The sequence below is a fragment of the Saccoglossus kowalevskii genome, chromosome 5 (genome assembly GCF_978046115.1).
Source record: "Saccoglossus kowalevskii chromosome 5, keSacKowa6.1, whole genome shotgun sequence".
Classification (NCBI taxonomy): Eukaryota; Metazoa; Hemichordata; class Enteropneusta; family Harrimaniidae; genus Saccoglossus; species Saccoglossus kowalevskii.
In genome coordinates, this window is record NC_140645.1 from 21,546,346 (window position 1) to 21,775,370 (window position 229,025).

At 35.0% G+C, this 229,025-nt stretch overlaps 8 protein-coding genes across 12 annotated transcripts in view; 3 read left to right on the forward strand and 5 right to left on the reverse strand.

Annotated features, from left to right (window-relative positions):
• The window catches only part of LOC144356739 (uncharacterized), a 4,554-nt gene extending 889 nt beyond the window's left edge, over window positions 1–3,665 (forward strand). The window contains exons 2-4 of the mRNA XM_078011424.2: window positions 1,550–1,878; window positions 2,343–2,432; window positions 2,874–3,665. Coding sequence (XP_077867550.1) covers window positions 1,555–1,878; window positions 2,343–2,432; window positions 2,874–3,050 — 591 coding nt within the window. The 5' untranslated portion in view covers window positions 1,550–1,554 and the 3' untranslated portion in view covers window positions 3,051–3,665. The remainder of the gene's footprint in view (window positions 1–1,549; window positions 1,879–2,342; window positions 2,433–2,873) is intronic.
• Window positions 3,666–9,021: 5,356 nt separating this feature from the next.
• Window positions 9,022–15,129, reverse strand: LOC102803533 (uncharacterized). Its single transcript, XM_085498794.1, has 2 exons — window positions 10,756–15,129; window positions 9,022–10,605 (listed from the first exon to the last, which is right to left on the reverse strand). The coding sequence occupies exons 1-2, from the start codon at window positions 15,127–15,129 to the stop codon at window positions 9,022–9,024; spliced, it is 5,958 nt and encodes a 1,985-aa protein (XP_085354920.1).
• An 8,718-nt stretch (window positions 15,130–23,847) lies between these two features.
• LOC146745885 (uncharacterized) lies at window positions 23,848–30,758 on the reverse strand. Of its 2 annotated transcripts, none has more exons than XM_085499626.1 (10): window positions 30,684–30,758; window positions 30,086–30,202; window positions 29,796–29,945; window positions 28,650–28,835; window positions 27,673–27,990; window positions 27,451–27,566; window positions 27,167–27,305; window positions 26,733–26,822; window positions 25,175–25,308; window positions 23,848–25,017 (listed from the first exon to the last, which is right to left on the reverse strand). In XM_085499626.1, the coding sequence occupies exons 2-10, from the start codon at window positions 30,177–30,179 to the stop codon at window positions 24,982–24,984; spliced, it is 1,263 nt and encodes a 420-aa protein (XP_085355752.1). In that variant the 5' UTR covers window positions 30,180–30,202; window positions 30,684–30,758; the 3' UTR covers window positions 23,848–24,981. The 2 variants fall into 2 exon arrangements, with proteins under 2 accessions (XP_085355752.1, XP_085355753.1); XM_085499627.1 differs by having other exon boundaries at window positions 30,086–30,112; window positions 30,684–30,734.
• A 26,328-nt stretch (window positions 30,759–57,086) lies between these two features.
• LOC100370816 (sodium/potassium-transporting ATPase subunit alpha-3) lies at window positions 57,087–122,826 on the forward strand. 2 transcript variants are annotated; one of them, XM_006819663.3, is made up of 19 exons: window positions 57,087–57,215; window positions 104,189–104,308; window positions 104,710–104,769; window positions 104,887–105,090; window positions 105,841–105,954; window positions 106,780–106,914; window positions 108,363–108,480; window positions 109,483–109,751; window positions 110,224–110,446; window positions 115,062–115,173; window positions 115,889–116,021; window positions 116,169–116,537; window positions 116,889–117,025; window positions 117,366–117,583; window positions 118,264–118,365; window positions 119,306–119,460; window positions 119,921–120,190; window positions 120,956–121,188; window positions 121,837–122,826. In XM_006819663.3, the coding sequence occupies exons 1-19, from the start codon at window positions 57,183–57,185 to the stop codon at window positions 121,955–121,957; spliced, it is 3,126 nt and encodes a 1,041-aa protein (XP_006819726.2). In that variant the 5' UTR covers window positions 57,087–57,182; the 3' UTR covers window positions 121,958–122,826. The 2 variants fall into 2 exon arrangements, with proteins under 2 accessions (XP_006819726.2, XP_085355350.1); XM_085499224.1 differs by having other exon boundaries at window positions 110,224–110,422.
• Window positions 122,827–127,820: 4,994 nt separating this feature from the next.
• LOC100370968 (tubulin-specific chaperone cofactor E-like protein) lies at window positions 127,821–139,709 on the reverse strand. The gene is made up of 8 exons (XM_085499225.1): window positions 139,516–139,709; window positions 136,263–136,427; window positions 134,595–134,740; window positions 133,719–133,903; window positions 132,450–132,941; window positions 130,458–130,768; window positions 129,168–129,280; window positions 127,821–127,894 (listed from the first exon to the last, which is right to left on the reverse strand). The coding sequence occupies exons 2-7, from the start codon at window positions 136,396–136,398 to the stop codon at window positions 129,276–129,278; spliced, it is 1,275 nt and encodes a 424-aa protein (XP_085355351.1). The 5' UTR covers window positions 136,399–136,427; window positions 139,516–139,709; the 3' UTR covers window positions 127,821–127,894; window positions 129,168–129,275.
• Window positions 139,710–140,114: 405 nt separating this feature from the next.
• On the forward strand, window positions 140,115–174,281 carry LOC100371120 (prenylated Rab acceptor protein 1-like). 3 transcript variants are annotated; one of them, XM_085499226.1, is made up of 6 exons: window positions 140,117–140,201; window positions 149,562–149,825; window positions 154,114–154,323; window positions 163,077–163,180; window positions 167,661–167,762; window positions 171,579–174,281. In XM_085499226.1, the coding sequence occupies exons 1-6, from the start codon at window positions 140,134–140,136 to the stop codon at window positions 171,671–171,673; spliced, it is 843 nt and encodes a 280-aa protein (XP_085355352.1). In that variant the 5' UTR covers window positions 140,117–140,133; the 3' UTR covers window positions 171,674–174,281. The 3 variants fall into 3 exon arrangements, with proteins under 3 accessions (XP_077867554.1, XP_085355352.1, XP_085355353.1); XM_085499227.1 differs by having other exon boundaries at window positions 163,077–163,174; XM_078011428.2 differs by lacking the exon at window positions 149,562–149,825 and having other exon boundaries at window positions 140,115–140,201.
• Window positions 174,282–176,867: 2,586 nt separating this feature from the next.
• Window positions 176,868–186,519, reverse strand: LOC102800749 (TLC domain-containing protein 5-like). Its single transcript, XM_078011430.2, has 3 exons — window positions 186,436–186,519; window positions 184,965–185,186; window positions 176,868–178,344 (listed from the first exon to the last, which is right to left on the reverse strand). The coding sequence occupies exons 2-3, from the start codon at window positions 185,170–185,172 to the stop codon at window positions 177,791–177,793; spliced, it is 762 nt and encodes a 253-aa protein (XP_077867556.1). The 5' UTR covers window positions 185,173–185,186; window positions 186,436–186,519; the 3' UTR covers window positions 176,868–177,790.
• Window positions 186,520–187,238: 719 nt separating this feature from the next.
• On the reverse strand, window positions 187,239–219,841 carry LOC100371274 (glucose-6-phosphate exchanger SLC37A2-like). The gene is made up of 15 exons (XM_006819664.3): window positions 219,739–219,841; window positions 209,448–209,529; window positions 208,903–209,008; window positions 206,504–206,582; window positions 204,829–204,964; window positions 201,391–201,467; window positions 200,176–200,342; window positions 199,710–199,753; window positions 199,413–199,508; window positions 197,879–197,972; window positions 197,275–197,423; window positions 194,369–194,491; window positions 193,988–194,164; window positions 192,270–192,349; window positions 187,239–190,347 (listed from the first exon to the last, which is right to left on the reverse strand). The coding sequence occupies exons 1-15, from the start codon at window positions 219,816–219,818 to the stop codon at window positions 190,278–190,280; spliced, it is 1,560 nt and encodes a 519-aa protein (XP_006819727.1). The 5' UTR covers window positions 219,819–219,841; the 3' UTR covers window positions 187,239–190,277.
• Between the last annotated feature and the right edge of the window lie 9,184 nt (window positions 219,842–229,025).

Sequence of the window (229,025 nt, forward strand, 5' to 3'; positions counted from 1 at the left end):
TTCAATGTTTTGTTTTTTCAGTATTCAGACCTGTGCTATTAAAACAAATAGGGAGAAGATTTGGAACCATATACTCAATTTACCATATACCTGTCTTGCCCCTGTAGTCCACTATTAACAGAAGATGCACTAATAGTTGCCTGAACCTCATCAGCACACACAACTCTATAAATAGCAAAAGGCTCAACCTCTAATGTATAGACCTTTAAAAGGACTCAACAGTACATGCTTCCACCAAATGATCACTTACATATTCATTCAAAACTCTGGCAGGTATTTTACCACTGTAACGATATATAACAGCATTACAACACAAATGTAATTCTAAAATTTTACTTGCAACTTAGGTAAAAAAACTGCAGTAAAATCAGTTTTCACTATAAGCAGCCCTATCGGGCTTTGGGTCAATTAAAACTCTCAGTTTACTTGGACTTGGAAGTGACCCTTATACCCAGCTTCTTGGCGTACCCTGATAATGTGATAGTTGTATTGTACTTAAAACATGTTTATAGCACTTGAAGCAAACAATTGTCTTCTTCGTTCAAAAAAACCTCGACCATGACATCTTACTTAATTGTAATAGTCGCCAGTTCACCTTGCAACGTTTATATGCATTGCCTCAACTTGCCATTTAACAAAATTAGCCCTCACATGCCCACGCCAGTTTTCTCATTCTTGCCACAAGACAATAATGGCGTACTTCATATATTTAATGATTCGACCAACCAGCATAACAGAAAAGTAGATAGATAAAGAAGTGTTCAACTGGACGTTATACATAATTAATCGATACTGTAATCAGCCAACACCAGATTCGAGCAGTTCGCGGCATGGTGAGTATAGTCGCACGTGTTACGCTCGTGCGCGTGTGCAGTAACCAGCAGTTCGCACCTGAATATACAACAACAGAGTTATTCGCTGCTATGGTTACTGAATATACATGTTTGTGCCCGTGTTAATAAAAAAACTTAAACAAAATTATGTTACAACAGATCACGAGTTTGTGCCTACCAGTGAGTGAAATTCTATGACAGACAATCGCATACTGGTTGGCAAAAACGTAAACAATTGACGTCACAACGCGACAGCCTATACATCGCACAGTGTATTCAAATACATATACAGTCTGAAAAAAAACAGATCCCATCAACTTACTCAACAGTCAAATCAGACCACTTCGCACCACTGTAATGGAAATCTACTGTCAATATATGTCACCAGGATCTATAACCAAACCACGAGTGGGATTAGATGGGGTTTGTAACTAACGTGACGAGTTAACGCGCACAGAACCAATCAGCTTGATCCCGCTCATCTTTGTAATGCAAAGATGCAATTATATATTTACTACGTCTGTCATGAAAAGCATTCCGAGTAATCTTTTCTCTCGAGCTCCATTCTGTGCATCGCATTTGTTCGTTCGTCCGTTATATCTTTGTTCGTTCGTTATTTCTTTATTTTTTGTTTGTTTGTTTGTTTGTTATTTATCTTTTCGTTTGTTGTTTGTTCGTTATTTTATTTGTTTGTTTATTTATTCATTTATTTCCAGGAACTATGTTTGTATTATTTTCATTTTGGGCTCCCATCACCGTGGCACTCACATCAAATGCACAACATCACCCAGGAAACCCTGCTAATGGCACTTGCGTTGATTGTCATGATGCGCTGTTCGAAAATGGAGTATGGCACGATGTATGCACTGAGGATTTCACCTGTCCACTTCACATAGCAGACATTGAAAAGACAATTGAGGGAAAAGATATTTGGTTTCACGCATCTTATTATTATGGGAATACGGCATTCCTACCTGGTACACGGCACTATGAATTTGATGCAGTACTCGCATCACGAATTGGCTCAATTGAAAAGGGTGACATAGTATGTTATTTTGTTTTCCTTATCCATTTTTTTCATCTCGCAATCAGAGATATAATTTTTCTAATTCAACTTAAATTTTACTTATGTTTATATACAACAAACGAGTAGTATGTTTAGTGAAATATTAGTGTAAATAACCATATTTTCATATCAAATATGCGTGTTTGTGTGCAATAGAAAATTAGTGATTTCTCACGGAACGGGTTTGTTATTGTGAAATAAAGCAATGATTCCCACTCAGGAATTTTCCGGGCTCTGTTTGGGCAAGTTGGGTAATAAACCAGATCCTACGGTATTTGTTGAAGTGGTTTAAATAATGGCATAACTAACGAGGGAAATTCACTGGAAAAAAATCATACTGCATAACGAACAACATTTTCCAATATTGTGACCTAACAAAGTTGTTATTAATATTCTATTAACTAAAAATAATGTTGCATACATTGACATACATTACTTTACAGGGAACTGTAGCGGTACCAACTGACAATTGTCAACTATGTGAGGTCTATGTAATAGAAGATGCGTGGTGTCAATTTGTTTGTAAAATTGTGGTGAGTATGTTGCCATGGTTATATATATGTCAACATACACTTGCACATTTATTAACGTTGGAGGTAAATAAATGATATAATATTCAAACCAATACAACATCTAATATGCTATGATGGTGTGATTATTGTTTAATTTATTTACTTCATTTTTTAAATATATGATTCCATATTTCACACCAGAAACAAGAACCACTAAAAAAAATATTATCTGATCGTTTGAATTTGATATAATAATACTACCTGAAATAATGCAAAGGCATTTATTGTGCGATGATTATTTATATGTCACAGTTTCTAAAATTAGTCATTTACAAATTAAATTAACTGAATTGTGTGGTATGTAAGAAAAGTTTTTATGCAGAACATTGTATGTATTTGTTTGTTAATGTGTATCAACATTGTCTCTTCTGATTCAATACATCAATGTTTTTTCACATATAGGATTGCCCATCAGCCATCGCCGAGCAAATCGAGTTAAAAGCGTCAGTTCCTGAAAAAGAATCAACGCGCGATAGAATCTGTTTGACTCGCAGAAATGATGAGTATACCATCTATACCTGCGAATATTACTCTGATAATCCTAAGTTTGTTGATAATATGGTTCAAGTTAGTACATAGAAAAGGTTGAATCTGTTATCTCTGTGCCAGTTATCAATAGTTAAGTTATTTTAGTAGGGTAGTGTTGAATATTTCTTTACTGTCTTCCACGCGACCACGTGTTTCAACGTATATACATGATATCATATGTGTGTGTATTTGCATATAAGGCATTCATTTGACTTGTACACACAATTGTATATGAAATTAACAGTTTGAAGGACTTAAAATAATCTCGATGTTGTTCCACCCGACTGACTGTCGTTACAAGTCTCCACGCCGTACACTTCAACATAGTGAATATGTAAGGTGACGTAGAACATAGATTGGAAATTACTGGGAATAATTATCTGTATCTGTATAGTGATTAGGCAAGTGGAATTAAAATACCAATTCTCCAATATTAAATATAAACTCATAATCATTAATCAGAAATTTGAAATATGTTGTCAATAAAGTGTTTTATTGTCCTTAATCACATTTATTGTGATTAATTTAGATTTACATGTACACCACCATTTTTGATGGACATTTCTATAATAGCATGCACGTAATAATATAATTAAAATGTAATGTATTAGGGAGTTAATATCAAATGTCGGAAACTGTGCAATAAATGGTGTTATTATGACATTATACTTCATCTGTAGACGTTGTTAATTCTGACGTGAATTTAGATAATGTTGTACAAAATGTGTCAAATGAGCCATATTTTGAGTGATCTCGTTTAAATTCTGTCTGCCACCATATTGATATTTGACCCCAATGTGCGCTTGGCTAGTTCCCGCCTCAATTGTAATGGCACAGCAAGCTACAAGAATCGCAATGGGCGCCAGGAACCAGAGAAACTGTGAGCGAACTTTTAAAAGACATATATTTGAAACGCCATCACACGACGGAATAGAACGTCTGAGGGAAATTTGAAATAGCAAATTGACAATTTTCGATTTCCTGATTTATCTTAATAACTTTGCGTTTTGGTTTGAAAACTTCCAATTTCGCCTGGGGCGGAGGGTAGGTATGGTGTTTAATTTATATGGCTTAAACTTCACAGATAATATAAAGAATATTCCAAGTAACTTTTGACAAGTTGATTACACCGAAGATTCAAATCAGTAAGAGGCAGTGTTGACAGTGATCTCGAAAAAGTGAACACATTTCGCTCCAAACGTAGCACGCGTCATCTATCATTTCAAGTATAATCAAGTGGATTCCTTATAAGGCCTGATATCAGATAAGTGCGATTGGAGCAGCATGTATCATTTTGTAACAGTTTTATTGTATTTGATTACAAGCTAATCACCTCTCCCAAAGAAGCGTTTGTATGTTAACACATTCATTCTCCAAAAATCCGTTGTGTACTCAATAGATAGAAGAGAGTATGTTATTGCTATAGAAATGGGAAAGATTCATGGTTTTAAAATTAGGTGGCTTGCCCATAGAGTTAAATTCAAGGTCAATATTTAATTATGAAGCACACGGAGCAGATTTGGTAATATTCGTAAGTTCAATTGGATCATCTGCAAATATTTAAATCTCAAGGAAAATAGTTTTGCCACACTTTCACTCTTGTCGCAAGCGTCAGATTACATAGCTTGTGATGAAAAGTGTCATCGTTTCCGTATTGGGAGATTGTCGATCAAGAGTTTTCAACACTAGGAATATTTCTATGACGCAACAACTTTGACAGCTCTGCAATGTGAACTATGAAAGCACACCATCTTTGTTTGGATAATTGTGTTAAACACACAATTGTAATCTTCATTGCTTATATATGATGTTATTTAAAAAATAAAACACGTTGTTCTATTTAAATTGGAACTCCAGTGCCTCAAGCATTCTATACACCAAATATCATTATCACTACGAGTTTTCATTGAGCTATCAATAAAAGATTCGACTAGGATTTTGAAAGATATACCTGAAGATCAAACAAAAAAACGTTGTGAGGGTGGTCAAAATTGTGTGAAATGGAATTCTTCACCTGAGAGCCAAGTATCGATTGTTTGACAAAAAATTAGCTGAACTCAGTGAGATTGGTTGTTTCAATTAACTTCAACCAAGTGTATAATAATACGTATTTCTAAGAAGAAATTTGTTTAAATCAAAATAAAATATTAAATGGTGCCTCGGAGTAATGAACCACTACAATTCACTAACTTCAAAACTGGAAGAGACCTAAAACTTACACCCATTGAGCTACCAGTCTGGCCACAACAATAATGCAATTATTTCAGTGAATTATTTCAATATATTTTGTATTAATTTAGGCGCTGGATTTTACTTCCTAGCTGGAAAGTGCCACTTCAAAATAATCAACACAACATCACACCACACCGCACAACACCACACCACACCACACCTCACACGCACAACACCACGCCACACCTCACACGCACAACACCACGCCAAACCATACCACACTACACTACACCACCTCATCACACCACACACAACACAACATCACACCACACTACACCACACCACACCAAACACCACAGCACACTGCACCGCACCACAGCATACCACACACAACACAACAGCACACCACAGTATACTACGCACAACACACCACGCACAGCACAGCACACACCACCACATCACATTACAGCATAGCATACCACACTTTACCCACAACACAACACACCACAACACATCTCACCACAACACACCACCCACATTCAGCAAAACCCACACCACATTGCACTACATATTACAAGCAGTGAATCCTTAGAGCAATGAACTATTACAATTCACTAACGTCAAAACTAAATGAGAAAAAACGTATAACTTTGCACCCATAGCACAACATTTTTTTAAATAAATAATAAAAAAAATTAAAACTATTTATGGGAGGGGTATGTTTTTTGCTAATGTTTTGACTAGTACGATTTATGGTGTTTGTTCCGTTTAGATTTACAGCAAGTCTCAGAAGTATTGGGGCAGCTAATTTGCATACTGTAATACGCAAATTGGCTAACTGCTTTGGTTTTGTCTAAACTGTTGGCTTTCGAATATCGCTGGCGCCGTCTGTTGGTCACGCCCACTGTTGGAGAATCTATATAACAGTAGGAGACAGTCTTACTGTTGGATGGCGATGTCGCATTCAAATATAGCAGAGAAAGTGTTCCATGTTCTTCGTGTAATGAGGTGTTCGGACATAAGGAATTGCCCACACAAAAAATGACGAATGAGATAGATTTTTTTAGCCGTTGGCGTAATGTTACCCTGATTTTCTCCCGAATTTGTAGTTCCAAGCAGTATTCACGATGGCTACCCAATATAGTAAATATCGGTAGATTAGCCTTAATCTAATTATTGCTTGTACACCCGCTGACTGTGACCATTCTCAGGCTGACCAGGGAAACTACTTTTTACATTACCACGCCTCGCGTAACAAAATCATTCAGGGGAATCTAGAAATCTAACAGGCTACGTAAGAACATTCTATGTCCCCTAATATAGACAATATAGACTCGCCCAGAGTTGACGCGATCGCAAGTCGGCACCAGCGAGATACGAAAGCCAACTGTTTAGTCAAAACCAAAGCAGTTAGCCAATTCGCTAGCGAGTTTGCATATTGACTGCCTCAATACTTTTGAGACTTGCTGTAATAAAATTTCAAACTGATTATTCTTCCAAATAGTATATAATATAATGCATAATATATTTGTGTTTTGAAAATCCATGTGATGAATTTAGTTGTCGACAGCGAAATTAAAAATAACTAAAACATTTTACAGCTTACAAATTAAATAAGAAATACTAAATTTAAAAAAAAATACTGTCTTTCATGTTATTTATTCTTGAATTGAATTATTTTGTCTTAAGTGAATCCTGCAAATAATTCATAATATTGTGTTTCCAAGAAATAACTGCTGACACTCCTGTGACGAAAATGGTTTAGTTGTTGCCATCGCAAAATATAATCAATTATGTTTCAGCATTTTAATTTTACATATAAATTTAATTAATTATTTGTCTAAGGTAAGATAAACTTCTACCTTGTTGTTTACCTCGACTTTTCATGAACACTGTCAAACCAATTTAGCTGACATGTCTTGCCAAACAGAAAGATACAAGGATTAAAAGATTAAAAGGTAACAAAAATGCTAAAAATATGTGCACATTCCGTTTATGACAGAGCTCTGAAATTTTCACAGAATAATTGCTCCAGATTCTATTTTATTATTTTGAAATATAATTTCAAAAAAGCGTCCACTTTATCATTGGGCTGTGACGTTCTAAAGCAGGTTGGACGAAATTATTTGCCAGTGGAACAATTGAATCAATCTTACCTACTTTTACAAATTAAATTAAAGCAGCGCAGGTATATAACTCCACGTAAGAGTTTATTATGATTTTGGTGTTGAAGGTACAATTACAACGTAATGAACAGAAAATTTGCGAGCTCTTTTTTAAACAATTTCGTCACCAAATAACAGATCCAGACAGGGATAATCCGCAGTATTTTCGTGATAACCCCACCATATTAAAATTATCTCGACTTTTCGTGTACACTGACAAACCAATTTAGCTGACATGTCTTGCCAAACAGAAAGATACAAGCATTAACAGATTATAAGGTAACAAAAAATGCTAAAAATATGGATGATGACTTATAGTAGTCATATGTAGCACTGTGAAATAGACGTTAACTGGGCTTGCAATTTTTGACAGTCTCCACGACAACAATACAGGTTGGACATGTTTCAGGCTTTGTTAAGTATGTATATTGTTTCACTATTGGTAGCTATGTTTTGTATCCATCTGGTAGACAAATCCATCTACATTCGAACCACATAACATGAAGTATTTGTTGTGTCATGAGTGAGACTCCTGATGGAACACCTCTTACAAAGTGTTTCTTCAGCATTAAATTACTAAAAGTAAATAGTGGCAGTCAATGCTTTGCATGTCTGGTATTGTAGGCATCACAAGCTCCCACAAGTATTACAGTCTCTTACGCCACCAACTAGAAACGCGTACTCTGGTTATATCATATATTTATTCCATATGGTCAATCGTTACGGAATCAAAACAAGTTAGTACATCTCCAGAATATGGTTCTAAAATATACAAAACAAAATAGGGAAACTATAATATTCGAAGTAAATCAAACAATTCTCATCATAAAATGTACAGTAAATTAAATATACATTTCTCTTAATATGTGCAGAAAGTCGAGCGATACAACCAATAAATATACGGCAAATAAAATATGTAACAATAAGTAACAATGCTAACTAAAATATTTGTCAACCATTTTGACCAGCCAAAGCACACATTGCATACCATGTGCTTTATTAAACGTGCAGCTGACCACATGTACGCAATGTGTTTGGGCACAAAAAATGGGTGGCAAATAGTATAAATAACAAAACAATTTTCAAGAAATAAGTCTTACCGAATACTAACGAATACTAACATTTACAGACTTGCAATAATAACCCAAAGTAAGAGTGATAAAATCGAGTTCATACGAGTACTCAAACTTGTAACAAATCACTGCCAATAATTTCATGCTGATGAAGCCAACAATGAAAAGAAAACCTTCCTTACCTCATTTAGTGGCACCTTCCCGGACCGGTGTACAAATGTTAGCAAACCTAGCAAGTTTCAGAAAACCCAATGCGGCAGGGCAATTCAGAGCAGACACAGAGACGTCTTCACTCTTCAGAAGCACATGCTGAACTGAAGACAATAGCCTGCCTAGCCCAGAGTTCACCACAGGTCAAACAGGTGAAACAAAGGAATCTAACTATGTAATCAATAACCAATCAGAGGGGAGGTTTGCACAACTTACACACCGCCCCCGAAAGGCGCACGTCACGAGGAGCCTTTCTAAATTTAAAGTTGCAGAACCGACAACTAAATGAATCATGTACATGAAAAGAAAAATCATTGTTCTGTTCAACAAAAGTTCATTGTTTTATTTTCTTCTTGTGCTGTAGGCTTTTACTACGACGTGGCATCGAATGATCACATCCATCTACTTGTTCATGTATTTCCTTGGTGTCTTCTGCACCGATCTCTGCTGCTCTAGTAGAGTTGGCAAGTACTCACGTACCCACCGTTTCCAAAACTCAGTTGCAAAATGTTGAGTTTCGGTTCTTCTTCTGTGATGACCATTTTCTTCTATGATTTCACTCACCGACGTACAAGGATTTAGGCGTAGCAAAAGTAAATGGTTTGGTGTGAGTGGTTCAAGATCATCTGGATCATCAGATAAATGTGTCAGTGGTCGATTATTAAGAATCTTCTCCACTTCTGTTGTGAAAGTGAGTAGCGTTTCATCATCCACTAACCTGTTCCCTAATAAAGATCGAAGAATCTTTCTTATCGAACGAATCATTCGTTCCCAGACTCCACCTGCATGACTTGCTGCTGGTGGATTAAAATGCCATTGAATATTTCTTCTGCTAAGTTTACCGTTAATAAAAGCTTGGTTCCATTTAGCAAGCATCTGTTTCAGCTCAGTCTCGGCTCCCCGGAAATTGGTACCATTATCACTGTAGAGATGTGTAGGTGGTCCACGCCGACTAATAAATCTCCACACAGATTGTATAAAGGAATCTGTGGATAAATCATGGGCCACTTCGATATGAACAGCCCGAATGGCCAGGCAGGTGAACACGCATCCATATCGTTTAATGGTACCTCTTCTGTACTTAACATACAGTGGTCCAAAATAATCTATCCCGACATGGGAGAATGGTGGCTCACCTGGTGTCACTCTAGCTGCAGGAAGTGGAGCCATTTTTTGATTCCCGGGTTGTGCATTCCATCGACGACACTTAATACACCTACCAATCACACGCTTTACAGTAGCTAGTCCATGAACAATCCAGAACTTCTGTCGTATCTCTGACAACACTTGGTTTGGGCCAATATGTCCTTGTTGTTCATGGTAATGTTGAACGATCAACTCAGTTACATGATGATTGCGAGGTAATATAATTGGATGTCTAGCTTGCTGACTAATGGGTGCGTTCACTAGTCGTCCTCCGACGTGTAGGACTCCATTTTCTAATTTAGGGTTTAACTTTCGCAGTGGACTGACATAACCTTCAGCATCAGGTTTCTCACTCAGAATCTTTTGCGGTGAAGCAAACTCTCTTGGAAATGAACTTCGTTGGACAATTCTGCAAATGTCAGTGGTAGCAATGGAAAGTTCATGAACTGTTAACGGGCCTATTTTCAATAAGGCAGATCTTCTCAAGTACATCTTAAACCGGATGAGCCATGCAACACTCACTTGTAATTTATACCAAGAGGAGTATTGATGGAGCAAACGACTCCAAACATCTGTACCCATTGTATTGCACTGGGTAATGGTTGTTGCTTGGACCTTCCTTCTCAGCTCTTTGTCGTCACGATCAATTTCTGGTAGGTCAGTAGGTTGGCCTGGCCATTCTGATTCAGGTTGCCATAGAAATGCTGCACCATGGAACCATGTGGTTATTGCTGCCTCATTAGAACCATTCAATTTTATTCCTCGTGATGCATGGTCTGCTGGATTGAACTCTGAACTGACATGGTACCATTGTGATGGAGATGAAGCATCATGAATAATCTGGAGGCGGTTAGAGACAAAGGTTTAGAATCGTGTTGCCATGTTATATTGGATGTAAATGCGAATATATTGGATGACTATTGTTGAATCTGTCCAAAATAGGGTTCTCTGGATTGGGAGTTGAATTTCATCTTGAATTTGTCTGCTGACCTTAACTGCAACTGTAGCTGCTGTTAGTTCAAGCCTTGGTACTGTCATGGCTTTGAGCGGAGCGACCCTGGACTTTCCCATCAGCAAACTGCAATGAATTGTACCATTTGTATCTATCAGCCGCAGGTAAGATGCAACCCCATAACCTCCTAAGGAGGCATCAGAGAAATTATGGAGTTCCACTGTTTGTATTTGACTGAAACCAGTTGGTTTGTAGCATCTAGGTATAGCTAGTGTCATCAAAGTAGGTAGTTTTTTCCTCCATTCTCTCCAATTCGACAGTTGATCTTCTGGTACCTTTTCATCCCATCCATATCCAACACGACATAATTCTTGTAAGATTCGTTTTGCCGGTAAAACAAAGGGGGCAGCGAATCCAAGTGGGTCGTAGACTGAAGCTACGAATGATAACATCTCCCTGCGTGTCTCTTCTTTCAGTCTGTCGCCAATTCTGAAGTTAAAGGCATCCTTTTCAACATCCCATTGGATGCCAAGAGCTCTGTCAATCGGCAAGTTCTCCATATCTAGATTCATCACTGAAGAAGCACGCTCAGCTTCTGGGATCAGTGCTAAGATTTCCCGACAGTTGGATATCCATTTTGTTAGATGAAAACCTCCTTTAGCTAACATTTCAGGCAACAGTTTCACCAGTTCCTTGGCTTCTTCAACACTAGCAACAGACTTCAGACAATCATTGACGTAGAAGTTTCTATAAACAGTATCCACAATATGACTGTCATAATTACTTCTGTTGTCATCTGCAGTTCTCTTCAGAGCATATGCTGCACAGCTTGGTGAAGATGTGGCACCAAATGGATGCACCAACATTTGATGATCGGCTGGATCTTCAGATAAATCTCCTTCCGGCCACCATAAGAATCTTAGTGCATCGCAGTCCGCCTTCTTCACCTTAACTTGATGGAACATTTGCTTGATGTCAGCGACAATGGCAACTGGCTCTTTTCGAAATTGAAGAAGTACTCCCACAAGGGTATTATTAAGATCAGGACCTTGCAGAAGCTGATCATTAAGAGATGTGCCTTGGTATTTGGCAGCGCAGTCAAAAACAACTCTCACCTTCTCTGGTTTATTTGAGTGGATTACTGGATGATGAGGTAAATACCAAGTAGAGCCAGACTTCGTTGCTGATGAATCCACATTGGACATTCTTCTTGCATGACCCTGGGAGATGTAACCATCCAATGTGTCTTTATATTTCTTCATAAGTGCAGGATCTTTCAATAGACGCCTCTTCAGTAGCTTCAACCTCTTTAGAGCAGACCATTTGTTGTTGGGTAAGCAGGGATCATCATATCGCCAAGGAAGAGCCAGCTGGTAGTGACCCTCAATCAGACAAACTGAACTGTCCATGATCGCCTTTGCTCTTCTATCTTCCAGCGACATACATGCCTTGGTATCAAACAAGGACTCTGTGAAATCTGCATTGTACATGCGATGAAGCTGAGAAGTTATAGGTTCGAGACACTGAATTGGGGAATCAGAGTCCAAGACTTGGTCAACATTAATAAAATTGATGCTGTTACCTCCACGCTTCTTTCTGCCCATTGGTCCAATGAATGTCCAACCAAGTAGTGTTCGAATACCATATGGTTGCTTCCTTTCACCACGACGCTCCTCAAGAACCCAATGTGCCTCAGGGACATCATTCCCAATGAGGAGAGTAACGTCTTTAACTTCTATCTCTGGCAATTCTATATCATTCAGGTGAGACCATCCTTTTATATCCAACTTGGTTGGAATACTGTCAGCTGCTATCGGCAATCTATCCGTTGTCCAAACTTTATCGAGTCGCACACCATTGACCAAATTTAGACCTCTTACATCCATCTGTAATTCATGACCATTAATCTGCCTCTCTGCATTCAGTGTGGACAATGTGTAATTGACAGGTTTACCTGTAATGCCTAATTTATCAGCAAGGCTGTAAAGACAGATAGACGAATCAGAACCACTGTCAAGAAATGCATAGGTTTCAATCTCTTGGCCTCCATCTACCCCACTAACACGAACAGGAATCACCTGCAAACTTATGCGTGGTCGATTGGTTTGTGTAGCACTACATTGCGCTATGCTTCCAATGACATTACTATGTCTCTCATTTTGAGCTGTGGCGGGAGCTTTCAGATTACTATTGCTGAAAGTCTTGGGAGTTGCAGATGTTTGATATGCTGAATTCGATGTTGCAGGATGAAGCAAAGGATGATGTCTTTTACCACAGCCTATGATAGGGCAAATACGGCCACTTCTACAATTCCTAGCCAAGTGAGGAGGTCTCGCTTCTAGGCAACAGTCACAGAGCCTGTGTTTCCTGATGAAGTCTTTTCTCTCTTGGAACGGTTTGAACGTAAATTTTCGACAATGTTCAAATGCATGGCTACCACTGCAAAACAGACAACCTCTCCTGCCATTAACTTCGATCATGGAAGTATCATCAGCACCAACATCATTGGAGGCAAACTTGGAAGGAAGATTTATGGGAGGCGTGTCAGCTACATGTGTAGCCACTGTAGTAGCTTTACTTGGTTTTTGTCTTGATCTGGCATTCGAATCTTTTTCTCCATCAGGCTTAGATCCTACCAATTTACCAAATCTTGTATTTGCAATTGCTGATCTGTTCTCCAGAAAGTGGGTAAGGTGCAGGAATTCAGGTTCAGTGCCCACACTGATCAACTTGCCAGCTTGCTTGGCCCAATCTGATTGCAAGTATGATGGTAACCGCCTAACCACCTTTTCCAGGGTATCCATTGAATTGATGTCAGCATGGAAATTCATTTGCTCAGAACTGAGGTGGCAATTCTTCATATCACGAGCCAATTTCTGAAGCTTATCCACTTCATATGCCTTTATCTGAGGGCCTTTCACCACTTTGTCAATTGTAGCATGCACTATGACGTGTTTCTGACCAAAGCTTGTAGAAAGGATCTTCCGGGCTTCTGTATATCCTCGCTCTGGAGGGAGAATTACACAGCTTCTGATTGCTTCCTTAGCTGCACCAGTGCAGTGTTGGATAAGATATGATAGTTTGACAGTATCATCCTTGACTAATTGTTCTATGTTCACCTCAAAGTTTTTGATAAAGGTTGGATATGGGACTGGGTCACCATCGAAGGTATGAAACTCGTGTTTTGGTAGACTCAAGTTAATGGCTAATGCTTTGGTAGTCTCCAGCTGATTCTGCACAATGCATTCCATTGTCTTCTGTTGACTTTCTAACAGTTTCTGTAATTGGAATGTTTCAGAGAGAGCAGCACCATTACCTGACTTCTCAGTGGTCATCTGCTTCCCTATAGGCCCTCCTCTGTCATCACGATATTGTTCGCTGGTACCATGTGCATTATCAACAAAGCTTGTATGTTGTGGACTTGACGCCCCTGTAGTCCTGAATTGACTATTGGCTGGACTACACGACGGTATATACGATTGGAAATAATTGCTCATCATTTCTTGTTGGGTTTGCCTCTGCAAACCAGGGAGTATATCAGACTTCTGGTCAGATTCAATTTCTTCATCTATAAAGTCTACTTCTACCTTGGCTTGTCTAACCCGATTTTGAGCTTGCATAATTTCCATTTCTGCTTCCTGCTGCTCCCTCTCTTGACGCATCAGAAGCAGACGTTTTTCTGTTTCTTCTCGAAGCTGCAACTCTTTTATGCGTTGCTTTATCTGTTTTTCAACTTTGAGTTGGTCTAACTCACACCGGGCTAAAGCGAGTTTCCTCCTTGCTTCCCTAGACACACGATTTGTCATTGTATTGGAGTTAGAACCTATTCTACCATCCTCAATATCCACATCCAAAAATTCTTTCTTGCCAGTATCCCATGGATTTGTCTTGTTTTCTTGTGGGAGTTGAGGCCAAGATGAAGTGTGAGAATCTACCGATGCATTTGGCTCTGTGGTTAGAGTTGGCATGTGGACTTTCCTTTCCAAGAGAAATCCATGTTCCAATGCGTCTTCCATTTGGTCGTCAATCCTTTCCTTTGGGCCAGGAGACTCCATTGTTTGGAATACCCATTCTCTGTGTCTCTGATCAAAATACTCCTTTCTTTCAAGCTCAACCTCGTATTCACTTTCGACAGCACCTCTTGCCATTGGAGGTAGACACTGCATATATTCACGACAAGTTTTTTTATACGAGTTGAATATTTTCTCAAGAGCATATCTTTTCTTGCTTACTTCTTGGTATGCTGCTTTTGTGGACATCATACTGTCTATCTCAGTGTAGACTCTGGTAAGATGACCGCCATATGAAGCTGTTGATTTCTTCAAACGATGTATCTTATCAAGTTGCATACTGGCTCGGTCCAGGTCGAATAACGTGTCCCTATTTTGCGAATATCTTTGATTCAGACTCATTTCCCCGTCTTGCACGGGTTTATGATCTAGGATATGACATTCACAGCACGATATTCACTTGACTGACAGCAGTATTACCAGCATGTACAAGGTATGAAGGCAACACAAAATTATTATCTTCAGCGAAGGTTAAATGAGAACTATGTAGGCATCACAAGCTCCCACAGGTATTACAGTCTCTTACGCCACCAACTAGAAACGCGTACTCTGGTTATATCATATATTTATTCCATATGGTCAATCATTACGGAATCAAAACAAGTTAGTACATCTCCAGAATATGGTTCTAAAATATACAAAACAAAATAGGGAAACTATAATATTCGAAGTAAATCAAACAATTCTCATCATAAAATGTACAGTAAATTAAATATACATTTCTCTTAATATGTGCAGAAAGTCGAGCGATACAACCAATAAATATACGGCAAATAAAATATGTAACAATAAGTAACAATGCTAACTGAAATATTTGCCAACCATTTTGACCAGCCAAAGCACACATTGCATACCATGTGCTTTATTAAACGTGCAGCTGACCACATGTACGCAATGTGTTTGGGCACAAAAAATGGGTGGCAAATAGTATAAATAACAAAACAATTTTCAAGAAATAAGTCTTACCGAATACTAACGAATACTAACATTTACAGACTTGCAATAATAACCCAAAGTAAGAGTGATAAAATAGAGTTCATACGAGTACTCAAACTTGTAACAAATCACTGCCAATAATTTCATGCTGATGAAGCCAACAATGAAAAGAAAACCTTCCTTACCTCATTTAGTGGCACCTTCCCGGACCGGTGTACAAATGTTAGCAAACCTAGCAAGTTTCAGAAAACCCAATGCGGCAGGGCAATTCAGAGCAGACACAGAGACGTCTTCACTCTTCAGAAGCACATGCTGAACTGAAGACAATAGCCTGCCTAGCCCAGAGTTCACCACAGGTCAAACAGGTGAAACAAAGGAATCTAACTATGTAATCAATAACCAATCAGAGGGGAGGTTTGCACAACTTACAGGTATGATAGGATAAGTCACCTGTATTTTGACATGGGTTTGTATATATCTGTTAATCATTCTCTAAATCCTATAGTTATAAATAGTAAATAAGACAATAATGTTTGCCCCATGATACCTCTACTGGGAGAAACATTGATACAACGAAATGGGAATCAAAAATATTATTTTTAATATGACTCATGGTTATGTCTACTCCTATATTTCATGATCTACTTTAAAATATCGTATTTATATAAATAGTCATTCTATAATTCCATTGGGAAAATGGTTTTCTTTAAAGCAATAAAAGGTAGAGTTCCCTCGGGACAAATAATATATCGCGCACCAAACGACCTCAAAATTTTACAATTTCCAGCCAGTGAAAATGTGTTTGTCACAGTGTAGGGCCTGTTTATCGCAATTGAGAGGGCCACCCACAGAACTCACATTGGACAGGGGGTTCTTTCACTGCTAGATTGGGGTAGACAAGACAATAGTACTGGAAATGAAATACAGAAACACCAAAATATCGAGTTAAAGCTCCTGGCTTTAATACCTATCAAAATAATTACAAGAAATAAAGCACAGAAAATACAATTAATAAAGTCACTAAAATAGGGGATTGCTTAGAGAAGGGTGTATTGGTGATAACTCACAGTTCCAGGATGTATTAATGGACGACAGTCAATGGCTTCTGCAACACATCAACGAAGAAATACAGGAGTCTTGCTTGCAGGGGAACGCTTGTAGTCTGGAGGGCACCAATGAAAGCAGGAGATCGCAAAGCAGTTCATACAAGTCTCATAGAATGGTGGTTGAGGCCTGTATCTCTTGTCAAACAATATCGTAGCAGAACACACAGGAAAGCAAGTTGAAATGACGGACACCAAGTTGAAATTATGGACCCAAACTGTCCTGAGTCTGTCCAATTTATAGGCATGATTCAGTGACACCACATGGGTTTCCACATGAGCCAATCAAAATGTAATCTTGCTAGCAGCTGTGTCACGTAGGCAACTCAGTAGATCATAAACATCCTTTGTTATTCAAATAACAACACACCTGGTAGATTCCAACTCTCCTTCCAAAGTTATAAAACACCCTTTGTTATGTAAATCATAAGCACAACTGGTGAATTCCAACTGTCCTTCCAAAATTGAAAACAAGTATGACCTGTCAATCATCTTTATGACATTTATCACAATGCACACCGTTTCTTCTCATAATTTCATGCACACTTCCATTTGCAGGGTTTGAGGTAATATGACAAAAACATGAAATAATGGACAGTGCTGACAGTTTTGATAATTTTAACCTGTCGCTTGAATTAAAACAGTGTGGTCAAGCCCTATCTTATATTCGTTGCCATATTCTTGGTATAATGATCACAAACTAGACACAAATATATTTGACAAAAAAAACAGGTAAAACCCATGGATCCGTAGATCCTTCACTTAAATCTGTTACTTATCTATCTATCTCATCTTGTTTTCACATTAGACTGTGAAACGATACTAATTTACAGTGTAATGGCAGGATGCTATATCTATTAAGTAAGGTGTTTTATAACATCTACCATCCTGGTATCCCTGGGTAGTGCTTATCGTCAATAAGGCTACAACCAATTGAACTTAAACAATGTGGATCTTTTATTCAATCCTAATCTATATAACTCATCACATCAATAATTCAACATACAATTGGCAACGGCCCATTAGCCCATTAACTGTGAGAAACAAATACAGGATTTTTAATATAATGTCATGTTCGTTAAACAAAACTAAAGCAGGCAACTTCACAATGCTGTCTCTAAATATATGACAAATAACAAAATTCATTAAACATAACATGTTTCATGTACAATGAATCACTAACAATATTAATCTACTTCGTATCTATCTCAAAGTAGGGCCAGCATTAATGCTGTTTAATATGTTAACTCCCATATTATCCTTTGTCGATCATAGAAATGATGAAAAACTATCGTAAATTCATGTACAAAAATACGTGTCTCGTTGATTAGTGTTGCGTAGTATCTAACAATAGACTGCAAAAACACATTTTTTCTCACTGAAAAAGTGTCAATACAAACATAAAATATTTCTAATCTTACCAAACTGATCGGTTACTAACCCGGGGAATTACACTGATTCTTGGAACTCAGTTACTTCTATTTGTGTCACTTTAACGCTGAGATTCTATCTATTTGTGTCTAAAAAATAAATCAACTTTCGACAGCGTTATGTTTTCAATGATAACTCTTCAAATCTAAGACGGCCGATATAAACAAAAGTATTGCCATTAGATGGTGCAAGTCACAGAACTGGTTTTACGTGACCATCTCGCATTTGGCCACTACATACAGTTTCCCCAAAAGTCACTATCCCATGCTTTACCATACCCGTCTTTCTAATATCGGAATCACTACAACTGAACACACCATTCAATATTTTATTTGTTCAGTATTTAGACCTGCACTATTTTCCAAAACAAATCGGGAGAAGACTTGGGACCATATACTCATACCTATCTGGCCCCTGTAGTCCACTATGGACATTTTATTCTTCCCGGGAGATGCAAATATTTGCCTGGACTTCATCAGCACACACAACATCAAAAATAGCGAAGGGCTGAACAACCAATGTATTGACCTTTAATGGGACTCAAAAGTGCATGCTTTTACAAAATGATCAGTTACATACCCATTCAAAATTCAAGTATTCTACCACTACAATGATATAAAACAGCATTACGACATAAATGTAATTCTGAAAGTTTTACTTTCATATGAGGTAAAATCCCTGCAGTAAAATCGTTTCTATGCATTGGCTCAACTTGCCAGTTTGTTTTCATTAAATAGAATTAGCCCTCGCCTGCTCACGCCAGGTTTCTCAATCTTGCCACAAGATATGATGGCGTACTTCATATCTTTAACAAACCCCAAACTCATGCGTTTCGCGGCATGCTGAATATAGGCTGTGTGTGTGTGCAGTAACCAGCAGTTCGTACCTGAATATACAACAGAGTCATTCGCTGCTATGGTTACTGAATATACATGTTTGTGCCCGTGTTAATAAAACAACTTAAACACAATTCTGTTACAGCAGATCACGAGCTAGTGTCTATCAGTGAGTGACATTTGATGACAGACAGTCGCATGCTGGTTGGTAAAACCGTAAACAATTGACGCCATAACGCGACAGCCTAAATACCAAAAGATGCATTGATGGAGTCACACAGTGTATTCAACTTCTGTGACAATAAACGCCAATACATAGACAGTCTGAAAAAAACAGATCCCATCAAATTATTCAACAGTCCAATCAGAACACTGCGCACCACTTTCATGAAAATCTACTGTCAATGTATGTCACCACGGTCTATAACCAAGCCACGAGTGGGCTTAGATGGACTTATTTAACTCACATGAGGAGTTTAACCGACATAGAAGCTTGATCCCGCTCATCCTTGTAATAAAAAGATTCAATTATATATTTACTTCGTCTGTCATGAAAAGCATTCCCAGTAATCTTTTCTCTCTATTATTTGCATCGCATTTGTTCGTTCGTCCGTTATGTCTTTGTTCGTTCGTTATTTCTTTATTTTTTGTTTGTTCGTTATTTATCTGTTCGTTTGCTGTTATTTATTTATTTATTTATTTATTTATTTATTTATTTATTTATTACTTTCGTTGCATTTGACAATGATAAACTTATCGAAATACCGTGTTATTCTCGGTCGCTAACGTCGGTATAATCCGCCATTTTATTTGAGTATGTTTGCCACCCGACTCCGCCCGGTGACGTCATCATGATCGCTATGGAAGGAGGTCTGTGATTCTTTGACTAAAATCGTCGATAGTGGGTCTCGTTGAAATCTTGTTACATAGGCATCGGGTCAGATGTAGGTAGGGCGGAATTAAAAAAAAATCACAAAATAAAAATCCAAGTTAAATAATAAAATAAAATAAAAAGGCATTAATAACAAAAGTAATAAAAAAAATAAGTTTATAGCCAATATAATTAAAGCCCGTACACTACATCAGATTTTAATCAGATTGAAACAGACTAAACGTGAAACAATTATAGCTCATAAGTGCCATTTTGTACTGTAACGTTTTGACCCTTGTGTTGATAGGTGAGGGCAGGTAGCGTATTTCCCGTCAACAGGTAGGGGTTCTTTAGAGTGAAAATATATCACTCGGTGGGACTGGTGCAGGGTAAGGGAACTCTTTGATAATTCAATCATTTTAACACAGTATACGTTGTTGACCTCTTTTATTAATAATACAATAATGACATGAAGTACATGAAAGTAAAGTGGTGTCACACGGGTCACAGTCACATAGGCTTGCCAAGACAACAGCACATTGAAGCCACCCTCTGAAACCTTTAAGCCACCCTCTGAAACCTTTACAGAGGATGTCTCACAATACCTTTACTGAGAACTTAAAGCAATGCACAATTCTCTTGGTATAGAGCAAAAGTTATCTCTATATTCTTTGTCCAAGCTCTGTGGAGTGCAAGACCTTTAGTCCTTTAGGGGTCGGCTTGAACTTGAGGTTTTGTGGGTGAGTTGCAAGAACTGACCGAAGAGTGCTGGTTTGTGTGCTAATTTATAGCAGTTTGTATGGGTGTGACTGAAGCCAAAATGAGGCTAAATCAATCAAAAATATTCGGGGATTCCATTGGGTTGCGTATATATAAAACAATTTGATTGGTAATGGGGGGTCACATGATCCGCCCAAATAGAAAATATCTGTCAAGTGTAGTCAAATGACATCAGGCAATTAATCAAGACAGGAAGTTACAAAGATTTAATTTCACACTTCAGCACCCTTGATACCGGGCACAGAAAAACATCATGACCTGGTTACCATGAATATCAAACTACGGTAGCTAGTTCACTTGAGTAGATCACATTCAAGGGATGTGCCAACCAGCTTTCCGCGACAGTACAAAGCATTATAAGCATATAACGTCAACACATCAAACAGAAAATACAGCTACAAAAAATTACTAATCCTAATTACAGAAAAATATTATTACACATGGGTTTTAAATAACGAAAACAAAAGGTAAAATAAAAACATAGTTGAACTCTGGTGCCCTTTGTTATATAATATTATTCCCTTTATCATAGTTTGTTTCAATATGAATATGCATTGTCATAATTAATTTTGAATACAAACAAGTTTTGAGGTTGAAACAACAATGGGAGGGCAGTTTACCTAATGTCCTTTATAGTTGTAAATATCTTACAAAAACATGCTGCATTTAGACGTGAATAGATTCAGAAATCATGCAGAAAATCTTAGCTGGCTTTTGCCCAAGTATTTTGTACAGGTGTCTGTCAAAAATTTATGATTCACTGAAACAAATATAAACTGTCTTATTATATTCATTGTGTGTGTGACTACTGTATTATTTGAAAAGTAAAAAACGCCCTCCATCATGTTGCAAGCTCTGCTTTGTAATGCAAATCAACTTAAATAGATGGTGTCCAGTGAGAGAGAAGTCAAAAGTACTTTTGCCTCATGCCTCCTGAGAATCTACATCTTCAAACTTTGCAATCTTTGTTTTTTTAAAGTGCGTTTTTAAATTATTATCATAAAAGCTTTATTATTCTGTTATAATAGCTGAAACAAATTCCTGTGAATTTTCATTTGTCAAATGAACTGTTTGTCAAATACAAAATGTGAAAGCAACGTTTTGATTTTTATGTATTTTTTATGTGTTGTTTTTGATTTAATAACTTTGGACTAAACAGATTTTCTATTACCTTCAGATCTTGATCAAAGTTTGACACTCAATTCATAGGAGTGCTTATCTTGTTTTCTGATTTTAGGTTCGCAAATGTGTATCAGACTGTGCAAAAAATCTCTCCATGAGTTGGTTTTGAAACCCAGTATAGTATTCCCATGGGATTTGGGAGATACATTACCAACGATATTATTACAAGATAAATGATTTGCTTCATTGAACACAGACAACAATGCATATTTCCACTGAGATCTTTGAATGTCTATCACCAGTGATCAGTCAAGTAGAAACAGTCAAAATAGTTTATCAGATTTTCTCAATTTTTGCATGATATTTTCATAAAGGACATCTGTTGTTCATACTCAGGGAAGACTGATGAATAAAGTGACCACGCTTGATAAAGTTTGGAATAGAATTAGTAAAATTATGTGCACACAATAACAATTATTAACGACGATGACAGACAAATCTTTCCCTTCTATCTTTGATGTTACGGGCAAGGTAACAAAACTAATGAGCATTTTTTGTTCCGTATACCCTTAATACAGACGCTAAAATTCAGTCAAACTTGAACTACAAAAAGCAGAACACTCATCAACCTGGCGCGAATGTGTGAAGTGGTTATGTTAGGTATGCAAACATTAAATAGCATACATGTATGCTTTCATGCTTTAGGTAGATGAGGCTACAGTCTAAATTCTTGCAAGGATCAGTTTAATTTCATGCAGAATTATTGTATGTAAAAACCTCTCAAATATTTAGGCAATGGCTAGTCAGGGGCAAATCTAATTAAATGCAGGAGCAAGTTTACATACATGCAGGGACCAGTCTAATTACATGCAGTATAACTGTATGCAAGAACCAGTGTAATTGTATGCAAGAGCTACAGGGACGACTAGACTAAGTACATGCAGGTGCTAGGCTGAATGCATGCTAGAACTAGTCTAATTGCATGCAGGAAAGAACTAGTCTAATTGCATGCAGGAAAGAACCAGTCAAAAATCTACGCAGTTACTAATCTAATTTCATGCAAGAACCGGTCTAATGTCATACAAGGGCCGGTCAAATTTCATGCAGGAACCAGTATAATTGCATGAAAGAACCAGTCAAATATTAGCCTAATTACCTGCAGGGTCAAGTCGAATTTCTTGCAGGGACCAGTTTCATTGTATGCAAGGACCAGTCTATTTCATACAGGGACCAGATTAATTACTTACGTTAGACGTTAGTCTGACTGCATACAAGATCCAATCTAATTTCATGCAGGGGATAGTCTAAAAACAATCAGGGTGCTACTATTTCAAGCAGAAACCAGTTTGAATTCATGCAGGATCCAGTCTGATTGCATGCAAGGGCTAATTTATGTATACGTAGGCACCATCGTACTCATTTGTACACAAGGACGAACCTGGTTTATGCAGGGACCAGTCGAATGCCATGTTGGGGCCAGTCTAAATGCTTTCAGGTGCTCGTTCAATTGAAACCAAATGCCTCTTGTCCATCTGCTTCTACATTCTTAACTAAAGTAGTAAAGTTGTGTAAAGTAAAACCTTGGCAATGACACGTATTTAAATATGATATGCAAATGTGATAATGATATGCACATAGAAAGCATCATTGGGCTAACATAAGCAGAACATATTAATGCACATTCTGGCACCTTTACTGGTCTCACTCTACCATGAAATTCCATCGGGCGTAGAGGGTGCCTGATAGTATGGATGAATTCAAAATCCCCCTAACGTAATGCAAGTTTCTTCAATTTGTTTTGAGGATGAGTCACGAGAAGTACCAGGGTATATCTATTATGTAGCTGAACACTGATACAGGTATTCAAAAGTGTCAACAAAACGAGTCTCAGTGGTTTGCTTAGTTAATAGCACGAGGTCAAAGAGTTCATATTAGATAAATAACCGGCCTTGTTGTATAAATTCATAAATTCTTAAAACAGTTTGCGTTATTCATAAATGCATGTAGCACTGTATATTGTATCATATATAATCAGTTGCATTACAAATTTATTTTTCAGCATTTAGGACATTTTTAAGATCTGTCACTGAGGCATTCAGTAATGTTTATTGCCGATAAGGAATCAAGACCTGACCTTTTCAGACCTTTGTTTTAAGAAATGAAAGTATAAATGCTTGACTCCTTTCTTCTGTTCTACAGTTTGTTGAGTGTACATCATTTACTGATATACTTCAATTTAAATCTGCAAGATGTTTATGAGGTTTTTACAAATATGCCGTAAATTATGTGGAGTTTATTTTATATAGGTATTATCGTAATAACTTTGTTACTAAACATCGTTCAGATACAAACATCTCCCATATGAAACACAGATGACAGGAAATCGCCATCCACTTTGTTTCAAAGCGCACCCACCATCTTGAAAATACCGCTTGAGTGTTCATGTATTTCATTATAAAATAGCACATCATTATCAAATGTTGAGAAAACAGAATTACTGTAATTTGTAACCTATGATACAGTAACACTTGTAAAACAGTACAATCTGATTCTTCGTATAGATACAAGAATGTTATTGTATAAATAAATAAGTAAATACAATATTTGTCAACAAATAATGAATGTAAGCTATACAAAAGCTATACTATTAAAATTATTGAAAACAGTTAAAATATAATGTGTCATTATAAAATTGTATATAAAATGTAAAAAAAGACAGACATATTGATTAAATGTGGGTTAACGTAGTTCACCTGCAGCTTATATTATTGTGACATCATTGTTTCCAACATTACTGTCAAAAAACAAATTGCTCCAAGATTTTTACATATAGCAATTATTATGTAAATGATACATCATAAAATGGTAACTTGTAAATGAATTCGGGTGAAGGTTAATTTTAATTCAACAATGAATCGTAATGATAATTTTTTATGACCTTGGTAATTTGATTTGCATTTCTCTTCACATTGGGAACAATAGGTCAGTTATGTGTCATACTAATAAGATAAACAAACAAGTGATGACAAGGTATATTTGTAGTTCTGTAACGCAAATACATTCTGAGAGTCTATTTCACCTGGTATCAAAAGTCATCAAAAAGCAAGAGAGAATACTACACTACTGTGGCTTTCTTTATTGAATGACTGTGCTGTTGAAGTAAAATAGAAAAAAAAGCAGAAGTAATAATTTGCTTTTCTGTCAATTTCAAACATAATATGTAATATGGCAATTAGAGAAAGATTATTAGGAAATAACTTTTTTTCGCGAGAAATAAATTAATAATTACAAGAATTCGTATAGCGCACCTTTTTCTTCAACAAAATAATCAGGAATACAATGATTATAAAGGAAATGAATAAAAATACACACAATATTGCAACACCCACAGCCATGTGATCACCAGTTTTCCCTGGATCATATAAGTAGTATTCTGTATAACCTGTAAAAAATTATAGTAATATAGTATTGCATGCACATTTCCTCTTCTGCATTTAACGCCAAAGTCCATCACCAGCAAGGCGTATGTTTGTTCTTTTAACTATATAGTGATGTGATTTGGCCAGGAAAAAAAATTCTGTTTCTCGTTGTATTTTTTTGAATACTGAGCTAAACTGGGGGAAATTTGAGACAAGTGCGAGTACAAGCGCATTTTGGAATTGACACTTGTCAATATTTCATTTATAATCATAATCAAATCAAAATATCGGTTTACTGTAATTGTAACTAAGAAGAATTTTAAGTGACATTCAACTAAAATCAAACTTGGTCGAGATCGCAAACTTTTTATATATATCAAAGATTGAAAGAATGTCATGGGCATATCATCCAATATTATCGTTAAAAGTTTGATCAAAATTGCCTTGATCATCTCTGCGTCGGATATGTCAATTAACAGTTTAAAGCTTCCACATCTCAATTAAGTGATGGGTCATAATGAACTGGATAACCAAACAATGTAGGTGCTACTGCATCACTTGTTATACTACACATGTGAGACTAAACGGTCACCGCAATCCACAAAACCTGTCATTGACACCATCAAAACAAAATGGCTACTGCTCACACCAATTTGTTTGAACCACCAAAAAAAATTATTTGCACCTGTAACCAATAAATATGGTGACCATACAAAGGTTGATCAAAACCGCTTAGTAATCTCTAAGAAACAGTTTTAGTCAGGCTTTGACTTTATTGCTTTAGACAAAATAGCCATCAATCCAACAAATTTGATCAAATCACAGAATATAAAATGATATCTGAGTATGCACAGAGTGGCCACCAGTTGGACATTTGTTTCCGAATCTTGAATTATGCATGATCATGATACGAATTTTGAGTGTAACCACCATATTTATTTTCATCATGTACAAGTATCAGAATTTATCAAATTTTGCAATGGATGGCATCCCATCAGCCATATTTTATCAAATTGTAAAAAAAATCAATGACCATACGCAGTATGCAGTATTCATGATCGGTCAAAGCATGTCTTCTGAAAAATGGCTTCGGATAGACAAACGAATACTGTAAAATAAAAATAGTGTAAAATTTTCGCTTGGAATTAATTTTCGTTATTTTCGCTGAAGGAAAGATTCAGTGAAAATAAAATCCAGTGAATATGCATTTTTTCCTATATTTTACATTCAAATTGTCAAAAATCAGTGAAAATAAATTCCATAGAAAACACTCAAAAAGTTATTTCAGCGAAAAATTAATTTCAGCTAAAATAAAGTATTCTACAGTAGATAGAACAGAACCCACATTACAGTCCCCAATTTTGATCTTATTTGAAACAGGAACAGTAAATTACTTTGCAGTCAGTCAATGTAAAGTATGTCAGTCATCTGCCAAACATTTCCTTACCATTTGATGTAGGCTTCATTGGTAATACAGTATTATCCCCTGGTCCACAGTCACAGACACTAGTTGCACATTGATGCTGATCTGTTTGATCTGCAGCCCAAAAAACACATATTAAACACAGTGATGAATGGAGTAAATGTCTATATATTTGAGCAAACCCATCTAGTTTTATCATATACTATAAATTATTTTCTTAGTGAAATTTTATAAAAGGAGAGTTGAAATAGTGACCAATTCAATGATTACGAACAACGATTATATTTTTTGCCACTCACACTCACATTAGTCCATGAAACATATACAACTAACAGCAACCTATAGCTACCACGGCATGTCACGTTTATTTGATGACTATACTCTCAAGATATGGAAAATTGTGATTTTTCAATAAATATCAATTGAAATAAGATCTAGAGGTAACATATTTCACTCACCTTTTATACTCCAAATAACTGGATCACTTGTGAAAAAGCCACACCTTGTTTGCACTTTACATACGAATATATCTCCATCAGCTGTGTTCGTGGCATTTAGCAGCAATTCACCAAAACCAATGTTTCGTTGGTCAGAAGTCTGTGATAGAGAAACAAGATTATCAAAACTATCAGTGCTATTCACAAATATGGGTTATCATCAATTAGTTCAATAATGAATTCAAAAAATACTTGTAAGCAAAATATTGCTATTCTTGTACCATGTAAATTCAAAGAATACTTACATGAAATGTATTGTCATTCTTGAGCCATGTCATACTCATTATTGTGCCCCCACTCACCACACCACAGCTTAATTTTGTCTTATTTTTATCTTGATATAGCTTTAAAAAAACATCATCTTTGAGAAAATAAACCAAAAATATCAATAAATACCATTAACGATATGATTAAAACTCAGAAGACTTAATAAAAGTAATGTCTATCACAAACATTATTTCACTCACCTTTTATTTCAAGACTAATGTTTTTAAAATCAGTACGACTATTTTTTGCAGTACTTGTAAGCCCGTAATCACCACCTAGGTCACATGATGGCTTTATTGTTAATGTCATGCTATAGTCGTGTACTCCTATGACAATTTTCCCATCTGCTTCATCATATACATGTCTGTGTGCTTTGCCATTTGTTACCCAAGCGTTAGAAATTTGAATTTTGGATGTTGCAATGATTACTTCTTTAGTATCTGCATAATGTAGTGGGCATATTGCCGTTGTCTGTACCTTGTTTTGACACACGATATTCCACCTAGATGCATTACAATCTAGAAGAAATATATTTCATATATTATTCCAGACATTGGCACAAACACGTGTGTGCTTATATGAAAGAGACATCAAATATATAGATATACATCCCACTAGCTTTTATGGAAAAAAAGTATACAATAATTAGCTTTTATCACGTATCGCATATGTAGGTCGACGTCTCATCATTGACAGTGTAAACAAATGGTGTTATACCACATAACAACTAAACTTTCAAAGTATTATCTGTATAAAATGAAATTACCAAATTAAGTACATGTAATTCCAACTAAGACACCAACCAATTATCTCAGAATTGACATTGAGAAAAGTCAGCAGAAATAAGCAGTGACTGTATACAATAAAAAAACATTTACATTTCATTGAAACTCAGTCATAAACAAAACACAGGACTGATTTGAACACTACTAGCCCTAAACATTATAGAATGAGACCTGAATTAGAATTGCCTGCATGGCTTGGAAATCTTGTATAAGCTAGCACTCTTTCAGTGAAAACTAATTATCAGGAACAACAGTACGTCTCCTACAGAGTAGGTCCCTTAATAAACAATATCACAAACATGTGCATGTGCGGCACACATAGCTGTGAGAAGCACACACATTCTTATTTTATATTGGCGTTTTCATTAAGAAAGAATAAATAAATATCTTACCCAATAACTTAAGGACAGTTTCAGTCAGGATACCATGTGTTTCATTCCAGAGTGTATACTTTACCATGTCAAATATACTGAAATTAATTTTTGCCGAAAACAGTCTCGTGACAAATTGATATTGTTCTTTAGTTTCCTCAGGAAGAATTTCAAGTGGTGCAAAACATCCAACAACTTTCGAGTAATCTGCAATTGACAAAAAACTGATACTGAAATAATACTAGATTTGGTCAATGTGATATATAGACAATACAAGACTACTATTTTGATATTATTCAGTTCACATTAGGAAAGCGTCCTCTTGAGTTAATTATTGTTATTGTATACACTCTCGTTGTTGTTATTGTTACTTTTTCAGCTATGTTAATAATGAACAAGTCATTGTCAATGACACGTCCCCGTTCCGCTCATATTTGAGTGACATATACATTCAAAGCAGATCATGACCGAAATCTCAGACGACTTTTAGTGGTCTGATCCGAAATGCACCTGCATATGTACAACACATTGTACTAAATCTGAACAAAATCCATCCATGCATGACTGAGCTCCGGTTCCAGAATTGTGAAAATATGTGATTTTGATGCATTTTCGGCCTTAAAATGGCCATCATTCAGCTATTGCTAAGCGGATCATGAAACAAATGCACATATCTATTTGTGACATGATGTACCATGTGTGTGTGAAGTTTGAACTTGATCAATGTTCGAGATACAGGTGATCACGGACGCACAGACGCATGGACGCACACAGGGCAAACCATAAGTCCCCGTTTTCGAACTACGGGAACTAACCAGTAGTGGTCTTGTTATGCACATTTATTAGCTCTATCACCTGTCATGTAGTCAAATATAATCACCTCTGTATTTTAACCAAACCATGTTATACACTTTATACAGTTTCGTTGCATAATTTACATACACTATTTAATATCCAAATACTGATGTACTATAGATATCGGAAATCAATTGAATAAAGGCGAATACTGCTCTACTATATTTTGGTAAATAATAGCAACGACAAAACATTGTTTATGCTGAACAAAATAAACAAGTCTATTCACAGTGAAATGCTAGAAACATACAGATATAAGCACATTGTTAGGACAATTCTGTCATTCAAAACAATTAACATACATTAACTCACCTGAGTCGCTGTTCAATGTCTGGTTAATGCACAGGATCTCATCCAAATGCAAATAATCATCAGGCACACTGAACTGGAGCCAACTATTATTTTGAATGTAATACATTTGATCCCACTCAACAGAAGTACTATTGGCAGGAATCATGAGATCTGAATTGGAAATTAATCAAAATATATGCCATATAATTACTATTTTAATTCACCTATACATATACCGCATTACAACATAATATCATTAGAGTCGACCAAACAACATGAATTTAAATGTTAACTTTAAACAAGGCTCTTACCTCTAATTCCTTCATTTGGAGAGAAAGCTGACACCATACATAAAAGACACAATAAAAGTATATGTGTTGGTACATTCATTTTCAGATATAACATGCACAATGTATTCTGCTATGTTTCTGTAAAACAATATTGTAAAAGAAATATTTGAGTATCCCTCTCACAATTTACATCACCCTGTAACAAACTGGCGATGGTCACGCCTATGGATGGTCAATGACGTCAACTCTACTGGACAACACCAGGTCAACGTTAACAAAAACATCGCTTTCTGTTGAATCGGTAGTTTGATTCGTTCGTCTAGGCTTTTGCAATTACCAAAAGACGAACGAATCAGACTACCGGTGCAACAGAAAACGCCAAAAACAGACAATTCGTTCTCGCCTAGGGGATTTCGCGGTCAGTCGACATTGCAAACAGGAAGTCGTGTAGCCCTAGTGTAGTCTAAAACACACAACGTAACATTATGTCGCTCCCAAATAGTACAAATCAGCCTAAATCAGAAAATGTTGATGCATCATAAGTTCACGTACGAATTATTCAACGTTCGATTGCAATCATGAAGTTTTGGGCCACTTTCCGTAAAGAATAAGGACCTACCTGTTACACCAAAGGCTAATCGCTATGTAATTACTCATCATCCGATCACTCGTCGCAAACGTCATCTTCGGCTAAGTTCGGCAGGTACTCGGCAGCATTCCGAATAGTCTGATGGCGGTTAAGAAAATAATCGCCTTCAGCGTTGAAATTGGGGCAGGGAACCAGATTATTCATTGAATAGACCTGTGACGTCACCAAAAACGTCGTCTTCGGCAGATCTTGGAAGCAAGGTCCTTGTCCACTGTACCACAAGTGTCTTCACACAAGTGATAGGATTTAAATTTACTCCATTCAACTTTGGAAGTTGATCAAACACGAGTTCTTACACCTAAATATTTGTTCACACATTTATTTTCACAATTTAACAACTTGTAATGGTGGAAAATAATTAAATGAGAGCTGTATACATCAAAATAAGTTTCAAATATTTGTTGAGACATTTGTTCTCTCAATTTAACAACTTGTAATGGTGGACGTTAATTAAACGTGACTTATCTTCACCAAAATAATTATAAGTCTCAAATATTTGTCTATACTTTTATTCTCTCAATTTAACAACTTAATGAGCCTGAATTGTGTTCGTAATATAGGGAACGCCATCGACACTTTAACAAAACTTACCTTGACTTGGGTCTTGTTTATCTCTTGTCACGATCTGGAAACTGTTGAACAAATTACGCGTCGTCAAGTTTAAGACGCAAGTTATTTTATTATCTATTTTTTGCATGGTGGAGTTTCGTGAGGTTTATTATTTTTTTTTTCGCAACGTTCTTTGTTAATTTTGTTTTATCTCAATGGCACACTTGTGTACCATGCCACAAAGTTGGTCGTTGAGTGGTTTTCATTTTGCAAACTACTTCAATGTTCCGATGACTTGGACGGGAAATCCAATTGCTGGTTTCCGATCGCTTCGGTTCCGGTAAGTGTATATCTAGTAGGAGGGTAGTAGGATTCGTACCCATGGCGTTTGTATTGTGGGTTTTTTTTTATTTCCCATGTTGGCTACGCTGTAATATGCAACCACTTCCCCGTTTTATTGTGATTTTGTGAGTGTTTAATAATGTCTTCCACACCCGTCACGCCATGACCCAGTTTCAACCACACGGCCATTTTGCAACGAAGTGCGTGACCCTTGGCGTGACCCCACTGACTATATGATCTTCTGTTCAACTGTTAAAGGGTGGCAGTCGTCGCGCCGCGTCTTGTTCGATATGGGACTCACAGCGACATATACAACGCGTGTAAAATACATTGTTTATTTACATGAAATCCGAACACGCGCTGCGCGATGATCACCGCGCTTTAAGCTAGGATTTATTACCGTTATTATCATTATATTGTCACGTGATTTGTTCCACCTTATGTGTAATTCTTAAGTATCTTTATTGTAATTTGTATATACCAATTCGTATATACCGAGGAAACGACCCCGATTGAAGGTCATGTATTTTGTGACGTCACCAATTCGTGACTGACTGAGTGATAATAATAAATATCTTTATTGCGTTCGTATCCCTATTAGGATTTTGATTAAAATGCAATACAGATGTGAATAAAGATAAACAAACAATTAAAGTGAGAATAAAAATACATACAGGAAAATAAAAAAAAAAAATAAAAACAACTAGCAAATAAAAGTAGAAAAAAAATAATGGTAAAGTACCGGTAAATTGGATTGTTTTCCACATTTTGTGTTGGTGAATGTTTAGATTACTATTGCATGTACATGACCTTATCTTGAGATAGCTGACAATAACGTTTTCATTTTTTTTCCCTCTTGTTTTGAAACCGTTCTCTATGTATTTTGCTATTTGGATTATTGTTTTCTCATCTTTATTATTTAAAATATATTTTAATTTTTCTTTATTGTTTGCTAAGTGTTGGGGTGATAACAGTTTTTTTCTTTCTCCCGCGTAGAGATCACATGTTAAAAGAAAATGTTCTTCGTCCTCTATGGCGTTATTTTCACAACATATACATTTTCTGTCCGATATATCTGTGTTGTTATATCTCCCAGTCTCTATTTGTAGTCTGTGAGCACTATTCCTCAATTTTGTCATTGATAACCTGTGATGAGTATTTTTGACTACGTGTAAGTAGTTTTTAAAGCCAAAGTCTGTTTTCAGTTCTCTGTAAGTGCGCAATTTATTTTTGTGATTTTTCCCTTAGTTATCATTGTCTAAAATCTGTTTACAATTTTTTTCAAACTTTGTTTTTAGTTTTTCTAATATTATTTTATCTATATTTACATTGTTCGCATTTTGCTTTTTTTCTCCCTGCCACACATAGTCTATATCTAGATCTTTAAGTATAAGTTTTAACCCGGAAACCCAGTTGTAGGTGCCAGAGTTGTCTAGTTCTAAGCCGAGACTGTATGCTTCATATACCAGAGAATTTTCAGGCATTTTTTTTATTCGAGACCAGTATTTGATCATCTGTTTTATCCCTGTTGTAATTCATGTGCAAGTACGGCTTCTAGAACCGTGTCCAATTGAATCATTATTCGCTACGCAAAAATGTAAATTTGGAAAAATCATGGACTTGACCATGCAAAAGATTCTTCTACTGAAAAGAAATGTGTTTTGAAACTCGTGTCGTTACATTTTTAAGACACCATGGCGTCGTTAGCTCCGTATATTGAGCTTGTATACAGCGGTTGTAGGCCAAATTACACTATTTAAAAGGTGCAAGGTAGATAATATATGGTCCAGGAACATATCAGACTTAAAAGATCTTTGAAAGAAAACGAAGTACAAGTTTTGCTTACGAATCGGAATGGATCAGCTGTGTGAGGAGATTGAAATGGCGGGCGATATAAACAAAGAAGAACAAAAGAAAGCTCCGAAAAGTGGAAAGAAGTAAAAAAAAACAAGAAATTCTATGCTATTATAGTAGGACGAAAGACGAGAATCGTATCTGACAGATATGAAGTGTCACCAGTCAACAAACGGTTATCCAGGGAACTGTTCCAAAGGTTTTGACTCATTAGAAGAAGCAGAGCAATACATTGAGTGGTACGCATCCAATATAAGCAATGTCAACAAATCGAACTGCAGTGACGACGACGAACTCAACGCAGTAATCCCGATCTAGATGACTCAATAACATTGATTAAATCGATCATAAATCACGACGACAGTAATAACAACAACAATATCGAACTATCCATGACAAGCAATGAAGACGAAACGAAAAAGTCAGCTACCGGAAATGGATGCCATCTTGGAAAAGCCCGCACAGTAAACCAAGGTACAAGTACTTCACTGTTAGAACGTAGAAATCTGGCTATGTCCGAATTCGAAATCATAATAGAAAGTATTGAAGACAAATAAATCGACATTGCAAATAAGTACACAGCATTAGAAAATCGCCTGGGACAACAATCGATTGAAGAAGCAGAAAAAGAAAAGGAGAAAATGTTAGAGGACGAAATAAACACACTGAAGCATAAGAATATAGCCCTGTCAGTAGAAGAAATGCGTTCAAGCAACAGTTACATGGAATTAACGAGACTTGGCGTAATAACTTAATAGCAGCTCAGACAGGAATGGAAATCGAATCAAGAACAGGCAAGTAGCCCTATCCAAGGAATTCAAACGTGATCTGGATGAAATGAAAAACGGTTTCAAGAATTTGGTATCTAGTTCTATTGAAACATCTAATCGGTTTGTATGTCTTGAAAATCTTGAGAAGGAAGAACCATCTACTGTTAGTCTGGGAGCTGCAGCGGAATTACAAAGCCATGATTCCAGTAATGAAAACAACATTGACATTGAAGATAAATTGGATGAAACTGACATAATCATTAAAGTAATCCATATTAGTAACTCGGACAGTTCTAATTATGACCTTTCATAGGTAAATACATAGGTAAATACATAGGTAAAGCCAAAAATCACAGCCAATGCTGAACTAGTTAGTAAGCAGTTAATCCGGTTAGTCGATAACACTAAGAACAAGTTTACCAATGCATGTAATATCAAGCATGTTACCACGTCATGGCAGTGCATAAAATGTGAACACCATGATAAATGAAATTAACCATATGTATGACAGATAAATGTGAAACAGCTGACTGTACCTTTGTAGAACACATAAAACTAAGTCACACTAAAGACATGGGGTTTATCTTAACACTACTGGTAATAGACTATTTGTTGCTGATATCAAACGTACAGTGAGAAATATTCACTTGTATCAAGCAAGAAATAGTTCCACACATGGACAAAATATTAATAGACAACATGAACGCAGTAACTACTCAGGACAACACAGAAACAGCAATGATAGTCGTAGACACACCTGCAGATTCTCCAAGAATTCTGAACAACCACAAAGACAGCAAAACAGACATGGAAATAAAGTTTTCCAATCTTTCGTCAATACCCGATATCAAAATAATCAAAACCATCACTACAGTCAACGTAAATACCAAGGTGGACCTTATGACGAACCATACAAGCAATACCCTCATTGGATAAATCAGGAAGAAGCTGGACGATATCCTAGTAACATTACAATGACATGCAGTATTCAAATAGATATTATGATGACAGATACATTGACAATAAATATAACAAACATTCTTATTTGTATCAAGATAGCTAGTATAAATGGGAACCATATCATAGTCAACCACAGTATCAACAGGAATGGTAATGTGAAAAACCTAAATTATACATGTATCAGTAACATTCAAAGTACATACAACTGGTATTAGTAGTGATTATGTCTATGACATACATCTACAAAGAAAAAATATTATGCTCATTTATTTGTTTTGTGTTTCGGCCTACAACCCAATTAGCAGTTCCAATCTTACAGTTGGCAGTTGGAACATTCATGGGTTAGGTGACAAGACTGAGGAAGTCGAATTTTTATCAATTTTGAAAAGATTTGACATTTTATGTTTACAAGAAACTTGTTAGGTGTTAGTAGTAGTAGTAATGTATTAGATATCGATAGGTACAGTAATTTTAGATCTGATAGGAAAAGAAAATCACCAAAAAGTAGAAGGGATTCAGGGGGTGAGGCTTTAATATTTAAAAATGAATTGAAAGCCAGTTTAAGTAAAATTATTTCCGAAATTAATGATTTCTTATGGTGTAAGCTACACAAAGAGTTTTTTCCCTGCAATTTGATATTTATTTGGGATGTATTTATATTCCTCCTGAAAACTCTTACTTTGACATACTAGATAAAGAAATTATGGGGGATTTCAATAGCCGTGCAGGGAACCTAGTAGATTATGTTTCATTTGATGATAACTCTCATATACCGTTGCCAGATAATTATACACTAGATCCGATCAAAAATAGACACACACAGGATAAAGTTTCTAACAAATTTGAAAAACAATTAATAGAGATCTGCTTAAATAATAACCTCATAATTAATAATGGTTGAACAATAGGTGATTTAATTGGCAACTATACTTACCATCTCCCAATGGGTCCAAGTACGGTAGATTATTGTATCAACTCAGTAGAATACCACAAACAAATAAAATGTTTTAAAGTAAATGAGGTCAGTTATTTGTCGGATCATTGCCCTGTCAGCTTTTCACTATTAGTAAATCATGTAAAAAAATAAGCAAATGAACGACAAACTTACTCTTCTTCCTCCAAAATACATCTGGAATGAGGACTCAAAAGATAAATATCAGAAACAGTCACAAAACCAAAGTACCAAATTCCAACTATTGAATATTTTGTATTACAGTGAGAATAATATAGATATTAACTCAGCAACTGAACAATTAAAAAATATATTAAATAATACAGCTGAAAATTGTTTTTATAAAAAAAAATAACAAAGAAAACAAGAAAGTCAAAAAGACCCACACAGCAGTGGTTTGATAAGACGTGTTGTGAGGTTAAACAAGATCTAATTAATATTTCTAAATCTTTATCAAAAAATCCAAACAATCATTTTGCTAGACAGAACTATCAAAAAACCAAAAAAACACTAAATTAAATTAATTAGAGATAAGAAAAAAGAATTTAAAAAAAACTATGATCAATCATCTGGAACAGCTTGATGTTACAAACCAGAATGACTATTGGTCAGTACTTAAAAAGTTACGTTGTCCACAAAACAATAACACAACAGAACTTATTCTGACAAGTAGCGTTTTGACAGATCACTTCAGTAAACTTTATAATAACATAAATATCAAAAATATAGATTATGAGGAAACATTACTGCAAAAAGAAAAGGAAAAACATTATAACTCTACATTGAATTCAAAAATAACTAAAAGATAACAAATCAACAGCTGAAGACGGAATGGCAAATAAAATGCTTAAAGTGAACAATGAACTGCTAGTTCAATGTTTACTGAAGTTATTTAATTTCATTTTAATACAAGGTAAATTCCCAGAAAGCTGGAAATCAACAATACTTGTCCCTTTGCATAAATCTGGCAACAAATCCGATACAAATCATTATAGAGTGATTGCGTTATCAAGTTGCTTATCAAAATTATTTACTAGTATTATGAATAACAGACTGGCGGCCTATTTAGAAAGCAATAAATTATTAAATGAACTACAATTTGGATTTAGAAAACAGAGAAAAACAATTGACGCAATTTTTCTACTAAAATCAATAGTAGATAAAACAATATACACTAAAGAAAATGTCAGTAAACAAAAACGTACAGTTGTTTTATAGACTTCAGAAAGGCATTCGACCATGTTTGGAGAGATGCATTATTTCTTAAACTGCAAAACTTACGGGTCAATGGAAATTTTTATAATATTGTGAAGTTATTGTTTACAAGTTTAAACTGCAAAGTAAAATTACCTAATGGTGTATCAAATGAGTTTAAGTCTACTTGTGGTGTTAAGCAAGGTTGCAATATTTCACCAACACTTTTTAATATATTTCTGAATGACCTGCCTGATTTATTTGGTAAAAAGGATGATGACCCAGTCTCGATTGGGGAAAAACATATAAATTGTATCCAATATGCAGATGATTTAGTATTGGTGTCTAAGACTCCCGAAGGTCTACAAAATTGTTTAAATAAACTAGCCAACTATTGTGAAAAATGGAGCCTTGTAGTGAACATAACGAAAACAAAAGTGATGGTTTTTAATACTGGCAACAGAATTCTAAAACATCAAAATCTCTCAATTAATAACCAAAATATTATAGCAGCGGGTGAATTCTGTTATTTAGGCACTATATTCACACCAAATGGACAATTTAGATCAAATGTATTAATGTTAAAAAACAAAGCAACTAAAGCTCTATTCTCTATACGACAAACCATATTAAATCACAAAATGGTGTCCCCTTCACTGTGTTTTCACCAATTTTAATGTACGGGGCAGAAATCTGGGCTTGTGATTTAGTAAAAGATGGCAATAACCTTGAACAAACCTGTAATCAATTTTCATCGTTTCATACTTGGTGTAAGTAAAACTACATCAGTAATCGGTATTAAAGGAGAACTTGGCAAAACGCCATTAATAAGTCATCAACATTGGCAACTAAATATTGGTTCAGGCTAAATATCCTGCCTGATAACCATATACTTAAATGTGCTCTCGATAAAGCAGTTAAGAGTAATTCTAGCTAAAACATATAGAAAATATAATGGGCTACAATGAATTTGACACAATAAAATAAACTAATAAACCATAAAGTGAATAACATTGATCAAATCTCAAATGTTGTTAAAATAAAACTCACAAAAGATTATGAAAAATTATGGAAAGAAAGCTAAAAGATGGCAATAAAATGAGAACATATAAATTGTTTAAATCATTTTTGAAAATAGAAACTTACCTAACCGAAATAACAAACTTCATCCTTCGGAGAATTGTGAGTAAATTTAGGCTTAGTGATCACAATTTAGAAATTGAAAGAGGCAGACAACAACGATCAAAAATTCCTGCGGAAGAGTGATTTTGTAAGAAATGTCATACAAATTCAGTTGAAGACGAACAACATTTTATCCTTGAAAGAGGGGAGTTGTTTCAAGAAATAGGAATTAAAAATAAACTAAATAAAACAGACAATTTCATTAAAATAATGACGTGCTTCATACCCCTGGCAACGTTTCTAAATAAGGCAAAACAGAAATCAGGTATATGATAGCTATTACCTCTACATTGGGAGAATCCTGTAACTATCATTAATATCTTTTAATTTTATCTTATAGTTTAGCTGCTGTATTTTTTTTATGATTTGTATTTTATTTACTATACTGCACCCTCTGATGGCATAGTAGTGTAATAAAGTTATTATTGTCAATGTTGCTATAGGTGTACATCTCGAGTCGTGTGGTGACATTGTCAATGTTCCTATAGATGTACATCTCGTGCCAATTGTCTGCACGTGAGGAAATGTTGATTTGTAACTCAAGTATACTCAAATATCAGGAAATTTCGGGTGATTAATTTACACTATTAGTTTTCACCGTAATAGCGTCCCCACTAAAAATGGAAACGACGTAACCGAATTACACCAATCAGAAATCAAAATGTAGCATCATTAGAAGAACAGAACAGGGCACTCAATACATGCATTACAGCAATAAACACATTGCACAATAACCAACCTAGTACCCGCAATTAATTTGTACTTGTTGGTCCTCCTGGAGTAGGGAAAACGCACATTTTGCTCATTGCAAATACGTATGCCCTCTCCAAGAATATGCCGTCACTTTTGGCTGCCATAACCTCCGAACGAGCACGACGCCTTGGAGGCACCCACATCCATATGCTCTTTAACATTCCAGTCTTAAATGTCAAGGTCCAAACAGTACAAAACATTGTGTCCAAAGCTCTCTTGAGTTTCTCAAAGAAACCTGTACAACTGGCTATGCTGCAGCGACTAAAAGTGCTATTCATAGAAGAAATAGGCCAACTTTCAGCTCAACCTTTTGCTGCTCTTGACAACATCCTCCGATATGTTAGAGGCTCCAACCAGCCAATGGGATGCATTTTGGTCATAGCCACTGGAGGTCCATACCAGTTGGCTCCCGTTGATGGCACACCCTTTGGGCCAGTCACCATCGTATGACCTCTTTCCACATTATCACAATGAGCCACTATGTCAGAGCATGCCAAGATGCCGACCTACAGCAACTTATACAGATACAGCACAATGTCAACATCACGAATGAGGATGTTGAGAATTTCATCCACATCATTGCAACTCGATGCCTGTTTCATGCTGTACCATCATGGGCTCATCTACCACAACATGCCTTGAAAATCGCAGGTACTAAGGCTGCTTGCCAAGAAATAATTGGCACATACATTGCACAAAAACAATCTGACCCAACTGTACAATGCAACACACTCCTTGCTACTGATGAGAAAACTCAAGGGGTATGGGGCCAGGCCAATGCCAATGTTCAATTCCAGCTTGACAAAGCCTGTCTGGAGCCTAAGAAGTTGGTACTATTTAAGAGCCAGGTACTTCGACTGACATACAACAATACTGTTGCAACAAATGAAGTACCTCGTTTCTCTCAAGGGTAACTCTGTATTGTCATAGACTTGCCAAATGAAACTAAACTATTGTGTTTGATGCTTGTCCCACCGATGTAAGGCAAATTCAAGAACACATACACAATAAGCATCCCTGGCCGTTATTCTCCCTTTCACCTTGCACCCTTAGTCATTGTTGGGAAGGGTCATACTAAAGCGCACCGCATCCAATTCCGTGTAACCTACTATATTTGTAGCATGGTCCACAAGGCACTTCAGGAGACATGTCCATTGTCCCAAATTGCTACTCAGATTTCAAGTCAACAACGCAAGTACAGACTTTGGGAAAGAGACCAGTTATTGGTCCTCATCAGTCGAGTGACAAAATTAGAGAACATAATATTTGTGACGCATGATCGCAATGACACCATCGTGGGCATAAGGAAACTGCACCAAAATACTCCACAATGGTTACACCACATCAAAAACATTCTCTTGCCACTGGACAATACAACACCCCTACAATTCGAATGCAACAGTTACCTGACAGCAGCATTGGTTTGTTTACATGTTGCTGAGCAACAACCATCGCAACTTTGTATATGTTGGTGAAACAGCTTGTATCCAATGCAGACTCCAACAACACAACACTGGTCATGGTTCCAACTTTACGAACAACCCACAACTTCACCCTTGGATGTGATTTGTGCTAGTGTACCGATTCCCAGAAAATGGTGACCATCAGGTAAACATCACTGCCAGGAAGAGCTTTGAATATCAATGGCACACACTCAACGCTCAAGATCGCCTTCCAAACACTCGCACCATCTACACGAATGGCTTAATAGTCTTCAACTGCATGCGGCAACACTACCCAAATCTAATTTGGGAAGACTTCGGACACTTTCGAACCCATGAACATCTCCAGCAAATGGTAGTACAGACACTATCCCAACATTCACTTCCATCATGAAAATCAGTAGGTGAGAGGATGCATTTCCCATATGGGTAATGCTTCCTTTCACAACCAGAATCCTTCATCAACAACACTGGACATTAGACAGTGTATCTAATTCTTATCAGCCATATAATATCAGACCACCACCCTCTACACCCAAACTAAATTGGATAGAATGACAAAAATCAGAGCCATTAACAATCATCATGACTATTTACTTTACTTCATTATGTCATAACTTCTCAGTACATCAACTCATTCCCTAAAAAATCCTGTCTACTTAAAAATCAGGTCTCATTAAAAAAACATTCATAATGGGAGCATTCCTTGTTGATTTTTAACTGCTTCACTGAAAGTGGGTGCAATGATTTCTATAGGTTTTATTGAATTCTGAAATTAAACTACTTAAAAAGAACAGGTCCCACACAGAGTTATTGTGGTCAAGTAATGTTCCTTCCTGGGTCTAATCTAGGGCCACTCACTGAGCCAGAAATCCTGCGCGTTAGCTGGGCGAACGAGCACTTTCTAAATAAGAGCCCATATTCATATACCTCATGAATATTTAGGAAAACACTAAGTACAATTGCTAAGTTCAACCTGATGTGCGTGACAGTATTTTACAAACTTCCACCAAATGCGTGTCACGCCCTCACAAGGAAAAAAACTACCACACCCCTACTATCGCCCCACCGTAATCATATCACTTGGAAATTCATACGGTGATCCAGAACAATGCATATTTTCCAGTGATTTCTGGACGTGTTAACTACACAGTCACTGAAATATTTATGAGAGTATAGTAAAACAAAGACAACATGGTTTATTTCAGCAGGTATTTGATACGTGTGACTATTTCCTGCCGCTTGGCATTCAGAAGTTGTCACATGCATCCAACACCTCACAATCAGTGATTTCCAGTAATTTCCTGTATATCATGTTGTATTTGTGTAATACCTCATCTAGAAAACATTATTTGTCCTGACCAATGTTACTACCTTCATTTTGGAAAACGCACCCGTATTCAACGTAATTATATCTGATGTCGAACGACGAGTTTTACAAGCCGCCGTTCACAGGCCATGTCACCGTGTCCTGACTGCACACCAGCAAGGCCCACAACCAAATGCACTTGCCCAGCAGCAATGCCAGCAACCACAAGCGGCTCTGCAGCAGCAATGTCAACAATGAAATGCAGATGATGATCAGCAATGCCAGCAACCACAAGCCGCTCCACGCCATCAACGTCAACAAGAACATCAAGCTGCACAACAGCAACACCCACAACCCAATCCACATGCCCAGCAGCAACGCCAGCATTACAAGTGGATCCGCAGCAGCAACATCAACAACAAAATGCAGGTGCTCAGCAGCAACGCCAACAACCACAAGTGGCTTCACGCTATCAACGTCAGCAAGAAAATCAAGCTGCACAACAGCAACACCCACAACCCGATCCACATGCCCAGCAGCAGCACCAGCAGCCACAATGCGCTCCGCAGCAACAACAGCAGTAATGTCAGCAACCCAATTTATCAAAATTCACATTTTTACCTGGTAAGAATCCTTGATTGCTTTATATTACAATCCGCAAACTATTGTTTCAAATATGCTCCATTTGCCGAAGAACTGAGAAAATGTGTCATTTTCTAATTACTATCGAAGACCCTACAGTAATTACAACACAATAGTCTATGGAGACTTTGTCAATGCTAAAAATGGTGTAACTTGGAAACGAATGATCTGAATCAAGTGAAATTTTCCGACTACATTAATATTTTACTCTTATTTTCATTTAGGTAGAAAAGAAGTGAGGTTTTGGTCACAGCAGAATCATGAATTGCACTTTAATATACATCATTTCCTTGTGAAATTGTAGGTCATAAGTGAATAAAGATAGAAAAGCAATGTTCATTCATCCAATCACTTTCGTTTATTTATTAAGGCAATGCACTTTTATATCTAAAAAAAATCGGCTCCCTTATTATTAGCGCTGTGCGCTTAACTGCGCATATATATGATACAAGTCAATTTATCATAACTTCCATCCTATGTAAATGTGTATGTGTAATGTTTAATAAAGCATTATTTCTTCACGCAAATTTCTCAGCCATCCTTATATACATGAACATGCACTTTTCTTGCACTCTCTTCCCATAGTGATCTCGCCTTGTCCAATCTCCATCACCCTCACTCCGGTTTTTCACTTGCTCCCATAATCGCTTCACTGGTAAAGACATGTGGGAATGACGGAACAACTTTTTAGGGAGTGTTCCTATAAGGGCATTCCAATACTGCCATGACACTTCCCCCTATACTCCTATCTAGAGGTTGTGTAGTTGCTCATTTGTGAGTGATGACATGCATTATATCTGATTGAAGGAATCCCCATTGCGAGGTTAGTGTACTTCATCCTCATCTATACATCCTCATCTTCATCCTCATCTCTTCCACAAATGATTCACGTTTGCACCCTCATTAAAAACAAATATCTTAAATACTAAGGAGGTCAATAGACTTTTCATAAATATAAACTTTACTCTTATATCAGGTCACTCAACAAACTGTTCATAGTGTCATTGTCTTTCATTGGTCACGGACAGGGAGGGATATCTCATCAACATTCTTACCATCCTGCCTACCCCTCACCTCTAGAACACCATGTAAGCATTTGTCCAACACAATATCGCTCATCAAATAAGCACAATTCCAACACGTAAATAAAAAGGGCCCCAGGAAGTTATTTACAATTCTCATTACTGTTGAGATATCCATGTATAATAAGATTTACACATGTCTATATATTCATAATGCCCCCCCCCACAGATGCGCCACAACATCTATAAATGTACAGGTAGCCCTTTCCATCTGTCCGGATGCAACACATGGCATCTGTTTCTAGTTTCGAAAAACTCTGGATCCATCACTTGATAAGAGTGTCCTGTTATATTCTCTTCTTTGGGGGCGCTGATATTTACAAAACGTATGTTGGAGCATTAGATGCAAATGAACAACGAGATCTCGTTGAGAGCAAGGAAACTACAAGACTTGGTTTTGCTCTTCAAATAGTGTTTCATTTTATCTTGTCATTGCGTCCACTGTTCCCACCATCTACGTCATTGTACTAGGAACAGTGGATGGTGATAAGCGAGGTGAAATAAACACTATTCTCGGGGCGGACATCCAGGCATTTTCACCGCATGGCAACCATCACGGTAAAAACAAAGGCCGAAAACTCTCAGAAAGCAGTTCTTTGGGATGGTTGTTGAGAATCCCCTGAACAGTGTATCAATATCAATTTGAATATTTAGGATTATTTCAAAGTTGAGTTCAAGTTATTTTCTCGAATTTTCACCAACTTTTCGCTCGGCGTTTCACGTTCCTGAGCAGCACAAGCACAGCCCGTGGAATGTCTTGTGACATAGCTCCTGGAATAAACGCCCGGGTTATGGGCACTTGTATAGTATGAAGTATATGGATGTAACCCTGGATGTGACAAATACTCGAGAACCAAGAATTATTGATGTTGTGATAGTGCTCTCTTGTGGCGATATCTCCGGATCCTGACTTTCGAGGCGAAAGTATACGTAGTTTTCGTTGTGCATATTTGATGCAAGTTTGATGCCAATTTGGGTTTAATTTTGATTTCAGTTGACTTCATATTCCCAATTTATTCACTTTGAAGTAGCGGTCGCAACATTCTATATTAGAACACAAGATGTTTGATACCTCCTAAATAAAAGTGATGTACGGGAGCATGACTTAGTATACACAGAAAGACGTGAATACATTGAATCTTTCAAGTCTGCCATAGAGGAATTCTTCATGAAACCAACTGACAAAACAGAATGTTGTCCTGCGATTAATCCGTCTGATAGTGTGTCACAAATAAGTAAGAGATCCAGAAAGTCTAGGGGCTCCAGGACCAGTACACACTCAATTTGGACAAATGTCAGTATGATTAAACTACAACAAGAACAAAGACTAGTTGACTTTGCTGCACGAGCCCCAGCACTCGATGAGAAATACTGTATAGAGGTTAAAAAACAGCTAATTAAGAAAAAAACAATGCCTGGCAAATTATCTAGGTTTATCTAGAGCGCATGGAAGAAGATTTCAACATTGGAACAGAGATGGCTATTAGTGATGCTGAGACAAAAGTTCTAGATAAATATGAGTACGCCAGTGATGGAAGTGTGAGTACTACAAGACACTCTACACACATCAACCCAGCGAAAGAAACATTTTGTCTGATGGATGAAAGAGCTGCTAATAATAAACCCAAAGAACAGTTTGTATCAACTCCACAGTTTCCAGATATTGGAACTCCTCCATTGCCACACTGCCAGTTTAAAAACACTTTGATTTACAATGATCACCATAGCGATGTAACTCAACTGAGATCACATGACTCGAATGTGTGCCCTGATAATTCTCTTGATGTAATAAATAGACTAACGGATATACTATCTAACCAACGAGATGACCTTCCTAGAAAGGAACATGAGATATTCAGTGGAAATGTATATGATTATCCAGTTATCCAGCATGGATAATTTCGTTTGAGACACTAGTAGAAAGGAAGAAACCTTTGACTTCAGACAGACTATACTACTTTAGTAAAAACACCGCTGGTGAAGCCTAAGATGCCATTAAAGGGTTAATAACACTAAATAGCGAAGATGCGTACAGTAGAGCCAAGAAGATGCGTTAATTAGAGCCAAGGTATGATGGTTGCAGATGTATAAAAGAAAAGAAATAACGACTGGCCACAGATTAAATATGGTAAGGAACTTCTGAAATTTTCTGATTTTCTGTTCCACTGCGAAACTGCTATGACAACTATTGGTTATTTGAGAATCCATATGGCTTTTAACCCCTTTCAGTGTGATATGTAAATTTCTTAGTAAGGAGGCGCGTATTGCATGTAGCCCAACAAATTTCAAATCAGATGATAAAAAGAGAAAGGAAACAAGTTCAAGGCGAGAGAAAAGTGGTAAATATAATGCTGGAGTGAGAAGCTTTGCAATAGAAGCTGAAAAAATCAAAACAGCGCCCTCTAGAGAACATCATCTCTGCAATCGGTAATGCATCTATCAATAAACAAATTTGTGTTCTCTGTAAGTGAAACCTTTACTTGGAAACCTGTAAAGATTTTCTCAAAATGAAGCTGACCGATAAACGAGCTGTTGTGGGTTGTGTTATGGGTTGTCTAAAATGGGGACACATATTACGTAATTGTCGCAATAAGAAAGGAAGCAAGCAGATGCAAATACTTCTACTACCGAAGGTCCAGTTGAGAGTGCAGTATCACATAGAGTACAAGTTGATCAGACAGAAGAACAGTGACATTCAGATAATGTTCCCATTCTCTTATAATACATGTAATGCTGCTTCAACATGAATATCCAGATCACCAGACACCAGTCTAAGCACTATTAGATCAACAATCTGATTCATTCTTTGTATCTGAAACTACATTAAGCAAAATAAAAGCAACAGGACCCATGATTAACTTAAAGCTCTCAACTATGCTCGATGAGAATGGTAATTACAAGTCATAAAATTGATGGCCTGATTGTCAAAGATATGAATGGTATGATTGATATCAACCTACCAATTGTCATAGCCAGATCCCAAGATCAGTAAGACAGTGGCCACACTTGAAAGAGGTTGCTGATAAGTTACATCCATATCAACCAGATGTTGAAATTGGTTTGTTGATTGGTCTTAAATGTATACGTGCCCTGAAATCCAGAGATGCTGTACAAGGTAATGACGATGACTCTTATGCTGTTAAAACTGCTCTAAGATGGGGTGTAGTAGGAATGATGCATAATTCTGATGATAGTACTGGTACTCCTAACTGCAGATTTGTTAATTCTGTGTCACTTTGCCTTTAAAACGCAGACAAAAGAGATAAGTCCAGTTCAAGTGACAACAATTTTTGAACTTGACTTCAATGAAACAAGGTCAGAGAAGAAAATGTCAATTGAAGATAGACGATTCCTAACAAATGATGGAAATCATAAAAGAGACATTTTGAAATCCATCTGCCATACAAACGAGATGATGTCAAGCTTCCTATTAACAGACTGGCTGTAAAACGTTTAGCGAGGCTAAAGAGTAAACTGAGTGACACATAATATAAGAAAGATTGCATAACCTTCATGAGTTACATAATATAGAAAGGTTATGTTGAGAAGGTACCTATATTTTCTGATGATAATTCTCAATTATGATCATAAGTGAATGATCATAAGTGGTACATTCCCCATCATGGTGTATACCACTCAAAGAAACCAGGAACGATAAGTGTGGTTTTGACTGTAGTGCTGAATACCAAGCTGAAATGCTACTGCCAACAAAGGGCTGTGTTATAGATCTTGAGGCAAATGACCTTGACGTTAAGAAAGTGACTGTATTGACCACACAAGTCAAACCTTAATGCTTTGTATATATATTAACCAGATTGCAGTACTTCAGTAGCTGGCATAAAGCGAAGAGAGCCATAGCAGTATGTTGAGATTCAAGCAGAAACTACAGAACCGTAGTATAAAAGTTCCAAAGAAATACAATGATTTAAATTCATCAAAAGAAATTGTAAAGACAACATATGTACCAAAATGTTGAAGAATTGCAAAATGCTGAACGAAAAATCATTAAACTGGCACAAATTTCAAATTCTTAGTTCTGTAGGTCCAAAAAGTGACAAAACAGATAGAGATTTCCGAAAGAAACAAACCTTGAAGAAGACTATTACTTTTTTTTGACTAGATCTGGATGAAGCAAAAATAATTAGAGTTGGAGGAAGAATCAAGAGAGCTAATCTACCAAGAGACATCGCACACCTTGTACTGTTGCCAAAACATGGACATATTAGAAGTCTAATAGTCTCTCACCACCATGTGAAGAGTGGGCACTCAGAATGTGGGATGACTTTGAATGATATCCGTTCCTCTGATTACTGGATTGTTGCTTCCAGAGCTGCTGTTACATCATATGTATGAAAATGTGTAAAATGTCGTAAGTTACATGGAATTTCACTAGGTCAAAAGATGGCAGATCTACCAAAAGATAGATTGGAACCTGCTCCTCCTCTCACATATAGTGCCGTTGATTACTTTGGTCCATTCTACATAAAGAAAGGACGTCGTGAATTTAAAAGATACGGTGCACTGTTCACTTGCCTGAATTCACGAGCGATACATTGAGACAGCAAATTCATTAAGCACAGATTCGTTCCTGAATGCTTATCGCCACTTTGTATGTCGCCACTGACCTGTTCGACAACTTCGATCAGATCAGGGAACTAACTTCATTGGAGCCCAGGAAAAATTGATGAAAGCACTGTCCGAAATGGATCCAGATAAAGTAAGACAGGAATTGTTGAAAGACAAATGCGACTGGATTACTTTCAAGATGAATGTCCCACATTCAAGTAATATGTGTGGTGTATGAGAAAGAATGATCAGGTCAGCAAAAAATGCACTATTCGCACTTTTAACAACACATCAATTGGATGATGAGTTGCTGAGAACCTTGCTAGTGGAAGCAGAGGCCATAGTCAATATTCGTCCTCTCATCTACAATGATGTGAGCCATACTGACCCACTGAAACCACTTTCACCGAACCAGATTCTGACTCTAAAAACAAATATAGTTCTAACCCCTCATTGCGTTTTTCAGAGACTAGATATCTACTGTCATCGTCAATGGAGACGCGTATAGTATCTGGCAAATGAATTTTGGCAATGATGGAAGACAGAATTTCTACCAACACTACAAGAGAGACGAAATTGGGTAAAATCATAGCCAGACTTGCAAAAGGGTGATATAGTTTTAAATACGGGTGACACAGATCCAAGAATTCAGTGGCCACTTGCAAGAGTTGTTGAAACCTTTGCAGGAGAAGATGGACATGTCTGTAAAGTTAGATTAGTTGCTAAGCATTCTACATATGAGAGACCAGTACACAAACTTGTTTTGTTGTTGAACCGAGGTATCCCTGACGAGGAGCCTGAAAATGATTAGCAGATATTCATTAATAGCTATATTAATGTTTGTTATAATTAAAGTTGTTTGGTAGGAGTAAATTATTTTAATTAAGAGGAGCCATGTAACAAATACTCTACTCTAAATAAACTAAGAAGGACAATCAAACGTTCTAAATTATTGACGTTGTGATAGCGCCCTCTTGTGGCGATATTTACGGATCCTGACTTTCGAAGCGAATGTATACGTAGTTTTCGTTGTGCATATTCGATGCGAGTTTTCCAAAGTGGTTTTAGTCTGACCCTGGAATAGAGGTATGCATAAGCGAATAATCGTGTTTTTACATCATTCGATGCCAATTTGGGCTTAATTTTGATTTCAGTTGACTTCATATTTCCATTTATTCTGAGCCAGTTCGCGGTCGCAATATTCTATATTAGATATATTGTTGGACATATATTGTTTATATTGTTGGACATCAAATACTTGTAATAAGTCTACTTTTAAACTCTTATGTAACACAATTTGTTGAACTATGTGATGTATATTTATCGTCGCATTTGCCTAATGCAGCGAATTTTGAAACTTGAGTTTTTTACCAGCGAGATCTTACTTTTGACGTGTATGTATACCGAGGCGCCGTTATGTGATTGTAAAACGAAAATGCTTGTACTGCATGAACTGCGATTTATGTGTTTGTATTTTGAAATATTTGTATAGTTTATTTTGTGTTGTAATTCTGATTTATTACAGTTTTACGTGAATTAGAATGAATAAAACGATTATTGGCAATCTACCCGTGAACGATGTTGCTAATGTATACAGTTCGCCACAACGGATGTGCGTCGCTTTTTTGGCTCTAAATTTGTAATGATCCAGCCGATCTTTTTAACGAAACTTTTATACAGAAAGTGTCCTAAATATGCTCTCTTTCTGGTTCCATGTATCAACTGACTGCGGAGCACTCCCACCCCCGTCCGCGTTGTGGACTGAGGGTGTATTGATTACAGTCCTGTTCATACAATTGGTTTGCTTTTCAATTTATTGGAATCAAATAGTCAATTCGTACTACATGTATTAGAATTGCGGAAAAGTCAGGTCGTGAAATTGTAGCAAATAACGGAAAACACTTTATTTCGTTCATAAAATGCTCAGAGTGAGGCTCGCACCGGCGAGTAGACATGGTTTAGACATACGCCACACACTTGTATTGATTACACGGCGACTAATCCCCAGTTTTACTCTAATATTATGTGTACTAGCTAACAATAACTGACTTGAAGCTAGAAGAACAATTTGTCTGTAAGCAAAAATGCGATATAAGCTATGGTATAGATTGGAATAGAACATTTTTTGTTCACTACGAGTTCACGCGTTTTGAGTGAAATCGAACGGAAAATCACCTATTCAGGAAGTCTCATTGCCATTTGACAATGTTATCACTTCAAAACCTAATACAACTAATGCATCGAATGAAGTGTTGTTAAAACGTGCCTTAATACTATACCACCATTAACCAGTCCTCTTGTTTGAATAAGAGATCAAAACTGCAATAACTTAAAGAAACATTAAAATGAAAGACAGTGATCGTGATTGAAAGCAAAGATAATAAAGAAATAAGTTGATAAAAGATGTCAAAATCAAGAATTAGATCCACTAAAATACTATTAAAAGTGGAGATTGATGAAAATGATAACTTGTATCTGTAGTCCAAAATTTTGAAAGAAATGCGATAAAAATCTTAACTGGGAAGCGCCATTTTCTGACACAAAATATAATGTATTCGTAAAATATATATATCATATATCTTAGATTTCAGGAAACTCCGTGGCAGAATTTGGTTGCAGGTTTGTGGTAAGCTCTATGGTGAAATGGAATAATGAAGAAATGGTGGCGTGCCATAAAACTTACATATGATCATATTTAAAGTATGGTATTATTTGGTGATGTAAAGACTGACATCATTGACCAAAATAAAGGGCTCTGACAAAGTTGTGTTTTAACGCCATTACGTTTTGCAATGTTTATTTAAAAAAATAGAAGAAAACTGTGAACAAACACGATTGAGGTGCCGAATATTTAATATTTATAATGAATACAGAATTGTATTTTAATTAAAACAACACGGGGAATACAAATGTAAGGAAAGAAAAGAAATAATAATAAATAATAAATGTAATAATTATTGAATGTCAATTACAAAAACTTTGATTCAAAAGATGATTGTACATTAAAAGAAATCTGATTGTGAGTTACTACTGCATTGCGCTGAAACTACCTTATATGGATTTAGAAACTTTGTACTCATTATTACTTTGAATTTATTTTCTTGAAAGTTTACAAAATCGGTAAATAAATATAATTGGATGCTTTAACAAACAGAGGACATCTTTGTTGAGAGTTGAATTCAAAGTGCGTGATATAATGAAAAATAACTCATCTTCAATTTTATCTGCATTGCACAGATCGTAATTTCTGCACTCAACCCGTACTCTGGGGTATGTGTGACACCACACACTATTCTTCAGAGGTTGGTTACTTACCATAAATGTATTGTTTGCGCAAATTTCCAACTCAAATGTGTTTTCAGGTCCTATAAAGTTCTTAGTCTGTTTAATTCATGTTTGAGTGTTTTCGTTTTGTTATTATTTATTTAATTTTCCCAATCTTTCAAAAAATGACTGTTCACTGTTCTACTTTTAGGCAATAACTTATTTTGCATATTCGAAATTGCTTTGTCAATCTGATTGATTTATGTTCTACTTTTTAAACCATTTGATATTTAACATAAAAGTGTGTGTTTCTCGTTTATCATTTAGTTGTAGTATTCATCATTTGTTTTTAATGAATGAACCCCAATCAGTTATAGAATATTTTGAGCATTGTCAGATGACCTGCGCACTTGTTTTGTTTACACATCTCATAAGTCATTCTATAGTTTGGTAGATATAACATTGATAAGGGGTCGACGTTGCGCAAACAAATACACCCAAATAGACGTAATCACGTTTGTAGTATGTAATGCATGCGTTGTGCGACACGAAGGTGTCCATCCCATCCCCGCTGATACATATAAAACAATATATAACAATAAAATACAAACTGTAGACCATTACAAATAATTCAAGAAGAACTCAAAGCCTTGAAACATAAGCATTATATTATTTTTATTGATAATGCTTTGCCATTTATTCGACAAAATGATTATACCAATTGTGGTTTATGGGAGCAACGTTCGGGGCACTTTCTCATAAGATGTTTCAGGTAAACCCAATCGTATTACAAATAGTATTAAGAATGACAAATGTCCTTACGAACATGTAGGCTATATATGTCAGCTACTGGAAGAATTGCTTAAATAAAGATAAAATGCGAAAAAAGCTACAATTATTTAAAAAAAATATTTTAACAAAAATTAGAATTTCTTGATATTCCTTGTCAATTTAGAAATACTGATATGAAAATATGCCTCGTCTATAGAGAAACTGTAAATGATACAATAGTGCAGTTGGAGAGAACTACATAATATTATATATTGCCTATATTCCCAAAAATATTAGTTTAAAAGTAGTGGAAACAATAGCAAATATAAGCTAACACTCAATACACAAATCACGAAGTTTTTCCAATAAAATCTTATGGACTTATCTGACATTTTGCAATGCAAACTCTCATTCTGCAGGTGATCGTCAATATATGTATATGTATATATATTATATACATATGCATATATTCTATATATTATAGAAATTGCAGCTACCGGCGGCCGAGTCTTGATGGGATGTTGGCTCAGTCTTGCGCAACACCTAATGCATGTACTAGTTAGTTAGCTTTCGAACTTGTTTAAGGATGTAGTCGAGGATTTCAGGAAGTAACATTTTCACTAATTATTTTCAAACAAAAAATCGTTTTAAACCATATCATATGTGTTTTATGAAAATTCATATTTAAAATTCATTATTGCGTTAGATAAAAACCGCGTGGTCACGTAGTACTCATTTAACTGGTAATTTGAAGTCTAAATTCAAACACGTTGAGTTGCTGGATTATTTTTTTAAATGGATTGTCTGTTACCAATGTAGATGATTGATAATCATATAAAATTATTTTATACTCGACTGTGTGACTTATTAGTTATTTAAAATACATGCAAATTTAATCATATCGATGCGGGCTGTTAATTCCGATCACTATTTAATGTATGTTCCATTTATGATAGAGCTCTGAAATTGTCTTAGAATAATTAGATAGACCTATGTATTCTATAAAAATGAAGAAATTCATTTTGAATACCATGTGCCATTCTTAATAGTAATAGCAATGGCGATTAGGTTTATGGGATTATGTCGTTGATAATACCCGTACCGAATACAGGAAGTTTTGGCCACGAATCAAAGGCGACTCGTACCTGCACACGCTACGGCGTCCAATAGATTACAAGTCAGATAACCAATTGTATAGGTTGTATGAGATTACACATGACAAACACTAACATTATGTATACTAATTTTGACCAGGCAGTATAGGCATATCAAGTGTTGATAACAAAATGTGTGGTCGTTGTGATGAATGTGATCGAATTTCGTGTAAACAAACAATGTATTTTACACTCATCGCTTGTATGCGTTACGTGGGTGCATGACGATCAACGCATTTAAATGCACTCAAAGACAGAATTAGACCCAAAAAAAATGGACAGAAAAAAAATCATGAAAAATCGCATGCAAAAATCCTAGGGCCAAAATTACTCCAAAAGGTGGAGATGTATAACAAATATATAAGAAAAAAAAACAGCACAAAACTAAACGCCCTTTTGGGTTGGAAGAAATACCGTGCATGCACTTTTCAGTTCATCCATGGGTATACACATCGTTTATTGCGAAAGCCACGTGCATGCTTTATTTTATATATCATACTTAATATTGTAGATATTTAATTATTAAGTTCACACAAATATAAACTTGTAAATTTCTATTTTTTTTCGACCGACCTGCTGCGTAATTATTTTCTGGTTTGATGAGTAGCAGTCTTGTGACAGCGTCCTGTATCCGTCATGTGACCGCCGTTGCGTGTAGAGTTACAATCTGTGGGTGAGGGTGGGGCTTGAATTATATAACCTAGAACCAAGACAGTTGTATATGATCTTCTTACTTATTACTTACATATTCATAATCGTTTACCGATTATTGAAAGATTTAAAATTATTCTGAAGAAATGAAATTGATTATAAATAACAAGAAAAATAAAATGCAAACATGAAATCATGATACAGAAATGAACCACATTCAAAAGACAATAAATAATCTAAAATATGGCAAGAATAACAATGTAGAAAACACCACAACACTAGACACCCATATCTACTGACGCAAATAACATAAAAAAGTCAATTCACATATTAAATATATTCCAAGCCTTGAAAAAATAAATGAATAACAATTTCGAGCTGTGTATAGAATTTAGCCAGAAAACCAGTGTTATTGTTTTTCATTATTTTTAATTGATTGTGTAGACTAGCAAAAACTGTAATGTATCCCGTCCTTGATTTATATAAAGGGATATGATATTATAAAATGCTGTACATCTTCCACTTTTAGTTTATGTAGTACTACACGAATCAAATATACTTTCTTTTTCTGTTTTTTTTTTTAGTATTTTTGATTATTCAGTCGAAATTTACTAAGAAGAATATTTTTGTTATTTAGTGTTTTTAGTTTAGTTGATTTCGGTTGATATATACTACTGGGATTCTATTACACTGTACCATTTAGTTGTTTGTTTCATTTTTCTGCTTCATTTACCATCTTATTTGATGGATTTATAATACGATTGTAGGGTTTGGCCATCTGTTTTTTTTGTTTTTTTGTTTATATATATATATATATATATATATATTGGGAATCTACCCACTGTGGTTCTCCATAAATACCCATAATAATAGAATTCTCCGAGTATGAACCGCAAGGAACTTAATAGATTGACATCCTCCACAACTGATCTATATACATTTTCGTGTCCCCATATGTCACCCAAAAACGCAGGATTGACTTGACTATTTCACCACTAGCCCCCTCATCCCCCACTTTTTTTTATCAAATCACAAAATAGTTTATAGTCAACACTTTCCTTCAGAAGACAAAATTGCTAAATTTGTTTAATGAAAAAGTTACTAAAATGTTGTCTGTTATCTCCAAAATTAGGGTTCATTTCCAGAAATATTGAAGAATATAAGAAAAAAGTGCAAAAAAATTTTGGACAAGAAAGCCTGGTGGTGAAAAGGTTAATTTATCAAACTATGATTATAATGTTGTTTGGTATCTGTGTTGTCTCAGTGTTTTGTTTTTTTTTGAGAGTGAGGGAGAGATGGTCCAGGAATCTGACCTGATTTCAAATAACTAGATCATCAGCGTATGGGGCCAAACAAATCCAAGTTGCATTTTCGTGGGAGTATCATAATCAGAGTACCGAAGTCTCGCACAGATGAGAAACAAGGTTATACATGGAATAACATTTTATTTCATTTCTTCTCTCCGATCAATGATCTCACTTTAAATTCTTTGAGAATCACACAAATCTAATGGAAAGAAAGAATTAATTTTATTTTTTTTCCGCCCTCCTCAAAAAAATTGCTTTTTACAAACTAGAGAAACAAGGAATAAAAAAATTCTGGCCTTATGCTAGTTTTCGCGATCACAAAAACAAAAAACAAAAGACAAGTCCCGATTTTGCCAGTCTATAACATGTAGATCATTGATATTTTTTGTTTTCATGATAAGTAGATTGTCCGTTGTACGGAAAACGTTTCTGAAACCGATTTGCTGTTTGGATATAACATTGTCATTGTCCGAGAATGTTGCTATACATGTACTTTCGTTGGCCATGCTCTAACAGGTTGGTATAGCTATGCCTCTAGAATATGCACTTTTGTCCAATTTTTAAGTATTGAGATAAATAAACTTCAAGATTCAAGAAATGTGTTTGACCTTAATACTGTATTAACATGTTATAATAATAGGAATAATAACTTCATTGCGTCCTTAGAAATATAGTGTTTCTATCAGTTTATAGCAACAAAGATGCGTTCGTGAAAAGCATTTAGTAAATAATTCTTACCATATTTAAAGGGCGGTGGTCGTCGTGCAGCGCGTGTTCGAATTTCATGTAAATAAACAATGTATTTCACGCGTTGTGTACGTCGCTATGAGTCCAATATCGAACAGGACGCGGAGCGACGACCACGCGCAGACCACCAGCCTTTAACTTCTTTATTGATAATTAAAATTGTGAAAACTGCAACAAATAGTCAAATCAACGATAAACTCGTAAAAAATCGCATATTCCCTGCTTAATGTAATATTTATACAAGTAAAATTTATAATGGGAGTACCTGTTACACGGGATATATATTTTCACTATGTATTTTATTAATGGGAAAAAAGCGTAAAATTACAGCATAAACTTACAATAATAGCAGCAGGCAGTGAAGAGTCAGGCCACCTTGACCTATATTCAACCACACTCCCCACGGTGATTCGTTGCACGCCGTGGCATATGACCCAAATATATATTACTGTATAATGGTATTTTTATTTTGCGCTATTATTTATTGCTCTCGGCTGGGTCACCTGGTCAGAGGAACCGTACTATCGATTTTTCTCCTAAATCTTATCGTAGATGTGCAGCCAGATAAGCGTCCCAAGGACGGACAGGACTTGCCCTTTATCCCATAGCAAATGTGTGTACACAGTTTGCAACTTATCAATCGTTTTACGCACGGAATTCCAGTGCTACATGTGCGAAGCCCCTCCCACAAAAATAATTTAACCCTAAACGACCGAGCAAGGTTGATTATGCTTTGATTTGTAACACAAAATTATTGGTAAATATTTATAATCTGAATAGCACCTGTCGTTTTTGGTATTACGAAATGTCAGTACAGTGGGACCCAGTGCAACAGTGTGGAATTTTCCCGGCAAAGCCAGGCAAATGTCACGATAGCGTGAATCACTTAGATAATAAAATTTGCATAATGATTGACAGGCGTACCACGTGAACACTAGCGTCACAGCGCACACACATTCTCCTTCGCCCGTATTCAACATGGCGGCCAAACTAGAGATCAAGCAAGACCCGGTAAATCTTTATATTTAATCTATTATTCCTTTATATTTCTAAACAGTTTTATGCTAGAATGAGAGATGAATGTCTTAAGTACTGATGCAAGAATTTTCAGCGTCATTTCTACTTGATTTTTGGTGATTTTTCAAGTTCACCGGTTCAAATGTTCAGCGAGCGTGCCCGATCCTTCCCTTCGAGTGTCATTTCTTAGGCCGGCTTTCAGTTGAAGACGTTTGTTTAATTGAGTAGAATGTATGCTTCTTTTTATTTTGGAAGAATAAGTCATTATTTATCAAGTTTGCGGACGTGCACTGAGCATTTTTATCGGCTGTCTTTTAATTCTTGAACATTGGGGCCGTCCGGTGGGTACTCGCGTGCTCATTCACTGATTCAGTGCAGTACCTCGAAGTTCAATATGGCGGCCTCGGTGTATTTGAAAGAAAGTTGTTTGCTTGTTAACTTGTGCCTGACAGTGAACTGGCATTACATGAATTATTCGTTTCAATATATAGCAATTGTAATGCATCATCGCCCTATTTTTGAGTAGTGACACTTCTATACTGCCGCCATTAGGAAAATCTTTTGAACTCTGTAAAACCACTCTAACTTTCGAAAAATACATTTATCATTTGGGGTCCTTTACTCGCGCATTAACAAGTTGAAATTGTTGTCCACAGTATACCCCGAAAACAGACAGACCTGGTTGTATTATTGACCTTACTAGTATTTGTTTTCTGAAAGGCTTCTGAAAGAACATGGTAGATGCACAGCTGATCGCGAAATCATTGAGCTTCAAATAAAAAGGGGTCAATGGCCGAGGCGTGCGAGGGGTTTCTTGTTCCTTTTATTTTACCTTTGCTTTCAACTAAAACCGTTTTTCAATACTTTATTCATAAGTGGATCTATTTTCCCACAATGAGTGCAGTCAGTTTTCAGCATTATAATGCATCACAAGTTTTACCCTGATCTCTTGCAAAAAAATCCTATCAAATTTATTATCAGTAGCCATGGCAACTACATCAGGTACAATTAGAAAATTGTACAAATATTCAATGCTATCGCTTATCTTTAATACTTTAATGACAAAATATTTGTCAGTACCGTATTTGGTGGTTATGCCCCTGCCAGACCTTGTAGTGTTATCTCTACTTTAATAATGTATTTCTACTGAAATGTTATGCTATATTGAGAAATTTTATTAATAGGCTCATCAATTACTTGAAAAAAATATATAAAAAATAAGCGCATGATTGAATTCATTGTTTATTTAGTTCTATCTAGTCCCATGCCGGCTGATGAGACGGGACTATTGTATCAGTTATTAAAATAATTATTTTAATGTACATGAATCTTGTACTCTAGTATGCAACAAAGGCATTACCTTCATTTTTATGAATAATTATAAATTTCACATTTCAAGCAGTCTCTATTGGCTGATTAAATAGCATTTGATTGTTTTAAAATGACGTTTTTGCACACTGTTCTCGTTTTGCTGACTTGATTCAACTGCCATTGACATTTATAAATACTTATAAAGATGAAGGAATGCCTTTTGTTGTGCCAAGAATATGAAAATGGGTAAGCTGGCTGCTTTCCAAAAAAATTGAAAGTTTGCTTCATTTTTTTTATATCTGAATTTACTTTGGCTAAGAAATTTTATTATTTGTCGAAAAAAAACAGATTTTATTCATAGCCATAAATGAGTTATAAAAATTGCCAGACATTTGTTATGAATTCTGCCTGTAAATATATCGGTTTGCTCACTGACAAGACAACCTTTCTAATAAAAATAGGTCTGACTCAGCTCAGCAAGTGCACTAATCAATCTCTGGCTCGTGTATTTTAAAATCTGGAGTGTATTGTCTCTGTATAACACACCATATCATTGGAAACTCTTTCTATATTATCAGCTATCGCAGAATTCTAAACTTATGGCTCAAAGATAGACTTGGCTAAATTGGCATTTTGTGACTGATTAGGAAGATAACTAGGTGCATTTGTCCTAATTAATGTTTGCCGGAGACATTCTATTATTCTTTCAAACAGTTATTTGACTTATCATGAATTCAACAAAATGTTATCAGGGCTCAAAATTCAGAGGCAATTGCCTTGATGCCAAATCTGAATGTCTTAATGATGAAGAATATTTTTATTTGCAACATCAATCCTTATCAATTTTATAATTTTTGGACCTGGAATTTGATGCCCTCTTTCAATGTGAATACTAGAATCAAACCATGCTATTCCAGTGTTGGATAGTGAAACATTGTTTGGCTTTACACATGTGTGCAATAAATCAGTGACATGTTAATCTATTGGTGTTAAAAATGACAGCTTAGGCATCTTATGCTGAGCTTCAGCAATGTGACTACAAGTTTTCACATGTGTGAATGTTCTTGTCACTCTTAATATTTACATAACAAAACAAGCCTGGTAGATGTGAATTGACCCACCTCTGTACATTCAATGATGCTACAGGCATATCCACTGAGAACCTGGTTCCCATAAATTAAGAACATGCTAATTGCATTTATCTATGCTGACATGCATAGGGGTAGGAATTAAAAATTACAGTTTTAAGAATAAATGTTCTATCTCAATTATTTACCTGTCCTAGCAAGGTAAATTAAGACATTGTAGGGCTTGAACTTAATAGTTAAGGAGGTCACCCATTTTTTAGTCCAAAAATTATAAATTTGACTTATTATGATGCATTTTGGTTTGACAGCCAGCGTTTTCATTAAATTCTGATTCAAAATTCACTTCAAGGTGTCATTTGTAATTTAATTGATTATTGGACAAGTTTTCTTATTGTGGCATGTACAGGTATGTTTATGAAAGCAATAATTGGTTCTTGGTGTGGTCATCAAACAATAAGTTATTAATTTGGGTTTGAGCATGAATATTTATGCCCCAGCTTCCTCTCTGTTTCTCTGCTTCATTAGACCTCCAGTATATTTGCTAGATGATTCCTGTTCTCCCGAGACTGTATTTTGTTTACTTCTGGTATCTTATGCAAATAAGGGCATTTGAATGATTTGAATACATAATTTACTCGTTAAAAGTGTAGCCAATCAACACAGCCTTCTTCGATTTCAGAGTGCAGACAAATCCTGTAGCAAATAATCTATTCTCGGCGGCGAAACAGACGGAGGAATCTATTTAAAAAATGACACCCCCCCCCTCCACAGCATCATATTGTTTCTAGACCCTCCTTCGAATCAAATATGATGTTGCTACTATTATTAGAAATCACCATCAGAATTAAAAGCTAATTAAATTTTTGAGGCTTTTTGTTGAAATTAATTTTATTGCGAATCAAGGCTTATATTGTAATAATGTAAAGCTACCTGGTATGATGTCATAAAAAAATCCTAATCGTGATAGTGGCGATTTGTAACACCTGCTAAATTGCCAGCTCATCTACTGGAGTTTATATAATAGCAGTATTATTAAAGTACTGTGAACTGTTTCACATCACTGCTAGAATTCTTGGGATTTTATTGGCATTCATCAAGACAAAATTTTGAAAAATATTTTGACATTTACTGTCGTAGTACCCAAGAGAAAATACAAAATTTCATGATTTACATGTCACACATGCAAAAAAATAGTTTCTACCCCCAAATTAAAGCGATTCAGAATACCCGACACCAGAGTAATGAAAACCACTTCCAACAACTGTAGCTGGAATTAATTTTTGCTGAAAAGACTTTCTGGTGTTTTTGTATGAAATTTATTTTCACTGATTTTTGTTGAAGTTGAAGGTAAAATATGTGAAAAAAGGTATAATCGCTGGATTTTATTTTCCCTGAATCATTCCTTTAGCGAAAATTAATTCCAAACGAAAATAAAGTATTTTACAGTATTTTTTTTTAATTAGTTGTCTGTTACTAACACAAACTCATGAGTAGCATAAGTAAACCTGGCTGTTTTGTAAAGAAAATGTCTGAGTCAGCGATTAATGTAAACCTTATTATACCTAGTTTAAACCCAACACATGAAGTGATAGGAAATTTAGTTCAGTATTCATGAGTGGTTTGCCAAGAATGTTGCTATGTCAGTGTAATTATGCAACCTAATCAAGGATTTCAGGCACCCAAAGAATGTGTATATGTTTAGTTTAGATTTCGTAATGTAATCATTTTATTAATTTATCATGTGTCAGTGTGCCCTTTAAAAAGAACTGATTTTGTAGAAATCCCCAAATCAGATGGAGTCGTATTGTAGTGAGCTTTTTAAAGGAAATGGTAATATTGTATTTTTTTATGCACAAACAAAAATGCCGTGGCTCATCTTCTTCGTATTTATACTTATTTTGATAAAAAAAGAAATAAAAATCCCATATTGGCACAGGTGATGAGAGAATACATCCTGTAATGGTTATTTAAATATAGACTTGTTCAAATTTATTCAAGGATTTTTGACGTCATTGATCAGTGTAAAAATAAAGTAGGGTTGGTCAGATGTATTCTAATCTGTGTTTATTATGGAAACCATGTGCTTGTTGCATATCAATGGTTTCTCCTTTGTGGAAAGTTCATGCGCATATCAATTTGCAGTGTTATAAATGTTTAAAAGGGTGCAGGAATTCGTGTCAATTCTGTTATGCATCATTGCATGGCTTCATGAGATTGAAGCAGGGGGTTAGGTTTTCCTAACTACCTGTATGTATGGCTACTCGGGGTTGGTTTTCCAACTACCAGTATACATGGCTTAATAGAGTTTGGTTTCTCTCTGGTTGCAGTCGATTGCTTCCAACCACCTGTGTGCATGGCTTAATAGGGTTGTGGGTCTATGTGGTAGCAGGGGATTGCTTCAAACGACCTGTACATGGCTATTTGGGTTTGTTTTTCCAGCTGGCAGTAGAGGATTGCTTCCAACTACCTGTGTGCATGGCTACTTGGGTTTGTTCTCCAGCTGATATCAGTGGATTGCTTTCAACCACCTGTGTGCATGGCCATTTGGGTTGTTTTTTTTCCCACTGCCAGTAGGGGATTGCTTTCAACCACCTGTGTGCATGGCTATGTGGGCTTGGTTTTCCCAGCTGCCAGTAGGGATTGCTTTCAACCACCTGTGTGCATGGCTATGTGGGCTTGGTTTTCCCAGCTGCCAGTAGGGATTGCTTTCAACCACCTGTGTGCATGGCTATGTGGGCTTGGTTTTCCCAGCTGCCAGTAGGGATTGCTTTCAACCACCTGTGTGCATGGCTATGTGGGTTGTTTTTTTTCCCACTGGCAGTAGGTGATTGCTTTAAATTACTGCACTGTAATCAAAGATGTTGGAAATGCGTTCTAATAATATAATTTTATTATCAGCATTGCTGACATAACTAATTTTTGCAATTCTAAAATCCAAATGCCTATGAAATGGTGAAAGTATTATAATTTATTATTCATTTCAAGTATTCATTTGTATTCCACAAGTATGCATGGATACTTGGGTTGGTTTTCCAGCTGATAGTAGGGGATTGTTTCCAATCACCTGTATGCATTGATCATGATACATGGTGGAACGTCGCTTTTTGTCCAGAACTGTTACAAATCATTGAACTATACAACAATTCTGATGGCATAGTTTGATAGTGGGCGTCGCCGCGTGATAACTTTGGCCAATACTTGGGAATGAGTGGCAATACTGAGTTGCTTTTTGCAAGTATGGGAAAAATCATGAACTTTTATCTTGATGAACTCTTTAAATCATGAAAATTTATAGATGTGTTAAACTGTTTAGAGTACTTCTCTCAAGACTGCAATTTATTACAATGAAACTCAACTAAACGAGTCACATGGAGAATAAACAAAAATATATTGCAGCGTTATTTTCCTGTTGTCAAATCTTCAGGGTTTGTGCTAGTATCTCGGCAAGACGAGTCCCACTTACAAAATTTTAAGAAATAGAAATTTATCCTGGATAACCTTATTAGAGATTGGACCCCAGCTTGCCTGAAAAACTGGGTCCCTCTTCAAAAATATGAGTCAGGGAAGCAAAATATGGGGTTAATGCAATCCCTGCTTGAAGTCATTCCTACCGAAATCTGTATATATCTTGTATCTGTTCTTGAAAGTACAAGTGTTTCTTGTGGCTGAAATCATAGACTTCTATTGCTGTCTTTGTTTGATCAAACAGTTTGTATTGGCTGAAAGCCAGTGAAAAGAAGTGGATGTTGAACTCTGTACACCAAATAATAACTCATCAGTGGACAGTCCATCCATCCATCACGTTATATGCCATTAGATATGGAGGTTTTCAGTCAAAATGCTAAGGAGAAACATGCTTGCTAATGACAAATCAGACTTGAGCTGTAATCTGCTGTAGGATGGTAAATTGCCTAGGTTATCACGTCATGTGATCGGGGTAAAGTGTTCAGGTTATCATGCTTTTCGGGTCGATTACCTGCATAAAGGTTAACTGGTCAGCTAGTAAGGCCACAATCCAGTTTGCATACTGTGCTGACCTCGTTTCTGTCATGCTAGGTTTCTCTAGAACATAATTTATTGTCTCTGATTGTCTGATGTATGGATGTTCCATTCATGCTTTGTGATGCAGGTGTACTTTCCTAAAGTCTTGTGTAGTTTAGTATGCCTCTTAGTATAGTGTCAATTCTACTGATTCAGGCAGGGCCTCTGCAGATTTTACAATCAGGGCCTCTTCTCAATACAGTCAAACCTGTCTATAGCGGCCACCCAAGGGACTTTGAAATTTTGCCCTTTATATACAGGTGGCCTTTCTATACAGGTTCACTAATTTATTCATGAATATTAATTAGGCACTACATTTATTCAATGTATTAAAACAGATCTCGCAACCCCATTTGACACACACTATTACACTACTGTACACAGTATCCAAACACTTTATTACAAATAAAAAATGTTGGTTTTAAATTGTATTATGTAAACTAAAATCATTTTACAAAAATTGATCATTGCACAATAATGAGTAGTATGAAAATTAAATATTTGAAGATTTGTACAGTAAAGTTCATGTTCAGCAGCAGTTTTAGTCAAATATCCTACTAAAGAAATCACTCAGCTTGCTTTGCTTAACTATTCTGAATTTGTATGTTTCTTTTAATATCTATTGTGTCTGGTAACTGTTCTAATAAATCGGAATGTCTCTGGGCTATAGCAAATTCTTTCAAGGAGAAGGGAGAGGGACAGTTAGCAGTGCTTTATTGATCCCTACAACGTTACGTATACGAAAAGAACACTTATCTATTGTAGTGATGGATCTCCTTCCAGTTACGTGACAACTTGAAAGTTTCCTCCCCAATCACAATTCCCTTAACATTTTGTTCATTTTTTTTTCAAAAATCTTCTAGACCTACCTTACTTACGAAATGGTTAATCAAAACATTACTTTGCGCAATCGAAATCTGTGCGACTTCCATGTTATTGTACTGATGCAACAATAGAAACATGTAAAATGTGCCTGGCGACTTTGGCCAGTGAACTGAGGTCAATTTAACATTGTTAAAAGCATCTATTGTTAAATGTACCGAGGCAGTAGTGACCGAGAGAACAAAATAGTTGAATGAATTTAGTTGGACAACGAGACGATACTGCGCACACATTCCCTCACAGTGATCGATAGGCAGTAGCGGAAGCAACCCTACTTTTTGACCCGAGTTATCATAACCCCGGAAGAACAAGAACGCACATGCGCAAGGCTAATTAGCATAATTTATTTGGATGGATAAACAGGCATGGCCGTTGCGTTGATTTTTTTCGTATTTGCTATCAGTTCCAGTTACATGCGTATTTATCGAGATTTATAGGAGTTCAAAGTGAATAAATATAGATACTAAATAACAAGTGAGTTATGTTTTTTTTGTTGGTAATCAATTCGATCGAGATTTACTGTCGGCATTCCTATTCACCCCAGCCACATGCCAGATAGGGACCGTGACTGTGTCCTGGCGACTCACAAAACTTTTGCGGATCGTCATCGTTGTGGTTGCTCGATTCATTCATTGAACAAAATTGTAAGTTATTCCCATGGTATACATATTTCAACAAAACATTAATGACAGCATGTTTTTTTATCAAGACACTTTCAAATTCTTAATTATGTTTTTGGCGTTCCATAGCCATCGGTACGGTGTGCTTGCCGTGGTAAACTGAATTATAAACAAGAATAAAACATAATTGCCGAAGCCATCGGTTGAACGAAAGGTGTGAAACGTGCTAACTTTGTCCTTTGTGAGCTTATTAGTTGTCTGAGATGGAAGGCAGTAGTCTGCAAGACATCCGGGAACTATGTCCGTTATATGCAGTTCAACTGATCACTGCGGCCGCTGAAGCGTAGCCGTTGGCCGCGTTAGGCAGGTGGTCGCTATAAACAGGGTACTTTACATGTAAAATTCGTAGGGACTGTTCAGTTGTGACCACTATAGGCAGGTGGCCGCTGTATCCAGGTGGTCGTTAACACAGGTTTGACTGTATTGTCATTTTCCCTGTAAATAATTATCAAAGGCAGAATGTAGTTGAGGAATATTTAACACTTGAAGTGATTTTGGGTATATTTTTTTATTTTGTCACATGTGAAATGTACTGCAGAAATGAAAGTACAATGTGTTACTATAATCTCACTTTTCTTTTCCTGAATCCTAGATGTACCTAAGTTCAGCTAAATGTCAATAAAATTGTCAATTTCATTCATTAATAAAATTAAATGATTGACTGTATAAAAGTGTACATATAAAAGCATTGTAATTTGTGTAAGCAGCCATCTTGCAATTTAACTTGTAGTTAAAAGGTCATGAAGACCTTGTGCAACTCTTTACTAGTTGTACTGAGACTGACTCCCAAGAAAAATGAATTTCTATAGTTTACACCATTCATGCATGCCTGACCCTTTTGTCGGTTTGTTGCCAAAAATGTCACATTATTTTGTAAATTTTACGACAATAACGGTATTCAAAGGGATTTCGGGTTAAAGGGGAAAATGTTTTGGATCAGTAATCAGACCAGCGTGTCTCATCAGGGAGCTTATTTTGCAAGGATTGTGCTTCGAATTACTGCATTGGAATCAAAGATGTTGAAAATGCATTCTGATAATATAATCTGATTATCGGCATTGCTGACATAACTAATTCTTGCAATTCTATAATCCAAAAACCCATGAAATGGCAAAAGTATTTTTTAAATTATGTAAAGTATTCATGTGTATTCAGCAAGTCGGGGAACAGGGGTCGAAATACTCTGGTGCACACTGCACTATGCACATAGATTATTAGCTAGTGCAAGTAAACTCAAAATATAATGTGCACGCTGTGCATGTAGAAATTAACACATTTTCTCATTATATTCATTATATTCCTAAATTAAGTTCAACCAACATTGTAAGACAACTAAAAAATCAATCACCAATCGATAAACCGTAAATGTTATTTATACTTTAAAAGTGGTGCATTTCACAACCAGTTTGTGCAGGTAAATTTCAAATTCAACATGCACACTGTGCATGCAGGGAAAAAATTCTATTTCAATCCCTGGGGAAAGTAAAATTGTGTTGCTCATGTTTTGTTAATTATGGGTGTGTCACTGTGTGCGACTATCAGGAAAATTTGTAGCAGTGAACATTTCATTTGGATTTCCACTTGTAGCAGTGAACATTTCATTTGGATTTCCACTTGTAGCAGTGAACATTTCATTTGGATCTCCAAGCATGTGCCTGTGACTTGATTATGATCATTGATAGCAGTGAAGGTCAAACCTTGTTTCTGGCTAGTTCATCTTAGCTTGTGTGCTTGTAATGCAATAGTCATGGATTTGGTGTCCTGAAAACGAGCATTACAATGCATAGGGCTATATAATTACAGTTGTCAATTCAATAGTTGCAGCAAGAGATTGTCGTGGCTTCTGTACCACCTCACCTTGCCTACCAGTTTATTTGCTCTTCATTACTCTATGGTGGCTATTCGGTTGTCATAATAGGGTAGTGGATTTATTTTAATGCCAGCACCAGCATGCACTGTAGAGCACTGCTCAGAACTAGGTTCAAGATCACTTTTTACATCTTTCTGAGGTTTCTCAATAGTTTGATATAGTTGTAGATATTATTTAATAGGTTACTTATTGTTATACAAGGTCATGTGTAGAAAAACAATTTTAGGATCATTTTTGAAATTCATTACAAAGTTAATAATGCATGTTACAAGAAATTTTAATAATTATAATACAAGAAATTTGTTCTGCTTTTCAAGCTCAATAAATAATAAAAAAAAAAAATACTGAGTACTGACCTTATTGTTAAGATACCGAAGTTTCAGTATTTTGCCCTATGGCTAATAGGGTGATTGAAAGTGTTCTTGTGTGAAACCCCCTGCGCATCTATTTTGAGTGTTAATATGAACAAGATTTCGATTTCTAACTAGCACACTGATTCTATTAATAATTATTATGAAATATAAATGAGGTATTTATTTATGTGTTGATGGCACCCACATTTAAGTGTTACAGGAAATGCATTATTAATGGAAAGAATTGTGTGCTGTGATGAGGTTGGATTTCTTTATTATTCTTGAAGTGAACATCTAGCCATTTTCATGGCGTGCCAACTGTAACGATAAAAAACCCTCTAAAAAACTGTACTTTTGGATAGTTAATACTTACCCCTACATGTGCATATATATATATTTAGTGGTTCAATATTGTCACATAGTTGAGTTTGTGCTGTTTCTTGACTTAAGCCTTTTTCACCGGCTCTTTGACCAGCGTTCAAAAGCATCTCGGACAGAACCCATAAGAATGCATTGCACAATGGTATACGCATTAGCAACATAGAACTTCCGTTACATCCCAGAGAGTTGTTAAATTTTATTTCAGGATACCATATATCAGGGGCAATTAAAAAAACAAGTAGTTCAAAAATGCATCATATTTAAATACAAGAAAACAAACTCATATCTGAGTTAACTGATTTTACAATTTAAGTGATTATACAATCGCACATAAAATTTACACATTAAGTAGTATCAGTCTCAAAATGTGGACTATTAATATCCACATGTTTACCTCCAGCACTACCGTCTCTGGAAAAAAAAATTATTAGAATATGAAGAGCATTATTATACGCAACCCTAATTTATTATGGAGTATATTTACATATACATAAAATAAATTACAAATTTCAATGTGATATATTTTTGCATATATTTGGGTTATGCATAAATTATCTCATTTAATGCATTGTCAAGTTCATGAACATCTATTTTTACATTTTTGTTAATGCTAAGAGATGGAGGCCATTTTGAATTGCAACCAAGTGAGATAAATGATAGCACCAGCATTAATGGTTGAACTGTTCTATGTTCAGTCGCGTTAATTTGGTTCGTTTATTATACGCTGGATTATTAAAATATGACTCATTGCGACCAGAGGCATATCTGTATTCACTCCAAATGCTGTATCAAACAGTGTTAGTCTTTTTAGTTATTTTGCATCTGTGTAAATTTCATTATTATGCCATTAAAATTAGGTTTATTCAGAATATGCAAGTTCAAGGCCAATGGTTAACCTATTCAGTGCCTCGTATTATTACCATCCCAAATTTAGTGCAAATATTTTCAAATTTTGTAAAATTTTCTCTCAATTTCATTAACATCAACATATACAGCAGAGTTCTGATATTGCTTTTTAATCTTTGGTTTTAAAGTTTATTTTTATTAAAATTGGAGGTACAAACTATACAAAATCATTTTAGCATTAGCTACATTTTTTTTGTAGGATTGTCAGGCAAATCAATAATTTTAGTATTCAGTTGTGTAGGCCGGTGGGAAATACTTAGAAGTGTATAGCAAAAGTATGACTAGTATTAATAGGGTTATAGAATATATTGATTCTATATAATGGTGTCAATCATGATGAAATCCTTGAAGGTTCCTACCAAAATTATAGTCAACATCCAGGCCTGAACTGTAAATAAAACAATGAATGTGGATTAGAGGCACTGTCGCGCTTCCTTTGTGAATTGCAAGAAAGATTTGAATTCTGAAACCCACTTGACAATCACTAGTTTATACTGATGGTTGTCTGTGGCATATAGGAAATACAAGTCTATTGATGGCAACCAAGACAGTGCCTATCACCTGCATTCGTGTCTCAATTGTAAATTAATCGTTTGAAATTTATCGTAATTCATCCATTGAATGCTACATCTCTTCCTGCAACAATATCATGCATGTTTGTACTTTTGTATAATAAACATCGATCAAAATTGTCAACTTTTGGCAAATGTTGATTAAAATTGACAACCATTTTGATTAAAAACTGAAAGCAATACCTGGTTTGTCTGTATGGTCAAAAATTCCTTTACTAAAAATTTTACAAATTGTGAAAATATTTGCACTGAATTTTAGGCGTGATAAATATTTAGCACAGTTTACTATATAAATTAGGTCTTGATAAAATTTACCTAATCTCCCATATGATATTGAGGTTGATCAACTTGATCAACAAATATGTATACATGCAGGTTTATTTTGAAAATTCTTTTTGGCATTTGTTTAGCTAAGCAAGTCCTCGCTGATTTTTGCTTTCTGCTAAATATAGAAGTAAACATTATAAACTTAACTACATGAAAGTGAAATGATCTAATCTTGTGTCAAAACTACAACAAATGAAGCCATTTGTGTGTTGTGGGCTCCCCTGATGGCGCATACGTGAACAATAGAGGGATTCACTGTGACAAAAAGATGATTACATAACATTAGTCGATTATACATGTGTCAATAGAAGCAAGTCCTAATAAGTTTTGTAGTTCATGTGGACTTTGCTGTGGGCAAAATTATTGACTGTTCAAATACAAAAAATCTTATAAAATGTTTGTTTACAAGAGATTTATACAGACAGCCTTGTATTGATCCAGAAATTGCAGACATGCATCCTACCGTTTCACCTTTTCAGGTTTTTAATATATTGATAGGTTTAATTTTCCTAGATCACAACCCAGGAGAGCTTATTTTTACTTTCCCAATTCAGACTACTTTGAAGAGATTTCAATAGAATAGCTTCCCAACTCCACTCACTTTGTTTTCATTTAAAGGTGTTAATACTCTATTTGAATCATAACAATTTGCATATTCATAATTAGTCCATACTAATATGCAAAATAGGGAATTAAATTTTGCTGGGAAATTAGTTTGACTATTTTCTATTCAACTTGTCAAAAATCATTAAAAATAATTTCCAAACAAAACACCTAATAATTCTTTTCAGCGAAAATTAATTCCAGCTAAAATAAACTATTTTACTGTATTATTTGCAGTAATATTTAAGTCTATAATTTGATAATAGCCAGTGTTGACGTGAAATCTTGCCGAGTATTAGATTTACAATAACAGTCAGTACACAGAAAATGAATATCAATGTGGTAGCTGGCATTACATAGTACAATTTATTTATCCCCGCCCCTTTACTTTTCTAATGTGAGTCCATTTACTAGATTATATCTACCTGACCGCACACTATACTGTCACACGATCTTAATTTGCATTGATGCAATATAGCTGGAATTCCGTTGGATTTTTCATCTACTTACACGCGAGTTGCATACATAATTTTGTTTTGCCTAGTAGCAGTAAGACCCTTGATATTTCAGCAAATGTTTTTTTTACAAAAATAATTTTTTGTCCCTTGGTTGATTTGTACTGCATTTACTTTTGCAGTGTTTAATTGAAGAGCCAACTTTGAGTAGGAACAATAGAACAATAGAACATGAGACATCATTGATTATGAATGTTTTGGAATGAATGTAATGATGTAAAATGCAAATATATTTTTGTCTTAAAAAAAAAAACTGCAACTGTTTTTGCTCCATTAAATGTGCAGCTCGAATAGGGACCAATATAAACCCAAATTATGTTTAGTGTATACTGAATCATGAAAATAACGTGGCTTGAACTTTGCTACCATTTCGATATTACTTTTAATATTCTCTGATGCAGTCAATTTTATCATTTTTTACATTGAAAATCCTCTCATCTGCAAAGATCAAGGCTAGAAATATTTGTGATCATAAACAAATAACTATCTACAGTAGATAAAATTTTGAAAATGCAGAAAAAATTGTGAAGAAAATATAGCATCATATTGTTACTGGCAAAGATGGCTTCACTGACCCATATCTGTATGTCGGGTCATGACATGAAAGTGAGCTGTACACTTGTTGATTGGTTAAATAGCTCTTAATTACCTGTCACTCTTGTTCTGAAATTAACCTCCATAGTAAACTCTAAGGGATTGTCAGTATTTCATCCACTGTATTTGCTCTATTAGTAGCATATGAGCCCCTATGTACAGTACAGAGGTTCTTCTATGGTGACAATATTTGAATGAATCAGTATACAACAGTTTGCTCTATCCAGTCGTGTATGTGCTTATGTAAATTACAGAACTGCTTCCATGGTTCAAAATATTTGAATGAAAAATGCATTCTTTTGGTTTATATATGTTACTATTTATAGAAGCGCTTCTAATAGAGAGCAAATGCGGTACAGCGCATTTCTCTTGCAGTAAAAGAAACCAATCAATTTACTTCTTCGAGCAGACAATCTGTGCCCTCGTTCGAAAACAAACGCTGGTCATTTGCTTTCAAATCATAGTTCTTAAATACAGGTAATATTCGTGTACTGATTATGCCAAAGTATGTTTGTAGTGCAGCAGATTAATTTCCAGGACTCCACTCCATCAATGTACTAATTAGCTTCATCTTTGAAATCTTCAAAACAAGGAAAATTCTATCATTTCAGTTGAGTTGCACTTCATCACTGCTTTAGTGAAATAACAAAAATGTCCAGCTTTTCTCCATAGGAGTATTATTGCAGTAAAAAACCATTTCACCAATCAATCAGTAATAACTCATTCTGATCTCTGCTTGAGAGTTGGATTGATATTCTTTTATTTGAGGTATGCTTCTATTGAACAAATATAGTAGGTCTGTTTGATTCATTGGTGATTATGCAACTTTGAAATGAAAGGGTTGGCTTAATTGGTTTTCTACAAAACCAAATGAAAATTCAGAGAAGTCATATTAAACCATATCATGCATGTAGTTGTTTTTCTGTCAACTGAAAACCATTTATCTAAATATGCAAAAAATGTATTAATGTCTCTTTTGATGCGAATGTTATCAATCTTTCCTTATAATGTGATGCACAAAAAATTAAACATGTAAACGCCAAAGCCTGGTCGCTGACTTGCACATTCATTTCTTAAAAAATAATAATTTACTTTCGTGAAATATTTTAGTTGCCAATCATGGTAAATCTTTGCTTTGACCCCTTATCTGATCAAGTCATTGTAAAAGTACATGGATTACAAGACCTGGAACACTGCAAAGTACTGATTATAGGAAAATTAGTGTTAAATAATTGAATATTGTTAAATTTTCTTTAAATTAAAGATGGAAGAAATTAAAATTTCTTCTGTGAGAGTTCATTTTGTCTTATCCTGCACATGTAACTTGGCCTAGATTTGCATTCCAGCATCACAATCTAGCAATAAATCAAATATTTGTATCACTGTTGAAGATTGATAATGCATTTTTGTTCAATGGTCAGTGCTTTTAGGTCAATGCCATAATGTCAGTCCTTTTAAATGGTTTGTCAATGTCATAGTATATAAATAGAATTATTGCCAAGTATTGAAACTGTATTTCCACCGTGTGGGATCTTAGTAAGAATACAAGTTTATTTTATATACTGTAAAACATGTCTTTTTCGCGAGCACGTCTTTTTCGCGAATTTAGCGAGATGACCGATTTGCTAATTTAAGATGTCGCTAATGACTTTATTATTAGTTCAAAATGGCTGCCAAACAAAGAAATCAACAATGACAAGAGAGATTCGCTAAATCAACATTTCGCTATTACGTCATTTTACAACAATTCGCTAAAATTGCAGCCTCTTTTTCAACGTGTTTTACAGTACTAGATGTGAAAACTGAAAAACTTCTTGTTGTGTAGTACTCTACAGTAACATAAGATTATTCTTAATGCATATATCCTGTACATATCAGCAGGCATTAAAAATCAATATTAAAATTAAAGATAAGTTTGGTTTGCTGCAATGCCATGGCATCATTCGTCTCAATGTTTTTTGCTTTCCATGGCTTGTAATCCAGCAACTAAATTTGATTCAAGATTAGATTGGTGTGAACTTACTAATATAAAGGGGCATCTTATCTTCAGGTATTTTTGTTTATCAGTTCAGCGTAATAAAACGAGAAGCTAATAATCATTTCCTGTTTAATCATAAATTTTGGAGAGATGTTTGCTCAATATTTAGTCCCAATGGCCTAGAAAACTCATTTTGAAAAATTAAATCTTTTAAAATTGCTTTTCCATGAACTGTCTTGGCTTTAAACTAAATGCGTGAGGATGACAGAATTGAACAGTATCACTGGCACAAGAGTTCCTTTTGTACCTCCATCCCTAACTCTAACACTCGCTCCCAGTAACCCAATTTATTTGTATATGCCCCCTCTAGATAACTATAGATGTCCTTGGGGGAGGGGGGGCATGTACAATTAAATGGGGAGTGCTGGAGGGGAGGGTAAGGAGGTACACTTTCTATGAATGATACAATTGACAGGACCTTGGAACGCCTGATGTATTTTTCTCTACGTATGGCCTCCCCACAGTGTAATGCATTATTTTGAAAGCTTTTGAAGCCTTCTAGCTGTTTTCTTCATCGTTCCCATGTAATTGACATGGCAACTGATATGTGATAATGTGACATAATCAAATCACATTGGAAATGAGTACTTTAGGGAGCTGTAAAATCATTACTCTTTGAAATCCAGTAATTTTGTGCATCCCCCCTTCCCCTCTCATTAATTCAGGAGGCTGTAATGAGCTATTTTCGAATGCTGTGTACTTGAAAAAAGGTGCCAAATTTGGCTAATCATGTATTAATCAAAAGGTTAAAAAACCATGTAATGTTTTGGATTAAATGAGGTGAAAATAAGCGTTTGAGGTGTTAATTTCAAAGAGACAAATCCAGAATAATGACAATAGAGAATATTTTATGGGTGGGCTGCATGACTTGAGCTTTTTAATTTGAATAACGAACGACAAGCTGCTGTAATGCAGTTCTTTCACTTGGCAGCTTTAGTAATTCAATTGAAATTAGCTAAATATTAGTCAGTTATGTAGTAGACGTAATGTGGGCAAAATGTGTGTATAGACACTATGACACCCTCAATGTTCAAAAAATGTCACAATTATGAACTTTACTTGGGTGTCTTATATTTCCAATTATAGTGTTTAATCAGGTATATTGATATAGTGGTCTACCCACACAGTTACCAGTACTTGACGTCATTATGATGTAATGCACTATGTATAGTTCACATGTCTTTTGTCGATCCATTCCTACTAAGTTTCTAACTACTAGTTAAATGCTTAGATAAATGATTGATATATTGATCCCTGATTAATAAAAATTTATCAATATAAGGGCTGTGTATAAATTACCCACGATAAAAAAAAAGCAAGATTTCTCTCTGGACGCTTTCAGGGCCTGAAGGTTCATTAAATCAAATGATATAAATCTTGCGTTTCTGGTAACCCCGCCAATTACTTAATAAAAAGCCATTTCTGCAACTCAGGACAAAATCGTTTATTTCTATGCAAATTATCTGGTCATTCAACTAATGTTTTTTTTATTTATTTTACCTCTTTCTATGCAGTGAATGACAAGCACTAATATATTTCCCTTTCTTCATGCATGTTCTTAAATCATGATTATGCTTTAGCTATAATCAAAGTGTGCCCTTGGGACAAAATGAAAAAAACAAAAAACCCAGTATTTTTTTAAAAGACTAACTGGAAATAAAAAAAAAATTGATTAATTTGGCCTTCTGTCTCTCAAGAACGCTTTTTTTTAATCTTAGGGAATTTAGTGAATTTTACCAGCTTTGCGAAATTTTTCTTAAAATATTTATGTATATAGCGCTTTGTATTCTAACTGCATGCGACTGCTAACTAAAAGTAGGGGGAAAAGAACTAGGTACAAGATGTGGGGCAGCCTTGTCTGTTTCTATGGAAATGCCAATTATGTCAATCTATATCACTGGCGGCCATTTTTAATGTAGGCTTATAAGAACTTGTTCATGATTGGGTTGTTATTTTAAAATTAGTACTCGTGTAATCATAGAAAGTTGGCCAGTGTATGTAATGATCAAATGCAGGAAGCGTGCACTGACTATAAAGGTGTTTCAAACTGCAACTGCATTTCTTCGCTGTGGCTTCTCAGTTATTTGTTGTGAAATTTTAATGAGGTTTACTGTTTTAAAATGCCTTTGCAAAAATATTTAATCCTCCTTAATGTTATAAATAAGTCTGTTGCTATTATGTGCTTGTTTGTCTTAAATAACTAACTTTATGAATAATTAATCGCAATTGACGGCTTAGTGGATGCTGTTCATGATCACTATGGGCATACTGTATACTACTTAATTTTTGCTGCGATTTGATGATTTGACAGTATTCCTGTAGGCAAGATTTCGAAACAATTGCTAACACTCGTTGTTGGATTGTCTTGTATACTGAATCATTCAAATATACAACTTATGTTAATAGAAACGCCTGTAAATTATGCACACTCATAAGCTACTAGTACAGCAAATACAGTTGGTGTCATTATTATGGCCACCATGCTGTAACCACCAGTCAATGTAAACTTTTTTTTCTCTTTTACTTTTGTCACTTTTGGGTAATTACAAAATTCCTAAGGCACCTTGTATATAAAGTAAACACAGATGTCATAATTTTTGACAATGACAGAAAACTCACGATTTATGGTACTGAAAAGTAAACAAGTTAGTGGTGGTAGTGTGCCCTCAGGAGTAATGGTGTAAGAGTATTGAGTCAATTTGGGTTAGCTTGTTGGCTCACAAGTATTCATTATTAGTACATGTGGCTTTGGCTGTAAAGTTTTCAATACACAAATGAAACTGTTATGACACCTGATTTCCCCCCCCCCCCATTTATACTTGTTTTTTTTGGATAAAATGTGAATTTTGTATTACTAAACTACAAATTCTGACAGTTTTTGATGATTACTATACCAGTGTATAATTATCTGTTGTGATTTTTGGTTGGAATAAATGAGCATCATGAGTTGAGGGGGAGGGGATCTGCATCATTGCTGTCATATCGACTTAGAGTGTCAGTCATGTCATACCCAATGTCTAATCCAAAATGCTAAATTATCATTTCCTGGCGTAAAGTGTTATTGACTTAATAGATCATATTTAAAAAAAATATTTTTCTTTAAGGAATTTGCAGGTTGGTTAAAGAAAATTCACATTTTATAAACAAAATCTGTCATGAAATTACTTCGCAAAATTAAAAGCAGCTAATTTTCAACGTTCACAAGTCAGGATTTATAAATATTATGTGCAAATGATAATTCATACTTTCAACTACTCAAAAAAATTTTGTTCAGCCCTAAGAATTCAGATTTAACTGAAATATAATTATGTAAATGTAATCTATTGATATGCAAATCGCAGATAAAATAGTTCAGGTGTTGGTGTACTGCAAGGTCATATCATAAAGCTCACGTGTCTGTAGATTAAATTCTTTCCAAGTCTTTATCATGTGATTACATTCCTAGGCCAATGTGTGTAGATGATATTGATTTGAAGGTAGATTCATTCTGATTAAGCTGAGGTCAGGAATCTGTGGCAAAGGGAACTGATTAGCCCTCTTTTTTGAACAAAATCTGATAGCTGTGATTGATGGCTGTACCCTCTAAGCAGTGTGCCCTCTAACAGGACTGATTTCGAAGGGCCCTTCAGTCAAAATGGAATCCAAAATCAAGTTGTCAGCTCACAAGCTTGTCTAATTGGGGTTGTTCCCAAACCATACCATTTTGAAGAGACTTTTAGTGTCGCATTTCTAATTACTCATGTTAATGTATTCAGGAGACACATTTTTAACTCCCAGGTCATTTGCACGACCTGGATCCAGGATTTTCTCATGGGCCCATTAAATCATTGATACATAATACAATCACCATGACAATACAATACAATATAGATGTTTAAGACTATACCAGATTTGGTCTTAAAAACACATCTTACATTGAAGCACATGTAATTCAACATTAATTGTATACTGGATTATTAAAATATTACCAATTAACTCTCTATTTACACAAGTACATGTGCTACTAATAAAGTTCTATTTTTTGCAAATTGGCCATTAAATGCTTTTTTCCTGAGAACACTGGAAGAGCATTGATAATGATTCCATTTTGACTAAAGATCTCTACAAATTCAGTCTGATCAATGGATTTGTATTGATGAGGTGTAATTCCAAGTTACTGCAGGCTTGCAGTAATTCAGAACAAGGGTCAATCTAGATGAATCATCAAATTTGTCTCAGTACTTATTCAGGCCATCAAATATTACTTGTTATAGTCCTAAGACCATATGAAGCTTTAATGTACAAATATTTGCTATACTAGTAGTGCTCGTAAACCAAAATTATATTCAAAAACTTGATCTATCAGATATACTGTAAACTCTTTATGTATTCATTGGTTTTTGACTCCCATGTGCGAAGCACAAAATGGGAGTCTTTGCAGTTAGTGTGTCTGTATGTGTGTATGTGTGTATGTATGTGTGTGTGTATGTGTGTCCGACTGTTCCACTGCTATCTCAAGAACCATACATCGGTTTTTGATGAAACTTGGTGCATAGATGCTCTGGGCCAATGCGCAGATTTGATTAGGTTTTGGTAAAAATCCATCCTCGTTAATTACCTAATTTGCATGATAATTAGCTAATTTTTAGCTGTTCTATGACTTTTCCACTGATATCTAAAGAACCACTCATTGGATTTTGATGAAACTTGGTACATAGATTTTCTGAACTAATGCTAGGTTTTGATTAGTTTTTGGTAATAATCCGTGGATACTAATTACCTAATTTGCATAATGATTAGTCAATTTTCGGTTTTTCCACTGATATCTCAAGTACTAATCATCACATTTCAATGAAACTTGGTACATAGATGTCATACGACACTGCACAGACCTGATAGTTTTTATGGTAATATCAGTACATATTAATTACCTAATTTGCATAATTAATTAATTTTCAGCATTTGATATAAGTAGTTAGCATTACATTTCAATGAAACTTGGTACTTACATACTCAAGGACTATGCAGAGATTGATTGTTTTCGATAAATATTTGTGCATATTAATCACCTAATTTGCATAATTAGTTAATTTTCAGCTTTTCCACGGGTATCTCAAGTACTAATCATCGCATTTCAATGAAACTTGGTACATAGATCCTTTAGGACTATGCAGAGACCTGATTAGTTTTAGGGTAAATAATTGTGCATATTAATTACCTAATTTGCATAATTAATTTTCAGCTTTTCTACTGATATCTAAAGTACTAATCATCACATTTCAATGAATCTAGAATTATGCAGACCCAATTAGTTTCCGGTAAATATTTGTGCATATTAATCACCTAATTTGCATAATTAACCAACTTTCACACTGATATCTCAGGTACTATACATCACATATCAATGAATGTACATGGATGCTGTAGGACAATAGACAGACCTGAATAATTGTGGGTTAAAATCTGTACATATTAATTACCTAATTTGCATAATTAACCAATTTTAAGCTTTCACACTGATATCTAAAGTACCGTAAAAACTCCAAAATTTCGACCGGTTTTAAATAATTGGTGTTAGAAATGTGACGTGTTTTTAGAGTCAAAATTAAGGTGCATTTTCGGACGGTTGAATTTTTCAGAATAGAAATCAGCAAAAAAAAATGGGGATGATAGACAGTGTGCTTCATTAGTTTTTAAAAAATGCAATGTCCGTCAATTGACGTAAACTTCCTCATGTTTCACGGTAAAAGCAAAGGTCGTGGCCGAGTTGTAACTCAAAATCTAAACAAAGTCATCAATCAGTGAGTATTATGACAAGCAAAACAAAACATCAAGACGCGGAGAAGAGGTCAGCACAAAACTAATAGGTCAAAAGACAAAGCTGTCTCGCACTACCTAGGAAAACTTGCGAATGTTCGAAGTACAGGTACCCATTGGACAAAAGATACATGGAAGTTTAGCAAACGATCTCCCCGACCCAGTGCAATGTATCCGGTTAGAATCAAAGCTCACGTGTCCCTTATTTGAGCACCGTACCGGTGATTTGAGGGACCAAATTCTGCCGTAAATTCGCCCTTGGATTAAAAAATATAATGGGATTTAAGAAAATAAAATGGGACTTTTAAGGTGTATTTTGGCGTCATTTTTCGGACATTTCAATCAATCCTGCCGGCTAAAATAGAGTCTAAGTTTTACCGTAGTCATTGACGTCTGTCTATTCAAGAGTACACGTGTATGATTTTTATCGTGACTAGCGTGAGCGGGTAAGCTTCCTTTCGAGAATGAGCTGTTATCACTGTGAACAATGTTACATTATTCTTCAGATGACCAGTTTATTTTTTAAAAACAACTAAATTTTTTATTTAAAAAAAATCCTGCCGTTTTCGCATCAAAATCCAAGCCAAAATATCGTACTACAACATCAATCTCTTCCGCATTGCGTTCAATAACATTAACATATTTAAATAAGCTATGGTAATTTGAACACGTTGGCATCATCCAGCTTCTTGATTGGTTAATTAGCGATTTGACCTATTTGACCTAAGAGAACATGGCGGATATCCTACAGCATCAAACGTTTATACGAGACCGGAATCATTCGCTTACGATGAAACTAAGTTGACTTTTATTTGTATTTCATAACCATTCAACAAATTTATTTTGTGTACATTATTATAATCACTACTGAGTACAGTAATAATCAACAATTCAGAAACGCAGCATGCCGAGATTTTTGTGTTCGTTTTTATTTGAAACTTTGTTTATTTAGAATATATTTTCGTTACCAATAAAATAAAAATCTCTCAGTCAATCAGAAACCCGGATTCATGCCTTCGAGGAAGGTCCCGTTTGAACGCTCACATCGTTGTTTTTTTCGTTTGGGGGAAAACTAAAACTGGTCGCAATTTTCGAATAAGAATGAGTCGGCAATTTTTAGTGGAGTCGAAAATTTGTAGGTAAATAAAACACCGAAACCCGGCAAATAAATAGGCGGACGAATTTTTAGAGGGGTCGAAATTTTGGAGTTTTCACGGTACTAATTATTCCATTTCAATGAAACTTAGTACAAAGATGCTCTAGGACAATGTACAAACCTAATTAGTTTGGGGTAAAAATCTGTTCATATTAATTCCCTAATAAGCATAATAATTCATAATTTTTTGGTTCTAATCACATTTCAATTAAACTTGGAGACATAGATTTTCTGTTACATTGCGCAGACCTCATTAGTTTTACACTCAAATCTGGTCATATTAATTTTCTGATTTGCATAATTAGTTTTCAGCTAAGTAATTTCGAATTATATTTAATGTGTCTCCAATACTCTCAGCACATGGGAGTTCTTTCTAAGCTTTCTTTGATTAAGATCTCTATTTTCGCTGATAAATAGAATTAGCTAAATTAAATCCACGTGAACATGTAGAATAACAATATATCTCGTTGTTTCTATGCTGAGTTTGTGAAATTATAACCCGGTGAAGTTGCCCAAAACATCAAAATTAATAGTGAAATTAAATCCCAGTGAAAATGTATGGTTTTACAGTAATTTATTGACTTTCGAGACATTTGACAATTGCGCAAGTACATCTCATATAGAAGCATGTTTGAACCAAAAATCTCATTGGCTGTGTACTTGAATCGTTAAAATATTATGATTTTGACCATAAATAAATCTACGTTGAAATTACGTAAGCATACATGCGCTAATTAAGTGTGTGTGTTTGGGGGGGGGGGTGAATTTGTACAGATTTCTACACACAGACAGAATACTGCTTAAGATTATAAATTTCATGAGTTACAAATTACAATTTTGTTGCAGTAAACATTTTAATAAAAAATCTACATTCCAATCCAAGCGTAGCTTGGTGCCATAGTCCACCTAAATTGTCATATTTTGATGATTTTTATTGGCCAGAACATGTTACAGTAGCCTATTGGAACACTTCATTCACTGCTGTGCTTCATTCACTGCATTCTACTGGCTTTCCAAGTAGATTGTAATCCCATGTTTTTTTTCTTAGAAATCTATCGAATGTTTTTGTAAAAGGGCTTTTGTTATTTCAAAAATCAGATCGGCAAATTAAAACTTTGTCACGATAGCTGTAAAATTTGTCCAGGATTGTGTTTGATGGTGTTTTTAGATTTGATATACAAGGGAAGTTGTTTTGTGTTCATTATTAGCGAGTGAAGCTTCATTCGTGTCTAGCTCTTGTGTGTACATGCTTACGTCATGTTGTTCAGTGACCTTGGGTGTGATGTAAATGTCTAAAAGGATAATAACATTTTTCAATGCCAGCCTTGTATTGTCAGCTTTTAGCCAGTTTTCAATGCCAGCATCTTGTTTTCAGGACCTAGCGAGTTAATAAATTTAGTGTTAAATCAATTCATTAACTGGATTTACTTCAATGAAGCCCTATTTCTGGATTCTAGCAAGCTAATATGATTACCGTTTGATAAATTTATTAACTGAACAGTGTTCATCAGTGGCAACCTCCTGCCTGTTATTTTCAGAGCCTTGAAGGTTAATAAGATCATACTTTAATACTGAATCAATTTTTTCAATGGCATCATTAATGAAGTTTAAAGCGTATAGTATTACACTTGCAAATACTGTAGTATTTTGTTAAACCTTATACTGATTGTTAGAAAAACCTCATTTTCGTTTCACTCTCGATTGGTGCTTGATAACTGGCATTTTACACACTGATAGTGTAATCTGAACGATTTGGATTCGTTTTGGCTTATCAGTCTTTCCTACTTTAAACTCTTATCTACTAACTGCTACAAGTCTCTCTTGTCTCTTGATTTCTAATTTCCTTGCTTGCAGTTGAATATAGATGAGTGTTGCGCAATCCAGATTGTTTGCTCTATCAGGGTTCAACATGATATTCATGTAAAATGTGAATTTCCTTGATTTAAAAAAATAAAATAAAAATTAGATATGCCTGCATTCATTCATTCAACATCCTGCCTGTGCATCATAAATATCAGAAGAGGATTCTCTTCTTCGTATTATTTGTGATAAATATGCACTGAACAAATTGTCCTCTTCATGTTCTCGTGTGGATATGCTAACATTCTTTGACGTCATGTCTCGTTGTATGGCCTAATTACTTTCTATTCCTGGTCCATCATTAGGAAAGTACTTACATATTAACATCATTACCAGTGCGCTGTATTGTTTCCGGCATCTGAACTAATGGTGATTGTTGTCCATTCCATTTGAGCCATAATTCCCTCCAAAATGCATAATGCACTACCCCTAAATGTCGAACATCCTGGTACTTTGGGGTTGTTGTTGTTGTTGTTGTTGTTGTTGTTGTGTAATTCTAATATAGTGATTATCAATAATATGACGATCACTCACTTCTATCGTACGCCTAAATCAACATTCAGAAAGCTGATAATCACTTGCAACTCGGACCAATTTGTAGAGGTTTTCATGGCATAGCTCCCCCTATTCATTTATCACTGTGTTCAGGCATCAGGCTCATATTGCTCCTCCATGTAAACACAGCAACATTAAATGAGTAAACAGGAAAATTACATTCTTCAGATTTTTTTAGTACAATAAATGTGATTGAAAGAAAGCTACTGCAAAGGGAGCAATTTCCCCTTGCACATCATAACATCATAGTTTTGAGATTTTTTAGAAAATTTGGCGAAAACTCAATTTACTATTGACAGAAGGGACATAAACCTCAAAAGAACATAGTGTAGATCCTATCAAGCAATTATTGCATGAAAAATACATAAAATATTAATCTCTTCCCCTGAAGCAAATCGTAGATAATAGTTTTGGATTATTTTAGTAATTCATGATAATTTTTTGTGTAATCCACATGCTTTGGGCTTATATTGCTTATACGTCCTTTCACTTCATATGCATAATAGAATGACTTTCCGAATGGTTTATTGAGCTGAGCAATCCTTTTGCAGATTGCCTTGTATACGATTTGAATTGTCTTTATGTATATAGTTCGAGTCTACTAGTCATACATTCCACTCAGTACTTCATCTTGTGGCTTAAACATTTCCACTTCATATTATTTTTAGAATTAAGAGGTTTTAGCTCAAGGCATTAGAAAGTCTCTCTTCTCTCTGTTCTTGGTTTTGAGTATTAAAATATTTTAGTCACATGTGGTTCCATGGGACATGATTATCTTTTCAAATTTTGCAAAAGTCACTGACATTGTGTCGTAGAACCCCCAGAGAATTTTTCACTACTACAAAGTTCTATGTTTATCAACACAAATGTCGCACATGCCCAGTACGACAACCACTGCCCTTTAAGTAACCATGGTATTTGGAATGGTGGATAACTTTCACAGATTCACAAAATTTTCTTTTGCAAAATTCAATAGGTTTACAGTACAGATTTGAATTTGTCTTTGTTTGTACATCTAACCTAGATTGGATTTTAAAACCTGGGACAAGAACATAGAAATAAACAAGTTTCAGTAAAAATTAAAAAAATCATATTATATCACTCCCTAGACAACCATGAATTAAAGCCACGATTTTACTACATTTCGTGATAGTGAAACATGTACAGGAAAGCGGGGCTAACCACAGCAATATTGATTCAAAATCAATTTCCAGTATTTCTGAATTTCTTTCTTCAGGATAAGGTTATAGGGTCTTGTTGGCACCTGGGGAAAGTCTTTCCATTCATATTGATTTTCCACAGCGTCTCTTCTCGTTAGTCTTGAAACTGATCACAATTGAATGTCAGCTTTTTAACCAAGGATGAGTTATAATCCACTAGTATACCCTGGTTGCTCTATCTATGCTCTCTCTGTCAATAGTAAATTGAGAATTTTTCAAAAAATTTACTAAAAATATCAAAATGGTTTAGTAAAAATTACATTGTTTATATAGAAAATAATTGCTATTTTGTATTTTCTATTTTCAATTATCGTATGTACTGACACTAAAAAACATTCAGAGAGCAACCAGTCCATTTAGTAATGCATGCACTTACATATATTATTTGTTTCTATCGTTAAAATAAGTAGTATTTTAACAATTCAGTACGTAATACAGGGATTATTTTAAACAAGGGGACAGGAGCGCAGCGCCCTCTTGCCATGGCAATGCGCCCACTTACCCTGGGGGAGCAGATCATCTGGCAACCATAAAATTCTGATTGACCAGAGATCACATGTCTGATAGTAATTTTGGCCCTAAGGATTAATAAGGAATGTTATTCTGACTAATCAGCATTTCATGGGATGTCTGTACTTTCCTTTTTAAAGCCTAAATTCTCTCAACTAAGAAGACATTTCCAACAAAACAGTTGCAGTAATTATTCAGAGATTTTATTTAACAAAATTGTGGTTGAGAAAATATATAAGCTTGAGTGTGTCCCACAAAACACTTGATGGTTTCCCGAAATAGATAGGAAGCAGATCTATTGTCAATGGATCTTTATTCAGCGGTAAAACGTACACGTCAAAATACACTGCTTACTATGATGAGACAGAAAAAAAAAGTGCCGCACGCGACCGGCACGCGACCAACTAGACATTTTTAGTCCCCGTTCGGACGCAGTCCGAAAACGGGGACTTATGTTTTGCCCTGTGTGCGTCCGTCCGTCCGTGCGTCCGTGCGTCCGTGATCACCTGTATCTCGAACATGCATGGACCGATTAAGTTCAAACTTCACTCATACATCGCACATTATATGGGACATATGCACATGCATATTTTTCATGATCCGATTAACGATAGCCGAATAGCGGCCATTTTAAGGCCGAAAATGCATCAAAATCGCACATTTTCACCATTCCGGACCCGGATCTCAGTTATGCATGGACGGATTTTGTTCAAATTTGGTACATACATTAAACATAATAGGACCTTGATGCACGTCATTTTTTTTTTTGGATCGGGTTCGAAATGGCCGACTGGCGGCCATTTTGTTTTAAAGAATTCAGTTCTGGATCCGTATCTGAGACATGCTTGGATTGATCGAGTTCAAACTTCACACACACAAGGTACATCATGTCACAAATATGTATGTGCATTTGTTTCATGATCTCATTAACGATAGCCAAATAGCGGCCGCTTTAAGGCCGAAAATGCATTGAAATCGCACATTTTCACCATTCCGGACCCGGATCTCAGTTATGCATGGACAGATTTCATTCAAATTTGGTACATACATTAAACATAATAGGACCTTGATGCACGTCATTTTTTTTTTCGGATCAAGTTCGAAATGGCCGACTGGCGGCCATTTTGTTTTAAAGAATTCAGTTCTGGATCCGTATCCGAGACATGTCTGGATTGATCAAGTTCAAACTTCACACACACAAGGTACATCATGTCACAAATATGTATGTGCATTTGTTTCATGATCTCATTAACGATAGCCGAATAGCGGCCATTTTAAGGCCGAAAATGCATCAAAATCGCACATTTTCACCATTCCGGACCCGGATCTCAGTTATGCATGGACGGATTTTGTTCAAATTTGGTACATACATTAAACATAATAGGACCTTGATGCACGTCATTTTTTTTTTTGGATCGGGCTCGAAATGGCCGACTGGCGGCCATTTTGTTTTAAAGAATTCAGTTCTGGATCCGTATCTGAGACATGCTTGGATTGATTGAGTTCAAACTTCACACACACAAGGTACATCATGTCACAAATATGTATGTGCATTTGTTTCATGATCTCATTAACGATAGCCGAATAGCGGCCATTTTAAGGCCGAAAATGCATCAAAATCGCACATTTTCACCATTCCGGACCCGGATCTCAGTTATGCATGGACGGATTTTGTTCAAATTTGGTACATACATTAAACATAATAGGACCTTGATGCACGTCATTTTTTTTCCGGATCAAGTTCGAAATAGCCGACTGGCGGCCATTTTGTTTTAAAGAATTCAGTTCTGGATCCGTATCCGAGACATGTCTGGATTGATCAAGTTCAAACTTCACACACACAAGGTACATCATGTCACAAATATGTATGTGCATTTGTTTCATGATCTCATTAACGATAGCCGAATAGCGGCCATTTTAAGGCCGAAAATGCATCAAAATCGCACATTTTCACCATTCCGGACCCGGATCTCAGTTATGCATGGACGGATTTTGTTCAAATTTGGTACATACATTAAACATAATAGGACCTTGATGCACGTCATTTTTTTTTTGGATCGGGCTCGAAATGGCCGACTGGCGGCCATTTTGTTTTAAAGAATTCAGTTCTGGATCCGTATCTGAGACATGCTTGGATTGATCGAGTTCAAACTTCACACACACAAGGTACATCATGTCACAAATATGTATGTGCATTTGTTTCATGATCTCATTAACGATAGCCAAATGGCGGCCGCTTTAAGGCCGAAAATGCATTGAAATCGCACATTTTCACCATTCCGGACCCGGATCTCAGTTATGCATGGACGGATTTCATTCAAATTTGGTACATACATTAAACATAATAGGACCTTGATGCACGTCATTTTTTTTTCGGATCAAGTTCGAAATAGCCGACTGGCGGCCATTTTGTTTTAAAAAATTCAGTTCTGGATCCGTATCCGAGACATGTCTGGATTGATCAAGTTCAAACTTCACACACACAAGGTACATCATGTCACAAATATGTATGTGCATTTGTTTCATGATCTCATTAACGATAGCCAAATGGGGGCCGCTTTAAGGCCGAAAATGCATTGAAATCGCACATTTTCACCATTCCGGACCCGTATCTCAGTTATGCATGGATGGATTTTGTTCAAATTTGGTACATACATTAAACATAATAGGACCTTGATGCACGTCTTTTTTTTTTTCGGATCAAGTTCGAAATGGCCGACTGGCGGCCATTTTGTTAAAGAATTCAGTTCTGGATCCGTATCCAAGACATATCTGGATTGATCAAGTTCAAACTTCACACACACATGGTACATCATGTCACAAATAGATATGTGCATTTGTTTCATGATCTGCTTAACAATAGCGGAATGATGGCCATTTTAAGGCCGAAAATGCATCAAAATCACATATTTTCACAATTCCAGAACCGGATCTCAGTCATGCATGGATGGATTTTGTTCAGATTTAGCACAATGTGTTGTACATATGCAGGTGCATTTCGGTCATGATCTGCTTTGAATGTATATGTCACTCAAATATGAACGGAACGGGGACGTGTCATTGACAATGACTTGTAAACAATGTAACAACGCTCTGGCGCCAACATGGACGCATAAGCGAATAGTCGCGTAACACGCAATAAATGTAACTAAAGCAATATTGAATGGAAGTAAATGATCATTCGAGCCCATCCCCAACAAAAATTAACCCTTTGCACACCATAGATACTTTGTTGCAACAATGTTGCAGGGCCCATTACTAATTTGCATATTTGTACTCCCATTACCCAAAACTTCTTTACCAATTCAGTGTGAGCCAGGTAGGTTGACATGTACACAGGGAAAAGAAGACTAGGACACTGTAGTTTCATTTCATTTAAAAAAAAAACACATTTTATTTACAATTCACTTGGTTTCTAATTTATTATAAAAAATATTACTCAATGCTGTAGCATACAGGCATGGTACCTGATAAAGCAGTCATTTTTACACAGAAATACATTACAAAACTTGCACCCAAATGAAGCCTCCACAGAATAACCCTTAGGAGTTTTCTTACCAATTCTAGAACAATATTTACAAGAACGTTTCTTTCGCTTGGAATTTGGTTGCATCATTTCACACTTATGAGTAGGGAGGTTGGCGTAACTCAAGCTGTTTTCAACACCAAGTGACTGTGGTTGTGGCCCACGTTTTTTACGATTACAGTACCCAGCAATGAGCTGACTTGATAAATCAAGACGAAAATCTAGTTGCCTATACCTTCTTCTTGGATTAGGGGAGTGAGCAATTGAATATAAAATAAAAGAATTAACAATCATTCGTTGGATAAAGAAGAAAAAAAGATACTTCCAATATTTCATATACTTTTTACTAATGAAATAGTAAGATGCCAACTGGCCACTCAGATCCACACCACCCATGTACTGATTATATTGCAAAACAGAAAAAGGAGTAAAAAAAATGTTTTCCCACCCCTGGTGACATCTCTCCCACCTGGTGAACAATTTGTTGTCAGCATTCGAACTTCACGTTTATCATACCAGGTACAAGCAATTTATGATAACACCGAAATAGGCACTCATTTCATCTCTGTCCGTTTCAAACCAATGCCGGTCTACGTGCCCGGTAACTTCCAGTCTATGTCTAGCGTATTTACTTGTTTCCCCGACCAACAAATCCAAAAAATCGTCCGTAAAATATAATTTAAAAAAATCCAGTGGTTCCCCTTCGAAACCAACACCATGTCTTGGTCCTGAAAACTGATCGTCATGTGCTGGAATGTTCACGTCGGTCCTTTCATTTGACCAGATGTTTGGTGTATCGGCGATGTCATCGGCATCAGAGTCCGAGTCACTGTCGGCATCGGCATTCAGCAAGTCTAACAGTTCATTAGGATCGATGTCACTGCCACAGTTGGTATTTTGGCATAGCAATTCACATCTCAATCTCCCTTCGTCTATTTCTTCCACTGTAAAGCCTTCAAATTCAGTGTCTGAATCAGACTCATCGAAAAATCTCAGAATTGCGTCACGATCAGTTTGCGATGACAGCTCCGAGTCGGTTGTTGTGGCATCCCGGTACTGGGGCCCGCAGTCTGCTGTTCGCTCACAGTTTGGAAATTCATCACTGAGTTAAAACTTAAAACGTATCACACAAATAGTTGTGAATAATTGCATAAAAAATCCAAAAATACTCGACAGAAATTTAATTCGTTCGATTACAAGTCAGCTGTGTTTACAAACAAATGCAAATACGCAGTGGAGGTCAACTGAATGATCGTGTCTGACAACCACTGAAAAACCTTGCATATTCCCGCCACAGTCAAATTAGTGTGTAATTTATTCATATATTCGGAAGAAGTATTCCTTATTTGGCAGGATTCTTTATTAGGAATATACATATGGAACATTAGGGCGGGAATTACCGGGGCAACAACACAGTGATCGTGTTTAAATATTCAAACCAACGGTAATTGATGACAGTGTCGTTTGGCCTACAGAGGTCATTGGATATTCCCGTTTAAAACCCCCATTTTAAAGCGATATTTGAACACTGTGAATGAAAAAAATACATGGATATCCAGTGGAAATAAGGACTTGCAGTGAAAAATGGCAACGAAACTGGGATTGCCTTTTTTACAGAACCAGCAACTACGGCAATTTTCACGTGTTGACCTCTGCTGGCACGCAAGACTGATTGCGATGACAGTCTGATTTTTCGACATTAAAAACTCGCCAACAAGGAAAAACAACATTTTATATAGGTAATTTATTTAAATAATGTTTTCAGTTCAGATGAATATAAATTTTATATGTATTATGCGTTTATTTTGGATAAAAACTGCGGTAGAATAAATGAACTTTCACCAAACATGCCGCTGTGTTTGTTTATTTATGCAAATTTTCACAGCTCTTCACAGACACCATCCGAAAAACCCGTTGTACAAGAAAAGTACGAGGACAATTCGTATATAACTTTCAGTCTGGACGTACCTGTATTTCGAATTATTTTCATCAACAATGTATTTGTTCATGCAAAGATCAGGGGAGATCAGAATCAACTTCTGTTTCAATCTATGAAATACCGGCCGTTTACGGCCGCATTGGGATTTTGACAGTGCATTAACGGGTGGCCTTTTACGGCCGAATTGGGTTATCTTTGGTCAGAAATAAGCGGCCGTATATGGCCGCATTGGGGCGCAAAGGGTTAAGGCAATTTGAAAATGCATGCATGCATTGTTGAATTGATACTCTTATAAGTAGTTATTGAAATAATGGGAAGATACAAGCCTGTTTTAGGTTATAAATTAGAGGATTTAATGGTGCACCACTTTCAAATTACGAGACATTTCTAATTTAATTTGCAATAAAAATTATTAACCATTGTCTGAAATCTGGATATTTGTGAAAACATTGCTATGCTTTAAAACGTAGACTACACATACTAAGTCATTGCCTTGACAAAGGGGCTTCCTGGAGACTTTGTGAAATTTGAATCACTTCACTTTGAGTGATTTCATTTTTTCATTCATCACTATGCAGTAAAATTAAGGTAAAAGTAGGTCCAGTTCAGACATATGTTTTAGTATGTTCACCTGATGTAGTATTGTATAGATTTTTTAGATTTTGGCTTTCTAAGAAAAAAAGTTAGTGTATTTTTTTTTCTAAATTTTTTTTGCAGTGATGTATTTTCTACTAAGAAACAAATATAATTTTCCAGCTTGGGTTATTTTTAAAGGTCATTTATATAAGTCATTTCATAGACAAGGGACTGGAAAAGGTGTTTCGTTTTGGATTGCACTTTACCACTAGAATCAAAAAGCCATTGCCATACTTTTAAGCAAAATTGTTCTTGTTAAAATGAAGAATCTTGTCTTCTAATAATTTAATTCATGCTTTTAAAAGCACATCTCCAATGGAAGCGCATTTAAACAAAAAAAATGTGTTAAATTTAACAGTAAAATGCATATATTCAGGGTAGACATCCGGGCATTTTCACTGCCTGGCAACGGTGAACCATCACAGTGAAAACGAAAGCTCTCAGAAAGCTGAGCTTTGGAGATAGTTGAGACCCTCCTGAACAGTGTGACAAGATAACCCCTACATGTGCAACATGCATGATTTTGGTTGCTTAGTATTACTTCAAAGTTGAGTTTGTTTGTTTCAGAGATATTTTAATTGAGCGTACAATGACAAAATATCATGACTGTCACTAAGCCTTGTCATGATACAACAGTGAAATATTCGCAGATACATTTTGTATTTTTCACAGTTGCATATAATTTAGACGAAAAATGATTTCTGAATACAGTAAAATCACTCTCATAACTTGCCTCAATGTTTTAATAGAGCTACTGTAAAATGACTAAAATTTTCACTGGGTTTAAATTTCACTGATTTGCCATTACAGGCATATTCAGTAGGTTTTAAATTCACATTTTTATCATTAAGATAATGTGTTCTATGCTCAATTTTACATATTCACTGGGTTTTAATTTAGTGCAATTTCCAGTCAGCGAAATGAGCAAAATTAAAATCCAGTGAATAATTAACCCTTTTACATTATTTTCAATAATCAGACTTTTAAAAAAGGCAAGGCCTACTTATGTGTTATGACCACAGCTGTTGTCTGGTTCACAGATAAATAATTTGTAGTAAGAAAAATGGGGGTGGGTTATCATGCAGCCATCTGATTCTATATTGTTGAATTTACAGTGGTTATCGAGGCATCTGTAAACGAATGCAGGTCATGTGATTAAACTATAGATTGTTTCTGATCAAAGCCGAGAATTTGTTTCCTCTGCGGAGACATGTATGTACTTAGTAATAACCAGTGTTGAAATGCACTGGGTTATGCAGTATGCCATGCCGTAAAGTATTTGCTGATGGGACTTTATGTCTAATAAGATTAATTGGACATCAGTGTACTGACATGCTGTGTCAATTCTTAGTACAGTCAAACCTGTCTATAAAGGACAGTCAGTGGACTGAGCCAAACTGTCCTTTATAGACAGGTGGTCTTTATATGGAGGTGGCCTAATTTATTCATGTAATCATGAATATTAATTAGGGTGGAAATTTTAAGGGAGATCATCAGCAAAACAAACCTACAATGAATTGGTCTTTTTAATAAGTCACTCATTTTCATCTGGATAATTACACAGCTTTACTTTTTTACTACAAATTATATCATGTAAATTCACTGAAACCAAGTGATTCTGCCCATGGATTCATTGGTGTATTTAATGCATAAGAACGATTGTTAACGATCGGCCGCATTGGTGTTTCAGCTCGGACTTTCACACTCTCGCCATGCAGTCTTATTCCCCAGCCCATCACAGGCGGTAATCAGTCCCATCGTTAGTATTGTCGATTGTACACTGTGACAAAATGCACAGGCAAAGTTGTCGTGTTTGAAAAAACAAACAAACAAGCATTAAAAATGAAGAAGCATTGGTAATAAACAAAATTTACCAAACTCGTAACGATTGCTCCAACTCTCGGCGTTGAATCAGAAAGTCAAACGAACCGGAAATGAAACACGATGATCGTACACGCAATTTTACAGTTATTTGTTGCAAGCATCGACGCATCAAAACTGCCCAAACGAAATGATTTTTTCTCGAATTATTGATATTACCGTTTATAAAAAAAGAGGATCAAAATAGAAATCATTTTTCGTTGAGAATAACCCCGAGATGACCCCTCAGTTTTGCCCATGCGCTAGCTTCATTAGCATAATTTATAACGATCAACAACAAACAACATGGCGGCCAAAATAGGTCGGATTTTGCAATCCCGCGATGAGAACGAAATAGCGAATGTTTTATTATTTTGTTCGGGTATTTCATGTCGAAAGGGTAAATAAAACATCTCTCATTTAATTAAACTGGTTCAATTTTCTTGTTTTCGGGACGGGAGGAATGTGCTCTTCATGTGCGAGACAGTCCACAGAAGTGCCGCTGGCCGGCTGGGGATCGATAGTATACCGGGGTAGTACCGATCGGAAACAAGCTAGTTTTTCATTTCCAACTTTGAATGAAACTGTTTTAATTTGTTGTTAAAATCTTTCCAGTCTCCAGACGTTACATTCAGATGATATTCAACTGTTTTTTTTGTTTTTTTTTTTACTTTTTCGCAACTTCACAATCCAAGTTGCGATTGTCACCCCTGTCTACAGATTGCGTACTCGGTAATCTGAACGTAACATATGGCCACTTTCCTGTTAGCGATTCGCAAGTAGCTATTGTCTTTTTGCTGAGACCGTCTGATGGACATGTTGGTGGTCGTTATACAAAGGTTAAAGTGTGAATAGGTCTACAATAGGGTGGTCGCTGGTCGCGTTGGACAGGTGGTCGCTCTATCCAGTGTCTTTAACGTGTAAATTGTGAAGGGACTGTACTGAGGTGGTCGCTATGAGCAGGTGGCCGCTCTGCACAGGTGGTCGTTAACACAGGTTTGACTGTACCTCAAATACGAACGTATGCACATTTTGAATGTCACTGTTTAATGCATTGCATTGTGGGTAAAGGTAGTAGACATTTGCATATAATCCAAGAATTGATTGCTGTTCTAACAAGTGTTTTGTCAGGTATCAACTTGCTACAGGTTATTAAAAATAATTAAAAAGTGCAAGTGTTATTCTTATTAAGGCTTTGATAGGTTCCCCCATGCTTTAGCGACTAAGATGTGGAATTAAGTGGTCACTAACACAGGTTCGACTGTAATAACTAGACCCCATCATATTTGCTTGATGAGAAGATAATACAATGCACAAATGACCTGTTTTCATAAGCCTGACATGTAGGCATGAGTGGTGGCCATGCCTGTCGAATAGCATCAGACCTACTTCAGCCACATCAATGAGTTCAATGAATATTCATTTTTGTGGTCATGGTAACACTTTTAATCAGCAAATATCAGACTGTTTTCAACAAGATGATAAACATTGGGTGGAAATTTACCAGCACCTTATCTGACATTAAGTTGCTCTTTGTCGGCTGTCACTATCTGACTTTTCTGCAATTTGATTGGTACCATCAAAAAATCGTTATGGGAAGTGAAAAACTACATCGTTCTGGTAGGCGTGTATTAGGTTTGAAGCACCACTGAAGGTGCAGCTCGTGCGACCTTGTGGCTATGTTTCCATTTGCTGTCTTTAAAATCCTTTCTAATTAGACAGAGATCTCATTCACTTGTATTGGAGATGTTTTTAATTGTAAATACTGTAAAACTTGTAATATTCACTAACAAAATTGTTGTGTTTTCATAAATTTATGGCATTCAGGAGAATTGTTCACTGTACGAAGTATAATTTTCACATTCGTAAAATTTTTGAAAATGAAGTGGTTTACAGTAATAGTTTGCTGCCTCTACTTGACGTCTAAATCTAATGCTGTTTTTGTGAAATTGAATCAATTGATTTCAAGTGATTTCAGTTTTTATTCATCACTAGGTGAAAGTAGGTCCAGTTCAGACATTCGTTTCAGTATATTCATTCGATGTAGTGTTGTATAGATATTTTGTATGTGATGCTACTCGGCGTCATTAAGGTTAGGGTTATTGACTTTCTGAATGCGTCCTTTATAACATTGGCATCAGTAGATGGTAATAAACATTAGTCCGGACTTAAAATCCAGAAGCCATGGAGGCAATTGCCAAGATGCCCCACCAGAATGCACTGATACCCATCTGTATTTCCTCCAATTTCAATCAGTCAGGCATTTTATAAACACTTTTAAAATTTAAACTGGGTGTTCTCTGAAAACCAAAGTTGAAGCTCCTACCACATCCTAGGATATGCATTTATTAATCCACATATTGAAATGTGAACTGTACAACCGTGGCCTGCAGGGAAGGCAGAACTCTTATAAATCATTGACAAGATGCAAGACTCTGTGTAGCTATATAATAGAACTGTTAAAAATAGAATAGATTATCACTATTGAATCTTGTAGGTCTAAATTGATCAATGAGGTCACTCTGAGCTTCTGATTAAACATCATTAATAAATGTTTATCGTAGTTGTGTAACGGTAAACTGACGTTTGATCTCATTTACTGCTCCGCATATAGACTGTCGTAATTGTACTCCCACGTGCAAGAGATAAACATTGGTCAATTCACTCCCATAAGGGGGGGGGGGTACTTGAGGGAAATCGAACAAGTTTATTATTCATTATCTCAACATTATTTATTCATTCGTAAAAATTTCAGTAATGTCATTTTTTATTTCGTCTTTCAATGTAAATTATCAGTTATGTAAAATGACTAATTTTCATTACATTTATTAAACTATTTGAAGCATTTTGACCGTCAATTAAATTAATTCGCCGGTGAAATAAGGTCTATTATAATTGTAAATGTTGACATGGATTTAACTCGCTTGAATTCTTCAAATATTAAAATCAAGTGAATAATTTAAATTCAATGAAAGTAAAATCAAGTGCGTTTGTATCAGATTCTATTTTGTATGACTGTCACAGTGTACGTGCATACAGGCAGGTGTTGTTCCATTGGGTATGTTAATAACGAACTAAGCAGTGTCTAATCCTGTACTGTATTTGCTCTATTAGTAGCCCACATTCCTATATAAATTTCAGTGGTGTCTGTTGTATTTTATTAATCCAGTTTATTACAGAGTATTGCATACTAACCCCTTTGGTTAATGAAATTTTAATTTCATAAACAAATGGGATAATTGCCAATTATCATATAATACTGGTTAAATAAAATCAAAATAACAGTGGATAGCTCCCGTAGGGGGCGTCCTTCCCCTGTCATCTGATTTGCATACTTCCATTTTTAACCACGAGATTGATTCACGGTTGAAATTTGGGCTTGCCAAAATATCATTGTTTTTGCGGTGGAAATACATTGTTACCACCCATCAACACAGCCACCGAACTATTAGTGTGTCAGGAAGCTCTTGTGGACATCAAGAACTTCGTACTTAGTCACCTTGAGTAAAAAATTGTAGTTTTAGTAACGAAACTCAAAAGCCCGCCTTCAGTTTCAAGATGGCGGAAAATATGGATACCGGAGAGTTGAACACCGTTCATCCCAGCACTTCGGATTCAAACACTTTCGGACGAAAGTGTGAAGAGTGCCATATATCGATGCTCACTTACGATGATCACCGTATTTGCATTCCATGTGGCAGAAAATGTAATGGGCACATCAACTGCGGTGTTTGCCTCGCCTGGCCGATAGAAACTTGGAACTGAGATTCCCGCCTACGCAAGTCAACGGGAAAATCAGGAAAGAAGAAATCCAAAAAACGTCATTTGGAGGAGTCTTCGGTTTCATCGGTACCAACCAACGCTGAGGACGAACTATTGGCAGACGAACCCAGCCAAAAACGTCCAAAGGAGACTGACAATGAGCAAAGTGTTATAGCTCATTTACAGAACAAGGTGGATCTACTGACCAGAAAAATTAAAGTTTTGGAAAACCCAGTAGACGAAGAGGTACCACCAAAAGCATGGAGTCAGCGCTCTCCAGGCGGAAAAGAAAAAATCCTACACAACAGTGGTGCGAGAAAATGTTGAAGACGCACTGGCTGAGGCAGGCGTGATTTTTTCTACTGAAGATGCTACAAGCAACGCGGGGGAGGCCGGCTCGTCGAAAACCACAACAGCGAGTGGTACCGACAAGGAGGACCCCGAATTCAAAATCCGCTCCGATGCTATCACGAAAGGTGCGGTTATGGTCAAGAAAATCTTACCTCTACCGATTCCACCGATGGCGGACGCCCCACGTTTCTCGATCGGTTTGTCTACACTGCCGAAAAAGGACACTTTTACGACTTCAGCAATGCTACCATGGTCTCCCCGACTGACACAGGGCGCTGCTATAACACAACGCGTGATCGGAGGAGGCAAATGGGATCGTGAAGTTACCGAGAAAACCGCTACAGCCACCAAGGACGACTTCTTGGGGACTAACCGGGACGATTGGAGCAGACGCTACCAAAAAGTCATACCGCCCGCTGATGAGTGGAAAACACCGGTCGGTACCGACGCCAGCCTGCACGAACGACCTCTCGGCGTACAACCACCAGAACTGGAGCCATGCGTCCGGGAAATGGTCGCCGAAGGAAGTATAACGAAACATCCACTCGGCAAACCACAAGTTTACATCCCGTATTGCCTGTCCCAGTCAACGCTATGTAGATTGGAAAACAACGTTTGGGACACTTCTCTTGCATTAAGCCATAGAGAATTTTTCACTACTACTACACAAATTCAGTTAGCGAAATTCAAAACGGGCAACATCACCAAGGATGAACTGTTTAGCACATTAGAGCCGCTGTTGGTCGCGACTAACGTCGTCGACGCTGACATAATACAGAGTCACCTCCAGTTACGAGCGACTATTCAACACTCTCGCCGTGCAGCAGTTTGGTCCGCTATGCTAAAGACAGCCGCTAACGCTGAAATCAAGAACGAATTGGCGACGATCGATTTCAGAGGGACCAAATTATTCGACGGAAAACTCAGCGCTGTGAATTCTAAGTTGAATGAGAAAGCAGCGGCAAAAGTTAACCGTGTGATGATCGAAGGCGCCTTTAAAGCCAAGCAAGCCGCTAATAACAAACAGAGCATCGCGACCAAGGCGAAGCCAGTTAACCAAGCTACTACGGGTCAGCCCAAGGGAAACGCAAAGGCAAACCCGAATCAGGCAAAAGGAAAAAGTGAAAACCAGCAGCGACAGAATAAACAATTCTCGAAACAGACTGGTAACACTAAAAAGTCTTCCTGACTATACGTCAGCAAATATGGTAATGTATCAAAACAAGGTGCGATTAAACATGTCAAATATTACTCAAGTCTCCGAGTATTTTTGTCAAACAAATCAAACCACAGATCCCCTTACACATATACCACTTGCATTAAACGATTCGGTTCAGTGCCCAGGTCGGCGGGAACCAAGTCGTGCAAAACATCGTGCATTAAGCGATTTTGTTCAGTGCCCAGGATGGCGGGAACTCAATCGTGCACAACAAAAACACGGTCGGCCGCACCTCAGGTCGGTGGGCGATCGTATAAACAAACAACCGGCCGAATGCGTGGACCTAGGGAGAATGACGCATCGACCGGTGAAAAAACAGAAACCCGTAAGGCAGAGTCCCTACTCCCCTCCAGGTTGGAAAAAAAGGGGGGGAAGGACGTTAAACGGGGATATAACGCCGCATTCACTCCAGGGGGAAATGGAGAAATCGGCGATGTCAATGTATACCGCCACAAGCGACCGAGGGTTGGTGAGTCCCTCGACGCCGGTGGCACTGCGTCTGCAGAAATGTATTCCCCGGTGGAAAGAAACTATAAACGATCCGTATGTGATATCGATAATAACACACGGGTATCGAATACCGTTGATAAAAGAACCGAAATGCAAAAAAAGAACATGTATTTCGGGGAAACCGGGCTCTACTCAGTCAACAATACTGAAAGAAAGCGTGGAAATACTACTCGAAAAAAAGGTAATTCAGCCGGTACAAAACCCGAAAAATTCTTTCATCTCGAGGTTATTTCCCGTCAAGAAATCCAACGGTGGGTACAGGCTGGTGCTGGATTTAAAGGAGTTGAACAAATTTGTGAAGAAAGAAACGTTCAAAATGTTAACTCCGGCACTAGTGAGAGCGTCAATTCAAAAAGGGGACTGGATGACGTCCCTCGACTTGACCGACGCTTACCTGCACATACCAATACACACAGAAAGCAGGCGCTTGTTACGATTCGTGGTGAACGGTGTAACGTATCAGTACACCGTCCTACCTTTCGGCCTGACGTCAGCCCCACTTCTGTTTACAAAAGTTCTACGCACAGTGGTGGCGTTACTGCACAAGAACGCAGCAGACGTCAACCCCTACTTAGACGACTGGCTGATAAAAAGTCAAAATCGGAACCTGATTTGTCAATCAACCGAGCGGACTGTCAGTCTACTGTTAAAGCTAGGTTTTCTGATAAATATGGAAAAATCAGAATTAATACCGACGCAGAAAATAGTCTTTCTGGGCATGGAACTGGATGCGGAGAAAGGCATGATCCGACCAGCCCAGCACAGAATCGACAATGTACAAAAAATGATACAATCATTTCTAAAACAAAAACAAGCCACACTACGCCAGGTAATGCGACTAGTGGGGATGTTAACTTTGATGAGGGGCTTAGTACCGAGAGCGGCGCTACAGTCCAGACCGATCCAACGCCTAGTGTTAGACGCACAGTTAAAAATGCGACTATCAAAGGACGGGATAAAATACGAAAAACCGGTACTGTTCACACCGGCCTTTCTGGAATCACTTCCGTGGTGGGGCAACCTCAAGAACCTCACGGCGGGGATTCCCATGGACAAGGCGAAACCGACAGTAACGTTGGTGACGGACGCATCCATGACGGGCTGGAGAGGGCACTGCATGGACGGGATTGCACACGGTCAGTGGAACGAAAAACAAAGGAAATTTCACATAAACCGACTGGAAATGCTAGCGGTGCAGTTCTCCCTGCAATCCTTCAAAAAAGCGGTAAAAAACCGGGCCGTGTTAATAAGATCCGACAATCAGACTGTAGTAGCTTACCTCAACAAGGAAGGGGGAACGAAATCACAGTCGTTAAACGACCATGCTGTAGCAGTGCTAAAGTGGTGTGCACAAAACAAAGTCGAGCTGATGTGCAAACATATACCGGGAGTCCAAAACGGTGTAGCGGACTCGCTATCCCGGGGGAAACCCTACGACGACACAGAATGGGAGCTGTCACAGACGGCAGTAAACCTAGTGTTCGACATGTGGGGGGAACCCCAGGTAGATCTGTTTGCAACACCGGAAAACAAAAAACGTCCCGTTTTTGTGACGCGTTATCCGGACAAACAGTCACTGACGTGGGACGCACTTCAGATGGAGTGGGGCGGAATGTTCAGTTACGCATTCCCACCATTTCCATTGATCCACCGAACGTTACAAAAACTGGAACAATCGGAGAACTCGCACATGATTCTAGTGGCACCGAACTGGCCGTCTCAGACTTGGTTTCCGTTACTGCTGTCTCTGCTAACGGACCATCCGAGAAGCCTGCCACAAGAAATCACGTTGACACAACCCGGCGGTTATACACCAACCAACCCGGAGCTGTACCAACTTCACGTGTGGAAACTATCCAGCAATTTAGAATTGCGCAAGGGTTTTCAAGCCAAGTGTCGCAAACAACGACGGCCGGGCTTAGGGATTCCTCAAATGGATTGTATCAATACCACAGGGAAAAATTTCGTAATTGGTGTCTTGCAGGGGATATACATCCACTCTATCCCTCTTTGCCCCAAGTAGCGGAGTTTTTTTCTTATTTGATCAACGAAAAAAAGTTGAAACCGGGGACAGTAGAAAACTATAAATCGGCGATCAACTCTGTACTCAAACTAAGCCTAGACAAAAACATTTCGGATGACCCGACAATCTCCGATCTGTTCAAGGGCTTTATTACACAGGCGGGCCCCATTGAGAGGTACAAAGCACCTGCATGGAGCTTGTCAGTAGTCCTTGAAGCGCTACGACAATTCCCATACGAACCGAAGGAATTGGCGTCACTACAGGACTGGACGAAAAAGACTGTTTTTCTACTAGCACTCGCTTCAGGGAGGCGAGTTAGCGAAATACACGCTCTGTCATTTGAAGACAATTTTACGGTGTTTTATCCCGATAAAGCGATTTTAATGACATCAGTAAAATTCAGAGGAAAAAATCAGAAACTGCACGAGACGGCGACTCCGATCGTTATCCCGGCACTGAGCAATATTTCCAATGAAAAACAAGACAGAATTCTTTGTCCGGTACGTGCGCTAGCTTATTATAAGAAACGTACTTCCGGGGTCAGAAGGGGTCAAAGGTCGATGTTCGTTTGTTACCAAAAAGGTAAACAAAGCTCAGCGGCGTCGAAATTCACGTTAGCGAGATGGGTAAAAGAGACGGTTTACCACGCTTATAGTGATAAGTATTTGAGCACAGAGGCAGGCAAAGTCACTGCCAAGATGCATGACTTAAGAGGCATAGGTAATACACTGGCATTTGCTAGCGGAGCTTCTTTAGCCCAGGTGCTAGCAGCCGGGTCCTGGAAAACTAGCAACACTTTTCTCTCTTATTACCTGAAAGACCTAGCGGCCGAGTCACAGGGCCTACACTCGTTAGGCTACCTAGTGACAGGCCAAGTTGTAACGAAACAATAGGGCATGTAACTTTCCGCAACTGCAAGAATTATTCAGTTAGCGGGAGTTATACAGTTGGGGGGATGGAATTTTTTCAATTCCATAATCAGGTGGGGTAGTATTTATCTGCCAAGAGATATTCTCTGGTAATCTGTCCCATTTGTTTATGAAATTAAAATTTCATTAACCAAAGGGGTTAGTATGCAATACTCTGTAATAAACTTTTAAAACTAGCGCCGAAGGCGCATATTAGTTTTTATGTTTATATAAGAGATTGCATACTTACCTTCCCACCCAAAACCACCCCAGATAAATAGCTACAAATCAATATCGTGGTCAAAAAGATCTGGAAGTATGCAAATCAGATGACAGGGGAAGGACGCCCCCTACGGGAGCTATCCACTGTTATTTTGATTTTATTTAACCAGTATTATATGATAATTGGCAATTATCCCATTTGTTTATGAAATTAAAATTTCATTAACCAAAGGTAAGTATGCAATCTCTTATATAAACATAAAAACTAATATGCGCCTTCGGCGCTAGTTTTAAAAATTTGTCATTGTTGCATGTGCTTTTGTTGGAGATGTGCTACGATATCCTGTTGACAATTTTGAGACTATATCCTCTATATAAATTGGTTAGACTTGAGCATTGACAGTGAATATGATTCACTCAGACATGTGCAGTAGTAGTCTGTTATCTGAATAAACACCCCCAAGTCTGTGGAAATGTTCACGCGGGCCACCTAACTCTCTAGATATGTCATCAAAGAATGCAAATTTGTAATGTTAGATAATAATCAAAATGATTTTGCAGCATCAATGTGTGTTTGTTTATATCTGCTACCAAATACCTTGGCTTGCTGTTTATAACCCAGATATAAAATTATGTGAGGAAGGATATGGTACACAAGGGTTTTTCTAGAAAAAAACTGCAAGAGGGAGCACTGCAATTCAGCGGTGCCACCAGGGTGTGGAGTTTTTGATAATTCTAAGTTAAAATAGAACATTCTATGGCTTACTTGGGGCCAAAATTACTATCAGACAGGTCACAGTTGAAGACTGTGGCCACATGTGATCCCTGGTCATTCAGAATTTTATGGTTGCCAAAGGATCTGCTCCCCAGGGTAAGGGGGCACGTGGCCATGGTATGAGGGCCCCGTCCGTGCCCCTGTTCCCTTGTTTAAAAAAATCCCTGATATAAAAGGACTAGCGCACACACCACCTCAATCATTCATTCATACAGGAAATTTTCCTTACGATGAAACACTTAGTTGATACAATTCCCTTCTTCACATCAAAACACACAAGCTAATTAACATAGCAGAGAGTACCTACACTGACATGCGTGGAAGTTGCCATTAAAATAAAAACAACTTTTCTGTGATGGGGTTGTACTGGCTGTTTTTGTGTGGGTGTTTGAAATCAATTAGTTGATATCAGCAGGTAATCTGTTCAATGTGCCTTTCATACAACTCCTTCTTCAACCATTCATTGATGACTGACCTAGAGCTCCTCTTTTGTTGCTCTGTCTGTCAAAAATTCAAAGAATTCTAGGGGATGGCTAGATGCTCCCAATAGTATTAATTTAACAGTACACCCTGGGCAATGGTAATTTTTTTTTGACAAAAAGCTGGATTGTGCGTGCAGAGCATGTAGTAATAATAATAATAATAATACTAATTCTTTATTGTATGAATGAGCTGCTTGAAGGCAATGAGATGATCTAAATTTAAATAATATTTGCATATAACATCGCAAAAAATACATTAGTACTGAAAATCTGTATTAGAAACCATGGTTCCTATTAAAACAGTACAGTCAGGGGTTTCACAAATGCATTTAATAGCAGGCCATCATCCTGTAACAGGCCCAAAAAAAATAAGGCTCTCGGCAGTGCGAACTGCTGCAGAGAGACCGGCGTAGGTGGTCAGGGGACAGAGTAAACGGCCAATTTGGGCTTGTAGCAGGCCATATGGCCAGCAACCGACTCTGAAAATCCCTGACAATGCAAAAGAAAGCATGAGGCTTCTATTAGAACATCTACAAATATAAGAAATGGTGAAATTTTGGTTCTCATTTTTTCTAAAAGAATGGATACGGGTTGGTTCTATTAGGGTTGCGATTTCTAATACAGATTTCACAGTATTGTTACTAATCTGGTTGATTCAGCTTTATTTTTCTACTGCATATTTTTGTGTAGATTGACAGCAATGACTGCTGTCTGCTAATGACAACCTGCATAGTAGAGGTTATTTAATCTTTCCATTTCAATAATTACGTCTTGAAAAGAAAAACTTGTATTTTTTTTTTTGCATTATACTGATAATCAGATTAGAGCTTGCCCCCATGTCAATATATAATTGATATTTGAAATCTTTCAACATAAATATAGATTGGTATTAATCATGATTTCATCTTATAATCTAAGGTTATTTTTATGCTCAATTTCTACTCCAATTGTTCTATCCACACGCAGTTTCATAGAATTCAAGTAATGATTGATTTATCATGTCAGTCTACAATGCGCACTGATTTCATTGATTTGGAAAGGTGAATAATGCGTTTAAATTGTTTAGCTTGGCTTTTTTGATTTTGTGTTAGATGTCGAGATTAAATGAATTGCTCGGTTTTTAGGTTATTGTGATATATTAAACTTTGTTGTCCTCTACTCCCATGGACATGTTACTGTACACTACATTCCATTACACTCTTTCTTGAGAAACATTTTATTTCAAATGACTGTTGAAAGATTGAGAAGATTGAATTGGTATGGAATGGAATGCGATGTGATGCAATGTATTAGAATGGAATATTTTGTATTACATGTAATTATCAATTTTGAATAAACGATCTCGTCAGATAAATAACAATTGAGTACTTTTGATAGGATAATAGAATCTATTCACAATATAAGAATTTATATAAAATTAAAAAGCCTTTTTTTCTTCTAAGTTTCTAAAACTTTACCAGCAGCTTTTCTCAATTCTGTTATTTTTACCTTGATAGGATCGTGCTGATAGCTACCGTGTAGCTGTAACTCCAGATGCACCAAGTCAGCAAAAATCCCCAAAGAAGAAAAAGAAGGGTAAAAAAGACTTAGAGGAACTCAAACAAGAAATTGAAATTGTAAGTATTTTCTGAAAAATGTCGGACAGTGAAGTTTTTAATCTCATTGAAGGGCCCAGGTTATCATACGCATTGTTTAAAGTTGTCTATCAAAGTTGTCCATCATTGGGAATTATCAGTGGTGTACGAAATTTCCTTGTGATATCTTGCTCTCTGATCCTGTTTCTGTTAATGATAGATTCACTAACTTGTCTCATCTGTACATGTTCCATTAGTCACGAATGTGTTTAGGTAAATGATCAAAATGAGCCGCATTCTAATAGCTTTATATAATAAATTCAATTTCCTGTTTATTTGCACTTCTATTGGACCAAATTGAGATGTTGGACTTAGCAGTTTCATTTTAAGTTTGTGAATAAAATGAATTACCATGAATTAAATCTTCAATTTTTTTTTAATAGGATGATCACAAAATACCTTTTGATGAATTGTATGCAAGATACCAAACAAATCCCAATACGGTAAGTCTGTTATGATCGTTTTGTTTGAACAATTCATAATAACTATAGAAAGATTTACCAAATATGTATGCTACCCCCAAAGAAACCATGCTAATCAGTCATAACTTTCTATTACAGGGTCTTACAACAGCACAAGCAAAAGAGTTTTTAGCAAGAGATGGACCTAATGCATTGACACCCCCAAAGAAAACCCCCGAATGGGTAAAATTTTGTGCCAGCTTATTCGGTGGTTTCTCAACATTACTCTGGATTGGATCAATTCTTTGTTTTTTTGCATATAGTATTCAAGTTGGAACGGAGGAAGAACCGCCAAATGATAACGTGAGTGATTTTGTTTGGGGTGTTTAGATTATGTTAAATATTTAAGTCTGCATTGGCCTGAATTACTGAAATTTTTAAGAACTTTTTCATCTCAATAATTGTTAGCACTTTGGAGAATATTGTTCAATTTGCATTGTTTCGCTAAAGTCAACCATGCATCGTCATTATAAACCTGTGTGTAATAATGTTAGGGAAAACTGTATTTGATTAAATTAAATTGAAAGTTTTGAATTGGTGCGCCAAGTAGCTGGATCCACCAATCAGTGTTCTTGTAACAACACTTTGCAGGATTTCACATTTGAACCAATAGATTTTGCCGTCTTATATCACGCCATAGCTTAACTGACATAAACACCGGACTGTGTGTTTCATTAACCAACAAGAGTGAATAAATGTTTATAGTTGAAATTCTGCAAAGCTATAATGGTAAGACGACTACCAAATAGGTGAACTTTATCTGGCGTAAATGATTAAAGTATACCCAATCCAATCAAAATTCAATTTGTGAGAAATTAAATTGAAAAAAAATTGGGTACAGGACTCGTTTGTAAAGATGCAACCATTTCTCTCTACTAATACCTGGGTGACAGAATATGTTCTCACATAAAATCTATTCACCCACCTTGAATCTACTAACATTGTGAATGATCAACTTTCTACGATTGTCCTATCACATTTAACAATGAATGAATTTATAGCAATATCTTGTACTATTCTAGAATTATAGTTAGCTTTACATTTCATTTACAGCTCTATCTCGGTATTGTATTGGCCGCTGTGGTCATAATTACGGGATGTTTCTCGTACTACCAAGAGTCAAAGAGTTCTAGGATTATGGACAGTTTTAAAGACATGGTTCCTCAGGTAATGCAACTCAAAAATTTGCGATGGGATTTAGTGAGGAAATTTGTAATTGGGGTAAAAAAACAAAAACAAAAAAAAACATAGCATGATAAAGGTGGGAATGAATTCACTGAAAGGTGGGGTGACATACAAATTTATATATGGACTATTTTTTTGTAAGAAAGGTAAGGATGTAGTCTCTGCCAATCTTCCAGTTAGTTAGTGCAATAGTTAACATGCATACCAGTATCAGAAATCATGGAGCAGTGTACTAAATGTGTTTAAAGTTGAGTATTTTGTTTGTTTGTTACCTGTGCTGTACTGAAAGAGTATCTAATAATGGGTCTCATACATGACCTCTCTCTACCTACTTCCAAAGGCTACACACCCCCTGGTTCTTCAAAGAGTGGGTTTCAAATTCACTAAGTATTTTTCAATTATTCATCACAAACAACGCAAGCTAATGCATTGAATTTCAAAATAGTTGAAATTGACAAAAAATTTACTTTAAGAATTATTACCATATTCAACAGACTTGACCACCCTTGTGCGATAAAACTCGTCCACCCTTGTACTGTTTCTATTGAGGTAAAATATCAAACACCCCGATGTAGTTGCAGGTCAATCCATGCTTTCAATGTGTGTGTGTTATGTGTATACGTGTGTGTGCGTGTATATATATATGCGCATTATTATTGTACAAAGTTATCAGAGTAAAATGGTACATCATGCTGAAAGAATGCCCATTGACTTCTGCAGTGTAGTTATTATTGTCCATGGTCGAGATTAGATTAACTTGTCAATTTGCATATATCCTGATGAACAATGTGAATGGATAATCTGTAGGAAGCATTGGTGATCAGAAGCGGTGAATGGCTCACAATAAATGCAGAAAAAATTGTTGTTGGGGACATAGTTGAAGTAAAAGGTGGTGACACGATACCAGCTGATATTCGTATCATTGAATCTCGTAGTATGAAGGTAAGGGTTTCTTCAGTTGTATCTCCTGTATATTGCATGCTTTAACCAGTCTTGTCTTTTGTATTGAAACAGGAAGCACTTGTCTTGCGTAACAGTGCCTGGTCAACAATGAAGGCAGACTTCCTTGTGAAGGGTGACATTGTCGAAGTGCGAGGCGGTGACTGCATCCCAGCTGATATTAGAATTATTGATTGTCACGGTTTGAAGGTAGAGTGGCCTATCCCCACCACTCCATCCCAATCCATTCCATCCAGTGTAGTCAATCTGCAGCCAGTCACTAATTATGTCTTTCATTTCAGTGTTTAGTCACCGTTTGCCTATACTGTTGGCAATATGTGTAAAGCCAGCCGTCGTTTTCATTTTCAGCCACCATCCGTCTCGCCAAACTGATCGCATCAAACACATATCACAATGTCCAGAGATTTTGATTTCATTTCAGAGTCCACACCAATTTATCACTGTTTGCCATTTATTTTGACCAATACATGTTTGTTGTTCAGCCAGACATGGTTTTATTTTCAGCCACCATCGGTCTCACCAAACTGATCGCATCATACACATGTCAGAATGTACAGAGATTTTGATTTCATTTCAGAGTCCACACCAATTTATCACTGGTCGCCATTTATTTTGACCAATACATGTTTGTTGTTAAGCCGGACATAGTTTTCATTTTCAGCCAATACATTTGTTTTCACTGAGCTGATCACACCAAACACATGCACACATCAGAACATACCAATTAATGTTTTCATTTCAGTGTCTTCAGTAAATCAGTTTGTTGACATATTTGTTAGCATGGCTGACACACTGGGTTAATGCATTTTCAATGTTAAGTCCATCCAGGGTATCGCTGAATCTATCAACCATGCAGTACAACACAATAATTTGTCTTCATTTAAATATTGAGCATTTCAACGATTGGTTTCATCCTCTGTGTTCTTATTGTGGACTTCCTCAATTAAACTATAAACTGCCAAAGTAGATATATTTTGATGTCAATCGTTTAATTGCTGAATCACAGAATAAGGTGTGTTTGAACCGATTCAGGAAGACTCTCCCAACATAGGATTTATACAGTTGATACAACTAGAAAGCATGACAAAAAATAAATAAAAATAACTTTCTTACTGAAGTTCCAAATTTTACTGTGATACATCAAGTACTGGGTCACTGGGTTTAAATTTCGCTGATTTGCCATTACAGGCATATTCAGTAGGTTTTTATCATTAAGATAATGTGTTCTATGCTCAATTTTACATATTCACTGGGTTTTAATTTAGCGCATTTTCCAGTCAGCGCAATAAGGAAAATTAAAACCCACTGAATAGTACAACTGGCCAATACCATCTTCTGTGAGATCTTTCCCTAATTCTGGTTTCCTGTCCAATTTTTGTCTGATATACAAAGCCAAACTTGTTAATATGCACAACTACTTCCTTATTCAGGTTGATAACTCTTCGCTTACTGGAGAGTCTGAACCACAGTCAAGGTCGCCTGAGTTTACCAGTGACAATCCCTTGGAAACTAGAAATGTTTGCTTCTTCTCCACCAATGCAGTAGAAGGTAAGATATTGTCACATGACATAACCTTGTGTGTGTGCATCTGTATTAGAAGCTGCGGCTTCTATTAAAAAGGTACAATGCAACAGAAGGGATGCAGCTTCTATTAGAGCATCTACACATATGAGAAATTGTGAATGTTTCTCAATTGTTCAAAAAGCATGGGTGTGACTTTTAATACAGATTTTACAGTACTATTTAAGAAATTCCTCGCTTTGGCTCACGTGATAAAAACATGCTGATATATCGATATAGATATATATAATCAGCATATCTTCATACCACTGCATGCTGGTAATTTGCATGGAATATCTTCATCCAACCATATTAGGAAATGCAAATTCCAAATATGGATTGGGACAAAAAAATGACAATGTGATGAGGCTTTTGTAAATGTTTGCTGCATATTGATATCTTACTATGTTAAAGTAGGCATACTTCCATAATGATTTATGTATACCAATTCCTTATACCAATGTGCGTGTCTTACTGTTTGTACTAGTAAATGTTATTGCTGGAAAAGCTGGGAAAGGATTGACCAGCTTTGTTATTAGTCCAAGAAAATTGTTCAGCTTGGAATGTGTCTGAACTCTTCATTAGTGTGCAAGAATGTAGGAATGTACCAAGAAAATTGTTTTTCTGGAGTAAATTGTCGTGTATTACTTATGAATGGTCAAAAAGTGCATGTGGATGTTAACAGAATGATGTAGTTTGGTCACAGTTGCGCAATAAATGATGGACTATTTTGGGCGTAGCTATAAAATGTGTCACCAAAGTACTTGCACGTGTGCATGGATTCCAATAGTTTGTGCTGTGAAGAAACTCCATTAGAAAATAAGTATTGTGTAATTTGTAGTGAGAATTTATTCAAATAGATTTGTTTATGAATCTTGTTTCTTTTCAAAGTGCATTTTTTCAATATGCACCTGTATTTTCTGTTTTAATGCCACCTCTGATACTATAGAAACAGCTGTAACAATTCTCTTTTACTTTCTCTTGTTACAGGTACTGGTCGTGGTATTGTCATTCAAACTGGTGACAAAACTGTGATGGGACGTATTGCAAACTTGGCTAGTGGTTTGGAAGTTGGCGACACTCCAATTGCCAAAGAGATTGCTCATTTCATTCACATCATCACCTCAGTCGCTGTGTTCTTAGGTGTCACTTTCTTCATTCTGGCTAAGATTTTGGGCTATGGTTGGTTGCAAGCTGTTATTTTCCTCATTGGTATCATTGTTGCTAATGTACCTGAAGGTCTCTTGGCTACTGTGACAGTAAGTGTTCTACACTGATATTTTTGGGTCTACTCCTTGCATCAGAATAAATACTTTAAATATGTAATGAGAAAAATACATTTTTTTTGTATTCCTATACATCAAGGCAGTGTTATCAAATTGTGCATTAAAAATAAGTGCACTCTCAGTATGTAAAAACGTAGTGCTGTTTGGAGTCGCTGAAAAATTGTGGAATTAGCAATAAGTCGACAGTGGTTTCTTGTCTGTTTTGTGTTCCAAACAGACTATGCTTGAACTTTTTAATTTTTATGTACAGCATTCAGGATGCTAAAATTTTTGTGTAATGTTAAACATTGGCTAGGGTATCCCGTTGTTTTTAACAAAAAAATGCATAAATTTTGTTTCTCTCTCTTGGAGAAGTTGCAAAACCTTTTTTTTTTTGTATTAACTTATTTGATACATTTAAACTTGTTAGTGGAATATGTATATCTGACATTTCTTCTTCCCTCAGGTGTGTTTGACTCTGACAGCTAAACGTATGGCCAGTAAAAATTGCCTGGTGAAGAACTTAGAAGCTGTGGAAACTCTTGGAAGTACCTCAACCATCTGCTCTGATAAAACTGGTACCTTGACCCAGAACCGAATGACTGTCGCTCACATGTGGTATGATAACCAAATCGTTGAGGCTGACACAACAGAAGATCAGTCAGGTAATAACTCCGGGAATAATTCCGGTAAGAACTTTCCAGTTTTTCTCTGCATGAAATGCACTGTTATGTTAGCTGCTCAGTGCCTTCCCTAGCTCCTGTTCCGTCTGGTCCGGTCTATATGTTGCTTGTTAAAGTAGCATTGTTCTTCACGGTGAAATACTTCTGTAAGTTTAAATATTTACTTGTGTCAAAGTTTTATTAAATATCAGGATCCAGCACATTAAATATATGTCAATGTAGATAAAACACAGATAAAACAAAAAAATGTATTCCAAGCATTTTGGCAATCATTTTGCATCAATTTACATTTGATATAGTGTTGGGTTTACAAAAGAATTTAGTAACATTTTGACTTATCTGTTTATCACACGTACGACTGGAACAATCAAAACCAATTCTGTATTTCCTCCATTTATAAGTAAAATGCCAATTTACTAGCTTGACATCGTCTACACCTTGTACTGCAGAGCATTCCGTGCAGTCATTAGGAAATGAGTCAAGCTAATGTAAAATAAACTCTTACTGGTCCCTCCTAAGGCCAGACTTTTTTTATTCCTTGTTTCTCGAGTTTTTTAGGGCAATTTTTTCAAGGGCGAGAAAAAAATTAAAAATTTTTTTTTATCCATTAGATTTGTGTGATTCTCAAAGAATTGTAAGTGAGATCATTGATCGGAGAGAAGAAATGAAATAAAATTGTATTCCATGTATAACCTTGTTTCTCATCTGCGCGAGACTTCGGTACTTTGATCATGATACTCCCACAATTTTATTTTTATTTCATCTTCGGCTCCTGTTCATTCGGCCGGTTCGCGAAACAAGGGATAATAAAAGTCTGGCCTAATGGTGTAAAAAAAGATGTTCATGTTTCACTTAACTAGAATGATGATAGCACATTGAAATTTAGTTCATATTCATGACTTGTAAAAGTTACACATCCTGGTATTTTAAGTGCAGGCAAATTACATTTTTATTTTCCCAAATTTTCTCAACCTGGTTCACCAAGAGAAAGGGTCAGTTTTTGCTGTCCTAACAGTAGGCATCTTGAGTTATTAAAATCTTGGAAATCAAGCTTGGTTAGCTTGTTGGTCAGCTTGTTGGTCATCATGTAAAAAAGATTGAGCGACTCTAAAGGACTTGTGTCAGGGTTCATAGCGTTGGGGAAAATTCTTTAAAAGTCTTTTGATTTTTTGAGGTCTGGAAAGTCTGAGTTGTCTTTAAATTAAGGGAAAAATAAATCTTTGAAAAGTCTTTAAATTTCTTCATAGTTATTAATTCATTTTCGAAAAGGCCTGTTTTCTGCAGGGAACTACCATATCCTCAGAACTTTGAGCTTTGGTGATGATGCTGTCCTGAATTTAAGGGTCAAAATGTTTTGGAAAAATGCAAGAAAGTTTGGGAAAAGGTCTGGAAAAGTCTTGGAAATCATTTGGTTTTTGGTGTTATGGACCCTGTATATTGTCTTATTTTTCTACTGTGGGAACGAGCATCACTTGATGTCACTAAAAAATCTCTGCGTCAATGCGGTGTCGTTTTGGCTTGTAACGCTTACTGAATAGTGTATTATAATTACTGTCAGAAGTCCACGATACCCCCAAAAAATACCAGGATGAGTGACCCTTTGGGGTCGTGCATAAGGCCCATTACAATTGAACACAATTTAAGTCCACTATCATTAACTAAACAAATTGAGGAAATACATAAGCAGGCTTGAACTTCAGAGGCATCAAAACTAATCGACTTGACGCCCTATGAGTTTGCGTGGCTACATTTTGATATTCTCTATACTGTGGGATATGATTTTATAAAATTTTCCCTGAAAATGGGTTACCTCATGAATGCGAAGTTCAAGCCCCAGCAGTACTTTTGATAACAGTCGTCAATGTTTAACTGTAGTATTATAGGTCGGAGGTCATTGAATAGTGGTAGAAATCGATACCATGTAACAGATACTGTAAAATACTTTATTTTTAGCTGGAATTAATTTAATGTTTTGTATGGAATTTATTTTCACTGATTTCTTTCGAGTTGAATGTAAAATATAGTAAAAAGGGTATATTCAGCACATTTTATTTTCACCGATACATTCCTTCAGCGAAAATTAATTCCAAGTGAAAATAAAGTATTTTACAGTAGAATGTTTCACGAAATTTATGCTGCACCATGACCACCGCCCTCAGTGTTAAGAATTCAGTGTAAGCAAATCCTCAGTTCAACTTGTACAGCACAAGACCCGAAATTAAAAAAAAGTGAAGTGTGTTATTACTGCATCATTATAAATGAAAGTAAAAGGTCTTTCTACACAGAAAATAAATAATTGATTAGGAGTTTTATACATAATCTAAATTTTGCAATACTGAGCAATATGTACATTTCATTTATGAAAGAAATTCTGAATGAATATATTGAATACATTTTTTTTCTGTTGGCACAACTAAATATACTGAAAGTATGAAGAAAACCTCCTTAATTCACCTTTGAACAATCAAAGGTTAAAATATCTTTGCTGGTCTGACAATGTGCAATGTTTTTACTTTTTTTTACTTGCCAAAGGATATAAAATACTCACCAGCTTTCTTATAGTATATTTAACCAAAAACATGCATGTGAAATATTAAAATTGGCAACAGCAACATGTCGTCAGAATTTGTAGATGAGCTGCTTCCACGTTATTGGCCAGCATACTGTTCGAATGATTCATACCAAACTGTTGAAAGATTGAAGCACAATAGATATATGGGTCTCGTATAAACAAAGATGGCGACTTTGACTGGAACAAGGATCAACAAGATGTTTCCAAGCTTTAATTAGGCAATTTTCATGCGATTGGAAGGTATTGAAGGAGTCACCCGTCGGTAATCAGTGCAAGTCGCGCCCAGGTCAAACCTCATACTTGTGATTTCCATTTTAAGAACGCATTGGATCGTGGGAAAATCAATATTTATCAACACAAATGTCGCACATTAATGCGATTCCATAAACTCTTCCATAAGAATGTACTGTCGTAATTAATACTAGTTTTTAAATTTGAACCGTATTATCTGAATCATTTGAACATTAGGTATATGAACCACTTCCACTTCTTCTTGTGCTGTACAATGTTTCGCTGAAAGGAACGTGTAATAAATTAACACTGTAATCTTTTATGCATGTTTGTTGTACTGGTTTGTTTGCTCCTGTAGAGTTCTCCAATCAGAGGTTGAAAGTTGGAAGAAAACTTACTTGTTTGGCTTTTTCTAGCCTTTTTTCACTCAAGAATAGCAAGAACTGTCGAGTATAAATTTGAGATTTGGTGATTTTAATGGCATTTGTTCTGAACAAATTCTGTGAAATTCAGTGAAATTTTCCCTCGCAAAGTTTGCCTGAATCTCTCATGAAATGAATGTTTTACCATTTATTTTGAACCGTTCTAATTTAGCTGAGCATTGTAAGACAGTGAACAGCTCCCATATACACAAAATGTCCCAAGAGCATTAAGCTGCTGGTGCTATTTCTTAATAAAAGTAATTCAAATATGGAAAAAACCAAAACATTTTTTTTTAAACTTTCGGGGTAGGGCATGTGTGCTACTTGGCAGAGGTGACTTTCAACAAAGTGGTGGAGAACTTTTAGAACTTCTTTATATAGAAATTAACATCTACTAAATCAAGCTATAGTAGTTTTGCTTTATTTAGTTTTAGTTATTAATATGTACTGTAAATCGTTCAATTTTCACTGCTGGAAATTGTTAGGATTTCTGGATTTTATGGCATTCATGTTTGATTCCAGAGATATTTCCACTGCAAATAGATAATGTGATTTTCACTGAATTGTGAAAATAAAGTGGTTTAGGCGGAGTAAAAAATCTGTTTCTCATTTGCATGCGCATCATTTTGAAATATGCGCCTCAAACGTTTTTTTTTTTTTTTTCGTTCTAAAGCATTCCACAATGCGCTTGTACTCGCACTTGCTCAAATTTCTCCTGTTTTAGCTTGGTATTCAAAAAAACAAAAACACATCACTGCCTCATTTTAAAATTTCCATGAAACAAACAGAATTATTTTTTTTCCCCTGGCCTTACAGTACTGATTTGATTAAATGCGACAGTGTATTGCACGTTTCTGTACGGTGATGAATAAATGTCATGGTGCTGATGAATATGGCATAGTGTTTCAAGTAGTGTTCAAAAAAAATGAATGTATTGATCACTCGCTATACTTCTAGTTCGTGTTCTGTATATACTATGCTGGGTTTCTGCTATGGATAAAATCGTTTTAGCCACTGGATACTCAATTGTTTGTTTTTTTACCAGTTTACCAATTTCCAACTTGTTTAAAGCGGGAGGGTTGTCACCTACGCACACGTGAGAATAAAGTCATAGTTGTTTCTCATTGTAAAATCTGTTTTCGTCTGTTTTTCCCCAACAGTTTTTCAATCGGTATAAAATCAAAAATATTAAATTCATTTTTGATACTTAAAACAAATACGCCAAGTGAAATGCACATGACTGATGGATTATGGTGGCTGTTGTGATGTTACGACACCATCAGTCCAGTTGAGATGTATTGTTGATGCAGCAGCAATTTAATTTTAACTATTTTGCTTACAGTATACCCTGTGATGAGATGTGATATCTAACGATACCACTTATTTTGACTTTCAGGTACCTCCCATGACAGAAGCTCTGATACGTGGAGAGCACTAGGTCGCATAGCGGCACTCTGTAATAGAGCTGAATTCAAAGCTGGACAGGAAACTGTACCAATATTGAAAAGGTTATTATTTTTGACACTCAATGTAGTACTTCGTATGGGACCCATAACTGCTTGTTGACTTATTCATAGGCAAACGTGCAAACATCGCCTCCATGAAATGAAGAAAAACTTATGGCAGGCAATGTTAAAATGATTTACCTAACTCAACTCAGATGGTTCAGCCAATTATTTTGAACTTAAATGGATTGCTGATACTGTGAATTTATAGCTATACGTTGTGTGCAATTTTTGAAATAAACAATTTTTTCTCTCTGAGGGGAAAATATGAAGTCAGTTCAGTTCAATTATAAATATTTCTATTGTTTTGTGTTTTGGTGTGGGTGAACTCAAGATAATGAGACGTTTCAATTGGAACTACATTTTCAGAACAAAATAATTGGCTCTATGGTAACAGGCCATAGAAAGTGGTCTTGGATGAAAATCCTACAGTACATCCACTTCAAACCCATAGTCAATGCAAAGCTGCTTGTAAGATTGTACTTGATTGTCTTTCCCTCCTTAACAGCCTAATATTTAGATCAATAAGAAAGCAGCAAGTCTTTTCGTTGTACGCTTAGACTTGAATCCAATTTCTGAATTGCCCTTGTAGCCTTAAAAAAAAATCAAAAATGAGATATCCCTCCATTTTGATATGGCCCGACTCTGATAGTGGTAAAATGTATTATATGGCTGTGTGTATAAAAACTGTACTAACGATTTTGCTTTGTTTGTGCAGAGAAACAACTGGTGATGCTTCAGAGTCAGCATTGATGAAGTGTGTAGAGTTAACAGTCGGTAATGTCAAACAAATGAGAGAAGACTACAAAAAAGTTGCAGAAATTCCGTTCAATTCGACCAATAAATATCAGGTATTTTTACTAACATTTTTCTGATCCAATACCTAGGTTATGCAAATACGTGTTCGTCTGGACCACTATATTTTCTGGGTAGTTATCACCTGCACACATAATCTAAGTTGTGTAAAGCATTCTCTCACTCTCCACTCTGTGTTTCAGGTATCAGTACATGAACAGCCTGACCCAGAAGATAAACGTTATTTGCTTGTCATGAAGGGAGCACCAGAACGTATTCTAGATCGTTGTACCACCGTTCTCATGCATGGTAAAGAAATTCCCTTAGACGATGAAATCAAAGAAGCCTTCAACAATGCCTACCTTGAACTTGGAGGACTTGGTGAGAGAGTGCTTGGTTTCTGTCAGTATCTCCTGCCAGAAGATGAGTTTCCACTTGGTTTTGAGTTCAATGCTGATGACGTCAACTTTCCATTAGATGGTCTCTGCTTCGTAGGACTGATGTCTATGATTGATCCCCCACGTGCTGCTGTTCCCGACGCCGTTGGTAAATGCCGAAGTGCTGGAATTAAGGTTTGTTGTAGTAATCAAGATCTTGATAAAAACATGCCAAAAAGTGCCATTTCCTTGATAAAAACCTACTAAAAATATTGTATTACTTCTAGACATCAACATTTACCTTGAAAGACACTATCTTTTTATCACTATATACTGGTAGTTCACTGAGCAAAATTGAGATGTATCCATTCCATAGAAAACAATGATAAAACGTCCTAAAACAGATATGCTGTTTACATTTCATACAGAGATTTTCTCCGAACTGAGTACAATGACCCCATATTTTTATTCCATTTTCTTCATCCTTGTGACATGAAATATGTAATATTATGTGTAGCATTTATTTAATATTTTAATGCTCTGCAGGTCATCATGGTTACAGGGGATCATCCAATCACAGCCAAAGCTATTGCTAAAGGAGTAGGTATTATCTCTGAAGGTAACGAAACAGTAGAAGACATTGCAGCTCGTCTTAATATCCCGGTATCCGAAGTCAATCCTAGGTAAGAGTAATTTTAGTGAATATTTTTGTAAATTTTGGTAAAAGTGATATTTTTGAATTCTTGTTGAAAACATAAAGTCTGATTGCTTTAATACTATACATATTGTTCATTTTCTAATGATATCTTCTGTTCTTTAATTGAAATGTGTATTGCTAACAGCGGAGCTACCTCAGCCAACAGGCTGCTTGTTTCCCATTTAATTGAAACATGTTTACAAATTACAATCTTCAGAAATACAGATTGATCAATATTTTACGCAATGCCTAACCTTTATCTGTATTTCTGAATAAAACTAAAAAATATGTTCAACTTCATCTTCTATACTTACTTGTTATTTTAGAGATGCCAAGGCATGCGTTGTTCATGGTGCCGAACTGAAAGACTTGACCAGAGATCAGCTTGATGATGTTTTGCAATATCATACAGAGATCGTGTTTGCTCGTACTTCGCCACAGCAGAAGTTGATCATTGTTGAAGGATGCCAGCGACTTGGAGCCATTGTGGCTGTAACTGGTGATGGTGTCAATGATTCTCCAGCTTTGAAGAAGGCAGATATTGGTATGTTTATGATCTCAACTCATTTTAAAACAAACAACTGGTCAATGTTCTCGTGGCAGAGCTACGTTACAAAACGTGAAATATACATATCCTTGTTTATGAATATATGGCTACTACCGTAAAATCTGTATTAGAAGCTGCATCCCTAATGGAAGTCGCACCCATTCTTTTTGAATAATTGAGAACCAAAAATTCATCATTACTCGTATGTGTAGATGCTCTAATAGAAGTCACATCTCATCTGTTGCATTGTACCATTTTAATAGAAGCCGTGGTTTCTAATACAGATTTTACAGTAATGTTGAAATAGTGGTGCAAAACGTATATATTAGTGAAGTTTGTAGCAGCACTGGATAATTACCATTTGACCACCACTCTAGATTATTCCGCATTCAGTCTTGTTTTAACCTATGCGATTACCACTGTTGATAATTACCTCAAATAAACAATTATAGCATCTTTGTTGAATTATATCCCTTTTGCACTTGTAGAAGCCCATCCTGCAACAATTACTAGACATTACCTGTTTACATCACCAATGTTGTGCTTCTAAAGCGCAGTGTTTTTTTTTTGTTTGGCTTGTTCAAACAAGAACAATCCATGGTGCAATTCTGGGGGTTTGAGGAGCCCCGCTTTGAGTGAATAATAATTCACTGATCATACTGTCAATTTGTTTACAGGTGTTGCCATGGGAATAGCTGGTAGTGATGTGAGTAAACAAGCTGCTGACATGATTCTCTTAGATGATAACTTTGCCTCTATTGTAACTGGTGTTGAGGAAGGCAAGTATCAGATATTTTCTGCATTGATAACATAACTTACAAGTATTTTTCTTAGTGAAAACAAAGAATTGGTCATTGAGATTGCTCTAGATTTTGTAAAATCAGAACTGATTTCCTACATGTGCAGACTTTTGTCTAGAGTCTAGATGTACTGTAAAACGCGTCTTTAGCTAGCATGTTATTTTAGTTAATCCACAATTTTGCTAAATTAAGATGTCGCTAATTAAAATAAAGTATATTCTCACAATGAGATTATTGGCACTTTAGCTAAATTAAGATTCAGATAATCAAATTCGCTAAAATGGTATATAGCTATTTCAAAGTGTTTTACAGTATTTACATCATATCTATGTGTAAATATGTAAGGACTGTATACTGGTAATCAACAATATTTTGAAGCAAAATAGGTAATCTGTTCTAATTTTACACCCTCAATGACAAAATCTTACTGTTTTTACTGTAATAAACTAAAACTCGCTTAGTATTTGTGTCAAATTATTTATAAGAATACGAATATAAAGTAAAGAGAAAAGAAAAAAGGGTATGTCAACGTCACAGCATATTCTTTCAAAAATTGGTAGTGATGATTACTATTAAAACGGGTAACTGCACTATATAATAAACATTTCAGATATTCCTATCAGAAGCTTAACATCTAGGGAGGGATCAGTTTCTTCTGTGACAACCTCTCTCCCGCCAGTACAGTGTGTTGAAATTGTTCTGTAAAATATGTTTTATGTGTCTTATTTTTCTTGCAATTATTGTTCTTTATATTCTCCAAAATAAACTGATAAGCAGAACCACAACAATACCAGACAATTGTGGCCATGGTGCCGATGTTGTGCCTTTGTGGGGAAAAATGTATTTTCTAAATTTAAAGCTTGTGTACGTTATTTATTCCACATCCTCTTCTGTAACAATTGTTCTCCTCTCTCCACAGGTCGGTTGATTTTTGACAATTTGAAGAAATCCATCGCATACACACTGACAAGTAACATCCCCGAGATTACACCCTTCTTAATGTTCATTCTTTTGGACATACCACTTCCACTTGGTACTGTGACTATTCTGTGTATTGATTTAGGTACTGATCTGGTAAGTACATGTGCTCAAGATCTTTCAAAGCAGGTGTAGTTGGGGATTGGAAGTGTCATGGTTCTGTGCCTGTAATCTCGCGTCATCTGTTTGTATTTGAGCCATTTCACGCTCTGGATAGCAATCTGTGGTTTGTCTCGACTATTCAAGCTTTACATAAGAGTATTCAAGACGCATGTCATGCGTTTGTCAATGGTGGTGTTGAGTGGACGAAAAAAAATCATGCATTTTGCCCAATTATTTTCTCCTTTATTTGTAACTATACAGTACTTGACAAAACAAGGTGCATATCGTACAATTTCATAACCATACTCAGCAAAAACCAGGTGTATTTCGCCTTTTCAAAACCACATGTTGCTAAACAAGGTACATCTTGTACATTTTCAAAACCATACCTGGCAAAACCTTAACCCAGGAATTTTGAAAGTAAGACAAACAATTGAAATGTTATCTTTTCCAGGTTCCTGCCATCTCCCTTGCGTACGAAGAAGCTGAAAGTGACATCATGAAGCGTAAGCCTCGTGATCCTAAAGGAGACAAACTTGTAAACCAGCGTTTAATTAGTATGTCATATGGACAGATTGGTATGATTCAAGCTAGTGGTGGCTTCTTTACCTACTTTGTCATCATGACAGAAAATGGATTTCTGCCATCGCGTCTCTTTGGTATCCGTGCCGACTGGGATGATAGGGAGCAGAATAGTTTACATGATGCTTATGGCTCTGAATGGGTAAGTTACTTGATAGTTTTCTATCAGGGATGATGTACTGTAAGATGACTAATTTTCACTGGGTTTAAATTTCACTGATTTACCATTTCAGGTATATTCAATGGGTTTTAAATTCAAAGTTTCGTCATTTAGATAATGTGTTCTATGCTAAATTTTACATATTCGCTGGGTTTTAATTTAGCGCATTTTCCAGTCAGCGAAATAAGCTAAATTAAAACCCAGTGAATAATTACCCCCTTTCCAGTACTTGAATTTATTTCTATATTAAGTTTGTTAAAGTCGTGAGAAGAAGCCGTTTTCCAGTTCACTGTAATTTCTCATCCCTGCAACAGTTGACCTTCGCAAATCAGACAACCAATAAATACTGAATAGACCATTTTCCGTTCACTACGAGAATCGCGCGTTATGCATAAAATCGAACGTAAAAACAGGACAAACAAAGGTCGTAGTGGCGTCAAACATCGCGTGGGATTTGACAAACCCGAAAGTATTTTGGGGGACATTTCCATGCTTAATAATGTGCTGTCCACATTTGATGATAGGCAATTTCGATTAAGCCAGGGTATTCGGAAGCAATATTCCTCTGTCGAAGATCGGCCGGTCGATGTGAGCTACGAAATAAAGAAATTTGAGTTGAAAATCAAATCGTTCGATTTTTACAGCAGACGTTCGACGTGCGCGTCTTTCATGCGTCTCACGAGATCTCGCAATTGTACGGAAAATCGCCTATTTACTGAACATATTTTTTATCTGCTCTTGCTGTAGACTTATGATCAACGTAAAATATTGGAGTACACCTGCCATACTGCTTTCTTCACAAGTATTGTCATAGTGCAGTGGGCTGATGTGATCATTTGCAAGACCCGTAGGAATTCCATTATACATCAAGGCATGAAGAACCACATGTTGAATTTTGGATTGTTCTTTGAGACTGCTTTGGCAGTGTTCCTTTCCTACTGCCCTGGTATGGATGTAGCTCTACGTATGTACCCTCTGAAGTAAGTAATACACTAGTCATCTTTCTACTACTTTTGAGACATTGAAGGCAATACACTACTTTCTCGGAAGTCGATTTTATGGTGTTTTACTTGACTGCAATAGTACTGCGAAATCTGTATTACAAGCCGCATTTCTAATAATTGACTGTCAACAGCCCCTCTGACCTAATTGTTTTATTTCCAACTAAAATGATTTATTCAAATGAAATACCAAAGGCATGTCAAGCAGGCCTGAGGGACTAAGGGCCGTTACACGCCATCACTTGCCATTGTAGAGAAACTCTTATAGCTTGTGAGAGGGGTACAATATTTAATCACGACTTTAGTTTTATTGAGTGAAATGTTTGGAGAACCTTTTACAATTTTTTGTTGGTACATCCCAAGAATGGTCTGGCATTTGGCAAATGCATTATGGCGTTTGATTAAATCATTTATTTGGAAAAGAACCATTAAACCAGAGGGACTGTTGACGATCTACCCTAAGAGAAGCCACACGCACTCTTTTTAAACAATTGAGAACCAAAAATTTACCATTTCATGTTTGTGTAAATTTGCTAATCCATCTGTTGCATTGTGCCATACAGATTTTGAATATTTTATATATTTTTGTGTTCTATAATTGAAACAAATTTTACTTTCATTCAACAGATTCTTGTGGTGGCTGTGTCCCATTCCATTTAGTATTCTCATTTTTGTATATGACGAATGTCGTCGCTACATTCTTAGACGTAACCCTGGAGGCTTTGTAGAACGAGAAACATACTACTAATTCAAAAGACGTCCTGCAGAACATTCCAACGAAGCTCGCACTCAAATTACTCCGATCTTGTTACTAACATCTATCAGTTATCGCAGGAGGAATTTCAGTGTGATTGAAAGGCCGCAAACCATACAAAGATTTTGAGTGTCTGCAGGGCTCATTTCCCATTGTGCCCTCTTCGTCCTTCACTTTATGACTGCAATGGATTCATCCTAATAACGAAGAAATTTACATACCATCTTGAATCTTTCTGAGTGAAATGGGCATTGTAAGGGTTTTTTATTCATATGCAAATGTAGTTTACTTGTACAATGACGTTGACTGGGGGGGGGGGCATTTGGAAACTTGACCAGCTCCTTAAAAAATGTGAATGAAATGTTTTAATTTTTTTTTTCATACGGTCCATTGATTGACATTGGGTTATTTGAATTAGTTGCCATGGCAATGTTAATTTGTCGCCATGGCAGCAGAATATTTTGATTGCTAATTTGTAACTTATTACTGACCCATGTCTCTGTATATTTTTTTTTTTTTAAGTAGAGAAAAAAAAGTAAAGTTATAATAACAAATCTTAATTGCCTCCACATACACCCATCAGTTGTATGCTCTGATTATTAGGCTTTGTAGTTTTGCAAGAGTCTCTTCTTATTACTTGCTAGGACCCAACAAGCTGTTGAATTATGCACTAATTTCTTTGAAACAAATAAATGGTTTTACCAATTTGCTTCAGAACTGAAAATATTGTAAAAAATGAAGTATATATTACTCTCGGCATCTTGCAATGTGGTAAGCTTTGTGCACAGTGTCAAGACGTGTAACAGTACTCTATCGGAGTTTTTAACTTTACTTAGGTTGCAATTTATAATCATAATAACAAATGACATTAATTTAGTTTTTTTTAGCACAACCAGTTTGTAACAAATTAACAGATTTTATTGTTGCATAAGCATACATTGTAACTATTCTATTAATGGCTGAATGTATCCATGTCTGTGACGAATCTGAAACTACGCTTTCGAAAATACTTTCAGGGACTTTCTCATGGTAGATTTACCGCTTCCACTTACCCGATTTGACCCCTAGTTTGGCTTCCTGTTATATCACTGCTTTTCTACCAGTCGACTAAATATATATGGCGCTAAATTCTTTCATGCACCTTTGTTTGACTGATTGCAGCCTGTATACTGCGACAATGTTTTGTATATAGCATTTACTTAATTATGTAACAGCACAAAAACATCGTTGAGTTCATTTACTGCAAAATATACAGTTCTGCATTATTAGAACCAAGTTTTTCCCCCAGCTTTTGTGCATGGCTATGATGACGTAATACAGTTGCCCACCAACTGTATTATGCTGCTTGCATTGTTGTATAGTCGGCTTGGGAATGGTCCCCTTGCAGCGAGTTTGAGATACACATGGGTACATTCAGTCATTTTCACCAATGTAAATAAATGAGCTGACCTTGTCAAGTTGTACATCATTATTTTGCTTTTGAACTTTTTATTTTTTTTCCCAGCAGTTTTAGATGTCTGCTTTATGCAAATTATAGAAATCTGCTTTTTGAAATTAAAAAAGAAAATGAGAAAAAAAATATAAAGAAATAATTGAAGGTTTACTAAAGCAATATTAATCACAGTGACATTTTGTTTGTTAGAGCCAGTTAAGATTTCGTTTGTACATGTCTGTAAGCTGATAAAAACGTGCCATATTTTAAGGAAAGTATCTTTTCATTTTTGTGGTTCATAGATTGCCAACGAAGCTAAAAATGTTTTTCACATTTTCAGTAACTTAGGTGGTCCAGTCATGTGATCAGCAGCAATTCTGTTGACTTGAGTGGTTTGATAGTGTACTCCATCTTTTCTGGCTCTTGCAAATACTGATATTCAGGGGTTGACCATTCAAGATTATTGGGGGGTGGCTGAAAGATTTGTTAAAAAAAAAAATGCACTTGCGAGCTTGACGCAGAAAGAGATTGCATGCACAAAGTGTTGCAGGATTCAAAACAATTTAAATATTCGAACAAGAAACTGCAAAACAAATATTTCGCAAGTCGCTCTTTCAGTCCACCACCCATGATTTAAAATGTTTGACCCTTTAGTTCATTGTATGTATCATTTTCACCAGATGGACACGATTTCTCATGTATATTGTAAAATTAATAATCAAATTAAAGATATATAGGATGTTCACAAACTTTTTGATGATTTTAATGTTTTGCAGAGTTCCTTGGGTTTAGTCTGTTATGTTGGTATTCGCCATGGTGTGATTAAATAACTAGATCTTTCATGTGAGAAACAAATTATAGCAGATTTTAATAAAATGTAAACAAATTAAGTGATTTGGTGTACAAAGCCCGGTTTGAGTGAGTCTAGGTTGGAATATATTCAGTAAAATGGTGTCTGTGGCTGCCTTTTGTGTCCTGTTTTTAAAATAAGTTTTATTTCTGATATGCCCTTCGGCCAGTTACTGTACTTTTATTTTTAATTTCAATCAAAATTAATGTGCCGGTGTAGATTCGGGTATGTTGAGTGGCGTAGTCATGTGGGCAGTCTGCCACGAATTTTCTTTGGTAACTTAGGTGGCTTTATAGTAGAAATACTTGTTCGGCTATCCTTTATGTTTTGAGATTCTCTTTTTTATTTAGACTAACAAGAATATTGATCTCTGGTTTATTATTAGACATGTATTTTCATTGAGTGAACATCACATTTTTAATTTTAACTTTCCTTCAAATAAAATAGTTCATCCCAAACATTGAAGAAGCTCATGGACCATTCCATTTAGGGAATTGGGGGTATACAAGCTATATTTTAGGTAATTTGAGCTGATTTGGTGTACGTTGCACTGTTTCTTGACGTGTAACAGTGTGGCCTGCATGGTGCAAAATAAAATTATTTCAGGAAGGTATTTAATTATTTGTTTTTGTACAATTATTGGTATTGTTTTAAGTCTCATTTTTCTACCATGATTATACTTGTGAATTTCTGTGACTAGTAGGTACCGAATGTTTTATCTTGTGTTCCCAATTGTCAAATTTTTTCCTTGCAATTATACTGAATAAAAACCTAGTTCACAACCATTGTTCTCGCATGCAAGGTTTTTTTGTTTATTTTCAGGCATGTTGGTCAAAATAAGTCTCTTAATAAAGGCACATGTACTTTTTATAATAGACAAGGAAATTTCCTTTTTTGTCTGTTATCGGCATCTCTAATAAAAATTTCGGGAAGTATTTGTCCATATTCAGAGATATTTTCCTCTGCAACACCATTGATGAAATCAAAATGGTCACCGGTCTGCCATTTTGAGTCAGGTCGTTAAGCCAATACATCTGTACCGATATATCTATGACATGTATAATGAATATATAAAATTTGAACATAATCTGTCAAAGATGTGAGATATTGCACTAGAATTGCATTCATTGAAACAAAATTACCACTAGTCGGCCATTTTGAATCTGATCTGAAAAAACAAAGGTCCCATAATGTACAATATATGTACCAAGTTTGAACAAAATCCATCAGTAAACAGAAAAGATCTGGTCTGGAATGCCAGAAATACTTTATTTCAATGATTTTTTAGCACAAAAATGGTTAATATTTGGTCATCTTGATGCGCATATGTATAATATGTTTGAATGTAATCTGTCCAGGCATGTCTGACACGTGTGCAGATATCTATCCATAAGTTCCCGTTTTCGGACAGTGTCTGAAGACTAAAAATTAATAAGATAAAAAAAAATGTTTTTCTGGTCAATTTGAAACGTGCGAGTCGCACCTTGTTTTAGGGGCTTCTGCCCAAAATAGTAATGAAAGAACCAAAAACCAATTTTAAGCAGAAAAAAAGTAAGTTTAGAACTCCTGTGTTTTTTACTCCCGTGTGCGAAGCACAAAAGGGAGTCTTTGCAGTTACCCTGTCTGTATGTATGTATGTATGTATGTCACTTTTTTGTTCCACCGTTATCTCAAGAACCACTAATCAAATTTTGGTGAAACTTGGTACATAGATGCGCAGAGTTAATTAGGTTTTGGTAAAAATCTATGAATATTAAGTACCTAATTTGCATGATAATTAGCTGATTTTTAGCTGTTCCAAGACTGTTCCACTGATATCTGAAGAACCACTCATTGGATTTTGATGAAATTTGGCACATGAATGCTCTGAACTAGTGCGCAGATTTGATTAGTTTTGGGTAACTATCTATGAATATTATTTACCTAATTTGCATGATAATTAACTGATTTTAAGCTGTTCTATGACTGTTCCACTGATTTTTGAAGAACCACTCATTGGATTTCAATGAAACTTGGCACATGGATGCTCTGAACTAATGCGCAGATTTGATTAGTTTTGGGTAAAAATCTGTTAATATTATTAATTACCTAATTTACATAATGATTAATCAATTTTCGGCTTTTCCACTGATATCTCAACATTTCAATAAAACTTGGTACATAGGTACATATGACACTGCACATACCTGATAGTTTTTAGGGTAATATCAGTACATATTAATTACCTAATTTGCATAATTAATTAATTTTCAGCTTTTGATATTTCAAGTAGTAATCATCACGTTTCAATGAAACTTGGTACATAGTTACTTGAGGACTGTGCAGAGATCTAATTAGTTTTTGGGTAAATATTTGTGCATATTAATCACCTTATTAGCATAATTAGTTAATTTTCAGCTTTTCACCTGATATCTCAAGTACTAATCACATTTCAATGAGACTTGCGACATAGATATTCTCGGACTATGCAGAGACCTGATTAATTTTGGGATAAATAATTGTGCTTTTTAATTACCTAATTTGCATAATTAGTTAATTTTTTGCTGTTCTATAATGTCTAAAAACCACTCATTGGATTTCAATAGAACTTTTAAAAAGTACCCATCACATTTCAATGAACGTAAGACTATGCACCATATTAGTTTTTGGTAAATATTTATGCTTCTTAATCATCTAATTAACATAATTAATACTGATATCTCAAGTATTGATCATCACATTTGAATAAAACTTGATACATAAATGCTCTAGGACAATAGACAGTCTGATTAATTTTGGGTTAAAATCTGTTCATATTAATTCTCTAATTAGCATAATAATTAATATTTTTTTGGTTCTTATCACATTTCAATGAAACTTGGTACATTGTGCAGACATTATTAGTTTTACACTTAAATCTGTTCATATTAGTTACCTTATTTGCATAATTAGTTTTCAGCTATTCCATCAATATCTCAAGTACTGTATAAGTAATTTTGAATTAATTTTTAATGTCTCCAAAACTCTCAGCACACGGGAGTTCTTTCTAAGCTTTCTTTGATTTGTATTGTAGGCATGAAGTACAAATATGAATACTGTATTTACTATATTAAAACATGAAGCAAAAAGTGTATTTATTACATGCAAAATCATTGAAGTACTTCTCATTTTCCTTCCAATGAGGCCACATAACCGTGTATAGACTTGTCAAATGCCTTCAATATAATATGTCCATATCTGCAGATATTACTTTGGCAAATTAATGAGGTCATACAAACCCATGTTTATGGCTTATCCAAGTTTCATTGAAAACTGATGAGTGGTTGAGAAAAGCTAAATATTGGCTAATTAATATGCAAATAATGTAATTAATATGCAAGATTTCAACCAAAAAGTTATCTGGTCTGAGCATTATATGTACTAAGTTTTATTGAAATCTGATGATTGGTTCTTGAAATATCAGTAGAATAGATGCACTGTCACTCACACGTATTAACCGCAAAGTCTCTCTAACACGAGTCAATAATGCCCATATTCTGGCTTGCATGTACTGATCATATAGACTAGTCTAACACTAATGACACAAGACAAGTGGCTTTATTCTCATTTTTATTCACACCAACCAATCTAGCAGTAATCTGTAAATATTCCTAAAGTTCAAATATATCATCTGTAAAAAAAAAAAAAAAAAAAAATGAAATCATCTACAAGTGAAAAGTATGCCAAGGCAGGGATAAAACAAGACATCTGTATTTTTAAGTTTAACTGTAGAGGGCGCCATTTTGATAACAAGTCACATTACTATTACAATAAAATAAAACTTAATGGTAGTTTTAGACCGAACAATTGACAAAAGTTAACAGTAAAAATCAATAAATCTAGAAAGTAAATATCTCACTATTGATTTTATGTCATTTTTGGGAGGGAGGGGGGTCATAACAGAATTCATCTAAATAACTTTCTGACAAAATAAAACAAAACAGAGTATCACATACAACATAAAATTACATGAGGGGTCTGGGGCAAAAATATGACTTTCATAATTTTTCAAGCAAAGGCTGTGTCCAAAAAAATACAGCAGCTTGAATCTATGATTCAATTAAATTATTTAAAATTCTACACATTTTTTAGAATTTTTTTTCTTTCTTTATTATTTAAATATACTATATATTAAAATAGGTGTGATTGAATGAGGCAGCTATGAAATAAATACAATTGTAAGATTTAGAGACCGAAGCCTGTGACGAAGAGTTATCCACTATAAACTGATACAGTTTTGGAGAAACTTCATTTGCATGTAAGGCTGAGAAAAAAAATATCTGTTTCTCGTTTTTGCGCACATCATTTTGAACTACATGTATGCGCCTCGGACGTTTGTTTTTCTTGTAAAGCATTCCACAATGCGCTTGCACTTGCACTTGTCTCAAATTTCCCCCATTTTAGTTCAGTATTTAAAAAAATAAATAACTAATCATTTCCATGAAACGAGAAACAGAGATTTTTTTTTTTTTCCTGGTCTAAGAAGAATGGTATTTAACACTGGCCTATAAATCAGTCCTTCATGCATGAGCATAACAAAAATGAATGAATACAGACTTTCTAAAACTAAATTGCATGAATGTTCTAAATGTTTGTAGTTTCTCTTACAAAATCCTTGACACATTACCGATATATACCACAATTTTCTGGTATAAAGTATTATCTTAATATTAATGCTTTAATCTAATATTTTCCAAAAAAATGTTGATGCACCATTTTTCACACTATTATGTACTTTTCTATTATATCTTTGCAAATTTTGAACCAAATGGACAAATATTCTCATTGGCTACAGATCTTGATGAAAATATTTGAAAAAAATATGGAAATATTAATAGAGGTTTACTTAGTGAAATGTGACAAAAGTTTACTTTGACTACCGGTACTCTCACTTTCAGACCTACCATCTTTTTTCACCCCATCAATCTCGATCTATCACAAATTTACCATTTACACATTCAGGCAACTGGCTAAGATTGATAGAAAAAATGTTTGTAGATCTGGAAGAGAAATTAGACTGGGGAACAAAAGATCAAAATAGATGGTTATTATTACAAAGAAAATGGTGGAATTATTTATTTTGGGAAAGTTCATTTTAGTAGTTCTGTTCACTTTTTTTTGGGTATATTACTGTTTATATTGGCTGTAAAGGGACTGAATATTTAGATTTATTTAAATCCAAGAACTGACAAAACCAAAATAAATTATATTTATGCAAATAAATTTGATTTGCCTAATATGTAACAGAACAATACTAGCATACTGTGAAACCATTTATTTTCACTATTTTGATGTTTTGAGCATATTCACTGTGTTAATTTCACAAATTTGTCAAGGAGACAATGAGTTTTATTGTCCTTTTACATTTTCACGTAGATTTAATTTAGCAGATTTTACTCATCGAAATTAAAACACAGTGAATAATTAATGCATTTACAGTACTAGCAGGCCAATGACAGGTTAAAATACAGTATTTGCTTTGATAGAAGTGCATATGTTTACATAATTACTGCAGGAATGTCTATGGTCAGAATAAACAGAAAATAGTCAAAACGGGGAATTTACACAGGTTTGTATCATAAAATTTCGGTAGAAGACATGGGGTAAAAAAGTCATTATTATTAAAATGAATTCCAACATTTTGAAACATTTCAAAAAATTGACAAATTGAATTTCTCTCCCATGATGCATTGCAAATATGTGCAGTAACATGCTCAGTAGTGCAAATTTGGAATTTCTCTCCCATAATGCATTGAACATATGTGCAGTAACATGCTCAGTAGTGACAAATTTGGAATTCAGCTCAAACTGTTCTAAAACCTAAGACAAACATAATCCTTTTCATATGATTGAATGTATGAAACAGAGTGTACAAACCACACGTCTACGATAGGGTACAACATAGTAATGATGAATTGTAAAACCTTTCGTAACCTATTCACCACCAGACTTTCTCGCCTAAACTTTTCTGCACTTCTTTCTTATATTCTTTAATATTTCTGAAAATGAACTTTAATGTTGCAGTAAAAGAACTAAATTTTAGTCACTTTTCAGTTTCATTAAAAAAATTTGGCCATTTTTGTCCCAATCTTCTAAAGAAAAGTACAGACTATAAACAGGACTATTTTGTGAATTTGTGATGGAAATATGGAACTGGTGGTGAAAAAGTTTATGCTTCTATTCTAGAAAGAAACCTTTTTTAAAAATATGTATCTCGTCCCCATCCTTCATTTTATATGCATATAAACGTCTGTTGTTGGATTTCATCTCCGTCGACCCTTGTGGACATTCGGGATCCAAATAATCAAGCAGGAACTTAGACGGTGGAAGACCAACAAAGTCTCTTAAGTGTTTTTTCAACTCTGATACCGTTTGGGTGAGATTGATGTTCATTAGTTTTTGTTCATCCCTAAATTTGACCAAGCACTGAGCCACTTCTGGTGGGGAGAGGTCAACTTCAGCCAGAGGATCAAGTTTTCCATAGATGTCCACCAGCTCATGGTATCTGCAGGATTAAAAACGGTTTTACTGTGAAAGGTTGAGATTGCATCAAGAAATAGACACAAAAGTTCACATACAATGGTGGTAGTCCAGAGGTTGACTCTGGTGAGTAAGCATGGCAGTTCAGAGGTTGACTCGTGTCAGTAAGCATGGTAGTTCAGATGTTGACTCGTGTCAGTAAGCATGGTAGTTCAGATGTTGACTTGTGTCAGTAAGCATGGTAGTCAACCTCTGAACTACCATACTTAGTAAGTATGGTAGTTGAGGTTGACTCTGGTCAGTAAGCATGGTAGTTCAGAGGTTGACTCTGGTCAGTAAGCATGGTAGTTCAGAGGTTGACTCTGGTCAGTAAGCATGGTAGTTCAGAGGTTGACTCTGGTCAGTAAGCATGGTAGTTTAGAGGTTGACTCTGGTCAGTAAGCATGGTAGTTCAGTGGTTGACTCTGGTCAGTAAGCATGGTAGTTTAGAGGTGGACTCTGGTCAGTAAGCATGGTAGTTCAGAGGTTGACATTGGTCAGTAAGCATGGTATTTCAGAGGGTGACTGATCAGTAAGCATGGAAGTTCAGATGTTGACTCGTGTCAGTAAGCATGGAAGTTCAGAGGATGACTCTGGTCAGTAAGCATGGAAGTTCAGAGGATGACTCTGGTCAGTAAGCATGGAAGTTCAGAGGTTGACTCTGGTCAGTAAGTATGGTAGTTCAGAGGTTGACTCTGGTCAGTAAGCATGGTAGTTCAGAGGTTGACTCTGGTCAGTAAGCATGGTAGTTCAGAGGTTGACTCTGGTCAGTAAGCATGGTAGTTCGGAGGTTGACTCTGGTCAGTAAGCATGGTAGTTCGGAGGTTGACTCTGGTCAGTAAGCATGGTAGTTCAGAGGTTGACTCTGGTCAGTAAGCATGGTAGTTCAGAGGTTGACTCTGGTCAGTAAGCATGGTAGTTCAGAGGTTGACTCTGGTCAGTAAGCATGGTAGTTCGGAGGTAGAGTCTGGTCAGTAAGCATGGTAGTTCAGAGGGTGACTGATCAGTAAGCATGGTAGTTCAGGGGATGACTCTGGTCAGTACGCATGGCAGTTCAGAGGTTGACTCTGGTCAGTAAGCATGGTAGTTCAGAGGTTGACTCTGGTCAGTAAGCATGGTAGTTCAGAGGTTGACTCTGGTCAGTAAACATGGTAGTTCGGAGGTAGAGTCTGGTCAGTAAGCATGGTAGTTCAGAGGGTGACTGATCAGTAAGCATGGTAGTTCAGGGGATGACTCTGGTTAGTACGCATGGCAGTTCAGAGGTTGACTCTGGTCAGTAAGCATGGTAGTTCAGAGGTTGACTCTGGTCAGTAAGCATGGTAGTTCAGAGGTTGACTCTGGTCAGTAAGCATGGTAGTTCGGAGGTAGAGTCTGGTCAGTAAGCATGGTAGTTCAGAGGGTGACTAATCAGTAAGCATGGTAGTTCAGGGGATGACTCTGGTCAGTACGCATGGCAGTTCAGAGGTTGACTCTGGTCAGTAAGCATGGAAGTTCAGAGAATGACTCTGGTCAGTAAGCATGCTAGTGACTCTGGTCCCTATGGTCGTGCACTGACATTGACCATTGTATTTCTTTAATGAACTTTGCCAACCATAAACCATGGTCAGCCATTCATAAGGGCATTGTCTATCAAAATATCAAGCCTGATTGAGTATCACCTGACCTACCTTTTTGGCTGCTGGTCATGTGATTTATCCATGTAATATCTAATTAGCATTCTTTCAGCATCTTCTCTTTCCTCATCCAGAATAGGGCTGCCATTCAACCGAACAATCTTAGGCAGTCTAGCCACCAATAGAGGGCGCCTCTCATTTTCCAGAATGGTTTTTGCTAACGGCAACCCTTTCATCCGTACATCACACAAATGTGGAAATTCTTTTAATTTATCTATGCTTTCCCAACTGTCAATTGCGTTATCCCTTATGCTTAGTGATTTCAACTGCGGGAAGCATTCCGCAACCTCACCTGACAGGTCGGAAAATTTGTTCTCTGCCAAGTAAAGATTTTCCATCATGGGGAACATTTTCCCAAGTTTGCAAACTTCAGCGAAGTCTGTAACACCATTGCTGTTGAACTGGCACATTTTGATGCTGGTATATGGGTTATCAGGAGAAGAGACTGTCACAAAGTCATTCAGACTAAGCAACACCTCCTCTAGGCTGCAAAGAAGTAATACAGGTTGATGTAAATGGGGCATCATCAATAAAACTCACATGAAGCGTCATTTGTCATTTGATTTGAGAGGTAGGGATACATATGTAAAAGCAAATTTTGTATTGCGTGCATCAAAATCACAATAAAAAAATATGTGTAACATTGCCTAGAAACGAACATGGGTGAAGGTAAAACATTTTACAAGTGATACAAAAAACAGGCAACGCAAAGTGAAAATTTACATGATTTGAAGGTACTCAAATGCAAACTGAACTATTCTCGGGGGCAGACATCCTGGCTTTTTCACTGCATGGCAACCATTACGATGAAAACAAAGATCGAAAACTCTCAGAAAACGGTACTTTGGGATGGTTGTTGCGATTCCCCTGAACAGTGCAACAAGATTAGCCCTGGGTGTAACATATATAAATTTGGTTGTTAAGGATTACTTCAAAGTTAAGTTTGTGTTGTGGTACAGTGGTGCGCATCTTAGCAACGTGGAGGATAGGGGCTTGTACATTTTTGAAAAATATAATTTTGGAAGGCATTTTCCATGTAGTAGTTTAAATATTTGACAGTCTCTCGATTATTTTATAATTGTATAGGTTCAACTGCTTTACAATTAAATTACCCACAATGCAATCAGTCATCGAAATTCAAAAACTATATTGTGAAATTTTCATTATAATTTTAAAAATTATTGCTGCAAAAAAAAAACATGATTGAAAACAAAATTACAAAAAAATGGTTGAATATATGTGGTAACTAAACCATTTACCTACCTAGGCATGTTGCTTAGCAACTGATGAACTGCGTCCCATGGTGCATGTGTGTTGTTCAGAACTAATCTTTTGATGGTTGCTAAGGAAACAGAGTCCAGAAGATCAGAAGGAATGGAATGTGTTAGAGGATTGGAACTGAGGTTCAGGAATTCGAGATCGGGGAGTTGAGATATGATGGAAAAAACCTGAAAACGAATATAATGGATCTTTGTAAATATACAACCAAGGACATAATAGTGTGTTTCTTATGAGTACTGACTGTGTGAATATACTATAAAAACATGTTAAAATAGCAACATACCATTTTAGAGGAGTTAACACTACTCATTAATTTTAATTTATCACTTAAGTGTCAACAATCTCATTGTTATACTTGAATATACTCAATATACTAAATTATATACTAAATTAGCAAGATCTTAAATTAGCGGGATGACATATTAGCTAAATTGGCTTAAATAACATTCCAGCTAAAAAAGACATACAGTAATTGCTCTTACAACCAAGGACATAATAGCATGGCTGTTTCTCATCAGTGCTGACTGTGTAAATGCACACTAAAAATACTACATTCTGCTTTTTGTATGTATACTGTCACAAATTACTTCAAGCCATATATAATGGAAAACGAGAAACTCACTAAATGAAACAATATTATGATTCATATCAATATTAATATATTTCATCCTATGTCTCCAAGCAAAATTTGAAGATACTAAAAAATTTCCTCCTGAAAACCAGTGCAAAAATGCAAATCAAATAAAAACTTTTTTTTTCATTTTCGGTATCCTAATGGCATGAATCCACAATAATGAAAGCCAGATGACATATAATCTTTAATTTGACTCAAACCTCCATAAGTACTAGATGACGTACCTCTTTCCAGCAGTGCAGGTTGTTCAATGTCAGATCCAACTCTTTTACCCCGGTACATAACTGTTCTATTTCCCCAGCATTCCCTGCAGTGCTTATACCACAGTCATTGAGTGTCAGACATGTTGGAATGAAGAGAGAACCTGGAGCTGAAAATAAAGCTAATATTTTGAGCTTTAAGAAGCAAGAAATGATTAACAGGGAAATTCTCTGGAGTCCTGGTCATGGAGTGTCAGCATCTTCTGCAAATATTTTGTCGTCACAGAAGCCATAACAACATTAAGTCATGAAAATTACCAGCATTTAAGGTAGAAGCCTACTCATAAATTAAAAAACCCAGAATTTATTCATTTTGCAATAAACTGTACTCCAAGGCAATATAAGGATATTGACCTAAAAAAAAAGTTGGGGGTCACCACCCTTTTTTTCGAGAAAATTATGGTTTTATTATAACACTTTTACCATAGGTTCCTATGGCAGAGATATTATGCAATATCTCATAATCTAGCCTGGTGACATACATTGTAGGCTGAAAAATCATATATTGTTAATGATGGAGTACTTTTTGTTGTTCTGAATTATTTAAAAAATCTAGGTTTTAAAAAGTGTCATAAAATGCAATTTTTCTTTATGGAATTGTTCTAAAAATAGCAATTTTCAAGAAATATTAGGACACGTTTCTCAAAAAGCATAACTGTAACACACAAAATAATGCTATTTCATTGTACCATGAAACATTAACTTCATGAAAAATTCTGACTAGGTTTCTATCTTAAGTGAAACACAGTTTCTTAACTTTGTCTAATACTGTAAAACCATTTATTTTCACTTTGAACCTTGGAGAGAAACAATGAGTTCTATTGTTATTTTACATGTTCATGAGATTTTAATCTAGCGAATTTTACTTATCAGCAAATATAGTGAAATTAAAAACGAGCAAATAATTAATGCATTTTAACACTGTGTGCTGACTGCACTTTTCATTTCAAGTGAACACTTTATATTTTAGACATGTAGATAAAAATATCAAGCCTGATTGAAAATTTCCTGTAATTAACAAAATAACCATAAATAATATATCAGCTAAATGTTTGTTGATACAGGAAACCAACATTCTTTAAATTCAATATTGTTTTTGGACAGCCACTTTTCATTTTCTTTTTATGCTTTATTACTCTAAATACTTTATTTTAGCTGGAATTAATTTTTGCTGAAAATACTTCTTGGCTGTTTTGTATGACATTTATTGTCACTAATTTTTGCAGAGTTGAATATAAAATATAGGGGAACACATTATTTTCAGTAGATTTTATTTTCACTGATTCACCCTCCAGTGAAAATAAAGTACTTTAGAGTAGTAGCAAATGTGTTACAGGTACATGATGGAGGTTTGTCTAAAATAATAATAATGAACTTTATTGTTCCTCTGTTTCGTTAATAAGACAATAATTTGAAAATAACTAGGATGAACATATTGTACTAAAAATTATCAAATTAGGATCATAAAAAGTCATATTTCAATAATCTAGGATACAATAAATTTAACTGTTGGTTTATATGCACTTGTATTGGAGATACGTTTCTGTGAGAGCAAATATTTTACATTTACACACAATAACTTTGTGGATGTTATTACAGTTATTGAGAGAATTAGATGAATATTTAACTTACCAGCTTTTGTTCCTTGACCAGAAATAAAGATGTGTTCATATTGCTCCGCTGTGCTGTCTGTGTATTTAGCCCTTAGTGCTTCGGGTAACGAAATTCCCGCCGAAGAAGAGGAGGAAGAAGATGTGTTGGCTGCCATGGTTACCAGTTACGAAATTCAACACAGTTCTGAAGAAAAAGAAAATTATATATTTCTATTACCGTATACGGTATAATTCCATAGGTGGTCATTCTAAATACAATTACAAGGTCAGTGTCAATGTCAACTTAATTGTATTAAATTAGTCAAGTCCCTGTTATTGTATTACTGTGGCTCTACCTCGGGCACCCACAACATAACTTCAAACAAATACAGGTGAGGGCAGTATAACAAACTGAAATACAACAACTACTGGAGTACATGGAGGAACATAGACTGGAAATCAAGTCTTGCTTGACATGAGTAGTTGTTTTAAATTACATGCAAACTATTTAGGGACAAAAATAGTTTTACTTAATTTTTTAACACAAATAGTCTACAGTATTGAAAGGCCTGTGGTAAAACTTTTTTCAAAACAAAATACTGTAAATGGCTTAATTTTCACTGACAGGAATGTTCAAGATTTGATGATTGGCATTCGTCAAGACAACATTTTGTGAAAATCACTCACACTCCAGGATTGCAGAAAAATGTCCACTGCTAACAAAAATTTTAAACTCACAAATTTAATGAAAATATGTCCTTCTTGAAATTAAGTGGTTTACAGTATTCTACAGTTGTGTGAAGTCTGTGGTAACACTTGTTTTAAAATAACATTATCCATTGATTCATTGTTCAGTGTATGATTATTTAGTAACGATAACACTCATTAGAATACAATGAAGTCTCATGGTTGGTTGAACATTGCAGTATCAACAGATGCTCTTTTGTCTACTTATCCATGCAGATGCACCCTTCACTGGGAAATTGCAAGTTTATACTACTGGTATAACAATTTCACCACCAGTTCCCTCATTTCATCACAAAATAGTCTTATTTATAGTCTGCATTTTCCTTCAGAAGACTGGGAGAAAAAAAGCCAATTTTTTTTAATAAAAACTGAAAATTGACTCAAATTTTGTCTGTTGGCTCCAAAATTAGGATTCATTTCTAGAAATATTAAAGAACACAAGAAAAAAGTGCAGAACAATGTGGGTGAGAAAGTCTGGTGTTGAAAAGGTTAAACCACTTAATTTTCACTACTGAGGTAATTTGGCTATTAATTGATTTTATGGCATTTCTGAAGACAAAATTTCATGAAAGTTGAAAATATTCACAGCTACAAAATTTAATGATTTTCAATGACTCGTAAAACTTCCAAAAATTTGCCTCTCATGAAATCAGAGCAGTTTACAGTATATTTATCAGTGACCTAAATCTTATAAATTACCTTTTTCAAACAATGCTGTCATTTTTTTTTATAGAGGGCATACTGTAGAGTTAAAGTTAAAGCAGCATTCTGAGCTATGAGGTCATTCCTATAAATAGATATGATTTATCATGATCTTGAGACAAACGTCAAAAATTTGTCTGAAATTGCTTAGAATCTGGAAAATGTACAATATATTAAAATTTCATAATTTTCAGCACATCAAAATGTTTAAATTGTTTTCCTCTAATTTTTTTTTTCTAATGGTTTTTAATACTGTAAAATACTTCATTTTCGCTTGGAATTAACTTTCGCTATTTTCGCTGAAGGAGTGAAATCCAGTGAATATACCTTTTTTCCTATATTTTACATTCAACTCACCAAAAAGCAGTGAAAATAAATTTCATACAAAATACCCAAAAAGTCTTTTCAGCGAAAATTAATTCCAGTGAAAATAAGTTATTTCACAGTAGTTAAAATAGACATTAATAGTGAACCATGCTATTGAAAATAAACAAGACAACTCCAGTGCATAATACAGCTGTATTAGTGGAATTGTATATATCTCAAAACTGCTCTATTGTGTTCATATTGTTTATTATTAACAGTCATTTTAATCTTGGAGAATATAAGCTGTACCAGTATATTTTACAATTACAGTAGAATATTTTATTTTAAATAAATTATTAATTTATTTATCACTAAAAAGGGGAAGTTAACCTTGCACTGGTATTTGTGTGTATACCTTGAAAATACAAAGGAAGGAAAAAATGAAATGATTTCTATGGTTACTGTATTAGTGTGTTTAGTAGTGCATACACTTTCATAAATACATGTATCATAGGTGCATGTGTCTATGGTCTGAATAAGTTATATTTTATTTTAGCCACTTTAATACCATCTAGGGTACTGTAAAATACTTTATTTTAGCCTGAATTTATTTTCGCTGAAAAGACCTTTTGGGTGTTTTGTATGTAATTTATTGTCACTGATTGCTGATGAGTTGAATGTAAAATATAGGAAAAAGGAGATATTCATTGGATTTACTGAATTATTCCTTCAGCGAAAATAGAGAAAATTAATTCCAAGTGAAAATAAAGTATTTTTTTTTTATCATAATTAATTCTGTTTTATTATTTGTATTAAACTTACACAACCCAATTCTCATATACAGGTCATCAACAAATTGTTATTTATAAACTGCTTGTAATTTTTTGCAAGAAATAAATTTGTGTGAATTTCCATGAGAATGGTAAATTTTTGTAGCAGAGAAAATTTCTCCAGGGTCCAACAACACAGTGTGTCAATGACTTTCATGAAATTTTGTATTCATCAATATCATAACAATTTTAAATCAGGAATTTTGTTTTTCGGAGAACAAAAAAACATTATCATAGTATTTACTGTAAAACAAACTCAATATTGCGTTATGTAAACAACAGGAATTGTCAAGTATACTTAATCTATTACATTAATTGTTTTTAAGGACATAACTACCAAAGTGCATTGAAATTGATAATCATTCTGACCAAGTATAGACTTAGTGTTTCGACGTTTTGTTCGGAAATTGTAATGCACTTTAAACTCATATTTTTAATTTTACAGTACATCTGGACATTATTCAAATTATATTCTATAATTTGTTTATTTTTTTTTTTCGATGTGAGAACTCCACATTCCCCCTGTTTTCTTGGAATCTATCCAGTCACTGGAATCAATGAAAAAAAGCCCAAAGCCATGCTCAAAGAACAATGCCCAAATTTAAAAGGATTAGCCTCCCAGCTGCTTTGCGTCGCAGCGCGTCGGTCATTATTTGAGGCCGGCTGGATGATTTTCATTCAAGGAACATTTAAAAACTTCAACATTACCAATTTCTTGAGACTTCTGCGCTGATTCCACGAGAGTCAAAGCATCTACTTGTTAGTCCTCGCAACTTGCAATGAAAAATACTCCTCAGGTGATAGACGAGTTTATATTTAGAAGGATGAGATCACAATGTTGTGATCGTACAAAAGAAATACACACACAATGTAAACATGAACCGTGAACCTCAAACAATCAACAACCGTGGGTCAAAGGTCAACAGTCAAAGGTAATATTTTCGATATTTGTTTTTTAATATAAAGGTACTTTGAAGAACTATGTACATATAAATCAAAAGAAAATATATTTTTGTTATTTTATTTATAAACAAATATTTGCGTCGACGTTTAAATCCAGTATTCATTCTACAAAATTTCATCGGTCAAAGGTCAAATAAAGAAAAAGCTTATACTTTATTTTTCGAGAGTACGGCGACTAAAGAATACAAAAATTATATTGCATTGTCTTCTTTCAAGTAATCTACATATACTTGTTTTTTTTTAAGTTAAAGAAAAGCCGAAACTCGTGAAAAAACAAAAGACGTGTCAGCTTTCCGTGATGACGTCATCGTCCACGCTCACGATAATATGAGAAAACATATACCGAACAAACTAGCATTGCAAATGGAGACTGTTGACGTGAAAGTCGATTCGGGTGTTACTAACAACGACTCTGCTGACGACAAGGCGAGGTAAGTACTTCTCCAATTCAGATAGGTTGTAGAACCGTTGCTGTTCATATTATATCCGGAGTTTCAAGCGATCCGGATAATTGGTTAAAAAGAAAAGAAGTTGAAAAGTCTTCCTATCCGTATGTATAAATATTCATTCAGAAATTGATATTCGCAGACGATATTCTAAAAAAAATCACAACGTCAGAATGGTGGACACGGGCCAGCTGACGCATACACTTACGGTCACATAAAAACGCGTGTACATTTTGTTGGTACACGTTGCAGTAATTCTTCAAAATTCATAAACTCGTTAATCATAAATGTAAATCGTAATTTTAATGTGTTTTTGAAGCATAATCTGACACACAGGAGGGAGGAACTGTGTCTGACATTTAATTTATTGTAGTATTAAAAACCGGGTGATCTGGAATGTACCAAAGAAATATTGAATAATGTCCAAACAGAATTACAGAACTAAAACATATCAAAAATATATAAAAAATAAATTTAGCAAAAATGCTAAGAATGAATGCAACATGTATGTTTTTTTATCTAGCTAAGGAATGTAACACTCCATTCGTATTGATTAATTCATTATTGATTATGTTGACTCTTGCACTGATACACATTTTGCTTTTGGTATTTGTTAATTTTTAGGGGTGATACGAAAGTTGAAAGGGGTAGGGTGATGAATAAAATGTATTTATGCATGACAAATACATGGTATATTTGTAGAGACAACCATCCATCATTTAAGTTGGATGGTAGCACCACCCCACCCCCACCAAAATAAATGTTTAAACTTTAACATTTACACATGCAACACATTCACTGGAGCTATAATATAGATAACATTTCACTGTTTTATTGTATAATTTAATGTATGCGAGCTCATCTCAGTCATGGGTTGATGTGTAAAAACTTTATAATTTTGGCATTGGCACATGTATAGAATAACAATTTATAGTTTGTTTTCACAATTTGGAGAATAATTTTAACAATATTTCAAACCAAAATTGTTCTGAAACTTATATACCAAAATCCTTGTACTATACAGACCCTAACCCTAGATTCTTGTTCAGATTGGTACATGTACATGTATATTCCTAAAATATTAAGCTTGTGTCTTGCCCAGTTACAGTATAAATTCTGAGACTTCTACTCACCCTAAACTTGCAGACAGTATCGTTTATTTTTTTTTTAGTTTTTTTAATAAAATAAGATACAAAAATGTATCATGGGAGTGTATAAATAAAATTGTTCATTTTGCGATAACTCAGCTATCGCCATTTATAGAGAATGTATCCAAGTCTATATTTGAATTTGTATTTGTGGTAATTGAAAATTGTGATGTTTGTTCATGTGCAGTGTTCTCCCCAGAAAAATGTATCAGAGTGGCGGATAATTTGCATATAATTTACATATCATTAGCATATGTCTGGAGATAAAGAAAACAATAATGACAGGCTTGCATGGATGAAATTGTGTCTTTATTTTTTAACAAATTTATGTACAAGATTAAATGAATCTGCTGCTGTGTGATTTCTATGTAATGTTGATTCTTCGGACTTTCATGGAAGCCCAGTGATCTGCAGCTTTTGAGAACGCCGTGATTTCCCACTTCTAATGACATGGCCTTCTTGTGCATCTCCGAGTGTGCGTGTTTATCGATAACATATTTCGTGATATTTATACATGGCATAGAATTCCATTCCAAAGAACTATTTCTGGATGTTTTTAAGTTGAATTTTCCACATATGTGACACAGCATTCCTAAAAGATAAGAAATAGGAGCCAATCAATACTTGTATTTAAAAAATATCGTCACGGTCAACACGAAAATAAACAAATTGCCGCCATTTTGAAAAGTCGCTAAACTAAAAAATTTCCACGATAAAATTTACCCAACTATTTCAAAACACAATATTAGTATTAGTTATTTTGATAAATCGTAGCCAACAATTTTTGAACTTCCAGAAAGAAAGTCGTTTCCAAAAAAATGTTTCGACGATCGGCAAAAAATGAAGCCATACAAAAGTTTACTAAACTAGGTCAAAATACGCTTCCAAGTAAAACGCTACAAATAAATACTTTTTTTACCTTTGTCATTGAATGTTTCTCTCAGCCACGTATATTTTGTTGTCCATTGTGCATCAAATCCAGAGTTTATTTTTTTGCACCTTTCGTTGTAACATCATCTTGGAGACGTTTAGTACCACTGCCGACAGGGGTACCGGTGACCGCGTTGCTGGTGGGTTTATCGCTCGCAACCAGGGGTCCAGCAGGGCGTTCTACACGGAACCACGACGTAATATTTCTGCTGTTTGACATCATTGCTTCTTCCAGCCGAATATGCTACTGAGAAAATCTCGCTATTACCCCAATTAAATAGGGCGAAAGTGTTTATTGTCGAAGTACGAAGCTGTATTAGTCCATTGTCTTCGCTTAATCACTGACATGTTTCCATTCACACCTGATTTGGCTCACAATACCAGACGCTGATGACGCTGACTAACAGATTCGCACGTGTATTTACAAGCTAAAACAAAGAATAACAGGAAATGCCACAGAGTAGCAGGCAATCTCTCAGAGTAGTGGGCAATCTCTCAGAGTAGCGGCATAAATAATAAAGTAGCGGCCCCGCTACGCTAAAACGCTTTGGGGAGAACACTGGTTCATGTGTGATCATTTGCAATATTTCTAAAATTGATGTTATTTTAAAAAAAATGGTACATTTTTGTACATTTGATCATAGACAATGTAGTTTTATGATTTGATGCACTAGTCATTTAACTTGCAACAGTCGTATGTTCATAAAGTTCATTTTCACTGGCAAATTTTGCTAGTTGAGTTGCTAACTAGTTTGCTAAGATGATTACACAGTTTGAACAAGTTGGGCCAAACCAACAGGAGAAATCCAACTAATGCTGAAGGTCATTTTGAATATCAGTAGATGTCATCCAATCGTATAAATTGGCAAATGCCAAGATATCCAAACAATTAAGCGTAATGTATGTACTGTTGCAGTGTCACATGTTGCTGGCATGTTTAGTACTAGTATGTGGCTTACCGCATGTAAATTAGCATATTTAGCCGAATGACTCTTTCTCTGAAAACTGGTTTGATCTTATCAGTTCTACTTGTATATCGATCTTGGCACACACACGGTAAACCAGTCAGCAACTAAGCTAATAATTTCCCTGTTTGGCTATCTAAAACTACATAGCAGTGAGTTATTTTTTGTAACTGGAATTTGAGAAATATATTAAATTTGGAATAATTGAAGTCCATTCATGAGAATAAATGAGAATTTCACTGCATAATTTTTTTGAAAATGAAAATGTTTTCAATAAATTTTAAAATGTCCATAAATGGTGACTGGTGCTACACATATTTGCTAGGAAGCCCGACAAAAAAAAATCTTGTTCTTTACACCTGCACTTGCCAGATTGCATTGATTTTAACTTGCAACAACAAAAAATGTTTTGTCAATGCGTCTTCCTAACTGTATACATGTATGTAGCCATCATTCACTGCCAATGATGTATTTTCTTTGACGTTTCTGCATTTTGGATACCATTTATGGATGTCAAGATGAGTATGAAACGATTCTTCACTTCCAACTAATGAAATAGCTATTTAATTAGGATTAAGCATGAACTATACATGTACAGAATGTAATGTACCATGATTTATATTTTTTTTCCATCCATGCCAGCTTTTGTATTGGAAGACAAGTTGAGTCAGATGTGCACGACCCTTTGTTTATAGAACTGCATCAGCTGCAGTGTGTTCTCATTGTATTTGAAAGTTAAAACCTCAGTGAGCATGTTAAAGGCAAAGCTGTGTGTCACAGAAAACAAATGGCTATTCACAATAGTTGCTTTTTGTGGTGGTTGTTTGAGTAATTATTTTTACACATTGCATCCCATCCCTGTTACAGTAGAATCCTAATCGTATGTCATTGTACTTGGGTGCAAAACATGTTCTGATCTAAGAGCTCCATATTTGTGGTCCAAATAACTAAAATGCTTTGAGATTGTGAACAAAATATTTGAATATTTTAACCCTTTTTCTGCTTGCCCAATGTACTTTTACATTGACTAAACCAGATGCAATAAAGTGTTAAAAGGCAGGGGGACACCAACTGCAATGCTGAATGTTGGGCTCTACATCATCCTAGTACTTAACTATAATATATACTTATATAGGTTTTTAAGTTGAAAATTGATGTTCAAAATGCTAGCTTTTATATTAAATGACAGAAATGTGTCTATGGTCAAAATAAGGTATAATAAACTGTATTTTAATAATCAAGCATGCAAATAATTTTTTGATTCTTGTGTGCTTTTATTTGTGATGAATAGAGCAAACACAGAACTTCTTTTTCTCTGAAATGCATCAGTCAGCTAAATGCAAGTTTAATGCCACTATTTTTGTTTTTGTTGTGCAGGAAAGAACCTGCAGTGGAAACGCTTAGTGGTAGTTTCAGGTAATTTTGGCATGTATGCACGTCAACACTGGTGAATTTGGAACCAGGCAATGTTTATAATTTGTGAAATTTTTGTATTTGGATGCATGGGTACTGTGTTTAAATTCATGCTTTGCTGTTTGTAAAAAAAAAAAAAGAATTATAATTTAGTGTTTTTAAATTTGCTTGCCAATAATTCTGTAATTCAAGTCTTTTTTAAGTACTTTTACTGGCTTGATGAGATGTTTGTATTGAAGCCTTCAATTAGCAAAGTCCCTCACAAATTTTAATAGCTTGGGTTTTGACACTTCATTTATTTTTGAAAGATTTTTCAGCTTTTTTTTCTGTTATAGTTTGTCACTTTCAGTGCTTAAGCATTGCTTAACTGCTGTGTTTTTTTTTGGGGGGGGGGGGTCAATTTAATTTTTTTTTATAATTCCTTAGACTGTTTGATACAGCAAATGCACTACAATATTTACATATATGATATGAAGGTTGTTAGAGCATGCTAGTAACTTTTAAAAGCGTCTGAATCACTGATATATATTTATCTTGTTGCTAATTTAAGGGAAGTACCGGTACTGCATGTACTGGTATCTGTACAACAGTGATTCTCTTAAGTGAGTTTGATGGGTGTAATTGTTTTTTTCCCTTAATTGTAAAAATCTGTTCCATCAACCATCACGACTGAAATTAAATGGGTTATTCAACCATTAAACCTAGATAATACCCATTGTTCTATTTACCATAATACCCGGTAGGTGACATATATACCCATATGTTGCCAATTTGTCTGCGTCTACCATGTTAAATATGTTACTGTTTGCACCAAAACAAGTTAAAATTGCTGAGGTGTGTTCTGGCTGTCATGCAACAAAACTCCATCCCAGATTCATTATTGGTCTCTTATATGTGTAGGGTGTTATGCAACAATTTGAGCACTTTTATCTTTTCCATTTTGTGCATTATATGATAATAATTTTGTTTACAATCTTCCAATGTCCAAAAATATGGAAACTACCATGCAGTTATTTTTGAGAAAAATTACAAAAGTTGATTTGGTGTCCAAAGGGTTGTATCTCTCAAGACAAGTCCTGTTTAGTGAAAACAAGTTTGATGGATCTGGCTAACTAACCAAAAATGCTGATAATTGACACAATCTTGACATTTTCTTGATCTGAGTGCATGGTGCCATCAAATAAATGAAGAGGACATGTAAACTGGTTTTCATGGAACAATGTGGTTATCCTGTAATTTGAGTAATAATTGTAATTGTAAACATGTTACAGGTACATTCATAAATTACCTCATCTGTTTGATTATCAATATACCAATTTTCTTTTCATTGTAATGCAATTTTTCAAACCTCCAGGTTGGCAACACATAAAAACAGGCTATTCTATGGGTACCAAATTTCAAAAAAATTCCTCAAAACATTCTTTAGACTAAAAGGGTGCAGAAAATATTAGGGCATCAAGGCATCATGTGGAACATTGAGGCAATTGTCTTCATTGCCACCATGGTCCCCATGGCCTTGATGAATGAATTTCAAGCCAAGTTGTTACCAGAGGCTCTGAATGAAAGCAGTGCATTATGGGTAATATAAATATGTGTGGTTGTTGGTTGAATGTTTTCTCCTGAAATGATTGATATACTGTAAAATCTTTTATTTTCGCTATTTTCTGCTGAATGTCTATGGTGAAACCCAATCAAGGGAATATACCTTTTATTCTATATTTTACACTCAAGTCATCAAAATTGAGTGAAAATAAACTCCAGCAAGCAAAAAATTCCAGCTAAAATAAAGCATTCTACAGTATACCAATTGATGTCCATGTGGGTATAAAGTTGACTTGTTCACAGGGGACAACAGTTGATTGGATTGAAAAACTTTTGGAAGACTTACAGTCGTTTCCACCAAACCTCGAACGTCGACTTTGTATAAAATGTTACCGGTAATACACTACTAAAGTTGTTTTGTAACATTGCGAGTAAATGGTTTACAAGTTGCTTCAGATATTATCAAAGTTGCGGTAAAATCAAAGAGCTGTTTATATTGGGAACCAGACGTGAGTGAATGACATGCTGTCAAAAAATATAACTATAACCAATCAACACAAAGATCGCGATTTTACCCGGGATACTCTAAAACTGAATGCTGAGTTGTTTATATTGGAAACCAGACGTGAATGATGTCCTGTTAAAAATATAACAATAACCAATCAACGCAAAGACCGCAATTTTACCCCGGATATATCTACTCTCAAATTCAAATTTGCTGAGGAATAACAACTTGACCATGTTTCGAAGTCGACCCGATATGGCAACGCTTCATGCTGTACGTGAAAAAATAGTGGACATGTTTTTGAGTGGACGTTCTTACGGGGATATCTCAAGAATTGTTGGTGTTTCTAAATCCACAGCCTACTCCATATGTCAGAAATTTACATCCACTGCAAATTTTGATCGAGAAACTGGTGGTCCAACGGAATGTTCGAAACTCTCTCATAATGTATTACAGCACATTGAGTACTACAAAAAATCTCAGCCCAGTACTTATTTGAAAGAGATTCAAAACAAACTGGTGGCCGACCGAGTCTGCGCAGGGGAAAATGTTCCCAGCATTACGACTATACATCGTGGTATAATGCAGCATTTAGGTATGACACGAAAAAAATTACCAGTGTTGCTGCAGAGTCCACAACAGAGAGAAACCAGGAGTGGACGCTTGACTTTATGGAAGCTATTACAAATTACAATGTTAGACAACTGCACTGGTTTGACGAATCGTCAGTAATCCGTACAACTGGGAACCGTATCCTCGGGCACGCTGAAAGAAGGCAACCTGCAGTCCAAGTTCAAAGACATGCCAGTAATGCCAACTATACTATCAACTTGCTAACGAGTGCGTCGGGTATTGGCCATGCTGATATTATTACTGGGCCTTCCAACGGTTTAGAAATGTTGGATTTTTTTGATGACGCAACAAGAATCGTCGATGTATTTGGAAACCCCATTTTATCAGATGGAGATTGCGTTGTTCTGGACAATTGTGGGTTTCACTCACAGTCACTTGGGGGCTTAAAATCAATAAATACTAATTTTTTTTTAAAAATCCTCCGCTATACGTATATAAATAAACAAGTTGTGAAACATGGCACCTAGTAAATCAACACCCTGTCGGTTTCAAATTTCGATTTCTTACCTTAAAATGCGAAACAAAAATTTTAGAGGGGATCAGGTGTTAAGTTAATAACCATTGTTTATAATCTCTATTCAATAAACTTGGTTTTATTCGAAACTGCACAAATCCCGCGTTTACTGATGATATCCGACGATTTCATAAACGAAAATTCGCACAGAGTTCTGGGTAAATCAAGTGCGCATACTCATTTTCAGCCAATCAGGCGTGCCGTAACAGCGAGTATTTCCTTGATTTACCCAGAACTCTGTGCGAATCCCCCTTGATTCTGGCTGCTGGCCATTTTCGTTCATGAAATCGTGTAAGCAGTGTAATTTGGTCCGGGTTCTAGTATCACCGCTCGTTGTCGATACAACCGTCTCAGCAGTGTTTTTTTATCAAGCATAGGTGATGATCCATCTAGAATAAAAATCTTTGCTTTCACTGTAGAACCATTTGTATTTAAACGCATGTTCTCTAGTAATAATTGTCTGAAGCGATCGTTTGGAGGCAAGTCCATGCGCTGAACGTATTCGTCTACAATCTGTAATCTTAGTTCTGTCATTCGACGTAGAAAAGTCGTGTCACGGGTCAACCTGTTCGTAAAATCTTCGTAACTCATTTGATGGAAATCGTCTTCTCTAATAAATACAGGTACTCTTCTAGCTTCGGAGTAGTAAATAAACTCCACTTTAAACAGGTATTCTGCCATATTTTTAGATTGATACTGGCGAAACGAAATGCGTCTTTTAGCACTTACCAGCCACGTGTTCTAGTCGTCTCTTTTTTATTTGGTGTGGCGACAGTGAAGACCGCTGTCTGGTTTATAATATAAACAACTCTTTGATTTTACCGCAACTTTGATATTATCTGGAGCAACTTGTAAACATTTACTCGCAATGTTACAAAACAACTTTAGTAGTGTGTTAACATTTTATACAAAGTCAACGTTCGAGGTTTGGTGGAAACTACTGTAATTTAAGTTTGTCGGTTTGAAAACTATTCATTTTTAACCTGTAATCAGGCAATGTGATTGATAAAAAACTATTTTGTTACATATCTCCAGTAATTTAATGTGTTTTGTAAATACTGTATTGCTTTATTAGTGGCCTATGCGTTCACATAAATGATGGAGGTCTATGGTCTGAGTGCTGGTACACTGTACATGTACTTGTTATTGTTATGAATTCAGCTATTTATGCAGCCTAAAATCAAATATAGTTGTTTCTCATATAAAAGTTCTTAATCAAAATTGTACTCTGAATACACATGTATATGCAAATAACAATAAATATTTAGTGGGTCATCCCTGTTCCAAAGTAATTTGAGGTGTAGTATTTTAGAACAGAGGTGAACGCTATTCAAAATTTGAAATGAAATTCAAACAAAAATGATTGTGAACTTTCAGATGCTCCAAAGCTTGTGACAGTTTACCGATAGTACATATTTCTACAATTCTCACAAATTTCATATATTAGTCCTAGGAATGAGTTCAGAGTGCTCACTGTTCGTCATTGACTATGATTTGCTAATCTGAAAGGGAGGGGTGCATTGCAGAATAAGACTTTTTTTTTTTTTGCTTTTTGTTGTCTCCTAAAAGGTGTATTTACTTGTAGTATTTGTAAAACCGTGACTGAAATTCCATTTGACACATGTATGCTCTTTAAGTAATGAATTTCTTGCTTTTATATTTTTACTTTTTTTCTTTGCAATCAACATATCACAGTCAGAGAAGAAGAACGGTCCTGATCACTGACGACCCAAACCCATTACCAATATACACCGGATCCCATCGACCATACCAGTCTGATATAGGTTATAAAAAACCTGTTGCAGCCTACCCACCAAAACCACTCCAGCTTCCGAGTAATTTTGGGTTCCAACCCTATCCCCAGTATACCTATCCTCCTGGATTTGAATTCCCTGCTGCTCAAAACCAGGTACCATCATACCTTGGCCATCCTCCTTACCCTTACGCAACTAATCAAACGTGAGCTTTACTTTCTTCTTAGCATGACACTTGCATGAATTGAAACAGAAATGAATAGTCTGGTGATTTAATTATGCCCTTGAATGCCAAAGTCATCTTTTGTCAATGTTCACAAAATAAACCTGCAGCATTCCTCCAAGAAAGACATCAAAAGTGTTATGAAGCATGTCATGGTGAAGGTTAGCTTTTATTTTCCTGTAAATAAAAAAAATTGGGTGCCCGGTAATTAGTGAAAGCATGTATTTGTACCTAATCTAATGTGCACATATGCTTTAATGTATTATGATTTAAATTGGCATGTACCATATTTTTCTGATAGGTTTTGGCATGTTTGCAACATGTGACTAAATCATGTGACTAGGTCATGTGACTAAGTCGTTATTCGAAGGTGATCCCTGATGTATTGTAAAACTGATAAAACTTTTCTATTTGAAGTTTCAAACAACATATTGTTTCCAACCAAATTCATTTTATCTACATACATGTACTAGTAGACTGTAAACTGGTTCATTTTTACTGCTAGGAATTGTGGGATTGATGATTTTATGACATTCGTTAAGAAAATTCTGTGCAAAGGCACTAATGCTCAGTCTCATAAAATTCCAGAAAAATGTTCACTGCTACAAAAATTTCCTAATTTTCGCCAACTCATGAAATAAATGAAAATTTACTTATTGCGAAATTAAAGCAGTTTACAGTACTGTGTATATTAAATATGATACACAAATGTACATGAATAACAAACATTGCCCCCTATATAAATGTAGTTGTACTCGTTATCAATAGAGTATTAACTTTTTTCAAAACATGTCTTGGCTTGCAACTCGTATTCAAGTATAAATACCGGTATTTTATTTATTTATTTATTTATTTAGAGGACATATCATGCGCATATTCTCCTAAAATGAGCTCTATGTGCATAAAAAAGACTATCAATAAAAAACAAGTACCGGTATATAAAACAAGTCAGGGTTATGGTCTTGACAGAAATGGTTGAAGTATTGGTGGTCACAAGGTGTTAAGAAAGTGTTAAGGTTCTTTCCTAGTATTTCCTTCTTTAAAATTCTTTTTTTTTGAGAAATTATATCAAATGTCATGTATACTGAAAAATGTTTTGCAAAAATGTATGTAACCCGTCTTTAGTACTCCAATGTAATGTTTTCTGTTCCAAATTTTTAACTCAACATTATTAGTATATTGTAAGTAGTTCAAGTTTTTCTGCACCACAATATTGGCATCTATCTTGGACCAAAGGAACCAAAGTTTATACTGCTTACAAAATGTCGTCAAATATATTTAAAATGTTTAAACTGTCTGATTTCTTATTTTAAATTTTTAAGAGAACATTGGATACTGAGTTGTACTGTTCATAGTAGCTATGATTTCTCAACTGTTGAATTTCAGTCACTAGTTTTATAAAACTCAATTGCATGCTTTAATAACCTTAAAACAGATTACCTTGTATTTAATTTTTTTCCACCAAGGGACAAACTTAAATATCTCAAAACATAAACATGTATGTGAGAGAAATTTTTCTGAAAAATGTTGTTAAGAACATTACTAGCGATGCTAATTAAAAGATTTGCACTAACTTGCTCACCCCATTGTAAGAATGCCTAGTATAAATGAAGTACACATACATGTACACTGTACATAGAACTTGTGCTTTTCTAGAATTTAAGGATATCATCACTTGGCTTAGGAATATTGACTTGTTTGTGAGGAGAGGGGTAATAGGACTACAGTTTCAAATGCTGGTAGCCCAGGTCTTTACTTTTTAATTGTGTTTCCATCAAATAAATAATAAAAAGCAAAATAAAAGATGAGAGTATCTAAACACATTTCCATGGATAGTGATTAACTATGCACATACAACTGAAGTTATAATTCAAAACATAGTTTAAGTACCCATTTTGTTTTTTCTTCAGATATTCAAATAGCAAATCACAGAAAATAACTTTGCTAATTTTTAGAAAATTTCTGTGTCAAGTGTGTTGACCATCTCCAGCCTATGTACAGCATAACTTATCATCCAATCTGACTCTTGGCTGGCTTTGCTAAAGTAGACATCTTTGTCAATCAATTCTTTGTAGTGTTTACCTATGTTACTAAGGTGAGACATATTTAGACAAATCACTTTGTACAAATTAAATTTATGGTGTTGAAAGCAAGTTAAGTTAATTATATGTTAATTTACACTCTGGCTATACTACTACGTCTAAGTATATTAAAATATTTGTTATTTTAAAATAATTATATTATCATCTACATTATGCTGTTATGTGAGAAAACATGATTACCCGAGTAAGTTATTATAAAAATGCTAATTTGAGTTGTTTCAAAACAAAAATCCATCATAAAATAATTTTTTTTAGCCATAAAACCTACTTTTCAAATCCAAAGTCATCCACAGAACTGGCTCATAAATGAAGAGTTAAATTTGCTTAAAATGAGAAAATGGCCACAATCATTTGAAGTTGTTTGTTAATAATATTAAATAATTTACAACAATTTAACTATGGTAAATTTGTTGTACACTATTTTTTGCGGCATAACAAAGTTATACTTTATGTCAACAAATTTTCTTATTGGCATTTTTTGTTCAATGCTGAATCGATCTGTCCAACTAAACAATTAAAGTATTGGTAGCAGATGCTCTAGGAGGTTTCATGCTCGTACATGAAATTTTTACCTAATCTGACATTTGGGATTTTCAAGTGAAACTTAATCTATGAGCTATTTGTAATTTCTTATTAAAAATTATTAATCATTTGCACCCAGTCATTGTCGCTGTCATTGGCAGAAATTATTATTCATACTTTTGCTATATTTAATGCTTGATGAGTGTTTTGCAAAATTTTATATTTGGATTGATAAATTTTGACAAAATTTAGCAAAAGTACCTTAGTTTAAGTTGTAATTGAATTTTTTCATAATAATTTTATTTTTCAGTTCCATTCATACTTTTAATTGATTAATTAATTACTGGTATATTAAAAATGAATATAAGATAGTTATAAATTAATTTGTATTCTCGTCAGTTAAACCAAGTTAAACGGAGCGTTAAGACAATTTGGCTTATATTTTGTAAAAAATTTAAATAATTCCATTGCTATTGTTCGGTCTAGAAAAAAAAATCAATATTTCCATTAAACCCTAGTAATCTACATTTTGTCATAGTATAACTTTATGTACTGTGTAAATTATTCATGCTCACCCTCTCCCTTCCAAGCAATACTTTTGAAGGCTAGTTAAAACATACTTTTACAATTAACATTACCGTAACATCAACAACAAAACATCAGTAGAGATGGCACAAAGAATATAAAAATAAAATTTATTGCTCTTGTAACGTCGACTTCTTATATGTAGAAGGTTCAGTACATATTCAGAAATATAAAAAGAAAAAAAGAAATGTGTACATTTTTAGAAACATTTTTGTTGTCTTGTCTTAATTCAGGAACTTGAATTACCGGTACTGAAAAACATAGATAATGGCCACATGTATATCGTGTCAGATTCCTGTAAAAAATACTTAAACATTAAGTGGGCTTTTAACTAAATTATAAAAAACAACTGCGTCATGCAGTACAATGGATCTCGCAAAAAAATTCTGAACACCCACCCCAACTGACCTTAAATCACGCTACACCTGACTAATGTCCCTTGTGGTGGAAATAAACCAATACAAGTGGGGTAATCTGTTCAAGTTTTGTTCACACTCAACAAATGTTGGTAGTTTTATTGCGGGGTTGGTGAAGGGGATTGGAATTGGTCTTTTCATAGCATGTAACATCCTGTGGGCTAAACCATTATTATACTCAATGGGGGTGTTTGGTTGATTCATTTCACTGGATGTCCAATCAATGCCAATCCATGATCCATGTTCAATTTAATTTAATACTAAAAAAATTAAAATAATCATCTCTAGGTTCATTATTATATTTTCAACTTTATTCAGTGCTTGAATATAATGCGATCATCAACAACTTTGTGCAAAAAAAAAATATGTTAATTTTTGATATGTAAATTTCGAGTTTTTAATCCTTTTTGTGATGTTTTGATTCCGTGGCAATATGCAATGTGACACAGTTTGTACAGCACACTTAGTAAGGACTGACACGTGTTAGTGTGTGTATACGCAGTAGCAAACATCACAAATTTGGAATTTTCATTCAACCAGTTTTCACCCTCTTTTCCATGGATAGACATTTGTTTTGATATTCACCATGGGTCTGAAATACATTGTACCAAGTAAATTACGACAAACAATTTCATATCGTTACAGCATGGCGCTTAATACTCTGTCCAACGTCAACGCCAAGGATTTCGTCCAGAAGCAGCGAGAGAATCTCAAACCTTGGCAAGAGTTCTTGAACACCTCGAAAGTTTCCAAACCCAGGAGTGTTGCACATCTTACGTCCAGAGTTACAAAGAACCTTGAACGCTTCCAAAGTAATTATTTACTGGTATCCATTGTACTCTTCATATATTGCATGTAAGTATTTAATAGTATTTTTTTTTAAATCGAATAATCAGCTTTGTTTATCTGGGTCACAGCTTTTGGCGTAACAGTTCTACCCACGCCACATTAACCCTTTGAATGCCATCATTTTTTCTTCAAAATCTTTAGCGCACATTTTATAATTTTGTTGTTAATTTTTGACCAAATATACATAATTTTACAGTTAAGGTATTGATTAATTTTGTGAGTTATTATGTAGTTTGTAAAAAAGGACAAAAGTAGACTTTGAGTTTAGTAGTTGAGTTGAGTTTTGTAGTGTAAATACACTATAAACTGTTAAATTTTTGCTGCTAAATATTTTTAGGATTTCATGTTATGGCATTTGTGAAAAATAAATTTCTTGAAATTCACTGAAACTCCATGTTGTAAAATCCCAGAGAAATTTTCAATGCTACAAAATTTGGTAATTTTCACTGAAATTCGCAAAAATTTGTCTCTCCCAAAATTAAAACAGTGTACAATACTACTGCTATCTTTTTCATTAATGAATTTATGTAAAATCATGCAGTGTACTCCCCAAAACATTTTTATAGCATGTATTTCCTAAAATACCAATTCCTGCAGAAGATGAGAGCATGTAGCGACATAGCATGCTTTCAATTGTTTTTACCAGGATGTACCTCAATATTGTTTTTCCACAGGAGATTATAACTACCGTACCATAAAATATGTATTACTAGCCGCATCCCTAATAGAAGCCACACTCATTCATTTTGACCCAAAATTTCACCATTGCTCACATGTGTAGATAAGAGGATGCATAGACTCTGTTGCATTGTACCATTTTAATAGAAGCCGCAACTTCTAGTACAGATTTTACAGTAATGTTTGATCACATAACAATTCATAAAAGACCTTCATCACTGAGATTTGCACTTTCCGATTTTAATATATGGTTCATTGAATAATGTTGCGATGTTAAAAGGGCTGCAGAAGAATAATGATTACATAAAATACAAATACGTCAAGCAGAGGGTTTCACTAGCATTTTCAGAGTAGTAATTAAATGAATTGAACAGAATTCAAATTTTGCTACTACACATATGCAATGCATTATGGGAGTAATCTTCCCTTTGTATATTTGAAAACTTTCTATTTTGGTATTCTAATGGCATTAACTCGTGATAATATAAGGTTATTACGAAGATACTTCAAAGTATGCACGAAGACAGTAGAGCGGCAGTATCGACCGACGCGCAGCGGAGGTCGATGCGACAGCGTACTGTCTGAGTGCATACTTTGAGGTATCTTCGTAATAACCTTATTATTATACATCTTTTCCCTTCAAGGATACATCATAGAAATGCCCAAATTCAAAAAGTTTAGAACAGAATCAGCGAACTTCTTTGTATGGAGTCGGGTCAAATCCTGGTGGCAGCCATGTTTGTTTTTAATATTAGAGGACGCTTACCCGCGTAATCATTGGCGACAGACGTATAATAATGATAAAGATGACATTATTTTTTAATGTGGCTTGGGACTTGTGTGTAAAACCACAGCGAAAATAGAATATGATTCAATCCTGTCCAAAAATTAATATCTCTTATTATTATTTAGATTTCACACAATCCCCGGTCAAGGCCTTGTGCACAAAATCTATTTATATGTTACAATATATACGTTAGAGAATATGGTTGGTAGTTCATATCTGTTTGAAATACAAAAAATCATTGTTGTACAACTAGTGGTGTGTGTACCTATGGTGGCTATTTTGAGGCAAAGATTCATTATGTGCTATTGTATACTTCTGTTCAAAAACAAAATTCATACTTTTTACACATGCTTGCTATTTTGGGACAGTCAATTTAGGCAAAATACCGGTACTTTGAAAGGTGGTATTTGTAGTCTGTAGAGTTGTGTACTAGACAAGCTATTTGGGTACTCACAGGATTTTTTTTTAGTCTTGGTATATGTGATAATTGAAAACAGAAAACAAAAAATGGCATAATTTCCATATACATCATAATTTATTTTTACTAATCTATCTTGATATTTTATAGTAAATCTAGATAATCTTTTAGTTTGGAATTGTTATGCAAATGATATGCAAATGATATGCAAATTAGTATGCACATTATTACTGCCACAGTGGTTTAAATTTTTTGTAGAACACTGGCAGTACATTTAGTATACTGTGAAATACTTTATTTTCGCTGGAATTAATTTTCGCTGAAAAGTATTTTTGGGTGTTTTGTATGGAATTTATTTTCACTGATTTCTGACGAGTTGAATGTGAAATATAGGAAAAAAAAGGTATATTCGCTGGATTTTATTTTCACTGAACCATTCCTAAAGTGAAAATAGCGAAAATTAATTCCAAGCGAAAATAAAGTATTTCATAGTACTAGAAACACGGTACGGTCTGCTGCAATTGAAAACAACAGCATGTATTTAACTGTAATTTGAGAGAGTAAATAACGTCACAACTCTAAGACAATTCACTCACAGCTGTAATTTGATGGATACAATAATGAGGTGTAGTGTAGATAGGAGCATTAGAAACACCATAAAGATAGTGTTACCAATAGTGTCAGCAAGCATTAAAAATGTTATTAATTTAATAGAAACTGAATTTAACCAGAGTTTTTGGGGTTAATTTAGACCAAATTGAAGATTATGTCATTGTATTTATACAGCTTTAATTAAAATTTATTTTTTCAATGGGCGAATTCAGATGCGTGAAGTCTTGGTGCGGCTTTAATTAGAGCATTCACTTCGGTAACAGTGGGAAATTTTTCTCAGAAAACAAAGGCCAGAAGGGATAATGATATGCTAATGAGATGCACGACACTCGATTGCAACTTTGTTGCAATTCTATGAGCACTTTCTGATTTTTACACACAGACAAACTTGTACACAAACGAAATTTCACACTGTATAACATACTGTATAACATACTGCACAATAAATAATATCTACAAATAGATTTGTATGCATTTGCAGATTACGGTACTGTATACTATAATCTTTTCGTTAGCACTCACAACTGAGAATAGGCGTCAATGACTACAGAAAACCTAAATTAGACTCTAATCTAGGCATCAAGAACAATTGAAATGTTCGAAAAATTATGCCTTAATTTAAAATTAAATGGTATATCTTTTTCTGAAATATGTGGTGTCTGTTCGGTTTGTGAAAGTTTGGGGTGCGGCTTATATTGCAGACTTTTTCCTGGGATCAAAACTTGTCAATTTCACCATGAAACAATGTCTCAAGTTAGGGGTGCGGCTTCTATTAAAGCTGCGGCCTCAAATATGATTTTTACGGTAATGACCATACTGTCTATTGTACATGCACTGTGCTCTTCGCCACTCTCATCACAGGGCACACTTGTCTTCTTTGTCATTGGCAGTGAGATTTATAGTATAACTCTAGTACATGTATGTGTGTAAATGCACACGTCTCTCTATCATAATAGGTTTAGTGTTTTAAGTAAACCACCTGTTCAGTTGCAGACTCACCTGGGGTAGAGGTTGATCCATGTTTTGGTATGCAATTCCCCATTTGAACTCCAGACCTATCATAGTAGTCTGGTACGATAACAACATCTATGTCACTCTGCATTCAATCACTTGAGGCTATTCACTAAATCTAGATTTCACAAAGTACCTCACTGAAATCGTCAGTGCTATAATATCTTGAAATCTTTCTGGTGTCATTACTAACATGTTGCGAAAATTTGTCTCATAAAATTGTTTTTATGGATAAACAGTTGCTATTGACGATAAGACTAATTAAATTCTACTAAACTGCATTTGAATAATATCAATATATTTAATATATTTTTGTTACAATAATTTGAATGTCAGTTTTAATATTCCTATTAAAATAACTACTTTGTTCTAACTTTGAATTTATTCAAAAAATAAAATAAATCTCAGCTAAATATCTGTAGTGACAATAGCACTTAACTTGAAATTTCCCTTGAAATTTAGATGTAAATTTTGTTCTTAAATTTGTTTCATTGTGAACGAAATAGCCAGTTATTAGTTTTTCATCGTTATTATTAAAATATGCCAATATAGTAATGAAGGTCAATATTGCCCAAGGTTGACTGAAACTAACATTCTCAATTTTTACTTTGTTAAAAAGAGATTAACGATTACAGGGGAAAGAAATCATGTAAAAACACAATTTCAAATAAATTTTGATCCACATAGACGGTTTGCAATATTATAACAATGAGAATACCTTGTGTCAATTCAGCAATACAGGAAGTGATACTTGGTTTTATCATTCTCTCATATCGGTTTTACAGTAATCCGTGTAACAGATTGCAACAGCTATTGATGAAATATTCATATTTTGGGTCTTAACTTGCCGCATGATGAGGTGGCACCCTGTGTTTGCCATTTGGCTAGTCTTATATAATATGTGATATATTAAGTACAATACTATGAAATACATCGCATTATGCTGGCCAGCACGAACTACTCTTAGTTCACCAGACTGCCTGTAATTGTTATCATACTGTATTCCTCGCGTATTGAAAACCATGATGACTTCTGTGTATTTTTTTCCTGCTGGGAATTTTTGTAATTTGATAATTTTATGACATTCCTGAAGACGAAATTTCACGAAAGGCAGACACCCCAAGTTGTAGGACCTCAGAGAATTTTTTGTTTCAAAATGTCATGATTTTCTTTGGCTCATAGAATTGGTTTACAGTATATACGCCACTACATGTATGTCACTATATATGTACTGTAAAATACTTTATTTTCGCTTGAAATTTATTTTTGCTGTTTTTGATAGAGATGATTCAGTGAATATGAAATCCAGTGAATATACCTTTTTTCTTATGTTTTACATTCATCTCACCAAAAATCAGTGTAAATAAATTCCATATAAAACACCCAAAATGTTTCTACAGCGAAAATTAATTCTAGCTAAAGTAAAATATTTTACAATACACGTCTTGACAAATACATTCACAATGAAACTTCAAACTTTGATCAGAAGTTTGAAGTTTTGTTTCTTGTGATTTTGTGCCAGGTGTGAATATTATATTATATCACTAATCCTGACTTTTCATTGGTGCAAATTGCATGCGTTGAATGTGTATTTTGACAAAGAAAGCTGTGGACATTTGATATTACCTTGTATGTATATGTAACACTTGCAGTTTGTACAACAGTGATATTTGATCTTGTCTGGCACAACAAATATTTAAAAAAAAAGTTTGAAGGGGTGAGAGTTCAACACTTATGCACCTAAGAGTGGTGTAAACATATTCTTTGTGCTTTCTGTCTTTAGTAAATGTAGTATATGCAGATTTTTTCTTCTTCAAAATTTAACTAAATATCTTAATAATTTCATTTATGGAATCGTTGTCATTTATTGTTTTCTGTTCTTAATTATTACACATACTAACACTCAAAACAATCCAGAGAGCACCCAGATAGGGATGCCATCATGCATTTTAAGTTACTATTGAAATGCTGTTACAGTACTAGATAGCAAATAGAATAGAATAGCAAATTAGATGCACGTTTGTGATATACATTAACAGCTTGATGTCATCATTTCACTTTGAAAATTAATTTTTGCTGTGTAGATTTATAGATTTGCATGTGTTTAGTACTTTATGTGGGACATATGCACATGCAGTGGTTTAGTGATTTCTTCCGATATGGCCGACTGGCAGCCATCTTGTATTATGCAAGTTAGTAAATGTATACATGTTCATGACAATTAGTTTTACAATTGGCAGTGAAGTCATTCCGTTTTTTTGCCATATTACCCCAGTACTATATCTAATTCACCTATGCTTTCATTGATATTTAGAACATGTGTCATATAGGAATACGTATTAATTAATTTTGTGATTTGATTAAAGATGGCTGTCTGGTTTGTCCTGCTGATACATGTGCATGATGATTCATTTTATGATCAGATCAAAAATGGTCTACTGCCAATAATCTTCCTTTTTGGCTATACTACTGTACCTATGTTATAGTCTTGTATTTTAGTCACATTCATAATACATGCCTATGTTTATTTCTACATTTGTTGAAATATCTTCCAAAAGTTTAAATGCTCAAAAAAAAATTAATAAACATAAAAAAAATTGTGCGAAGATCATTTTGGGTAACATGAGTGAGTCAAATGAATGAATGAATTGCAAGATTTTCTCCTGAGATGCATAATAACTAATGCAACAGGTTTACAACTATATGTGTGTGAGTAAACTTTAACTGACACTCCAAGTTTGTAGACATTCATGTTTGACTTTTGCTTTGATCTCTTAAATTTTAGTGTCTTAATTTCCTTCCATGAAAATATTGTTAGTGTCATTGGGTAACACCATAACAAATAAGCTGGCACACATTTACGATACTGGATACATGAATGTACTTGAGTTTGGATACAAAAATTGCATGAATATATAGCAAATAGAAGTATACACTGTGTGACCATATATTAGATTGCAAGTTTAAAAGTCATTTAATAAATCAAATTTTTGTTGTTACTAGATACATGTACTTGGAATTATTTTTGCTCTTTCCGCTGAAGGGATAAATCAGTGAAAATAATTTTAGTTTGTGACCATTATTAGTCTCAAGATTGTATTCTTTCATTTCATGCTGTAACTGCTTATGCATGATTTAATAACAAAAGAAGAAAAAAGAATTAAAGCAAAAAAAATTAAGCATATTGCGAAACTTACATTTATTAAATTACATTCATCATCATAATTAGTGAAAAATCATATTTTCATAATCAGATTATTTCATCAGAAAGATACTTGGACAGTTACGACATGATTTGGTAAAGCTTACATCGGATTTGACGATTCACATCAGTAGATTTTGTGGCATGTTACTGAAACCTGTCATGAGTTGATGTTTTAACCTATGATTGAAAGGATATAACAAACACGAGTTCTAGTCTTGTATCCATTAACAGTAACAGCTTGTCTTCCACAGTGCAGCTGAATATATTGATATTATTTTTTTCATCCCCCATTAAATTTTTTTCTGGCAATTTTATGTACATTTTATTCACTCGTATTTTTTCGTATATTTGCCAGAATTTGGTCACTCATGGATAAATACAATTTGTTACAGTTCCTTTGAAATTACAATGTTTTATTTTTGTATATTTTTCCATAATTCATTTTCCGAATGGAACACATTTTTTTTTTTGGCAATAGGTCATGAATTACTAGTTTTAGATGACAAAAATTGACTTTTGTGCTCAAGGGTTAGAATTTATTGTAGCAGTACGATTGGAGATTTCATCTTGCATATTATATCATTATATCTGTGCGCGACCAATACTGTAAAATACTTTATTTTAGCTGGAATTAATTTTTGCTGAAAAGACTTTTTGGGTGTTTTGTGTGGAATTTATTTTCACTGATTTTTGACAAGTTTAATGTAAAATATAGGAAAAAATGTATATTCGCTGGATTTTATTTTCACTTGATCATTCCTTCCGCGAAAATAGCGAAAATAAATTCCAAGCGAAAATAAAGTATTTTACAGTATTCTGACAGTACTGATAATATACAGTTGTGTTGACCTCCGCTACATGTCGACCGATACTGTTACTGTGCTGTATTTGTGTATACGCAGCATCTTTGCAATAACCTTGTATTCTCTTGATAATTTTTCTATAATTTCATTCAAAATGCCTTAAAAACACAGTCTGAGTTGAAATGACTGATTTATTCTAACTTTGAATGTTGGTTACACATGTCTGCTTACATCAGTTACTTTTTTTGATGTACTAGTATTCCAAAATTGCCAAGTTGTTCAAATGTTTGTTTGTGCTTATATCGAGAATTATGATTGGTGGCCATTTTTGATGGTAACGTAAATTAGCTGAATTTGGTCAAACATGGAATATAATTCATGGTTAAAAATTATTTTCAGCTATTAAATTGCAACCAAAATTGACATACCATATTTGTACTATTAGTAGTGTGCATAACCAAAAATTACATGTATCATTAGTTGAGTATACACTTACTGTGGAATACTTTATTTTCGCTGGAATTAATTTTCGCTGAAAAGGCTTTTTGGGCGTTTTGTATGGAATTTATTTTCACTGATTTTTGATGAGTTTAATGTGAAATATAGGAAAAAAAGTATATTCGCTGGATTTTATTTTCACGGAATCATTCTTTCAGTGAAAATAGCGAAAATAAATTCCAAGCGAAAATAAAGTATTCTACAGTATGTGAATTACGGAAGATTTTTCTGTGTTCAAAATAAAATATATTTTAATTAATGTAGAATACTTTATTTTTGCTTGGAATTAATTTTTGCTATTTTCGCTGAAGGAGTGAAAATAAAATCCAGTGAATATACCTTGTTTTACATTCAACTCGTCAAAAATCAGTAAAAATAAATTCCATACAAAGCACTCAAAAAGTCTTTTCAGCACAAATTAATTCCAGCTAAAATAAAGTATTTTACAGTATTCAATTCTTGGTTCATTTGTGCTTCTATTTGAGAAGCGTTTTTAATGGAATGAATACAATAGTTGTTTCATCATTGATTGTTCTTGATGGCCTCCTCTCGTCCGAATCATATATCCTGGACAGATAAAATATTTTGACCATAGACTTACTCCATTTACATATTGCATACACTATAAATATGATAATTGTTTTAGCTAAATCTAAATGTATTTTAAATTCAGTATTCATGACGGTTGCTTTAGTAAAGTCCATTGATCCTTTTACTAATCCTTATTTTGTTTTTGTTTATTTCCAGTATAACATCGCCATTATTGTTAGTTGCTTGTATTTTCCTTGTTGGTGGATGTTACTTGATCAAAGCTCGACAAGCAGCAGGAAAAGTCATTCTGTTAGGTAGGGGTACGTATGGATATTAATTTTCCTTCACAGGATATGCCGCACCGTGACTATAAATCAGCATGGGTATTACAGGTGGTAATGTATGCTATATATCCACTATTTAATTCCTAACCGTAGTAGTGATGCACCCATCCTCTGAAGATTTAAACCCAAAGTCTGTACTTGTAGCTTTAGTTTGTGTGGACTCTCAAAACATGGTAGAAGGCAAAAATGAAAAATTGCTTTTAAATCTCAAGAAAATACTACTGACCTAATTTATTTTACATACCTTCAACGTAGTTTTTGGAGTCAAGTTACACATACAAAATAAAGCAGTTGCTATATTTGGTCTATTAGTAGTATCTGCACTCATGGCCAAACAAAGAGATGTACTTTAATGATCCAGTGTATGTCACTATGTGCACTTTTATTGAAGTAAATACAGTATCACCATTAAATTAAATGAGAATATACTGTAATTGCTAGATTAGAAGCACATTTTCAGTAAAATCCCTTGTTAGAATAACATTTTTGAAATGCTCACAACTCGCACTGTTCTAATGTGAGAAAAAGCACTTATGCATATAGTATAATTAAACTAGGACAAAACAATCAGAAAATGTAATATCGTTATATTAATATATATTATGACTCTATAGTAAAGATAAAGAATAGTTTAATTGGAAACATGTTAGTTATCAGAAACCAAACTTACATAATGCTAACACAATATTTTATGTCAATGTATACTCAAATACAAATACAGTATATAGGGTGAAAATAATGGAAAAATGTAATATCGTTTGGTTAATGCACAGTCCCTCTATAGTCTGTAGAGGAACTGTGGTTAATATGATGCCAAATTTTATCCAGATTTGTAATTAATGTTAGTTATCAGAAACCAAACTTAAATAATTATGCTAACACAATATTTTATGTTGATGTAAACTCTTCTAATAGAACAAATACAGTATATAGGGTCAAAACAATGGGGAAAATGTAATATTGTTTCAATGGTTAATGTTATGCTAAGTTTGATCCAGATTTAATTTTATGCTTAATAATTTTCTCATCTGCGGCTTGTACCTGTTCTCATCCAGTTGGTGTCATTTGAGTATTATATTTTTAACTTATCATTGCAGTCTACAGATGTAGCTGTCTTTCATTCATTTCAATATTTCATTCATCATCATTTCAATATTTCATTCATCATCATTTCAATATTTCATTCATCATCATTTCAATATTTCCCATAATAGTCTGAGATTGACAGCTGGTGTGAATTAACGTCTTTCCTGTTGATTCTATTTTCGCTGCTTCATTATTATTTATAGGAAACAATTACTATAATTAAAGACTTGGAGACCTGTAGGCACACAAAGGTGGAATTAAAAAGGCTAATTAAATAAACATAGCATTAAAGGCCATTGCAAAGCACTGTTGGTAGAAATCTGAAGGTGTGGCTATTAAAATTGAGGATGCTAACTGGCTGCATGTTAGTTATATTAAGTAAATACGGAAAGCCTGTAATTATTTGAAATTTTGCATATTCATAGTTGTCAACTGCTGAAAAATTAATGGATTTTCGATTTCCTAACAGTGAAATATGCAGGTTTACTGGATCTCTGTACAATTTCAGCTCCATTATTAAGTGAGAATGGGGTTTAATATTGCATGCCAATGGTCCAATAATGTATCAAGTTGATATTAAAATATTGAATGACAAATATCTGATTCTCTAAGGCATTTAGTGGCCTTCTGTCAAAATGCTTCTGCTAAAATGTGAACTGATATTTTCTTTGTTTTAATTCACACAAAATTGTAGTTACTCGAACATCAGGACAGACTCTGGATTATAATGATCTTAGAAATGGTAACCATACTCTTATAATGGCTTCTAGGCACACACTGGATGGGTCTGGGATATGCCATTTCCCAATTATCCAATTCTCTATTTATATACATGGCTGTGAGAATGAAATGACACTGTGTCTTTACTGCATTTCTTGTCAGTTTTCTACAAATCAAATTTTGTTATATACACCACATTAATAGGATACCATATTTACTCTATTAGAAATGCCTTTAGATGCACATATAAACAAACAATCTTATTTGTTGTATACTGAATCATTAATTAAAGCATAACTAATTTGACCAAAGAGAACATCTCTTTAATGTATGCAAATCTATGTGTTACTACAGTAATAGAGAAAATATGGTTTCTAATAATGTTTGAAGTGGCGTAATGGGTCAAAATTCAATATTACATTTCACATAATGATTTTTAGCCTTGCTAAGTTGCTAGCACACTCCAAATACAGCCACAAAACAAACACTTGGTAAATATATGGGAATACTGGCAAGTATCATACAATGTGTGCATAGTTTGCGGTATCCTCATATTTTTGTATTTGCACCATTAGTATGCATGCATGCACTTAAATAATAGAGGTGTGTCCATAGTCAAAATAAGTTGTATTTCAAAGATCCAGCATACAATGAATCCACTGAGAGGGTATGCAGTGAGTGATGCTGATTTGTTTGAGTTATAGACATCGAGACACAAAAAGGACCATGCCATATGTTAGAAACCACACCCACTTTTGTGAAACCATGTCCAAATTGTAACATGTTCAATTATCATTAACCTAAATTTCGAATTACATGCAACATTAAACCAAACAAAAAAAAATATGTTGCCTGTAACTCAAAGTTTGGTTAACTGTTAATTAAAACAGTTTTGGTTTTGTTGTTCGTAACTTAAACAATTCAGCATCTCATCCAATGAGTGACCGTGTAATATCATATTTATTATAGCATCTAGCATAGCATCCTTTGCATGTCTGGATATGTCATCTCCTTTAAAAGATATATTAATTTATTTACAATAGAAATACATGTAAAGGAAAATATCCCGTTTGCTTTCCTGTAATAGTGTTTATCATTCAAAGTTTTTTTGAGTCTTTTACCCAATGTTTTGCTCTAATAGTAGTTTATGCACTTATGTAGTGGTATGTCTATCATCAGAATAATTCGTATTTTAATTGAATTACAATTAATGCAACTGGTTGTTAATGTACACTAATATTGCAGATGTGCTTCTAATAGAGCAAAGGTTGTCTGAATTCAGCATTTTACAGCACCTCATCACTAGAGGGCGTCCTTTGACTTATTACAAAGGTGTATGCTGTACAGTCAGCGTTATTTGCATGAGATCTCTAAATAGTGAATGTTTCCTTTAAAGCGAGAGGGTCGTCACCTGCGTACATGCAGGAATTGAGTCCCAAGCGACCATGACAACACGCTTTAAACGCAAAGGTTCATGGGTAGACGCTTGTTTGTAAACAATGACACGCTATGGCCATCGGACGCATGCGCTGGTGACTACTCTCTCGCTTTAAACAAATGTAGCACTGACCAGCTTTGCTATTTACTGTAAAAGTAATCATAATGATTACAAAATATTTGACACTATTGGAAAAGTTGTGCAACTGATAAAGTTGCTGAACTTGTATATATTTTTGTTTCTATGAGAATTTTGGCTATGTGATGTCTTTCTCAGGTGAAGCTTTCTTACTGACTATATGTGAACTGCCTAATATAATAGGAGATTTTTCATTCATTGGGAGATTTTGCGTAATGTGTGAAAAAAGCTGACCGAACATTTGACGTAAAAACCAAATGATTTGATTTTTAACAGGAGATTCTTTTTTTAGCTCTGCTGTTGACTTTGCTTATATAATGATTGTCCGTTCACTTTTGACTTCTTCTTGAAAACTACAATTCTTATTGCTTTGATACCGGTACTTGGTGTATGTACCTTCAGTAGACCTCTCTCAGATTTGTTCATTTTGTGATAATATCTTCAATCCTCTAATTTTGATGAATACTTTTGTCCTTTTTTGTAAAAAAATAATTTTTTCAACTTCATGTTAAAAACCGCAAGTCCTATTTCTTTGATATTATACCAGTACTTACCTTAAGTAGACCTCTCAGATTTGTTAATTTTCCAATAATATTTTCAGTTCTTTAATTGAAATGTGCACTGCGAACAGCGGTGCTTTCTCAGCCGAGTGGCTTCTTGTTTATATTACAATGTTGAAATACTGATTTTTCAAAAAAAAAATATGTCATTGGTATATCATTACTTCATCAAAATTGACCATCGTGAAATGTGTCTAGCACATTATTAAGCGTAAAAATACCAGTACTCAAAACATGCTTTCACGATTTGATGTCACTAGAACATGACCTTTGTTTGTCCTGTTACATTTGATTTCACATATAACGGTGGATCTCACAGTTATATTAATGGAAAATGGTCTAATTTAGTTTTTCTTTTGATTTGTTCATCTTCTGATGTTACTGAGCTAGTTAACCACAAATACGCCAGACCAGGGTGGAGAAAACTTCACCTTGCTTGTAATACACCAACATTAGTCTTTCACAACTCGCAGTTAAATCTAATTAAATTTGCAATATTTTTTTTTTTTTCTAGGTCGTGAATTAACAGTTGGCCAGCAGTATTTAGCTATCACGCTATTTTCATGTCCCTTGTTTTTCCTTGCTGGTGCTGGATCTGCTGTGTTCTGGGTTATTGGTAAGTATTTTAGTATACACATTTAGTATACTAAAATGCACAACTTGCCTGCTGATGCAATAATTTCCTATTCATTCTGGTTACTACTTCAGCAAGCAGTGTGGGAATTAATTGCTGGATTTTAATCTTGTCTGCTTGTCTAGAAAACTGTGCATTCACTTTTCTGAGACAAATTATATTTTACCGGTAGTCTACATTGTTCGATATACAATACATCATGAAACTATTACCTTTGAAACTATTACCTTCCTAACCAACTCACTGTTGCTGTTAGTGTTGAAAAGCAATCACTTTATAGAGACCTGCATGAAAAGCAACATTTGTCTATTTTAACTGTTTATGTATTTAAAAAAAGTAAATTTATGTAAACTCTTTTTTTTTAAATTAGTTAAATTAATAGGAAACGAGCAGTAATGTACAAGCACATAACTTGTTCTATTTTTTGTGCCAGACAACTATTCCTGCCTGGGTTGTATGACCATCTTCCTAATATGGATAACAATCCTTATATGCAAAGCTGGGTAGTATGACCATCTTCCTAATATGGATAACAATCCTTATATGCAAAGCTGGGTTGTATGACCATCTTCCTAATATGGATAACAATCCTTGTATGCAAAGCTTGGTTGTATGACCATCTTCCTAATATGGATAACAATCCTTATATGCAAAGCTGGGTTGTATGACCATCTTCCTAATATGGATAACAATCCTTATATGCAAAGCTGGGTTGTATGACCATATTCTTAATATGGATAACAATCCTTATATGCAAAGCTGGGTTGTATGACCATCTTCCTAATATGGATAACAATCCTTATATGCAAAGCTGGGTTGTATGACCATCTTCCTAATATGGATAACAATCCTTATATGCAAAGCTGGGTTGTATGACCATCTTCCTAATATGGATAACAATCCTTATATGCAAAGCTTGGTTGTATAACCATCTTCCTAATATGGATAACAATCCTTATATGCAAAGCTTGGTTGTATGACCATCTTCCTAATATGGATAACAATCCTTATATGCAAAGCTTGGTTGTATGACCATCTTTCTAATATGGATAACAATCCTTATATGCAAAGCTGGGTTGTATGACCATCTTTCTAATATGGATAACAATCCTTATATGCAAAGCTTGGTTGTATGACCATCGTCCTAATATGGATAACAATCCTTATATGCAAAGCTGGGTTGTATGACCATCTTCCTAATATGGATAACAATCCTTATATGCAAAGCTGGGTTGTATGACGATCTTCCTAATATGGATAACAATCCTTATATGCAAAGCTGGGTTGTATGACCATCTTCCTAATATGGATAACAATCCTTATATGCAAAGCTTGGTTGTATGACGATCTTCCTAATATGGATAACAATCCTTATATGCAAAGCTTGGTTGTATGACCATCTTCCTAATATGGATAACAATCCTTATATGCAAAGCTGGGTAGTATGACCATCTTCCTAATATGGATAACAATCCTTATATGCAAAGCTGGGTTGTATGACCATCTTCCTAATATGGATAACAATCCTTGTATGCAAAGCTTGGTTGTATGACCATCTTCCTAATATGGATAACAATCCTTATATGCAAAGCTTGGTTGTATGACCATCTTCCTAATATGGATAACAATCCTTATATGCAAAGCTGGGTTGTATGACCATATTCTTAATATGGATAACAATCCTTATATGCAAAGCTGGGTTGTATGACCATCTTCCTAATATGGATAACAATCCTTATATGCAAAGCTGGGTTGTATGACCATCTTCCTAATATGGATAACAATCCTTATATGCAAAGCTGGGTTGTATGACCATCTTCCTAATATGGATAACAATCCTTATATGCAAAGCTTGGTTGTATAACCATCTTCCTAATATGGATAACAATCCTTATATGCAAAGCTTGGTTGTATGACCATCTTCCTAATATGGATAACAATCCTTATATGCAAAGCTTGGTTGTATGACCATCTTTCTAATATGGATAACAATCCTTATATGCAAAGCTGGGTTGTATGACCATCTTTCTAATATGGATAACAATCCTTATATGCAAAGCTTGGTTGTATGACCATCGTCCTAATATGGATAACAATCCTTATATGCAAAGCTGGGTTGTATGACCATCTTCCTAATATGGATAACAATCCTTATATGCAAAGCTGGGTTGTATGACGATCTTCCTAATATGGATAACAATCCTTATATGCAAAGCTGGGTTGTATGACCATCTTCCTAATATGGATAACAATCCTTATATGCAAAGCTTGGTTGTATGACGATCTTCCTAATATGGATAACAATCCTTATATGCAAAGCTTGGTTGTATGACCATCTTTCTAATATGGATAACAATCCTTATATGCAAAGCTGGGTTGTATGACCATCTTCCTAATATGGATAACAATCCTTATATGCAAAGCTGGGTTGTATGACCATCTTTCTAATATGGATAACAATCCTTATATGCAAAGCTGGGTTGTATGACCATCTTTCTAATATGGATAACAATCCTTATATGCAAAGCTTGGTTGTATGACCATCTTCCTAATATGGATAACAATCCTTATATGCAAAGCTGGGTTGTATGACCATCTTCCTAATATGGATAACAATCCTTATATGCAAAGCTGGGTTGTATGACGATCTTCCTAATATGGATAACAATCCTTATATGCAAAGCTGGGTTGTATGACCATCTTCCTAATATGGATAACAATCCTTATATGCAAAGCTGGGTTGTATGACGATCTTCCTAATATGGATAACAATCCTTATATGCAAAGCTTGGTTGTATGACCATCTTTCTAATATGGATAACAATCCTTATATGCAAAGCTGGGTTGTATGACCATCTTCCTAATATGGATAACAATCCTTATATGCAAAGCTGGGTTGTATGACCATCTTCCTAATATGGATAACAATCCTTATATGCAAAGCTTGGTTGTATGACCATCTTTCTAATATGGATAACAATCCTTATATGCAAAGCTGGGTTGTATGACCATCTTCCTAATATGGATAACAATCCTTATATGCAAAGCTGGGTTGTATGACCATCTTCCTAATATGGATAACAATCCTTATATGCAAAGCTGAGTTGTATGACCATCTTCCTAATATGGATAACAATCCTTATATGCAAAGCTGGGTTGTATGACCATCTTCCTAATATGGATAACAATCCTTATATGCAAAGCTTGGTTGTATGACCATCTTTCTAATATGGATAACAATCCTTATATGCAAAGCTGGGTTGTATGACCATCTTCCTAATATGGATAACAATCCTTATATGCAAAGCTGAGTTGTATGACCATCTTCCTAATATGGATAACAATCCTTATATGCAAAGCTGGGTTGTATGACCATCTTCCTAATATGGATAACAATCCTTATATGCAAAGCTGGGTTGTATGACCATCTTCCTAATATGGATAATCTTTATCAGCAAAAGCTCAAAATTACCATAATAGTAGCAAGGTCCACAGACTGCCAAATCTTGGGGCTGGGGCTACTATTTCTTAAAATTATTAACCCAACTCGACTGCTAAAAATTTACAAAAAATATTAGTACTTTGTTTTTGAAATAAAGCGATTAGTCTTCAAAATTATGGTTGTCCTACACAAATTGAGCTAAGTGACTTGTATTTTCTATTCAAATTTTTCTGCAAGGCTATAAGTACCTTAAAAACCAGATGGACTACCAATATTACTATGGGACATGTTCTTCTTTCTAATACGGATTAAGTGTAGTGTGAAACCTGTAATTAATTCTTTTTTTTTCTTGATAGGCGCCTCAGTGTTTCTCGTCATGCTCCATGCTTCATTACTGCAAATTGAAGTAGCAGAAGAACCGGACACTGATCTCACCATGGAAACCGTGTAAATTAACCAAACTTTGAAACAAAACTTGAATCAAACAGTACAACACAACATTTGTTCTACTTATTTATTTATTTTCATTTCAAAAAAATTAATATTCAGAGCTTACTTAATACATTTTTCCCCTGGGGACTACTGTCAGTACATGTCACTTTTACACTTACTTTAGTACAAATATTCTCTTAGCTATTTTGTTTTTCTGATGTAGTTTTTGTGCAATATCAGATGATTTTACAGCAAGTCTGTAACATTAATTTTAATACTATAGAAGTATAATTTTCAAATTTACCATTTTTGGAATTGTTTTAACAGTTTTATTTCGTCACTAGGATTGTTTGTGATAGGATGGTACTTTCACAGTCACTTGGGTGCTGAAAATCAATAAATACTAATTTAGTATTTATTGATTTTCAGCTCCCAAGTGACTGTGGGTGCTTTGCTACAAAATTTTCGTTTTAAATTCTCAAAAATTTGTTTCATGTGAGCTTGAAGTAAGTATTCATTCTAAGAAGAAAACACAAACAGTAATCTTTGCGTTTTCGCATTAGTGGTAAAATTCGAAATGAATAGACTGACTGAAATGAATATTCTTTACTGACAAATGAATACATAATTTACCAGATCATAATTTCGTTTTACTTAGAAATGACTTTCTAATTATTTTAATTTGAAATTGAACTTTGTTCGTCTGATCCCAACAATGATATTGTATATCATTTTAATTTCATGAAAAACAAATTTTTGCGAATTGATAAACATCAACAAATTCTGTAGCAGTGTCACAAATGCCATGAATGCCATATATCGTCAAATCTTGATACTCTGTAGTTCAGCAGCAAAAATTGAACTACAGCAGATAATTGATATGAAAACAATAATATGGCTAGCCTAAATTATAATGTAGCATAAATTATGTCTGTCATATTTATTAGACTTGGATCAATGGAAGTTGCAATTCAAATTCATCATTGATATCTGCATGTCTGTGGCACGATTCACCACTTTCATAGTCAAAAAATTGAAACTAAGTTTACTTCCATAAATGGCATAGCTCCATTATTGATTATTACTAAAATTATGAGAAAAAAATAAATAATAAGCTGTAACATTTTTTTTTATTACTGTTGCCTAAATTTGAAATGAAATTTTAGTTAAAAATACAATATGGATTTTGACATACTGGTAAAAAACATACAAATGAGCAATCTGTAACAATAAATAGGCCTGTGTGCTGATTGTTTTTGTGATAACAATATTGCACATTCGTGTTTCTTATCCATGTTGTATCTTTGGTGAGTTTTGACTAGTCTGAACAGAAAGTGTCGTTTTAAATTAAACTATATCACATTTATGAATGTCAAGCAGAACTGAATTTATTAGTTTCCCCATTTATGTTTTTTGAACATTGAGCATGTTTGTTGATAGAGGTGAAACAGTATTGAACACATGTTCCTACACACAATTCTGAGAAGTGACCTGCAAGCCTGCCTCTGATTGGCTATATAACTCTGACTACCAACTGACAAGCCAATCAGGGAACATCTTTATAAATCATACAGAAACAAATGATAGGTTTGCTAGGAGATGAGTGTGTTAGAAAAATTTAAACAAAATATTTACTTGAATCAGTTTTGGGTGCTATTTAGAGTCTTAAAACGTGCCATTTGTCTTTCCCAAGGTATTACATATTAGCTTTCATTGACTGCCAATTCCAGAACCTTTCAGCATTGAACCTCTCAAATAATTATCATTACCATGTATGTATTTCAATTAACACATTTTTAAATACCAGTCTTCAATTGTGGTTGATTACTTTTAGTGGTAACTGAAAAATGCATATACAGGTATTTGCTCTACAAGTAGTGCATGCACTGAGTAAGAGACCCCATGACACGTCTACCTTATTTTATGCATAGATTTCACGACTCCAGCTATGTGGGCGATGCCGCGACTGTGCATTGTAACCCCCACATCAATTTATATTTATTGTCAAGACCATGAATAGACGCAAAAACTTGGAAAATGAAACGGTGTACATCACTGTAGTCATAAGTAGCTATTTCTAATTATTCATTAGAGATGTGTTTATAATTGAGTAAATACAGTAGTGAAAAGAAAAGTTAAATTAGCTGAAATATCATGCTAGTGATTCATTTTACCATGTAATCATACAGACCTAAATTAGTTTACCCTGTACATGTATACCAGCACCCAGCAGTGTGTTTCAAACTTGATATGTAAATTTCCAATAATGAAAAGTCATAATGCTGCTTAATAAGTTTTAAGGGATATTCCAGAAATAAAATATTGGTTTTTCACGATCAGTTTATTTTGGCGCTCTAAGCTTAGTACCTGTGATCAAAATATGAAGTTGTAGGCAAAAAAGTTGTCGTGGAAATAATGTGCAGAATTGATTATTTTTACTAAATGAAAACAAGTGTTTTTACGGGTATAGTGGTTGCTGTCCTGCATTTTTACTAGTACAGATGCATGTTTACTTGTGTATCTATTGGGATTGGAATATTTTTATAGGTAATGCATCACCTTTCCATATTTATTACACAAATTGTAAGAATGTACTTCATGAAAATAAAATGGGTATTTCAAAAAAATGTATGCGTGGTTGCTTTTATTCTGGTAGACTCATAGATAAATTTTCAGACTCGAAAATTTGTCACCTTACAAAATTGGAGTGCTTAACAGTACATCTTCCATGTTCTGATGTGTTTAAATTTGCTATATTCAAGAAAATTGTCAATGAATGATATTTTGTTCACTCATCACCCAAGAGGGAGACTGCAAGGGTGCAGAAGTGACAAGATGTTCCAGTTAGTCCAATGTACTACAGTCTGATGTATTGTCCACTATACATGAATTTTGCACAGCAAGGTGACTGCTCGTCCTAAATTCCAATAATTGGGTAAAAAAAAAATAGATGTACCTCGAGATCCTTTGAGCCTGTATTACAAAAATGTATTTGGTTTACAAAATTGTAAACTTCATTCAAATAATTGGAATTCTGTACACCCTAATCATACAAAAGTTTTTGTTACCTACATACTCCCCTCTTAGAAGAAAATGGAGGAAAGTATTGATGAAATAAATAAACAATGCTGAATTATTCAGAAAAACATACTTTATACACAATGAGGGCGCTCTTATACTTGTACCAACTTTACATGTTGAGGGCGCCCTTGAACTTGTGCTACAATCAAGTTGGAACCAGAATATTCCTGTAACTATGGAAATATTAGTAGCATTATGGGTAAAAAAAATGAGAATGGAATCAGAAGTAAATTATTAAATGTACTTAGAATTCATTCTTTTTAGAATGCTACAATTATGTTCAGTGTACCTTCTAACAAGAGTCAAAATGAAATCCCAATTCTCGGGGCAGACATCCAGGCATTTTCATCGCATGGCAACCATCATGGTGAAAACAAAGGCCGAAAAGTCTTAGAAAACGGTACTTTGGGATGGTTTTTGAGACTCCCCTGAACAGTGCAACAAGATTAGCCCTATGTGTGTAACATATAAAAATTTGATTGTTCAGGATTACTTCAAAGTTGAGTTCCTGTTTTCTCAAATTCAAATTCACTCGGCATTCCACGTTCCTCAGCAGTGCGGGCAGAGCCCATAGAAATACGTGGTACAGTGGTGCGTGTCTTAGCAACGTGAAACGTCTTGTGACGTAGCTCTGCCCCAATAATCAAGGTTGGTCAGCTTGTTGATTGCTGGAACTTGAAAAAAAAATGATTGTATGTGGTTCTCAGTGCAAACAAAATTGTTGTGATCATTGATTTCATTTGTTTTCACACTTATTTATCGGTATTAAAATGTGATTTTTTTTAACCAAATTACGAGATATTTGTCAAGGTAAGATTTTCAATGTATGATTTTCTAATGAGTCAATGACATGCCAAGGAATATGCATAACTATGAAAATTCTCTGCGCAACGTTGACACCTCGTATTGGCTAAGAGGGCACACTGGACATGTTTGATGTGGTTCCTGTACAATGTACTCAACCATACATGTACACCTCTGACACAACTTATGTAAAATATAGCCTGTGCTACAATACAACCGAGGGAATGACCATTTATTATTCCCGAGGGGATGGGCAAAACAGGGGGGGGGGTCAGCATATTTTCCAAAGCCACAAAGGGGGGCAGTGACTTTTTATCAAGGCTGAAGGAGCAAATACTTTTCTCTTAAAGATTGAGATTTTTTTTACTTTACGCCTTTTTTATTGAACACAAAATAAAACTGTATATATTTAAAAATAATATAGTAAGATCAATACAAATTTTTAATTTTTTCTAAAGGGGGGTACACACTCTTTTACAAAATGAATAAAGGGGGGTTCCATTGATTTTGTTTTTCAAAAGCACTGAGAATCCCCCTCCCCCATTAGGAATAATAAATGGTCATTCCTTAAATGCTAAGGTTTATCAATACAGTTACACAAACTAGAGTGGGTTTGGTGGATGCGCAGGCATTTTTCACACAAGAATATGTTCTATCACTTATGTATGCGTTTCAACAGAAGTACATTACTGTAAAAGGATTAATTATTCACTGGGTTTTAATTTTGCTTATTTCGCCGACTGAAAAATGCCCAGTGAATATATAAAATTTAGCATAGATCACATTATCTAAATGATAAAACCATGAATTTAAAACCCACTGAATATGCCTGAAATGCTAAATCAGTCATTTTACAGTACTCTGGGTTTGCAACAACACGCATAGTTCTGTATGGTGACATCACGTCAAGATCCCATTCGAGTCTCATCTTTTAGATAGCGAGACTGAAGCTACGATCTACTGATATAACATATCAAGGTTTGTAATGAAATTTGTCTCACCACTATCATAGTGAAAAAACGTAATACTTCAAAAATGTACAGAAAATATAGTTCTCGTAATTCGTCATATCGTGAGCAGCTATTTTGATCCACTTGTACCTCTAAGTATCCTAGTTACCTTGAGCATGCGCATTGTTCTGAGTTGGGAACGCTTATGCGAGAACGAGATTGAAACAGGATCTTGGTATCATGTCACACTACTTGCAAACCCCAAGTAATGTACATCTGATTTCACCCATTATTGCATACATCCCCGTCTTTTCCCTGTCATCACTCAATAATGGACAGCAAATTGTCCATTATTACTGAAATAATGACTCGCAAAAGTTCACATAGTTATGACTTTTTTGAAAAAAAATTGGCACTTTTGAAAAATAGGAAACTTGTATTATTCTATCACTTTAAAATGCAGTAGTCGTTGCGCCACGCATGCACGAGATATATGGGTCTCATATAAACAAAGATGGCGACTTTCACCTTTGCGCAGATCAACGAGTGCAAACTGAGACGTTACCAAGCTTTAATAAGGTTATTTGAAGGTATCAAAGGTCACCGGCGGTAATCAATTGCAAGTCGCGCTAAGGTCAAACCTCATACTTGTAATTTCTATTAGAAGAGCGCATTGGATTATGGGAAAATCAATGTTTATCAACACAAATGTCACACATGCGCAGTGCAACGACCACCGCTCTTTAAGCTACAGTAAATTTTAAATCAAGCATAATGCAGCAAAAATAAAAAGAATTGCCTTTGATTACAATTTTCAAAATATGTCATTATTCACACTTATTCTTAATGCATGCATGCATTTCTGATATCTCCATTATCGCATACATCCCTGTACTTGCCCTTGAAATATAATTCACATAATTTATGACTTTTTTGAAAACAAATTGGCACTTTTGAAAAATATGCAACTTGTAATATCTCTTATCACCTTAAACCTTTGAGTGTCAGATATTTTTCCTGACAAAAATTTAGTGCGAATATTTTCATATTTTGTAAAATTTTCAGTAAATTACATCACCATTTTCGACCATACAGACAGTTTTAGATATTCGTTTTAGTTTTTGATTTGTCATTTTTTATCAACTTTTTATGTGAAGTGGAAGCAGACTGTATGAACAAATTTTGTAAATGGTGTCAAAATATGACATTAGCACTCAAAGGGCCAAGCTACATTAAATTTTAAATAAAACAAAATGCAAAAAAAAAATTACTTTTCTTGATCACAATTTTAAACTATTTCATTATTCAGACTTATGCTTCATGCATACATGCCCATTTCTGATATCTCCATTGGCAATTTTCCTTCTACTTTTCCATCTACGGAACATACGAGTGTATTTTTTGAAAGCAAATGAAGCAATGTTGATTGTAAATACTACACTAATTAGATAGATTGCAGTCCCACCGAGTTTAAACCGTAACCAGGGACGTGGGTGCGACCATTCAGTGTAAAGGAAATACGTTCCAATACAAGAGCGACAAATGAAAAACACCATCATAAAAACAAAATCATTAATTTCATACAACCACGTGTTGTCATATCCCGACTCTCGCATAAACCAGCGTATCTGCAGAAATGGGTTGGAAAGCTCAGTACCAAATATGGTAGCACTGAGTTCGGTGCCTGCCCTTCCACTGTGTAAGACAAGAAACATTCCAAATATTGTCAGTATGTGATGAAGAAGCATGAATTTCTCATTTGGATCATAGAACCATATACACCATCCGATGTCAAATATGAAATATCCAACACAGATCACCAGCACCAGCATTTCGTATACATTTATTTCTCCACCTGAAAAACATGATAATAATGTTTTATCACTTCTCCAGAAATAACATTTCAATCAGTGTAGAGTACAGCACAGTACAGTGTTAAGATATAAAATAATATAACAAGGAATTGGAATTCTGAGATGGATTTTAAATTGGGGATTTGGAACATTCCAAATGCACGGAAATTCCGTCTTGGTGGCAAAAGAACAATATCGGCCACAAAACAATATATTGTTCAAATCGTAGAAAACAAAAAAAAAACAAGTTTGTTGGCTTATAAAGGACTTAAAAGTAAATATCAAATTACATGTACCGGTATTCACTAAGTACTTACAAAATATTACAAAATGTAAAGTTTCACATTACAATGAGAAAAAATCAATTAAAATCACACATTAAAACAGGGGATGAATTTGTATGGTATGGTAATTGCTCTATTATCAAATTACTCAAAACAAAAACACAGTGAAAGCCTACTACGAAACTGGTCAAATCAGGTCAAATTTGAAATGGGCAGTAATACTGTAGATGTCATAGCAACAATACCAGTTGAAACATTTAAGGAAGAGAGCTTGAAAGATTTCTTCAGTTCCTTTGACCAGTTACAAGGAAACAATGTGGAGGTCAAGATAAACAAACAATCAGTAACTATACTGACATCTGGTTAAGCTGTTTGAAGAAAGCGTACCCAGAGAACCAACACCAATATGAAATTAAACTGAAGGAAAAAACTGAACAACTGCATTTAACAAATCAAGATGGCCATACTGTAACTATTAAGGTTTATAGAAATGGAACACTGCTGATACAAGGAAACTCCTACCACAAATGGATAATGAATGAAGGATTAATACTGATGAGACACATACAGAAACAACTACAACTGAAAGTAAAAATCAGCAATAAAGAAACAGATACAACAAGACAACGGCTAAGAAGAACGACCACAAAACCTATAAGATACAGAGATAGTAGTTCAAGTGACTCAGAATCTGAAGAGGTAACCACTGATCCTGACAACAAACATCAACTGAATGATGACATCACAACTAATCAGACTAGGATCGCTAACTCAATTACGACAAATATTGGAACAAGAACACCAAGCACCAGGCCCAGATATCAACACACACCAACATCGATGATAAGAGAAGAAACACCAAGTAAAATTCCTGTAAGCATAAACAAATCGATAACAAGTCATGATTACAACAAAGATGATACTAATATGCTACAAACAATTATAGAAATGATGGAAGAAAAACATGACAAATATATGATGATGATAACTGAACTGATGCAAATATCTCAACAAGTCATAACAACATTCTCAAGAAAATATCTAATGACACCAACAAAGGACAAATCGGAAGTGAAATATCAAAGAAAGATAAAGAAATACAGTCCCTAAAAGAACAGCTGCAAAATAAAGAAAAGATATTAGAAACTACAAAACAGTCATTAAATAAGGAATCAGAAGACAATGCCTGGAAATCTATCAAGATCACACGACTTAAAGATGATGTACAAAGGAAAACTGCAGAAATTGAAAGACTAAAAGAGGAACATACAAAACAACTACAACAATTCCAAAGTGACAAAATAAATGCACAAGAACAAACTAAGAAGGAAGTACAAGACATTAAATCATCCATAACAACTACAATTATGACAGAATTCCAACAACTTCACGAGAAGATAGATACATCTACTTGTACACCAGTAAATGAACAACTATGGACAGTGGTATCAAAGAGAAACAAATACCAGAAGGATGATTATACTCAAGAAAAAATGTTAACACCACATAAAAGTCCAGTGCGAAATCAAAACAAAAAATATAGTGACGTAGTACGACAACACTCTCACACACCAAAAGAAAACCAAGTCAGCAGGGAAAATTTAACACCAAATACAAAAGACATGAGTAATGTACGACCATCCAAAATAAGACGAATCCCAGAACAAGTAGAACACTTACTCATCAGTGATTCACAGTCAAAATACATACAAAACAGATATCTCGCCAAGAACCAAATGGTACTCACCTACAGCAGTGCTGTAATATCCAACATTAGAGAAGTCATAGCTGATAATAACTTTCCAACAAGTCTTAGAAGTATTACAATCAACGTTGGTGGAAATGATATCGACAATGACTCAGATGTTCAATCAATAAAGAATGAAATGAAAGAATTACTAAAAGAAACACACAGGAAGTATCCAAGAACAAAGGTGTTCTTATGTGAAATCTTCCCTCGCCAACACTGGAGCAAATCAACATCCAACACTATGAACGCAGTAAACAGATACATCAAAAACACAGAATCACATGATACAGCATTCATTGTAATGGATAACATAACACCCAACATGTTAGGAAGAGACGGAATACATCTTAACATTGATACAGGAACTCATTGCTTCATTTCTAACATAAATACAAAAATCAACAAGTCTTACCCACTGGAAAGAAGACCGAGAAGAAATCAACCAAGAGAACCAAGAGAATTTCCTGCATCCAGAGAATATAGTCACTCCAACCATACTCACCAACAAAAAAGTGATCCTCTAGACACTACAAATGAGTACAGTGATACAAGAAGACAAAGAAATATGTACTGCCCTTAGAAAGAAATACTCCCAGAGGATATGATCGATACAACAAAGGGCATAGCATTGAAACACAATTTGAAATAACCTGTTAATGACAGTACAACAAAAAAGAAATAAAAAGTACAATGATACTATGACACCAAATTACATTACAATTGGTCATTGGAACACTGCTGGTCTAAGATATAACTACAAACCAAGAGAAGGAACTATAGACATTAAAACAGAAGGTTCACTAGATATAGAACCACACATTAAAGATTATCACATATATGGAATGACAGAAACATGGCTGAATACTGAAAGTAAAGAACTAATACCACAACCTAAGGGATATTATACTTATCACAACATTAGGACAAAAAATAAAAAAGCATGGAGGTCATCAGGAGGAATCAGTATTTTCATCAGAAATAGTATCAAAAGTGGAGTCAAGATCATGTCAAAGTCTAGCAACTTCTCTATTTGGTGTCAAATGTCGAAAGACTTCTTCAACCTTGAAATGGACATCTACATAGGTACTATATATATTCCACCAAAAAATTCCACTTTCTACAATGACAATGACTGCAATCCATATGACGAAATCAACAAAGAAATCCAACAGTATAGCCTCAATGGACATGTCATTATACAAGGAGACTTTAATGCTAGAACAAAAGACCTTGAAGATACAATTCAAGATGAACAGGACAACCTTCACATAAACATGCCATTACCAGATACATATACATATGATAAAATAGTCAAAAAAAGGAGAAACACGGATACATGGAAGAATGAATTTGGAGAGGAACTAACACAACTATGTAATGAAAATCGTCTACGGATATTAAATGGGCGGACTTCAGGAGATTGGTCAAGTCAACTGACATGCTACGGTTATCATGGTGCCAGCACAGTGAACTATGCAATCACAAGTGAAACACTACTACAGAATATCCTTCATTTTAAAGTTGAACAACTACAACAGGCAAGTGACCACTGTCCTATCAAAACTATCTTGAAAATACCAAAATACAAGCAATTCACTGATATGAATGAAGTCCTTAAACCAGTACATCAATGCTATCAATGGAATGCAATGAATAAAGGCATGTACAAGCTATATATGAAGACAAAGGAGAGTGAAGATATTGTGTCCACATTCATAGTAAACAATAATAACAACACAAGTCATGATATGGCAATACAATTCCAAGAGATGATACACAAAATAGCAAACAAATGCTCCATAAAATTAAAAACAAAGAAGAAGACCATGCGTAGGAAAGTTAAGTACACAGACAGGCAATGTAACATGAAGAAAAAAGAACTACAAACTCTTGCAAATATATTACAAAAAAACCCTTCAGATGGGACTCTCAGAATGCTTTACTACACTAAGAAAAAAGACTTCAGGAAGTATGTAAAAAGCATGCAAAAAGACAAGAAACAAAAAATATTATCTCGCATTGAATCAGCAAATGAAAATGAACATGCACATGCACAAGAATTCTGGAAGAAAATAAACTCAATCACGAAAACCAAAGTAAATTACAAACTGAAAGAAATCCCACACTCAGTGTGGACTGAACACTTTCAACGAATTGGAAACAATAACTCTGCCACATTAGATAGAATAAAACAAATGAAAACACAACTAGAACAGTTAGAGAATAAAACAGAAGACAACCATAAGCTGAATAAACCAATATCATTAACAGAAGTTGTGCAGGCAACAGGAGCATTAAAAAATAACAAAGCAAGTGGACCAGACGGTATTCCAGGAGAGATGTTAAAATACAGCAACATACAAATTAAACAAGCATTGAAACATATGTACAATCGTGTGCTAGAAACAGGAATTTACCCAGAAATATGGAGCACTAGTGTTATTACTCCAATACACAAGAAAGGAGACAAGATGGACACAAACAACTATCGCGGCATATCAGTTGGTAATGTCATAGCTAAAGTATTTAGTATAATCATAAACAACAGAATCACAAATCATACAGAAAATAATAAGATTATTCATCCGAACCAAGCAGGATTCCGACGAAAAAAACGAACAGTTGATCACATTCTGACTCTCCACACAATTATAAAGAAACAACAAGAAAAAAAGAAAAAAATGTTCTGTTGTTTTGTGGACCTCAAAAAGTGTTTTGACACAATTTGGAGGAAAGCATTGTACTATAAACTACTACGTAACAACATCAACGGAAAAGTATACAACATAATTAAGAACATGTACACTAATATGGATTTAGTAGTCAAATTAGGTGATGTAATAACAGAACAATTTAAAACTAAAAATGGAGTTAAGCAAGGTTGCCCTCTGAGTCCAACCCTGTTCAACATCTTTATAAATGACTTTATCACAGGACTCACAGAAATTGAAACAAATGCACCAGAACTGGATAATAAAACTATCAATAGCCTATTGTATGCTGATGACATTGCACTACTATCAAAATCATATGAAGGATTACAAACTGCAATAGACTTTCTCCATAAATACACTTCCGACTGGGGGCTACAAGTAAACACAAACAAAACGCAAGTGATTATATTCAGGAATTCGGGATGCAAACCAGATACAAGGCGATTTACATGTGGCAATGAAGAAATAAAAACTACAGGATTATACACATATCTTGGAGTAACATTTAAGGCCAATGGATCAATAACCTCTACTGCAGACAGACTGGCAGACAAGACCTACAAAGCTGCAAGGATCCAGTCACACATATATCCAACAAACATGAACAGTATAAGGATAAAGGAAAAACTCCTGAATGTGACACAACTACCCATATTAACATATGCAGGTGAGATATGGGGCATTTTCCAAAATCAGACTAATTGGGACAAAACAGCAACAGAAAAATATCATCTACGCTTTTGTCGTCAAATTCTTAACATTGGCAACAGAGTGAGCAAAATTGGATGCAGAATGGAACTGGGAAGAGAGCCACTGATAAGCAGAATATACTGCTCAGCAATTAACTATTACAAACACCTCAAAACGATAGACAATGACAATTTAGCTTTTTATGCTGTAAAAGACATGGAAAACAATACTTACACAGAAGCATGGTTGACTACCTTAGAACGAAACTTGAAACTTTACAACAAAAACAATGTCACAGATTTCACAAAACAAAAACTAAATAATTCAATTAGACAATATTACATTAACAAATGGAATATAGAAAACAAAAGGGAAAGTGCCAAATTACGCACATACAGGACATTCAAAGACTCCTTGGAACAAGAAGAATACATAAAAGTGATGAACAACCCACAACACGTCAAAACAATAGCTCAATTTAGATTAAGTTGCCATAAACTTGCCATCGAAAAAGGTCGTTATACAAAACCAAAAACACCAGTGGAAGACAGGTTATGCTCCCAATGTAACGAAGTTGAAAATGAGGAACATCATTTAATACATTGTAAATTGTACACAAAACAAAGACGCAATGTTTCACACTATCAACTGTGTAAATGCAAATTTCCTGAATTTGGATAAAGAAAAACAATTTAAACATATCTTACAATCAAAAGATAAAAATACTATTATAGCCCTCTATGTGTACTTGAGTAACAGTAAATGAACAAAGAAAAGAATACACTCAGTCACACTTATTAAATTTTTTATTTACTCAACTTTCGCCTACTTACTTTTTTTTAGTTATTCATTATTAACTTTATTACATTTTAAACACCAAATTAGAAATGTAAAATTTTCTACACGGTTGTAATAAAGCTGTTATCTATCTTATCTATCTATCTATCTATTAGAAGAATGTGCCTTATTTTGACCATAGACACACATCTGTCATTTATGCACACATTTATGCTACTAATACCGGTAGAGTAAATATGGTATGTAGTATTAATTACATGTGCCGATCAGTAAATTTATAATAATCAGTAAAGGTACTGGAAATACTGAACACTAACATTTTTAAGCGAGTGATTTAGGACAAGGGCATCCTCCCCAGCCAAATTACAATGTCATACCCCACTCACCTGGATCAGTGAATACCCAGGGATTATAGTAAAATCCATAAAGCCATGACATAAAGCAAATTATTGAGGCATGGATTAAAGTTACTAAGCGACAATTCCATTCCCATCTCTTATCGGGCAAAGTCAGACAAAATAAAGCATAGAGGGAAAACCAGAAAAGGAAAGTGGAAGTCACCGCAGGGATAAACACATATCTATCGAGTTCCATTACTCTGCTTCAATCTGCAAAAAAAGAAAAGATTATTATCAGTGTCAGACGGACTATGATTATAAGTTAGAAATTAGCAATAACAACTCAGTCTGTGTTCTGACCATTATCTATATCAATATTTGTTTTTAAATGTTGAGTTTCTTGAGCAAAGATTTCTCCATTGTGACTGCCGAACTACAATGAAACTTTATTGGTAATTAAACCTGTCACACAAATTGCCGCATTGATCACATTCTTACAGCAAGTCTCAGAAGTATTGGGGCAGCCAACTGCAAACTCGCTAGCGAATTGGCTAACTGCTTTGGTTTTGATGAATTTAATGAGTTCTAATGAATATGTATTAGCTAGTTCAACATCATTCAATCAGCAAGCCTTTCGTTTTTGAATCAGTTGTCGATCACAGTTGCTATGACAATGGAGTATGTCCATACTGTGACACTTGAATGATTGCACATGCAAATAAACGAGTGTAGACAATGTGGAGCTCTTGTCATTTCAGTTATTGCAAATAGTTATAAATATGGCTATAAACCATAAACCTTTCTTTCTAAGGTCTATGTATAAACTAAGGTATATATAGTATGAACAAATTCTTTGGAGCTGTTTCGGCATTGTAAATATCAAACAAAACAAATGTTTAAACAGAATGACTCATGATCAAGCATGTAGTAAAACGGCTCCAAACTGAAGTCGTAAGATCCAGGGCAAGCTGAAATAGTTATTATAATTTTCTTTATTATTACAGAAATGACGCTTCACATAACACGTTAACAGATATTGTGTCAACTCCAGAAACATGTAGTTTGACAGGTGACCTCTGACCCATATAAGCAAACATGCATTTGGAAAATTCATGTAAGACCACGCGTTTGTTTTGACATGTATAGCTCTTTTATCTCGAATATGTGAATGTAACGAAAAATAGTGTTTGTCGCAGCTGTCCATATCTTATCGAAACTCAGATATCTCAGTAGCTTGTCATTTTACATAGAAAAACTGTCGCGTTCTTCCGTTGACGGGACACTTTTAGCCCTGAGTACAGTCCTGTAGGTTGGCCTCCTTCCGCTGATCAGCCGAATGGCCGAATGATCAGCGGAAGGAGGCCAACCTACAGGACTGTACTCAGGGCTAGGACACTTTCAGACTGTTTTTTATTCTGTGTTGACTGTTGACGGTGATTCCAACGTTGCTACGTAAACGGTAATAACTGTTCCATTCCGTCTGTCAATCGAAGAAAATCACAATAAACATCCTACTCACCGATAATCTCTCGTCAACTCTATGATCATTTCCGGTATTCAGCGAGACTCAACTTGTCTTCCCTCAAAACAAATGGTTGCTTCACAATATCGTACGACCTTTTCTAATTTGCATAAAAGATGGCGATGTTAGGCCGAAGGGGGCGCACTTCATTAAGTAAAGAGGAAACTACTAAATTCAGGGCTCAAACCACTAATTGAATCTCCATAGACAAATATCAGGTAAACAAGAAACACCTACTGTATTTGGATTGCACTTAGAGAAATCACTGGAAAACCACCAAGATTAGAACATCCAAATACACTCAGAATAAAAGACCACATGTTGGTCTCACCTTTGACCCAGGTGATTACGCCTTCAAACAGGGAGCACCTGAGAAAAAAAAAATTTCATTGGTTCTTGCAAAGCATTTAAATTGGTTAATTAGTGGCATGAGACCAGCAATATGCTACTTTGACAGCAATTTTGAATTGGAAAATCGCATACAATTGAGGTTCATAATTCACAAACCAATTTGGGTACATCAAAAGCCAATTGCAACAAATCATTTAGAAAATTTCTTTCCCAAATGTGTCAGTCACAACTATCCGTAAATTCATAACAGGCAAATCTGTTAAATTAAAAAATTTGGGAGATTCACAAGAATGAATTTACTCAATTCTGTATTTCGCTGACAAGCTTCAAAAACCAATGAAATATTATTTTTACAGAATGTCATGAACTTTAACCTCAAAAACCATTAACATTGCTTTGAATTATAATATATCAATTTATGTCCCACAGCAGGAAAAAAATCACACGAATCTCTGTAAAAATTTAACTTTAATTTCGGTTTACAGCATAAGGCATAGACTGTTATAAATAATCTGAAAAAAAAAATTTGTAAAACCAATTCAGAAAACTTTTTAAAAGACAGATATACAGCAAAATAACGAGACGAAAAAATATTTATATTGGAAATTTTTAAACTCTCTCAACTCAAATATTTAAGTAGTTTTTATTTTCGCGAACACCAAAAATTCAAAATTGTGTATTTTTGCTTGTGTTGTCATTGCAAGCTGCTTTATAAATTCTTTGTTGTGATTGTCATTCTGTTTGAAGTTTGATTGTTTTGACGTGAAACTGCAAAATGTAATGCTCAAGAAATCCACCACATCGTGTAATTTAATGATGCTGCAGTAAGTTAAAAATATTTGGCTGTGCTTGAAACAACAAATACTTATGCAATACTATCCTTTCATATTAAGTTTTTCGCTCTCTGTTTTTCATGAAAGAGACCTTTGAGGCGGACTGAAAAATAGGCTGCTGGGGGAAGCCATGCTTTTGCTGTCTGAACAAGGCATAGGAAACAGCTCATTTTTTAAGGAAAGACATTTATTTTTTTATTTTTAATTTAACCCATCAGTGTGTTCAATCACGTAACTGTGAGAGCATCAGGGTCAACCATACACAAGTTCTTTGGAGTTTCAAGAATTGTAATTTTTTAACATCCATTCATTCCAAGTCATGTTTCTGACGTTTTACAATGAATTCCAGGAAGGTATGAATATTTTATGGAAATTTATAAAAAAAAAATTAACCATGGAAGACAATCATGCCTTATTCAAATCCAAAGAATTCCCTTGAATTGGCTATAGCATGATTACTAACCGGTTTAGTAACCATGGTTATAGAAGCCCATTTCCGATGAGTCAATTTTGTCTCTAGAGGGCGCCATTCAACAGGTTTGTTTCAGGCATCAGTCTGTTGAATAGTTATCCATTGAAATCATTAAGGCAAATTACAATAAAACATTTTTGAAGTAAAAAAAAAAGTTGCTCTAATTACCAATGCTATCTATGGGTAATAATTGTTCAACTGACATCACATTTCAGAAGAAATCAGGCATTTCAGAAGAATCAAATAATTGCACAAAATGGCGACTGTTTTCAAAAAAAGAAACATGTTAATTTCAGCCTCATAATACTGTGTAATACTTTATTTTCGCTGGAATCAATTTTCGCTGAAAAGGCTTTTTGAGCGTTTTGTATGGAATTTATTTTCACTGATTTTTGATGAGTTTAATGTGAAATATAGGAAAAAAAGTATATTCGCTGGATTTTATTTTAACGGAATCATCCCTTCGGTGTAAATAGCGAAAATAAATTCCAAGCAAAAATAAAGCATTCTACAGTATGCCATAGGTCATACCTTTTATGCAGCATACAAACAAAATTGCATAGAGCAAATCTTACCCTACAGGGCTTAAAATGGGAGAGACATCACCTGCGTATACGTCAGATGGATATAGCGTGTCATTGTCTACCCATGAACCTTTGTATTTTTAGCGTGTTGTTATCTTCGCTTGAGACCCAATTCCCGCTCATGTGCAGGTGATGACCCTCTCACTTTAATTATTCACTGGGTTTTATTTTTGCTTATTTTAATGATAGCTTAACCTTTTCACCACCAGATTTTCTCGCCCAAATTTTCCTGCACTTTTCTCTTATATTCTTCAATATTTCTGAAAATGAATCATAAGCAAACGGACACAATTTGAGTTAATTTTTAGTTTTTACTCAAACAATTTGATTATTTTGTCCCAATCTTCTGAAGGAAAGTACAGACAACACACAGGACTATTTTGTGATAAAAAGAGGAAACTGGTAGTGAAAAGGTTAATTAAAACTCTGGAAATGTGCAATATTAAGAAAAGAATATATTGTTTTCTTCACAAATCAATTTAAACCTAGTGAATTACCCTGTAACATCAATTCTGCTAAAATTAACCACAGTTAATATTTCCCCCTCTACAATGCTGCTACATGTAGCTCAAAATTTTTCACAAGATTCTTAGAGTTGCGAAGATTTCAATATTTCAGTATGTTTATCAACTATTATCAACTTTGGGAAAAGAAATATTAAAAAGATTTACAAGTACCGGTAAGTGCATGTCTATATACTATAATCATAAAAATGAAGTCCTGAAAACAACACCTCATCACTCATGATATGTAAACGGAAAGAGTTCTTTTTGTACCCCACCCCTAATCCTAACTCCAGTCCTCATCCCAAGCCCCTCAATTCAATTGTATATGCACCCTCTAGATAACTATAGGTGTCCTTAGGAGGGGCATGTGCAATGAAATGAGTGCTGGAGGGTAGGTGTAGGGTACAAACAGAATTATTTCCTGTAAAGCTTTCAATAAATGTAAATGAATGTATTTTGTCAAATAAATTTAAACATTTCAAGATAAACAAAAGAAATGTTTGAGTGGCCTACATGGCAATAAAAGTGGCTCCATACATAGTACTAGTATTGCAATTTGCTGTAAACTAGTTAATTTTCTCTTCTATAAATAAAATGATCTTTTTGACATTCGTGATGAAAAAATTTGGCGAAAGTCGCTGACATACCATGTCATAGAACAGCAGAGAAATTTACACAACTTAGAAAATTGGTGAAAATTTTCTCCCAGAATTAAAGTGATTACAGAATTTCAGAGAAGCAAGGTATCTTAACAATGTAGCTCCTTAAGATGCTGATGAAAAATAACTATGATACAATCTTAATATACCGGTATATTTATAACTGAATGAGATCCCTCAAGAGGGCAGCATTATTGAATTGTTCTGTGAATGATGATAGTACATAATAATAACCCCTAGGATGGTACTATTTCTGAATGAGACTCCTTAAGACAGTAATAATATTTTGGTAAGCTCCTTGAGTTGGCAGAATCATTTAATGATGACAGTTTTGACTCATTACAAAAAAATTGAAGTGTTTCCATGTTCTTCAATTGACTACCCATTTAATCTATAAAAAATACAGTTGCAATATATGTACACTGTTTTAAAAATCACTGTATGGTCCCATTTTCGTCTGTTTTATCAGTTTCCTGTAGTATGTCTGTAGTAAGAAGTGGCTCCCTGTAGAATAAAGAAAAACATTGATTATCTATTTTGTCTGTGTTTCGTGAATTTTTTACTCAAATCTAGAAGCCAGTATACAAGCAACCCTTTCAACGCAAAAGTTAACTTTTGTCATCTTTTACAGAATGAAATCATTTTTTCAACCCTGTAATCTGGAAAAATATGTTTAGTCCAAAATTATCAAAAAACAAACACACTGACTGGAGGAGCATGTTGTAACGCCATCAATGGAAATGTAATTCTCTCTAGGAGATTATGCATATTACTTCTATATATGGTGTCTGGGAACTACAAACACCGAAAGAAGCATCTTGAATTGTCATCAATGAAGATGCAATGCTCACTGGGAGATTATGCAAAGAACGTCCATATATGGTGTCTGGGTATTACTAACACTGACTTAAGGAGCATGTTGTCATGCTATCAATGGACATGTAATTCTCTCTCAGAGATTATGCAAATTACTTCTATATATGGTGTCTGGGTATTACTAACACTGACTTGAGGAGCATGTTGTCATGCTATCAATGGACATGTAATTCTCTCTCAGAGATTATGCAAATTACTTCTATATATGGTGTCTGGGTATTACTAACACTGACTGGAGGAGCATGTTGTAACGCCATCAATGGAAATGTAATTCTCTCTAGAAGATTATGCAAATTACTTCTATATATGGTGTCTGGGGACTACAAACACTGAAAGGAAAATGTTGAACTGTCATCAATAAAGATGCAATGCTCACTGGGAGATTATGCAAATAACTTCCATATATGGTGTCTGGGTATTACAAACACTGAGTTAAGGAGCATGTTGTCATGCCAACAATCTGTTTCATGCACATCTCTGTAACTACAAAACACATGATCAGCTATCATTAGTTTACAATCTACAATAGACCAAATAGGAGTTATGTGTGTGATACTCAAGTCAGAAACAGGCTTGTAAATTCACAACATGCATGGTCAGCAATATGCCTGAATATGCATCAAAGATTTGGACATTCAGAATTTGATGTAATGTGTTGACATGGGAACACACGAAACATTAAAGAAGCAAAAAATCTTTCACGATTAATTTATTGTTTAATCAACTATTTTAATCCACCATTTTAAACTGCATTGCTTTTGACATATCAATACACCAGATGCTCAGGTGACATAATATCCCCTAAATAGTATGTATTCTGACATAAATAAAATGGTGGATTCGATGACATACTCTGACAAATAATATCACATGACATGGAAACCCTTATATGTTCATATTACATCACTGGTGGGCAGACAATAGAATGTATATACTGTGAATTTTTAAATTTTGGCATGTCTAGGAAAATATATTTTAGACAGCAAAAATTTACCAGTTTACAGTATATTTTACTTTAATACAAACATAACATTTACTATTTACATATAAAGTGGCAGGCAACGAGACAAATAAAATGTGCCATTTATATTACCATGACGATGAAGATGAACAAAAATTAACTAAAATAAATTATACAATTAATAAATATTAGTAAAAATACATCAAGTCTGTGAAATTGTAATCGTTCTACTCTAAGCTTAGATGATCAAAGATGGCAACATCATATCAATGAGATAGGTAAAAATAAAATTCTGTGGTAAAGAGTTAATAATGATCTACATATGAGCATATCTTGATCAATGATATTAGAGTATGCTAATGAGGTAGGCAAAATAAACTTCTGGGGTCAAGAATTATTGATGATCTACATATGAACATAACTGGACCAATGATATTAGAGTATGCTAATGAGGTAGGCAAAATAAACTTCTGGGGTCAAGAATTATTGATGATCTACATATGAACATAACTTGACCCATGATATTAGAATATGCTAATGAGGTAATTATAATCAGTTCATTAAATGACCAATATAATAATTATCATACCTGTCTTCTGATCTGACATATCCTGTTTGTGGACTGCAGCACCAACCCTTCAATTCTCGTATCACTAATCGGGTCATAAACTGGAAGAAAAGTTACAATAACAGTTAAGAGAGCAAATATAAACTTTTCCTTATGTTGTGATAAATTGCTGAGAAAGGGTGGGGTTAGGGCATTAAGGAACTTATACCGTGAAACCTGGTTCATTGCTTTGATTTACAAAGTCAACTTTTGTCAATTTCTACAAATAAATCAACATCAGTGTTTCATACTTTTTTAACAATTTTGATCAAAACATTGTAGCCAATGGGAATTTATATTAAATTTTGACCAAAATTAAAGAAATTATAGAAAAATGCATAGAAATGTGCAGAATGTTGGGAAAAATATCGTACAGTAAGCATGGCATAGTCCCAGTAAGTTATCAAATTTAAGATATATAGTTTTGTTTATAAGTAATATAGTTGGAACATAAACATGTCAGAAGTATGGATCCAGAAGATAATGCTTGAGGATTTTTTAATATTAAAATGATTGACATCTTGTATCTGATCATCAAACAAGTACTTGTCCATATTGAGAAATATTGCTCTGGAACAGCATTAATTAAAACAAAATGGCCACCAGTCGGCCATTTTGATAACTTCTATATATCTATAACATGATGTAAAATGAATACTGTAAAACATGTTTTTTTTGCAAGCATGTCTTTTTAGCGAATTTAGCGAGAACTGATTCGTTAATTCAAGATGTCGCTAATGACTTTATTATACATTCAAAATGGCCAAGGTTTGGGGATTTGTATACACTTGACAGTTTTTCTTTGTTTTTATGAAGGTGTTAACTGTGCATTTGTTTTGGCACGCGACAGGAAAGTATTGTGAAAACAGGAAATCGACAATGACAAGAGAGATTCGCTTAATCAACACTTCGCTATTACGTCATTTTACCACAATTCGCTAAAATTGCATGTCGCTTTTTCAACATGTTTTACAGTATATAAAATTTGAACATAATCATTCAAAGCATTTTTGAATCCAATCTGTAAAATAAAATAACGTGCATCAGGAACCCATAATCTCCAATGTATGTACCAAGTTTGAACAAAATCCATCTATAAATGCGAAGACCCAGTTTTGGAATTCCAGAAATGCTTGATTTTTGATGATTTTTTCAGCACAAAAATGGCTGCCATTTGGCCATTTTGAATCAGATAGTCAAACGAATATATTTATGACATGATGTATAATGAATATATAAAATTTCATCATAATGAGTCAAAGCATGGCAGTGATATGGCACTAGAACTGCATTCATTAAAACAAAATAGTCGCCAGTTGGACATTTTAAATTGAATCTGAAAAATAAATTGATGTGCATCAAGGTCCCATAATGTCCAAACAACAAACAAATTTAAACAAAATCCATCCATAAATGCTTGATTTTGATTATTTTTCAGCACAAAAATGGTCACCATTTGGCCATCTTGAATCAGATAGTGAAACAAATAGATGTGCATATGTATAATATCATGTATGATGTATGTGTGAAGTTTGACTATGATTGGTCCAGGCATTTCTAAGATACAGGTCTGGACGTACACACGCACAGAGGCATGGAGGCACGGAAACACAAAGGTCAAAATACAAGTCCGCTGTTTTCTGACTGCGTACGAGCGGGGAGTAATAACAGATAAAGAGGAAAATGAAATTCTAACTTACAACACAAGCAGTAAGGTCTGCTGCTATTAGCATATAAAATACATTATTCCAGCCATAGGGGTTGATGACTCCTGTGAGGAGTGGACCAAGAGCAGCACCAATTGAACCTGTACCATCAATAATGGCAGTAACTGTTGACAATGCTTTGGAATTACCCTCTAATGAGGGATGCGTACCCTATGGATGAAAAGAAAATATGGACACTATGTAATAACACTGTCTGTGTGTGTGTGTGTGTTAATGTTAACCAAACAGTTGATACAAAAGTCTTAACAAATACCATCAGCAAAGTTCCGAGAAATATAGTGTTGCAAGAATGACAGATGATCACCTTTTAACTGTACTCACTAGAAAACTCACAATAGAACCGACGATACTTACAAGATCGGCAGCAACAGCAGTTGTTATCAGAGCATAAGGACCATTGATGAATATACCACTTAGAATTAACATGATTATGTTGAACCAAACGGCAATATGACCGAAATAATTATAAATAAACATCTGAAAAGAATCATAGGAAAGTTACTAGAACATGTAGTAAAGTGACAATATTGATGGTTCAATATAAGCAATATAATTGTTTACAAACAATTTGAGAGCACATTGTGCAACGTTTTAAAAAGACACATTTCTAGCAGGCAAGTGGTTGAATTTAGAAAATGTATTCCGAGTACTATATATTATATCTATATAAGTCGTTTGATACTGTTGCTGTAAGTCTATTACTATCTGTCACAATATGCCGTAATTTTGCGTTAAAGCACAGGATTCTACCATATTAGAATATAGCGTAATTATTACAACCTTTTCCACTGAGAACTTAGACTAAACAACAAGAATTAAAGATTTTGTCACGAAATGAACAAAAGAGGTCGACCCAAGGTACCATACATACCAAGTATCAATTTTGAAAGCAATTGTCAATGAGCTGAAAGGTTTCAAGAAGTAATCAAAAATGCAATTGTTGACGGACGGACGAAAACTGACAATCACCTATACAGTTATATGAACAGCTCTGCTCTGTCATCTATAATCACAGCGGAGCTAAAAAAAACTATTTAATATTCATATTCCTCCATTAATACATGTACTAAATAAATCTTTATGTCCGTTATAGAATTATATAATATGAATTGTATAAAAGTTCCCAAATAATAGTGCAGTAAAATATATAAGAAAATTAACCAGATCAGGGTCCATAGCACCAAGAGCCAAATGATTTCCAAGACTTTTCCAGCCCTGTTCCCAAACTTTCTTGCATTTTGACCCTTAATTCACGCCAACATCATCACCAAAGCTCATCAAAGTTCTGAGGATATGGTAGTTCCCTAGCCTTTCTAGAATGAATTAATAGTTATGAAGACTTTTCAAAGATTTTTTTCATTTTTCCTGTAATTTAAAGACAACTCAAAGACTTTCCAGACCTCAAAAACTCCAAAGACTTTCAAACGCTATGGACCCAGCAGATTTGATACTTGTGATGAAAACAGCATATTGGTTCACTACTTTTATCTAATTGACAGATCTAACTATCATCTGTTTCTCATTATCAGCTGTATAAATGTCCTCATTCTGTTGACTTATTTCTATATTTAACAAATATTACCCCATATCTTAAAAATTGTACATGCTATAGTAAAATTGACTTTGGTTGACATTTCATAATGATTGATAAGATTCCCAAATTTGAAGATTATCAGAAAAAAAATTGTATTGTAATTACAAGAAAGCAATTTTAAGTGAACTTGGCCGAGATCTCAAACAGGTTAAAAACTGTTTAAGTAACCAAAAGGAAAAGTTTTTCGACGAAATCAACAAGAGACATTTTTCTCTTCTTAACCTTTTGAGTACCATAATATTTCCTGCCAAAATGTTGCTGCAAGATTTTGTCTATTTTTGACTATTTTACTATATTATTTTTAATAATTTTGGATTAAATTGACATAATTGTCCATTAGTTACAGGTCTAGAGCAAAATTTTGAAAAAATAATCTTTGAAAAATGTTTTTATTTTATTTTGTGAATGGTGACAAAAGTTGACTTTGGGTTCAAAGGGTTAATGATATGCAAATTACCTAATCAATATGCACATATGGTATATAGAACTATTTTGTGAATGGTAACAAAAGTTGTCTTTGGTGTTCAAATGGTTAATGATATGCAAATTACCTAATTAGTATGCACATATGTTATATAGAACTATTTTGTGAATGGTAACAAAAGTTGGCTTTGGTGTTCAAAAGGTTAATGATATGCAAATTAACTAATTAATATGCATATTCAGTATACAGAACTATTTTGTGAATGGTAACAAAAGTTGGCTTTTGTGTTCAAAGGGTTAATGATATGCAAATTACCTAATCAATATGCACATACGTTATATAGAACTATTTTGTGAATGGTAACAAAAGTTGGCTTTGGTGTTCAAAGGGTTAATGATATGCAAATTACCTAATCAATATGCACATATGTTATATAGAACTATTTTATGAATGGTAACAAAAGTTGGCTTTGTTGTTGAAAGGGTTAATGATATGCAAATTATCTAATCAATATGCACATACGGTAGATAGAACTATTTTGTGAATGGTAACAAAAGTTGGCTTTGGTGTTTAAAGGGTTAATGATATGCAAATTACCTAATTAATATGCACATACGGTATATAGAACTATTTTGTGAATGGTAACAAAAGTTGACTTTGGGTTCAAATGGTTAATGATATGCAAATTACCTAATTAATATGCACATACGGTATATAGAACTATTTTTTGAATGGTAACAAAAGTTGACTTTGGGTTCAAATGGTTAATGATATGCAAATTACCTAATTAATATGCACATACGGTATATAGAACTATTTTTTGAATGGTAACAAAAGTTGACTTTGGGTTCAAATGGTTAATGATATGCAAATTACCTAATTAATATGCACATACGGTATATAGAACTATTTTGTGAATGGTAACAAAAGTTGGCTTTGGTGTTCAAAGGGTTAATCTCATCTACAATGATTTGAACAAAGTAAAAATGTGAATTCCAAATATGTAATGATTACAGGATATTTCCAACACGACGGACATTTGTGAAAAGAATGTAGCAACAAAGTGTAACTAATTCCAACCATCTTCCACAGTGCTGAGCTTCATACAACGGGCATGAGGATACCGCAAAGTATACAGTAAGACAGTATGTGGTTGCAGTGTCAGTCAATTCTTATGATGCACTGTGTTTATGCATACCTTTGCGATATTCTCATAATAACTAAAAGTTAGAAATAACTCACCATTGGAGCACCTATAAGTAAACTGATGAACACCGTACAAGCTCTACCTCCGAGGCGATCTGATACGACTCCTGACAAAATACCACCAATAATACCACCCACATCAAAAAATGTTGATAAGTCGGCAGCTTGTTCATCCGTAAAATGAGCTACAAATAAATAAATATAATATAGTTTAACTCTGGTGACCTTGCTTGCCCTTTGTTATATAATATTATTTTCTTTATAGTTTGTTTCACACAGGACATCTGTCGTTCATACTAAGGAAAGATTTTATACAGATGAATCAGGTGACCAAGTTTGATAAAGTTTGGAATTGAATTAGTGAAGTTATTGTGCACACATTAACACTTATTAACAACGACGACGACAACAATAACAGTGACAGACATTCTGCATTCCATATTTGATGATACGACCAAGGTAATAATAGTTGCATATAAATAGTGTTCAACTCATTGAGTGCTATTGTCAACTTTTGGCACCAGCTGACAAATAATTTTGTACAATATCTGAAACTGTTTTATAGTTCAAAATGTTTATCTAAGTTGACCCATCATCCGATTCTGTCAAAAATTAAAGACGAAGAAATGTCAACACTTACCTGCCTTGTTTTTAATGTACAACGGTAACCAAAATAAAAATGTATAACTGACTAATTTGGCAAAAAATAGACAAAGTGAATATTCTATCACACCCTGTGGGGAAAAACAGAGAGAGACATTTATTGATTTTTGTCTCAGGTTTTATATTCTCACAAGACAAACTGTCTCACAAAAATGCGAGAAGATACAAGTAAAAATTTATGAATGTAGAATGAAAATACATTATAACAATTAAACATTTTATACTGTAAAATACTTCATTTTGGCTGGATTTAATTTTCGCTGAAAAGGCCTTTTAGGTGTTATGTATGGAGTTTATTTTCACTGATTTTTGATGTGTTGAATGTAAAATATAGGAAACAAGCCATGCATGGCACAGTCCCAATTAGTTATCAAATTTAAGATATAAAGTTTTGTTTATAGTAATATAGCTGGAATATAAACATGTCAGGAATATGATGATTGTTTAACATTAAAATGATTGACATTTGTATCTGATTGTCAAATTGAGAGATATTAATCTGAGTATTGAGAGATATTAATCTGGAACAGCATTAATTAAAACAAAATCAGCCATTATGAATACATGTATAATGAATACATAAAATTTGAACATAGTCAGTCAAAGCATGTCAGAGATATGGCTCTAGAAGCCCATTCATTAAAACAAAATGGCCACTAGTCAGACATTCAGAATCCGATCTAAAAAATAAAACAAGTTTTTTAGCACAAAAGTAGCCACCATTAGGCCACTTTGAAAAGGATCGTCAAACCAATATACCCGTATATCTGTGACATGATGTATAATGAATATTAAAAATTTGAACATAATCAGTCAAAACAAGTCAGACATACATGTATGGGTCATTAAAACAAAATGGCCACCGGACAGCCATTTTGAGTCTGATCTGAAAAATAAAATGACGTGCATCAGGAACCCGTAATTCTAATGTATGTACCAAGTTTGAACGAAATCTATCCATAAATGCCAGAAATGCTTGATATTTGATGATTTTTTAGCACAAAAATGACAACCATTCGGCCATTTTGAATAGGATCATCAAACCAATATGTCTGTCTATCTATGACATGATGTATAATGAATATTTAAAATTTGAACATAATCAGTCAAAACAAGTTGGAAATATGGGTCTAGAAGCCCATTCATTAAAACAAAATGGTCGCCAGTCGACCATTTTGAATGTTATCTGAAATTTTATCTGATTTCTTTGTTTGGCGGCCATTTTGAATTGATAATAAAGTCATTAGCGACATCTTGAACTCGCGAATCAGTTCTCTCGCTGAATTCGCAGAACAGACATGCTCGCGAAAAAGACATGTTTTACAGTATTTCACAACAGACAATTCATACATGGAAGAATGCTATCTTCTCTATACAGAGAACAAAATACTTCATGTATCAGTCTCAAGTTCAACATGGATGGGTATATTGTTTTTAAACTCGTGAGACAATTCTGCTTCACATTCAAGGTTGAACGGAGATGGGACGGTGAATATAACATGGAAACTCACCGGTATCCTAAGTGCACCAAGTGTTGTGATAGGCTTTTGTTTTTCTGGAGTGGCTTTATTTCTTATGATTATTGGAGAAGACGCATCATCAATTGGCTGAAATTAAAAGCAAAACAAAATTGAGTATTTTTGTGACATTTTATTACATAGATTTTAATAAAAAAAAATCACTAAATTTAACCAATCATAATTCATCAAGGAAACACATCTAAAAGTCATTGTATGATCTAAGTTGGTTTAAAACAGATAGTATAGTGTTAAATTATTTGAAACACCAAGTCTGACTTCGTAACTTACTGTATCTCCATGTTCTGGTAATGAACAGCCTACATCAGCTGGATCTAAAAATACATCAACAATAACCTGTAAAACCCTGGGGGCAGTCATGTTTGTTTTTATTATTATTAGAGGACACTTATGCGCGTAATCGTTCCATATTTGGAATTTGCATTTCCTAATATGGTAGGATGAAAATATCCAGTGCAATACCGCAAAATTACGGCACAATGGATAACAAAAAATAGATTAACTTTGTAAACAGCATAAACAATAGTGTCCCATGATTCTTTGATGCAATCCATGGGATTGAGCGGTTCTCCTTTAAAAAGATTTGCATAATACTTTGAAATTTGTTCATGGTGACAAAAATTGAAGTTGGTGTACAATGGGTACACCAATGGGTACAATGGGTACACCAATGGGTACACCAAGGGGTACAATGGGTACACCAAGGGGTACAAAAAGGAAATGTTCAGTTACTTACGGACGACTAAAAAGAAGAAAGTGATGACTCCCATGGAAGCAATGATAATACCCGGGATAATAAACGATAAGCCCCACGCTGTATCTACGAATGCACCGGCTATCAGCGAACCGAGAATGTTGCCAACACTGGTATGAGAGTTCCACAGTCCCATAATGAGACCACGTCTGTTAAAACAATTTAACAATATGATTACTTTTCTTCCAGTTACAAACAATTTCTTGGAAATATTTTTAAAGTGTTTAGTAAGAAGTTATTTTCAACTTCAAATCACTGCAGTATTTGTTAATTTTTCAGGGATGAAGAGGATAGGCTAGATAGCCTTCAATTTATAAGGCAAAATATTGAGTTTCGAGCTATAGTGCCATCAGTTGGTTCTATGTAAGAATAGAGGCTCAATTTTTAACTTGCGTAATTTGTTCCCTGATTCCAGATGTTCTGACTCAATATCGAACGTTTACACAGCAAAATCATCCCCCCCTACACACACACACACAGATGAAATTGAGACGTTTTTATGCCCAAGCGTGTAAGTTTCTAATGTAACACAGGAATACATTGAAAAAACCGTGACAAACCTGCTCTCTGATTGGTCTGACTGTTAGGTGATAGGGATGGGTAGCCAATCAGTCACAACTATCAAAGTGGCTTCAAATTAATCAACTCTACACTTCTGATGCCACCCTCTCTACCTCTCTCACACAAGTACAAATTTTCGAAGAAAAAAACTCCTCTCTCTTCAACCATCCTTGAAACTTCACCCCCACACTCCTACCAACAAAATATTTAACACATACCCACTGAGAAAATTTTGTAGAAATTTGGATAAAGCCCAAGTGTATTAAAAACTAAGAAAAACAATAAAAGTTCATTGGACATAATCTTTCAATTCTGGTTACTGTACTTCAGTTTCACAATTAGTGAGAAATGTTCATGAACTTTGCAAACCAAAGATAAAGTTTTTCATTCTTAAATGAATTCTCAAAACATACATTTAAAAAAAAAATCTAAATACTATGAATGTATTTTATGATTTTTCATTAATAAGTTTAATCTATGTGAACATGCAGAATAACAACAAAACTCATAGTTTCCCTGCCAAGTTTGTGAACCCAGTAAAACTGCTCATAATAAGAAATTAAATATTAGTGACAACATTATATGACTGAATGAATCAAATAAAATTCTTCTGTCACAAGAGGGCACTATACACACCTTCCCTTTCCAAACCAGTTTCCCATAACAGCTACCATACTCGGCCAACCAGTAGATTGGAAGGCTCCCCCTATAATCTGCAAGATTAGGAAATAATGAGATTAAAGTTTAAATCATGATCTATAATTCTGTTATGTCAGAGAAAGGATATATGACAGGTTTCCATGCAAAAAATATGTGTTTCTAATTGCCCGCATAGCCTGGAATACTGTAGCGGCATTTTACTAACTTATAGGTGATAAGTCACATCGGCTTTCACAACAAATTTTTTACACTCATCACATCACTTGCTGAGGCAGTTATATATCATTAATTTTGGCAAGTCAATTCATTAAATGTTGCTAATTTGAGCAGCTATAATTGATGTGATGATCAATTTAGTTCACCATATGACAGTTTATCTGAGTTCCCAGGTACCATACGAACAGTTCCCTGTCCAATTTATCCAAGGTACCCAGGTGCCATACATACAGCTGTCCAATTTATCCAGGGTACCCAGGTACCATACATACAGTTCCCTTTCCTATTTATCCAAGGTACCCAGGTGCCATACATACAGCTGTCCAATTTATCCAGGGTACCCAGGTACCATACATACAGTTCCCTGTCCAATTTATCCAAGGTACCCAGGTGCCATACATACAGCTGTCCAATTTATCCAAGGTACCCAGGTACCATACATACAGTTCCCTTTCCTATTTATCCAAGGTACCCTGGTACCATACAGACAGTTCCCTTTCCCATTCATCCAAGGTACCCTGGTACCATACAGACAGTTCCCTTTCTCATTCATCCAAGGTACCCTGGTACCATACAGACAGTTTCCTTTCCCATTCATCCAAGGTACCCTGGTACCATACAGACAGTTCCCTTTCCCATTTATCCAGGGTACCCTGGTACCATACAGACAGCTTCCTTTCCCATTTATCCAAGGTACCCTGGTACCATACATACAGTTCCCTTTCCCATTCATCCAAGGTACCCTGGTACCATACATACAGTTCCCTTTCCCATTCATCCAAGGTACCCTGGTACCATACAGACAGTTCCCTTTCCCATTCATCCAAGGTACCCTGGTACCATACATACAGTTCCCTTTCCCATTCATCCAAGGTACCCTGGTACCATACAGACAGTTTCCTTTCCCATTCATCCAAGGTACCCTGGTACCATACAGACAGTTTCCTTTCCCATTCATCCAAGGTACCCTGGTACCATACAGACAGTTCCCTTTCCCATTTATCCAAGGTACCCTGGTACCATACAGACAGTTCCCTTTCCCATTTATCCAAGGTACCCTGGTACCATACAGACAGCTGTCCAATTTATCCAGGGTACCCAGGTACCATACATACAGTTCCCTTTCCTATTTATCCAGGGTACCCTGGACCATACAGACAGTTCCCTTTCCCATTCATCCAAGGTACCCTGGTACCATACAGACAGTTCCCTTTCCCATTCATCCAAGGTACCCTGGTACCATACAGACAGTTCCCTTTCCCATTTATCCAAGGTACCCTGGTACCATACAGACAGTTCCCTTTCCCATTTATCCAAGGTACCAAGTACCATACAGACAGCTTCCTTTTCCATTTATCCAAGGTAACTCGGAACCATACAGACAGTTCCCTTTCCCATTTATCCAAGGTACCCTGGTACCATACAGACAGTTCCCTTTCCCATTTATCCAAGGTACCCTGGTACCTTACAGTCAGTTCCCTTTCCCATTTATCCAAGGTAACTCGGTACCATACAGACAGTTCCCTTTCCCATTTATCCAGGGTACCCTGGTACCATACAGACAGTTTCCTTTCCCATTTATCCAAGGTACCCTGGTACCATACAGACAGTTCCCTTTCCCATTTATCCAAAGTACCCTGGTACCATACAGACAGTTTCCTTTCCCATTTATCCAAGGTACCCTGGTACCATACAGACAGTTCCCTTTCCCATTTATCCAAGGTACCCTGGTACCATACAGACAGTTCCCTTTCCCATTTATCCAAGGAACCCTGGTACCATACAGACAGTTCCCTTTCCCATTTATCCAAGGTACCCTGGTACCATACAGACAGTTCCCTTTCCCATTTATCCAGGGTACCCTGGTACCATATGAACAGTTCCCTTTCCCAATTATCCAAGGTACCAAGTACCATACAGACAGTTCCCTTTCCCATTTATCCAGGGTACCCTGGTACCATACGAACAGTTCCCTTTCCCAATTATCCAAGGTACCAAGTACCATACAGACAGTTCCCTTTCCCATTTATCCAAGGTACCCTGGTACCATACAGACAGTTCCCTTTCCCATTTATCCAAGGTACCCTGGTACCATACAGACAGTTCCCTTTCCCATTTATCCAAGGTACCCTGGTACCATACAGACAGTTCCCTTTCCCATTTATCCAAGGTACCCTAGTACCATACAGACAGTTCCCTTTCCCATTTATCCAAGGTAACTCGGTACCATACAGACAGTTCCTTTTACCATTTATCAAAGGTACCCTGGTACCATACAGACAGTTCCCTTTCCCATTTATCCAAGGTACCCTGGTACCATACAGACAGTTTCCTTTCCCATTTATCCAAGGTACCCTGGTACCATACAGACAGTTCCCTTTCCCATTTATCCAAGGTACCCTGGTACCATACAGACAGTTTCCTTTCCCATTTATCCAAGGTACCCTGGTACCATACAGACAGTTCCCTTTCCCATTTATCCAAGGTACCCTGGTACCATACAGACAGTTCCCTTTCCCATTTATCCAAGGTACCCTGGGTACCATACAGACAGTTCCCTTTCCCATTTATCCAGGGTACCCTGGTACCATACGAACAGTTCCCTTTCCCAATTATCCAAGGTACCAAGTACCATACAGACAGTTCCCTTTCCCATTTATCCAGGGTACCCTGGTACCATACGAACAGTTCCCTTTCCCAATTATCCAAGGTACCAAGTACCATACAGACAGTTCCCTTTCCCATTTATCCAAGGTACCCTGGTACCATACAGACAGTTCCCTTTCCCATTTATCCAAGGTACCCTGGTACCTTACAGACAGTTCCCTTTCCCATTTATCCAAGGTAACTCGGTACCATACAGACAGTTCCCTTTCCCATTTATCCAAGGTACCCTGGTACCATACAGACAGTTCCCTTTCCCATTTATCCAAGGTACCCTGGTACCATACAGACAGTTCCCTTTCCCATTTATCCAAGGTACCCTGGTACCTTACAGACAGTTCCCTTTCCCATTTATCCAAGGTAACTCGGTACCATACAGACAGTTCCCTTTCCCATTTATCCAAGGTACCCTGGTACCATACAGACAGCTTCCTTTCCCATTTATCCAAGGTAACTCGGAACCATACAGACAGTTCCTTTTACCATTTATCAAAGGTACTCTGGTATCACTTTTTCAAATATTATAACACTTACTTGTATAACAAGGTAGTAAGCCATATTATGAATATTCCAAAAATAACCGAAACCAAATAAGGCTGTAAATAATCCACTCATTAACATACCAATCGTCAAAAAATGCCGAAGGTTCATTCGCTCACCAATATGTCCACTGAAATGTAGAAAAACACTTGCATTTTAAAACGATTGTTGCAACACATCCTGATATGTGATTGGTCGACTGACGGTCACATAACTATACATAATGTTACACTGTTACATGAAAATAAAAAGCCGCTCAAGAGTAGCTTCATAACTTTTTCCAAAATTAAGTTTATTTGGGAAATAGTTTAAAAAAATGTATATTGCTATAATTTCATAAGAGACAAATGTTCATGAATTTTCTAAGGCAATGAAAATTGTTGCATTGAAAATTTTTTTTTCACTAATTCCATCAAATTTTGATATCACGTAAATATCTATCAGGGATTATTTTTAAAAAAAGAAAAGGGGCACAGCGCCCTCATGCCATGGTTATGCGCCCCTTTACCCATGGGAGCAGATACTCTGGCAACCATAAAATTCTGATTGACCACGGATAACAATGGCCACAATATTTAACTGTGATCTGTCTGATAGTCATTTTGGCCCCAAGGAAGCCATAGAATGCTCCATTTTAGCTTAGAATTATCAAAAACTCCATACCCTGATAGGAAAAACCCTATCTCCCCGACTTGGTGGCGCCGCTGAATTGCAGTGCTCCCTCTTGCAGTTTTTTTCTAGAAAACCCCTGTCTACCATTCTGTACAGTATGTACAATGTTGATTTAACTGCTATGCGACAAACAGATCAACCAGATTAACCAACAAATGGTCTATTGACTAGATGGCTACTAATATATTTCAGTACGTGTATATCATACCGGGTTATGCTATTGTGGTTAGCCAGAAGCGCCCTCTAGGGCCATAAAAACATCTATTTCTGCCTACCGTAAAATATTTTATTTGTGCTTGGAATTAATTTTCGCTATTTTAGTTGAAGGAATAATTCAGTGAAAATAAAATCCAGTGAATATACCTTTTTACCTATATTTTACATTCAACTTGTCAAAAATTAGTGAAAATAAATTCCATACAAAACACCCAAAAAGTCTTTACAGCTAAAATTAATTCCAGCTAAAATAAAGTATTTCACAGTATGTGAAACCCAAATATTTGACTATGCTTAAAGGGGCACCTTCCAGTTAAGTCTAATCTCACAACAAATTTACTTTCTGGATTAAAATAACAATGGATCACAAAAGATAGATTAACATTGTAAACAACATAAACAATAGTGTCCCATGATTCTTTGGTGCAATCCATGGGATTGAGCGGCTCCCCTTTAAACAACCTCACACTATGAGCGTCTACCGCATGCGCAGATGTTGACTCAATGTGACATAATCTTATAAGTAGCTTTGCACTGACTCAAAAAAGCAGTCAGTCATCTTTGTGTATGGTTAGTTAAAATCCACAGCAAAATTATTTAGAAAAAAACAACTTTCAGATTTCTGAAGAACAAAACATTTGATTGTGGAAATGGGAATTGCAAGCAAAACATAAATTAAGAGAATATTTGCACTGGATTTAATTTCGACTGGTTCAATTGTAGAGCTAAAATTGTAGGTTATTGCCACAGTGCCGACAACATCAAATGTTAGGAGACTTACCTAAAAAACATAGCTATTGCATACGAAAATAAGTAGGCATAGTCAAGACTACCAAGTAACTCCTGTGCATTATCTTTATCTGAAGGATACAGAGACAGTAATATTAACTTTCTAATATTATCATGGATTGCTATCAAAATTGTGTTTACACATTCTTTTATGATATTATCTCATAGGCCTATGTCAATCTGTCACCCCCATATGACATTATGTATCCATAGTGTGACATTTAAATAATAACACATGCTTGTGAGGGAAATATCACGATTTATTGCCTGCCCAAGGGATGGTGGTCATGACCGTAATATTGATGATGTCAGAGCCGAAGGCGAGCGCATCATCATTATTATGTTCATGACCAACAGTATGTTGTCATATGGCATTATAGTGTCTCACTGTTGCATATTAGTGTCCTCACGTGGTATTATAATGCTCTCATGTGGCATTATGGTGTCCACATATAGCATTATAGTGTTCTCATGTGGCATTATGGTGTCCACATATAGCATTATAGTGTTCTCATGTGGCATTATGGTGTCCACATATGGCATTATAGTGTTCTCATGTGGCATTATGGTGTCCACATATGGCATTATAGTGTTCTCATGTGGCATTATGGTGTCCACATATGGCATTATAGTGTTCTCATGTGGCATTATGGTGTCCACATATAGCATTATAGTGTTCTCATGCGGCATTATGGTGTCCGCATATGGCATTATAGTGTTCTCATGTGGCATTATGGTGTTCTCATGTGGCATTATGGTGTCCACATATGGCATTATAGTGTTCTCATGTGGCATTATGGTGTCCACATATAGCATTATAGTGTTCTCATGTGGCATTATGGTGTCCACATATGGCATTATAGTGTTCTCATGTGGCATTATAGTGTTCTCATGTGGCATTATGGTGTCCACATATAGCATTATAGTGTTCTCATGCGGCATTATGGTGTCCACATATAGCATTATAGTGTTCTCATGCGGCATTATGGTGTCCACATGTGGCATTATAGTGTTCTCATGTGGCATTATGGTGTCCACATATGGCATTATAGTGTTCTCATGTGGCATTATGCTCTTATACACTGTATGGCATTATAGTATTCTCATGTGGCATTATGGTGTCACATATGGCATTATGGTGTCCACATATGGCATTATAGTGTTCTCATGTGGCATTATGCTCTTATACACTGTATGGCATTATAGTATTCTCATGTAGAATTCTGGTGTTCCACTGTGGCATTATATTGTGCTCATGTGGCATTATGGTGTCCACATATGGCATTATAGTGTTCTCATGTGGCATTATGGTGTCCACATATGGCATTATAGTGTTTTCATGTGGCATTATGGTATCCACATATGGCATTATAGTGTTCTCATGTGGCATTATGCTCTTATACACTGCATGGCATTATAGTATTCTCATGTGGCATTATGGTGTCCACATATGGCATTATAGTGTTCTCATGTGGCATTATGGTGTCCACATATGGCATTATAGTATTCTCATGTAGAATTTTAGTGTTCCACTGTGGCATTATATTGCGCTCATGTAGCATTATGGTGTCCACATATGGCATTATAGTGTTCTCATGTGGCATTATGGTGTCCACGTATGGCATTATAGTGTTCTCATGCGGCATTATGGTGTCCACATGTGGCATTATAGTGTTCTCATGTGGCATTATGGTGTCCACATATGGCATTATAGTGTTCTCATGTGGCATTATGCTCTTATACACTGTATGGCATTATAGTATTCTCATGTGGCATTATGGTGTCACATATGGCATTATGGTGTCCACATATGGCATTATAGTGTTCTCATGTGGCATTATGCTCTTATACACTGTATGGCATTATAGTATTCTCATGTAGAATTCTGGTGTTCCACTGTGGCATTATATTGTGCTCATGTGGCATTATGGTGTCCACATATGGCATTATAGTGTTCTCATGTGGCATTATGGTGTCCACATATGGCATTATAGTGTTTTCATGTGGCATTATGGTATCCACATATGGCATTATAGTGTTCTCATGTGGCATTATGCTCTTATACACTGCATGGCATTATAGTATTCTCATGTGGCATTATGGTGTCCACATATGGCATTATAGTGTTCTCATGTGGCATTATGGTGTCCACATATGGCATTATAGTGTTCTAATGTGGCATTATGCTCTTATACACTGTATGGCATTATAGTATTCTCATGTAGAATTCTAGTGTTCCACTGTGGCATTATATTGCGCTCATGTGGTACCACACTGCCCCACTGTGTCCTCATATGGCATTATAGTATTCTCATGTGGCATTATAATGTCCCACTATAGCATTATACATTTAGTGTTGTTGTGTAGCAATATAGCCCAAGTAAAACTTACCAAACGGGGCCCAGCAGCACCAGCAAGGGTCTGAGTGATTGGCAGCATTGATGTCGATATATTGGTCATTCTCTAACGAAACTGAACAATTACGATTTAATATACTCTGTAAAAAAGAATATTCACAATATTATTTATAATCAACCTCATATGCAAATTATATGAAACACACTAATTAATAATTCACACTAAGTGTTTATATTATCACTTTCTGCAAAATACTGTTCACCTTTCTTGAGATATAGCCATGAGATTGAACTGTCTTCGGAAGTACAACTTCTTACATCAACGGGCAAATTAAAAAAAAATGCAGTCAGTTCGAGAACTATTAAAGTGAAAGTTTTGTATTAAAATGTATTTATGTTTATTTATTCAAAGCTGTCCAAGTGTTTTTATATAGCATAAAGCCCCTACCATTTTTAATACTTCATGTGTATATTCATTTGTTATCACATGGGTCTAAAATACCAAAAAATTGCCAAAAAAAACATAGCTTATAACTAATAATTCCTTGAGTAGCTCATAAAAACAAGAGAAAAACTTACCTTAACAACACTAATAGGTTTTCTGGACAGATGATAGCTGGTGTACCCCAAGAATGTTAAGATGATGACCCAAAGTCGATAGCTGTAATAAAACAAATATACACATTAAATATTAAGGTACAATACTACTCTCGAGTACCTTGTACTATATACCCGTTTTCACCATATGTCATTAAGCAAAATTTTGAGATATTGAGATATATCCGTTCGATAGAAAACAATGGTAAAATGCACTAAAACTGACAAAACATTCTACTTTCAGGTGAGTGAGGTGACTACCGGTACATATTTTTATTTCATTTTCCTATTCTTTGTAACATGATACATGTATATCAATTATGTAAACTTAAAGAAAATGACCATACTGATGGTGTTGGTTGGTCGTTTTCACATCCCATCGCCAAGTGTTCTTGGATGACCTCACTTTCTCCTTTCTGCTGGAGTCAAATAAAGAGTTGTCTTGGTTATGTTCTCAGCTTTTTTTCTCAGGATGTACTTTCCTGATGACATCTCTATATAGCTCTTTAATAGATATTGTGTTAGGTCAGATTACACAAAGTATGTGTCTTAAGCTTTTGGTTCAGGTTCTAAAGATTGTTATTTTTTTATCTCTGAAACAATCGTTAAAAACCGTTGGATAAAAGTATCATCTTCATGGGAGTTAACTATAAGCAACAGTGTGAGAGTATCATTTTAATGTTGGTGAAATATGATCACTGCAAATCATACACACCTGGTTAGGTTTCAACTTCATAGAGTCAATTTGCCATCATTATAACGACAAAATAACTACCGTAGGCATCATCATGGTAACATAGTATTATTTACATGATTTGAAAGACATTTGAAGTCTATGCATATTAATTAAGGTAGCAAAAGGGAAAAACGAGTTAAAGGATATGTGGTTCAGACATTCTAAAAGTTACGCACATGCTACTATTTCAACCTACACATCATACAGATGAATACAGTAATACATACTGTAAAAGCATTAATTATTCACTGAGTTTTAATTTTGCTGACTGGAAAATGTGCTAAATTAAAACTCAATGAATATATGTAAAATTGAGGATAGACACATTATCTAAATGATAGTTGAACTCTGGTGACCTTGCCCTTTGTTATATAATATAATATAATTCCCTTTATCATAGTTTATTTCAATATGAATATGCATTGTCAAAATTAATTTTGAATACAATCAAGTTTTGGGGTTGAACCAACAGTGGGGAATCAGTCTACCGAATGTCCTTAAAAGATGTAAATATCTTACAAAAACATTGGTGCCTTATTTGTTTAATTATTTTAAGGGACATAATTTTATAGCTTTATTCAAAATAATTCAGATATTTTAGTATAAAAACAAAAGTCTCATTGCAAAAAACAAGTGCTGCATTTAGATGTGAATAGATTCATAAAACATGCAAGATAACAGAACATTTTAGCTGGCTTTAGTCCAAGTATTTTGTACAGTTGTCTGTCAAAAATTAATGATTCACTGAGACAAATATGAACTGCCTCATGTGTGACTACTGTATTATATGAAAAGTAAAAAAAAAACACCCTTTATGAATAGCTATCATGTTGCAAGCTCTGCTTTGTATGCAAATCAACTTATAGTTAGTTGGTGTCCAGTGGAGGGAGAAGTCAACAGTACTGTTGCCTCCTGAGAATCTACATCTTCAAACACTGCAATCTTTGAAGTGCGTTTTTTAAACCAGTATTATAAAAACTCTATCATTCTGTTCTAATAGATGAAACATATTCCTGTGAGTTTTCATTTGTCAAATGAACTGTTTGTCAAATACAGAATACATATATTTTAGAATAATTTTCTTTTTAAAATGTGGATGAAATGTTTTGCTTTTAATGTATTTTTTATGTATTGTTTTTGATTTGATAACTTTGAACTAAACAGATTTTCCATTAGCTTCAGATCTTGATCAAAGTTAGGCACCCATTTCATAGGAGTGCTTATATTGATTTTCTGACATCTTGTTTTCTGTAAAGATTTTATTGGTAGGTTTGCAAATGTGTATCAGACTGTGCAATCTCTCCATGAGTTGGTTTTGAAACCCAGTATGGGATTCTGAGATACATTACCAAGGATATTATTACAAGATAAATCATTTGCTTCATTGAACACATACAACAATGCATATTTCCACTGAGATCAGTGACCTTTGATGTGTATCCAGTGATCAGTCAAGTAGAAACAGTCAAAATATTTTATCAGATTTTCTCAATTTTTGCATGATATTTTCATACAGGACATCTGTTGTTCAAACTCAGGGAAGATTTTATACTGATGAATAAGGTGACCAAGTTTGATAAAGTTTGGAATAGAATTAGTAAAGTTATTATGCACACAATAACAATTATTAACAACGACGACGACGATGACGACAACAACAACGACAACGACGGACAAAATTTTTCCCTTAATATACCTTTCCCTTCCATCTTTGATGGTACGGGCAAGGTAATGATAAAACCATGATTTTAAAACCCCCTGAATATGCCTGAAATGGTAAATCAGTGAAATTTAAACCCAGTGAAAATTAGTCATTTTACAGTACATGTACATCTGTACCTGATGGCCAATTTTTAACTTTTTCAGCTGTATGAATAACCTGTGAATGCTTGTTATGCTGCACGTTGGAAACTATGTTGTCACAGTCACTCGTTTTTCCCGTTGCAAACTGCAACAAAGCCACTGTGACAAATTCTCTTGAAGGGGAACCGCTCAATCCCATGGATTGCACCATAGAATCATGGGACACTATTGTTTATGTTGTTTACAATGTTAATCTATCTTTTGTTAACCATTGTTATTTTAATCCATAAAGTAAATTTGTTGTAAAATTAATCTTAACTGGAAGGTGCCCCTTTAAGGACCTCTCACTAAGTCAAAACTGATAAAAATTTATAATTTTTTCAAAACTCCATAAAATGTTGTTTTCAGTAATGGAGCTATGCAAGCAAGATTAACTGGGATGATTATCTTTTCAGCAAAGTTCCTTTCCTTCAGTGCCCTTGATAACAACAATGTACAGTACGACTTATAATGTACACAAATGTACATGTATAAAACTTGCCATATGGTGTTTTCAGCCTGTGAAACAGCTCAAAAAAGATGTTTTCAACCCAAACGTGATATTTTTCTACTACAAACCTGCACATAATCTGCTATGAATTGAAAACAAATAAAACACTCGGCAAATTATTTTAAAATCAGATACTATAAATAAATGTGCATTTATCAAGTTTTTTTTTGTCGTTAGACTTCGATGATCTGATAAACAATCTAGTAGATCATGTAATGATTTGGACATAATTTGAAACAAAACATTATTACAATTATTGAATCGTCTCTATTTTAGATTCTCTTCTGCATGAAACATTTGAATCCTTCATCACCAAAAACGTCGACAAAAACCAACAACTATTAAAACCTTGTTTATTGAGAAACTACATTAAATAACAAATGCCATAGCTGAATTTGCACAGTTTCCCTGTAGCAGGCCTTCAAAAGCCGTCCATTTGAACTTGTGCATGATAGTGTTAGAAAAAAGCTGACCTCAGTTAAATTAAATGATCTGAAAGATCGCACCAAAGAGCTAATTCCATCAATCAGTGTTACTGTAATAACAACACACATCAATTTCAACTTTTATTGTTTCTACAATAGATTTTACTGTCTTATATCAGTATAGCTCAACTGACAAAATGCGCGACTTTGTGTTTGATTTCCATGGAAACACATCACCACATGCAACTTCATGTTCCTTTTACCATGAAAATGTACCAGAGCATGTACAGTTGTGTTGGATTTTGATAGTGAGTACAGGTTTATAATGAGAGTTCAGCGGATATAATCAGGAATTCTGCTAAGATATAATAGGCGACAACTGAATAAATGAACCCTGGCTGGCAAAGATGAATAGATTTATGAATGGATAACAAACTAATGATGCAATATCTTAATGCAGCATGACAAAGGAGAGTATAAAAGTCCTGAAACAATGCAATAATATATTTCCTAGGCATTTTTAGGAGCAGAAAATATAGGCTAAAAGTCACCGTAATTACACACAAAAAAAAATATTAATATTCTTCATGATCAATTAATACTGCATGTACTAAATTAATATCAATGTCCCTTATAGAATAACATAACATGAAACGTATACAAGTTCATAAAAATAATATTACAGCAACTTATCTGAGCAAATTAGCAAGAAAAGGAGGATAGATATTTTCTCTTTGTATACCATGCTTTTCATCTACGATGATACAGACAAAGTAAAAACAAGTACGGCATTTAAAGGGTTAATTCTAGCGACAGTTCCAAGGTCCTCATAAATCTGCAGAATTATGTATAATATTTAGACTTCAACTTTCTCACTACCACTTTCTCACGCAAATGTTTCCATTTTTTTTCTAGTATTCTTCAATAGTTCTGGAGATGAATCCTAATTTTGGAGCCAACAGACAAAATTTTAGTTGATTTTTAGTTTTTATACCAAAAATTTGGCTATTTTTGTCCCAATCTTCTGAAGAAAAGCGCAGACTATAAATAGGACTATTTTGTGATGAAAAGCGGGAACCAGAGGTGAAAAGGTTAATAAATGACATGATGTGTACTGTCAGTGTAGTATAGTGATCTGAATATCAGATTATGGTAGATGCAAACAGCAGTCGTGGTAACAGACTGCAGAACAATCCTTTCAATGGCTTAGTAGTAATATTTACATTCAGAATGTCAGATGTCACTTGTGTTTTCATTTTTTTGCATTGTTCTCTAATTTTGTTGTTAGTTTTGAGCTGAGCTGACAAAACATATTGACATGCAGAATTTGATTGATTATTTGTTAAAAAAACAGCAATGGGATAGAGTTTTTGAAAATGTACAAAAATGGGATAAGAATATAAACACATCTGATACAGGAAATGAGGATAATATAAAACTTGATTTCCATGAAACTAATTCATTAACATAAAAAATGGAGACAACTGTAGTTTTTTGGGCCATCCTTGATCTGATTATGGAACTGACATGAACATGTATTTTTATATGTATGATGTATTTGCCAACTATGAATGAAAATTGTTCATAAGCCTTAGATATAATATGGTTAAAAAGCAAGATGGCCGCCAGCCAGCCATCTTTGATCTGATTGTCATTGACATGTAATCTAGAATGTACAATGTATGTATAAAATTTAACAAAAAGATGCTGAGATACCACATTTTCAAATAAAACAAAATGGCCATCTTTTATCTGATTGCGAAACGAATCACCATAGACACATATCCTAACATGTATAATATATGTACCAAATTTGAACATGCATGCATAAGATACCACAATTTCAAAAAACAAAATGGCTGCCAGTCAGCCATCTTGGATTGAATCAGTAAACCACTGCATGTGCTTATGTCCCAGATAAAGTACTAAGCACAAGCGAAGAATGAACAGAGTCCACAGAGTTCTGAAACATGACTCAAGACGAACAGAGACCGAATTATAAGTCCCCGTTTCGAACTTCATTCAAACAGAGACTAAAAAATCAAACCAAGTCAAGAACTAACCATTTGAATCCCATACTTTTACGATGCAAATTTCTTATTATTTGATTTAATATTTACTATTGGCTAAAAGTCTTAATTTATATTTTGGAAAAAATATGAAAAAAATTATGAGTCAGATATGTGGCAGTATCAAAAGCAATCTAAGCTTAAAAAATAAAGCAAACTTAGCAGCGCCCTCATGCCATGGCCATGTACGTACCCCCTTACCCTGGGAGCATATCCTCTGGCAACCATAAAATTACGATTGACCAGGGATCACATGTGGCCACAGTCTTTAACTGCAACCTGTCTAATAGTAATTTTGGTCCCAAGGAACTCGTAGAATGCTCCATTTTAGAATTATCGAAAAACTCCACACCCTGGTAGGGAGAACCCTATCTCTCCCACTTGGTGGTGCCACTGAATTGCAGTGCTCCCTCTTGCAGTTTTTTTTCTAGAAAAAACCCTGATAGAATCATACACTGCCATAACCTTTACTATTTTTGTTACTATTTATAATTCCATTTGAAAAGCATTTTAAGTATTATTATTAAAATCCTATTACTAATGGCTTCCTTAATACAACAAACACCCCCCCCCCCTTGAAAGTTCTGAATAAAGTGTTTATGACACCAATTTTTGAAGCTGCAACATTGTAACACAAACTGTTATAGAATTTTAACAAGAATAAATCACCTGTTAAAATCCTCCATGTATAGCTGATATGAATGATATATAACCACATCAACATGTGATATGTTAAATTTACTGGTAGTGTAAATGATAATTAAACAACTCTACACAATGTAAACTAGCAGATAACATCGGGGGTGGGTTTCTGAGGGATTACTGAAATATCTATTATTAGAAAACAATCTGTATTAGAAGCTGCATCCCTAGTAGAAGTCACACCCATATTTTTGAACAATTGAGAACCAAAAATTATCAATTCTCATGTGCGGAAATGCTCCAATAAAAGCCACATCCCCTCTGTTGCATTGTACTATTATAATAGAAGCTTCTATTACAGATTTTGTTATTAATTTATGACTAAAATTGACAAGAAAAGAACCCAATCACAAATCTATAACTATGAGGGCTGACACGAGAGCAATAAGCATATCATTCCATGGATTACCAGGGTGCCAGGTTATCATCAAAAAATGCATCATTCAAAATTACGTTGTGTGTTTGAGTGTGATTGAGGTCACGCCGTGATAAAATTGTGATTACATCTATAAGGTATATGATAAATCCTTCATGGACTAGATACTGGATGCTCTCCTCGGTCATATGCCTTACTTTATACTTGCAAGCTCAGGCATTCTCTCCGCATGACCGCAGGCCGCAAAAGCCATATCCAGTCCATGATAATTAATATTGTCTCTTTTATCATGACTTACATACTGTAAACTACCAGTACTTTATTTTCGCTTGGAATTCATTTTTGCTAATTTCACTGAAGGAGTTATTCAGTGAAAATAAAACCCAGCAAATATACCTTTTTTCCTATATTTTACATTCAACTCACCAAAAATCAGTGACAATATATTCCATACAAAACACCCAAAAAGTTATTTCAGCGAAAATTAATTCCAGCTATAAAAATAAAGTATTTTACAGTATTTAAAAACACAACATCAATCCAAGTACAAATAGCGTATAATTTCGCAAGGTGTTATGATCAGAAACAGCCAAGTACAAAATACATGTATGTCCCACATAATTTTAACACTTTGTGCATAAAAGTAAACTTTTGGCACTTTTCACAAAATGAAGCTACATAAAAAATTTTCACATTTTACAAAATGAAACCAAAAGGAAATCACATCCATCTCGTCCCAAAATAGCAAAGAAAATACACAAAAATGTGAAAATTCATGCATAAATTTTCGGTGTGAAAAAAAACATTATTAGTAGGGTTACGTGTAATCCCTAATCATAAAAGAAAATATGGCCATAAGACAAGCTGAAACCAAATTCAAAACAATTCAATTGCTCGAACTGGAGCTATAACCTGCTTTTTATTATCACCCCTCTCCCACATGGATTGTTTACAAAAAAATTTCAAAACAACAACAATTTTTAATCAGACTATTTCGTAAAAATAATCAACACAGAATTTTATGAGCAAGAGATTTTGTATATTAAGTGTCTAAGTCATTTTAAACTTGTACATCAAAATACATACATGACATGTTTTGACTCAAAAGTTTATCTGAAGTGACCACAACACTAAGGTCTTAGATGCACGTTTTGTCAAGTTAGAGTTCACCATACAGCTGTCAATGAATAACATGAACTTTTATATCAAAAGTCAATCTTTCTATTGTTCCCATTTCATTGAAAATACACTCAAAATAAATAAATTTTCATGAATTTATCTAATATATCGGCTCTAAATTTAAAAAACTTGAAACTTGGAAAATTCAGAGGAAAAAAAGTTTAACAATTCTGACAAAACCTGGTAGTTTGTGTTAAAAATGTAAACAGGTTGCAGTATACCGACACTGTGCTTTCAATACTTTCAATAATTTGTGATCCTTTGATAATTGGCTGACACAAAAATAACCTATGTTAATAATGTAATAATTTAATTATGTGAAAATAGAATTTTTACACATTATTCCCTCAAGCATACAAGACTACAGAAATCAATTACAGGCAAATCATTAATTAAGGAAGGTTACAGATTCAATGGGAAGGCCAATTCCACTGACCGAGATTCAGTCAGTTAAAATCCGCTTGTGTTCAACAAAATCTGGTTGGCGCTAGGATAGCATATTAAATTGCCATTTAATAAAAAAGATGGCCACACAGCCCTGTCATGTAGTCCCAAACATGAATATAGCGTCTGTGGTAAAAGTGCAGCACTAGCACATGCCTTTGGCGCATGATGAAACAAAAGTCAAGAGACAACAATGATGTTCAATGTCCGGATTGCTTTTAAAATAAATTAAGACAGGTACTAAAAAAATTGTTTCTGAAATTTATATACATGTACAATTGTATGTATTAAATACAATATATTGTATTTAATTTAAATATCTATAATTTAATATGTATTCAATGTAGAAAAAAAAAATCTCTTAGATTTACTTTATTAAACCCCTTTGAGTGTCAGATATTTTTCCCGCCCAAAATTCAGTAAAAATATTTTCACTAAATTTCATCATTATTTTGGACCATACAGACAGCTTTAGATATTGCTTTTAGTTTTTGATCAAAAAGTTTGTCAATTTTCATCGACATTAAACTTAAAAAAAAATATTTATTTTGAGCAGATTGTACACAGTCATTTTGTGAATGTTGACAATGGAGCTCTTAAGGTTAATCCTGGATTAAACTTGTAGGCATTTTACAGTGTTTTACATTCAGTTTTTTTTTTAGATCACTTTTGCCTGTTTGTTTTTTTATTTTCCCCATATTTAACATTATTTTTCAGAAAATGAAAATCACAAAATAAAAGATTTCTGACAGATAAATTATGTCAATTTTTTTCTAAACATGAACCGAACCAAATTGTAACTGTCAAAAACAAATAATTTCAATTATTATAAAAATAAATAGATGAATAAACTGCTAAATTCTACAAATACCCCATGTACAATGAAGGTCAGAAAGAGCAGCAGGCACACAATATGCCGGCCGGTACTGTGTGAATATATTAACAAAAAAATAATCTGGTTTTATGCTACAAACTGAAATGTTCATTTTGATAATAAAAAAAAATTCCCAACACTGAATAATTAAATTTATCATACATACCTATCCAACACCCTCATTTGTCCCCATGATGGGGAGAGAACATTTGCAACAAGTTTCCTTTTTGATAATCTCACACGCCCATTTAAACGCGTTTGATGGAGTTGTGGCAGTTCGTATATATTTGCCATTTTCACCATTCAACGGCCACGCAAAAAAAAAGATAAGTTGTCCTATGGGCAGTAATCCACTTGTCAAAAAAGTGTCAAACAATGCTTAAAATATCAAATAAATTTAGGAAACATTTTCCCAGTGATTAGATTATTCCGCGATTAACTCAAATATTAAGTTAAACAGATTTCTTGATGAAAATCTTCAATATAATCAAAAGTTTTGTCTGTGGAAGATGAATACGTACATGTATTACCTCCATACCACTTGTACACTACTAGTGAGGACACACAATGTGTTACGTGGTAAGAGCCCCTAACTCAATCAATAAAATTTGTCAAAACAAACCTCTAGTTCATAGTTAAAGATCGCAGCATTATTTCCTTGATATTAATATTAGATCACAGAACTTTATCAAAAATGTGCTATAGTACTAAAAATAAGCCCCAAACAACTTAGGAAAGGGGGATAGGGAAGGTCATTTAAAAAAAAAAAACGAGTAATACTAATACGGCAACAAAAATACGCCATTTCAATGAACAGTCGTAGTCAGTTCAAGACGTCTGCACATCGAACATTTCCTGACAGGTGACATTTCCATGTCAATGCGCTTACTTCTGACTGGTTAGGGAGTAGTTAAATCTTTTAGAAGGTTCATGTTCATTGTATCTGGTCACATTCAATAGTTTAAGATTGCATTCTGTGAAAGTAGGCGGTGAAAGCCTATTTGCGACATAACAATGACGGGCCTGAGTAACTCCAATCTAAACTGATCTGATGGCATCTATGTAGATTTATCAGAAACATTACATTGTAAATTTGGTAACTGCTCAGGACTTACCCATTATCCCTGGTATATACCGATGTACTTGGCGCAATATACCTCCAAAACTGGATACCCAGTGGAACTCGCAACGCCATACTTCACACTGACGAATTTACCTGAGAAAGCTAAGTAGCCTTAATATGACTGCCTTTAGTAATTGTTTATTACTAAATCCTCAATGCTGTAGTCGTAAAGGGGAAACTGTGTCTTGCGTTTCCGTTTTCTGTTAATTATCAAACCGGTGTGCTAGATGTTTTAATTAACGAAATTACGAGCTGTGTTAAATCTGCATCGGATGAGGGCAGTATTTATGAACAGCTGATTGTCACGAGAATAGCGATAATTCAGGGTCAAATGTCAAATTGTTTTTGCATAAAGACCTTTGTTGGGATGTTTTCGCGACTGTTTTGGTGTCAACACTTTCTTAAACCGAATTTTCCGCGTTCACTTGTCGTTTTGAGTTGTTGTTTTTTTGTTTTGTTTTTTTTTATAAATGTTCTTGTTTTATGTTTATATTTTTGCCACTATTTGCACATGTCTATAAATAGAACACTTTCACCGTGACGGAAGTAGCGAGATTCTGGAAGCCTGCTTTTGTTATATCGACAAATACAAACACGACAGTCTGCTGATTTTCGATAAAAAGGAATTTTATCTTTGTGACAAGCGCAATATCATGCATACAAGTGCGTTATATTCCATACCCAGCATGCTCACTCATGCGAAACGCCGTATTTCGACTTCCTGGAAATTGGTCTATACTCGTGTTTGGTCATGTTTATACATAAATAAGTTGGAGTATAAATATAAATATTGTAAGACCATTTATTTTCACTATTCGGATATTTTGTGTATAATTTTAGTGGGGAGAGGGCAGTGGTAGCAAAAAACAGTGGGAGGGCAATTTAATTTGGTTTAGAGGGAGGGGAGTTGCGAACAGATTGACCACTCCCCTCCAAATTAAATTAAGCCTTAATAATGTACATAAATTATGTTACTGTTGATCAAACATAAATACCAAACATTTTTGAAAATGTACTCGTTGACTGCACCTGATGATACATTGTGTTGTTGTAGTGACTCTACAATACATTGGTTTACAATTTGCGAGGGTCTTTATTTTTAAGCTCAGTCCATAGCAGTCTGGGTTTGTAGCGAGAAGGGAAAGGGCGCTAAAAGTTCATTGTGATTAGGACTTTCCCCTCCCGAAAGCTATGGCAATTTATATGTCTTCAGAAAGCTAAGATACAGGAGAATACGGTCGTGTATTTTACGTGTTAATATTTGCTCAGGGGATTAGGTTACGCACATTCACGCGAACCTTCTAAAAATAAGGTTTTTACACAGGATTGGTCGTTTCTCGTTGTTCGCTTTTTCTATGAGTTCGATGTTTTCAGTGTTGCTTTATAAGATAGTGATCTTTAAAACTGGGTTCTGGAATTTGTATGTGTCTCATATTTCTGGAGATATAACCAAAAATTGTCATTCCAGCTCAGCAGCCAATCAGCGACAGCCTTTCAGTTAGATGACAATTTCGGTTTCAAACTATACGTATAATTTGTTTAAAATGGAATATGAATTTGAAGGATATTTAACAGAAATTCAGGACTTCAATTTGAGAAGAATGGTTACCAAGTTTAGACTTAGTGACCATAATTTGGAAATTGAATTGGGCAGGAGAAAATTTCCAAGAATGGAGGCAAATTACAGATTGTGTAAAAAATGCAACACAGGTACTGTAGAAGATGAAAAACATTTTATCCTTGACTGTTGCTTCTTCACTCAAGAAAGAAATACCCTCTTAGAAGATTGTAAATTAGAAATGTGCAGTACAACTAACCGAAATTTAATATTCACTTGCATCATAAATAGTAGTACTGCACTTGCAAAATACTTAAAAAATACAATTTATAAAATCTAATTGTAATACGTATTTTATATATACCCTTTGATTTGTTTGTAATTTTGAAATTTTTGTTGTTTTTGTTTATTTGTGTTTGTTTTTTCTGATCTGTATCCTTACCATACAACACCCACTGATGGTGCAGTTGTGTAATAAAGTTATTATTATTATTATACCCCGGGAATGTTCTTCATGTAATTCGGCCGAATTTTGTTATCGGTTGGCTTAATATTACCCCCAACGGATCGTGTTTCTGTGAACGATTGGCATTTTTGTCAAGATTTGTAGGAATCTGAAAAACGCGTTTCACAACTTGTCTCTTGTTTAGTTTTATGTCGCATTCAATATGGCGGTCCCAATATAGTAAATATCGCATTTGTTTTATTATCACATGTGCGCCAGCTGACTGTGTGATCTAGAACGTGGAAAATTGGTGCACTATTTTTTAGAAAGTGATATAACTTAGTAATTTCACCGAAAGTGGATGTTAAGTTCAAAAAGAAGGCGTATCGCACAACTAATTTATTCAAGTCCAAAAGTACAATCGGGTCTCTAAATACAGGGTTGGTCATCGTGACAACATTCGTTTACTTACTGTCTTTTACCTCCATTCTTACACAATGTACAAATTAAAATGTCTGAAAAGTTTAACAAGTTATTCCCCATTATGAAATCAATCCTTGGTAACCATGGCAATGTTAATAGAGTAGATTATGGTATATCCCTGTGGAACCACATTATTAGACCTGCCTTAGAGTATGCCTGTGAGTTACTCGTATTTAGTTCAACAGATATGGAAAAATTAGAAAGAATGCAACGTACATTTGGAAAGTTTATTCTAGGAGCATGTCGATACACAGCAAATGAAGCCGTTCTAGGGGAACTTGGGTGGATAACTATGAAAAGTAGAGTCAGTTTATTAAAACTGAATTATTACAAGAGGTTGTGTTTAATGGAATCAACCAGATGGTCAAAAGTTATTTTTAATAAACTAACTGCAGTTAAAGAGAATAATCTGATTAAGACCTGGCCATGGATAAATAGCATTGAAGATATAGAAAGAAATATAAACAAAAGTCAATTCACTAATCTGTCTGAAAGAAATATTAAAAATTTGATTGTAAACAGTGACGAGATTCAGTGGAAACAAAAAATGGCAGAGAAATCAAGTCTCGTTCATTATAGAAAATTTAAAACAAATTTAAAATATTGTGAGAAATATTTAAATTCTTTATCCAACTTCAAGGGCACCCAATTAAAATTCAAGGCAAGACCCTGCACTCTTGGTTTGGCATATGAGAAAAGGAAATGGGCAAACTTGGATAATAATGATTGTATCTGTCCATGTTGCAAAAAGGAACCTGAAACACTTGAGCATTTCATATTACTTAGCACAGAGAAAAACACTAATGGAAGGTATTGAAATGCTCCTATGTAACACAAATGAAATAAATTTACATAAAGACTTCATAGCAAACAAAGAAGTGCTATGTTTAATCCTGGGTGACAGTACAGGCAGTATAATTCAGTCCTGTGTGACGAAATTGATACTTTTACAACAAAATTCTTAGTTGATGCCATGGACAGTAGAAAGAGGTATACAGATAATATTTAATATTTTTCCAGTGTACTTCTTATATTTTAGTTTTCATATTTTTTTGCTACTTTTAGATGTTTTTGTTGTTGTTATATTTTGTTATCTAGGTTCATGTAACTTAGTTTCTTTTTGTCTACCAAAAGTGTTTTCATTAGTCTTTGAGTGAAATGTATTTTTTATTTGGTGCAGCTCCTAATTTACATAGTGAGCCCCTGTTACAAAAGGGAAGCAATAAATAAATAAATAAATAAATAAATAAATAAATAAATAAATAAATAAATAAATAAATAAATAAATAAATAAATAAATAAATACATTCCATATATTCCATACAAGTCCTACGCTCTGCATATATGTACCGTTACCCGATTTGTTATAACCATGGAAATGATTTGTTATATTTATAACCAAGTTAGCGCTAAATGTTTGCCTCCAGATAAACAAATTGAACGTAGCGTTGGCTATGGTGAACAGAGATTCATGCGTGGCTGTTGTATGCTACACTGTATATCACAGTCCCTCAATACTGGAGGGGGTGTCGTTACATGAATATACGATGCCACTGCCACGATTTATTTTTTTGAAATTATCATAGACGTCTTAAAATACTGCCAGTGAGGTCTCGCACAAAACTGTCTACAGTCTGGTGTCCGTCACCCCCCCCCCCGCAAAATTTCGTGCCTCAACAAATCAGTATGCAAATTAAATCATTTGTTTTCAAATCCATCACTCAACCTGGCATGTAAATGTATGGAGGCTGTGTTTACCCGTAGCTGGGTTCATGAAAATATATCGAAATTACACACCAAAAGCATCGCATGCAGTAAATTTTGACGAACGCTTTAGAAAGTATACAATATTTGTTTGAATGTTGTTGTTTTTTTTGTTTTAACCCTCTCGCTACCTTAATCGATAGTATTGATATTGGGAAATATCTCATCCAACCCGTTATGCAGCGACTCGGACTAATAAAGTATATTCTATATTAGTCAGAGGAAGCGATCATAGCGTGCGTCAACCCAATGTAGTGTCACGTGTTAAAATGCCCTGCTTTGTATTCGATAAAAACCGAAGAAGAATAACATAGGTATGGTAGTATTAAAGCGGGGGGGGGGATCGTCACCTGCGCACGCGCGGGAATTGAGTCCCAAGCGACGATAACAACACACGCTAAAAACGCAAAGGCTCGCGGGTAGACGCTTGTTTGTAAACAATGACACGCTATGGCCATCTGACGCATGCGCAGGTGACGACATTCCCGCTTGAAACTATTTATGTAGACTATCACTTGATTCGGTTACAATGCGCATTTGACGCAGATACCAAAGTCGATTTCATGCGTTCGCTCCTTCAACAAACAGCTCGGAGTCCGGCACGGAGCCTCGGTCTGTGCAAAATATTGAAATCGTTCTCAATACCAGTTGCTATGTTTTTGTGTGACGGTTGAAAATCTATGTTCACATTATACTGAGAGCATTTAGTTTGTATTATGCATGAATATTACCGTGTATTTCAAGGTGATTGTAGGTCATATATGTGTTTCTTTAGTATAGTGAAAAATAAGAAAAACAAATATAAAATTAATTGATCTAATCAGTTCGATTTTTAGCCCTCATGTATCAGATAATAAAATGTCATTTCAATCTGGGACTCGGAAGAAAACTTCTGTACTGTACAATTTTGCCCGTGGCAATTTGACTCGACAATGAATTGAAGACAATATCTCAAGTATTGCCCGAGAGGGCGCTTTTAAATACGCGTTGGTTATATACCATTTGCAAAGGTGTAGTGGTGAGGCGATGGCCGAATAAATGAACCTTGGCTGGCGAAGATGTACGAAACATTAAACATGTGTTCCCGAAAACGTAAATATAGTAATAGCATCAAAATAGTTATATTTCGTTATCCCAAAAAGGTAAATTGATGTTAATTAATGTTCAGTTATTGTATTCAAGAGATCTTTATTATAATTGTAATGTAGCTCACTATGGTTTCAAATCAAACAGGACAAGAAAAAGAGTACATGTAGCTGTTGGAAGAACACGCACAATACATACAATAAAGTACTGTACATACAATGATTGCGAATAGTATTGAAAATTAATGACATATCGATATAGTGAGAATGTAAGTTTTTTCATATGAATGTTAAAGTCTTACTAAAAATTTGCAGGAACTGAAACATTTCAAATATATGTCAAGAATTCTGGGCATTACTTGAAATAATGCAATTTAGATATTTTTTTTTATAAATAACACATTTAAAATTATTTGACCTGAACTGCAGAATTATTCACCAGAACACGAAGGTGTATATTGCGAAAATATCTTATCAATTTGATTGATATTATTGGATAGATCAATTTATTAAATCGGGAGAGCCTAGGCATGCGTCAGGTGACCATAGCGTGTCATCGTTTACAAACAAACGTCTACCCATGAGCCTTTGCGTTCTTAGCGTGTGTTGTTATCGTTGCTAGGGACTCAATTCCCGCGCGTGCGCAGGTGACGACTCTCCCGCTTTAAATGAAATAATAATTATCACAGCAGCATTTAAATACAAATAAGAGTATTATGTATACGCTCGATCACCATTCTGAGTTTTTCATAAAACAATTGCGTGATATATTTATTGATTATATTCACCTATAAAAACAGTAATAAAAGATCAATTTAAAGTGATAAAATACTACAGGACCAACAAATACTTTTTGCCAGCAAGTTATTGTGGTGACATACGTTAAGTTATTTATTGATTATTTATTGATTCACCTCAGATACATCCATTCGTTGCTGTCCATAATTTTATGTGATTTGAGTAGTAATGAAAGATTCATGTGATGAATTTGGAGTAGATTAAAATACAAATATTGGATTTACTTATGAAAAATGGTTTGATAGTAAATCACACAAGAAATTATCTCGACTTGATTATAATGGTACAACACTTAAAGTTGTTTTCAATAAATTTATTAAATATATTTGCCATGCAAAAAGATTTACAATTAAAGCACATTAGAGATTATAAATGTTATAATGAGAATTATATTGATAAAGTAAGCCATTGGATTCACAAAATCAATTGTAGGACATATATTTGTAAAAATATAAGAAATTATTGGATTAAAAGTGTCTAATTATGTTGGCAATATAAACAAATATTTCAATGAAAACTGTTTAAAAAGGTATGAGTGATAAATTCAAGAAAAACAACAATAACAATTAGAATATGATTTTCAGGAATAAATAAAAGATAATTTTAGTTTTGATGTCTGAATGAATAATAATAACAGCCACGTGAAGCTAATTCGAATACTGTTATGAAGGTATCAATTAAAAACCACAAACTTGTCTTCTGAATTTAAAGACAACAAATTATATCCTTCAAGTTTGTGATTTTTACTGATTATAAGGAACCAAATATTGATATGATATATAATTTTTCAGACAAGAGAAATATAACCTGGTTTCACAGATAAGATGCACTCGTTTCTGAACCAGAACAAATGTATTCACAGTGACACACAATCCTAATACAGCCCAGTTTCGAAAAGTCTTTCATGTACAATATACGTATGTGATTTAACGCTTAAACATGATTGTAATAACAAAGTGAAAATATTTCCAACTAATTGAAGCATATACGTTCTAAATAACAATATGTTATAAATTAACGATAAATAAGAAATTTGAATGTTGTTATTAAAGGAAGATAACAATTTTCTTTGTTATTTCTGTTGAACAGTGTATATATTTGACTGATTTCAGAAGACTGCTAGAAATGCTTAGAAATAACCATTGTTTATCTATAAGTGTATTTGACAACAATTGGAGCTAATTCACATTAACACTTACTTGAATTTGTATTAGCAATGGTTGACAATTAGGGATAATAATGAAGCAGTACTTACACAGTGTACCACGAGTAAACACACTTTTGTACCTTTTCCTACCTCAAGAATATTCCAGTATTACAAAACCATTTACTAACAATCAATACAACTATGTTATTTTAAATCAAATCAAATCAAATCCATAATGTAATATTAATTGAAATTATTGAATAAATAAATAAATAAATAAAAATAAATAAATAAATAAATAAATAAATAAATAAATATATAAATAAATAAATAAATAAATAAATAAATAAATAAAAAAATGGATTATTCTTGGAAAGTTGCAACTTGAAGAGCAACATTTAAGTTCATGAACATCCTAATAAAAATACAGCAAAGTACACAGACAATACATTCCGAAAATGGTCAACACAGTTCAGATTAAGTTATACTATCTATAAAGTTATATCATAGAGGGTCTATGGTTATATCAAAAAGGTTAAAAAAAAATGGTGGGTGCACAGAAGGAACAATATAGACGCAAATTGGACTGTAATGTTGCATCAAAACATTCCAATGCATCAATAATGTCTGTATTGTAAAGCACATAAATAAACTTATCGCACTCTATTTTTGGATAATATTATAGAAGGTATTGTAGTAGGAAATTAGTTTATATTGAAAGATTTATTAAAATTCTCGCGTAATTCACATCAGAACAGAATTTAAAACACTGACTAATGCATTGATATATAAATATGGTATACTAGTAAATATTACATCTATTTGAATCAAAATGTATTGAAATCGCTAATCAAATACAGCCAAATATTATTTGAAGACAATTACACATATTTATATATTATATCATGAAAAATTCTTATAAATATTGTGAGAGTAAGCAAAAAAGTATATAGCTGTATTCTCGGGGAAGGAATTCCGCCACAGAACGAACATCACTGTACCACTTATTGGGCTTTGTTTTGAAAGGCCATAGAAAACAGCTAAAGTCGAGAAAACAGCACAAACTCAATATGAGAGAATTCTAAACAACAACATTTATATGTGTTCCATATAATGTACAATCTTATTACAGTGTTCAGAATAGTCTTAATCATATCATATGTAGATATTGATGATAAAAAATACCCCTGAACTGGATACCTGAACAAGAGGTAAATCACATATAAATATAGTCACAATTACATAAACACATATTACTATATTTTATAGTTAATTGTGTAATACAAAATTTAATCCAATTCTGTCCACTCAATGGCTCAGTAAATTCTAAACTTTCTTGGATCGATATCTTTAATTAACTCAGAATAAATTGTATCCGTTAAAAAAACAGTATTGAAATTCTACTATGAAGTCCCCTAGGCGAATCCGCATCCAAAACAAAGATTAAGAGAAATAGCTGAATGATCAGAGAGATCACAGGGAATAATAATAGTTGCCACAGTGTTGAATACGGCAACTTAGAAAATTATCTAAACTTATATTATAATAATATTATGTTTTGCCAAAATAAATTTCAAATGATTAGAATTGAGAAACCACCAAACACCAACTAGATCTAAACAATTGTCCATAATCTATTTTGATCGTGTACAATCATTTCAGGAATGCAAATGTCTAATTGTGGCATTTCAGGCATGTTAGTATAGTTTAAGTAGGCCTATTCAAGGAAGTTGGTCTGAATATTGTTTCACCAAATGCAATGTTCCTGTTATGAGCACATGCCTCGATGTTACGGTGTATGATACGACATTCATGTGACGCACATTGCACACCAATCTGACTAAAATAAGATCCTAGTTTTGGCTTTTTTTTGTATATTTATTTTATTTTATTTTGATCTAGTATTTATTTTTTGAAGTTTTGGTAATTACAAAAGCCAACAAGGATCTGTATGTAGAGCGGAAGTAAAAAAAACAACAAAAAAATCGAAGTAAAATAA

Bases quoted from the DNA above. Each gene is read 5' to 3' on its own strand.
- LOC102803533 (XM_085498794.1), bottom strand. From the start codon at position 15,129: ATGAGTCTGAATCAAAGATATTCGCAAAATAGGGACACGTTATTCGAC. The intron at 10,606-10,755 runs GTCAGCAGACAA...AACCGCCTCCAG, and splicing joins CAGCTACAGTTGCAGTTAAG to ATTATTCATGATGCTTCATC.
- LOC146745885 (XM_085499626.1), bottom strand. From the start codon at position 30,179: ATGTTATATCTGAAAATGAATGTACCAACACATATACTTTTATTGTGT. The intron at 29,946-30,085 runs GTAAGAGCCTTG...TTTCCAATTCAG, and splicing joins TCCAAATGAAGGAATTAGAG to ATCTCATGATTCCTGCCAAT. The intron at 26,823-27,166 runs GTGAGTGAAATA...TTTGGGCTGCAG, and splicing joins AGTTATTTGGAGTATAAAAG to ATCAAACAGATCAGCATCAA.
- LOC100370816 (XM_006819663.3), top strand. From the start codon at position 57,183: ATGGCGGCCAAACTAGAGATCAAGCAAGACCCG. The intron at 105,091-105,840 runs GTGAGTGATTTT...TTTCATTTACAG, and splicing joins AAGAACCGCCAAATGATAAC to CTCTATCTCGGTATTGTATT. The intron at 116,022-116,168 runs GTATTTTTACTA...TCTGTGTTTCAG, and splicing joins ATTCGACCAATAAATATCAG to GTATCAGTACATGAACAGCC.
- LOC100370968 (XM_085499225.1), bottom strand. From the start codon at position 136,398: ATGGCAGCCAACACATCTTCTTCCTCCTCTTCTTCGGCGGGAATTTCG. The intron at 132,942-133,718 runs GTAGGTAAATGG...ACTTCTTTGCAG, and splicing joins TTGCTAAGCAACATGCCTAG to CCTAGAGGAGGTGTTGCTTA. The intron at 130,769-132,449 runs GTAGGTCAGGTG...TTAATCCTGCAG, and splicing joins CATGACCAGCAGCCAAAAAG to ATACCATGAGCTGGTGGACA.
- LOC100371120 (XM_085499226.1), top strand. From the start codon at position 140,134: ATGGAGACTGTTGACGTGAAAGTCGATTCGGGTGTTACTAACAACGAC. The intron at 140,202-149,561 runs GTAAGTACTTCT...AACATATCACAG, and splicing joins TCTGCTGACGACAAGGCGAG to TCAGAGAAGAAGAACGGTCC. The intron at 154,324-163,076 runs GTAAGTATTTAA...GTTTATTTCCAG, and splicing joins GTACTCTTCATATATTGCAT to TATAACATCGCCATTATTGT.
- LOC102800749 (XM_078011430.2), bottom strand. From the start codon at position 185,172: ATGGAACTCGATAGATATGTGTTTATCCCTGCGGTGACTTCCACTTTC. The intron at 178,345-184,964 runs GTGAGTGGGGTA...CATGTTTTTCAG, and splicing joins CTGGGTATTCACTGATCCAG to GTGGAGAAATAAATGTATAC.
- LOC100371274 (XM_006819664.3), bottom strand. From the start codon at position 219,818: ATGGCGTTGCGAGTTCCACTGGGTATCCAGTTTTGGAGGTATATTGCG. The intron at 206,583-208,902 runs GTAAGTTTTACT...TGTATCCTTCAG, and splicing joins GTGCTGCTGGGCCCCGTTTG to ATAAAGATAATGCACAGGAG. The intron at 192,350-193,987 runs GTAAGTTAGAAT...CTTTTCTTCCAG, and splicing joins CAGACCTTACTGCTTGTGTT to TTTATGACCCGATTAGTGAT.